The 288358-nt window shown below is 37.5% G+C and overlaps 2 protein-coding genes across 6 annotated transcripts; one reads left to right on the top strand and one right to left on the bottom strand.

Annotated features, from left to right (window-relative positions):
• Positions 1-46721: 46721 nt before the first annotated feature.
• Positions 46722-226309, bottom strand: NBAS (NBAS subunit of NRZ tethering complex). Of its 5 annotated transcripts, XM_075750595.1 has the most exons (53): positions 226128-226309; positions 221799-221853; positions 221131-221167; positions 219413-219490; positions 218286-218333; positions 217066-217109; positions 216528-216661; positions 215631-215764; positions 215432-215530; positions 206838-206976; positions 205910-205975; positions 202217-202345; positions 199855-199918; positions 198222-198415; positions 196954-197211; positions 195673-195798; positions 194152-194303; positions 193130-193264; positions 192786-192864; positions 191919-192023; positions 191496-191632; positions 176809-176892; positions 175959-176112; positions 174701-174886; positions 173507-173680; positions 172356-172489; positions 171605-171667; positions 170897-171019; positions 169340-169442; positions 166787-167010; positions 165272-165384; positions 162386-162499; positions 154100-154213; positions 151550-151707; positions 149425-149523; positions 142042-142206; positions 141330-141443; positions 140959-141082; positions 135599-135675; positions 134912-135049; positions 118957-119186; positions 112732-112842; positions 109014-109264; positions 106896-107230; positions 97131-97349; positions 96680-96882; positions 90706-90795; positions 88259-88454; positions 70017-70156; positions 67148-67168; positions 63464-63608; positions 56730-56858; positions 46722-47499 (listed from the first exon to the last, which is right to left on the bottom strand). In XM_075750595.1, exons 1-53 carry the CDS (start codon positions 226272-226274, stop codon positions 47224-47226), a joined length of 7167 nt encoding a protein of 2388 aa, XP_075606710.1. In that variant the 5' UTR covers positions 226275-226309; the 3' UTR covers positions 46722-47223. The 5 variants fall into 5 exon arrangements, with proteins under 5 accessions (XP_075606710.1, XP_075606711.1, XP_075606714.1 ...); XM_075750596.1 differs by lacking the exon at positions 191919-192023; XM_075750599.1 differs by lacking the exon at positions 67148-67168 and having other exon boundaries at positions 226128-226304.
• A 3078-nt stretch (positions 226310-229387) lies between these two features.
• On the top strand, positions 229388-251337 carry DDX1 (DEAD-box helicase 1). Its single transcript, XM_075750589.1, has 26 exons — positions 229388-229489; positions 231416-231467; positions 232431-232494; positions 234091-234120; positions 234380-234476; positions 235973-236020; positions 236173-236256; positions 237146-237229; positions 237668-237744; positions 238992-239064; positions 239181-239257; positions 240053-240167; positions 240700-240838; positions 241852-241912; positions 243058-243156; positions 243843-243932; positions 245505-245693; positions 246753-246804; positions 247257-247403; positions 248126-248217; positions 248800-248872; positions 249325-249397; positions 249519-249561; positions 249767-249862; positions 250640-250760; positions 251012-251337. The coding sequence occupies exons 1-26, from the start codon at positions 229474-229476 to the stop codon at positions 251140-251142; spliced, it is 2223 nt and encodes a 740-aa protein (XP_075606704.1). The 5' UTR covers positions 229388-229473; the 3' UTR covers positions 251143-251337.
• Positions 251338-288358: the final 37021 nt, after the last annotated feature.

The raw sequence follows: 288358 nt of genomic DNA, 5'->3' as shown, positions 1-288358 counted from the left end.
CCCAGCTTGTTATTCAGATAATGTAAATCATTGGCTTGGGCCAAGAAACATATTCCAGTTAAGAACTATGACATGGGATCTTACAACCACTCTGCATTTTTTTTTCAATATTACTCATCAAAACAGTAGATTAAAAAAAAAGAATTAATTTTTTTTTTAAAAGATCGTACCCACAGCTATTAATATCTTGTCTTTTCTATGGGCAAAATATGGAGAGAAAATAGACGAATGCCAAAAGTTATGTTCAGCCATTAATGAAACCATGCAATTCAAACATACATTCAAGTTATGCTTCCCACAGAAAACACAATCCACCAGATTCACAGACTTCAGTAAAAATGGTGCAAAAACAGACCTCAAAAACTATTCTAAGCTGAAAGCTTTCAGATGTTTTCTCTTATTAAAGCTACTCAATGGCAGGGAACCTACAATGTTCCCAGGAGATTTATTCCAGTACTACATCATCCTTACAGTTCAAATATTTTTCCAAATGTATAAACTGAATTTTTCTTGCTGCAATTCAAACAAATTATTTCTTGTCTTATGTGCCCTGAACCTGTAGGAAAGGTCACCTCTTCTTCTTTACAATGCAATTGTGTGACTCCAGGCAGTAATTGTGTCCCTATTAAATATCTCTTAAGTCCAGTAAACATTCACAGCCTCGGTCATTTTTTTATGTTATGTTGTCTCAACCATCTCCTGTTGGTCTGTATCTTTCCTGAAGTTCATTCACTGCCCAGAAGAAAACACAGCACTCCTGTGAAAGGCTTTCCAGTATGAGACCGTGCGGTCATATCACTTTACAGATCCATATCTGTAGTCAGTTGTTCCTGCTAAATTACAATACCTTGTGTTGTCTTGAAGAGCTTTGTATTATTTTCATATCATATCTCTAATCTGAATTCTAATCCTGCCTCCAAAATAATTTACTTCTCTCCTGGTTTCAGGTAGTCTGAAACAGCAGTAATTCAAGTGGTTAATAAAAGTTTTTAATAACACAAGATCCAGATGCCTTACATTTCCATTTAAAAAAAAAAAAAAAACCCAGTAAAAACTACTCTCTCTGTATATTTGTACAACCACTTTTGCACCCACGCCATAGTACTTTTCTCAAGAACATCTCAATAGCTTGATTATAAGTAAACTGGGTGAAATGGTGCCAAAAGCCTTTCTAAAGCTAAGATATATGGTATCTACAATTTATTTCTGTAGAGAGATCTCTTACCTTCCAGAATTATTGAGGAAATTTAAGATAAGTGTCTGGTTTACAAACCCCTTCTCCTTTTCCCTTTCATATTTCTTCAAAGATGCACACTGTATTTGCCTGGTTTTAGCCTTCTGGTATTTCATATACCTTCCAGAAATTATCAATGAGAACTTTTCTGAAATTACCTCAGCCAGTGCTTGACAAATCCTACGATGAAAGAGTTCTCCAAGGTCCTAGTTATTTTGTTATGGTCAATATCAAAACAAAACAAAACAAAAAAACCAACTCCCTCCCCCCCCCCCCCCCCCAAAAAAAAAAAACCAACACCCAACCAACCAAAAAACCCCACCCCCAACCACAGTATATGCCTCAGTTCTGTAGCACTACATTCCAGATGGGCTTAATTTCTATTTTGTGACAGTTAGGTGCTGATCATAACAGCATGTCAGGACCACAGTGGCTCCTACGGAACTCTCCACTTGCAATTTGGGCTACGCAGAAAATACGATGGAACACAGGAAAAAATCAGGGGAAAAAAAATTGAGTTAAATGAAATGTTGTGTTCATAAAATTGTATCCTGTTCTATTCCTAACCTGATAGCAGAACTGAACAAGCACATTTTAAACCACATCATTGTTTAATTTTCAACATTTCATTTTCTGTTCACCTGAAATGCAGACTTTGCTCTATAAAACAAACAGTTCATGCCTGTTGTTGACTGACGCTGTGATTGTATCTTTTCTCAAAATTAAGAATACTCAAATGGGCACTCTCACATGTGAATTCTCTACTGCCCACCATCAAAGAAGTCCACACAGCAGCCTGTGCACCAGACAAGATTCTCTGACATTTTTTTCATCATGTTGTCCACAGTTTTCACATTATTTTTGACTTGAGGAATTCTTTTCCTGCTATAAGGCTAAATCAGATCATCTGGATCTCAATAACTAAAATGAGACCCCAGAGTGAGTCCTGCAATAGAATATTCATCAGGCGGGATGATCCCACCTTTAGAATATACTTGTAATGGAACAGGATAGTTTAATATTTTTCAGAACCATCCTTTGTTTTTCTCCTTTAATCATCAAGTGTAGTTTAATAGGAAAAGTCTTCTTGGCACAAAACTTGAAGACAGCTAAAAAGGCAAAATACCACATTCTACCAGAGATCTTTTTTTCTCGCCCTAGCTTTCACCTTCAGTGTCAGGAAACACAGAGAGAGAAAAGAAAAGACGTGGACACCTGAGGACTCATCAGCTCAAAATCTTCAAACTAAATTCGATCAGTTCCTCCTGTGAGTTAATAACATGGACTGTGGGAAATACCAGGAACAAAGTTTTGCAGACAGAGGTAACCCTGGGATAACACAGCAGTGAGTTATCACAGCAAGACAGGGGATAACACAGCAGTGAGTTAGCACAGCAAGACAAGATATTCAGCAGATTTTGTTAGTGAGTACGAGATTCAGAAATGCATGACAGAGGGTTAGAAAATCAGCCACGGGCTCTCAAACACTTGCAGGATTTCATGTGCAGAAAGATAATTCAGATTTGTGCTCACAGGAAATAGGATCTCCACTTGATTATCACAGAAACTCAGCAGAAAAGTACATGCATAATCAATATGGGGAATTGACAAGGAATCCACTTTTTGCTGAGGTAAAAAAAAAAAAAAAGAAAATTCACAATTAAGTAGTGAAACACAGAATTTGTGCTGCCCACAATATGATATAACCATATGGTTATGGATTATCACTGCTGATTGGAACTTCTTGTCAAAACATCCCAATTAAAAAGTAAAGTATCTTATTCTTTTTAACTGGCTAATAAAACAGCCTTTTTACATTTAAGAAAATCATTCTTGGCTTTTACCTTTTAAGGGCTTCTCTTCACCTAACAGTTCAGCAATCAGGAATGTGTTTTATACAGCAGAGCCACTATGCTGCACTGCTTCCTCCTGCAAACATGTCCAACGCCTAAGCCTCTTATGAAATACACTGGTTTACTTTAAAAGTGGAGGAACCTAGCTCACATTTAGCGCAGAGTGAGCAGGTACACATACACAAGGAAATAAAAAAAAAATAAGTCTCTGTTCTTAATGCTCTGCGGATGGCAGGGTAGAGGTGAACTTGTTCCCACCCAAATGAGGGGGGCATGCACAGACTGTGAATGGGAATTGCCCTCCACCTCTGCAAACTGCTGAGTCATGACCACACATTGTTTGGGACATTTCTGACTAACACTGACCAAAAACATACTAGGGACCACGATAACAGTTTACCAGTGCAATCACACACCAGTGTTCAAGGTCTGTCCCCTGAGGGTGCTTGGTTTACCGACACAGAGCCAGGCAGAGCCTGGTGGGGAGTTAATGCAGACTAGCTGGATACCATGATTGCACAGCCTACCTTACTGTACACTAATTTCTCTTTTAAACAAGCCTCAGCCAGGGAAGGAGGACCCAAATCTGGTTTACAGCAGATAAGTAACACCGGTGAATTTTCTGACGGAGAACCTATGATAAAATTGACTAATGACACAGAACAAAGCCTGAGTGTTACATTCAAAACTGACAAAGCTTGAAATCAAAACCTCACTTTGACATGTCTTTGTTCTGACTAGGTCTGAAGGCTTTAATAATTTACTCATGTAAAATGGCTTTATTAAAATTTAAGCTCAAAGATGGGTAGGCATGTAGAAAATAACATTAAAACCGTGGGGGTTTATTTTCTTTATTTCCTCTTCAGTCATGTTTTACAGCTGTAAAGATGGATAGAGACATATTACATTTTATATTTATATCGTGCATGGCATACTGGAGAAAACCTAAATGACATCATCTACATGCTATATCATATAAACAACTGTTGGTTACTCTTAGAATGTGACTGCTCAAATCCTTGTCTATACACACATGCACAGACACCGGATTGATATTTCCTTATCAGACACATATTAACTTTCTCTATATGCAATATCAAGAGAAATTCTACAAGTTCCTTAACATCTGAAATGAGATGTGTTTATTCTTTAGCTTAATTATAATCTAGGGAAAGATAATTTTTTTCTCGAGAGGTAATTAAAAACAAAAACATCCATAAAAGCTAATTAGTGTTTCTTTCACTGATTTCCATCTCTTTGTTCAGACACACATATAATTCCCAAGCACAGGCACTCTCTTCGCATCAGCCTCTGCAGGACTGGCTTTCAATCACACAGACAGCTAGGCAACAGACCTAGATTTATCCTTTTTCCAAAGTCTAATTCAGAAACATCCGTAGCTGTCCTTTTCCTTGAGAGCATGAAGGCAGTCACACTGAACTCAAATGGACCCGTTAGCAGAAGCCACTCTGAAGTGGTCTAATTGGCAAAGATAACTGTCAAGCCAATGCGAGAAATCTGTTCTTTCTGCAGACTGGCTGGTAACAGCTTGGTCGTTTTTTTTGGGGGGGAAGGGTTGTGAGGTTGGTTGTGGGGGTTTTTTCATAAAATAAAAGGAAGAAAGACAAATTGTGCTGAAAAAATATTATTACTAAAACTTTTATGTATTTGATCCTTAATCTAGGACTGGATCAATATAATTCTTATTACATGATATCTTAAAATGAAAAAGGATTATTTGAGGTGAGATGGGTGTGATCATCCAAATTAGCCACATCTACTGCAGGAAATGAAAGGGTGAGGGCACAGGCCCAAGCACTGGCCTGCAATTGTCCATACTGTTTGACGTCTAGTGAGCTCCGCATCGGAACATCAGTGCAGGCTTCCCCCCAGTGCCCGGGCATAGTTTGGGGGTTAGCTGAGCCCCAACAGACACTTTTTATGCAGGCAACCTGTTTTGGGGGTATCCAGCTGGAGGGATGTGACCTGTGTTGTGCCAGCTGGCCTCAGGCCAGAGAGCAGCCCTGTACCTTTCTATTTATCGGTCTGGCTATAGCTGCTAGTTTATAGAGGAAAACGCATGTGAAAATGTGATCAATAGTGGGATTCCTCCACGTTTCTTCCTTGAACGGACACAGAGAAGGCTTCATTTCCTCAACAGAGGTAAACAAACCTAGAACTAGACCTAAGAGAAGCCTCTTTAGGAAAGTCAGGACCACCAAGCCATGTGGTCTGTATGTTAGACCACAGCACACAACTAAAATTTTCCTTTTAGATCATCACATGCCACATGCATTATCTCAAGAGCACTTTATCTTTCTGTTTACTTCACACTCAGAAAATAGCTATGAAACTGTATTTAATCTAAAATCAGTTGAGTGTTACCTTGAAAGTTTCTTTCCTGATATAGTCTGACAAATCCAAAGAAATTCAAATGTTCATACCACCACAGAAGGCATGGAGAGGATGAAGTGTTTTTCTAAGCCACTGAACTCGCAGGGGTACAAAGGTAATTTGCCGTATTCTGTAAAGATAGAATTCTATGTAAGATATTACCATAGCAGAAATGCTGTAAAACTGCTAACAGCACTTAAGAAAGCAAAAGAAGAGCTCATCTACCCACGAACGAGGTATTAAAACAATTTTCATAATTGCAAAGTAAGACAGAGATTGGCATTTGAAGCAGAAAGCGCCAGGGAACGCAAGAGCTCTGCACCAGAGCCGGGCCGGCAGGATGAGCCCCGGGCCCGGCGGGCACCGGGCACACGGAGTTGTCCTGCTGCCACCTGCAGATGAGCAGCCGGCACGACAGACTCTGCAACCACTGCCAGAGGTGTTAAGAGCTCTGCAAAAACGTGTGGGAGCTCTATCCACGGGACGAGGACTTCCTGACATCTGAATGACCCCAGCATTTTCTCAGCGGAGGAAAAGCACAGGCGATAAAGAGAAGAAGTGTCAAGAACCAGTTGAATCTGGAGATTGATTTTCAGATATATAGGCTTTTATGTCAAGATCACCAGCTCAAATCCAGCTAATAGCAGGTCATCAGTCTACAGCGGCTCTTGTAGGTACTCATGAGAGGTGAGACTTCCCCAGTTCCAACCAGTGAAATATCTAATACTGATCTCAAAGGGAAACACACTTTGCCATCCTCTTACAGACCCCATGGGCTTTAAGGGGGACATCATGAAGTACACGTTTGTGTATAAATATTTTTCTTTTTTTTTTTTTTTTTTTTTTACACAGCTGACATTGGAGATCTTTTCTACTCAATTCGCCTTAGAAACAAAAAATAGGAAAGTTTCAGTAAAGCCCATCCTGGGCAACAGTATCTTGGAAGCTGAGCACAGGCATTTTAAACTGCGATAGTAAAGCTTCATGATGGAAGTCCACAAGGAAATAGGAGATATGCAAACATGGTGGTGTGTGCACTGTTGCGGAAGATGAGAATTACACAGCCTTAAGCTGCACGTGAAATTTGTCCTGCACTGCAAAAGAGCCCTTTTATTAACTTGCACAGTGAAATGTTTAATAAAGTTTGTAATTTTCTTACAAACATTTTAGACTCTTGCAGTGGATTGACCCTGGCTGGAGGCCAGGTGCTCACCAAAGCCGCTCTGTCACTCCCATCCTCCGCTGGACGGGGGAAAGAAAATATAATGAAAAGCTCCTGGGTCGAGATAAGGACAGGGAGAGATCACTCACCAGTTACTGTCATGGGCAAAACAGACTTGACCCGGGGAAATTAATTTAATTTGTTGCCAATCAAATCAGAGCAGGATAATAAGAAATAAAATCTTAAAAACATCTCCCCCACCCCTCCCTTCTTCCCAGGCTCAACTTCACTCCCCATTTCTCTCCCTCCTCCCCCCAGCGGCACAGAGGGACCGGGAATGGGGGTTGTGGTCAGTTCATCACACGGTGTCTCTACCGCTCCTTCCTCCTCAGGGGGAGGACTCCTCACACTCTGCCCCTGCTCCAGTGTGGGGTCCCTCCCATGGGAGACAGTCCTCCACAAACTTCTCCAACATGAGTCCTTCCCACGGGCTGCAGTTCTTCAGGAACTGCTCCCGCGTGGGTCCCTTCCATGGGGTGCAGACCTTCATGAACAGACTGCTCCAGCGTGGGTCCCCCACGGGGTCACAAGTCCTGTCAGCAAACCTGCTCTGGCGTGGGCTCCTCTCTCCACGGGTCCACAGGTCCTGCCAAGAACTTGCTCCAGTGTGGGCTTCCCACAGGCCACAGCCTCCTTCAGGTGCCTCCACCTGCTCCGGCGTGGGGTCCTCCACGGGCTGCAGGTGGAATCGCTACACCCCCTCATCCTCCCTCCATGGGCTGCAGGGGGACAGCCTGCTTCACCATGGTCTTCACCACAGGCTGCAGGGGGATCTCTGCTCTGGCGCCTGGAGCACCTCCTGCTCCTCCTTCTGCACTGACCTTGGTGTCTGCAGATATTCTTACATCTTCTCACTCCTCTCTCTGGCTGCAAAAGCTCTCTCTAACTGTTTTTTTTCCTTCTTAAATATGTTATCACAGAGGCGTTGATTGGCTTGGCCTTGGCCAGCGGCGGGTCTGTCTTGCAGCCGGCTGGCATTGGCTCTGTCAGACACAGGGGAAGCTTCTAGCAGCTTCTCACAGAAGCCACCCCTGTAGCCCCTCCCCCCCCCGCTACCAAAACCTTGCCACACAAACACAATACAACTCCATGTACAAGGCTCAGTCAAATTCTACAGGTCAATAAAGTGTACACAACTGTAACTAAATCAATGTATAGTGAGCCAGAAGGATGTAGTAAATCACACAAGAAAACTGCCTCCAAATTTTCTTTAATCTTTAGACCTAAGACTGTGTTGGTGATTTTTTTTGTCTGATATTTTTAATAACGTATAAAGAGTAATAGAAGATACAGCTCTCTCCTTAAGAAATATAAACAATTTTTGACAGCAAATTATTATCTGGCTAAAAAATATTAATAGAAATGCTTGGAAAAAATTGTTAGAATAGAAAAAGGGTATAATGTAGAATTAAATTTCTATAATGTAATTTTTAATATAAATTAATGTATTTTATTGAATTTCTAGTGAAGAATACTTATAAATTATTATTAGATAGAAATTTTACAGAATATGGCCAAGGAGCCAGTGTCACTAGAACTCAGACCCAAAACCCAGAGCTCGCACAATTCATTTTTGTTAGTTCTAATTAGCACAGTTTTCATCATGTGTAAGTGAAACATTACCTGACTACCTAAGTTTCATTCACTGCTGAATTACCTGGCAGCAAAACCAAAGCAAAGACATTAAAAAATGCCAGAGAGAGGTGAAGGTGCTTCTCTGTCATCTCCCTCAAAGCGACACAACTTTTCAAAAGTTGTTTCCTAAAAGTATCCAGCTGCCACTTAACACATTTTACTATAAATAACTGTGGGAATCTTCACCATCAATAAATATAATGTACTTCCCTGCACTACAGCCATTCTTATTTCAGATATGTCTCTTCATCATCTCTCCTCTCCCAGTATATTGCTCTGAATTGAAAAAAATCCATCCTAAGAACAAAGAAAAGCCTAGTGTCTGAAATTTCTTACTTTCTACATAAGATTTTTATCAGAGAATAGTGGAAATAAAGGTACAAAATAACAAAAATGATAATAAAAACACAATAGCCCTCTTCAGAAGAGCTGATGAGCACTTTTGTTCTGTTTTATATATTCATGTACCTGCTTTTACATTACACAAAAAAGATAAATGAAGAGTGTTTTTAATGTATCAAGCACTGATAAAAACAATAAAAAAAATTCAATTTCTTTAAATCTTGTTTACAGTCAGCAAAAATTTGGCTAAAAGAAGTCACTTAACCTGCAATTATAAATTCATCAAATTTATGCTAGAATTAACAGTCTAATATATAAATATAATAATTTTTTTAAAACAATTACATATTGAAAAAATATGTAATTTTTCAACAGTTTAGGCAGTTATTTTAACATTGTCACTTTTTAACTATTATGTGGCAAAAAAATTAATGATCCATAAAAAAATTTTAAAAAAAATTAGAGAATCAAGGTTATGGTATTTCATCTGGAAAAAAATAATACCAATACTGTTTTCTTTTTCCTGTTGTTTCCTTTAAAATTGGAATTATCCTATTTTAAAATCAAATCTAGTTCTAGTTCTCTTTGCTTCACAATTTACTCATACTCCATTTTCCATTGCTTTAACTGAGAGATAAAACATGAAATTGAGTTTATGGAAAACAGTGTGTTTTTAAGTCAGAGTATGGAAAGTTTTGTCATCTGTATATTTTTACAGGATTATCATAAACCTTATTTTGTAACTCTATTTCCAATATTTTTCTCTATCTTAGCATCACTGGCTGACTGCTAAATCCAAATTATCATAAAAAATAGTCTGCCTTTCATTTCTCTTCCGAGCTGCAGAGAGGTGCCTGGCTGTACAAACTTCAAGTACGCTCCTTACAGAAACTACAAAGTGCGGTGCTATAAACCTAGTGAAAAACTGTAACGGAGACTGGCCAGGAAGAAAGTCAAATACCATCATCTTATGCCTTCAGTAAGACATTTACTTAACACTGCAGCAGGAGGAGGGAGGCATATATCCCATTTTAGTCAAAATATTTGGATTATAATATGCCATGCTGCATGAAGATTTATATTTCTCAGATTTGGCAGAATCACAATTTCAAAGTCACATATTTAAAGCATGTCAATGCTACACTCTTTGTATTTATATTTTAAAATTACCTGACCATATTTTAAAGCGCTTCTTGTTTGTCATAGAATGTGCTACAAAAAGTGAAACCACCTGCTTATGAAATCAAGTATACATCTATTTTATGATTCTATGTGACAAGAACAAACCAGTCTTATTTTTCTCCATTTAATCTTCTTTCTGGCATTGTTCCCCAGCTCACTTTTTCTCCTTCTCCTCACGTTCTCCCACCTTCAGATTTTATAACTTCAGTTTTCAAGTCCATGTACTCTCTGGCTAGTTAGTCATCCACCACACTCTTTACCTCCTCATTTGATTTTAAATCTGGGAACTGATCTCCCATAAACCAAAACAACAGACAGCCTGAGCACTTTCTGTAGCAAGGTATCTCAATTGCTTACCTCCCTGTTGTGTTATTTCTTTGGAGGAGAAGGTACAGGACCAGGCAAGAAGACTTAATTCAATAGAGGACATGGCAGAAAAGGAGTCAGGATACGTCAGTGGACTGGAAATCAAGAAATAGGCTTTGACAAATGCAATCAAAATGTGTATTAGAACAGGCCATAGTCCAGTTTTGAGGTAAATTTACAGTCCCATAACATTTAAAAACCCTAATCCTAGACTGCAGTTCCTCTGGTCTGGATGCTGAAATTCCTGAATAAGTCTAAATCAGAGAACAAAATACATCTTAAGCCACCTCTAATATACAGCTTAAATTTAAGGCAATGTTTTTCACAATGAGAGTGGCTGAGCACTAGGATGATTCCCCTAAAGGCTGTGGAATCAATGTTTCTGGAAATATTCATATCTCAGCTGGAGAAGGCCCCAGACAAACTGACCCAGTTTGGAAATGGCTCTGCTTTGAGCAGGGGTTTGAACTAGATGAACTTTGATGGTTGAACTTGATGATCTTACAGGTCTTTTCCAACCTTAATGATTCTATGATTCTAACTCCAAAGGCATCCTCCAACCTAAATTGTGTACTAATTCTTTTATACTTGAGAGACGGTTGGGGAAGTGACCATAGTCACGTCTTTATTCTTATCTACTTCTGCTTGGAGACAGGGCAAAGAAGATTGAATGAATATTGCAAGGTTCTGGATTCTAAGCATTCAGCTTCTAAAATGGATTGAGGACTACTTTTACTTCATCTGCCAAGAAACAGGACAATACCTAACATGAAATGTTGGAGCATGGAACTGTCTTCATTCCTGGAACAGCAGTAAACCCAAACCAGAAACCCCAAACTTGATTACTTTTATCACAGATGGCTTTAGCCCCTGAGGACTATAGGGATGATTTGGCAGCCTTTCTGTCTGAGACAGAACATGCAAACTCTGAAGAGCCCAAACCAAGTTAAATGCAACACCTCTTACCAAAATATGCAGTTAATTTCATGAAGGTCTAGTTTCATAGCAGATAAAGATCAAGTCAACAATAGTGTGAACAACTGAAGCTCTCTGAACTGCAGATGTACTAGTTTGAGCATTTACTTGTTGAAGCCAAGCTATGGAGCACAGTAAGATCAACTGTTTTATTTGCTTACTTGAAAGTGCACACAAGATGGTCAATTACAAAAGAAAAAAGTATCTTCTTTTTCCAAAGATTTTGGTCTTTTTCTTGTAAAGTTTCACTTGTAGAAGCCTATATTCAAATATTTCTTGAGAAAAAAAGATAGTGAAACAAAGTATGCTAACTCTGAAATGTCACCTTAGGAATTAGATTATCAGAGCCTCCTTATTGAGATATCTTTTGTGATTATGGCTTATGCTGACAGTTTTAAATTAGAGGGTGCAGTTGATTGAAATGAACTAAGTCAATTTATAAGTGCAGATTGCATAAAAGAAATAGCTTATTTCAGGTCCAAAATGCATTTTATTCTACCTTAATTAGGAGAATATGTAAAGCACATGTGGGGAAAATAGCTTCCAATTTACTGTAAAAAGTAAAAACAGTAGTTTATAAGATCAGTCTTTAAAAGAAGAAATGAACAATTTGAGAGCATTGTTCATTATTCAGTATATGTGTTTCTATAGGTATCGTGCAAATTCTCTGAAATTAGACTCAGAAGGGTCTGTTCGTTTTCAATGGCTCGAGCAGCAGAAAAAAAGGCTAAATTAAGGGCACTGTGCATGACATGGGCAGGAATTACTTCTTTACAGTTTAATATTGATCTTGTAGGCGAATATTAATCCTCTTGGCACAACTGAGGCTGGTGGATTATTTCTCAGCAAATAGTAAAAAAACTTGCAGAGAAAAGAAGTATTAGATCCTCTTAAACACTAGTAAATGACATTGTTTACGGGATGATTGCCTGCTTCACTGCCATAAGAGTCTTTGAAAGGAGAGAACATGAGCAGTCTGAGCTAACAAATCAGGCTGTACATGCAGAAGACATAAAAGATTTATATCCTCTGTGATGGGAAGAAGAAGGGCATATTTCATATAAACTAAACTTGAGAATTACACCCAGTCCTTGCCATGACTGTTGTAATAGATTCAACCTCCATCAACATATCTGTGACCAGAAAGAAATCTACATACGCTAATAGAAATAAAACAGATGCTGGCTAGAAACAGCAGATTATGTTCTGGAAGCAACATTAAGTTAGGCTATATCATACTTTCAATTTCTTTCCTATTTCACTATAGCCCATATAGAGGAATACTGTTAAACTGGGCTTAATTCCTTAAAACATCGTGGGAGTGAGAATTGCCCTGTGCTTGAGCCAAATTCTTTGACTGTTGAAGGTTTTTTTTAATAGCAGACATTTTATTTTATTTCAGTTTAAACAAATACAAAAAAGGAACTCAACACGGATATCCTAGAAAGAAAATTCTTCACTGAATTTTTAAAGAAAAAGAAAGCAATACTAACTAGAGTTTTGTTCTGCTGGGGTGAGGGCATTGTGTTGGTTTTGCATGGCAAGGTTTTGGTAGCAGGGGGGCTACAGGGGTGGCTTCTGTGAGAAGCTGCTAGAAGCTTCCCCTGTGTCTGACAGAGCCAATGCCAGCCGGCTCCAAGACAGACCCGCCGCTGGCCAAGGCCAAGCCAATCAACACCTCTGTGATAACATATTATAGAAAAAGAAAAAACAGTTAGAGAGAGCTTTTGCAGCCAGAGAGAGGAGTGAGAAGATGTAAGAATATCTGCAGACACCAAGGTCAGTGCAGAAGGAGGAGCAGAAGGTGCTCCAGGCGCCGGAGCAAGATTCCTCTGCAGCCCATGGGGAAGACCATGGTGAAGCAGGCTGTCCCCCTGCAGCCCATGGAGGAAGGATGAGGGGGTGTAGAGATTCCACCTGCAGCCCGTGGAGGACCCCACGCCGGAGCAGGTGGAGACACCTGAAGGAGGCTGTGACCCCGTGGGAAGCCCGCGCTGGAGCAAGCTCCTGGCAGGACCTGTGGATCCGTGGAGAGAAGAGCCCACACCAGAGCAGGTTTGCTGACAGGACTTGTGACCCCGTGGGGGACCCACGCTGGAGCAGTTTGCTCTTGAAGGTCTGCACCCTGTGGAGGAGACTCACGTTGGAGAAGGTCGTGAAGGACTGTCTCCCGTGAGAGGGACTCCATGCTGGAGCAGGGGAACGATGAGTCCTCCCCCTGAGGATGAAGAAGCAGCAGAAACACCGTGTGAGGAACTGACCGTAACCCCCACTCCCCATCCCCCTGTGCCGCTGAGGGGGGCGGAGGTTGAAGCCGGGAGTGAAGTTGAGCCTGGGAAGATGGGAGGGGTGGGGGGAGGTGTTTTTAAGATTTGGTTTTATTTCTCATTCCTCTACTCTGTTTTGCTTAGTAATAAATAAGATGAATTCCCTCTCTCAGTTCAGTCTGTTTTGCTCGTGATGATAATTAGTGAGTGATCTCTCCCTGTCCTTATCTCGACCCGTAAGTTTTCTTTCATTGTACCTTTTCTCCCCTGTCTAATGAAAGAGGGGAGTGATAGAGCGGCTCTGGTGGGCACCTGGCCCTCAGCCAGGGTAAACCCACCACAGGCATGTTTTGGTTTTGAAAACTGTGCTTTCCTTTTCTGTTGTCTGAATTTACTCCTGGATATTTTCATCCAAGTTTTATGTAGTTTTTGTTCTTTCAGTCAAATTGGTTTGCCTTAAAATTCTATAGCACGATTCTATAGTGTCTTTAAAAAGGGGCAAAACTAATGAAGCCTACTGTTGAGTGCTAAACATAAAATCTTCCATTTAAAGTTTTTAATTTCCAGGTTTTTGGGGTTTTTTCATGTTTTTTCTGACAGACTCCATCTTTAGTTAGAATTTCTGAAAGCTTTTCAAGAACAAGACAGAAAATGTTGTAACTAGCTTGTTAGCATAAAATTCTAAACTGAATAAAATATAAAAAAACCCCAACCACAAGCATAAAATTTAGCATAAAACTAAATTTAAAAAAACCAAAACACAACCACAAAAAAACCCAGACTGTGCCTCAGAGTTTATAGACAAAACAAACTTATCCAATACAACCTTTCAAATGCAAGATCTCTATATGCACAAGAGAGAAAACTGTCTCAATGGCCTTGACAGAGTCTCTCCATCCTCTACCCACAGAATACAAATCTCTACAGTGCAAGCATGAGGACAGAGTTATGATTTGAGTATGGGTGCAGCAATCTCCACAGTAACACTTTAAACTGCTTTTTGAGGGAGCTCTTCTCACTCTGATGCAGCAGCTACTGAGATCTCAGGCTGCATCAGGAGCTGGGTAAGGCTGTGCCTCCAGCCCAAGAAGGTGAGAGCTGTTCCCTTTCATCATCCTGGCATAGGTGATACATAGTATTAAATAGTAAAACAGATTTCACAAAGTAAAAATATATATGATGCAAAATTAAATCTTTGAAAAGGGTTAAGAAATGGCAGTGATCCTGAACTGCCATAGTCATGCATCGCTATTTCAAACCATGCTGCCTGGAAGCTAGAAGACCTTCCATTTCTCCAGTGAGCTGAATCACGTTTACTGATTTGGTTCACTTCGCCTTGATGCTGCTAGAAGTGAGGACCAGATAAGCTGAGATTCACAAGAAAAACTGAATAAATGCAAAAACCCCATAGATTCTGGAAATATTCAGCTCTTCTACCAGAGTTCATACTGAAAACCATACTTCATGATGGTATTACCAATGGTTTTGTGATGTCCTTTGAAGCAGAGTTTGTGATTTGGTTATGGCATTTTGGGACCAGATGCAACTAGAAGTCTACGGCCAAAGAAAGGAAAAAATATAACTGTTCTATGGCATTTCTAAGTTGTCTTCAGCAGATTTTTTTTTTTTTTTTTTAATTGAACATCAAGGAAACTGAAGAGGTGCCAGAGTGAATAAAGCAGGAGAAAGTTAATTTTGCACATTCTGGGACTTCACAATGCCAATATATGCTCTTATAAATACACATTTCAAAAACATACCTGGGTCTGACATTACCAATGCTTTAAAACACAGTAAAAGCAGGACCAAAGCCGTCCAGTAACAATGCCTGAATGAAGCAAGCATGTGCCTTATGGAGCCCTGAGGAGGACGCATGCAAAGCTGAGGCATATTGCAGAAAGTTGCACTCTTGGCTTGGGAAAGGTGAGGAAGGAGCACAGCTCGCTGAGGCTCTGCAGGACCTCTCTGGAAGTACGGGGCTTGCTTGCTTTGCAGAGCTACTTTGTGCTCACAGATTTCAAAATTCCTGTTTTTGCACACAGTGTAGTTGATGGCTGTTACATGAGTGGATATATTTATCATCACGTTTGCTGAGCACGGTTAAATGTACCATTCTCCATTATGTTGTCATCTTCAGGTAGGTTCAGGTCAGCTAACACAATCAGAATCCACAGTTTTGTGTGGGAAGATAAAAGCATACTCTGAGACAACCAAACTGCAAAAAAACAAGAATAAGGAACTTTCAAGCACTTTTGGCAGCCACGAATCATTAGTTTTGCCCTACAATGACATTAAAAAAAATAAAAAAATAAAAAAAATCACACGCTCGGAAAGGTGCATGAATTGGCAGCCATAGGTTGTACCCAGTCCCAAGTCATGACTGCCCTGCTCCTCTTCCAGCAAAATGGTGATGTATTGACAGATGGAGAAGAGATTCAACATCTGGGGAAGTTCAACAACATCGCTCTGGAGTGTGCTTTTACAGTAGTTGCAGACTTCTTCTGTAGTAATCATCTATTTGGTTTATATTTTTCCATTTAAGAATAATGTCAGAAATAAACCTATGAAATTTACCTCTGAAACAGGTAAGCCTAGGGCATAGCTCCCATTGCCCATGGTTCTTTAACATATCCTCGCATTATCAACAAGTTTAGTTTTATTCTTTGATATTGCTCTTGCTACAGCAAAAGCAGAACCAAACTAGATACACACATTGTAATGGATACATGAGACAGGAATATGGCCACTATTCTGCCATCGCATTCCTTTGGAATAAAATCTTTAATGATATGTGTGTATAAGCTGTAATAAATAACTATTTTAATGCAAGATTACTGCGCACAACACAGGTTTCAATTTGTAGAAGTCCTGCTGTCATAGGATGATGCCACTATTTACAGTATAAATTGTTTACTTCTGATATGCTCAGCATGAAATAGTTCAGATTCCTGGCTAGTTAACATTTTGGGAAAACACCTGCTGTATTTTCTAGTTTTGCTGGCAATCTTCCTTTATGATAATATTAGAGGTTTAAGATTTCTAGCTTTTCTTCTCCAGCTGATTTAGCTATGAGGATCTAGGTCTGCTGCATTTCACAGATGAAGTGGAACCCACTTCATTCTAAAAAAAGTACAAAACCTCCCCGGGAGGTTCCAGTAGAACAAGCTCTGAAAATAAAAACTCACAGCACTATTAAGATTGTGTGCTTAACAGATCAAAATTCAGCTTAGGCAACTAGGTAAAGGGAAACTGCAATTATAACATTCTATTGGAATACTGGTTTCAATTAAAAAGAAAAATTATTAGCTTAATTTTTTATATCCCTGCATCATTGCTATTGATTTGATATGCTAACCTACCTAATATTTGTAGCAAGGGCAAGTTTGTAGGAAGACAATATTTGAGAAAGCAATTTTTTTTGTTTGTTTTTTAAAAAGAGAAAATAAAATATCAAGTAATGTTCAAAATATTTATGTCATATTAAAAATAAAACAGCTCACCACTGCCTGCAGAATCCTTAAAAAAATTTTTTTCAGAAATTTGCAAATTAAGAATTATTAATAGAAATTATTGAATACTCATTTGCAAACAAACTGAAACTAACTGCAAATTGGAATTAATTAGCTATAGTATTTAATACGTATTTTTTCAAGTCTATCCCAAGCAAAAATTTGAAGATGGAACATAAATAATTATAATGAAAATACTTAGAATATTTCTCATCCACAGTTCTTAAAGTATTTGAAAAGATGCTTTTTAACAGCTTCAATTTACCAAGTAACTTGCTAGAACCAAGACCTTGAATTTAATTTGCTTGAGTCTAAATAATGCCTACACAAATATGCTATCATACATTTGATATATACTATATTGTTTATTATTGATCCACAAAATTGAATATAGTCATTTTACCAGGGAGCCAATATTATTGTTATTAATTACATGGAACACAACAGCACTAGACAAGCAAAGGGGAGGAGGACACCAACTGCTTTTCCTTTCAAACTCTCATGTCTTCTGATGCTGCATTTTAAACACCATCTCCTCTGTCACTTTTCAAATACTGCCAAAAATAATTTCTCTAGCATGAAAAGACTTTGCTTGAATCCCAATAAAATCATAATAGACACACTAACTGGCTTTACTGAAGTACTTTTCATACAGAAAAAGAACATTTTACTCTATTTTCAGAAGGCTCATACAGATTTGGTTAAGCACATATGCAACGGATGATCCAATTTGCTTCCAGCCACAGAATAAGCTTCCAAAAGCAGAATCCTCATGTTTTTCTTTCTTATTTTTCTTTAATACTCCTAAGGTTTTTAAAAGCATAACACTAGTTTTGAAGGTACTGTGAAGATGTTTCTCACCTCAGGAATTAACAAATGGCACACAAATAAAAACGTCCATCACACAACTAGTTACCATTAGAGGTTAAAACACAGACCAAGAAGATCAAGGACTTTTCTATTCTGGTAGGTCTATATCCTTCCTCTGCCTGAACTCCAACCATTTCCTAGATCTGCTTCAGGAAGCAGGGCATAGCACCGTAATCACGTTAAAACATCCCGCTAAGAGTCTGACACATTACCTGAGGAACTGCACCATGCAGAAATGATCAAAATACTTGCACACCCAATCTGAAAGGGAGTCTGGCCAGCCTGGGGAATGAGCTGGCCAAATCAATATCTATCTGCACCTGGATGAGAATGTACGTGCCTGCAGATATGACTGTGATGGTCATTGGTAGCTATACAATAGCTGAAAGGTGTCAGCAAGAGGACAGAAAAATGATTGTACATACCTAGGTCTCATCACTGAATAACAGAGTGGTTGAGGTTGGAAGGGACCTCTGGAGGTCATCTTGCCCTCCCTTCCTGCTCAAGGAGGGTCACCTAAAGCCTGTTGTCCAGGACCACGTCCAGATGGCTTTTGAATATATCCATGGAGGGAGACTCCACCACCTCCCTGGGCAACTTGTCCCAGTGTTCAGTCACCCTCACAGTGAAAAACTGTTTCCTGATGTTCAGATGGAACCTGCTGTGCTTCACTTTGTGCCCATTGCCTCTGGTCCTGTCACTGGGCACCACTGAAAAGAGCCTGGCTCCATCCTCTTTGTGGTCTTACTTCAAGTATTTATACACATGGATCCCCCCGAGCCTTCTCTTTGTCACCCTTCATTGAACTCTCTCCAGTATGTTGTTATCTCGCTTGTACTGGGGAGCACATAACTGGACACAGGTTTTCAGGCGTGACCTCACCAGTGATGAGCAGAGGGGAAGAGTCACCTCCCTCAGCCTACTGGCAGCACTCCTCCTAATGCACCCCAGGATACCATTTCCCGCCTTTGCTGCAAGGCACATTGTTGGCTCACGTTCAACCTGGTGTCCACCAGAACCCCCAGATCCTTTTCAGCAAAATTCCTTTCCAGATGGTCAGCCTCCATGCTGGCATACAGCGAGTGGCAACAATTTCCCAGTTCTCATTTCCAGGAGTCCCTTCTTAAAAATAAACAAACAGAAAAGGAGGACATTATCTGCACATGCTATCCTCTGGATTTTGAAAACAGGTATTTATATACTTAGGAAAGGCAAAGGAGAGAAAATGTCAACACAACACCACAGCAAACTGGAAATGCAAAATAATTCAAGATGCAAAGATAATTAATCACATGATATTGGCCACTTCAGAGCAAGCCTACCTCCTATTCCTGGTAACATTTACTGATGCAACAATGCAGATTTCCTCAACTCAGTCTGTTACCCTAAAGAGGATGGTCCTGTGAAATCTACCCCAGCCTAAATAATGATAATGCTGATGCTTGGTAAGAAGGCTGACCCCGGAGACGCCTTCGAGGCCCCAGACCCTGATGCAGACAGGTCTGCTGCTCTGTCAGCCAGCTTGCTCTGCAAACATCCCGGTTTCAGTCTGCTGTGCCTCCTCTCACAGAAGCCCTGCAACAGTTTTAATTCTTTTATAAAGCATGAAATTACCTACAAGATTCACACAGTAAATGCCATAAAACCCAGCTTTTTAGACAGACTCCTCTTCTTTTGAAACAATCTTTATCCTTCTTGCCTGTGTGTTCTTCCCTCCAAAGCTCCTGCCTTGCTAGGCAGGCAAGTTTAAGCAAACTAGCTGGGTTTTAAAACCTTTTTTCCCTATATGTTTATAACTACTACAGCTCTCTTACCTTTACAACATAGCTATCTTTAACAGAAATACGCTGAAATATTATAAACTAGACATGCAAATCAAACTGGTCCTATCTTCTCCCTCCCATACAGATGCCAGTCTAGTGCTGCTAACACCAAATGCCCCTGCAGAGGTCTCGGGAACAGAGGAAAGGCAGCGCTCCTCCTCTATCAGGTTTCAGAGCAGGTGAATCATTTAATCCCTCGGTGCAATTACATCTTTCTTCTCCTTTTCCTCATCTACTTAACCTCTGGATTAATGATTGCTTTTTGTGACTTACAAGACACACGTTACACAATGTGTCTGGACCTCAAGTATACAAAAGGAAAGGAGCCAGGGCTTTCATTATTCCTCCCTGCTCACTTTCTCAAGGATGACTTATGATGCTTACAACTCTGCTCTCCTGTTACAGTCTGAGGTGTTTCCTCCAGGATAGTTTTGCTGGGTGACTGCAGGGTCACAGTTGTGAAGAACAAAATAGAATTCAGCCTCAAGGGACAGAAAAGCCTTTTGTAAGTAGCCTTCCAATATGGGGACTCTCCATGGTCGGACATAAAGGCTATAGGCTTGCCGCTGTATCAAAAAAAAAGGGCTATTTCTAGTAAATATTAACAAATGCACTTCTTCAAGTTATGGTGGTAATAGTATTTTTCTGTTTCTTAGCTCACATCCCAAAGTAAATCTTATATTCTGGACCTCTCTCAGTTAAAAAGCTGCAATAACACAGCCTGATTTTAGTGAGCAGTGAAATCTCTAAATGGAGACAAGTATGTAAATAAATCACATGAGTACAGTCATATAACCTGAAAGCATGATGGTTTTTATTTCAGATGAAAATCATAGCAAGTAGAGAAAATAATTCAAAAAGTAGCTTTGAAAACTGTCCATATAAATTAAGATAGGAGAGATACTGTGCTTGAACAATGAACATCTACCTGACTTTATATGTGAGTAACAGTGCCTGGTAGTGTAGAATGATGTCTATATGCCTAGATCTACACCTGTGCATAGAAATGCATTGAGTCTAAGATGACATTAAATTAGATTTAGGGTCTAGAGGTAAGAATTATGGAGATCAGCTTATCTGACAAGATGTTACCTGTTACTCTTTACATTTATTGCCGAAACTTGTATCTTAGTTTTACTAAAGGTTTGTCATCTGAGAGAAGACCAATAAAAATACTAAATTATTAAAGAAATCACCTTTTTCTAAATATTTGTTCAAGTGATTAATTATATCTACTGTTAAAAACAAAATCTGCGTGACTAAGCTAAACCCTCTGAATTATTGATGTTTCTACCCTTCTCTGCAAAACCAAAACCTCTTCAGCACTCCCTGTTCTCTACTGAGAAGAGTCCTACCCCTAACAACCAAATCACCTTATAGTCTTCTTTTACAGAGTCTTCAGCTGCTTAAGTCTCTCACCATAAGACATTTTTATAGTTATAAATCAGTACCATGTTCTTCCAAATCTTACTGTATTTGTGAAGACCTAAGTGACAAATCCATTGACTCAGCAATGCCAGACCAAAATTACCTTCTTATCCCACTTGCTACTATCCTTGTCCAGCACCCAAGGATGAAGTTAGCCTTTTCCACCACAGCACGTTGCACTGCAAGGTCCTGTCAATATGCTAATAAACTGCTGTCCCTTTATCAGCGCTGCCTTCTAAGAACATCAGCTTTTAGAGTGGCCTTATAGGTGGGATTTAGCTATAGGTTATGACACTCAAACATTGCTCTCTATATATATACATCAGCTAGAATCATGACTCAGTTCAAGACTAAGATATCTACATTTAGATACCAGTACATAGATGTGCACAACAGCACTAGAAAGTTGATTCAGCAAGTATCATGTTTATTAAGACATATGTCAGATTCTCAAAGGATTTTTAAATTTGAGATAATGTTTTCAAATACTTTTGTCTGGAAATAAATGCAGCATTGGATTTACCTGAAAAATCCCTCCCAACAAATGACTGATGGTGGAGATGACTTGCCTCTAAATCTTCTTTTAAAGATACTAGTCAAAGTAGTCTGTGGCAAAACATTTTTCACAGCCTAGAAAGAGGAAGGCGTTGATTCCACCAGAGTAATGTCACCACTTCCCTGTTGGATGAAGGCTGGAGAGAAGCTCTGTTTTGTGAATCAAATGCTTCATTTCAATTGTTGCTCTTAGAAGTGCCTGAGGAAAACTGGAAACACTTCATTTAGTGAAAAATTGAACATTTCATGTGACAAAACATGTTACTAGAAACTTGAAAAATGGAACACTTCTAAATATATTTCAGGCTTGTTATTTCCATACCAAATATATGTACTAACTGTGTGGAAGAAAACTCTGCTGCCTTGCTTGGCTTTATTCCACGTAATAAACTCCTCAGCCCTGGAAACAGGAACTTCCAGCCAAATGATTCTTTGTTCAACTTATTCATGGAAGACTAAGTTTGTCTAACACTTACTTTGTCTGCTTTCATGCTGCTATTTTAAGACACTTGTGGCTGTCCCAGATAGTTGCTGGCTGACAGAATTAGTGCCCTCAAGGGAAGATGAACAATTGCAATTTTACAACCATTTTTGGCTGAAGCACCAGACCAGGGCACTGCTCTTTTTTCAAAAAAAAGGCTTTTATTTTTAAATCATTCATATAACTACTGGCTTGGATCCAGGATTTCTTTTCTTCACCTTCTTTGACTTGTGAAAAAGAATGGATCACCAAGAGGATCCCCTGGATATACCTTTTGCAAGATCCCTGGAGTCATGTAATTAGTTCCAGCATAAGATTTTTTTTTTATTTTTTTTTTTGTTACTACAGATGGCAACTTGAGCTTACAAAGGTCCCTTGCACAATTTCACTTGCACTACACTCAGGACAGATGTACAATATAACAGTAAATCAGATTCTTGCTGCATACTTTTCCACTGAGTTCTCTGTATAGGGAATAGACTTTTTCTTCTTGCTCTTCCAAGAGAATCTTTACTTAGATATGTCAACTTTACAGAAATATCAGTGACGCTTTTTTAGGCCTACTCAATAATCATTTATAATGGTGCCAGAGGTTTGGGGGGTTTTATTATTATGCATTATTGTGCATTTAAAATAGTAAATTTTGCACTCTTCCTATCTCATATACCACATGAGATAAAGTAATGCTGACCTTTTACTGAAGATCAATGTGCTTAGTGGCAATTAAATCCATTTTAAGTCTTGAGGCCCAGATTTTATCCAGATCCAGACTGGATTTTACAATACTTTCAATGGGCCCATTCCCACCCTGAGTGTGCTGAGGGTGCTGTCCCACCCTGTTCCTTCTGACTTTATGAGCCAAGCACACTGGGTGCTATCGCTAGTAAATACAAATAAGGAGTAAATGGTACATGTGCAGTGCACGTCTCCAATTGCAATTTTTTTCCTCCTGCAAAAGAATCCTTGGGACTGACTTGACTTCTCTGTCTATCCTGCCTACCTTGAATTATTTCCTCGTGGCACAGACAGCAGCAGATGATGCATTTGTTCATAAAGCCGGTATAATGGACCTTCAGGGTCTGCTGGGACCTCCCACCGCAGCCACAGTCAGGTAATTAATAAGAAGTCCCTGCAAGCCTGTCTTACGTGGTTGAACTAAAGGCGAGCTTTTGGGCAGCAGAACCTCATTTACATGTAGCTTATACTTCATCTTAAAGGAAGAAATCTGATTCTCTTAAACCTTTCTGAACTGGTAAATTTAAACTGCTGACAGCAAAAAGTAATTCCTATATGTAGATTAAACCCAACTGTTTGTAACGTTGAACTCCATTTCCCAGTTCTGTTTTCCACAATGTAAGCATTCCTGCAGTTCTACATTGCATTGCACAGATGGTCTCTCCAAAAAACGCAACAACAAAAACTACTCGTTATACGTTTCTAGTGCCAAGACATACAGAAGGTTTATGTGCCACTACGGAAAGGTAAGACTGAAGTAAGGCTGTTTATCAGGTAATAAAATCATCTTTTATTTCATCTTCTCTTTCACAAGGGTAGCTGTTACCCTGAATCTCACTAGGTGTTCAATGGACAATAAAAAGGAACTTTCTTTCCAGAAGCATCAGCACTTCTAACTAGTTTGTTCAACTAAACACGTTTTGCACGACTTTTGACTTCCCTAACAACCTGTCCAAATTCATGTAAATCACGGTGACAGCAATCTGATGAGAAACGTAGCTGCTAGCTCTGTATTCAGAAGAGCAGGTTATTCCCCTGCATGGGACGTAGCCTTGTGCTTGGGGACAGGCAGGCTCTGGTCTCAGATATTAAAAGCTCTGATTTTAGAAGCACTCCTGCCAAGACAGCACAGAGTTTTATAAATCTAATCCTCATCCAAGTCTGAAATCAAGATAAGTAGGCCCTGCTTAATGCAGCACTGCTATCTATTGGGACAGACAAGTTGTCTCAGTAAGTCTGAAGAGTTTTTGTGAATGTGAACGAACTCTTGTTATAACCAGGACTGGGGAGAGGTTTCAGAGAGCACTTTCTGTGCTCCCATAGCTAAGTCATGCAAATCTCCTGTTTCTATGAGGACAGCCTCTGAGAGTGTGGACGTTTACTACACAGCTACCCTTTTCTTTAATTTTGCACCTGTGGTGGAAGTTTTTGAAAACGCTTACCATCAAAGAAGCGCAAAGCCAAACTACCTGTTGTATTGAGGTGCCCAGCTGACAAGGGAGAAAAGTTTGAGAGTGTCACTTCAAGGCGACAGATAGCTATGGCCAGCTGAAGTCACTGCTTCCTCACCCCCGGCTGTGCACACATCGCTGGCAGCCTCTTAGCATGCTACTCGGCATTTCCTTCCTATTTCACCCAACCAATTAAACCAATTAACTTGTAACTGCTTTTGTTCCTCTCACATATGGTTCTACAACTATTCCACAATGTTCAGCAAGTCCCTGAGGTTTTCTTTGGTTTGACGGTTCTGTCAGGGCCTGCCTGTGACGACACCCGTTAGCACATTGGCCACGTGATCTCTTCATATTGCGTGAAGCGTGCACGTTGGATACAGAGCATCATTCTTCCTGTGGCAGATAAGTCTGGTGCTCTATATCAGCAGGTGACATGGCAGCAGAATTAAAAAAAAAAAAAACTCAACAGAAAACTTTGTAGTACAGGTGAGTTCAGAGTGCAGAGATGCAGTGGCATCAAAAAGTCACAAAGATCCCTGCAGATGTCAGTGGCCTTTTTTAGTTGCATTCATGGAATGCTTTGGGTTGGAAGCTACCTTAAAAATCATCTAGTTCCAACCCCCCTGCCATGGGCAGGGACACCCTCCTCTAGACCAGGTTGCCCAAAGCCTCATCCAACCTGACCTTGAACACTTCCAGGGATGGGGCATCCACAACCTCTCTGGGCAACCTGTTCCAGTGCCTCACCACCCTCACAGTAAAGAATTTCTTCCTTATATCCAATCTAAATCGACCCTCCTTCAGCTTAAGGCCATTCCCCCTTGTCCTGTCACTACACTCCCTGATAAACAGTCCCTCACCATCTTTCCTGTAGGCCCCTTCAGGTACTGGAAGGCTGCTATAAGGTCTCCCCAGACCCTTCTCTTCTCCAGGCTGAACAACCCCAACTCTCTTAGCCTGTCTTCATGGCAGAGGTGCTCCAGCCCTTTGATCATCTTCGTGGCCCTCTGATCATCTTTCATCTCCAATAACATCAGGACCAAAGTCCTTCCTGCCACTTTTTTCTATGCTTCCACTCATTTAAATAAAAATAAAATAAAATCTGTAGAAGTATGTTCATATAAAGCAGTACTGTGACTATTTCAGAGCCTACTTTGTCAGTTTAAAACTATTATTTCTCTCATTTCCAGCAGAAGGCCTGAATTCTGCAAGCACTGTTGATAGGATCCCTTTCCATTAACAATAAAAATTCACCATTAAGAAGCCAAATGCTGAACCACAACTTCTTTGTCACACACATTCTAATTGCTCCTCCCTGGAAGAGGCAATTTATTCACCAACAGCAGGTTGACATTGCAGGTGGCATCAGGGAAGAAGGTGGTGTTTATGGATGGTTGATCCACACTTGTCTTTTCTGATTTGTGTGACTCTCTTCAATCTGATGGCAGACAAAAAAAAAAAATAAGGCATGCTTCTTATACAACATCTGTTAATCTAATGTTAATGGGTTTTGAAGATGCAAAAGGGGATTCAATACACGTACTTTTTTTTTCTTTGTAAGTGCTGAACTTTTGAATCCTGTATTTACCACATTGTGCAAAGTTACTCCCGTAGATAAACCATCATACTCCACATAGAAATATATACACATATCACTACTCTCCACAACTAGTAAGGGGTTCAGTTTGGCCTCAGAAAGGTTCACCAACATTAACTAAATGGTTTTCAATACATTCTAGCTATACTGTTCCATACTGGGGCAGAAATAGAGGCAATATACTAAAACTTGCAGAGCTTCTCCTGAATTAATTTTAGGATAATTAATTAATTACTTGTCCAGGTCTTGTGTCCATTCTATTGGACAATCCTTTAAAAAAAAAAAAAAAAGAGATATTGTTGAACCAGAGAAAGTTCTAGTGGATGCAAGCTGACGCTGTTTAGCTCTATTACCAGGGGGGAAGCAAATCACCCACTACACCTTTCTGAAAACAAAATTAATTTCAGTGAATAAACATTGACTCAAAAAGCAGCCAGATAGATCTATCCATCCACAATAGCACACAGATACGACTTTCCACCCAAAACGGAGTTCACAGGAACAGCGAGGCAATCCCAAGAAACACAGATCCAGCAAGGTGTATCTGTGCTTTAAAAATCACGCTTTTCTCCCTTCCGGCCTGTGGTCACTTCTCCTTGGGCAATGGCCGCCCACCGTTCCCTGCAGAGCTCCAGGCACCCTCTGAGCCACGCTGTGCTCACAGCCTCAGCCTTGGCTACAGCCATCCAACCTGACCCCTGCGTTCAGCCTTCAGGAGAAAACACTCACTAAACCTACCGAGACACTCACTCTTGCAGTGGACACCTCCCACTCAAGATCACTGGCAGGCTTTTACAGTTGCCTCAGAACACCAAGAAAACTGTGACTTGTCAAAAATTGTGCTTGTGGACCTCTAATTCTATTGTAAGTGTGTATACAGGTACATACACAAAACACAGAATAAAGATTTCCAACCATTCATATATCTCAGTTGCATACCTAAAACCTAGAAAACTCCTACATTGGCCACATTTTGTAGACAGTTCTCAGGTTTTCTTTTTTAAACACCTCTCCACAAAAAACTTCATAGGATATCATTAGCAAGACTTGTTCAGAACACTTTTTTTTCTGTTGGGTTCCACCGATACACAGATATACCCAAGGATTCACTTGAAGAGGCTCTGACTACAAAACTGTGTCTGTGGGGCAGCAAACACAAACCCAAAACAATAAAAACACACAGTATTGTGTGCTTGAGGTGCTGAATGTTCTTACAGGTCACCAGGCAAAATGAGAGGAGAATCAAGCTGGGCTTGCAGATCCCGGCTTGGTTTGTGGGTTAGAAGAGAGCAGTAACATTTTTTCTAGTTGCTTAGTGAAAACTGGAAAGACATTTGCCCTTGCACACCTTTATGGCACCTGTAAAAATTGAGTGATGCTCAAGCTGTTAACACCACCTACGTTTCAGCCAGTTCCAGCCTTTTGTTTCAATGTTTGCAGGAATACAGAAATATATGTTACTATAAATAGCAACTAACAACACATTGAATGTTGTGAAACACCAGAGCTTATCTCTGCAGAAATCAGTGGACGCAAAGGGTTTTATCAACTGGAAGCCCAAGGCATGGTGAATATTAAAATGAAATGCATGGGCAATATTAGAGAACAATTTTTAATGATTTTATCTGACCTAATAAAAACCACTTTACTGTGTTAAAAAAAACCATTAAGAATCTTACTAAAATTAGGAAGGGAAAAGTCCTTAATTAAAAATCATATCATCATTCCAGCAGGTGGAGAAAAGCAAAGTGGAAAATATCAAAAACTTTACTAAGACTTACCTTCACATTAAGAATGATGGAAATTGATCCTTCAGACTCCCTCACTTATTTTTTTAGAGTACACAGAATATAATTTCTTCATGTAAAATACAAATTTAATCCATCTATTTTACAGTTTATAAGAAAAAAAATCTACAAATTCATAAACATATCCAAAACCAGGAGATTGGAGTTCTGTCCTATCTCAAATAATTTTGTGGAGCTGAGCAGAAATAAATTCAAATTCTAACCAAAACAAAACAATAATTGTAAAGTTTTTTGTATCATTGATACTATCTCATTTGGATAATTTTTATAATTCAATTTTGACATAAAAATAACCAAAATAATTCATTTTGTAAAGCCATTTTGAAATAAAGCTTAAAGCTTTTTAAACTATTTTAAAGATTATCTGAAAGACTCATCAAAACAACCCTTTTCAAGGAAAAGTTTCTATTTCAATGAATTAGTATTTCATGCTAAGGTAACAATGTGGTTCAGCTAGCTAGCTTTATCTGGCATCTGTCTAGATTTCAAAAAACTTCTACCAAGCCATTTTAGAATTCCCAGTTTCCCAGGCTGTTTCTCTCTGTTGCTTTCTCTTATAACTTGATTCTTCAAAGTTTGACACCAGGGTTTTTATGGTGTGGGTTTTTCTCCTTTTTGTTTGACTGGCAGAAATATTCCTCTTTTAGCTATAACCTACCTTTCATGTTACTACTTAAAATTTGTGTGTGTTTGTATGTTTGTTTAGCCACATAATTTTATATATGTCATTTTATGAGAGTACAAAAATTACTTACAAATAAATCAGAATAGGCTATTTATATTTTTCATAGTGCCAGCATTTATTTTGCATTTAGTTTTGTGGGAGTAATAAAACAAATAAGCATAGCCAAATCGAAGCCATTGTCATTACAATACTATAGCTTTTACTGGCAATAATACAACAGGTCTCAAACCAGTAGACTTTTACCAGTAGAAACTAGGCAGTACCTAAGTAAAAGATTTTGTTCTTGAATCCTCACTGATCATTTCACTTCATTAGACATTCAGATTGCACCGTGATGAGGGGCAGAAAACTAAGACAGATTTGCAGACAGAGACCACTATATTTTGGTACAATCTCTGCTCAAAACTCCATCTCAAAGTAATACGGACTTTACCTTCAGGGGCATGAAGGAGGTATTTTTGTGAAGGTACTTAAGAGGTTTGACAGCCCAGCTTCTACTTATCTACAGAAAGTTGTTTAAACACTTTAGTTAAAGGAATGCAGTTATTTTTCAGGTTTCCTGAAAGACAGAGGAAGAACCAGAGAAATCTGAATATGCTTAGATCATTAGAAATAATTGGACCGAGTCTGAGCTATCAACTTAAGCATGTAATTGCAAAGATAACAAGAAAGCACAACTAATGAGAAGAGATTACTAAATAGTCATAGCTGACTTATGTTCTCATCCCAGGCAAAGGGACCGGACTTGCAACCAGACAAGCAGTTTCAAAGTAATTAAACGCTTGTTTAATATCAGCTGCAAGGTTGCCTCTCCAAACCAACAGCATTTTTACTAGCATCCAGCAAACCGCTAATAAGAATCAGGAATGAAACAGCTGGGGGCTGCAGAATCGTGTTGCCATGGAAACCACTGCAGGTGCATGGTCCAAGGAATAATAAACCCAGATTTTTAGAGTTTATAAAAAAAAAAAAAAAAAAGGAAGAAAGGAAAAGAAGACACAGAGTGAAATAAATATCACAAACCAAGGGCATTGCAAACACTTTTGAAAGGAGGACAGAATAGTATTGTTAAATGTGATCTGTCAGAAAGAACATTGCAGGGGACATAGGGATTTAGCTGAAAGATATCTCAGTGTATAAGTATGCCAGAAAAAGGAAGAAGAAAACAGAATTAAACAAAATAAAAATACAAACACCAGAGGGCACTGAAACAGAAATAAAATCTATTACAGGTCACTGAGTTCAGAAGAAACGACAGAAGAAAAAGAACAGTTCAAAAATTGATGTGGGAATCAGGACCTCTTGGATTGCCTTGCATTGTTCTAGTTCTCTTGTGCCAAAAATCATTTGAACATCAAGTGTCCCACTCATATAACACATGGACCAGCCTTTTCCAGAATAAGAGCTCGTTCATCTGTGTACAGCACAATATAAGTCTGATGGATCCGATTTTCAAAGGCATTTAGAGTACTGAAACTGCAGCTGGTGGGGTTTGCCCAGGTCCTGAACAGGCTGAGCACTTAATTCAGGTTCACATCATTGGAACTGAGGTACCTCATTCTCACCTTGCCTGTCTGAGGACTGCTGGCACCCTAAATTTTCTCTACGGTCAAGTGAGGAGGATGTGTAGCTCTAAGATTGACTGAACCATGATTTGAATTGGTTTGTCTCTCCAGTGACTCTGTAGGATGCATTATCCATGACATTTTTATTAAGACTATATTTATCTATGCAACTTCCTATTTGTAGAGTTTATGAGTAAAAGGAAGAATGCTGTCCAGAGATGATGTAGAATGGTCTCACTGCAGGCTCACAACGCAATGAGAAGTCTCAGAAGCTCGTGACATTTGCAATCCCATACATGATGACGGCTCCTCCACATGATGGCCATGTACTGCCCTGCAATACACTTACCTTCACAAAGCAGGGAGAGGTAGGTTGTAAAGGTGGAAGATTCAATTAAGAACATAGATGACAAGGTTTGTGATACTAAAAAGAGCCTTCTGGTGACTTTTCTGACTGGGGAAAAGGGCAGTTTTATAAAGCACCTTAAGAGGAAATCCAGGGAGAAGACAACAGTTATGGTACACTGACATGACCATGACCTAGAGAACGGTAAGAGAGAGGTTCTGGAGGCAAAATGCAAGTTACTGCATGGGGCACTAAAGACCAGCAAGTCCGTGACAGCATCCTCTGATTTTACCCCTTAGTGAATAAGTGGCCAGAAGGTGAAATCATAATGCAAAGCTGAAAAATTAGATGAAGTCATATTACCTGTGTACCTTCAAATACAGAATGGAACAGAGAATGGCAAAACTCAAATAGGAAAATATTTTGGCCAGACTTGAACAAAGAGAGTATCCTTTAAATAGCACTTGAAAATTTGGGGAACTGGATGAAGTATGCACATAGAACTACACAGAGATTAGAAAACTCAAAAACCCCCAAAGAAACAAAAAAACCACCAAAACAAATCAACAAAGAAAATCCCCACCAAAACCAAAATCACAGCTATATTAGACAACATGCTTGGTTTTCATACATGCATTCACTTAATGAGTATATTAAAAAAATACCACCTCTTCCCCAAATCCACTATGAAGCACCATCTCAAAAGGGACACTGCATAAAAATTAGAAAGATTGTTATTTGCTGATTACAAATGAAAGCCAAAAGATTACATTTTTGCAGCTACAAAAGAGATTGTTTAAATACACCATCCTAAAGGCTGAAAAGATAACCAGCCATTCCTCAAACAGAAACTAAGACTAGATGGCTGACAGGGATGAAGCACAAGCTTAGGGAAGCTGCTAGAAATGAGATGGTGTTTAGAGTTATGACCACATGAGGAAGCAGAAAACAAACTCTAGAAGAAAAATTAAGGCAAGCAAAAATAAATTGATGAAAATATTGCTTAAGGCATAAAAAACAAATAGTAACTATTCTTTCAAAGAAGAGGTAGAAAGCCAGTAGAAAATCTGACAAGAGTGTCTCTAGGGCTACTAGATGATCAAGGTGAAAAAAAAACCTACTCAGAAAAGATACAGCCATAGCAGAAAAGCTACACAAGGTCCTTCTAGCTATGTTCATCACAAAAGAAATCAGGGAGGAAATGGAGGTTTCAAGGAACAACAGACCAGTAAGGCTAGTGTTTGTATCACACAAATTGCACAACTGAAACTGTTAAGAACCATGTAGTTAACAGAAATACAGATATATATGAAGTATTGAGAAAGATGACAATATCTGAATAAATACCAGAATTTTACTCATGTTGTTAAATTGAATTACACCCCAACATTTTTTATTAGTCTCTGTGGAAGAACAGGATGATTTCTTCACATGTAGATATCTGTGCATTAGATGTCTAATGTTGGGTGAAATGAATATGCCATGAAGAGAGGGCAGCCCTCAAAAATCTGTTCAGTTCTTTACAAGAGTCAAAAAGTGTGTGGACACAGAGATTTGGTTGATGTAATCAATTCCGATTCCTGAAAAAGGTAAGTTGTAAGAAAGCAAATTGTCTCATCAATTAGCTAGCGAAAGGGAAGGGAAATAAAATAAAAAATAAAACAATGGGCATGAGTAAGTGGTCGGTTATCTCAACACAGGGGTCGGTCTCTGCAGTCTAGGAACTTACACCAGGATCTTTATCGTACCCTGAACGATCCAGGCAAGATCATCATAACATAACAGAATTTTCAGAGTACTAAAATCCTGAATGTGAAAAGCTGCAGGAGAATCTTGTAATACTGAGCAACTGGTGATATAATGGCAAGTAAAACTGAGTTCTGAGAAATATGAATCAATGTATCCATTCATAGTGATGGACTGTGAATTAGATATTACTAATCAGGAGGAAGATTCCATTAGGGAACAAAAGAAATGGCAATTTGATTCAAATGGCAATTTGAGTCAACAAAGCTGATTAAAAAAAAAAAAAAAAATCGGAAATAGCCCATGTGCAGAGCTCAGAGCTGTGGATTTTACACATGACAGAGGCAAAAAGAAGATTGGTTTGGTAGCAAAGAACAAAGAGGGGAGCCAAACCGTAAGAGACAAATAATTTTACAAGACAAAAAACCCTAACAAATATCCATTGGCAAAGGAAAGTAAATAACAGATGATGAGGAGAACTGAAATATTCAGTGCCTTTTTGCTCCAGTTCTCCTAAAGAAAATTAATTGTGACCAGATACTCAACAGAATTAGCATTTGTAGCTGGCAATAGTAAAACAAGCCAAAACAATGAAAGGCTTCCTTAAAGATAAGTGAGATCAGTCAAGGCAGCTAAGCCTCAAGAAAATTTACACTATGTATTTAAGAAACAAGCTAAAGCAGCCTCCAAACCATTAAAAATTATCTCCAAGAGCTCAAGGAAGGTAAGAGATATTACAGAGTAAAAAAGTACCTGCCTTTAAAAGAAAAGAAGTAAAAATACATCAGTCACTAGGGAACTGAAGATCAAACTCTGATGTCTGAAAGAAAGTGGAAAAAATATGAAACAATTATTTTGTAAGCTAGTAGATGATATTAACATGACAAGAAATATAAAAACAGATTGTCTAAAATACATGGTGTCACACTAATAAAATCTACTTCCCTGACAAGGCTACCAGACTAGTGGGAAGAAGTTTAACACATGCATCTTGTCTTTAGTAAAGCTACTGGCATTTGACATTTACATAGGAAAATTAAGGTTATATCATTTAGGTGAAGTTAATATTAAATGCCTGCACAACCAAATGAAAATAATAAGAAAACATGTTCATAGAATAGTTATTAATAGTTACTTTTACCCTGCAAAGGTGGGAGATGAAATGGAAGATCTGTCATAGGTTTTGAATTATATTCTGAATTTCCAGTACTGATACGGTTGATAGAGCAGAAACAATTTGTGGATGCTGCAAATGCCTTAAACATTCTCAAGGACATGGTTAAAACCTCTTATCAAAGAAATGCCATGAAATTTAACCAAAAAGATGCTACAGCTGAGAAAGAAGAGTTAAAGGTGTAAATACAAAAAATGAGAATAACAATTTATAGAACACCACTGCAGAAATGTAGCTGGGGTTACAGTAAACCACAAACAAAACAAGTTACTAACATGAATACAGAACAAAAGTAATTCTAGAATGAAGGTAGAGGAGCACCGCGTGAAGGCCATGAAAAGTAGCTATTCCATTCTGCAAAGTATTGACAAGGCCATAACTACGGTACAATATTTCAAACGAAATTTGACAAATCAAGGAAAAACCAAAGGAGATGTTCTAAAAAGTAAGGGGGGGAGGGGGAAGGTAGAAAAAACCAAGGAATTATATATGTGTAAACTAGAGAAGATTTTTTAAAAAGCCTTTCAAAACATAAAAGGTTGTAATAATGGAGGCAGCAACATTGAGGTATTCTCAAAGATGCTAACAGTAAATTTGTGAAAGGGGTTTTTTTTTAGGTTTTTTTTTTTTTTTTAGGAAAATTAAACAAAACAAAGCTTTTCAACATGCTAACAACTAAGTACTAGGACTAATTATCTGTGGAGAGGACCTAGCACAGCTTCTTATTTGGCCTCTATTACTGTCAAATCACCGCCTGAAACAGAGTGGCAGGATAAATACCCAATAATGCCGAGCCTAGTTTCTGTCTGTTGTCACCGGGTTGACTTTCTCAGTGTGGAAGATGTTTGACCTGGTTTCTCTTTGGGTAACGACTGGGATGAAAAAGGATTGATCTCTGCAGGAAATTTATTTGTACTCTATATTTGCTCTTGCTTACTTACAAGAGGATGTGAGAGATATTTTTAAAATAACAAACTTTAAGGGCAAGGATTGGCTATTTGCATCAGAGTTTGAGTTCTTCCCACGTTAACTCTGAAAATAGCACAGCAGCAGAGTGGTAGTAGATACAGTGTGACACTTCCTCTGGAGTTAAAAAGGGCATTGTTTTTCCAAGATTTCTAGATTGCACATTTCATTACCTCATCTAAGTATTTTGCACTGTTATGTCAAATAAGATACCAGAATATCCATGAAAGTTGAAGTCACAGAAAATAATACCTCAAAGTCCAGGTGTAGATATGAGGAAAACGCTCACTTAGCAGACGTGCATCTTAGAGTTCATGATACAGAAGATATTAAATAGGAAAAGGTTTTCCCCACATTTTGCAAAAATAAACAAGACAAAAAAATAGGGAACTGCTTGGCACTGGAAATTGAGCTACAGAGTTTCTAGCAAGATGATGATGATGACTATGGGAGGAGAGCTGGATAGCTAACAGGATTAGGGAATGTACACACCTGAAGCAAGGCAAAACCCCAAGGAACTCCCTGCCCACCATTTTGTCTTCCATAGCGTACAGGACTTCGTAATATTTTATAATGGGGCACGAGCTGATGCTGGATGCCCTTTTTGCCTGCATTTTGGGAAACCAACCAGGTTGGAAGCTGTCTAACCATAATAGTGTGGGGCTAAGCTTAAAAGGATATTAACCAATAAGCCACATCAGTAGCCCAAAAGAAAAAACTAAACCTAAGGCATGGGCTGATTCTCTGTCCAAAGACCCCCAGCACTGGCTCATCTGAAAAATCTCAGGAGAGAAATCTCACAGCAGTCAGTATATCCTTTCAAACTCTCTGGAGCCACACTATAACTGGAGGCTCTAGGCTTTGTCTCTCTCCTAACCCCACTCTTGACCACCAGCATACCCAAGGGCCTGGCTGTATCATGGTTTAACCTGGCCAGCAGCTAAAACAACCACACAGCTGTTCGCTCACTCCCCCCACCCCACCGGCAGGATGGGGAAGAGAATGGAAAAAAAGTAAAACTTATAAACTGATGTAAAAACAGCTTAATAGGGCAGAAAAGGAAGATAATAATAATTCTAATAATAATAGAATATACAAAACAAGCGATGCACAGCACAATTGCTCACCACCTGCTGACCGATGCCCAGCTAGTTCCTGAGCCACAGCCCTCCCCAGCCAACTCCCCTCAGCTTGTATACTGAGTATGACGTCATACGGTAGGGAATATCCCTTTGGACAGTTTGGGTCAGCTGTCCCAGCTGTGTCACCTCCCAGCTTCTTGTGCACCTCCTGCAGAAGGCTCACATCTCCTCGCTGGCAGGGCTGGGAAGCCGAAAAGTCCTTGACTTAATTGTTAAACACTGCTTAGCAACAACTAAAACATTAGTATGTTACCAATGTTATTTTGATACTAAATCCAAAACACAGCATTATACCAGCTACTAGGAAGAAAATTAACTCTATCCCAGCCAAAACCAGGACACTGAGCTTTAGCTGTAGATCCTCAGGTTGTCCAAATGAAAATGTTCTCCAGGAATAACTCTGCTGCCTGCCTCTTCCCCAGGCAGCCTCTCCTCGGCTGCCCTCCAGCCGCAGCTCCAGGCTCAAGGTGAGAGAGGGGAAATGGGGAATTTCAGCGCCGTGCCGCTGGGCAACAAGTTTTGGGACCTGAGCTGCTCTCCCTCTTGCTGACCCTCAGCTTTCTCCCTCGGACCATTCAGACCTGCAACTTCACTTACAGAAATCACCAGATGTAGGTAGGACAGTGTTTTGTTGACCTCTACCTTTCCACAGGAACATCAGACACTATGTCCACTCTTTTAAGAGAGAGAGCTTTAACTCATCTTTTCTCACACTGGTTCTTACCTACAGAAGGCTGGACAAACCTTATCACTTTGAACAGGTTAAGAAAAAACACCATATGGAGTTAGTTGCAGGCCAGACAGAAATCATTGCCAAATCAAAGCACAAAGCTAATGCATCTGTGTAACATCATCTAATTATTGGCAGATAGATTATTTCACAGTGTTCTCCCAGGCCGAGTCATAAACGATTCAGAAACACGCTTTAGGATACAAGCCATGAATTCATAGCACTGGGGTCTGAATCTCTTTTCAGCCATTTTATTCTAAACATCTGTAAAGGAGATTTTTGCTGCTATACACAGGGATATCTAAGTAATTTACATATCTCAGATTGTGATGCACTTCTATCACCATCTTTTCTTCCTCTTACATAAAATTAGAAGATCTTTAGCTAAGTAATCCAGGAGCAAAACAATAGCATATATTGGGCTTTTAAATCCTGTTTGCCAAATGATTAGATTTCTAAAAATACTTGAAGTTCAATAAAGTAACAGGTTTTGGTAAGCAGTCTGGAGAATAAAACTCCTGTGTAAAAATAGCCACTGAAATATCTGAACTAAGAAAAATCAGTAAAAATCTAAGCTTATCTGCAAGTAATTCAAACAGGAAAACCAGGCTACATTCATTCATTTAATTTTCCATCACAAATGGCTGGTAGAGCTCTTAAAAAGAGAAACTTTCTTCTCTTCTTTCAGGACCATAATGTTCGAAGCCCTCAGATGGTTTACACTGATGCTGTGGTTAAACAGCAAAGGAGAACTGGGTTAGGTACCCATAAATGAAGTAATCATACGACCACTCATAAATTAAAGGTAATATTTACACAAAAATAATTTACCTATCTTTAATACATCTGGTCTCCACTTTATGCTCTAACTTCTTAGAAAGAGGTAAAAAGATGAGCCAAAGGCCCTGCTCTTCCTCCTGGCACATCTCTGGAGGGAGCATCCAGGATCTGGCTGGCGGTACATTTCCCAGGGGCTGCTCTGAAAGAGAGGAGCAGGTTGGCCAAGCAGAAGTCATCTCTGGACACCTCTGGACAAACGCCTTGTTTTCACTCATAAACTCTACAAATAGGAAGGTGCACACAGCATAATCTTAGCAAAAATGGCATCCATAAGATGTCCTATAGAGACACTGGAAAGAGAGAACACGATTCAAATCTTGGTTGGTTCAGTCTTAGAGCTATCTATCCTCTTCACTAGGCTGTAGAATTAAGTAACTCCCAAGAGGATGTTTCAAAAATACGTTAATGAACTTACAGTTTTGATAGAAAGAGGTTGGCTAACTTCAGATAGCTTAATTTTTGGTAATGTCAGAAGCTGTGACTGTGACAATCCCTGGGGCTAGAGGAGCAGTAACAAGTGTTAAAATTCTCCAGGCCAACGAGGAAAAATCTTGGCAGACTGCAAGAGAACAAGCAACCACAAAGTCCTCCTTCCTCTGCCTCACAGTTCGCTGTTTGTAGTTCACCATGCAAACAACTAACTGCAAAGGACAGGCAAGGGAAATTTCATCCTGTAAGGTCAACATCTCAGAGTTACAAATATATTAAGCAATGCAAACTGATCTGCAGCTCCTAGGAGCTGGAAAAGCCGCCAGCTCCAAGAACTGAAAGCGAACACTCTTGACATCAAACACCTCCAAAATGTTATTTTCCACAGCAATGCTAAATATTATTCTTTAACAAAGGGAAGAGCTCTCAGGCCTAGGGTTAAGCTAATCTCATCAGTAAAGCTGGGCTTTGTGATGTTGGCTGTCAACCACCACCTCCCATGTATGGTTGTGTGACACTTCTCAGTAATCTTCAGTGGCAGCTCTGTAAACACTGGAGGTTGTGTTTTTCAAACTTATCCTAGGCATTAACAGGAATTATACCACACTTTTCCCCACAATTATGATGCTGCTTTGTCTGTGGATATTCCGCTGGTTAAGCGTTTGTAGTTTTGACATTTGGTGGAGCATAGAGGTGTTTTAGGATTACAAAATCCAGCTTTCTGGTCTCCTGCAGATTTAATCCTTAACTATTGAACTGTGATTAAAACCGGAAGATGAAACTAGCAGCTGCAATAAGTAACATGGTAATGAAAGGAGATCTTCCCAAATAAGTCAGTTGTTAGTACCATTTGCTTTTCTCTCAAGACAGATTAAATCCATAGGACAATAGATTAAACTGGTATTGCAAGCCAGGAAGAATAAGAATATTTACTCCATACCATCAGAGGCCTCTCCCAACAGCATAGAACAGCATTAAACCCTTGATAAAAATCTCAAATGTCACAAAATGCCATGAAAAACAAACAAGAAGGATGCAGAACATTGCTAGCATCTTCAGTCACAGCAATAACGGGGATTTTAAGAGAGAGGTGATTCTGCTCCCCCTTTTGTTCCTCTGTGGATAATCCTAAGGACCTTGAGCCTTTTCCATTAGGTGCTGGATACACTGAGATCAGTGAGCATCTGAGCGAACAAGGAAACACTTTAGAAGGTGCTGTCTACATTTCAAGTCTGAGGTTTAGCAGACTGAGCCGCAGCTACTTGCACTTTGCTGTGTGTATCAGCCTTTCAGTTTTCATTCAGGGGCGTTACTCTACAATAAAGCCGAAACTAAGACATTTGGCATAAACACCACCTGTGCTCTCTTTCCTTACTTCTCTGACTTTTCAGCTTACAGGATGGAAAAACCCCCAACTTTTTAAGTCAATAATACTCAACGCATTTAAAGCAGGATCTTGCAATACAGAGAAGTTATCAAAAATACCAACTATTTTTAGAGGCCTCATGTGGGCAACTGAAAAGTGTTTCATTGGCATTTCATAAAATTAGATGTAAATGTGTTAAAAAGCTCCTGCAGCTAGCAAAGTGCTAAGTGCAAAAGTTATTTTTCCTTTACCCTTTCTGTTTTTCAATACTGCCAATTTTATACATAAATACCATTATGGAATGATAAGAAAAAGAAGGAACTACTCTTTCTGGCTTCAGAGAGGGCTGATAGCTTCACTATGACTTCTGCAAATTAATCTTATGAGTCAAAACCAAGTCTTTTCCTCTGTTTTTGCTCCTAAAATATTGCTTGATGTTTACTGAAATCTGAATAAACACCCCAGTTTCCACATCCTCTCCTGAAAGCCACTGAGAAAAGAAGTTCCAAAAGAACTTCATTTCATAAGAGATGCTCTTAAAGCTGTCACTGATATCCCTTCATTTGCTTTGAAAGAGAGTCAGATTGCCCAGATCCAGGGAATGAACAGAGCACTGACATTTAGCCAGAGGCAGTGTATCCTTCCTAGCCTGTAGTACTTTCCCCTGCTAATTGGCACATAAGAGCAAACTTTTGTTTGAGCTAAGAACCATTAGGTAAAGGTGGTGAAAGAAAGAATTTCATTTTGGTGAACAAAATGAAAAGGATATCTTCAACCTGGTATGGTTCATGTTGGTAAGGTCAAGCAGATGTTGAGCAGAATCCATGCAAAGATCATGTTATCGCTATGTCTTTGCTGCTTATTTTCACTAAGCGCATCATCCTTAACACATAATGTAAATATTCTGTTGCATACAGGTGCAGTGCTTTCGCAGTGTGAGCCTTTACTGCGGCCTGCAGGGACTATCACCGTAATAAACACTGCCCTCTAAAACAAGATGATCTGAAGGAATCAACAGCTAATTAAAAACCCCAGTGCTCCAATTACAAACGGTGGCTTGTAGTCCCTTTCTTTCATTTACCTTTGCTCATCTCTATAAGCAAGATACACTACGTTCATTCCTCTCCAGACCAACACCCTCAAACTCCTGAATTGTATGTGTTAAACAAAATATTTTAGAAAATCCCACAAGTAGTCTGAGCTGTTTGATGTGCTTGTGACAGTTGTTCTTCCATCATTATGAACAACAACAACAAAATACAACTAACCACACCACTTAAATAGTTACCCAGGAGTTTCCTTCCTCTGGAGGTCTATCAAGTCATTGAAGACATATAGATTATACTTGGATATGAAGCTAACAACAAGCCAAAACTTAACTCTTTAAATGTCTTGAATCATCTCAAGCTGGACCTTACTTCATATGGGAAGCCATATCTCACAATTACTTACATCCGGCAATTTTGAACAGTTTAAGAAAGTGCCAAAGACTGAAAAAATCATGTCTTAGGAAGATTTTAGTTACAGAACAGCTGTAGCATTTATAGCTCCAAAGTCCAAAATGGCCCAGGATAGTTTTTGCTCCACTTTTGTTTGCAATGGCTTTACCAGAAATAACATTTAAAGCAGCACCATGACAAACATTCATTAAATGCTTAAACGAGTGGAAGAGGTCACAAAAGAAACACTTTCAGAACTGGATCTTAGATTGCACCACCATTCCCCTTTTGGAAATTATATACCATGCTACCTATATATATTTCATGTACTTACTAATGAAAGTCGCATTCAAATACTGTTGTGTCTTTTTTCCTCTATAGCCAGAACCAGCGCAGATGGTACTACCAGATTAATTAAAATCACCACCCCACCCCGGTTTCTTTCGCAGTTTGTGTTCTGTATTGTTCTCCCATTTAGACTAAACTCCTTCTGCTTATTTGTATTCAAGCATTACTTTTTATTTTTAAACAGCATACATCTGCTTTGCTCATTAGAATAAATATTTTACACGCACATTACGCAGAGAAAGATTCTCACAGAAAAAGGCCGTCATGCAGTTTTCTGTATCGGGTTTGCAAAGGACATTGGATGATAAATCAGAGCTCTACCTGAAGCTGGTTGCCCTGTTACCATGCCTTGCAAGCAAGGGAAGCCTAGGAGGGCAGGCTAAGAGGACATCCAGTGACAGCGTGTCAGCACAGCTTGGCAGAAGATACTGATTTCAGAGGGAGAGGAATACACATTAAGTAGACAATTCAGTCTTAATGGTAATCACAATTTTTTATGTTAAGGTTTATATATACACTGACTTTCACCATTAAGTCTTATTTCCCTTGGAGATTACCACTAATTGTTTCCCATTTTTCCTCATAAATAGTGCCCCAAGTCAAGTATTTTATTACCTCTGTGCCTCAAGAGGAGAGGCTGACTTGCATCAGCTGCTATCAGGACATGTTCTAGCATTTCATACCTTCAGAAGAATGAATCTCAGTTTAATACTCAGCTTTGCTGGAATTAGGCATGCTGACCAGTGACTAAATCAGATATTTCAACTTCTACAGCTATTTCAGTAACAACCACATATAAATTGATTACAGATAAAAAATTTCTACTAACTGTGATGTATCTGGTATTGTAAGCGATACAGGAAGCTGGGGGTTGGTAGTGACATGGCTGTGCAACAGGGAAGCTGCTGGGGTCTCTACATTCTCCTCCCAGGCACCTTCAGACGGCACAGTCTCTATTTTTAGGTAGAAATGCTGACCAGGTTGTCAGATCTAGCTATGACTGAGCTGGACACAACCTCAAACTTTATCTTCTGTTTGCACAGCTTAGCGTATCCTATGAAGGCTCAGTCAACATGATAAAATACCCTGCTTTGTTCAAATAGCATAGTCATTAGTATGGGCACCGAGCCATCCCCTTTGTTAGCCAATCCCAAAGCAAGTGAAGAAAAAGGACAGGTGAAATTTATCACTATAGGAAGAAATCAAAGTAAATAAGATTTCCATGTTTCTGAATGTCATGGTAGTCAGAGAGGCTTAGAGATGGAGGTTTTTTCTATAGTCTTAGCTGTTATAATTACCTACTGAAAATACTGGTTGCAGTTAAAAACCAACTCTCCTAAGCACTAAGGAAAGATGAGGGGCTGTACCTGTGTTGCTAAAGTCTTTCTGCTCTATGATGGGATGCTCATTTGCTCTGAAAACTTAGTACTCCATCTCCATTTAGTGCAACAGAGCATCACTGAGGACAAACATATGAAAGTTTCAGGCACTGAGCTCTTGTGGGGAATGGAACCATGTCAGCAGCTGATTTCACCAAGCTAAAAGAGCGAGCCTGTTTCTAACCATCCATAGGACCTTTACCTACTTTCTGTTTTTATGTACGTACCTCATCTTTGGCAAAATGAGCTAGCTGTTTTCAAGTGCAGACAGTTGCTAAAGAGACTCAAGTTTACTATTTTCTCTCTCTACAAAAGGGGACTAATAGTAAAGGTGTCAAAGAGTGCTGATGAAGATAAGTTTTTGAGTAAGGAGGAGGGCTGGATGAAAAACTGTTGGAAGTCTTCATGAAAAGTACTGTCTGGGTGATCAGCTCATGACTAGATCTCAGTCTGTAACTATGATGAGGTACATGAGAAAAGTAACCTTAAAATAAATTGTAAAACTGTATAAAGTAATGTAATCTCACATGACTGTTACCAATGTGGAAAGAGAGCTCAGGGTCAAACCAAATAATCCTACGCAAACACTACCTCAAGTGCTCAGTAACAGTTAAAGAATGAAATTGAAAAACATTTCTATGACATTAAATGAACTTTCGGGGTATCTGCAACATTTGATACAAGGCATGGCTCTGCTCCTCCATTCCACGTCTCGAAAAACTAAAAAAGATACAGACATAAAGAGGATGACCAAAGGGTACAGAGAAATAACTAAGTACACCAGGACTCAACAGGCTGGAAAAAGCACAACAAAGACCGAGTATATTAGAAGGCCATAAAAACAGAAAGAGTGAACAGTGATTTAGTTTTCCATGGGTTTTTTTTTCTGATATAACAAGTAGGGACATCATTTGAAACAAATGGAAGATGAAAACACATAAATAATGGAGGTGGCTCTTCTGATAGACAAGTTGGGCATACAGATCAAGTCATACAACCTTGGAAGTGAGACAAGTCTTGGCTTTACTGAAAATGCATACTCTCTTTTCAAAATACTAGAATTGAGGAACCTGGAAATTTTTCAGTAGGAAAGGTGGCAGACAAGGTGGACAATACTACAATAATAAATCCTTTCTGAAGGTGGAACACTTCCAGTTTTTGTGTTCATTCCCTTTCTTCAGAATCTTTGTCTGTCATCAATCAGTATGATAAACCAGCAAGGTGTTAGATGTTACTTGCTGTGTGTTATGCAGTGAAATATACCCCTAGCAAAATCCTTGTCTAGGCCTCTTTTTTCACTTACTTCAATTGCTGTGGCTGTTTTGATGTTGCCCTGCCCTTGATTTGCTCTCCAGCTAGATCTTTCTTGTTTAGTACTCACCTGCTGACAGATGAAAGGTAAAAATCTTCAGTTCCCATGTGGTCCGCTGTCATCCTGTGCTTCTGCATAAACAACACATTCTTTGGGAGAAGAGCTGTCTGGGTGGTAACCCACCATCATTCTCAGGAGCAAATGGCCCAAGGTTTCACCTAGCACCCATTGTTTTGTAGGTAATAGAGGCACAGTGACTGCATACTGGTTTGTGAAATCTGACCTTACACAGAATACTTGCCCAGTTTGCTGGGTTTTGAAGGGAAAGCAGAGGTAAATAAAACAAACTTGAAAAATGATTATGTTTTTGCAAGTGTAGGAATTCTTACTCCTATGATGAAAGTAGCCATATTCTATGGCCATCCTCTCAAACTGTCTTTTCACAGTGCAGGATGTCAAAAATAGTAAATCCCAGAAAAAATTATTATACAAGGAAAACATCTGAATCATACGTAGCACACCCCACTCATTGAACGGCACTGTTTTGTTTGTATATAGGATAGGATGAGGGGTAATGGCCTTAAGCTGAAGGAGGGGAGATTTAGATTAGATATTAGGAAGAAATTCTTTACTGTGAGGGTGGTGAGGCACTGGAACAGGTTGCCCAGAGAAGCTGTGGATGTCCCATCCCTGGAAGTGTTCAAGGCCAGGCTGGATGGGGCTTTGGGCAACATGGTCTAGTGGAGGGTGTTCCTGCTCATGGCAGGGGGGTTGGAACTAGATGATCTTGAAGGTCCCTTCCAACCCAAACGGTTCTGTGATTCTGTAAATACAAAAGCGTCTACCCTGCATCTGTTGCAATGACGTACTGTCTCCACTTACGATTTCCAGCAGAGAAAGAAATTGTGAGTAATGATCTTTCTTCCCTAATCTCTGGTTCTACTTATCCAAAAGAAAGGTGATATATTTTGCTACTTTGGTGCATCTACCAGGGAACAAATAACTCCTCAAAGATGCAAATACTATCAGTGTTTTCCAGGCCCAAGAGGATTAATTGCCCTAGGAAGCATTGCTCCTGGAGACACAACTGAACTCTTCATTCACCGACTTTTGGGAGCACAAGCGCCTCCAGAGCATGGACTTGTTTTGGTTAAAAAAAAAGTCAGCTCATGCTGTTTTCTGAACAGATCCCAATTGCATATAAACAAAATGACAGACCTGAACTGTCTCAAGTGCCAGTTCAGTGTCTTATTAAGTACTATTAATGATACCAATGTGAGTTTCTTCCCCTTTAAAAAGAAAACAAACCAAAATCAAATCCAAACCCAACATAATAGCATTTGCTAGCATATCTTGGTCACTCCCAGAGCCCCAAATGTTATTCTACCATACAGAAGATACTAAAAGGCTGGCGCTGGGATACATATATCCTTGTTATGTGCCTCTCCGAGTTGTTTTCTTTCTTAAATTTTATTTGGAACATACACTAATATAGGCTGATCATTTTGGATGTATATACTAAAACTGTTTCTTACAGATGAAAGCTCTGAATATAGAATAAATCAGGAGTAGTCCTGGCTGCAAAGAAAACATTCATCATGGGCCAGCAAAACAGAAAATGGCTAGAAGATCAATAACATTCATTAGAGCTTTACATACAGCTCAGCTCTAAAGTGACACTAAACACAAAAACTTTTCATGATCCTGAATGAGAATGTTCAGAAAATCTACACTGGACTTACTAACCTGAGAACAAAACATGCAGACAGATCAAAATGCTCCATCGTAAAGTATAGAAATATCTTCTACAGAATAATCCAAGTTTTTCTTGTTGGAGATATGCCTTGTGGCTTGCCTGCATCTACTGATTTCCAGTTACATTACCTTTTCTAAATTTTTCCTTTCTTTTCTCTGCAATTCCAATATACTTTGCTTTACTAGTCTGGGGTTCATGGACTACTAACATAAAAGAACAGAATTAAGGCAACATAGCTGAATGATATAAATTTGAATTTGATTAGTATGTTAGACACATGAATGAGATAACCTCCTGTAAAATACTGAAGGGCAGCTGTGACTAGCAAGCACAAAAAATAAGTTAACAATCTACAGAATTAAAGCATCGTTAAAAATCTTGTTAAAAATCCTAAGTAAGGTGGGAAGTAAGGCTAACATCTGAGCAATTTTCAGTCAGTAAAAGCCGATAAAACAAAGCAGATCCCAAGTCAAAGACGATGCTAATAAGAGTCAGGTTTTGTTCCGCAAATGCCATCACCCATTTCTAAATCCTGACGTCCAGGAAAGAACTCAGTAATACAGATTTGTAATGAAATACCTACTTCGAGCTTTTAACCCGCTCTTCTTCTTTCTTTATGATTCAGGCTGACATTTAGAAAAAAGGATTTTTAGAAACTACTGTTTCAGTAATAGTCAGCTTGTTACTATATTGCATAATAAAGGGGCTGGCTATCCCAAACAGCAGAAAGCTCAGATAAGAGCGTTATTACTGAAGCACAGAACAACTGCACCTGAATTGGATCCCTCTGTTGCCAAATTTTGACTATTACCAGTGTTAATGCAATCCATCACCAGTGTCTACACTGTAGGCATGGGTACAGCCAGCTAACTCACCTAGGGACTGCAATTGCCACACTAGAATTTTTTTTCTTCTTATTCTGCATTTTGTTTCTTTTGAGAAGAGAAGGCTATGGAGGACCCAAAACATACAAGAAGGTTATTAAGACAATGGAGCCAGGCTCTTCACAGCATGCATGGTGGAAGGATGAGAGACACCTGGCAGAAGCCGCAATGAGACAGGTTCAAACAAGAAGATACAGGTAAAAAGCTTTTCAACACGGGCACAGTCAAGTAGTGGGACACCCATCCTTGGAGGTTTTCAAGACCCAACTGAATACAGCCCTGAGGAACCTGCTCCAACATTAAAGTAACTCTTCCCTGAGGAGGAGGTTGGACTACATTATCTCTACAGATCGCTTCAAACCTGTATTATCCTACGATCTTATCATGTGTAATGTTTCTGCACATTATTTAATCAAAATTACATCTAAACACAAGATTAGGCAGAAGATTTACAGATTAATTTTAACAACAAATTCCTATAAATATATGGAAACATCAAAACCTTCTGGTAATGCAGTGTAATAAACAGACAGTCTCCTTGTTAAAGTATCTCAGAAAACAATGAGAAATACTTTGCCTTAATACAGAAAGGCATTTGGAAATAATCACACATATTTAATTTTTCAGAACTCAGGAAAAATACAAGTAAAATACTTTGAAAGTGCATTCACAAAAAGTATCAATAAATGTTTAGGATTTGAGATGGGGCTTCCCAAATTGCAGAGAAAAATACCTCAAAGACGAGAACTATCTGCAAGCACAGAAAAGTTCACCTTGTCCTTATGAATAAATCTGACTGAGGAGAGACAGGAGTTTCAGAAAAAGTGGCTGAGGAAAGAAAATATTTTTCTTATCTGTCTAAAATAAGGAAAAAAGAGACTACAATAAATGCAAAATATTTTACTTATTGCAAACGAAAGCTGTGGTAACAACATTGCACAATACCAGATTTTAAGGTTTTGAAATTTTCAGAAATTACTCTTCATTGTGATTTTTATTTTGCTCCATATATCTTTATAATTATATTTTTACATTAGTTTTACATTATGACAAGAGTAAATTACTTACAGAAATTAAGACAAATTGTATATAACCTGCCAGCTTACTACGTTTCATTTATACTTCACAGAGTGTAACCTTTTAACACTTTGATCTGAAAGGGATTATTAAATTCAATGCCTTGCTAGTGATACAACAGATTCATACGGTCCGCACCAATGGTTTTTTTAAACAGTTAGAAGTATATGGGAATTCACTGTAAGTGTGCTGTTTGTATTTTCTACAAAATGTAGGTAATAACTAACTTTGTTACTTCACTAGAACAATTTCTCCCTTTTGTGTAAGGTCTCCAGCAAAAAGGCAGACAGATGCATAAATCCAACATTTTTAGATCCAATGCTGGATAGCCTGGAGGGCAGTAGTAAAAGTCCTGAGTGCAGGATGAGTACCTCGGTGAGACATCAGGAGGGACCCGGCCTCTGCGTTGAACCCTGCTTCTTTAAGTTGTTTTGCTATTTCCTCCACATCCCAGCCTCCTTCTCCCTGGTTAGCCAGTAAGTGGTCGATAAGGCGAGGATAGAAGGCAGTAGATACGCACTTCACCACTAACTTGGCATTGAGAAGCAAAGAAAGTATTTCAGCGTCGCAACTGGAATCATCAACCTATGAAAAAAAAAATCTAAAGTAATTAAAAATTAATTACCAGATACATCCATCAACTAGAACATGTCATGACTGTTCTAACCGCACAGCGTGACCTTGAAAGCAAGATGAGTATTCTGTATGGATTAACAACAGGGATACACACTTTGCATATGTCAGAATACATAAAGGTCTGTCTTTATGTGATAGTCTCTATCACATTAATATAAATATTTGACCTGCATGAAGTTAAGGAATAAGGATGCTTAACAACCTGACTAGGATTACATGAACAGCCTTATAGACTTTCACAGGTTCTCAGCCTCCGCGCAGAACGGACCACAGCATCTACCCTCCATATCAAGAATAACAGCCAGAGGCAGGTCAGAACAGAATATATTAAATTTTGGTCACTTTTATTAGTATGATATGTTACATTTCACCTATTAATATAATAGACAACATTCTCAGACTCAATCAGATTTTCCAGAGTTTCAGCACTCACAGCAAAGATGAGATTTGCAAAAGAATACAACTTGTATTTTAAAAGATTTGGAACACAGAGCTGCTACCTCTATGAGACATTCTGGATGCCTTAGAAAAATGTGGTTACTTGATATTTGAGAGCATATATTCTCTTGAAAATCTTGTCTATAGTTTTACAAATAACACTACAGAATACTCCAAATTCTATTTCAGTTAATTTTGACATGTCTTTCCTAGGTTCCTTGAAATGCAGTGTCATTTTAATCAGCTTAGGTGTCTTAAGACTTTAAGAAATGCACTAAAATCAAAACCATATAACAAAAAACAGCACAAAACAAACAGTCAAAGGAAGGGGTAGACAATAGTCAATTTTCAGTGACTGCATCCTATCAATTATTTGTTCCTCTATTTTGGAAGATGCACTTTATGCAATATAAAATATAATTAAAAAAGGAAAAAAACATGAAATATTATAGCATGAAAAGTTGCTATACTTTATCAAGCGTAAATCCTTAGGTAATAGACTCCAGGTGAAGCTGTTCTCCAAATAACTCTTTTTATCACCTCCAATTTACCATTAATAACACATAATCATTACTTTCAATTTACTGTTTTCACTTCCTCTGGAATTTCAGAAGCTTTCCAGAAAAACAGAATGGCTTTATCATGTTAGCTAGAAAGAGACTTTGCTGTTTCACCCTCATGCTATGTCTTCCATTACTTCATTTAGATATTTGTATTTGTCTTTCCATTGAAATCTTAAAAAGAAACTTGATTTCCTTCAAGTCGTCAACATTGTCATACTTAGTTACACAAATCTATCGTGGACTATGAAGCTAATGTAATAGTGCACAGCAGTTCTAGGTCCAGCTTACTAAACAGTTCTAAGAACAGTAGAGATGTTTAGTATTTAGGCTATCCACTCTTTAAGTCTTTAATTATTCAGTAATTCCTCTAAACTGTCATATGTTCATTACTGACATGTTTTCCTGCTGAAAACAGGCTGATGATTAAAAAAAATTCCTAGTGCTGGCATCTTTTAGCATACCATGCAGCACGCTAAGCCATTATCCAAACAGCTCTGACCCTTTCTGAAATGGGAGGCTGGAGGGATGCTCTGTCCCAGCTCTGAGCTCCCTGTCATCGGTTCCTGACCTGTATGTCGGACGCAACTTTACACGGGGCTTCAGGGTTTGATTTTATGAACACAAAACACAAACAGTAATTACAGTAATGAGATTAACAGCAGATGGGAGGTCTGATTTAAATTAGTTTTTTAGGCTATTATTCAGTTAACAAAGTCCTACAGAATTAGTGCAATTTCTTATGCCAAAAATCTACAAATTGGAGAGACACAAGTCTGAAAGTAAAAGACCTTTTCTAGCATAAAACCATGAAACATCTGAGATACTATAGGGACGAAGATGCCTGCGTGCAACACAGAAGCAGAGCAACCTGTCTGTACTCATGCATAAATGCGATCATTGTGTCTTTACACATAACGAAAGAGCGCACAAAAGGCTCTTGGTTGTGTCCGACAGCTCATCCTTAAGCTCAAACAGTCCTGTGGGTTTCAATTTATTAACATTTTCCATTTTCCAACTTCAAGGCTGTCTGAAGACCTGGTCAGAAAGAGGAAACCTTTGTAACGTAATTGTCTCCAGGCAGCTGGATGGAGACACAAGATGGCAACCAGACCCTGTGAGCGCATTTCACGCGGCTAAGGCCACTGTCTGTTCTGCAAGGCTTTGGTCAATCTAAGAGGAGTCTGACAGGTGTGGGAAGATCACAGAGAAGTCAAGGTTTAATGAGAAATCTGTATAAAAATAGGCAGCTGAGAAAGTTAGATTAGCCATTTACCAGTTTTGCAACTCCAGATCATGCCAATGTTTTGGGTATCAGTTGCATATGAAGAGACAGCCATTAGTTTAAATAAAAACAAATGCACACCCCAAAATTCCTTACCAACACCTGTACAGATTGTCAATAAACGAATGTATATTTTAAAACCTTAATTAAGACAGCTTATGCACTGAGCAGTGATGCTTAAACTGTAAGATTTTTTTTAAATTCAATAAATTTAAATATACCTAAAGACTACATGTATTTAAAATTAATTTTAAATTAGAACAACAAGCATTAAAGCAAAAAAATACTAAAATATAAGTGTAAACACAGACAGCATATATTTAAAAGTAAAAATATACCACTGAGAGTGTAATATGAAGTCTGTGCAAGAAATGACTCAGCAAAACTAGGACTTCTCAATCTAGAAAACAGGCACCTTAGAGGGTATAGAGCAGATAAAAACATCACTAGAGTATGCAGGGATTGATTAAACACAGTCTTTCATTTAAAAGAAGAATTCTGAATCGTCAAATGAATCTAGCAGGATCAAATTCAGAGTAAATAAAATGAAATAGTTGTTTTTTTACACTGTTGAGCTCCTTGGCAAATGATACTGCAGTATGTAAAAGCTCATCGAAGTTTAAGGAGAAACAGGACAAAACTGAGGAAGAAAACCACCGGCAGTTACTTAGTACATAAATACATACAGCTGAAAATACCTGGAAGCTGGGAGAGCACTAGCTCAGGAAAAGAGCCTATACATTTGCCCTATTTTTACTCTTTGATAGACCTGTAATTCTTCCCTCTGTTGGAGCCAGGATACTGTTCCAGATGGACTTTTGATCCTCAAAATTTTACCTTTTTAAAAATGTTGATTCAAAACAACCTTCAGGGTTATTTTTGTTTGTCAATGATTTCAAGCATATTTGATATGTTGTTTAAATTAGCACAGATTGGCTGCAAGTATATACTTCTAGTATGCATACTGATTGTTAGCCTACAGCAGACAGATTCTCTAAATGCCATTACATTTTCTTTTTCAAAATCACTCTTTTGACAAGACTTGTAAACAAGAGAGCAAAACACGATTAAGGTAACTACTATCTTACTATCCCAGTGTTAAAAAGCTGCTGTTTCTGGGCAGACAGCAGAGACAGGATCTTCTGACTGAGGCACTTCTGATACGCAGAGCCCTTACTATCCCAAGATCCTAAGTCTAACAACACTGGTTCCAGCAAAGTTTATCGCTGATCCCAGAAACACACTTCCAGTGATATGGGGTGCAGCTGACTGCAGTTTAAGCAAGTCTCAGAGGTGCAGGTATTTTCTTGCGCAAATGAATACACAATCACTTTCCATATTGTGTGAACATGTGAATACACTATAAACCACAATAATGACAAACTCGGAGTATACAAGATGGAGAAAAATCATTATGCCTATCTAGGCTTCCATAGTGAGGGTGCTAAATTTTTCATTAGTGTAAAACCTGTTACTTCTGGAAGGCTTAAATGGGAGAGTACTTTTTCATATCCACTTCTGCTTCAGTAGGATGTGACAATGCAGATTTAGTGTGGTGCCTACGCACAATGCACACGTACAAGTAAAAGAACTAATGGCGATAATTATGCTAAGGAGAGGAAATCCTTTTTTTTTTTTTGACTTACATACCTATTTAGGTATTGGCTGAAATCTGCTTTCAAGATGTACGCATTCAAGTGCTATCTCTGATGACTAGCTCATTCCTTCAGACTGTGAAGATCAGTACTCATCCCTGCTAGAGACATGCATATTCATCTAGAAAGTGAGACATGATAGAAACAGAATTGCAACAGATGCACTCGTAATTTCCTCTGAAGCAGTGCTACTGCACTCTGCTTCAAACAGGGCTTGTGCATTTTATCAGATGTCTCTTTAACGCAGAATTTATAAACGGATCTGCATCTACAGAGGGAAAACCACAGCTCAGCAAGGCTCCCCTCAACGGGTACACAAGTGAGGACCCACTTGCACTCTGTGTCCACGAGTCCTGAACTCTTTCTGCACATCTTCAGCAGGATGGGTGGGAGCCTTACCCCAGACTACCAAGCGCTGCTCTTAGAGAAGACATGAGATTCAAGCCGTTTCCCTAACACCCTTCGCAAACGATCCAAACACAAAGCAGTTGTACAACCTGTACTCACCCCTACGCTGACTGCTGTATTTCTGAATTGGAATGGCAGTTTGTGTCTCACGCTGAACTCGGTGCTGTCAGTGCATAATTATCAGGGTTAAGCACGCCTGCCTGAGGCTTCGCCATCAGCACACTAACGTTACAAACTGCAAATGGGCTCAGGCTGGAGGCGCTCAGCTCTACCAAGGCAGCGGGTCCCCTGGGCAAGCAGACACAGGGAGCCTGCAAGTCTTAAGAAAGCTTGTGTGTGAAATAAGTGGGTGAAGATCAGCTTTGCCACAGGTGGCACCTCTTCTGATGTACTCAGAAGAGGAACCTGAGGCAGCTAGAAGACTTTACTGATAAATCACTGAGGCCTCCACAAATTCATGCTACCATGAAAGCAAGAATTTTGTGGATCTGCTCTCCAAGATCAAGGACACATTTTATATCAGCATCCAGTATTTTTTCTGGTTCCTAACAGAGCCTCTACATAGACGTTGTACCTGTACTTGCTATGATGCAGTGTATCTAAAAAAAAATAAAATTAAAAAAAATTAAAAAATATCTCTTGTAGTGAGAATTTCAGATAAGCAAGAGCAGGTCAGGCAGTATCTTTTGCCCAACTAAAGGGCATGTCAGGCTCTGGGTAATTCCCTGTCAGCGTTGTTTGTGCAGGTGTCTAGAGGTTCTGGTATTAGCAATAGGCAATATTTCATGCATAACATGCATTATGAAATCCATGCATTATGAAACATGGATACTAATGGAAAGATAAGAGCTGCTGCTGATGTAACAGCAGAAAAGAATGGAACCTGCTATTTCCCAGAGTATTAGCTCTCCACTACTACTGGAGGAAAAAACACTTTTGATTTTATTCTTGAATGGAGTCTATAGCCATAGGACAAATAAATGAGGGGAGAAGAAAACAGATATTAAAAAACCCTGGAAAACTAAACTAGAAAGAGCTATTTTACCATAATCATTGCTAGCTTATATACACATAATTTGACAAGATTTCTTTTAAAAGGAAGCCACACCGAGTAGCCATAAATGGCATAAGACACTGGAGACAACTGGAAAAATCCATTATTTCACACATTCTATATGATTTTTCAAATTACATTTTTCAGTAAATCATTGCAAAGGTAGTCTCTGTACTTCATCACTGAAAGTATAGTATATAAACTGAGCTAGGGTATTACTTTAGATGAACTAAAAATATTTTCTAGTTTCTATTAAAGCCTTGGCTGAAGAAGTGTTTGCACTGATTATATTAACTACCATTTGTTGGGAGTTTAAACAAAGTAACTACCGACATATAACAGAATATTTACTTGCTCTGTCAAAAGTATAACTATCAGTCTCAATCTTTGAGAGATAACCAAGTAAGCAGACAACACTGAAACCATTCTCAAAAACAATCTCTCTCTTAAGGGCAAACTCTGAGTCCTATTGGCAGTAATAAGTTTATTTAAGTAAGCTGATTTTTAAAATTTATTCACACACCCCACACCACAGAGGAAGAATAGTTATTTCTGTCATCCAAAAAAGACAAGTGGCAGTTTATAAAAAGCTGCACAATAAAAAGAGAGGTCTGCAATTTCAAAAGAGCTTACACAAAATCTTGGTTGTTTTATTACAGGCAAAAGCTATACAATTCCTAGTATCAGCACTTCAGCATCATCCTTAACTGTAAACATCCATAAAGCTGTCAGCAACATACAACAAATGGCTAACTAATACATCGTATCAGCAAGCAAGTGCTGTATTTTTCTCACAGCCATGTTTGTGAGCTGTGTTAGCACTATGTCAGAGAATCAATAGCTATGATTTCCCTTTGCCAGATGTTATTTGTCCTTTTCCTGTTTAATGTAAGCAGAAATGGGCTTCCAATGAAAAATTCATTAAGAATTCTATATAAAGCATTAACAGTCCAAATACAGTTTTTAAAAAGCAAAAAGTACGCATACAAAATTATACTGAATAAACAACACTGACATAGCTAAGCAATATATGCACTTTTAGTACAACAGCAACTAATGTAATCATGAGAGATGCATATAAAACAAGGAGTAAGAGATACTTTCTGAACAACATGAGAACAGCTTTTAAATTTAGCGTGGCACTCATCTGTGCTAGTTGCTTTTCTAACAGTGGCAGTGGAATGTCACATTCAAGGAACTGGATAAACTCTGTGCCTGATGTAATGAACTCAACAGTTAAATTTTCATTGACTTAAGACGAAACATTAGGCCAAAGCTAAATGCATTGAAAATTCTCGGTTATGCAGCACTCTTACAGAACTATGTGGTCAAATGAATACTGAGTTTAGAAGGAAAAATTAGAAACAGCTTATCAAGCTGCCTCCTGCATAAGAAGGCCAAAAAGAATATTGTTTTAGGCATGCACAGGTGTACAAAGTGCTTTATATTAGTAAGAAGATAATATGGTTCCCGGCCCTAAACCTTCAATATAACGTAATCAACCTAGAGTGCAGAAAATCGAAAGCCGTAGCACACTAGAAAAAAAAGGCCAGCTAAGAGAGCAATACAATTAGCAGCCATTCAGAAAGTGCTACTGCACAGCACTGTGCTTTAAAAATAGTTAAATAAAATGTATTCGGACACAAATTCCTGCTGGCAAGCTTCAGAGCTACTCACTTACACAGCAGCTTTCATCTGTTAACCAAAAAGTCAATTTTAAAAGGTTAACAAGAACATACAGATGAGAAAGTGCATGCGTATATCAGATCCCTGATTGCTTTTCTCTGAGATCATCTTGTTTAAAAACACTTTGCTTTGCAGACACAAAATCTAAAATGGCAGGTGGTTAAAAAATAACAAAACACAAAACTATCAATATATTAAAGATAATCTACTATCGTTTCGGTGGTTAATATTTATAAAATTACATTTTGCAGAAAATTCAGAAAATTTGTGGGTTATTTGTATAAAGAAAAGGGAATAGGAACACCTTCATAAAAAACTGTGGTTCTTTGCTTATTATGCCAAACTCAACTAGGAAATACTCCAAATTCATACTGGATGCTAACTATGACACTGGAATTTTGATACAAGCAGATGTGTATTACCTATCTCATGCCCTGCCACCTTCCATGCAAACATTTTAAATGTTCATAGAGAACACGTTAAAAACGCTGGTGCTTCATCCATTTTGGTAACCAAGTCCTTTTGAAGGAAAATAAGCAACATTTGAGACTGAGCCTATGCTCCTCTGACTGGTCTTCACCACCGTGTCCTGGAGTCCTCCTGAAGGGGAAGAAGATAAATCCTTTCTCAAGCTATCCAGTGGATGCAACAAGAGAAAGCTTCTGGAATACAGCGTGCAGTGTAAGAAGGAAAGACACAGCGCATGAGGAGGAGTAAGTGAGGGGAGAAGACTGTGGGGAGAATCCTGGTAAGAGCAGGATGCAGAAAATCTTTCCTAGGGAACAAAGGATGGCATGAAAGTAGGGAATAGGATTGCACCGCTTGTTACAACCAAGGAATCTGAAAAATTTGTTGCAATTAATATAACCAGAGTAGGAGGCCTGCCCTAGAAGGCTCCTGCAGAAACAAGGGACTGTTTGCCTACTTTGTGCATCTCAGAAAAAAAGTTATAATTTCAATTTGATTCCTATAAATCACATTTTTAAAGCTTTTGTGTTTTGTGGATCCTTATTTTAAAAAGATAGGCACAGTTCCATTTCTGTTTCCATACAGGCAGTTTCATTTTGAAGTAGCATATGGGAAATTTACCAGCAACTATTATTTTATATTGTAATACACAACCAAGAGCTCCATAAGATATGGTGCAGACTTTGGAAATATTAGAGATGTGACTTTTGTACCTAAATATAACAACTCTGGAAATGTTCAATGCAGTTAATTCACCCAGACAGGAAAACCATTCCCTTTCATATAAAGGTCTGAAACAATGCTTCCCTTCTCTTTTGTGGTAGAGTGCTAGATCGTAGTCCGGAGCTAACACAAAATCCAAGAAAGTCAGGCTGTACATGCACAAGTTCAATTAAGAGCTTGAAGAAGTTTTAAAACCCACCTCAGTTTTCAGAAAAAAAAAAAAAAAGATAAAAGATATAATGCTTTCGTCTAGGAGACTAACTTTCATCTTTTTAGGTGGTCCTTCTTAACTAAAAAGCAAATACGCAGGGGAAAAAGAGAGCAATGTAATGTTACATAACAATTGAAAAATATACAGTAATGTCTCTCAGCTCTTGCACAGAGAAAACAAGACAGTATTAAGGGTTTTTTCTCCCGAAACTTTGCTGCAGTATCGAATAAAACCTATTTAGAATTGCATGAAAGTCCTCAAACATACCATCTTGCATTTTAACCTTTCTACAACAAAACCAGTGACGTAACAACTCTCTGTGCGTCTACGAATGGACTGCCATCTTCATCAAAAACAAGCTAACTCATCTGATGTACTGTTATCACTTAAAAAACCCGCAAAGTGCTAGAATATGAACACAGAGATAACAATCTATATAACAGAACAGTTCCTGTTCCACCACACAGACTTAAAATAGCGTACTAGATAAAGGAAGTGCTATGAGTTTTAATCACCTCAAGCATATATAAAAGATCTTACTAGCCCCATGTTAGTGCTCACTGTGGACACAATAGATGTGGAAAATCTTAATAATGATAAGGGTTTCAAAAGTCTCTGCTTACTATATGAAGATAAAAGAGCTAATTTACTACCTCAAAGTCTGAAAGGTGGTTAACTCAACTGCTCATACCTTAGCCACAGCTGTTATCTGCTCCAGTGCCACAGTGTGAAGATCTTGATCTTTGCTTTCTACCAGCAGTTTCAAGGATGGCAGCAGGAGGGACTGGTTAAGCAGCAGCAAACATAATTCTTTTATACACTGAAAATAAAAGAAAACTAATTCGGTGAGATGTCTGGAGATACTAACATCATCATTCACACTGAAATTTATGAAAATTCTACATCAAATGCAAAATGAAAATAAACTTTTTAAACAAATGAACTCCCTGTTGGAAATAACTCTTCAGAAACTTGAAAGGACAAATTTTTAAAAAAATGTGGAATATCGGGTTATAAGTGCACCATTTGTTATATTAAGACAAGACAGGTACTGAATCACCATTACAACCCCGAGTTTTACAGAGCAATCACAGCTCTCTGTGGGACTAATATATTTGTGCTTACTGAAATACTGCAGAGCACAGGAAAAAACTTAACAGGCACCTGTGACACTTCTGTGACTCAATTATGCAACCGTAAAAGTGGAACAAAATGAAGAGGAAATAACAGTACATACCAGAGTTCATCATCATAAAGCTCTGTTGCAAAATCTTTTCAAGTTTCATAGAGATTTTTGTATGTAATTAAAGCTTAGCAAATTAACTTTCCCTCATTCTTCTAATTTCTCATATTTTATACTAAAGCACACATATAGCATCATAAATCTTCTGCAAGAAGAAACTGGCCAGAGAAATAGGGTTTTAAAACCAAAACAAACCAAACACCCCAAAACCCCCCAACAAACCTACTGTGCATTTCCAAATCTTTATCTTGACCTTTAGTTAAAAAAACCAAACAAAACCTTCTACATGTAACTCGTGGCTTTTTCTTTTTCCCTCAATATTGCAGTGATTTATTCATTTATACATTAAAACGTATTTCAACTAACAAATTATGTTATAAATCAAATTATAACTTCCCTTTTTGTCACTTTTCAAGAATTTTGGTCATTTGCTACAACCACTTCCCAATGAACCCAATGAGAGAAGTCCCGTATTCCAGGACAACTTATACTGAGTGCTCTGGGTATTGTATGACAGTCACCTTGAAAATGGTATCCAGCTCTTAGAGGTGCTCTCTGTTTCACACCAACATTTACAAAGCTATTGTCAAAAGAGCTCATCATCTAAATATTAAGTTGGAAGAATGCAAGCCATAATGGTTTTTGGTTTTGGGGTTTTTTTTTGCACCTTTTGAAGTTTAATGGCAAGTGTAACAACTTGATGACCAAAATACAACTATGCTTTTAGCAGCTGCTCGGTTTTAGTAGCTGTGAAACTAAAAGTCTAAAAATTATTTGAAGATGAAGAGACGTTAAATGCTTAAACTGTAACGTACTGCAGAGACACCTGGCTTGCTTGGCACAGGCAGCTATCTGGCTGCACGTTGCTCAGTCTATTCTAAATTTATACCTGCAAGAAACACTACCTAGCAAGATATATTCTATCACACTGAGCTCTGAGTCACTGAGGCAAGGCTTGTGCCCTTACCCAGACTTGTTCTTCCAAACTTGTATTCTATGCTGCTACTGATGATGTTTTCAGTGAAGGATATGATACAGGATCAAGGAATAAGAAGATTAAATAAATACGCTAAGCTTTGTCTGATCAGACGTATGCTTATTAAACTTCTGATGATTTCATATTCCATTGTATTTCTTTTGAGAAGTATGTCTGCCATACCAGAAAACTTACTGAATGTAAAGGTAGAGATTCACACTATGTGAATCCATGTGAATCCATGTGTCTCCATTCTTGAAAAGGTGTATCCACGGCAATAAATGCAGCTTAGGTTCAGTAAAATAAATTCTGAGAGTCAGAACATACATAACCTGAACAAAACAGCAATTTTACTATGGTTGCTTTTTCTGTCTGAAAGCCTCTCAAAACTAAATGGAGAAGCAGTGCCATAAGAAATAACCCATAAGTATGAAAAGGCTCTCTAAAAGAACCCCAAACCATATTTTTGGGCTGTGGGTGGAAGAAAAGGAAACTAAGCAAATTGTAAAACATAACTCGGTCCTGTATATTTTTAAAGAAACAGGGCACGGAGAAAAACGATGCAGATGTTGAATCAGGGTTTGCTGTTTCAATGAGCTTCTTTAAAAGAAAGAAAAATTAAATCTCTCAGCAAGCAAATGCAATACAGATACTAACATTGCTATTTTCAAAGCATTAACATTTGACTCAGATGATATTTTCTTTTTTTCTTAAATGCTTCACAATTATATTCTAGTACTGGCAACGCATTCTAATGAGATGTGTTCCAACACAATCTGCTTTGGTCATCACAGAGGCACAGAATCATAGAATGGTTTGGGTTGGAAGGGACCTCAAAGATCATCTAGTTCCAACCCCCCGCCACGGGCAGGGACACCCTCCACTAGACCACGTTGCCCAAAGCCCCATCCAACCTGGTCTTGAACATTTCCAGGGATGGGGCATCCACAACCTCTCTGGGCAACCTGTTCCAGTGCCTCACCACCCTCACCGTAAAGAATTTCTTTCTAACATCTAATTTAAATTGACCCTCTTTTAGTTTAAAGCCATTACCCCTTGTCCTGTCACTACATGCTCTTGTACACAGTCCCTCACCATCTTTCCTGTAGGCCCCTTCAGGTACTGGAAGGCTCTAATAAGGTCTCCCCGGAGCCTTCTTTTCTCCAGGCTGAACAACCCCAACTCTCTCAGCCTGTCGTCACAGGAGAGGTGCTCCAGCCCTCTGATCAGCTTCCTGGCCCTCCTCTGGACTCTCTCCAACAGCTCCATGTCTGTCTTGTACTGGGGCCCCTAGAGCTGGATGCAGTACTCCAGGTGGGGTCTCACCAGAGCGGAGTAGAGGCATCCATGTAAGAAAACACATGCTTAGCTATCTAATTAACTTCTGTTCATCTTACACTAGCAGATTTTGATGCTAAAAGGTCATTAGATTTCAGGTAGGTACCAGTCAGATGACTTGTACCTGTAACAGGTTCTGTAGTTAAGAATAAGGCCATTGCTATGGGATATTTTAAGTTTAGCAACACTTTAAAAATGTGACATGAAACACTGTCAGAGGCATCAGGGAAATAAGGTGTAGGATACTGTGGTCCAACTTCTAAACCCTTGGAGATACCTCCACCCCTTTTTCCACAGGAAAGGACTGGACAACTTGCCAAGCAGACTGTCCAAATGATACAAATACCTCCTCTTATCTCCTCCACAAATGACTGCAGTGCTGCTCTGGACAGCAATCGGAAATCCAACCCTGGGCAGCAAGCCACCACTCACAGTGCTTCTCAGAGCAACACAAGTGGCTTTCTTTTCTGCAATAAGCACTTGAAAGCATTTGAGTGTCTGCCTGCCTGCAGTGAGAGGGGGTATGATGTAAGCTGTGAGAGGGACAAGGGATGTCCTAAATCAAAATCTGGATTATCATGATTTAGCTGAAACTTTTGTAAGATGAGTTTTGTCTTCTATCTAGTTATGTAGCTATCGATGGTTCAATGTAACACCAGTGAGGCATATAAAATGGATTTCATAGGAGTCTGTTTTGAGTCCAGTATTATTCAGTATTTTCATGGATGGCTTGAAGGACTGGATAATGAGTACAAACAGCATTATGTCTAGAGAGGCTGAAAGCAGACTGAAGAGCAGCATTTAATTTCAAAATTATCTGAACAAAATGATCAGTGACAACTGTGAATGAAGGAAAATATACAACGTAAACTCATATATAAAAACCAGGAACAAATAGCTACAAAATAGAAAAAAGGACACCAACTGGATGCTATATTATTCTAGGAGATAAGCACCTTATGGCCACTAGGACCTCAGGGAGATTACAAATAAAAGACTAGATGCATTCTCCCATTTAGGTGTTTATGTTAACTGACACATGACCCATAGGTTGATAGGAAAACATGAGATATTCAAAGGAGTCACACTTGAACACTTACTGGGGGGAGAAGGATATGCCCCTTTTTAAAGAGATTAATCAGGCAGCGCAGGAGATGTCAGACAGTCCAAACGCACGTGCATTCCAAGCAAATAAAACAATGCTTATTTGAACTACGAGGAATGGAAAAATCTATCCACTGAATGACAAAATACACACATCCCCCCTCCACCCCCAGATACAAAGATCAAAGCTATGCAACTCCCCAAAAACATTAAAAAAGAACTTAGCTGTAAAAAAACTAGAAAGATAAGCAGGAGGTGGAATAAAGGTGGAGAGACACCTTTCTGATCCGAAGAAACAGTTTTTCTAACTACTAGACCATTGTGATTTGAAGTTAAATGTTCTTTCCATCACAACCTCTGGACTTCAGAATTGCAAATGTTATTCATGGTGAATTCATTCATCTCTCAGGTTTCAGAATACCATCATTCTAGGTCTGTCTTATTAATCAGTGTTATTTATTGAAATGCGAACTCATCTAAACAGGTTAATTGTCAGTAATCAGATTTTCATCTTACTCAGCCATGCGATCTCAGCTCAATAATTTGTGCACTTAAGTACCATAGCTGTGCATACAAATAAGTTACTTAGATTTATCCATGTCATTCCCCCTCTTCCCAAGTAGAGACTTAAAGCCATATAGCCTGTGTTTGTCAGTAACTGTATACTTACTCATTTTAGTGCAAGTCCTGCTGCTGTACAGCATTCTAGTCACAAAATAAGGTATTTTACATTGGTAAAGCTATTTTATGCTTGAAGACCAGAATACCTTCATATTATGTATATTCACACCTACATAGAGGGCTCTTCCAACATTCTGTACCATTAAAAAAATGAAGGCACTTCCAACCAAAGCTGCCAACCAATACCAAAACTGTGTGTAAATAAGGACTTGATATGGAATTCAAGAAGTTTACTCAGTTAAGAGACTTGAGCGAACCATAAGACATTCTTGAGCAGAACTCTTGGCAAACTGACTGCTTTATGACAGTGATCTTCAGTGGGATCTGTCTTCCTGGTTCACTGAGGCGAGTTAGCAAAATTCTGTTTTGACAAAGTTTGACTACTCCTGTGCATGAGTAAGATCATGAGTTTACAAGTCATGATGCACCATTCAACGCCTTGAAAAGAAAAAATAACATACACTTATGCCAGTCCCAGAGATAGGAAGATCTGCCTTCCAATAAAATTTTTGGTGGGATGAATGAAATAATAAATGTATTTACCATTTCAGCTTACTGACACCTTCTGGAATCATGTTTTACATAGATTTTGAACTTAACTTAAATCAGTCTGTTGGACTATTTTAAAAAAAAACACACACCGCCTGTCTGTATTTTAAAGAGAATGTGTTGTTTCTATTCTGCTTCTAGTCTTAACAACAGCTGTTTTCTATAAAAGACCATGATTGCATGAAGAAAATTATACAGGATTAATCAACCTACTAAAAATACGCACGACTACTCTAAAGTTGTGTGAAGTTTTTTAAGCATTTCTCAAATCTGTCTTCATTAGAATACAATGTTTATGTACAAAATGCTTCAATAATTTTATACTTAAGAAATGCTTCTATTGAAGTATGCACACATAGTTAAGCAAGACAAAACATCATGATTATTACAAAGCAATTACTTGTGGGTTGTTGTTTTTTTCATCACCAACACATTTTTCAAGGATTCCTCACTAAATATTTATTAGTGAGAAAATTACTGATTATTTAATTAACAGCTTGTGCCCCACTAACGTCAACGACAATGCACTATTAAGGACTATCTATAAATACTTCAAAGAATAATTTATACTGGAACAGATCTCTAAAGTTCAGCCAACCCAACTAGACCCCGCTCAAAGCAAGTCCAAGAAGATCAAATCGTCCATGATGTGATCCAGTCAAGTTTTGAATACCTCCAAGGACAGAGACTCCATGTCTCTTCTAGGCATCCACCTATTTCAATGTTTCACCACCTTAATGGTAAAAAATGTTTTCCTTGTATGTAATGAGAGTTTTTGATGGGTGGAAGAGTTGATCTGCTGGAGGGTAGGAAGGCTCTACAGAGGGATCTGGAGAGGTTGGATCTGTGGGCCGAGCCCAATTGTATGAGGTTCAACAAGGCCAAGTGCCAGGTCCTGCATTTGGGTCACAACAACCCCAGGCAACGCTACAGGCTTGGGGAAGAGTGGCTGGAAGGCTGCCCAGTGGAAAAGGACCTGGGGGTGTTGCTCAACAGCTGGCTGCATATGAGCCAGCAGTGTGCCCAGATGGCCAAGAAGGCCAACAGCATCCTGGCTTGTATCAGGAACAGTGTGGCCAGCAGGAGTAGGGAAGTGATTGTCTCCCTGTACTTGGCTCTGGTGAGGCTGCACCTTGAGTGCTGTGTTCAGTTTTGGGTGCCTCAGTACAAGAAGGACATTGAGGTGCTGGAGTGTGTCCAGAGAAGGGCAACGAAGCTGATGAAGGGTCTGGAGCACAAGTCTTATGAGGAGCAGCTGAGGGAACTGGGGTGGTTTAGCCTGGAGAAAAGGAGGCTGAGAGGAGACCTTATCACTCTCTACAACTACCTGAAAGCAGGTCACAGCCAGGTGGGTGTTGGTCTCCTCTCCCAAGTAACAAGCAATAGGACAAGAGGAAATGGCCTCAAGTTGCACCAGGTGAGGTTTAGATTGGATGTTAGGAAAAAAATTTTCACTGAAAGGGTTATAAATCACTGGAACAGGCTGCCCAGGGAAGTGGTTGAGTCACCACTCCTGGAGGTATCTAAAACCTACCTTGACAGGGAGCATGTGCTTTGTGTCATACAAAGAACGGCACATTTTCAAAATTTCATTTCCTGTGTTCTCCTTTTCCTCAGGTCGGCATCTCTGTAGCATAACTGTCCCCAGTTTCACCCAGGGATTATCATCTATGCACGATCTGCCAAGAAAAAACAGAGATGTACGTAGAATATATACATACATACACACCCCCATCATTTTCTGTAGGTGTATTTTGTTTTGCTGTTGTTGTGAAGCAAAGTACAATCTCATAAAAGAAAGAGGAAAAAGTTTTGAGACAAGTTACTATCCTGATGCCATCATTCTTTCAATGCAACAAAGAAGCTTAAAGTATTTTGAATTATGATATGCTGTTGCAATCCCAGAGGAATCATGCACCAGATAAAGATTGATCAAATTGGAATAGCATAGGAGCAGCTTCTCCTGGCTTTATACCAACTAATTTCCCAAGCAGAATGGTATCGAGGGAGGGGTGACAGGAATCCAGCATTCCTAATTTTGTTTGCTTTGATCACATTCTAACAGCATCTGTCTCTCAAGTATCTGTCTCTTGCTTCTGAGTGGAGAAAATATTTCCAAGATTCACATTTTAATTTTCAGGTCCAACAAGTACAAACAAAAATAAACTTTGTTTTTATAGCCCATCCAAACAGGGTAGGAGAGTGAAAGAACATGCATCTGTACTTATCCGTTACTACATATGGATGCAGATACACTTGTTTTACATATTTAAAATGTTCTTTTCATTCCCCACAGAACTTCATGCTGTGTCACCATTACACAGTCAGACTTAAACAGAGAGCAGACAGTAGATACAAGTGAATTTTATCACACCTGATGGCAAAATCAATGTTTACAATACATTTTTGTTGCTTGAACATTTCTTGGCCTACAGTCACTATTTGCTAGATCATGGAGATGGTTGGCTACTTTTGTTAGGGATAGGTATATTTGCTAGGACTGGATGTACTGACAGAAATGGGTAGCAGAGCAGAGCTTTTAAATGAAGTGTAACACTGGAACACATTCACACTGCCATTTTCCTAATGTGAATTAAGTTAATGCATTTCAATTCCTATCTACAATGGGCTAAAATCATGCACAATCACAGCTTAGATCGCGATTATATTAAGCCACAGTAACGCAACCACTATGTTCATCTGTGCATAAACTTAGGAAGGCACGAAAGGTGGTTTAAAAATCACCCCATCAATCTCTCTGGCCATTAATCAGCAACTCAAAGACATGGGAAGCTTTTCATTTTAGCTTGAAGGGAAAAAAAAAAAACCCAAAACACAATAAGACCAAATCTGGCAGGTTGGTCTTACAATTTAATGTAAATTAAGATACACATCCAGCACATGTGGGAAGGAGTAGTAAAGTGCTGTCAAAGTGCTGCTTTTCAAAGAGAAATTGTTGAAAGTAACATATTAATACCACTGTAAACGGAGTCCATTAAGAGAGTCTGTTGGATTGACATATACCAAGGAATAGGTCTGACAGCTCTGGAGAGGACAACCACCAATATCTACCATTTCCTATATAAAAGCTCTCTCCTGCTCATCTTCCACTTTCAAAAGGACATACTGTAAACAAACAGAACCAGCTCCACATGAAGCTGACATTATATCCTAAGATGAAAAGCAGACAAGAGATTCTAGGAGTTAGTAACTTTGACTGCAAACTAAATAGAAGTCATTATCTTTATTCCTTCTGACAACTTAATTGAGCCTTTCCATCAGTCACAGTTGCTGCGCACAAAGCTGTCACAAGTCTGGCAGGGAACCGCAGAGCTGAGCTCTGCTCCGCTCCTCTCCTCTCCTTCCAACCTGATGGGCCGAACCGAAAGGTGCCAGCTCATTCAACAAGCAGAACACGATGCACTAAATCTATGAACCCCCAGTAAGGTTAGAAGAAGAAAAAAACCCTGCAACTCCATCTTTGCCACTGGTTAAATTGATAGCTCCTGCTCTGTGATCCATCTCTTGCTTAGAGGCACGGAGCGCCATAATGAATTTCCATTTTTATAGCTGCTGCCTCCAGAGTACATTAAGAAAACCTATAAGAATTTCCCATTAGAAAAAGAAAACACACACACAAAAAAATCACACTACAAAACACAGAAGTTAGCAATAACCAGGAAGATGCAAGGCCACAAAGCTTGCCATATGCAGGTATTAATATTTAAGTAAAATACCATATACTCTGCATATATAAAAATTTTCTCAACACAATTCCTTATGATTATTTCAAATACTTATGTGATCTATTTACAAATAGATCTCTAAATAAAAACAAGATTCAGTTACTAAAATCTCTCACCTACGGGTAGAATTCAGTTTTATTCTCACCTGAATTTTACCTTAGTTCAACCATGTTTAAAATAATAGTTATTTCTCAATATGAAAAAATTATTTCAAAAACTCAGCATGAACACATTTTTGCCCAGAACCACAAGAGGGAAATTTGGGATTAAGTTAAAAAAAAAAAGGAAAGGTGAACTAAGCTATTGAGTCTCTAAAAGGTGGTCTTTTTCAGTTCCAAAACACCTTATCGGTATTTAAAATAAGTATTAAAAATGCCTTTTGAATGTAGGTAGCAAGTTCCAAAGGACTGCAGAGCTTCAGGTATTGTCAATAATTTTTTTTAAAAAAAAACTTCTTTATGAAATGCTTAAAATGACCTCTGAATATGAGACCGCTAGACAGAAAAGCATGCATGCTTAACAAGGGTATGAAAATAAAATTTTAACAAGTATATGGTTTTGAGTGCTGACAAACAACCAAACTACCTCTCTGTTTCCTCACAGTCAACATAGCATGTTATGATATGATGAGAATCATATTTGCAGATGAATAATGAACATTATTTTAGCTGGTGTGCTTTAAAATACAAGAACCCAAAAAACATTAAAAAGCACACACTTATTAACAGAGAGGTCAAAAAATCTTTAAAAAAAGTAAAAGGTTACTAAAAAAAAACCCCAAACCAGTTCTTTTACTTCTCCTTCCTTTTAAGCCTTTATAGAATGCAAATTGTATTTTCTAGCTTTACATTCAATTCTAAGCATTAGATATTTACTGTTCAGTTGAAAACCGGAATTCTAAGTATTCAGATGACTCAAACTTAAATTCCCCAGTTCCTGCACATATCATTACACTGGCAGTAATCAATCAGTTAGCAACAATGACCCTGTTCTGAAGGAGAGGAGGAAAAAAACAAGATTAAACAAAAATCTTAATACATATGGCTAAACAATTGGCTTAACTGCTCAGTTTTCCTCTTTGCTCAAGAATTTCTTAATGCAACTTGCTTTAAAATGAGATTTTCAAAAACCTCACTAACAAAACAGTTCCTGCTCCTTACTGCAACCCAGCCATCAAGATAGGTTTTTCAGAAACACAATTTCAAGAACAAATATATAAAAAACCCACCCTGGGCTGGTAACTGAATGCTGTTAACATGGAAGTACGCAACAGAGGCAAAGGCAAGAGGGAAGCACGAGCAATGAAAGAGGAGGAGCAGGCCGCAGAGCAGAGCACGCCCTCCCAAAGATGTGGAGACGCATGAAGGATAACAATTGTCAATGACAATGGGGAAAGAGAGGAGAGAAGGTTCAGATAATGAAGGTGGAAAGTACCAAAGACTTTTTTCATTGCTGTTAGGCCTCATACTTACAGCACAATCTCTGCTTCCTGGCTGGCATGAATAATTCCAGGATTTACAAGGCAAAATAATTCAAATTAATAAAATTAATTTAAAAATTTGAAAGCTCATTAAAAATGACCTATGATACAGATGATCTAAGTATTTTGTGCAAATTTTCAGACTTCACAGCTCTTGGAATTAAGAGGTATCCCATCTCTGAAATTAAATCCACTGTTAGTTTTGACTATGAATCACATTTAATCATTATTTTGTTTTCTCTTCTTCACTTTAGAAAGTCAGCCTGAAGGAACAGAACACCAAGTGGGAGATAAAATTAAATAATTTTTAATTTCCTCTGTTACAGAGCAGTATACAATAACTGTCTATATAGAAGGGTTCTACTTTCACAAAATCTTTAGTCCTTCTGTTCAACCCAAGGAGAAAGAATTTTGCTAACTGCAGCAATATTTCACTTGACCCTTTGTTCCATAAGTTCAACACTTTTTTTTTTTTAATCTAAACACCACCTTAAAAAAAGTTTGACAGTTCCTGCAAACCATGAGGCATCCAATTTTCAATTACAATTACAACAAAACTGAAAGGAAAGTTGGAATATGAATTTGTGACAGATCACAGAGCAGTCCCTGTACTACTTACTGCACTGAAGACAATTTTTGGCTCATAAAACTGTCATAAAGGACTTCAGGTTAATCCTCATCCAGAAATTGCACACAAACTGCAGGCTTGAAGGTGAATAACCCTTACAGATTACCTTCTAATGGACCAGTTGTCTACAAGTACACAAAAGAGTTACTTTTTTATAAAAAGATAAGCCTTAATTTTTCTGAGAAATCAATGCACATAAACAGTTTGGGGTTGTAATCAATATCCCACAGTAATCCAATGGAAGCATCATTTAATGTCTCTAAGCTAACTACCATCAGATAAAACACGACACACTGTACTCGCTAGCCAAAAATTTAATATTATTGCTATCTTTGAAAGATACGTGACTTTTGCCTCATAAGATTATATGCATCCTTAAATCTTAGAAATGATCATCAATTATAGAACAGAATCACTAAAATTTTTGCCTTTCAATGTGTACAGAAAGTCACAGACTGTGTTGGGTTTGCATGGCAAGGTTTTGGTAGCCGCGGGTGGCGGGGGGCTACAGGGGTGGCTTCTGTGAGAAGCTGCTAGAAGCTTCCCCTGTGTCTGACAGAGCCAATGCCAGCCGGCTCCAAGACGGACCCGCCGCTGGCCAAGGCCAAGCCAATCAGCACCTCTGTGATAACATATTTAAGAAGGGGAAAAAAAAAACCAAGTTAGAGAGAGCTTTTGCAGCTGGAGAGAGAGGAGTGAGAAGATGTAAGAACATCTGCAGACACCCAGGTCAGTGCAGAAGGAGGGGCAGGAGGTGCTCCAGGCGCCAGAGCAGAGATTCCCCTGCAGCCCGTGGTGAAGACCATGGTGAAGCAGGCTGTCCCCCTGCAGCCCATGGAGGAAGGATGAGGGGGTGTAGAGATTCCATCTGCAGCCCGTGGAGGACCCCACGCTGGAGCAGGTGGAGACACCTGAAGGAGGCTGTGACCCTGTGGGAAGCCTGCACTGGAGCAAGCTCCTGGCAGGACCTGTGGATCCGTGGAGAGAGGAGCCCACGCCAGAGCAGGTTTGCTGGCAGGACTTGTGACCCCGTGGGGGACCCACGCTGGAGCAGTTCGTGAAGGACTGCAGCCCGTGGGAGAGACTCACATTGGAGAAGGTCGTGAAGGACTGTCTCCCGTGAGAGGGACCCCACGCTGGAGCAGGGGAACGATGAGAGGAGTCCTCCCTCTGAGGATGAAGAAGCGGCAGAAACACCGTGTGATGAACTGACCGTAACCCCCATTCCCCGGCCCCCTTTGCCCCTGAGGGGGGAGGAGGTTGAAGCTGGGAGTGAAGCTGAGCCCAGGAAGATGGGAGGGGTGGGGGGAAGTGTTTTAAGATTTGGTTTTATTTCTCATTCCTTTACTCTGTTTTCCTTGGTAATAAATTAGATGAATTCCCTCTCTCAGTTCGGTCTGTTTTGCTCGTGACGATAATTAGTGTCCCTGTCCCTAGTTTGACACACAAGCCTTTCGTTATACTTTTTCTCCCCTGTCTAGTGAAGGAGGGCAGTGATAGAGCGGCTCTGGTGGGCACCTGGCTCCCAGCCAGGGTCAACCCACCACACAGACAAAACCCGAAGAATTGGTAAAAAATAATGTAGTCGAGATGTTCCAAAGTAACACTTTCAGTAAATACCCATTCTGATGGGTACAATGCTGAAGTTTTAAATAATTATCATTTAAAATTGTTGGGCTAGGATATGTCTTCCCTAGTATATATTCTTTACTTTCAGATACTTTATTCAGAGACAGAAATAATAGGCAGTGTATCTAGAAAAGAGAAGCACCATTGCTTGCACCATTACCCTCACAGACCTCCTGCAGACTGTCTGCCTCAGCCATCTGAACATTAACTTTCAAAGGCTTTTCTGCAAAGTATAACTTTGAATGGAAAAAAGTCAGAACTTTCTATTCCTTTTTATGAATTTTGCACATACTGCCAAAATAAGAGCAAAATACATAACTTAAATTTAAGTAGACAGAAAACCCTCCTGTGCAACAGTTCAGGCAATAAAATGGTTTTCTGCCTCCTCCATGATACATACTACATATGGATATATAGTTTTTACAAGAAACTGATTGATTCAGTTCTGCTTTAAATAAACCATTTATTTTTCCCAGTATGACCCTTTCCAAAGGTCTTACTCCTCTTCATCATGTTTGAATTCATTGACTGAAAGCTACATGATATTATCAAGCAAGACGACTTAAAACTCCATTGTTACATGATTGTTTGAAGAAATGCTTACCTGTTGCTCATGGCCATTGGTGGCCAAGCTTGAAGGAGTAAAATCAAGTGCTGAAACTCAGACGGATGGTGACTAGACTCCAGAAGTCCCAGGAAGAGATCATACCTTTTTTCCTCAGTTTCAATATCTGTTATCTCTACCTAAAACAAATAAACAAACCAACCCCAGAATTGTTTTAAGAAATCAATGATTTAAAAGCAATCAACAAACTATCTGTGAAGGACATCACTGTTGTAAAACAATACAGGAACACAAAGTAATTTCTCCAGAAACCCGTTTTCTTTACCTCTCATTTTCAATTACAGGCAAATAAAATGGGAGAGCGCACAGCAATTGGAAATTACTTAGGTGTACGTTCCTAAAACAACGTAACCCCACACATGTACATACATTGATTAGCTCAGAGATCTTATCTCTGTGATCTTCAAAAAACCAAAAATTTCTTAAATTTCCTTTTCTTTATATAGAAATAGATATGTCTTTATATAGACATATATACACACACAGATACACGTATTTTATAAAGAATGGGTACGTCTAGTGCTTCCCTAATATTTATTACCCTCACTCACCTGTGAAAATTCAATAGTTTTACCTGAATTTACAGCATCTAATCTTTTGTCCCACAGGAAAGAGCCCTGAAAGATGATTCCAAACTAATTTACCCAGTGAAGAACATTTGCTGACAAGTACTGTAATATTTCTCTGTATAGTTGTTTGAACCTAAGAAAAACAAAACCCCACAGCCCATCAGCCAGCCACCAGACAACTCTATCTCAGGAAAAGTGTCCGTCTAAGTTTAAAACCTGCAGCTTCTGCCAGGACTTGAATCCACTTCAGTTGATGACAGGTTCTTTTACAGATAATTACTGCTTGCAGTTTGCATGGTAAAAAAAAGTACAAGGTAAAAAGACTGTTGAAGGAAGGTTGCTATAAATGAGAACCAACTTGCTACTAAATGAGAAGCAGCTTCTGTTTAAAAGTTTGACTATCACACTAGGAGGGCTTTCACAAATGGAATAGCTATGTGCTGTCTACCCGACGTACAAAAGTTCTTGGAGTTTAAAAATAATTTGTTACAATAACAAGGTACACTGAACTTTTTTCTCCAAACTTCGAAAAGTTCCAGGATATCAAACACTTCAGTTTCATCTTATAATTCCACTGAAGATACAGAGCATTAACTGTTAACTTTTCTGTTTCAGCCCAAGTAGTTCTAATACATCAAACATGGAAAAAGTTTTCCTTAGCTCTACAGCTACTCTAAAAGATTAAATATCGCATTCCTATCTTTTCAAAGTGACTCTGATATATCAAGGGCAAATATTTCAAACGAGGTTGGAAAACAAAGATTACTGATACATTTATTGAGTTGCCTACATAATTTGTGACTTTAAAACATTTAGTGCTGAAAAACTGTTTGTTTCTGTCTCCAGGGTACACCTGAAAGCTCCATATACTGAAACATTTTAGATAGTGAAGAAATATTTCTGAGATCTGTCCATTTAAAATACTTCTCTGTACTGCAAATGTCACAGAGCAGACATCAGTTACCCACTTGTAATATCCCTAACTTCCATCCGTTAATTTAAAATATTATAATCTTCAATATTTAAATCACAAGGCTGAAAAGAAAAGGGAAAAGAACAGGAAAGGGTAAAATGGACATAAGACATGCTAACTTCTAAGGATAAAGATATTTAGCAATTTAGCGAATTACATACTATCTAGACAACAGAAGGTCTCATGTTGCTTCATCTGTCCCCAGACTCCTTTTTCAGACAACTAGCTCTTTAAATATTTAAACCAAGTATGTAGCGTTCTGGATGCTCCACTGAGTACATTTTAATATATTTGCACAAACAGCATGTTACTTCAAAACACTGACTAAATGTTCAGATCTCTCTAATGATAACTGTAAAAATGGCAGGAAATGGCACAGATAATATTAATAGATGAGAAAAGCTGTCACAGAAATTGAGCCATTAGTATTACAAAGTAGATGAGAGTGCATGAGACATCCTATTCAACATGAACCGAATTCCAATAATTCTGCCTAATAACACATCTTTACAGACTCGGGTTTATATTTTTTTCATGAGGTTAATTAAACTAACAATATAATCTTGTATTTTAGGCAGCTGGATCATTGCAACAAGATTGCTTATAACAAAATACATATTAATACGATCAAAATAACGCAGAAGAATCATTCTTCTACTCTTAAACATGGTGTGCATTTCTGCAATATTTCTTTCTAGAATGGCCTTTTTCAAGTTGCCTACATTACCACTAAGAGTAATAAAAATAAAGTGAACTTTCTGCAGTGTAAGTTATTTATAGTTTTTAAGAAAACTATTGAAAAGTCACTTTTCATATAGCATTTTAAATGCATGTTACTTCCATTTACTGTGAAACAGGTGAGATTAGAAAGAAGCAACATAGTGTATAAGTATGCAGACCTTTAAGAGTGCATGTGGTGATCTAAAATGCAGCACCAAGGAAGGAGGAAATGGAAAGTTAATGAAAGAAACAAATAGAAAATACTTAAATTTTGACAGGTAGATGACACGTATGATTACTTTAAAAAAAAAAAAAATTACTAGTTTTATCCTACCTTAAACTCCCCACCCCCTCCATCTTTTAAGTCTTAGCTATTTTTCCTTCCTCAATGTATCTTATGTTTCTGCTGCATCTATCAGCTGTCCCTGTACTCCATATATACACGTATGTTTCAAGTATGTTTTAAACATTATTCCACTCCTGTGACAATGTGGTTGTTAAAAATAACTTTCTTCTGAAGAAGAAAAGCTGAGATTCAGATGTAAACCCATGCTTTAACACAGGAATGCCTGTGTGTGAAAACTGCCACACAGTTGACTGTATCAGATACATTTTTCAGAAGTATTCCTGAGTTGAAACATCATCAAATACATGCTGATCCTGCAAAGATTGTGTCCACACTTCACATTACACGTTGATAAGTAATCTTACTAGTTTGGATAAGATTGCACAATGTCTAAAATTGTACCTTCTGAGAAGCAGTTGTATTTAACTTGTGTGTATATGTCCTCACACAATCAAGATGATACGGAACTACTGGAGAGAGTCCAACGGAGGGCTACAAGGATGATGAGGGGACTGGAGCGTCTCTCATATGAGGAAAGACTGAGAGAGCTGGGTCTGTTTAGTCTGGAGAAGACTGAGAGGGGATCTCCTCAACGCTTATAAATATCTAAAGGGTGGATGTCAAGAGGAAGGGGCCAGACTCTTTTCAGTGGTGCCCAGCGACAGGACAAGGGGCAATGGGCACAAACTGGAACACAGGCAGTTCCATCTCAATATGAGGAAAAACTACTTCACTCTGAGGGTGACCAAGCACTGGAACAGGCTGCCCAGAGAGGTTGTGGAGTCTCCTTCTGTGGAGATATTCAAAACCCACCTGGACGCCATTCTGTGCAACCTGCTGCATCTAGGTGATCCTGCTTTAGCAGGGAGGTTGGACTAGATGATCTCCAGAGGTCCCTTCCAACCCCTACCATTCTGTGATTCTGTGAAATCTATGCATGATGTGCCCACTAGCATCACTAGAAAAATCTAATGAGAAGATCAACACTATGTACCAGAAACAGACAACAATAAAACATTTAAAACTTTCATTTCAAAGTATTAATATTATTCCTATAAAACAGAAGAGTCCATTTTAAGTTAAATATCAGTGTTATGAAGTAAATTGAGGCACTTGCCTTAAAGAGATTCTGCACTGCTTTATAGTTTGAATGACAGATACCTTGCCTCATCTCTGATTCTTTCCTTATAATTCTTCAGAAATAGAAGCTATAATCAAACTATGAAAAGAGTTGATAGTTTCTTGCTACAAGAAAGCAATAACTTGAAGCATGTACCGTCTCTGGCTGAGCTGGAGTTACCTTTCCCCACAGCAGCCCTCACAGCGCTGTGCTGTGTACCGGTAGCCAGCAAGGTGTTGGTAACACACCAGGGTTTTGGCTACTGCTGAGCAGAGCTGGCACACACCAAGGCTGTCTCTCCAGCATCCCCCCTGGCTGGGGGGGGGGCAAGATCTTGGGAGGAGACACAGCCAGGACAGCTGACCCAAACTGACCAAAGGGACATTCCATACCGTATGATGTCTGCTCAGCAATAAGTAGCTGAGAGAAAGGAGGAGGAAGGGGGGCATTTGCTATTTACGATGTTTGTCTTCTGAAGCAACTGTTACACCTACTGAAGCCCTGCTTCCTGGGAAGTGGCCGGACATCACCTGCTGATAGGAAGTAGAGAATAAATCTTTTCTTTCCCTTTGCTTCCATATGCAACCTTTCCTTTTGCTTTATTCAACTACCTTTATCCTCTCCCACAAGGGTTTTTTTTCCATCTTATTTTCTCCCTTCCCTGTCCTGCTGAGGAGGGGAGTGACAGAACGGCTTGGTGAGCACCTGGTGTCCAGCCAAGGTCAACCCACCAAGCAGCACATTGGAATGAGGGGGGGTTTATTTACATTTACTACACACACACACACACACATATATATACATACACACAAATATATATACACACTCACAGAGCATAGACTTTCCTCTGTATTGTCTCCTCTTTCCAAGGCTGAGGGAGAGCATGGTGAGGAAGCAGCCACCTCACAGTGGAAACAGAGCACGCTCTGTGTTAAAAGGTAGAAATTTCACCTTAACAGAGGTGAAAGCTAGCTGAGATGAAGTTGCTATGGTTAATTAAGCCTGTTGTTTTGTTGTAATAACACAGCAAAAAGATTAAGAATTCCCCTTTTAACTGAACACACTTTGCAGCGACTCTGAATGATCTATTCAGATGACTCAGAATGTTGGAATGCAACAAGGCACTGCATTTCTACCAATATAATCATCTTTAAACTACGGTAATGGGATACTATAACTCAGCTTCCCTTCCCCCCACTTTTCTTTTTTTTTTTTAAATAAACCCTCCCCCAAATCCTTCTAAAATACTCGAAGGCTATGCAAAGATAACCTGCCATGAACTGCTCAGAGCCCTGATAGCACAAGTACCTGTAAAGAAGAATCTGTCACTAAACAGAATAATGAGGCTGACAGCAAGGCAGTAAGGGGTATGCTTGAATTTCAGGTGGTCCCAAAGGAACAGGAAAGGAACAAAACAAAAGCAAGGAAAAGGAAAGCAAGGACTTTCAGTTTTAACAACAGATTTGCTCAACTCTGTCTTGATTTTCCTTAGTTTTATGTCTTTTCTTTGGCAGTAGAAGACAGCTGGCTTCATGTCTTTCATTAAAATAAAAAGCTGCACAAATATTTACCACAATGGGAAAGTCAATTAGAGGAATTAATTTTAGAAATGATACTCATGATAGATTATAAAACAAAATAAAAATTAAGTAAAACCAAATCTTACATTAAACTGTTAAAATACACAATTTCATTATCAACAAGGGACTGTGTATGTTTAAAATCAAGAACACGCAAACATCTGCAGATGCTAATGTTCCTTAAAAAAAAGTATATGAAATTAACAAAGCAAAATACAGGCTACACAAACAGCACCAAGTGTTGCTTAAAACTGCATTAGACACTACCAGCTGTCCGAACTAGTGCAAACTCCTCCTGAGCACTTTGCTTTTACATCTGTTCCCAGCTTCTCCTGTTATTAATTAGTGGTTAGGATGGCCCACAAAAGAGTTCTGACTCACACCATATTATCGCTGCTTAATAAAGGCAAAAATCAGTCCACCTTTTTCAAATATTAATCAAGACAGAAAAGTAACCACATTTAGTGGGGTGCGAACTGCAGCTACAGCATGTAGCAGCTACAGCGTGCCAGAAGACAGAAGTGAGATGTTCTTTTTATCTGAGATATATTATTTTGCGTGTCTTTAAGCATGGCCACGCAATACACCTCATTGAATTACATGATATTAGCCATCAAAGCAGCTATTTTTCCTCAAGTAGTTATGGTCTGATTACCAGTAGCAGAGGCTTGACACAGCACATGTTCAATCAGCCATCCTCTTACAGGAACAGTTGTGAACTTGCTGTAACTTGCAAACCTTCAGAAAACTAAAACATTGCTGAAAAAAATTATTGCTGGAGTCCACTTATTTATCAAACAATTGGCCAAAATATCTCAGTTCTGACATAATTTTGCTAGTAGAAAGTTACATCAGAGAAGATTCCTACAAGCTTTTTAAAACATTTGGTTTTATATAAAAAGCACGTGAAGTATGTAGGTATGGGTGCTTTTACTGCGAAGTACAAATGATAAAAGGAACCTGGCAGTTGGTTGAGATACTTGTAATCTCTTCAGCAGCAGATTATCCGAGCACAAACACACCCTTTATCTGACTTCAGCCATCCTGAGCAAACTTGGAAGGCATGTTCTTTATATCCAGTGCTGAAATAAAAACTTAATGCACTTGCAATCCCTCCTCAAATAAAACCCCAAACTGATCTGCCTGATGATAAAATCTGTCAAAGATTTTTATAGTTCTCTTCCCTCAGATTAAATGCTATTAGGTGCCTAAAATGTTGAAACCACATAACATGCTTTATCCACTTTCAACGCACAAAGTTTTGACTCATCATGTTGTTCCATAGATTTATTATTGCTTTATAGATACTCATCACATGTGACACACGTGAAGGAATCCAAATATGAAAAGTTCCCTCAAAAGTTTGTTCTGTAGCTTTTAGAAACCTAGCATTTTATAGAAACTTTAAGATGATACACTAGAAGAATGATAAGGTTAAAGAAAGCTGTGGACATCACACATGACTGATAAAGAAAACCTTTGACATGGCAGTCTACAGGATCAGTTGTTTAGTTCAGTAAGTTACCTCACTCTTGAAATTGAAGTTACTTTAAAATCAATATTTACAGCAACAGTGGAATGTTACTGTATCTAAATTCTGTCCCTGAGGCATAGATACCCACTATATAATGTTCTCCTGATCCTAAAGGACAGAGACATCCAATAGAGTTGTAAATGCTTTATTGCTAAAGCTGTATAATTTGAGAACCTGATGCTGATCATCTTGGCTGATAATCTAGAGTTTTGTGTAAAAAATGGAAATGCCAATAAAAAGATCCAGCCAATCCAATCCTCTCCTTCCCCTGAGATAAAACACAAAACGCTGCCTATTTACATACAAGAATGGTGAGCAAGAAAACTAATGCAGAAAGACCTCCACCTCCCTCTGCCCAATGAAATCTGTTCTGCAAATTCAATTTTTACTCCCTGCAACCACGGTTTTCAGCAACAGATTTTGTTCACTACTAATGTTCCAAGGAAATAATCGATAAGGGTGTTTGCAACCAGAGAATCGAGATGTAGAAATCAGAAAAAGATTACCATCATTATAATTGCTTGTTTATTGAGAAAAGCTACATCCATACTTAAAATCAACTCCGCATATTAAAGGCAGAGACACTTGTGGTTTCCAAGACCTGCAACCAAAAACCTACTGATTTACGTGACTATAAAATTCATTTTATTACATCTACCAGATTGTAAATGTAAATATTTCAAAATATGTTCATGTTCGTCACTGCAGAATAAATTTGAATTAATATGGCATTGAAAATAGAAACACTAAGCAGGCATTTGAGTAGTCCCTTACTGCTACGATACATTTTCCATTTGTCAGGACTTCCTTGTAAAATGCACTACATTTTTATTCATTCCCCCCAATTTCTAGTGGTAGAGAATTCATCTGTGCTGCATTTTAAAACAATAGGCAGATCTGACATGAAAGATTTTATTCAGATTCGAGATATGGGATGCTGATGCTAAAACTTGCTTCCACTGATTAGACAGGGCTTAACATGGTTTATAAACAATGACTGAAAGATTGATCACAATTTGATAGAATTTCTGTAATTGCCATCTTGGTGTGCTATTCACAGCACAAAAATACAACAGTCTGGCCTTAAGGAGTTTACAATCTAATTAGGTAAATCAGCAAAGAAAATATTGCCTTTCCTACACATGCAGGCCAGAAAGGGCTGGGCACTGAAGAAATTAATCTTCCCATTTTGTGGGTCAACCTGTAGTCCACTGTTCCCTTTTCTGCTAGTATCTCAGTGGCTACTGAAAAGTCTGCACAACATTAAGTTACTGAAACCTATTTCCAGGCCAAGGCTGCAAAGTTAAAAGCTTGTTACAAAGGACATATACAATTGTAAACTAAGTTAAATAGATATTTAAAAGTTAATTACTCACAATATGAACACAACTGTGAAAAAACAAACTGCAAAAGTGTACAACTGTTCCTGAAATCGTATAGCTACTGACCCTGCAAAGATAAGATGAGGAGCTTTTAAAGGCAATTATTTATTTCATTCTCTTCAACCTGTTTAAAGACACTAGACATCCTATCAACCTCGATGTTAGACACATTATATACTTGTGAAACAAAGCAAAACCACAAGCACATATTGAAGCATCTTATTCAAGACCTTCACATGCCAGAGCAACCATAAATTAAAATTTACGTTATGAAAACACCCTGGGCGCACAATATTTTGTTATATGCAGTTTCCAAGCAGAATTGAGGGAACATAGGGACTCAACTAAGCTTAATGTTTTCAGTATATGAAATGTGTCCTCTTCTCAAAGTAGCGGAATAGGAATCAATGAGGTCAAGCAAAAGTTGCTTCTTAAAGATATATTTTACAGACGTCAAACGTAACTGTTCCTTTACAGTTCTTTCCCAGTATTTATTGAAATTTTGAAGTTTAAACAATAATGTGATATAGTACCTTTCACTCTATGTCCTAGCACCATATTGCCATGTACAGAGTTAAAGGCAAGTAAGAACACATTTATACAGCACTAGGTTTTATATACTTTAAATATTCACAATGTTTTAGAATTAAATTCAAAAGATTTCCTAGAAAAAGGAATACTGCCAAATGCTACAAGGCACTGACATAGTCTCCTTCCTTATGGAGCATTCAGTCTTAGTACTGCTCTTACTTCCTATTTTTGGAAAGTTTTTTTTGGAAAGCTGATAACTTTTACTTTTGAGAAAACCCATAAAAAGTTGTGGTTTAGATTACATAAAAGTGTTAGTTTACACACACCACTACTGGATAAGAGAAGTGCACATACACGTTTAAAGAGCACATACAACTAAATTGTAAACCTGGCAAGTTCTAAGTCTTCCCGAGCACTAAGTTCCATAAAAAGTTTTGTATGACAATACGTGTCATTTGAGAAGTCCAGCTTCCCTTCAGCACAGATGAGTTTTACCTTCTCAAAAATGTATTCCAAATACATTCCCCTCATGGCAGAGAAATCTGTCAGTTTTAAACGAGACCTTTTCATCTTACTTTCTCCACCTGCCCAAGTTCATATGTGGATAATCCTACTTTCAATCCATTTTGGATCTTGGTAAATGGAAACGTATTACATGGTAGTAAGCAACAGCTGAGAGATGGTAACTTTTTAAAAACTGTTCTACTGGGCTCACAAATGCCACCATATAATGATGGAATTTAGTTCCAATTTATGAAAAAACACTGTAGAAAAACATGATCTAGTTTGGAGCCTGGACCAATGCTCCTGGCATTAAATTCCCTTGCTTGAAAGAAGCATTTTTGCAGCTATGCTTATGGAGTTATCCCAGTTAATAAAAAACAACAGCTTTATTAAGGAATATCCACTCTAAAAAAAACCAGCAAACAAAAAATAAAAAACCCCACCACATTCAAAGTACTGTTGGTTTCCATTACTAGAGGGACTATAACCTGAGACAGTGATGTAAAGGCCTACCTCACATCTCCCCTCCATTTGTGTTTAAGACCAATGAGGAGACAGGAGTTCTCAGTGGAGCATATTCCAAGTCCTGAACTCACAAAGAGAAGCTGGGCTGCTATGACAGCTTTGGAAAACTTTGGAAAACCAGCCACTGCCTGACAGACCAGAAAGAAGTGTCTGCTATCAAAACAACAATCTTAGAGCAATCAATACAAAATTAAAACTGAAGTCAAAAGTTTGGCATGACAAACTCGGTGTTCATGCCCCATATCTTCTATCCCAAAGGAGGGGAACTGTGAGGTCAGGCTTTCTTGCACTTTCCCCCACAGCTGGGCTTCACACAGTAAAAATGATTATGAGTGCTGACCACATATGAAAGCCTGGTGCACACAGATACTAAAGGGATGCACATAATCTCACAGGTCAAATCCTGCTCAACTTGAAGCCAGTGAACAGGATAAGCAAGTTAGGGGATTGAAGTTATAAAACAAATCAACCAGAACCCTACTGGTGATGAATTAAACAAAGGCTCAGGCACGTGTTGAGTTGCCTGTCTTGTAGAAATACCCAAAAACTTTTTTCTTCTGAACTGATTTATATATTGTTTAATTCCTTATCTGCTTGATATGCAGCTCACTAACAAATGCATATAGATTCAATAAACACAAGTGTGTTGCCTAATGCATAAAAAATGCATAACTCGTGCAGAAAATAAAATCCATTCATTTATATTCTGCAGGAGACTATGTCCTAATCTGCAAATACATTTCAGCACAGAGAAAACCTCTGAAGACTGTACATAGATATTGATAGAGAGATAAGGGGAAATAAAGAAAAAACTATGCATTTGAAAGATTTATATACCTAGCTAGCTAGAACTGAAGGAGACAGGATTCACATACATGTAATTTAAAATGTATATTGACTAGTTGTCAGTTAATAGGTAAAAAATTAGATCTATGTAAATCATGGCTAAAACTAACATCCGTGCAACATGAGGGACTCAAAAACATGTAAGTCATTTTACTGGTATATGCCAGCTACTAATCACTGTTTCATATTTCATAATCTATGTATAATATAGATAGCCTACATTTAGAACAGTATTGGAAGACGCAGCCTAGCAATGACAGAATTTCAATCCTTAAATATTACTTTTAACATTAAGCTGTTAAATTAGCATCAGCTATTTCCCTCCATACCTTATGCAAGTGGCTCTTCAGTTTACCCTCTCTGATCATCACTACCAGTGATGCAGCAGTGCATGCACAAGCTCCCAGTATTCAGCTGTATAACTGCTGTCTTGTTAATCAAATTTGCAATTCTTGCTAATAGAGGAAAAAATATTTTAAAAGCTGTTTTCATGTAAATGAAAACTTGTCAAAATTTATCTTTCCAAAATGTCGTCCTTCAGATAGGCTAAACTCACAAAGTAAAAGACGTGTTTTTAGAAAAAACAACCCACTATAAACTAAGATACTCTCCTTTAGGAATAACAGGTTGTTGACGTTGACTCCAATTTTAAATAATATTTAAGTACTACTATTTCCAGTTAAAAAAAAAAAAAGCAAAATTCCTCCATTGTTTATTCATATTTATGACCCAGACGAGGAGCACTTAAAGTACCAAGTAGATGGATATCACAAAATTTATTTCAGTTTTTACTGCTTAAATAATGAGTAGCTCTGTTGCAGCCATAAAAATAATCAAAGGTGGTAGGCAGCATCATGCAACTGTCATACCAAATAGTATTACATAAACACTGCTATTGGTTTTCTTTTTGATTTGATGTAGTGAAAGTGCTAGCAGTCGCAGTCGTCATAGCTGAGTGCCTATGTAATAACAGCAACAATATGGAAAAAAACCCCTCACTCTCTCATTCAACATGAACTATCAGAAACTACCATGAAGTAAGAACTATTTTAAGAATACCTGAGAGGGGATCCTCAGATGACACAGAGTTTACAGACCTCGAAATAAAAAGTGTCAGCTAGCAAGATGGTTGATGGAATAAGATAAGAATGGGAAAAAAAAGGCATCAACTGAACATCAGTTACTAATAACAAAATACTCATTTAAGATATTAACAAAATAATGCCTAAAGAAAAAGTTTTAAAATTTACTTATATTTTCAAAAGGCTTTTAATAACATTCCTGACTACAAACCACTGAAGAACTTGACCTGTTAACAGAAACAAAACCAAAAACACTAAAAAAGAAAGTAGTTTATGATCAAATAGTAAAAGGTAAAAAGTAGAATTTATCATTATTTTATGCCTGCTTCTTTGCTTATATAAATTAAATGATGTTTTTGGAGACTGCAAGCATTGAACAGCATTGAATACTGCACGCAAATAAGCTAGCTTATGTTCGTCAAGGACGCTGTAGAAAGAAACCTTCAATTGACTGGAAAAAAAAAAAGTCTAGGGTAAGTAAATGACTGTATGATGGCAAATAAAACGTAAGAATGGTAAAGCCATCACATTTTAAAATATGCTAAATTAGTCTCATCAAGTCAAAACAGGAACCTGAGTCTCACTGAATGAAATTCAGAGACCTCTGGTTACTGTTCAGCTGAAGTCAAGAGAGCAATCAAGGTGTTGGGCTGCATAAGCATGGACTGTTAACTTCCACAAGGACATCACGTTCACTTCTCCACAGTGGGCTCAGATAGAGGAGAGAATAGTTACAGAGATGGAGAACACTGTGGGTGAGATGACTGAGTAAACAACAGAATAAGGAAAAAGTGATGAAGTACATAAAACAGAGCAGGGACTTTGGTTTTCTGGATTTTACTATGCTATAAAACATAGAACACCACCACATACCAAATCACACAAAGAGGTAAATAAAGAAAATAAATAAATCCTTCTACAAAGCTTCAGCATGTTTTGCACTCAATGCTGTGTACCAATGCCAAGAATTTAGCAAGAGACACCCAAGGCTGAATCACAGTTCACCCACCAATTTCTTTGCAACATAATAATAGAACTCTGAATACATCACTAATGAGCTCTTAATTTTTCTGAAGCTGAAATAAAAGCAGAATATGCAACGTCTAAACCATTCTCCACTTATACCTTCATTACAAAAGAACTATTACAGAAAGGGAATTATCCCCCATGAATCCACTCCAGAGCACTCTTATCTTCCTCTGAAGCAACTGCTGCTAGCCACAGAATACCGTCGTACCCAGGGCTCACATTTGAAACTCTCTTGTTCACTCAAGCTATGCTGCTTTTCTCTCCACTTTGTCTTATCCATTTTTATTTGTGCAGTTAATGGAAAATATTTCATTTGCATCTTAAAGTATTTAATTAATCATACACGCTACAATTTATGTTCTCAGCAAAAGTACATTTCACATGTTCTCATGTGGATAAATTGCACCTTCAAGGAACGGAAATTAGTGTTTTAAAATATTAATTAAAACTTAAATTAAATTTCCTAAACTTAATTTTTATGCATTACCAGTAGAGAAACAATGTCTCTAGAATTACAAACAACATCATAACAAATTTACTCAAAGTTGATAGGACCATAAATCTTTCTTCTAATTAAGCATTTTTCAGAAATAAAAGATGGCTGAGGATTAAACAGATACAGCTCCTTCACTTGTATTTTGCCAGATCAAGCTAAATACAGGTCACTGTTACCTGATAAATGACTACAGCAAAATGACTTGGGAATGCTTAAATCTCACTGTGCTTTCCAAATCCTTAGGTTTAAATCTCTCTGACACAAGTAGAGGCAATGGGAAAAAGTTGAAAACCGCTGGACATTGACTTATTCCCATTGAGACCTTTCTTTATGAAGTCATATGAAGAAATATGATGTAAACAGATACAGATTTTTCATACACTGGGGGAAGAGAAACAAAAGAGCAATAGAGGCTTGACGGCCATACTCAAGTTCTCAGAAAGTCATTACGTTAATGTAAACATTACTAAGGCTGCTGAGACATAAAAAATTGAATATGGCATACATAAATTGCCTATATGAAGGAAGGGCAAATGTGTGTGGGATGTACACAAGTACAAATTAATCTGGCCATTTTTCAAAGCTAAACTTTAGGGGAAAAAAAACCCAACAGACAAACAAACAGATAAAATAAGAAAGGTGCCTAAAGTTAGAATCTTAAATTCATATTAGATATCCCTTCCGATTTCAAAAAATGCTTAGCCCTCACCAGCTCTGCTGCTTACCCCAAGATCATGAAAAAAAGGTAATACAACAATATGAGGGGAAAGGCTAAATGAGATTACCTTCTCTAAATGACAAAGCTATTTGCATTTAAGTGGCATGCAAACAGTAATGACTTTTTGCATTTGCATAATAATTAAACAATCCTTTTAAAACAAGGTGTGTCTTATAGAAGCTTCACAATTATTAACTTCTTATCTTCAACTAACCCTTGGTTTACCTACAGAAGCTTTGTCAGTGCTGCTGTAACTTCCTGGGGCAAAACCCTAACTCTTATTTCTGTAACTTATGCTTTGTAACTGGTCACTGAACTGAACGACTATGTACACACACATAAACTGTTAGTTGATACCTTACATAAGTTAGACAGTGCTGAGTCACTACAGACTATGTTTTCATATATTACATGAATACCCATCTTAGATGGATAAAGCTATAATTTGATCTGAACATTCTAAACTATGTTTTTCTCACCCCCCAACATTTTTTTATATATAAAAAACTCAGTATTTTGACCCATATTTTTCATGCACCAGTTAACTAGAAAATTACAGAACCTGAGGAGCTCAGATAAAATTCATCAAGGGGATTAAAACAACGCATGCCTCCTCCCTCCAGTAGTGTGGGATGCTACTGGCATGTGAATTAAAGATTCTCAAGCCTTTGAAAAATGAGGATCCCTGAATTTTTAATTTTGTTAACTAATCATTAGAGGACTGGAAATTGCTGTGTTTCTGATTGTTTGATAGGTAGCTGCTTCCATAAAGCACATTTTTAATTTTGTAAGGGCTGGCCTGTTTCCCAGCAGCACATTGATTTGTGGGTCCACTACTTAGAGCACCTAGAGCATAATTAAATATTAAGTCCCTCCTTGATGTATGCAAGGTCTGACTAAGAGGATTAGTAGACACACTGAGGGTGGCTTTCACACATTTTCTGGTAATTGAACACCGCAATATCATTAAACTTATCTTTACTCAAAAGAAATCTACATTCATCCTTTACAATATCTGCTGTCCTTTTTTGTACCAAGGAATGGTAAAGGAAAAGAGGATCCCCTAAAAGCATGTAAGAAACGTCAAGCAAGTAAGGATAAAACAATCTGGAAGTAAGATAATGAACATACTTTTGAAATATTAACAATTTAAAGTTCATTTTAAAAAAACCCAAAATGTGATCAAGGGGTTTATTACTACTTCACTGGATGAGAAAGGATGACCAAATTAATAAAGGTGTGTTCATGCTAGAAAACTGATACCTACAGACGAGGCAGACTGACATAGCAGTCTGAGCACACATTTGAAAGATGTAATTCCTTGCGTCTACTTTTTGACCCTGCTGCACCCAGGATTACCCAGCAACCCGATAAAACTTTTAAATTGTGCTTCAACAGCCCCTTCCATAGAATGGGGTTGCTTTTGAAGGTCTTTGCACCTGAAGCGTTAACCTGCATGAGGAACTTGCTTAATGCTTTGCCAAAAGCTCACATACAAATCTCTCTCTCTCCACTTTTCAGCAGACATGTAACTACTGAATTCTGCAGTGTTCTTGTTTCATTAACATACCATGAAGGATTGTGAAATGTACCCAGCAAAAATACAGAGAATAAAGTTTTCAATATGCTATATTATTATGCTATTTTTTCTGTTTGTTAATTCACAAAATAAGGCAACAATCATCAAATAAGGTTACCACTTGCTTTTTCTAATATCAGCTTGTAGACTAGCATTTGACATCAGCTGACCAGAAGATTAAAAAAAAAGAAAAAAAAATAGTTTAAATAGTGGATCACTCATTTGTTTTCTTGGACATTTGTAAAGAACTCTGAATTTCAATGACCAATACCTAAAAGACAACCAATATGACTGTTCTCTCTGAATCACACGTTAGTTACCCAGCACAAAATAGTTAATGAAAACAAAGGGTTCTCATCTATCATATTTAGCTTGAACTCACATGAAAATTAGAATAATTTTTACATACAGGACTCTTATAATTGCACTCCATAGCAGGAACTGGGGTGAAAAACCAATGATTTTTATATATACACATATGTGTGTATATATGTAAATACAGCTTTCACTATTGCTAAATATGAAAACTACTGTTGAACTTAGCTAAATAATAAATACTATATACAGATAATTTTATATTACAGTATTGTAGACACATTTTTATACAATTAGCTCTGAAAGGTTTGAGCTTATCTAGCACCGTACTTAAGCTTTTCACTACATGGCTGCAAGCACTACTTGCTTATGCATCAGCAAAAGAGCAGAGCACCGAAGTGATCAGCAACTCTGTGTTATGAGCAAATGGACTGCTGGATAGAGTAAGTACAAACTTCTTCCCTCACAAGAAACAGGTATGTTTTCCTGCTCAAAACAAGGAGTACTCTAAAAATCCACCACATCTGCTGCTCAGGGGGCTGTGGGGGTCCTGGTGGCCAGCGAGCTACACGTGAGCCAGCAGCATATGCAATGCATTCAATTAATTCCTAAACCATCACCAGACAAAAAGCAAATGGATGCGAATCTCATGTTGTAAAGTTATGTACATTTTGACTTACCAGATTATGGGAGAAAATAAAAATGATCTTATTTTATATATTTCTCAAACAAGCGTAATGAGTCTTACAAGGTTTCTGTCAAATACAGGTTCTTTTTCTGTCTTCCACAGACATGAAAGCTATTATCTATCTGTAACTTTTTTCTTAAAACACACTCTAGTTGAATCTTTTAGACTTGAAACGCTTTTGGATTGGAAAGTGGGTCACAGGCAACACAAATATTGACAAAGGACTGAACTAAAGATGAAGAATCCAATCATAGACAGACACCTGAGGAGCAGTTGAGGAATTAAGTGCTGGTATTATTGTGAATGCAAGAGAAAAAGTAATTTCTAAAGAAACTAAAAGATAAGCATTTTCTTTTTCTTTTTATGATTTTTATTATGATTATTCCCTTGGACGATCTCAGCACAGTGAGTCAAAACAGATATTGTGTTTGTTTTATATGAATATAAAATATTTTTGTGCACAATTTTTTTTGAGGAACTATTAGAAATGTTCTGGTTTAGTTCCATAAGGCCTTGGCATGGGGTGAGGCGTTCAGAAAATGCACAAAAAAATAACTCTGCTTCTGAATAATTCTACATGCAGCAACTAATACTCATGATTTCAAAATGGCACATGCTTCAAAGACATGACTATTTCTTCCTGTTAAGCGTTAGTATATTTTTCATTGTACTTAGAAGACTAAATGTAGAACCTCTAAAAATACGTACTTGGATATTAAGCACTTCACCAAAATGAGTCATGAAATAAAGCAGTTCAAATATTAATGAATAATCAACAAGAGACATTTTGTATATGTGGAATTTTTAATATTCTACTTGATAAACTCAAGTGTTTTCACTCCCACAAACTTTCACTAGAAGATCCTTACCAGTCTTACATCAAGTTTTACATATACTTAAAAAATGAAAGCTAGGCATTTTCTCACCCTTTAATTTAGAAGGAAACTTAATTTGTCTTAGGCTTGAAAACTTGGAGAGTTTCTGTCTCAGTGGAAAACAAATAAATAGCAAAGAGTAACTTCTGTCAGCAAGGACTTGACTTTATTTTTTCCTGACTTTACATTGAAAAAGACTTAAAATTATTACTTGGGCAGTTAAAGTAAAGTATGTGCTGTTTTTAAGCAGCTACTGTCTTTCAGTTGTTAGGTGCTGCCTCATAAGACAGACAACAGCAGACTAACTATGACTAAATGCATTCCGTATAAATTAAGTCTTCCCATTTGAGAGTGTCCTTAATGTTCCTATTACATACTCACAGAATAATACTAAAGACCCCACGAAAAAAAAAGATAGTGGCCAGTAATTCTCATTCTAATTCTGACTATATTGTCACACAAAATAGAAGATAAAGAAGGAAGGTAAAATTGACAGAAACAATGGTCAGAAAAGTAAGAATATACAAAAATTTCAAAGTCAATGCTTGACATGGAGGAAAATCATTAGTGTTTACTCAAGCTCTGTATTATGTACTCATCCCAAACAAAAGCTGAAGAGACCATTAACTTTACTTCACTAGTTTTTCAAAGAATCAGAATGTATTAGAAACCTGATTCAAAAGAAAGGTAGGATTAGTTCTCATACCAACAGGACGCATTGCAACCATATATTGAAACCGGCATTTCATCATATAATCCTTGTATAAAAACAGTCTTATGCTATCACTTATAGCGATCAATATTAATACCTTTGTTTCAGGCCAGCAAGCTCTGAGAACAGCTTGTGTCCTGAAGTACACAAGTAGTCTGCTATCCTCATCACTGAGATGGAAGGCTTGCTCCAGAATTTGCAATACTCTGATGCGAGGCTTCACAGCTAAGGAGTCATCACCACAGAAAGGTCTCAACCACTCCAGAAGGTCATCTGAAGAAACTACTTTCTCCCTGTAATTAAACAATACTGTGTTAAATAGTCTTTGGTAATCCTAATGACAGACCCACATGTAGTTTCAAAGCTGTTAACAAGTACATTCAATGTAAAACAAATACGTAATGGGAAAGCTCACCCCTGTGAGGTGCAGAGAAACTAGCACTTTTTAGTGAACTTCAAATAACCATGTAATACCACAGAAATCCATCTATACAGTTACATACTCTCCCACATACTAACTTGACTGCCAATCCTATTGTAATGGTGCTGGATTTCAGCACCTGAAAAATCCAAGCCTTCTTATGGTGTCTGCTCCTGACTGATGCCTGTACTTCCATGTTGTCTGACTTTATGGACAATCGGCTTGACTGATTGCCTTTTAAATATGACATTTTTACATCTGATACTTATTCATATTACCCTATATTCTCTTTCTTTCCTTACAAGTCCCTTCTTTACACTCCACATACACAAATTAATTTCTCCTGATTGTAGGTCTAGTGATTTCTTTTTTTTTTCTGTACCACCTCTAGCCAGCTTGATTATTGTATGGTCTAGTATCATAATGATTGCAGAATGCCCATAACCCCTAGAAAGAAAGAAAGAAAGAAAAAAAAAAAAAAAGAGAGAGATGTTAAAACCCCTAAGTTTTGGGTTTTTCCTGACTTGGCTAATTAGAAAAACTCTTAATTAAATAATTTGATTCAAAAAGTATATTATATTGAATACATTCTGTGTGAAAGTATTTATAGTACACAGATTACCGTGAACTCACCAACCAGGTAGAAGTTGCAGACAGAAAAATCTGTTATGTCTCTTACAGGCTATAAACTAGCATGTAACAAATCAGAAAATGCTATTCTGCTATCTTTCAGTAGTATTTTAAACTAAAGCTATTTTTTTTCCTTAAAAAAAAAAAAAATCAAGAAAGTGGTTCCAGGTGGAGTGTGATTTATAACTAATGTTCCCTTATTCGTCTTAACAAGACAGATGGAAAAGTAATATCAGACAGAAAACACCAATTTAACCTGTCTTGCAGCTCTGAAATAATAAACATTGACAGCTCAGGTTTTCATATTACAAGGATTTCAATTTTACTTAGGCTTAATATTGTCTGAATGATACTGTTAGCTCAGAACTTCAGCTAAATTAGACATGTCTCTGCCATACAGCTGGCATTTAAACTGTAGATTAAAAGTTTGGGAATTAAGAGGACCTGCTGGAATATTTCAAGAGTTTTGTAGAGCTCACACCTGATGTTTATATATGTTTTCCTGAGGGAAAGATTTATATTTTGCAAATTGAATAGCTGAGGTTTAAGGAGATAAGTGAGAACAAGTATTTAAATGAATGTAAACAATCTCCTGTAATCACAATTACTTTCACTCCAGCTTATTGTTTCAGCAGTTAAATGTTGATGACACATACAAATAAAAGAGTCCAGAAAGTGTATCTCAGAATAAAATACTACTGACTCTCCCAGTCTACCTTGTAATATCACAAATAAGATTTACTGTAGATTTGGACATCAATTCAGTCTACTTCAGTATCCAATATTTAAATAATTTAATGTCAGTGGAGAAGCCTCCACATAATAGTACAATTGTTCTTTCTGGCTACCAGAGAGTATGGGGTTTTATTATCACATATGAGTTCTTAGTTTGTACATCTGGAAAAAGAAACCTGAATTTTTTTTTCCCTTCCTTGTCTTTACTAGAAATGCAATGGAAAATGTCAGCGAGACATACAGATCATTATGTGACCTGAAATAAGGACAACCCCAAAAGAGGAGAAAAAAATGTGGTGAAGCATTATACGGCATTTGTGAAACTGTTTCCGCACTATACCCTACAAATATTGACAAATTTAGATATCTACATTCAGATATCTGAAAGCGAGTCATTATTATTTGTAATTTATCCACTATACTGAAACAAAAGCAGTGAAGTAATCCTGGTAGATATTCAGTCTGCAGTAGTCACAGCAGAAAAAACATTTTCTCAAATCACCATAATACATAGTTATCTAAATTTTAGGTTCAGTGACTTGTTTCCTTCCAAATGACCAAGCAAAGGCTTCTGTCAGGGCTCAGATTTTGAACCTGATATATGATAGCCTGCTCTAGAATAAAGTTAAATACAAATCCATTACATATATACATATTCATGAAGAAAAATCATCCACATTCAGTATCATACCTTCGATGCTTTCACGAGAAGTATCTTTCAAAGTCTTAACCAAAGAAACCACACAGTAAGTTCTTACCCTTTCTCAACACTTGCATGCACTGCAGAAACAATGCCTTCTAGGATTCCAAGTGGATCTTTCACTGATGTAGATGACCCACCATTTCCACTGTTAAGGGAAGACATAAAATTACCATAAAAAAGGTCCTTAATATTGATCTAATTCCATCCACCTGTAGGATTTACATGAATTGTTCAATAATTACAGCAAATTTCCACTTTCCCTCTTAACTAGCACCTTCATTTTTATGTCAAAGTAATTCAAGGAGCAACAAGAAAAAAGACAGAGAAAGAAATACTAAAATACTTAAGTGAAACTTGAAAGAAAAAGAACAGTTAAAATTTAGCACTTGCAACACAGATTAGGTCAGCAAAATATGCACATGTAATCTCATTACCTTAAAGATCTCATCCATATCGACTAAACAGATTAAATGTTACACATAAATGCCAACATCTTTTATTTTCAAAAATCATCTTGCAGTATCACTATTGGGTTAAACCAACTGGACTGTAACCTGAGTCAAAAGAATCCCATATGTGGATTCAGCAGATTTCTTTCCCCACCCCCTCTGAGATTCATTTTCAGTTGGATCAACCAGGCTGATGCTTACCAGAACCAACAAAATTAAAAAGGAGGGAACATTGGTCAAGAACAGCATGTGGGAAAGTGGAGGATTAAGCCACCCATGAAACAGCATCCGCTGTGCGTGTGTAGGAAAAGAGAAGTGTGAATCACGCTCCCCATCAAATGTTCCAGTTATGATACAGTGTTCTTCCACAGGTCAAAAGGTAGTAAATATTGGGGAAAAAAATCACTAGGAAAAAAACGCCCTCACTCCTAATGTCATGGAAGTGATATTTTCTGCTAAGATTTTCAGCAAAGCAAACCTGAGATGTGACTTGGTGCTGGAAGCGGGAGGGATTTTACACTCCCTCTCTTCACGGAACCACTGCAGTGGTAATGATGCCTGGACTGAACTAGAAAAACAATAGTTTTGCCTATCTTGGAATTTGTCAGTACTGCACTGAATAAAGAGAAAGAAAGGCAAATAGTTCCAAAGTTAGCTTACTAAACCTAAAGTGTATTTCTCTACAGCTCATCAGCATATCAAAGCTCTTCTGCTACTAAAAATGTCAGCCTCTTCCTATAGGATCTCTTAATAAAAATGAATACGTGTCCAGACTACTCTGTTCTGTCCAAAGCCAAAATATGCTGTATAGCTGATTTTAATGTGTAAAAAGAACTGCAGTATTTCTCAATTTTTTGTCAAGAATTATGAGAGTGTTTATAATTTTGTCATTTATTACTTCAGTAAGATAAATCTATTGCCTGAAAAATGATTATATGGCATAGACACATGAATTTTTATAACCTTTAATGTCTTTCTGTATTCAGAGCTTTCATCTTTTCTATTTTTATTTTTATCTTAATAGGTGACCAGCACTTCAGTGATCAACACTAGATTTAAAATCAACATGTGACTCCATTCAGAACAGATGCAAGATAATTTGTTGCATGATGAAAGCTTCGTTTACCTTAGGCATTTTATATTGCTATACTGCACTCAAAAGTTTGAAGTAGGGGTAGAAAGCTCGTAACGCTAGCCTCTTCCTCCAAAAATAATGTTACATATGACTATGATAGAAATGTGATTGCTAATACCAATACCACCATATGGCTTCTAAATAAATTTTAGAAAAGTGAAGTTTAAATCTAGATAGTTTTCTAATCATCTTCAGAATGACTGGTAATAATCAAATTATAATTTTTGTAATTTATGGTACAGAAACATCCAGGATATCATATTCCCAAAGAGAGATAATGTCTGTCCAAAAGATAAAATCTATTTTCACACACACGCAAACACACACACAAAAATCAGTCTCAGAGGGGAAAAAAAAAAACAAAAAAAAGGTGTATTTTTCACAGAAAGGAGAAGAAAAAGAACTGAATGCTCCATTAAAAATAAAATAAAGAAAAAAAAAAGAAAAAAACCTCCTCATTTATATTACACCAATACTGCAGAAGTATGGAAATGGTAAAAAGAACAGCAGCATTAATCTTTCTACACAAGCAGCTGCATGCATTAGGAGGGGGTTTAAAATTTGTTTAAAAATAAAAAGCGGAGAAAACTTCAGATACATTCCCAGAGTGAAGACAGGTATTAATTAATATTCTGTTTACAGGCCAAATTTAAATTTTCCAGTATTATGCTTTTTTCTGTTTGTTTTGTTTTTGGTTTTTTTCCAATTAAGTTTGTAATAGAAAGACAACAAACAAAGGGCAATAACATGGCATATCTAAAGAAAACTATAGGAATGTGTATAAAACTTACATACTAAGAAGAGAATGATGATTTTCCAAAATAGAAAAGGACTGGGACTACAGAAATGGAGATTGTACTACCTCTACTTACCCTAAATTATTTTTAGTGTACGTAAGTAACTTTCGTATCAAAGGAGAACGAACAGCAAACCTTCTATTTTGGGTACCCTCAATTTTGGAGACTGGTTCTGAACAGTCCTAGCACTTGCTCTTGAAAAGCCCTTCATCTCTCTAATTAGAAATGAAAGTCTTTAGTTCCTATTGCAACCAGGCTTTGAGCACCTCAAAAAAAACTTGGGTCAAAAGAAATATGTACCCAAAAGTTACTGGGCATTTCTGAAAACAGAAAAATGCTGTTTCAGATAATAAATCTGTGAAGCTGGTTCTCAAGTACAGCAGATGCACAAACATTTACAGAAATCTTCAAGTTTGTCATACGCAGACAGATACTATTCTACTAAGCAGGAGGAAAGGAGAATCTGAACAGTAAGTTATCTAGAATAAGGAAGTATCTTAAAAAGAAATCTAGAAACATTGAAAGCTAGCATTTTTTTTAAGCTTAGTATTTTCTTTACTGCCTAATGGTTAGAGAAACTAAAAAGAGATTACAGCTCATGAGACAAATAATTGTGTCAAGCTTCCACAGATTGCTGCCTTGTTCTTTTCTTAATAATTAATGATTAAAAATAAGCAGCTACTAACAGAAACAAATATAATTAATGAAAGATTAGTCTTCCACACAGATTATATGCTATTTTATGCATGTTTCAAACAACAGAACAGGATTCGGTGCTCACCTCAAAACTCCTAGGCATGAGCCTGGTGTAATTACACTGATAAAGGCTTATTTTGATTTCAGTTCAGCTTCAGAAAAAGCGATGCATATTTAATCAAGTTCCTCAAATCCAATAAAGTACAAAGAATGCTTGAAAGGAGAATAAATTAACTTCATCTAAATCTCTTATCCTAATTATGGTATTCCTTGGGAATGCTTGATATCGTCTTATTTCTCCAACCTTATTTTCCTTTTCCTGTTTGTGCTTCCTCTAACTATCAGGAAAATAAGAGAATAATCTATTGTTGGTGTGATCATTCAAAGCTGGGGAAAAAAAGTCATAATGCCAAATCATCATTTCCATCAGAAATACCATGAAATTATGATATCCAAGTTACAAAATTACTCTGTACGACCCCTGCTCAAGTGAGACGTGACAGTAAAAAATCCGGGTTTTTTCCTTCTAAGTTAGCTACTCAGTGTAATAAAGCTGGTTTTACCTTCTTCACAAAACACTGGCCATGAAACAAGAACTCAACATTTCACCAAACCTTTCCTGCTCGTTGCCTGGTGAATGCTTCCAAAATCTCATGAAATTCTACATCCATCTGGACACGAGTTCAGTGTTACAACTTTACAACTGCTACTTTGAAGGTTATTTGTCAAAGAATGACTTTTCCAACATGATCTCTTTCAAAACTATTGTATAAAATCACCACACTGTATAACATAACAAAGCTCCAAGAAATAAACCTGAAGAGTTTTCCCTTGAAATGTTACATTTATTGAATAGTAGTTTGTCATTCCAGGTACATAGGCAAGACTACTTCTTTCATTGTAGTTTTTGCCCATTGACCCTGAAATGCAAGTATCACACAAAACGTGGCTAGCTTGAAAGCGTGTAGGATAGAGATGCATACAATTTTATTCACAGCAACAACATTAATACCAGCAGCCTTAAGAGATGCCAAGCAACAACCTTTCTTCTAATTGCTCCCTATATTTAGAGTGATACTAGATTACAATATTAACCTCTTACTGAATTTCATAATAGGGAGGATATTATTTCAAGTATTTTCTATTTTATTTTATGCCAGATTTTCACTTCATGCTTTTTATTATCGTAGTAGACAAACCTTCTATAGGTCACTGTCTGTTCACTTATCATCAATTATATGAAATGACCTTCCTCTTCCCCCCAAAGAAGAAAAAAGAAAGAAAAAAGAAGGGAAAAAAGAAAAAAGAAAAAAATTTCTACTGATCACATTAGGTCACATCACCAAATGAGTGAATTTCTGAGTTTATCTGAAGTCTCCAGTTAATTCTACTATCTTTGCCACTACAGTTTTCTCTACCGGAGAGACAGGCATTCTCTTCTTTACTGGAAAGTGCTGCACAGGAGCTATTGGTCATGGTCTCTACCCCAGAACTTTAAATCAACTTGCAGACATTCCAGCCTTGCAATGCATATAAAGAACAAATAATTCAGCTCACAGAAAATTGTTGATAAGAAGCAGAGTAGAAAGGAGAATTTTGACAGTTTTCTCACAGTCTGCATATTAATGAGACTCATTACAGTTGAAATAACTGGACTTTGTGAGCTTTATATCCAGATGCATCACACTGCTGTGTTCCCGTCAGAAACAGCAGGACAGTGATTATCTGAAGCCAAATTATTCTTCATCAAATGGACAAGCCCCGGCGAGAAAGACAATATTACTTATGCTGCTGCGTAAAAGCTCTACCATCGCTGAGGATGCTATGAACACTCTTAAACTGAGTGACAGGAGAAATCAATTTTCTGCCAAAGAGGACCGCAGACACATTGACAGGCTGCCTTCTTTTCATCTGTGGCACTTCAATCTCCTGTAATATACACATACATGCTGAAGAAAAGGTAGAGCCATAGACTACTTTCCATGCTAGACTTGTTTCTCTATTTCTGGTATGTGCATTCAGATCATCCTGTCCACATAATTTGCCCACATAAAATAGAGAAGAAGATAAATTCTCAAAGTTTTACGTATCTAAAGTGGTCTTAGAAGTGACAAACAGCGTCTAGCAGCCATCGAACAGCAAAATACTCATATGTACTTGTTGCATGTAACTCTTTGGAACAGAAATACTTGAGAAGAGAGCTTTGTATGAATAGTTAAATGAGAAGTATCTGTTCATTTGTGATAGATGATATAAAATTATTACCCCACCCCCCAAAAAAAAGAAAAAAGAAAAAAAGATGGTGAGGGGGAGAAAATATTTCTATTGAAACCACTAGGTTACAGATACAGTGGTATTTCATTTGGAAATTCAGTACATCAAAGACCCAGCCAGGGAGATGCAACAGGCAGCACTCAGCAACATTAAATCCAAGAGAGCTTCCTCAAATGAAAAAACTCTGATGAAATAACTTCATCTGACTCCAGAAAAACAGCCAAAGTGAATTCTTTTATGCTGCTCTGAAGGAAAAATCATCATGGACAGAAGGATTCTTAAGAGCTCATTGATATTCTGTCAACAATGATAGGAAAAAAAAAAAAATCTTGGGCTCTCTCCATCCTGGGAACACAAATACTGACAGAGATGTAGATATAAAATCCCAGAACTTCATTCTCTGCTTGCTGTCTGGAGAATTTAACATCTCAGCAATGGGGACTGTGCTGCTTGGTTACGTTGTTCTGACAGAGAACATCAAGACAGGCACATGGATTCCATCGCACTGAGGGTGCAAAATCCAGATATCCAAAGCAAACAAGTACTCGCTACAAAAAACCATCAAGCAAACAAATAACAAACCCCACATCAAACCAACCAACCAAAAACAACAACAAAAAATACCCCCATAAAACTCAGAAGAAAGGTTTTGGGGCTTAACTGTGGCATTGTAATTACCTTAATGTGCATACAATTTTTTTAATAGCATATTGGACAATATCCTTGGGAGAAAGACCGAGATCTCCAACAGCCACTTGTAACAACTGCTGTATCATGTCCAGGGGTTGTCCATCTATACACATAGCTACTGCTTGGTCATGGATTTTTTCTTTCTCCGACCTTGACAAATCATATAAATAGCCATACTTCTGTAGTGTATCCTGTGAACGGATAATTTTTGAACATGAATCAGTGTACTCTTTATTTACAGGGATGTATCATTCAGAATCTTCCTACCAAGATTTAATATACACTACGAAAAAGAAAAAAATTGATGGAATTGAATTTTCAAAGACCAGGTCAACAAAAACTAAGCTACAAAACATTAATAAAATGTGACAGAAGATTGATGTCCATCACTGCTAGTCATGGCAACACTCAAAACAAGCATCTGATCAGTAATCATTACCTGTTCGCTGGTTTTCAAGTAAGTGATAAAACTATGAGTGAGTGTTTCCAGATGAGCAAGAGATTGCTGCAAGTGATTCAGAGTTTCTTCATAAGCAACAGATGGATTTTTAGCATCTTCCATGCCATTTTCAGAAGGTTTTTTTCTTGATTTCTCAGAAAGATGTTTTACTGCCTTCATAGCCTTCTTTGTCACTTCTATCCTGGCTTCAACTGGCAGCTGAAAAATATTATACAATATTTAATCACTCATCATCTGTACAGTAAAATTTGTATTACAGCAGTGCCTAGAGGTCAAGTGGCTCCACTGTCGTACAGCACAGCATAAAACTAAATGATATATTTTATGAGAAGCAACCTTATTTCTTAATTTATTAATTACTAAAAGTAATTTATTTTAAAAGGATCAGTATTCCTTTACATTCTTCTGTTGTCCTTTCTTTTCTTGATATTGAATCTGGCTCATATTAAAACATATGAAACTTATTTTCCCTAATAATATTCATGATTTTTGTAGACTGCCACCTTTTAATCTTTGTTTTTTATTAATTCTGCATTGAGAAACGTCCAGGGATCATTTTACAAGATTAACTGAAGATCCTAAATGCTGAACATAAACTTCAGAATAGTTAGGTTTAGATCACTGTTTAAAAAGTATCCCTAAGACTATAATCATAAGTAAAAAAAAAAAAAAACCAGTAAGAGGTCTACAACTTTTAAATCAAACTATTTAAAGCACAAATTACACAAAACAGCAAGTTACTATTTTGAAAGACCTGTACAACTAGATGTATCTAGCCATTAAACTGAAACAAGAAAGTCTGGGTTTTGGTTTTTTTTCCATTAAACTTCTCACAGGTTTTAATTTCTAAATACAGAGTCATACATGTACTGAACGACATTTTCCCCTACTCCTCCATCTAGCACGACAGGGTCATTCCAGTGTGTCAGAATGGAATTCAGGACTTCAGAACAGAGCCTGGGCAATGATCACAGATTCCCAAGCATCAAGATACCAAGAGTATTTTTGAAAAGGGATATAGATGGAAATACTGTAGACAGTACTTGCAGCAAACTGTTGCACTTCTAAGTCAGGAAGGACACAGCTTCAGCTGTAAGTCCAAAACAAAGTCTGAAATAAGATTTTTAAAAGTCACATGTAATTCCTTAGTTTATAACTTCAAGTACAGTTTTAAGGATGCTTACAATATATTTTCTAATAGGTGGGGGTCTCCTCTGCCTAAACTCACAGCACTAAGTACTTTTAACATCAGGTGTTTTAGTTGCTGGAATACTGAACAAAGACACAAAAAAAATACTTAATTTTCAACCTGAAATACACAATAAATAGAAAACCATGCTTGAATCTGTATGATGCACTGAATAGGAAAGATGCTGAAATACCACAAAAAAGAAGAAACTTAAACTGCTATAGCGTTATCATAAGAAAGTCAAATTGGTGTTTACATCATATTAAATGATCTACTTGTAAAGACACAGAAAGGTTGATTAAGGATTAGTTAGCAAAATGTTCTACAGCTTATATATTTAAATTATCATCCTCCCCCACCCCCGCCTAAAAATACCGAGCGAAAGATGTAGGGGTTACTCCTGTTTCTTAGTGCTGCTCCTGTGAACCACAGTAATGGTCAACTGGACATTTTTAATGATAAAAGCAAAATGGGTGGACATTATCATAAGAGCTAAGAAAACCTGTCAGCAATAACAGGGTAAAAATAAAAGCTATTTTACCATTCAGTTCCAAACTCAACTCAGTTCCATTCCCATCAAAAGAAATTAAGTATGATTTTATTACTTTGAACAAGGCCTCAATATCAGGGTTTACTATAAGCAGGGAAAGGGTGATACTCTTCATTATCACATTAAAATTCAATGACCACAGATGAATTTATATATCCATTTTGTAAACTTGATAAAAGATGAAAACAGCTACAAATTTCATTTTTCACAGAATCATGAAATGGTTTAGTCTGGAAGGGACCTTAAAGATCATCTAGTTCCAACCCCCCTGCTGTGGGCAGGGACACCCTCCACTAGACCATGTTGCCCAAAGCCCCATCCAGCCTGGCCTTGAACACTTCCAGGGATGGGGCATCCACAACTTCTCTGGGCAACCTGTTCCAGTGCCTCACCACCCTCACAGTAATGAATTTCTTTCTAACATCTAATCTAAATCTACCCTCCTTCAGCTTAAACCCATTCCCCCTTGTCCTGTCACTACACTCCCTGATAAACAGTCCCTCACCAGCTTTCCTGTAGGCCCCTTCAGGCACTGGAAGGCTGCAATTAGATCTCCCTGGAGCCTTCTCTTCTCCAGGCTGAACAATCCCAACTCTCTCAGCCTGTCCTCACAGGAGAGGTGCTCCAGCCCTCTGATCAGCTTCCTGGCCCTCCTCTGGACTCTCTCCAACAGCTCCATGTCTCTCCTGTACTGGGGCCCCCAGAGCTGGACGCAGTACTCCAGGTGGGGTCTCACAAGAGCGGAGTAGAGGGGCAGGATCACCTCCCTCGACCTGCTGGTCACGCTTCTTTTGATGCGGCCCAGGACACAGTTGGCTTTCTGGGCTGCAAGCGCACACTGCCAGCTCATGTTGAGCTTCTCATCAACCACTCTTCCCCTTCTACTGTACATTCTAATGTTCAAAATGCAATTAAGAGAGATGCACAAAAGGCAAACAATTTAAGCATTACATCTAACTGTTAGATCCTAGAGAACAGTGTGAATATATGGCTAGTTTAGAGGTCATGATGTCATAAGCATATACAGCACAGAACATTAAAAAAGAGAATATAGGTCTTCCCATGACTATTTTAATTTTGCATTCATACTTGCACAGTGCCAAAATGCAGCACTACCAACATATCATTTCTCTGGTTATTTTATTCTAAAACATGAATGGCTATTCTCCATACTTCTAGTCAGCTTCAGTAATGAGATCTGGTATCATATCCAGTGATAAAAAAAGTAGCTTAGGGGCTAGTTTGATATTTCTTTGCATGTGAAGTTTTCTTTTTAAAAAGCTTTTACAGTTTAAAAAGATTTTTAATTCTATAGGCTATAATGCATAATGAAAAATCCTAAAAATCTGTTTTCTTCCACTTTCAAACCAAGGAACATCACATACTATTTCAGCTCAACAGATTTCACTCCTCAGGGTAAAAACTCATCTCAGAAAGCCATTTCTTTCAGAATATGTAAGTATTTCTTAATAAAGTATTGTACAAGTAACATTCACTTGCACATGAAGATGTTGACCCTTCCTCTCTCATTACCAATGATTAGCATGCAACATTGAGACGATGGAAACAGCTCTCCTTTTAGTGCCACAGGAACCTGGGATCCCAGCAACACTGAAACACAGACTGGTTGAGGTTGGAAGGGACCTGTGGAGGGCATCTGGTCCAACCTCCTGCTCGAGCAGGGACACCTAGAGCTAGCTGCCTAGGACCATGTTCAGGTGGCTTTTAAATATCTCCAACGTGGGAGACTCCACAACCCCTCTGTGCAACCTGTGCCAGTGATCGGTCATCCTCATCATGAAAAATGTTTGTTGATGTTCAGATGGAACAGTTTCGTCCAGTTCCCGTGTGTGCCACTAAATCCCAACTTTACATATTCCACCAACCAAACGTCACGTAGCTACAAGCCAACCAGATACACTAGAACGGAAAGCAAATTACATTGGCTAATTCAGAAGTAAGTTAAATAGTTACAGAATAACAAAAATTGACTCCCAGTTCCTATGGGGGGAGAGAAAAAGAAGAGCAAAAGTTAGACAACTTGTAGATCAAGACAGATAGTTCAATATCTGAAGGAGAGAGGGGGGAAAAAAAATGAGCAAACTGAAACTAAGTGATGCAAAGGCATCTCACCACCTCCCACAAGCAGACCAATGCCCAGCCAATCTCCAAGCAATAACCATCCTGGAAGACACCCTCCAACCCTGTTTGTTACTGCTGAGCGTGACACTATATAGCACAGAACGCACCTTTGGTCAGCCCAGGACAGCTGTCCTGGCTGTGTCCCTTCCCCAATTTTTGCCTGCCTTCAGCCTACTCAGTGCTGGGGTGCTGAGGAAAAAAGAAAGCTTTGACACTACACAAGCAGTGCTCAGCAATAGCCAAAACACTGGTGTGTTATCAACACAGGTTTAGTCACAAATCAAAAGCACAGCCCATAGGGGCTGCTACGAAGAAAGTTAACTCCATCCCTGCCAGACCCAGTACAGTACATCTGGAGATCAGTGTATAAGTTCTAATGCTTGTAAGGATCCAGTTAAAGACATTATTCACGACATTGCAGTCTTGAAGCAGATTTAATTAAAATAACTATATTAATGGCAAGGCACAAGAAGGTATCTAAAAATGTTCTGATATTAGAAAAAGAGGTAATGTCAATACCCGTGAAGAAAACAAGGTCAGACAAGACAAATGGACTGCAGTACAGTGGTAGAAAGTGCTAAAAAGAAGCCAAGTAATTCAGAAGGTAACATGTGAAGGCAGTCATGCTACGTAAGAACACTGTTAACACATTTCTTCAGGCAATGTCATGCCTTGTCTTTTTCCTTAGCATTTTATAGAGTGTTAAGAAGTCAATCAGCCAGACAAAAGATACTGAACATTACTCTTGAGGTTTTTTTTAAATTGAGCTTTTTATACAATTAGTAAAAATGGCATTTAAAGTCATTAAAAGTGAAAGAGAAAATTATGCAGGTTAATATCCAGTTGTAACAGGTTCCCATTCCTCACCCACTTGGTGTGTGGTCAAAATGCGGACATGGTATTCCTGCTTAAGCAAAAAGAAAATGGCCAAAAAAGCATTACTGACTCAGAGAAAACAGAGTCAACCTTTCAATTAAAAACATGAAGCTGCAAGCAAAGTTCTTCCTTTGCAGCAGCAGTTGGAAAAGAAGTTATGAAGGATGGAATAGTAAACAAAAAATATCATCAGCTACAGTTTGAATGAATGTGGCCAAGCCTATGGAAGGCTGTGAGGAAGAACCTGTGTAAGGAAAATAACTTCTCTTTCTCTACAGAACACCTAATGGATTATACTACTGCTTTTTATTCTACTTTTGCTGTCTAAACCTGCAGTCTTTTCTTCCTAATCAACATATTGTGAGCATCCCCATTTGTAGCATGTCCTCAATAATGAAAACACAGCGATCAAAAAGTAATTGTTTTCAGTTGTGGTTTTGTTTTTTCATTTTGTTGGGGGTTTTTTTCAGAATACTGTAAATCAACAAACATCGGGACAATGACCTATGATCTCTGAAACAGATAGTTCTTTGAAGACATAACTGATCATCTAGCACAACGAACAAAATGCCAGCAACAAAAGAACAGAAAAATACCCAAATTACCTAAAATGCTTCACATAGATCACACAAAGGGGAATAAACAGGAAATCATCAAGATAAAAAAGTTGATGTGATCATTACTATAATTAAGAATCTATGAAGCCAGAATTACTTAAAAGCAGAGCTGCTGGAAGAAAAGATGACAGACTCAAAATGCACGCAAAAATAGAAGCAGTAGTTCCACTGAACATTTGGAATATCTCCCTTTTAGGGAGAAATCTGCTCCGTACACGCAAACAGCCTACGCTTACCAATCCAAAGGTGGACCAAATTATTATTTAGTCAGAAAAACTTGAATAGTTATTCAGAATTGAAAGCATTTCTGAGTGGAAGTGCAACAAGCAGGAACCCTCTCACTGCTTGCAGCAGTAACCTGCTGAGGTCAAAGGATCAATACTTCAGTCCTTCAATGCGTGAGGAGGGTGCTGATGAAGAGTGAAGAACTTCACCTATTTCACGTACCACAAACACAACAGGAATATTGCATCAATCTCTACCCTCTTCAATTGAAGACAGATGCTGATATACTGGGTCCAAAGAGGAGTTATAAAAATAATGGAAGAGCTGGGGGAAAAAAAAGACATGAAACAACCCCACTTTGTCAAAAAACCAAAACAACCCCACAAAAAACACACCACACACATAAAAAAAAAAAAAAGAAGACCAGAAAACTTCCCAAGGTCAGTCCATTCTGTTTATCAAAGTCAAGTTTAAGTGGCCTCAACTGAACGTCTGACTGTGGAAGCAAACTTTGATGACTACCTCTTTAGTATAGCAGACAAAAGGTCTATTTTGTCTCAAAACTAGATAAATTCAGTTTAGCAAAGAAAGGCATTTTTAAAAAATGAACAATAAATAATTAACCACTAGAGCAATCAAGGATTACTCTGGATTTACAAGTCACCCTTAACCCCTCAAAAATTATAAAATATATCCTATAGGATACACTGCAGATCAAAAAATATTAAATTCTGGGAAGCAGTCTGATCCATCTCATACAGAATATCCAGTATACTAACCACATTACTTTAGGTCCATGATTTATTAAAGTCCCCCTATGATGCACCCCTGCTCGCACAATTCCCACCACCCAATGTCACCTTCTCTGAACCCTTCAGGCTGGGGAACTGAATCTCATCTTCTTAGTAGTAACTCATTTCTACTAATTGCAAGAAATATGGGAGAAAAGAATCTCTGAGCTCTTAGAGCTAAAAGCACCTAAAACCTCGTCACAACCTAAACTATATGCCAGCATTACAATGTTAGTTGTGCTTTCACAAGTGCAAACTCCCCATCCATTTCTCCAGTTCAGACATTCTTTCAATTCCTTTGCCTAGTCAAGCACTGCTCACTCATCCACTCATACAGTCACTGCTGGCCCAACTCATCATAAAGTTAATTATCCTCCAATTTTCAGTACTACCTCTTTCCTCTCAGATGTCCATTTACTAGTAGCACAGAAGGAGCAACAATGCAATTAGCAGCTACAGCATCCTCACACGATGCAAATACAAACTATTTTTCTATGTGACCAGGAGGAAGATTCTGTAATAAATCAGATCTCCAGCTGCCCTCTCTTTTACCAACCCATACTCCATGCTGTAACTATTGTGACATTACACACAAATGAAGTGTCTCAAGCTAAAACATGAGGTTTTAAAAAATAAAGTGAAAAGAAGAGCTAGTGAAAGGGGACAGGCGAAGAGGAGGACCCATGTCAAAGCCCAGCACATTCCTGTCTTCCTCAGTAAGAGGAGTTGCAGAAGTCACCACTAAACCCCTGGAGTTTCATTCCTTTTTGTACAATTATGCATTCTGCTCCGAGGTTCTCTATCATGCCAAGGGACACACAAGCAGAAGAGGTTTCCTATTGCTCTGCTGGTCCATCACCTGCCTCTCTCCTTACTACTGTTGATATATTGAAACAGTGGGGGATATTCTGATGTCTGCTTCCTAAGCTCCCACGTGGTGACAACAGCAATGGTACCCTTGAAGTTCAACTCATGTGGCTTACACTGCTACGCAACCTACTCCCCCATTACCCCTCATCACTCAAGACTTGATCGTTTCTGACCAAGAGGGGCTTTTAGATGTTGTTCCACAATGACATTGGAGTGCATTTCGTCACCTCCCTCTACTATTCTCTCTCCTTTCCCTCCCTCTTCTTACAAAATTTTGATGGGGTGGGAGGGGGTGTGTGTGTGTGTGTGTGTACAGTAGTTGCTTTTTTTTTTTTTTTGTTCCTTCCCCCTTTGCAAAACAAAACCAAACCAATTTGCCTCTCAGCACTCATAAAAACCTACCCACACTATCTCACTTTCAGCTTCCTCTCAAGGTCCACTTAAAAGAACTCCACAAATTTTCTGTATGTGAGAAAACTCACCTGTCTCAGTGACAGCAGAGATTATTTCATGGTAATGACTATGGTTTTTTGCAGTCCTTTAAGTATATTTAATATCTGTGTTTCCATGAAACACAGAAATGTTCATCTGTTAGAGGAATGGGAAACTGATATAATATAGTACTTGGCCACAGAACTAGGCTGGGAAGAAAGTGCTGAATTAGAGATTAAAAGAGCGATTGCCTGACCAGCGGAGCCTCAAAACAGGATAAAATTTTAAGTAAAAGGTGCACGCCAAAAGGCAGCTTTTATATACGAAACATTTTCCAGATCAAAGTTAGAGAAAAGTGATCTTTGAAAAATAAGTTTTCAGGTTCTACAATGATAATTTTTCATTGTACACTTCCACTTGAAAACTGCATGGGATCCTGAGGCAAAACTAGTTGCAAGCTGGTTAAACAGCTGTTTCATTCCCAAACCCAGTGCAGGGGACACACTAAATCAGCTGATTTGACCAACTGTTTCAGACATTTCTTTAGTATCTTTCATGGCCAAAAAGCTAACAGACTTCTGCTACGAAGTTCTGCTTGGCCACCAACCACAATAACCCTGCTGTCAACAACTCCTTCCTGCTACTCTTACTTATTGTAAGAGAATAGAGAAATTGTATTAGAATCCTGAACAGAAATAAACAAATGAAAATAAACCTGTTTCAAAACAGATACACAGTGGAGGCTATTCATCTTCTCCCTGCATCATTCATCTGGAATAAATGAGAAATAATCTTGAAATACCCAAGATACATTAACAGCAAGAGTTTCAAGTAGTCACCAGTGGTGATCATACGTGAAGATGATATTTCCTTCTCATTAGACCACAGTCATCTCCTGACTACCTCAGTCCAGGCTCAGGCCTAGCAAATGAGTTCTCAGGGTGTCAGTCTTTCCTGATAAGCATGAAACATTCAGTACGATTACGTGATAAAAAGGATCAAAACACCTAAAGACGACAGTGGTTCTGCTGAATAGGCTTAAGAGGCAGCTGATGGAAGTAGTGATAAAACATGTTGGTCTAGCATGATAGATCAAAGCATAAATTTGGTGCTGACAAATCTTTTCATTTTCCTAGCATTTCAATGAATAGCAATTTTTTTTTTCACCAAATTCTGGTACAGATAGAGGTTAGATGGGCTGTAATAAATTTATACTAATATTGTGGGAACACTAAAACAATATCCAGAGAGGGAACAAATGATACGTCATTGAACGTGGTAAATAAACACCTCTGGAAAACAAACACAATCCAGAATAGAGAAGATAAGACACAAACTCCCCCACAAAACACGACTTCTTTACCATCTTTTCATTTCAGATGAACTTAGTGAAGTCATCTCAAGATCTTTTAATAAAGTATCTAAGATATCTCATCTCTATTTCTGTGCTTGGCAATACAGCTACATAAGAAAGCATAGGTAAAACTTTATGTTAGAAAAAACTTTATAAGTAGGTTTCACTGGGCAAAAAGAAACTGCAGATCTGGTAATATATATTACAGGCATTAAAACATGTTCTTTCCATAACAGGCTTTCAGACAGATGGAGATTATGACAGAGTTTATCATTTATGTTATTACATTGCCTAGAAACCATATGCATTGGCCCAGAACACTTCTCTGTAGAGCATCCTATTCAGAATGCAAAAGCCTGGTACTAAGCACAAGCCTGCAGCACCATGAATTTTAGGATGAGCACAAGTAAAATAAATACACAAGAATAGTATCTTATTCTCTGCTGAACCAGAATACAGAAACTTCGGGGTTCCATCAAAACCTCTCTTATTCACAGAGCTAACTCCCCTAACTGAATAAAAATCTTTTTTTATCCTGGCAGTCATAAAAACAAGAGGTAGGCAGAGGAAGGTAGGTTTACGAATTTATCTTTAAAAACTGTAAAATGAAAAATGTAAAAATTTGCTGAGACTTTCTCCTTGATACTATATTCAACTGTGTCTCACTTGAGGTCTGAAATTCTTCAAATATATCTTACCTTTGTGACAGCTTTTGAAGAAAAGGTAATTTCATCGATAAAAGTGACAATATCATCTGGATCAAGTCTATCCAAGTACTTTGAACACATATCATATGCATGTAGCCATTCATCCATGGTTTCTGGTATTTTTTTAATGAGATGGTGATCACCATTCCAAAAAAGTTTTTGTAACCAGACAGCATAAATAGAGCTTGGTGACAGCATGCCGCCATCTTTTTTAGGAATTTTGGGAGCCAGTTTGGAAATAGATAAGATATTTTGACTTGTAAGGACGGGCTCCAGTGTTTCCAGAGGGTTTTCATTTTCATCTGTTAGCTTTTTGTAATTAAGACCTATTTACAGAAGGAGAAAGAGGCAAACAAAATAAAAGTTATTCACAGTTAAATCTACTGAAACTCTACATTTATGTGTAAAACAATCAATACTAAACCAGTATCTGCAGAACTAGAAAGACTCTGCTCCATCTCCTTTTGCAACCATACATACGGAGAGACTAGGGAGAAAGACAGGTTTGTATGCAGGTAACACTGCGATTTTATGATGTCCTGATGCATGTGAAATCTCTCCATCTCTGGAACATATTTTACCATTACATATCAAAACAAAACAAAAAACCCAGATTCTCAAAGAAGCCAGAATATATATAGAATTATGCTATTATTTTTTTTAATATAAAGCGTAGAAAACCTCATGCACCTCAAGACATGAGTCTTCATTAATTAAAAAAGATGTATTCTGATCATGTAAAAATTGGCACTATCTATCTCAGCAAAAATGCACGGCACTAACCACAAGTAAACTAAGGTCAATTAGAGACAAACGTAGATCCATTTACATGAATATCTATGTAATACAAGAGTCCTGTTACTACTTTGGTTCCTATATGAAGAAAACACTTGCACATTATTCTAGCAACAACAAAATATATCTAGCAACAATACTACTTTATTCTCTATGCATGTAATTCCTAAAACATCTGACTTCTATTGCCATATTTTTCTTCATATGCTTAGGGACTGTAACCTCTACAAACACCTTGATGTTATTCCTTATCTACTATCTATAAACTATGCTGAACACTGAGAATTTTAACTATGGTTAACAGATGCAATAGATTTAATTTCTTACTACACAAAGTGATTAATTTATGTCTGATATACTGTCCTAGGACTTTTTTTTGAGCAATATTTAAAAATAATGTAAGACAATAATTTCTTGACAGATTTTTCTTTGACAAGCATCATAGAACTTGAGTGTTTAAACACATTTTAAACACATCAGTAAAAACTGAAGGTAATCCCTCCTCCCCAAAAAAATATTGCCTTTTTTTCTTCCTGCAATACATGACTTCATACACACAATCTCTTCAAATTCTGCAGCAAAGTTAGCATCTGATGCACATGGGGTTCCAGCATTGAACAATTAATTCATGCCCCACAGCAGGTAATCCGATACAGTGCATATTTTTCATTCTGAAACTGGATTTGGAGTTATTCAACTGAAATTCAAAATACTGCTAATACTTGACTAACAAGCAAATTAAAATTAGAATTAAGAATTTCTGAGTGCTTTCCAGCAGCTCACATTCATAGGCACTGTCTGATAATGTAGGAGGACAAATAACATTGTAGTTCTGCAAAAGCAAAAGGTAACATCAAGGATAAAACACTAAATAAAATTACCTTCCTTAAGCATTTTGTTTGTTTGTTTAAAAGTTCCTGATATATTACATAATTCAGACTTTTGCAAGGTAAACTGTCTTAAGTTCTTTAAGAATATTCATGTTAAACTTGCAGTGTTAAAAATTATGCTCTAGGAGGTTTTATTTTTTTCTTTAAAAATTCACTATGAACCACTGCCAATAATTTTAACTTGCATCACCAACAGAAACCCATTTGTGATAAATTGAATTTCCAGTAATATAAAGAGAAGGAACTTACTCCTATAAGATATGATTAGCCTACTAAATTACTTGCATTCATCTGATATGCTCATTGAAAAAAAACCAAACAAACAAACCTGGAGATTATAACCTAGATAAGCATAATCATGTCAACACTCACATAACAGAACAATAAATACAGCTATGAAGAAAAGAAACAGGAACTCTCCTACCTGGTGCAACTGCTTTGAATTTTTTCAGGAGTCGGATGTGAGTTTCAGGTTTAACAGCATGCTTCACCACTTCTGAGCAACCGCAGCTTTCAAGTAGTGTAAAATAATAAAGCAACCGCTGATGATCTCTACCTTCAATACTTGGGTAAACATATTTAACCATGTGTTCATGTAAGGTTTCAGGATTGGTTTTCAAAGTCTCAAAGAGACCAAGACTTTGTGCTCTTTCTTCTATTTCCAATGTTGACAACCTGTGTTTAGAAAGAAGTTTGGCTTTAAAGGCCAGGGCGTACCATGAAAGACTCTTCAGCTGCACACTTGGGAGACAGGACAATGCTTTCCTTTGTTTAAGGTTCAACTTTGTAAAACATTTTAAAAGAGTAAATACTTATTCATAAATATTTAGATAGCTGTTATTCTCCATAAACAAAAGCTAAGGAGCTCTTGTCTTTCCTTGTACATATCTGTTGAGTTGGATGTGCAGATTAAAGGTCACGAATACTGAAGTGCAATTCAAAGCAGCATTTCACATCTCTATGTAGAGCTATATGTAGAAGTAGACATATGTCCAGGATATGTGTACAGGAAGCCTTTAAAAAAACCCAAAAAACCCCCAAAACCCCAAACCCCTATGGCTGAATGATGATACAAAAACCTATTGCCCGATTATAAGTTCTCCCAATCTATGACATTGTATTTTCTGTAGTCGATGAACACCTGTGCGTGCCATGAGAGATATTATCACTGAAAATTGGCTCTTGCCCACTAGTTAATCTATTTGACACTATTATTCATGGTTAGCATATTTCATTTGACAGTTTTATCAAGTTGCTTCTCAAATTGTCATCCGTGAAAGCTTATGAAAATATCAGCACGTCTTGGGTTGACCTCAGCCAGTCTTACTGCTTCAGGAAATTTTTTTTCTGACCCTTTTAAAAAGAATACATTAGCTATTTCACAGCATGAATTCAGACACCTCCAGCTGACTACATAAAAGATAGCTGAATGCAATCACTCCTTTTTTCCTCAGCTGGGAGAAAAATGGGTGCATATCAAGGAAGTCTCATCTTAACTTTATACCTTTCTCAACTGAAAGTTTTACCTAAAATCTGAGGGAAGAAGTAACTTACAGACTACCACCTTGACTCTCCCCAGAGTCCAATCATAGGCCACATCAGGTAGTACATTTCATTTGGAAATCTGATGTCTTCCAATCCCATTTGATTTTCTCCTACCTTTAAAATTGATTAAATTAGAATTTCAACATCAATTTTTCCTGAGTATAAATGCCATATGTAAGTTAGTGTTTCCCTTTGATATCCAAGTAAAATAAGCCTCGGTTTCCTTCCTGAAGATGATTTTCTTACAGCAAATACCACAAACACAACCTTCTCTCAGTTTAAAAATGATTCTCTCATTTCTGAGGGAGAATAAATATTTTTGAGTTATTTTCACATTTCAGCCTTGTAAGCACTGTTTTAATTCTCTAAATTCTTGTTATTTGTTAAGTGTTCTACCATATTAATGGAAATAAACACGTATTAATGGAAATAAAGCATCATTCACTCTTCAGATGTGAATTAATCAGACAAAACAGACACTTGGAACTGATCTGTTTCAAAAGCGTGATCTGAATACATTTTTTTGTCCGCACCCAAAGTTCAAACTAAAGGCTAGATGGACATTAAATTATATTGACAGGATCTACAGAGGTTTGCTGGGTGCTTTTGGGGAAGGGCTGGTGGTGGATAGGAAGGATTCATTATGCTGTTCAGAAAGATCCTGCAATAACAGATTCTGTGACAGGCAAACATACAATTTCCTGTTGCTGAAATCATAAAATGCATTTTATAGATTTTTGGTCATCAAATGTGTTTGGATTCTTCAAAAGAAACAATTAAATTTCTGTTGAATTTTTTTAAAAAAGTAATTCCAAACAATTTTAATCGGATTCAAATTCACAGCATAACAGAAAAAAATATGATGTTTATCTGCCATCAAGCAAAGAAATAGTTAATACAAACTATGTAAGCACTTCTTTTGAGCTTCTCCCTACATAAACTGGCTTATAGAAATACTCCATATTTGGCTAAAGAGATTAAGTCTTAGAATAAACTTCTTTCAGTTCAGAATGAATGCATAACAAGGCATGCATTATTAATGCCGTAATCCCAAGACTAAAATATACTGTAATGGCCATATGCTGTCAATCAACTTTAAAATGAGATTATGATACAACAAAAAACATGCACAGCAGCATATTATGCTATTATACATCAATTTTCAAGACTTTTTTGAATTTCATTAGGGAAAAGGTTGTTACTTTGTACTTCAGTGGTTTCAGAATTCTATGAATACTAACTCATAGAGGACAAGAACAAAGAAAACGATAGAAACCTGTTGCAAAATACCTTAGGTAATATTCTAGTCCCAGAGAAGTCAGCTGGCTCTTTCACATTCACCCTAGTGTTGCCATGTATATACCCTGTCTATTTTGTTTAAAGCACTAAATAATTTAGCAGCATCAAAATTTAGAGGGTATGACTTCTCTGTTTTCTGGAGAAGCAAAGAAAATTTCAGAATGTTATTTTAACTTCTCAGATCTTGCACCAACATCTATCAGGCTTGGCTTTTTTATGCCTCATGTTTTATAAAACATTTTAACGCTTTTTAATTAATAGTTAATGTTAAGAGAGGTACAAATACTGCTGCAAGCTAAAGCTGCTTTCACAACTTAAAATTTGAAACAAACTAGACTAATTTGATCATGTCTCTCAGAACAGTAGATCTGCTGTATTACACAGGGGGCTCTACATCACTGTCATCCAAATGCACTATTCAGGCAAGCAGCTTAGTTTTTATATCGAACGGGTTTATTCATCTTTCAGTGGGCAAAAAATACTTGTCTGACTGACAAGATGACAAAGTTTAAACAAAAAGAAAAAAGAAAAAAGAAAAAAGAAAAAAGAAAAAAGAAAAAAGAAAAAAGAAAAAAGAAAAAAGAAAAAAGAAAAAAGAAAAAAGAAAAAAGAAAAAAGAGCCCTGGAACAAACTCTGGAATAGAAATGTAAACCATCCCTCCTTCCACGCCCCCGCCAATGCCAGGTCTGGTCTACCATAATCTTGTAGGCCAAAACAGTTCCAAGGAAATACTGGGGAAAAAACAAAACAAAACAAAACCAAACAAAAACTAAACAAAACAAACAAACCCAAAAAAGCTCCTATAAAAACCTGGAACTGAGATCAACAGGTGAATAATGTGAATAGGAAACTCAAATATATTTACTTCCTTTGCTATTATGTAGAAGAGAGCTCAATAAATAGCAAAACTATTTTAAAAAAATTAAAAAAATAAAAAATTATCAAGCTTCAGGACCTATTCCAAGGGACTGTAAAAATAACTATAAGGTAATTTGCTATCAGAAGAACGCACTAAGCATTCAAAGCCATGGAAACCTAAACACTGAAACAAAGTCCTAGGATTCTTAAAAGAACAGTAAGACACACACGGACTTTTATCCTTGCTAGTAACACCTATTTTCATGGCTGATTACAAAAGCATCCTATGGAAAAGACAAAAATGCCCAAATAATCATAACATAAGAAATATGAAAACACAAACCAAACTCTACCCCCAATATACTTCAATTTTCTCATAGGTTAGCACATGTTTCTGTGTAACAGAATCCTATGTGTATTTCCAGGGGAGACAACATACCCACTGTCGGTGAACAAAAATTCCAGATGGGTCATATAAACTTCCCAAAGTGGGACACTGTATCGCTGAGCCAAAGAAACAGCAATCTTGTAGACATTCTCTTCAAGTGTTCTTGTAGAGGAGAAACATGAAAGAAAACAAGGAAGAGAAACACTAAGCCCCTAGAAACATGTTACGAAAATGAATATTTACATTAGAAAAGTAGCAATTTAATTTTTTTTTCCCATAAATGAAGAAACTAGAATCACAGTTAAATAAAAAACCCACAAAGTGTGTCTTCCTGCATTTGTCTATAATCAGTGCTGCATTTGGGAAAAAAAAATTTAAAATAGAAAAAAATTTTAAAAAATCAAACCACAGACTTATTGTAAAGACAGGCACCTGCTCCACATACACTTTGGTTCTCAATGACAATTTCTGTTTAACTTTTGAGCTAAAGCAAACCCGTCAGTTTTCATTTCATTTCAACTACAAAGCGATAAAGGATGTAATGTGTTGCAGTTAGCATTTATTTGATTTAGTTGCAAAACCTACAGTGTTTTAGCACAACTGGTATGTAAGTCCTCAAAGCTCTTCCTACAAGTTCCCAGACAGAAACACTTTTAGTATTTGCAGACTAAAAGAAAGTGTGAAAATGCCCAGCTCCGCTATGTAAATGTCCAAGGAATACTAAAAGCTGGTTTTCTGTTACTGTATATCCCTTAAACAGAAAAAAATAGATGGAAAACGTTAAGTGACAAAAGCCTGGAGTTAGCTTCATATTGATTTTTACTAATTCACCGAAGCTAGTACGGCTCAAATAGACACACATGAGTTTTGGTTTTATGTTGGTACAGGTACAGTAGAAAACTATTAAGGCTGATGCTGGGTTTTGGGGGTTTTGTTTTTTGGTTTGGGTTTGTTTGGGTTTTTGGCTTTTTTTTCAGAATAATTCCAAGAAAAATACTATCTGTTTATAATTTCATCCTAATAGACCTGACACGAACAACTTTTTTAAAAAAACGTATTTAATGTGAATATTGCCGACCATGTTGTTTTAGATTCTTTAATTAAAAAGTCATGTAGAACTAAGGAAAAAAGTCTTGAAAAACATGAACTATTACAAAATACAATTGCAACTGTCAATAAATTAGTTTATAAAATTATATTAACAAAATTATATTATCGCTCTTTTACAGACTCATGTTAAAAAGAGTTTACTCCATAAACTTGAGCGACCTAAGCATATTATGTTTAACACCTTAACAGCTCCCTTAGACTCATTACATTGTTTTCTATAATACTGGAGGGGTGGTGACAGGGGAACAACGGACACACTTAGCAAAGCAACAATAACCTTTAGAACAACCTTTTCTATACTATCATCATGATCCAAGTATGGCAATAAAGGGAAAGCAGAACACACACCTCCAGATGAGAAACCACATCCTCCTAGTTCTTTTTTTGTCATTTACAAACGTAGATCTATACCATATCTTGATCTATTCTAAACCAAGCTTATTGCTGGAGTCTATGATTTTGTCTCCGCCCTTGGTGAACAGCTGACACATCCGTACACCTTAACTCTGATTTTTAGATGCTCAGTCCAACATATCATTACATTCCACTGTGACAGTTGCTACAGATACTGCAGAATTAAAGTAAAATCTAGTACACAGAGAAGAAAACCAAAATGCCAAGAAAGAACATAATGCTGAAAAAGCTTCACAACCAGCTATCAGAATAGCCTTTGCCCCTAATAGTTTAAAAAATCAAACCAAAACAACAAAAAAACACCCCACACAAACTACAAGCAACAACATAAAACAGGTCTTAGTAATAACAAACCCTGAAAATATTAGGCACTTTAACTGAATAAAATGCATGGACATTAAAGGAGGCAGAACACAAGCATTAAAAAGAAATAGATTTTGATACAAATAAAAGCATTTACTGAAATATATTTAAGAAGGTGGTAAAAGAAAACAAAACAAAAAAGCACAAAAAAACCCCCACGCTATCCTGTCTCTTCTGTTCCAATGGCCACGGCACCTTTCCCCTGATTTTCCAGCACAGCAAGGCTTCCTGCACCCACCCTCTTGAAACTAGACTCAATACTTCAATGCAAACAGAAGAACAGCTTTTAACCCAGCCAGCAATGATGTATAAGATGATGATGATCTAAACTTTTTCAGAAGTACTCAGTAAGAGTCATCTAATCTTTAGAGGCAGATGCTCTATTCTATTTTTTGACATTAAGGAGAAGTACCATGACAACACTACATTGTAAATTCCAGATGAGTAGCCACAGTTTGTGCAGTTTGTCATTCAGTACATAAAAGCTGATCTTTTTTTAACCAGGGATACACAACAGCTGTTGCCAAATCACAACACATCTAAACTTCCATTCCTTTGCGTTTTCCAGAAATCGTTTGATGTACTGTCAATAAGGGGATTACTAGTTAAAGTGAAGGTGAAGATTGATGCAAGAACCGCACCGTGAGTATGCCACCGGCTAAGGGGAGGATAACAGGATATTTGGGAAAAGGTACACTGGAGGTGATGAGGTTAACGGCAGTATTCTGCAGGCTAGTACTCAACACTGATCTCAATGCTTTCATTAATTAAAGTACAATATATTACTTTCCTTGTATCATCAATTCAGATAAAGAGTATCTTGACAGAAGGGAAAGATGATCTTTAGGAATGATCTAATAACTCTCTGCTTAAAAAGTAAATACTACAACAACTTCTGAAATGAAATGAGTGGTTCTAAAATGAACCATGGAGTTACTGGAGAGAGCCAGTGAAGGACCACAATGATGATTAAGGGATGGAACATCTCTTCTATGAGGAAAGGATGAGAGAGCTGGGACTGTTCAGCCTGGAGAAGAGAAGGCTTAGGGGAGAGCTCATGAACATACATAAATACCTGAAGGGAGGGTGAAACAGGAGGGAGCCAGGCTCTTTCCAGTGGTGCCCAGTGACAGGACCAGAGGCAACAGGCACAAACTGCAACATGTGAGGTTCCATCTGAACATCAGGAAACAGTTTTGCACCATGAGGGTGACTGAACACTGGGACAGGTTGCCCAGGGAGGCTCTGGAGTCTCCAACCTTGGAGATACTCAAAAGCCACCTAGACATGAACCTTGACAAGTGGCTTTAGGTGGCCCCGCTTTGAGCAGGGGGGTTGGGCAAGATGATCTCCAGAGGTCCCTTCCAATCTCAACCATTCTGTGACTCCGAGATTCAGTGAAAGAGGAAGAGGATACAAATGCTTTAGTTACACGGTAACTCTGTCAATCATGCAAATAAGGAGTGGATGTTGGAACTGGTGGGATCCATTCTGCCCAGCACTTTATAAACCTCACTAAAATCCTGCCTTTCTGTCTTAAGAGCAGCGTGCAGTGGCAGTGTAAGGCAATGAAGGTTTAAGGAAATGATATTTTATAAATGAAGAACAGTATCAAGCTATTCATTGTCAAGATAACACTGACAAGACAAGACCAAGTAGTTGTCACACAATGAAAAGCTGAAAAAATGGTCATTACTTTGTAAAGGACCTTTTAACTTTCTCTTATACACCCCTTTTCATGCCCAGCCCTAACTGTGGCTTTTTCTATCTTGTTCTCCAAAAACTCTGTTATATCATACATGTGTATGTGTTTCCTCATCATCACTGTCTTTAACAGTTTCTGCTGGCATCAATCAGCTACAAAGCATTAGGACCACCACTGGATTAAATCATAATAAAGGAAAATGAGATCCACTTTTCAAGTCACTCATCCTCAAAAAATATTTAAATAAAAAATAAAAAAAAAATCCAACTTGGAGAAGTGAAATGAAGATCTAAGCCAAGAGTCTTAGTTTCACCTCATCTTTGAAGCAGGGAAACGAGATGGAAGGCTACAGCTGTTTGTTAAGTTCTGCAGCAGCAATGCATCAGGGAGAAAAGGCTGTGTCTACACTGCCAACGCAGCAGAAAAGAACAGCAAATGCACACACAGTGTTTCACAAAATAATGTCACTAATAAGAGCCGAAGTACATTCAAAGTGGTTTTATACAGGACCTACTGGTTTAGTCTTCTGGAAAAGGACCTAGTTCATATGCAGCAAAATCATTCCAAGAACCCAATAAGCACAAGCTAAGTTATGAAATTCAGATTACTTGATAATTGCACAATTTTTCTAAAAATCTAAACTAAGTATTCCAGATCAGTGATGTAGACAAGGAAGAAATTAGTATTAAATCATTAAAACCAACTTTTGATTTCAACATTTTAAGAGAAGCAGTGAAGGGCTGAAGACCTCAGAGCAAGTGAATAAAAAAAAAAAAGCCACTCAAAAGCTGGCCTCAAGTAAAAGAATAACTTAGAAACCTTATACACCAGAGTTGGCCTGAAGCTATATGGGACTTCACCTGATTACTCAAGAATTCCCATTCAGTCTTGCTCTACTTTCCCTAATTCCTTTCCAGATACGTTCTGGCTCTATTTTACCCAAAGAAACTGTTAAGTGCTTGAGAACTAACCTTGATTAAGTCTGTGAGGCACCAAGATCTTTAAGTACTTGATAAATAATGCATAATAAGCTCTAATGACAATACAGCAAATAAGGAAGATAAAATTGACAGCTATTTGTTAAGTAGTTCTAGCAAATTGCTCATTCTAGTACAAAGCTGTTCTGTAAAAAAGATACCATCTCTTCCAGGTGTTGTTCCTGCAAACAGCACTTCATAGAAGATTAAAAACATGAGGCACTTAATTCAAAAATAAGAAAAAATATGCTACACAATTATATTGAATTTGCACATTGTTTTCATTAGCAAATACAGATTAAGAGTCAAATGAGAAGATTAAAGCAAGAAAGCTGCAAGCTGAGCAAGTAATTAGTTAGATCTTTGCAACTGCCTAATACGGAACTACCACTTTCATCCACATGCTATGTATGAAGCCTTACTAACCCTTTCAGATTGGGTTGCAATCTCTACTTATTGTAAGGAACTTTCTCTTCATATTTACTTTATTTTTACAATAAGACAGTACCTAAAGAACTCTTGGATGAGAATGTAAGCAAGCGTGCTGTATCCAAAATAAATAGCGGTAATAACAGACGGATTTTTGTATTGAAGTTACTGTAGATAATCATCAAGATGTAACCTAGTGACATACTACTGATACGATATGCGCTCAGTAAACAATATATAAAAAGCAAGTAACTCAAATGGAAACGTTAAAAGATGCTTACAAGCTATTTTTATGAATGCAGTGCCAAAAACCTATGCAGGTATACATTTTATAGATGCAAAGCAACAGCTTAGTGTTCAAAACCTGAGGTTATACTACTATTCTTATTCAGCATTTTTTAGCAATGTTTTTTTACTAACAATTTTTTATTGGAATTGTAGCTATAAGTAGCTATGTAGGTGGAAAACTCTAAACAAATCACCATGCTCTTCAAAAGCTTTATGCATGGAGTAGTTTAAAATTAAGTTTAAAATGATATTGAAAGCTTATTGCACAAACTCTTCCTTTGACAGTCTAGCAGCTATTCAACTCTGTCTTCAAAACAGATAGAGTCAAGTATATTCATGACTTGTTCACAGCCTAAAGTACCTGCTTGCAGATGTTAATTAAAGGTATTTTTAAAATGAAAAGGCAGTACTATTCTACCTCTTTCCTTTTTTCCTATTCCAGACAACTGAAAGGTGAGACAAAAGCATTCTAAATATCAGAACACACGCAGTGAAGGCTTCAGTAGTTTCAAATGACTACAGGCAAAAATATTGTAATATACAGTAGCTTTAACTAAATTATTAAAAAGAAAATACAGGTCATTAACTTTTTTTTTTTTTTTTTAAGCTATAGTTCATTACAAACTTTGATGTGTGGGCATACCCTAATAGATTGCTAGGGCAGGTTTGCAGGAGATGATAGTAAGAAATCAGACCTCCACCTATGCTGGGATTTCATTCCCTGATTAATATTAGCAGTTAATAAACAAAGAGTTATAGTTTCCATTAAAAGTTATTGATCCATTTATTTGGGCAACATTTCATTTAAGTGGAATATAGTTCAATAGAAAAGGCTCCAACTGTAGCAGCATTACAGTGTAAATAGCTAAAGCAACTGGTAACTTCTCCCTTCTAAAGGTCAGCACTTCTTCCAATTTACTTTCCTGATTTAAAGCTTAAAGTAATTCCATATTAAAACAAAGAAAATATACATAAATAGACATTACTTACTCTGCCAATCCTAGTATTGTTTCTCTCTTGTACTGTGCATCTGCTGTAAACCTCTGCACATCCACTCCTTTGCCAAGTCCTTGCAGAATCTGAGCTTGAGTGAAATCCAGTAGTCGTTCATTGTAGTAATGCAGCTGATTTATCAAAGTTGCGATTTCTTCAGGCCAGTCTGTAGAGCCATACTGAGTAACATGCTTTGTGACCATCTGAATCAACTCTTTTGGATCAGCCTGTCAAAATAATTGACAACAAACTAAAAATAGCCCTGTAAATTTCTGCAAAAAATATCATAGAATCACAGAATATCCTGAGTTGGAAGGGACCCATAAGGATCATCGAGTCCAACTCCTGGCTCCACACAGGACCAGCCGAATCAGAGCATATGACTGAGAGCATTAAATATATCATTTTATGATTGATCCGTGTGTTCAGAACTGAAACATTTGTTTCCATTTCTGAGACGTTTTAAGTACAACAGAATTCCAAATTTTCTGTAAGGGCTATATGCTATGATGTTAAAAATTTATCCTTTTGGAATATTATGCCACAAAAATTAAAACAAACTTACCTAACCAAATTAATAGTGACAACTACTTCACTATGACTGGATTTATTTGTTTTTAAACCCCTCATTCTTATTAATGTTGAACTAGGCAACTGATTGGTAAAACACTTCAAAAAAAATCAAAGCAAACTTACCAAATCTCTCCTCAATTACAAACACTACAATTAAGTTTACTCTAAACCACAGAATCTCTCTCAAAAATAAGAATGGAAACAATATTGCAAACTTTTTTTTTTGTTACTTAATTTCTGATACACTTCTATTACACAGAATTGATAAAAGAAATAGCTCAGCATTTTAAGTGTCAAGCACTGATACTTTCAAAGAATGAGAAGTATTGCAGGATCTGCAAATTACACACAAGGCATTGCCTACACCCTGAAACGTTCAAATAATTAAATATTGATCATCCATGGACTAAGACAACCTTTGTTTTCAAAATACCTTCATCACAAATAAAATTTATTTTTTCTGCATTAGAAATTATGCATCAAGTGCAAATTTAATCACCCACTAACTTCTGTAGTCAAAAACCCACATAGCAAAGCAATAACTTTGAATATGAAACAAATACAGTCTGCATGTTTGAAATGAAAAAGGAATGCATGTACTGCAGAGAGTTCCCATTTATCTCAAGATCTAAGCAGTGGCTATAGGTAGGCACCTCCACTTGAACACAGCTGTGTGCACTACATGTAATCACTCAGCACATTCAGTATCTTGACCTCTTTCTTCCAAGAAAAACAGGGCCATGAGCAGCACAATGCCATAAGGAAGCTGCCAAACGAGTCACCAGAAATACCTGAGGATACCAACTGTAGCTGAAATATTTTCTAAAACAAACAGCTGATTTAACTGCTGTGATCTCAAAAACATTGAGTTTATTGGACAAATACACTTTCTTTTTATTACAGAATGATTCTGCTAAATAAGAAGCTAAACTTACGAACATTAACTAGTGTGCACAGTAGGGTAAAACATGCACCAACTGTTTGAACCTTGAGGCATGCCTGAATATTTCTATGATTTGCTGGTCATTCTAAATTTATTATTTCTTTTTTTCTTTTTTTTTTTTTCCTCTCTTCAATTCCTGGCAGACAGGCTGCTCACCAAGTCATTAAATGCTACAGGGCATCCTTTTTCCTCTCCACATGACATTTTTCTGAAGCCCTCTAAACATTGGAAACTCATTGATTTTATAAACAACATCAGTAGCTCTTTCAAGGTTGCTTAGGAGATTGGCAACAGAATAATAAAACCTCAGAGAAGAGATAGGCAAGCAGAGCAGTGCCTCTACAACACAATTATATCAGCTGGAAACCAATCCACTCCTTATTATGTACCCTGGTATCTCATTTTAGGTGATACACTAGAAAACAGAGCATAGAGACAGGGAAAGTCAGAGCAAGATGAAGAAACTTGTTTAACATAATTGCCTAAATGCTCTGTACAGTTCACTGAGAAAGGGAGGTCTCTCTGACAACCTATGAGAGTAAATTTGCTCTCTTTTGCTAGGTTTCCCCTCTCTCCATTAAGAAGAGCAGAATCCAATGTCAGCATTCTTCTTCCATGCACAGCTCACTGTTGTTCATAAAGTACACAAAGACAATCTTGAAAGTATCTTCAAACAAATCCACCAGAACTCTTCCTCAAAAAATGACTTCTGAAGATGAAAATATAACATTTTTAATAAGTTTCCTGAATAGCACATAATTTTTCACTGTGAGGCAGAACTAAATTTGAGAACTTACAACAATAGCTTAAAATAATATTATTTACTAAGACATTAAGATTAAAACCATTTTATTTTTGGTCCACTGTTGTCTTCAACACATTGGACAATCATCTTTAAATGTGAAAATTTTTTTTAAAAGAATAATCTGACACTTTATTTCCAATCATAGTATTCTGACCAAACTGTCACCCTCTCAAATGACATCTATCACTAGTGCCAACCTTTATTCCCCACATTTGTTACATTTCCCTAAAAGACTCTGTGCAATTTTCAATGCTGCCTGTTTATGCTTCAAAGGAACACCTTAAAGCTATCTAATCAGCTTAATCATTTTCCTGCTAATACTTTTGCCAAATGCTACTTACTAAGAAGAAATAGTAAGTGTGCGGCTCTGTCAGGACTGCTCTCATATCAAATTGGTCAGTATTGTTTCACTGTTTTTCTTATCTGAACCTCTTCTACCTCTTGTATCACTACTAAGTTATAATAAAAATAAATAAAAAACCCCTGGACCAAGGACCACTGTGTGATAGATACAGTAGTACCACAACAAATAATACCACAGAACCATAGAATGGTTTGGGTTGGAAGGGACCTCAAAGATCATCTAGTTCCAACCCCCCTGCCATGGGCAGGGACACCCTCCACTAGACCAGGTTGCCCAAAGCCTCATCCAACCTGGCCTTGAACACTTCCAGGGATGGGGCATCCACAGCTTCTCTGGGCAACCTGTTTCAGTGCCTCACCACCCTCACAGTGAAGAATTTCTTCCTAATATCCAGTCTAAATCGACCCTCCTTCAGCTTAAGGCCATTCCCCCTTGTCCTGTCACTACACTCCCTGATAAACAGTCCCTCACCAGCTTTCCTGTAGGCCCCTTCAGGTACTGGAAGGCTGCAATTAGATCTCCCTGGAGCCTTCTCTTCTTCAGGCTGAACAACCCCAACTCTCTCAACCTGTCCTTATAGGAGAGGTGCTCCAGCCCTCTGATCAGCTTTGTGGCCCTCCTCTGGACTCTCTCCAACAGCTCCATGTCTCTCCTGTACTGGGGCCCCCAGAGCTGGATGCAGTACTGCAGGTGGGGTCTCACGAGAGCGGAGTAGAGGGGCAGGATCACCTCCCTCGACCTGCTGGTCACACCTCTTTTCATGCAGCCCAGGACACGGTTGGCTTTCTGGGCTGCAGGTGCACACTGCCGGCTCATGTTGAGCTTCTCATCAATCAATACCCCCAAGTCCTTCTCCCAGGTTGTTGGATGGGGCTTTGGGCAACATGGTTTAGTGGAGGGTGTTCCTGCCCACAGCAGGGGGGTTGGAATGAGATTATCTTTAAGGTCCCTTCCAACCCAACCATTCTATGATTCTATGATAATAACAGAATCATACCTTGTATGAATACCCAAGTATGTAAATCCATACATACATAAGGCAAAAAAGTGCATCAAAATCTTCAATCTGGGAGACAGAAGTATGAGATCTAATAGCTGGTAAATTAACGGATATATGTTTGCAAAACTCATTTACTGGAATGACATACAGTTTTCCTTCTCTCAGATTCGTCATCCTTCTATAGATTTAAAATGTTTTCTTAAATAACAGTGCTACCTCAGTAGTAATTATTAGGTGTTCAACACAAGCTCAATGAAAAAAATATAAAAAGCTAACATGTTCAGTATCAAGGTGCATAGAAGTTGTATTTTATAATTTTAAGTACACATTCTTTAACATCTTCATTTTAATAATGTTCTTTAAAAGATAAGCACAAACATTTCTATACCCATTAAATACCTAGTTTAATTCGACATGATGCTTGTTCTAACAAACACTAATAAGAAAGATCATTATAGCCAATATTCAAAAAAGTCTTAAGAGTTTTTAATTGAAAAGACCATAATAACTAGCTCGTAATAGTAGCTGGCCATGAAGAAAATTAGAAAAATCAGTAAAGGCTGACTCTTACTTCAGCATTCATAGGGTTTACAAATTCTTTGACTTTATTAAAATTTTAACAAGCACTTAAAAAAAAAAAACACCACCCAACAAAAAACCCGCAAACCAAAAAAACCCCCACAAAATAAATCTCTACAGCAATTTATGTAAATACAAACTTCGACAGGTAAGACCGATAAGAAGTCATATTCAACTCATTCTCTTCTAATGTTATCTGTCAAAAAAACCCCATGAAAAACCCCAAACTGCTACTAAACTATTATCTCTGTTGGCATTTTAGAGTCTTTCAGATACTTAGAAATTGTGCCTAGGTGTCCAACTCTCTGCTTTGCCAGATAAATCTCCTCCAGTACTACTTCAAACTTGGCTTCCTCCCCCTAATCATTCAAGAAGGGTATTTTACATATGAACACAGCAGCAAACACAGGGTAAGCTTCCAGAGAAACCACATGTGATCACCCTCAACCCATGAGCCTCCCGATCATTGCCAAGGGAAATCCCTTGTGAACTACTCATCAATGTATTTTACTTATCTACTAGAGTAGCACTGTTTTGTGCTGTAACGGTGTTGTCTTGGCAATAGTGAAATGATCTGGCATAGGATTTGCTTGGGAATTAAGGGGAAACGAGGAGGAAACGAGGAGGAAACGGACAAAAGCATCCATCAGTTCAGCATAAAGTTAATTTAATTTCATGCTATTAGATGTGGTTTACCTAGAACAGATCAGGACAAGTTATTATCAATATTGCACCACCAGCCATTACCATTTAAGCCTCAGGTGCGGATCAGGGTCCACCTGACTAGAAGTTTCAAAGCAGTATTTCTTTTTGACCATCCTCTGGGAGTCACACCAGTGAAGCCCTTCAGAATCTGTACATCACTGTGATATTATAAAAGCAAAACTGGTTTTAAAAAGAGATAAGATGTTTTGATCTTGGAATTTCTTCACACTGATCCCTAAAATAATAGAATCAAATTGTTTAATTCAGCCATACATAATCAGGGAAAAAAAACCCAAAAACTATCTGAGTCAGTTTTTCTCCTGTTCTTCTCCTGCGTCACCGAGATAATATTATATTCTTGTAAGGCTATTTAGCTTGTTTACTTCTTTTAAGACCAAAAATCTTTCCAATTGTTCTAAAAAGGAATATTATTCTTTTGTTTGAGGGGTTTGGGATTGGGTGTTTTTTGTTTTGTTTTATGTAAATGATCTTCAGACTGTAAAAAATGACTAGGAGCACTGATGAGAAAAGATGCTTAGATCGTTGAGGTTAATCTGCTCATAATCACCCCAAATACATAACTGATGTTGTGGACCTTTCTGGATTGAAGTTGCAAAACATTTCCATCACATTTTGAACTGTAATCCTTTGGTAATGGTCAAAAGCTGCAACTGCAGTGAGCCACAGAAATCAGAATGGGAAGGCAGAGGACATGGTAAGTTGTGCCCTGATCCTTGTAACACCAGATGCAGCCCAGAAAGCCAACTGTATCCTGGGCTGCATCAAAAGAAGCATGAGGAGCAGAAGAGGGGTGACTCTCCTCCTCTACTCTGCTCTGAGATCCCACCTGCAGCACTGTGTTCACCTCTGGGGTCCCCAACATAAGAAGTACAGGGAGCTGTTGGAATGAGTCCAGAGGAGGGTCACGAAGATGATCAGAGGGCTGGAGCACCTCTCCTGTGAGGACAGGCTGAGAGAGTTGGAGTTGTTCTGCCTGGAGAAGAGAAGGCTCTGGGTAGATCTAATTGCGGCCTTCCAGTACCTGAAGGGGCCTACAGGAAAGATGGTGAGGGACTGTTTACAAAAGGGCAAGTAGTGACAGGACAAGGGGCACTGGCCTTAAATTGAAAGAGGGTAGATTTAGATTACATATTAGGAAGAAATTCCTCACTGTGAGGGTGATGAGACACTGGAACAGGTTGCCCAGAGGATGGATGCCCCATCCCTGGAAGTGTTCAAGGCCAGGTTGGATGGGGCTTTAGGCAACCTGGTCTAGTGGAGGGTGTCCCGGCCCATGGCAGGGGGGGTTTGAATGATCTTTTAGGTCCCTTCCAACTAAGGCCATTCTATGATTTGTTCTAAACCATGTTAAGTCATCCTAAGAAAGAGATCATGCTATACAGGAAAACACACACCAAGCAAAACTCTAATGGTTAGCACAAGTAGGAGATGACAGCACATGAGCAAAGCAAGAGACACCAGGGAGCAGGGTGTAAAATTCCTGCTGCAGAAACAGTTGCACTTTGATCACTATCCTGCCTCTAGTTGTTGCCCATCTCCAGCACTTCTAAGGGAACCAAACTACACCTCTGGAAAGCACTTACATTTCAGGGAGAAGAGGAGACGTCTCCCTAGTCCTTGTAGGAACTGCCACAATCCCTGTAGCAAGAGATTCAATGTGCTATAAATTTGATCGAGGGGGAGGCAAGGGAAAAAGAACAAAAGAATGAAGCAAAGCACACACAGACAACACTTTTCCTCACATACCAAAATGGGAAAAAAGATTTACAGGAAAGAAATAGTTCACTCAAGAAGTAAAATCCATCCCTCCATAGGACAGCTTTTCATTAATTAAATCAATGACACTTGTCCTCAACTGAGTCTGTTGTCACACTGTGAGTCAAGAGTACATTGACTTAGACACAGCACCACATGAATTTGGGTGGACTACCTTGCAGATCGCAGCTGTCTCACATTTGATTTGCTCAAAGCAAAAGATAAAGTGTATGGCTGAGATGGAAGACCAGAGCATCTCAGAAATAAAACCTGTACTCTCACATCACTCAAGTGCACAGACACCTCAACTTTCTTTGTCCTCCCACTGCTGTGGCTATGTGTATCGTTGGGTGACAACACTCATTTGTTCAGGATCAGCTTCCACAACCGTTTTTTAAATGGATACAGGAAGCAGCAAATCCCATCACCCACCAGCGAAACCACACCAAGTCAACATACAAGGATATGTACTAGAATACCTTTTAGAAGCTACAAGATGCATCAGAATAAAGTTGCACAAACTAACAAAAAAATCTAATAGAGATGAGCTGAGCAATAAATCCTGAATTATCAAGCCTATAGGTAGGTCTTAGACATTCCGACAATATTAAAATAATTTTCTATTTCAGATTTATAATCTGAAATGATCCATCAGAAGTTTTTGTAAGATAGTTAAATATACCTGAGACATTACAGTATGATGATTTTAAAGTCTGTACATACTCTTAAAAAATGTTTGTCAACACAGCAGTGTACATGGGTGATGTAAACAAGCAATTTCATACTGTACTCAGAAATGTAGATCTGGATTTTGTAGACCCAGGAATGCAGCCATGGACTCCAATTCCCTCGCTTCCCTTCTCACCTTCACCACAGATTTCATCCAGACTTCTCTTTTTTCCAAGAACTGAGTCTGGATATTTAAAATTTCATTCCAGATGAGTGGCTGTATAAAACAAATGCTCTTGCATTACAGTTTAAAACGCAGGACCATTAGCTCTCACTTAAAGTGGCCAAGTTTAAAACACTCCCAAACTTACACAGACACAACTTATAACTTGTTATAAAAAATGCAGATTACATGAGTGACTGAGGGCTTCACAGTCCTAGCCTGCTTCAGAGGTTTAAGGCTAGTACTAACTTAAAGGGGTTATTTGAATTCCCGGGGAAATGAGTGAAAAGCAAACGTGCACATTTGCAGCGAGTTTAGAATAAACTAATTCATGACAAAAAACCCTGCCAAAATAGAAGTTGGTGAATTACACGAGGAACACAAAAACACAGGTAAAAAGTTTGTAAATAAGCATTCGCAATTTCAATGAACAAATTAATTTGAATTCCAAAGTCCTGCTTTTTTTCACTATCAGGCAAGAAGGACCTATGATAACAATTCAAACTGCGAACATAATGATCATAAATGACTTTTCATGCAAACATGCTTTGTTGCTTCATGAACAGAAATATGTTGGGAATACAAAAATCTACAAAAGGCTGGAAAATCATAATCTTTCAAAACTGGAGTCTAAAAAAGAACAAATCATCTCTTTGTGCTGCAGTTTTTGGTTGTGGTTTTTTGGTTTGTTATTAATAGAATGTTATGTCTTTTGAATAAGCAATGCTGAAACGTAATGATTTAGAATTGAAACACTTGGAATAGGAAGACAGCATACGCCACTGCGACTTCCAGATCATTATGTTGGAAACTAACTGAACTGTATAAGGACAAATGGTTGCCAAAGATGCTGGTATGATTAAAGATATGATATAAGTGGAATCCCGGGAATATTTTCTCCCAACAAAACCTCCAGAAGAGATTGAATAAGGATTGAGAGTTAAGCTGTTAGTTTTGAATTATGCATCAGATGTTGCTAGCACACAACCTTAAAACAATGTTACCTGATGTTTTTATTTCTGCTTCAAAAATTACACTAAAGATGGTATTAGAATTGAGCTAAACAGTGTACAGCATCTATTATAGAAAACCATGTTCTGAGGGATTTTTTTTTTAACTCTATTTGCTGAGGCACCACAATCACTGGCTAGAATTATCAGAATACTCAAAACTGGGAAGAAAATGCAGTTAAAAAAATCTGAATTTGATTTCATCTATACATTTAGTTTTAAGGTCAAACAGCCATCCATCACAAAATTAAATCATATAGTCAGCCGAGATATCTGCAGTATTTAGAGACTATTGAATATTAATATCTGCATGTTAGTCTAGAAATTGCCTTCAATTTTTACTGAAGATATTTTAAGGTAAATTCCTAACAGATGAAACTTGGTTACAAAAGTAACAAATGATCCTTTAATAGCCAGCAGGAGTAGAAACAATGACAACTAAGTGACTTCAAGCCCAAACAAAACCATCAGGTATTATTTAAATCAACATAGTTTCCAATACAGTAGCTAGTACTGCTGCAGGAAAAAAAAAATAATGCAAGAGGATTCTGTTAACTAATAAAACATAAAACTAATTTGAAAAGTTGTCCAGGCTGTTATTTCTACAGTTATGTTAAATGACTTGTGCCTGTAGAGTTGAACAAATTACTCTAGTGCTCTGTTTTAAATGCTTTTTTACTTTGTTTTCAATCAGCTATTCCAGCAGGAGTGAGGAGTAATTTGTCCCAAGAGAAAACGTTTCCATAGTTTCTTTTCTATCTTGTTTCTCTTACAGACTCTTTCTTATTGAGTAAGATATTGACAAGTCAGGTTTAGGTGGAAAAATCTCATCTCATCATTTCACCTGACAGCTGGTTTAGTGGAACTAACACATGATGTATAAAAGGTTAAAATGTCAACTGAAAGAACACCTCTGAAAACAGAAAATTAATGCATAATTTTGAGTGAAGTGCCTACTAAATTCATAGTACAATTCATTTCCCATTTGCAGTCAGCATTACTCTCAGTAAATAATGTCAGAGTTTAGGTAATTATCCTAACCTTCTGTCTATCTCTCTTTTCTCTAAAAAAAAAAAAAAATCATTGTGCTTTCTTTTTGAATAAATTACATTATTGTATATTATTTTAGAATATGTCTTTAATCTTGATCTATATGGCCACAGCATAGTCATATACAGACTGGGACAAGCATACACTCCTACTGTAAAACTTCATTACAATATGATACAGTGTAAGTACAATACAGTATCCTTTTAATTTGTACAGTTACTTGACTGGATACATGCAAATATTTCTGTGGCAAAATATTTACAGATCTTCCAAAATTCCTTGACAAGTTTCCTCATCAAAGTCCAGTCAAGAAACTTAAAGTTGCCAAGGGACTGGAAGAAAGGTCTTTTTATGAAGTGAAACCTGGTGAAAGCTTAGCGATTGCTTTTCAGATAGGGGAAGAGCCAGCAGCAAGTCCTCCAGGGGCAGGTTTTGAGACCACTTTTATTCAGAATCTCTTATCAATGACCTGAAGAAGGGATGAGCAATAAATATTTAAGTTTTCTGATGATAATAAGCTCTTTGAATTATTCAAATGTCATGCTACATATCAAGACTATAGTGTTTGGCCTACTTTAGTATTAAAAAAAAAAAGAAAGAAAAATAAACAAAGAAAACTTCTACCAAGATCAGTTCTTAGTCTGCCAGTCAATGTCTCATTCATGGTGCCTTCCCCCACTGCCCTCTCCTCTCCCTGTTTCTCTACTCCATCACGGACTCCACACACATGCAGGAAGGTCAATGGGACAGAGAATAGTACAGTGTAGATTCAAGGACTTATACTCTCATCTTTCCCAGTTTTGCTTTTGGAACGATCAGATACACACTGGACTTAGAAGTGTATACCAAACGAGGTAGATATGCCCCCCAAGTATTAATAAGTATCTGAACATGTACAAGCAAGTAGCCTTGTATACAAAAAGATAAGCGCTAGGCATGAACAGCAGAATGAAAAGGAAGTGGAGCAACCTAAAGACCAGCAAAGAAACTTGAATTTGATGCAGAACATATAACAGAAAACTCAAATAATGAAACAAAGGGGAGAAATTACACTGCCAAAGGAAATTTGCTAGTTTTCAGTATCACTAACTGAACAGAAAGAAAAGTCAAAGAGGAGCCAATAGCTTGAATCAGAATTCAAGAGAGTAATAAAAGTGAAGAAGGTCATATGTTAAGTCCACCATAAGCCCACAATAAAGAGCACTACCATTTTACCATCTACAACAGACTTAGTGCTAGCCATTGAGCTTACAGATAAAAAGTTGAATGTTGAGACAGAATGAAACAAGACTGTCTGACACAGTTTGTCAGTACTGCAGTCAATGTTAATAGACTCCAGTAAAACTTCATGTACACAAATCCAATTTGAGATTAAAAATGTATATATTATTTCTCATGAGTTAAGTTCATGACAGGATATTATTATTAAACACAAACCAACAGGCAACCATTTAATGAGCATCTGATTTCCAATGAGAGATTACCTCATTTGTATAGACTTAACTTCTAGCTGCACTACAGTGCCACGTAATAAGGTTAAAGCCATTAGACCTCATACAACATGAGTAATACATCTGGTAGCCCATAAGATCTGCCTCTCTCCCTCCTCCCATATACAGACTTCTTACACAGTATTTATTTCCAGTTCAAATGAAGTCTTTATTTTCAACATCCTACATTTGGAATATTACCTAAAGTTGTACCAGAAGGACCATGGCTGGGAGTTCTGCTTCTCTGACTTAATATAACTGTATTTATAATTAAGGTCAACTTTATACAAATAAGCAACAGAACTGCCTTTGAAGCCAGGTCAAGCCTGCAGAACGAACTCCCGAAAGACCAACGCAAACTTCTACATAATCAGTCCCAAGTTCAAAGCACTCTTTTTCTGCATTAATGAAAGCAAGGTCAAGAGAAGATAAACACATATCAGCATGTAACAATTTAAAAACTGTTCCACATGCTGTTTTTCTCCTATGGGAAAGGAGATGAGAGACAGTAAGACACACATGACATTTGTCACAGCCAGTTAATACACTTTAAAAGTCTATAGATGCCATTGTGGTGAGGGCAGTGGAGAAAGCCTAAATACAGTCCTGCAAATGAAAATGTGAATAGATAGAAACAATGGTCTAACAATGACAGGAATAAAGAGAAACACCACAGGAACTAAAATACACAACAGTTGTGATACAAACAGAGAGAAAAACCAAAAACAAAACCAGAAAAACACCCTACTTTGTAGACAGTGAATTTATGTGAGATGAAAGCAGACCTAATTCTGCCTCTAACAGAGAGATTGATAGAGGCTTCCCCAAGCAGCAAGCAACAGAAAAGGAAGCAGTTTAAGTGTATAGAGCACAAATTCACTGTATAAATGCATCCGTTCCCAAAAGCCAGTTATATCAGGCTACTTAACTCTGTGGAACTTGTGGAACAAGTGAGAGTTGTGGAACAAGTGAGAGTTGTGGAACAAGTGAGAGTTGTGGAACAACTTCTCCATCAACTCTACGCTGCATCAAAAGCATGATTAAGAAGAATCTCTAAGGTTACTGTTTCAACATGTTGCCAGTTGCAATGTACAAAAGGACAGGAATCACATTCATTTTATTGAATAAAAGTAACAGGTAAGGGAATAAAATAAATACCTAAGAATTTTCTACTAACAGCAACTTTCCTTATCTGCTATTAAATGCAAAATTCCCATTCCCCTCTGCAACTTCGCAGTGTTCCTTAGAGCTGTTGCTTGATGCTCCAAGAAAAAGTTTGTCCCACAGCTAAGTTCAGTAAAATACTCCTCTCCAAAACCATGGAAACATTTCAGCATTAGATTATTAGCATGAGGACAGGAATATAACATATTAATTAACCTTAGGGTAATTAAACTTTTTCATTCCTTGAGTAAACAATCCCCCAGATATATTTAATCTGATCACTTATCAGATCACCAGGACAGGACAAATGAGGAGATCAGCTGTTAACAGCAAAAATTATCCAGTAAATTTCTAGCTTCAGCTGTACTGCTTTTCTTCTCATCCATCAAGACTGGGTAGTAGTGAGCAGTGAATCAGAGTGGCAGTGCAGGCAAGGTTCAGCAGCGGCCAAAACACGGTTGTGTTACCAACACCTCTAGCCACAAATGCAAAGCACAGCACCACAGGAGCTGCTATGAAGAAAGTTAATCCCATCCCTGCCAGGCCCTGTACAGACCTAAACCAAAAATAACGATAGCTTCTCAAATGGAAATGAGTCTCCTCACACCAATTCTTTCCACAGCCGGTGCATTTCTGGAAATTTTGTTCTCTTCTTCTATCTGGCATAATCCTTACAGACCTTTATCTGGGGTTTTATTTGGTTGTAGAGCTCCTTTAACGTCTTCCTCAGGATAAGAAACTAATGTAGCTCAGATGCCCTAAACTGTAACTATTATTTTTATATTATTATACCAACTAAAATTCAAAATTGTCTTGGGTACAAAACTAAAGCACCTAAATCCCTTTTTTTCTCCTTAAAGCTAAATAGTAACTTCATCAGAAACAGAAATTATCAAGCTGACTTCCTTTCAGACATCAAGAGCACAAAAAGTTAATGAGAATTTCTGGCAATTTATGATTCTATTTTGATGTGCATACAGTAGCTGTCAGTATTTCACATCACAGTAAAAAAAAAAAAAAAAAAAAAGTCAAGCCTTTCTTCAAAAGACCCAGTCATTCCTTCAGAATGTCTTTCCTGGCTAACCAGCAAGTCCTAAAAGTCTGTCTTAACCAGTGGAGAAGAACCCTTTCCCCCTGCTCCCCATTATCCTTATAATGCTTCTGTCATTTTTATTCTTAGACCATTTCTCCCATTATGCCAGAGGTACTCATGTGTTCTGTTTTGAAAGTTGTATACAATGTTATTTTAAAGTAAACATAGGAAGGGTAGACTTCTCCATGCTTCTATACAGCTTCTGATAAATTCAGCTAGTGTTTTCAGACAGGATACTTGATTCAATGGGCTAGAGAAATCACACCTACTGTGACTCAGATGCTGTTAAACAGAAATATATTCTCTACGATCTTGAGGATCCACCTTCTAAGCATGTAGGTGAAAGGCCAGATTTAGATCTTTACTGAATAAGTAAAGGTTTAGACCGGGGGGGGGGGGGGGGGGGGGGGGGGGGGGGGGGGGCGGGGGGAAGGATTGGTTGTATACCTTCAGCCACAAAACCACACTCAGTTATCTTCTAAGAATAATGCATAGTTTTGAATTATACAGTTAGAGGACCTCGGGATGCATTTCTGTTTTGAGAAAAAGTCAGAAGATAAAGATGATGCAAGACACCACTGGCATGAGCTGGAAAACAATCTACAATGAAATGACATCTACAACTTAATTTATCATCTTCATAAAAGTTTGCACCATAAAAGTTTAAGAGCTTCCCCCCCACACCCCAGAGCTCTTAGGAAACACAAAAATAAAAACCATGGCTAGATGTGTTCTCATGGATATTCTCACTGGATAGCAACCAGCATGGCAGTGTGGAAAGCAACTTGCAAGCAGAGCCATTATTATTAACATCTAAGATGTACATTTGAACAAATGGCTGTTTTGCAGAGGAAACTGAGCATTTAAGTCTGGGGTGTTGGGGTGGGGTTTTCTTTTGCAGGGGAGGGGAAGGAGAAAGTACTTATTTTGCTCAAAAGCATCGTTTCTATTTCTTCTTGTCTACTTCCTCTATCCCTCACTGCATACCCTTGCAATTAGTGGCAATGACTGTATTCTCTTCTGCTGTTTTCTTACTGGCTATTCAGGTCTCCTCTTATTTTTTTCTTTTTCTTGGTGTGCTGTTCACTCAGGATCTTCTCAAACAATTGTTTTCAAAAGCTACTATTTAAGAATAGTACTTAAACATAGCACATATTCTTTTTTAGCAAACAACTTAGAATCCACTGCTTATCATAGACATATACAGTATCTCACCAAGATGAAACAAAAGATTTAGCCAAAGATCATACCAGAAAGAGATAAACTACATGGTGCTATTGCTAAGACTTTGTTTATTAAATGGCAACTGGAGTAGAAATAGTTCAATCTTTAACATCCCTGTCCTTATTCTTATAACTTTCCCTTTCAAAAGGCTCCATAGCTCTTTCTATAAAATAAGACTGTTGAAAAAGCCAAACTGAAAAAAAAAAAAAAAAAAAAATCTTTTTTTCATCAAAGGTGTCTTGCAGCAGGTGGACCTAGGCTCAAGGAAAGCTATTTAACAAACACAAATGAATTCCTCACAACCAACATATTTTGCAAGCCCCACAAATTTCAGTTATGAGCTACATTTTCCTTTAGTTTCTAAACAGAAGACAGTAGAACGCAAATCTCAGCAGCACATGAAAGGCTGCCTAATTGCAGAACTGGGTGAATATCAAAACAGGTTTTCCTCTGTAAATCAGGAGTCATTCTGAACATGGAAAAAAATTTCCTCTCATGCCACAGTGGTGATTAGTGGTCTTATTTCAGAAATCTTGTGACCAGAAGTGTTCTTTTAGCTATAATGCAGAGCTAGGCTGAAAATCAAACAGTTCAGAGAGCTTCAGTACACGAGGAAAGAACAGGTGTAAATTCAGAAAGACTCTCTTGGAATGGCAAAAAACAGTTTTTACTCTTTAGTAAGATAGCAATTGGTGCCTTATTAAACTTTTGTATGTCACCTCTTCGATTTAGTTCAGAATTTACCATTGCTTTAATCACAGGGGATGAATAATAAGCAAAAGCTCTGCCATTTCAAAAAGAGACACTTGTCAAGGAAAATCAACACATTCATCAGTGAATGAGGATGAATTTTCAAAACACCATATGTAAACTGAAATACAAAACAACACACCCCAAGGAAAGCTATGGAAACTTTTTGAATAGCATCATTCTTGTTGAAATGGACATTTGACTCTTCCTAGGAAGTACTATATTGTATTAGTACTGCAAATGACAGCATAGGCTACGCTCATTACTTCTCAGTGTTTATAAGCTACTTTGAAGACTGATAGTGCTATTGCCTATAAAAGACACTTAATATTGTGCTTCAAAAACTCTTCCACAAATTGTGAAGTACTTGTCTTTTTACAGCACTGTAGAAGAATAATTATGTGTAACTTAACAGGCTGCTCATAGTGTAAGTCAGATCAGCTCCTTAACAGGCTTAACTCATGTACTGGCTTTTTCAAATAGCTTTAATGCTGCACATTAATGAATATGGTTTTAAAAAGAAAGAGCACTAACCCTGTAGAGAGGGTGGCATTTGTCCTTGAAACATGGTGCCAAACGAGCATAGATCTGTAGGCTATAGTAATAACTTGCCAGCTGGAGAGATAACGCAGAATGTAATTGCTTTTCAAAGCATTTGTTGGCATCTACCACCTAGGAGAAAGAGAGCATTAATTTAGATGAAAGAATTAGCAAGCATACAACATTAAGTGCACAAACTTTCTAAAAAGCTACTTGCTGTGATTTAGAAATAACTCTATGTTTTTCTGGCACAGAAATAAATCAGTAACCTCCACACACACATACACACACACACACAGATAATTCTACATTATGATGTTTTTCCCCTCTTGCACAAACACCAAAACAACTTTCCAACTACCGTTTTCCTGCTCCTATACTACAAAGTTGTTATCCATATTTCTGAGCTACGTTAGAACTGTGAGTCAGGTGGTCCAACTACTATTTTAAGTAAGAAAATGTGGTTTTTTGCCAGTGCCATGCTTATAAGACAGTCCAATGGCATTTCTTCAGAGTTTCTTTTAAATCCACCAGCCCAAGCTATAAAAATGTGTATGTAAATTAAGTCAAAGACTTTGATTTTAAAACCGTACAGAAATTATGTTTTCTTATGGAATTTTGAAATGCTATGAATAGTCTTTCCTGGCAAAAACATACAAACAAAAATCACTATCAACGTACCTGTGGAAGTGCAAGTAGATAGGCAAGCGACAAGGCCGTATCATTTGGTAAAGCATCACTTGCCAGTTGTAGTAGAACTGTAACATATAGAGAGTGGAAATAAAGGTTTGATTACTGACCCATCTAGCTTTGACAGCAAATGAAATGTTTTCAATGTAACCATATTTTATGAGACACTAGCTTGAAGCACTCTATACGTACTTAATTAAACACTTATCAGTGCAATCCAGAAACAGCTAATATGTAATTAAACAGCAGCACAGCTTTACCTTGACTTCCAGGCTAAGCATTTGATGCATTAACCAAACAAAAATGAGACTATGCAGTAACGGATGCTAAACAAAGCCACTAAAATATCACCTGTACTGATTTACAACAAGTAAATCTCTTGCTTGTAAAATCAAGGCAGTAATGTAATGCTGTAAGCATTTGAGGATACCAACCAGACAGATAGTACAAAATGTCTTCTCTTCAAGCCTGAGTTCTAATTCACTTATCACTGAACACAACAAACTATATTAAAAATTCCTGTCTTTATTAAAAACAAAACAAAAAAACCCTGCAAGTGTCATATGAATTTTAAATAAGATCAGTGAAACACCAAAAATGGGCCCTGCCACATATTGCAAATAGAAATATCAGCACAACGACACAGCCAAAATTAATGCATTGAAGAATAATTATTCTAATTATAAAAATATATACGTCTGGTAAAGCTGACACAAAAATTACCTGGTTTTCCTACACTATAGATATCACACTTTTTTGTTGTTTAAAAAAACCCAGTATATTTTACATTACACAAATAGGAGAACCAATACAGACACAATGTGAGCACTCAATTAATTGTTAATTAATCACAGGATCTCTCCTTCATGCAGTTATCTCCTTCTGTACTAAAGTCAAGCATCACTGCGGTTGCTATGAAAGTTCCAACAATTACAGAATAAAGATTCTCGTGATACACTTAATATTCAGGTTTGGGGGTACAGAATGTAAATTATTTGTTCCAGGGACACCTTTAAAAATCTTATGAAACCTGGACCAGAAATTGCATAGTAATTGTAAGTATATCAGGAAAACAACATTATTATTTCCTGTTTTATATAGATATTACTATTATTATTCCAATCAGTAGAAGCCATCTTCCAGCAACTTAGCTCTTTGTTTATTTTAAGGAAGTCTCAAATACCTATATTCCCTCATTACACAAACTACTCTTGAGGGCATGCTGGCAAGAAACCTGATTACTTTACACACACAGCCCCCCAGTGAATTCTTTGTTCCAAAGAATGATTTATAAAAAGGCTTGAACGACCAATTACAATTTTATCATTTTATCAGATTATCATTAATTTGCCATCAGCCTGAAGTGGCTTTACATGCTGGCCCTCAGCCAAATACAAACCCCAAATTTCTATGGGACAACTCATCACAGAGGCTGTCTACATAGCAATACGTCACAGTTACTGCAAATACAAGCTTGTCCAACAGCACCTGTGCTCCAAATAGCTTTTACCAATAGTTTCTTGCTGCTGACAGCTTGTTTCTGCTACATTCAAAATAACCTGTGCGCCGTCCAAGCAAAGATAATAGGACTCTAGAAATATCTAGTATTAAAATCTTTATGAATTAGTTTGAGAAATTGAAAAATTGCTCTGAGTACAAGCAAAGTTAGTTTATATATTCTTACATCCAGCTCTAGCTGAACAAAAAAAAAAAAAAAAAAAAAGGGAAGAGGGAAAGAAGAAGTTGGGCTCTGCCCTTTTCTCCCTTTCTCTGGAAAATTAATGATTGCAAAGTCTTGAGAATACATAATAAATTCTGGGTTCTCTTCCAGCTTAACATCCCCAACATGACAACTGCCACACTAGCAAAAATTTATCTTCACCATTCAGATAGCAATCATGACAAAGAACATAGCACCAATAGAAGCACAGAAAACAATATAATTTTATCCATATTCTTGCATGAAGCTACATACAAAGGCATCTCAGTTGCCAGAATGTACTTAAGACCTGCCTCCACTGCCGCCCCTTCTGAGAAAAAAAAAATCCTGTGTACCAATTCAATAAATATAAATTTTCTCTGTGCTTGTGTGCAGATGTGTGCTCATGTATCCGTATATAGAAACCTACCTTACATACACAAAACCACATGTGTATACACAAAGACTAATTTCATACAGTTTTCTGTCTTCCAGTGAAGCCCTATAGGAATTCTCTGATGTCTAATGGGTGTGAGTGCTAATCGCAGACTACGGACATTAGCAGGATGCCATTCTGTCCCCTCATACATCTTCACAAAATTTACAAGAACTTAGTATCATTTCAGACCACTGCCAAATTTGAAATTTGCTGAAGGGATTAAACGTTACAGGGTTGGCAAACCAGGGAGGACAGGCAGTGGCAAGCAAAGAGCCAATGCTGCTGTCTCACAAGCAATATTTCCTTAGGAAAATACACACACAAAAAATTTATTTTATGAACAGTTTTAATTTCCTGTGCAGGTCTTTTCTTTATGCCACAAGCCTGTTTGGAAGGCAAAGTAGGGAAGAAAATGGTTTATTTGTGAAAACTGAAATTTATCAATACCTAGGAAGTTTCAACTCTTTTTCCAAGTTTTTTCCTCTGAAAACACGCAAAAACTGCTTCAAGTCTTCAATTGTTCATTTAGCATGTGATAAAATCTCACTAAACTTAAAAGTACATATTGCACTTAAACAGCCACTTCTGCAAGCAATTGCTAAATCATGGAAAACATTAAGCTATTCTTCGTTCTAAAACTCCTGAGGATTAATAGGTATGACCGACTTTCTTGGGTTTACTTCAAGTTTAGTACTTAATCTAGTTACAACAAAATGCAGTCATCAATTGTAGTAACATCCCATTCAGATCTCATCTTCAACCTCCCCATCAAATTCCTAAGGGCTATGGAGAAAGACAACTACAATTAAACACAGATATGCAACACTGCCTTGGTCACACTAAGTCCAGATGCACTATAAGGGCACAACTGAGGAAAGAGCGTTTTACTTGACCCAAAGTGACGGGTTTTACCACTTCACCAAAAAATGCTCAATCTACCACCTGCATCTAGATAAAAAGGACAAGAAAAGTCAAAGTTCCGAGGCTTCCAAGAAGCAGCAAATATTATCTTCAGTTTCATCACGCACGCTGTCTCTGGGGAAAGCGTTTAGTCATTCCCTCACACCTGGAGCATGATACTACTATAGTAATAAAAAAAGAGTTTGATGCATACTTCAACTTCTCCTGAGACAATGTGCTAAGTACAACTAGGATTTCTTTACTAGACTGCATCTTCTTCTAACACAGCTGAAACCTGCTGCTGTAGCTGCCCTAGAAGAAAGCTGAAACAACTGGGATTCAAACTTGTCAGCAAAATCAAATGGAATCTGCTGTGTTTGTTAGTTACTAGTACAGTAGCTAATAACTCGTATTAGCCTTCAAGTTTCATATGGCCAAATTCTCCCAAAACCTTAGAGTAAGCCTGAAAATACGGGGAAAACCACAAAATAATAAATGGGGTTCATATCTGCGTGGTTTTTTTTATTTTAAATTTTGGCAGTGTGCTATTAATATGCACATTTTCAAGCTCCACAATTCTGAAAGTGTTAACTCATCATAAGGACTTTCACAGGAATTGATAAAGCAAAGCATTAAGAAGGGGGAAGAGGTGGGATCCAATACTGTTAATCCAGGGCTAAAAACGATGTAATTAGCAAATTACCAATCCATTAATTTACGGAAAGCTACATCACACTTCTGCGTAAGAACACTGTCTACTGACTACCAAAAAGAATCATAAAACAGGACTGTTGAGTACAGAACAAATACAGCTCAGTTTTCCAGAGAAAAACACAGAACTCTCAGTTACATGGCACAGTTGAAAGGACTGTGAAATTCAGACTGGCTATAGAGTAAGAGTGGTGGAAGAGAACAGAAGTATTAAAATGGTAAAAACAGTAGTCTGCTCACTTAAGAGGAGGAAGATAGAGGCTCAAAAATTAAAGCTGGAATCTAAAACTTTTCTTCTTCAAGCAGAAATATCCAAAACTGAAATTTCCATCTCAAAGCCACCACTGAATTGTAAACAACCAGTTCCAATTACTCAAGCTGGAGCAGGAAGCATTACCAAAGATCTGGAAACTAATGCCATTTGCCCTAAGAAAGCAATGAATGCTTTTTAATCCTTGCCTCTCCCTCCCTTAAGACACAGGCATCAGAGCTAGAAGCCTATGGGCTTTCAGCATGCAAGAAAAGAGATCGTAAGTATTGATTTAAAACTAATTTTGCATTAAGAGAACATGAAAGGAAGAAAATGTGAATACAATCCCATTTATACAAGCTGATGCTGACCTTTTCTAATTCACAATGTTATTATATTACAACTGTACAGGATATCTGTAAAAATATCACATATCTCAAACTACTGAATCGTATACTTGTAAAACAAATATGATGGTTTTCCTTTAAAGAGTTGAAATAAAATTGTGTGGCTTATGAAGAAAGTCTCACCTGAAACTTTTTTCATATTGCAAGTGATTTAATATACTCATTTCTCATGGCAGAACTTACCACAGAGTAAAATATAATACAGATATCTTCCTTCAAAAGACACTAACAGCATTTAAATATTTAAACAGTTCATTTCTTAAACCAGTAGGAGACAACAAAAGGGAAAGACAGTCATAGGTGGTTTTGTGTGGTTTGTTGGTTTGGGGTTTGTTTTTTTTTTTTTTTGTTTTGTTCTGTTTTTTAAAAAGTGAAACTTTCAGTTAACAAATTATTGGCTATAACCTATAAAACGTGGAAATTTCATAAGATGACAAAAAGTTCTAATGATTCCAGAAACTGCAGTTAGTCATTAATTAGCAAATAAAATACTGCAATGATCCTGCAATACTGAAACCTGTATACACAATGACACAGAATCTGAACAGGTGAACATACAGGCATACATAAAATAACATTAACACTGGGTTGAATATTTCCATTTAAATATCTGTACATGGTAACATTCAGGAAACTTTGAACAGTTTTTCCTCCCACAATGTTCATATCTTTCTCAGCTCCCAAATATCAGTTTCTGCTTATTTAAAGCTAACTTTCAGATTTCAGATTTCTAATCTTTACTGAGCAACTCCTTTTAAAAATACTAGTTCTGCAGCTACTTCTATCAGACTACTTATCAACATAAGATGTTGAACCAGATCACAATTCATACAAAACACCCAGACAAATCATTGAGTGCAATTCTCCATAATTAAACCCATCCATAGATTCTCCTATATTTACTATATATAGTAAATACAGGAGTGAATATACACATACGCATACCTTCTGTAGCTGGAAGTAGGTCTTTTCCTTCACTCTTTGTTTCTGTCAGTTTCTCTGTCCTCAGCAACACTTCTGCAAGGCTTTCCGAAGAATTGTTCTCATATGTTCCATAGCTGATTTCAGACTAGAAGTAAAATACGATAACTGACACATGCGCGCTACACCCTGCAGTTATATTTAGCTCACTTGCATCACATGCAATTAGCTACCTCGGTTCCTGCATTTGCTTTCCCTACTGTTTAATTCAGGATTTTTTTCCTACTATTGCACTAACTTTCAAGTGACATAAATAATCCAAAATCCATATTATTTCTTAACTATAAGATCTCAACAAAAAATTAACACTTCAGAATTCTGTAACAGAAACTTACTTCTGCAACATATGGATCAGCAATTAGAGACTCATAAAACGGATGACAGCCTTGTTTTTCCACAGTGGCATTTTCTCCAGGTCCACTTTTTAATACATCTCCAAATTCTTGGCCCTAGGAAAAATAAGTATAGTTGTGCCTACTTGTAAAAAAGCTCATTAAAAAGTTTGTAACTGCTGTTCAGAAGGGAAACAACTGTAAATGAAAATATCATTGAATTCAGTGAGGAGCAAGAGAGGAGCCTTCTTACATAAACCAATGCTGAATGAGGTCAGTATTCTTAAAAAAGGAAAGAGAATCATGCTCAGAGGTAGTATCAGAAAAACCGGTATCATAAACATTATAGAAAATCCACTGAACTAGAGAAGGCAGAAGAGAGAAACTGGAAAGAACAGCTTTGAATATAAAATGACAGTATTTAATGAGTGGGCTTCACTGTGCTTTCTCCCCCAAAGTTCTGAAGTTCTGCCAAATTTCAACTATGCCTTCTTGCACTATGATAAAAAAGGAGAAAACAGATTAGAAAACAAAAGGAAACATCTTTAGACCCCCCCCTTTCACTGGGATTTGTTTGCAAACAGTCCCCTGATGTCTTTACTTCATTTATTGATTTGAGGTCTTCAGTTATCAGACACCTACAAAGAAGCCCAGCTCTTATACTAATGTATCAGTGAATGTGTAAACACCTGCAGACACATCAGCAATCCCTTACATGTAATGGTCGAAGATAAGTTAATGATCTCTTCCACCACTGTCCGTCACTGACAGCATGCAGCATGGCTTTTGTAGTCATAGTTGTGTTAGACAACACTTTCATTGTTTTTGATGTCGTCCAGTACAACAAATCAGCAGACTGGCTAGAGACGTTGGTTTCATCCTGTGAGCATATTCAACACACAATGGCAACTGTTAGACTCATGCTTTAATTAGGCTAATGACCTAAAGCCAAACGCGTTGGAGATCAGGAACACTATGTTAATAACATATTTTAATGATAATTAAATTAAGCAACAGCTGTCAAAAACAAACAAAAGACAAGTTAAAAGTGATTTAGAAGTTTCAATCTGGAGTAGCATGATCAGTAGAACATTTTGCCCCTTATTCAACTAGAATCTTGTTTCCACAGACACCAGCTGTTTTTAATTCCAAAGTTTATAATGATAATGTTTTACATAATTGTTGAATGCTTCTGCTAAAATAATGATCTCCCTACAAATGAGGAGATTGAGCATGCTAAAATTAATCTTCAATAATTCAAGAAAGCTGATAGTAGAAACAATCTTGCATTTGTACAGAGGTAGCATTAATTAAGTTAAATTCTCAGTAGGGGAAATAGTGAAGAGGTATAAACATTCATCTCCGCACCAAGTGAAAAAGTATCAAGATTTGAAATTCTGCAGTCGGCACTTACAAGGTACCGAATATAGCAAACCTAAAAGACTGCAAGAAAGAATCGAGACCTCAGCCTCTTCTCAATCCCAAACTGCTTCTGCAATACATACATCTACACATTATCCCGCAAAACATCTTCGCTAAGTCTCAGTAAACTAACATGTACGCCAATTCTTAAAACTAGAGGACATGTTCCACAAATGAAGCTTTCTGCACCACCTCTTCCTCATGTAAAGTAATAAATAATATTCAGAACATCCATGTTCGTTGATCTGTGCTACTCCAGTCCTGAAAGGTTTGTGTTAATTGCATGCTTTACAAAGCTTACACATTTGGTATATATATATATAATTAGCATGATAATGTAAACACACTGTCTTCAGTAACAGAAAATATAAATTTTCCTCCATATAGCAAACTTCAACAGCTTCTCCCTAACAACTCTATTATTAATTTCCCCATACAGTGAAGCGTATTGAAATAGGAAAATTCTATCTGTATAACTGAATGCAAGGTATTAGTTTACAACTTCCTAACTCATGACAAAATTTCAGACGTCAGAGCAAAAGGATGCCAAGTTATGCTCAAACGAATTTTGTCCCACCATAACTTCAGTGACAAAACATATTAGCTTCAGTAACGCAGAATTTCACTGTAGACAAACTTATTAATAATACCTTTTACCGCAGCATGCAGTAAATCACTGCCTCAAGATGACCACTGAAGTACCAGGTGCATCTTAAGAACTTCTTTCCATTGAGGCTTCAGCATTTTTGCAATCTTTTCTGAAATTACATTCTGCATTTCACAGATGCACCACTAATGAACTGACTGACTAAACTGGAAATTTCAGCTCTTACTTCACCAAATGAAGAAAGAACATGCTAAGTACATGTCACAATTTTTACTCCTCTGAGAGGTAAAAAGCAACAGAAGATCCTAGGTCTGGTGGCTTGGGCGGGGGGAGGATTTCTTGTTTGTGCGTTTCTTCAAGAAACCACTTTTGGTACTTCGTACAAAAGCTTTCTGTAATTTACTGTAAATGTTATTACAGAATACTAATTTCTCTCTCTGCCTCCATTTTAAAGCTGATGATGCAGGACACCTACCTAACTGTTCATGAGGAAAAAAGAAAACAAAACCAAATCAAAACAAAAAGAAAAAATACTCCCACTCCCCCAAGTTATCCACTGCATTTGAGCAAAACACATTTTTTTTTAAATAAACCTCCTTCAGCAGCGTGAAATCTAATGGGCTAACTTGTATGCTAGTGTGAATGCTTCTACAGCTCTATGAGTGGCCTCAGGGGTCGGTACTGGGACCGACACTGTTTAACGTCTTTGTTGGCGACACGGACAGTGGGATCAAGTGCACCCTCAGCAAGTTTACCGATGACACCAAGCTGTGTGGTGTGGTCGACACGCTGGAGGGAAGGGATGCCATCCAGAGGGACCTTGACAGGCTGGAGGGGTGGGCCCGTGCGAACCACATCAAGTTCAATGAGGCCAAGTGCAAGGTCCTGCATGTGGGTTGGCGCAATCCCAAGCACAACTACAGGCTGGGCAGGGAATGGATTGAGAGCAGCCCTGAGGAGAAGGGCTTGGGGGTACTGATTGATGAGGAGCTCAACATGAGCTGGCAATGTGCACTTGCAGCCCAGAAAGCCAACAGTATCCTGGGCTGCATCAAAAGAGGTGTGACCAGCAGGTCAAGGGAGGTGATCCTGCCCCTCTACTCTGCTCTGGTGAGACCCCACCTGCAGTACTGCATCCAGCTCTGGGGGCCCCAGTACAAGACAGACATGGAGCTGTTGGAGCGAGTCCAGAGGAGGACCACAAAGCTGATCAGAGGGCTGGAGCACCTCTCCTGTGAAGACAGGCTCAGAGAGTTTTCTGCACAAATAATTCTATTTTCTGAAAAGCCATTCCCCATTCCTCTGTGTACCTGGGACAGTAACAATTTCAGCCTATAACTTTTTGCTATCCTGAATCAATCTCTCATAAAATAAATTATTTCTTAAAGACTGTTGGAGATCACATTTTAAGAAGACAAATTTAAATATATCTTTAATTGTATCTTCAGAAGGATGTTATAGTTTGGGGGTTTTGAGGGGTGTTTGGTGGGAATTATTTTCTTCTAGTATTTCTTCCTGATATCCTTTATAAAAGTAAGTACTTCTGATTAAAAATGGTAACAACAACAACAATTTACGAATCCTAAATTAGCAGGTTAAAAATGTGTATGAATCTAAACTGGTGTAAAAAAAGTCAGCCAACAAATTCTGAATTGTCAAGATACTCTAAAGTAACAGCTAAAATATTTATATATAATTATACACATATGCTCATACTTACACATATATATCATTCCAAATATTATTTGTCCTTGCATTGGAATAAAGTCAACTATTTTTCAAATAAGCCACATAAGAGAGAGTAATAAATTAGAACACCTGCAACATGGGTTTTTTTTTTTTTGGGTCTTTAATCACAAATTAGTCAAGTTGCAAGGATCAAGACATGCAAAAACCATACATTGTATACATCTTATGCATTAAAAATCGTTATGCATTAAGATTATGAAAGAAACAAAGTCAGGTGGAATAGATTCTGTTCATAAGACAGAACACAGTATACTAGCTTTCCCTTTTCTTTTTCTCTTTCTGGTACTCCCATTGGAAAACAGGAACTTAAAGCAGTCTCTTTTACAGAAGTATTCATGTTTATTCTACATTTATGTTTTGTGCCTTGCAGAGTTTTGGGTATGTGGCTTTGGTTGGTTGTTTTTTTTGTAATGTATGTTACAGCTAATGAACCTGTTTAAATGAAAACTTCAGTCCTGCAAAGAAAAAACAGACCCTTGATGAGAGACTAGGGAAAAGGTTCAGCTCAAGATGCCAACGCTCAAATTCAGGTGCCACTGGATGTCTAAGCTCTTATTAGGGCTATGTCACTGGAACGGAAACAGTAAGCCAGCCTTAAGTATACAGAATGCATTTGATTCATCAAAGCCTATATTTAAGCAGCTGACTGTTTGAGATATATGGCATTAATTAAGATATCTGCTTAACACTTGTAGATCTGACAGAGGACCCAGACTCTTTGGGTCAGTAGCTAAAGGACGGGAGGATAACTTAGGGCATCTGAAATTGTTGATATCTATCATGAAGTAACTAAATCAATCACCTAATGGCTGATTAACTGCATTATTCCCTATGCACCACTAACTGGATCACTACTGACTACAACAGGAGTTTAAATAGTACACATACAGAGTTCCACATTGAGGTTTTTCTCCTTTTCTGTACAAGAGTTCAGTGACACTGTAAAAGAGCACAATTCCTTCAGGAATTACTGCTACCTCTTCCTGTGAGAAGAATTCTAATTTCATTATTACAGAATTAAAACCAGTACATTTATTAAATGACAAAACATAGTTCCAGTTAATCTCAAAATAAAAAATAAAATAAATTTTAAAAAATCACAACTATTTGAAACGGCAGCTGGAGTGGGGACTGGGGAAACTTAACGTTTTCCTTAGAAATAATCTGCTATGTTTGAATCACTGTAGCTTCCAGAGGATAATTTCTCCAATGGATCCCATGAGTTCAATCAACTGTGATAAGCTGGCACTAAAGTAATAAAGTACATTTTTGTGCAAATGCATTAACTCCTACAGAATAATTGTGTGCATCTTTACCATAGCAATCAGGAATTTCCTTCAGAGTAGGAACCACCAAAAACTTGGAGAAAAGTTATACTGAAGACAATACAACAGCAATGTTAAATGACACAATTCTATGCAATTTATGAAGATATGTAGCCAGCAGCTATCAAGACTCCTGCAAGTTTCATAGGAAAAAAAGTTTCAGATGAAAAACTTGAAACAATAAAAATGAAATTAGTTTAGACATTTCTAGAGAGGAGTTCATCAAGAGAAGAATGATTGACAAGTATGACCAGCTGGTGGTATAGGTTGATAAAACGAAAAATATGGTAGTGGCAACTAATGATTCAATACTAGATAAAGGTAAGAAGAGAGAGAAAAAGGTCACTAAAGCTTTGAAAGGGAGAATTGATATACTTAGAGATAGGTATTTTTAATGCAACAGAGAAAGGGATGCCCAAACACATGTATGCTGGAAGAAGCTGTCAAGTCAAGGAAAATTACATTCAGAGTACCAATTTGAAAAGGTATCAATAAACGAGAAAGAAGAACATTTGTCAAGTCCTTGAGAAAAGGATGCTATAAGTTAATCAGGACATAAGTAAAAAAGAAAAGAGTAAAAAGGACAGGGGGAAAAAAAACCTTATAGTTTGTATTTTCTTTGAAGAAACTGAAATTCTGTGCAAGACAATGAAGGTGAAGCATGAGGAATTAGCTGAAGTGGAACTATGAGGATTGCAGTTATGGGATTCAGTTAAGTCAGAAAAACTGAGTTATTGAATATATTGCTTTTCTAACATTTCAGATGTCTGTAACAAAGGAAGGGTTATACAGCAACTAAATTCTTGGCTATGTTTCCTCCTGTGTCATTGCAGGAGATGAAAGAAGTTATAAATCCCTATTAAGTCAACTGGGAGAGAACAAAAAGACCGAATTAACAAATACACAGAACTCATTTCATAGTGTAACAGTCTAAAATATGGCATGCCAAAAAGCTGTATTAAAACAGAAAGAAAAAACCCCAATGCAACAACATACAAGCTTGCCAGGTCAACTGTCTGCCTACTGCCAATTTGAAGCAGACAACCAACCACAACTAAAGGGGGGGGAAAAAAAGAAAGATATATTGGAGAAAGCAAGAGTGGATAATTTTCTGAATGCAAATTCCCGAGCATAATGAAAATAGCTTCAGATATCCAAACTGAATTGATAATGAGGTTAATTAGTGAGTTTACTCAACTCTGATAAACCCTTGAATAAGTTTCTGAATCATTTATATGCATGCATAATTGTTCTGTCACAACATACAGTCAATAGTACTACAGCATACAAAAGGTGATGCATGACAAATTCGTTATATACATTAAAATATTGTAAAAATACGCATCCACACCCTCTTCGTAAAGTTCCACAATTTTATTAACATCTAGTTAATCATCTTCCTCTCAGGAGAGATTCATTTACCATTTTCCAGAAAATAAAAAGCATTTGTGCCTGTGAACAGACCTGTTCTTCATATCAATGATTCTAGCAGATGCATAAAAGGTTTCGCTCTCTTCCTCTGAATGCTGTTTTCAGTGCTATTTTACTTTCCTATTTTATATATATGCAAACATGTGTATGTATGTTTACCTATGCATATATGTATACAAAGTATGCATATATGCCTATACATATATAAAAAGCATACACAAAATACAGAGATACACACAATACAGAGATACACACAGAAGTAGCCTGTTCCCATTTGAATAACACGAAGCAGAGGTGTGGTTTTTTAAGCCACATGGTGTTAAATATACCAAGGGCAAAGACTAGCGTGTTCCATCTACAGCTGCCATTGATAAAAATTCCCCAAAGGTATAATGACATTAAGGAGGATGCAATTCAGATACTTTCCTCAAAAAGCCAGACTAGGCAACATGAGCCACCTTTTTTCTTTCTTTCTCTATTCTTTCCTGTATTTCTTTAAGGTTTTTGCCCCGTCCCCCAAGATCTGTTTATCACCTATAGAAAAACTCAAACAGAAAACAGAGAAAAAAATAAACTTAGAATTTTCCACTCTGAAGAGGATGAAAAAACCATTCCTTTCTTTCATAGACAGGTTATTACATCTTCTTTTAAAGACAGAAATGTACTTGCAATTGTACACGTACACAAATTTGTTAAAATAATACATGAAAAGTAGAAAGAATAACAGTAGACTTTCTTCCTGTTGCTCTGCCTCTATTTCCTACAAAACACTCAAACTTCCTTCTGATCTTACCACAAAAATAGTTTCACATGCCATATATGCATGTGAATACAGGACAAGGGGTAATGGTTTTAAACTAAAAGAGGGTAGATTTAGATTAGATATTAGGAAGAAATTCTTTACTGTGAGGGTGGTGAGGCACTGGAACAGGTTGCCCAGAGAGGCTGTGGATGCCCCATCCCTGGAAGTGTTCAAGGCCAGGTTGGATGGGGCTTTGGGCAACGTGGTCTAGTGGAGGGTGTCCCTGCCCATGGCAGAGGGGTTGGAACTAGATGATCTTTAAGGTCCCTTCCAACCCAAACCATTCTATGATATGAAAGTTGTAAAATGGTAAGTCATAAACTTAATGATGCACAGAACAAAGGGGAAAAATAAGCTTAATTCAAGACTTTTTTTAATTAAATGCATAGCTCAGGTTTATTTTCAAATGTCTTGCTTTGCAATTGGGACAGATCAAAAATCATCCAACGATAATGTATTTCACTGTGTTAAGTTTTGTTGCCCTTTCACCTTCTCCTGCCTCTGGGTTTATATGTTTTTTTCTCTATGGTGCTAAGACTGTGTAGAAAGAAGCAACAACAAAAAAATCAGAACAGACTAAGTATAAATACATAAGCAAAACCTTGAAGGTAAACCAATCTAAGAACAGAAGTTAGTAGGTGTATTTAATGTTGTGTATTTTTTCTAGTAAACAGGTAGATGTTGCTAAAAACTCAAATTCAGCTCTTCAGCATAATGCAAAACAAAATCATTATTGCTTTAAAAACTCTCTTTAAAGCTTACCTCTGTATCCTTACTGATCAACGAAGAAGGTCCTGAGATATTTATATTCTCACTTCCTTCTGATGGAAAAAACTGGTAATTCACAGCCTGATAAAGAATCTATAAACACAAAATAAATATAATTTCTTACCAGTCATAAGAAACACAAGAAATTATGATGTAAAAGCTTCCATGACAGAAAAAAAAGGGTGCAGGGGAAGACAGGGAGAACATCACGTAGGTATCTTTGACATCCTCTCACTGTTGTAGTCCCTAGACAAAATGACCTTCTCTTCTCTGTGATTTTTATGCAATATTTTTCACAAAATGTAAGAATTTATTTTTTTTTAAATTGTATATACCTGCTGTACTAGGTAGACTAAAGAACTTCCATGAAAAGCATCCATTATCTGAACTGTGCCTCTGAGGTGTTGGGCAACTCCACAGAGGCAAGTGGTACACAAGATAATAGCTTCATGAGCAGAATTTCTGCAGGCCATAGAACTGATGAAGGTCCACAAAAGACATTTACATGTAACATCTGGTCAGCGTGACCTTCTGCAAAGATTTTTTGCATATATATGTGTCTATCTACACATAAAGACAGAGTGCTTGGACTGAACATGTAGGACCATTAATGAACAGAGCTGAAAAGCTTATGCTTAGTTTACAGAGAAAGTAATTGCAGAAGAAATGGATTAAAAATGCTTTGACAGAAATCATGACTTGGGTTTGGTTTCCTGGGGCAAACACCAAGTGAATCATCACTGCAGTTTTGCTACAAATGATATTGGACTAACAAAGAAACCTGAGCAACAAATTCAGTCTCAAGTTTTGTGAAGACAAAGAATCACTTCCCTTGGAGAAGTGGGATCTAAGGGGTTAATAACCAGTGGCCGAGCAGCTGCACTACAACTCAGAGGACATGAAGCCTTTAGAAGGAATGAGAGAGCCAAAAGTTTGTTTGACTTCAAATTCTAATTCCAGCTATTGGCACATAAAGGGGGGAAGCAAGTTTTTATTTCTATAACATACAGGTAAATTTTGCAAAGATTCCGCTTGTCTTTAGGCTCATAACTGTACCTATCTCTTCAATTTGAGTGCTTTCATGATGAAAAAAAACAGTAAATAGCTTGCAGAGGCTAGACTGTATTTCAAATTCTTTGCAGCATTTTATTCTGATGTTATCCTGTTACTGAAGCAGTACAGACTGCCTTCAGATGTTGCTTGTATTTCTCATACACATTGCTATACAAGCAATTTTGTAAAGAAAAAGGCTACACACTTGCAGCTGCCTTAGACTGCATACATACAGTAGCTATTGCTCCCTTCTCCCCCATTCTTCAGATACAGAATGCAAGCCTTCTAAGATTTTTTTATTATACAAAGATAAACCTATGAACATTGTGTACTCTTAGACAACTAAGACAAATATGAACTCTTAAACAAGCAATGATACGTAGGCCAAGCCACTATTACACTTAATAGAAACTTAACGTTTTTAACAACCTAAATTACTGCACAGCAGTTTCAAATAAAACTTTGCAAAAGGTTTTCTATGTCATCTTGCCATAACTTGTATTTGAATGCCAGTTATGTGTTCCCACATATATAATATGATCAGCGGAACATCTAAGATCTGATTCCATTAAGAAGTCAGTCATTGCAGAGTTAATAAAGATGGCTCAGACGTGAAGTCTGTTGTAGTTGTTAAAACCATTACATGGTTGAAATCAGTGAGAAAAGAATTTCATTGTATATCGGGTAGAGATTGTAAAAGTGTAAGAATAAACATTGAATAGACATTTATGTGGGCATTTAAAGAAGTTGCGTTACAAGGTGTAAACAGGTGACAGAACATTAAAAAATTATTTAACTGCATTAGCAAGTAAAATGTTTAAATCAGGCAATAAATGAACATAGAGAATACAATAGCACTTCTACTTGAGAAGCCAACTCATCATATAAAAATGATTATAAAGAGACCTCATTTGTTGAAATATAACAGTGAAAGTAGAAAAATACAGTAGAACAAATACAAACTTGGGGGGGTGGAAATTAAGGGAACAAACTTTAAAATGAGCACAAGTCCCCTTTAGTTTGGTAAGCACTGAACTCGTATGAAAGAAGTTTCAGAAACACCTACCTGGGTTTGCAACGAACTGCTCACTCCCAGCAAAGCCTCTATGGCACTTGGGGGACAGTGTGTCAGAGCAAAAGCCATGAGCTCTTGACGCATACTCAAATCATGGTAGCCTTCTGATTGCCCAAGCTGACTACATACTTCCCAGCTTTTAGAATAACCTACAAGGGAACACAAAACAAACTTCTGAGGTTGGTAAACTTCACAAGTGATACAAGGATGCTGCGCAATTCTTATTGGATGAGATAAAGGAGGGCATGTGGCACTCCTGCTGACACAACATCCCCTGAGAGAGGAACCATAAAGGCTCCACAAAACAGAGATGTAACTCAACTTTAGACTAACCAAATACAGACAAGATTCATTATTGTAAATACATTGTAAATATCAGTACAGCAGGTATCTGTAAGCCTACACACTATATCTTTTTACATGTTGCAATAAGAAAATCAGAATTTACTTCAGAGTAGGATATTAAACACCTTACTGCAGTGGCTGTAAAAAAAAAAAAAATATCACTTGATAAATTAAAAGAACCTCAGTTCATCTCAGATTTTTTTTGCCCTCAACCTCAAGGCAGAAAAAAGAGCCAGAGAAACAAATTCCATCTTCTCTAATATCTTAACATACATATATCATTTACCTCCACTCATATCCTCACATATACAAACCACATAACTAGCACAAGTATTTTAGGAGCTTTTATAGAAAGGTAGACATATAAACCACCTGCACATTCCTACTAGCTGCAGTCACATTTTCATCTGTTTCACGGGGGTACAATGTAGAAATAACAAGGAACTGTGGTTCCCAGAAACATATAAAAAAGCTCCTTCAGGTTGGAAGTCTAATAGTTGGGTAACTGTCTCACTACATATAGTACTTGCTGTGTACATCTCCCTTCCATGTTTTTGTACATTACAAAGGGCAAAAACATTTGCATGTATTTGTGTTGCAAGAGAAATATCACTAACAGCTAGGATCCATTTTTCCTGCAGTAGGAGGAGGTTAAAGGAATCTGCCTCTCACCTCCTCTCATCAGCTCCTATATATCACATGCATCTTTTGTCAGACAGCCAGGAAGTTTAGTTTGGAGCTATCCAGACACACCTGGCAAATGTCTCTCCAAAAGTATAGGTCCAGTTTAAAGATACCTGAACTGTCTTTTACAATGTGCACACAACTTAGTAAGAAATAAAAGTCAGCACTTATCACTACAGCCTGTAACATTGTTTTCAGATTGAAAACTAAATACAAGATCCCTACCCAGTTGACTAACAAAATTTTATTTCTTGTAATTATTTCCAGAGATGAAAATCTCTGGATTTCAGCTCTAGGGGCCCCAGTACAGGAGAGACATGGAGCTGTTGGAGAGAGTCCAGAGGAGGGCCAGGAAGCTGATCAGAGGGCTGGAGCACCTCTCCTGTGAGGACAGGCTGAGAGAGTTGGGATTGTTCAGCCTGGAGAAAAGGCGGCTCCGGGGAGATCTAATTGCGGCTTACCAGTACCTGAAGGGGCCTACAGGAAAGATGGTGAGGGACTGTTTATCAGGGAGTGTAGTGACAGGACAAGGGGGAATGGGTTCAAGCTGAAGGAGGGTCGATTTAGATTAGATGTTAGAAAGAAATTCTTTACTGTGAGGGTGGTGAGGCACTGGAACAGGTTGCCCAGAGAGGTTGTGGAGGCCCCATCCCTGGAAGTGTTCAAGGCCAGGCTGGATGGGGCTTTGGGCAACCTGGTCTAGTGGAGGGTGTCCCTGTCCATGGCGGGGGCAGGGAGTTGGAACTTGATGATCTTTGAGGTCCCTTCCAACCCAAACCATTCTATGATTCTATGACTCTATGAACAAGTGGTATAGCAACTGCAGAGAAAGATTTTACATTACGTCAATGAACTTTAGCAAACTGAAATATAGCTTAAGAAAGATACTGAAACATGTTTCCATAAAGAATTTTACAGAGAAGAAACATGACTATGTGTAAATGATAATTAATGTCTATGGACCAACATACATGTTTAATCTCAATAGAGTTACACACGAGCATTCATTAACAAAAACTTAATAGAAAAACATAGCAAATGGGATTTAAACAATACAACAAATTAAAACTTTTCCCTTTGCGTTTTTAACAAGAAAAAAAGTACCGAGGAGACAATTGAAATAGAATCCCTACTGGGATATATTTTTGAGCTTCTGACGCAAAAAATAAGGGATTATCTGAATCACAGTATGTGACTTCAGTTGAGATATCTCAGTGAACTAAACTGATCTAGAAAAAGACAACATTGCTCCAGAAGTCACTGTGGCTTAAGTATTTTGTAGTTCCATGACTGCATGGAGTTCCTGCTCCATGACAACAGGATCTGTCGTATTTCATACCACCTGCTTTCTACAGTTGACATGCTGATGTCCGTTGACTTCCACAAGCCAAATGTAACTGACTTTTGAAGGAAATGGACCAATCCAAAGCACCGTACTTCACAGTAAGCGGAGAGTCAGAACTCGGATTTCCACCACTATCACCCCATGCCACCCCCATTTAGTCACTTCACCTGTGGCCATGAGCTCCTGGCAATGCATACTAGCTGCTTTGTAGTCCTGGAAACTGAGAGCTTGTTCCACTAAGAGAATTAAAACTTGACCTTTTCTCTCCATCTGATCATCTCCTGTAAGAAAAATTCAACATTTTTATTAGTTAATTGGAATTAATGGTTGACTTAACCTTGCTACTGTATCTCTTAAGAAAACTATATGCCACAACATGAAAGGCCTGTCTTGAATCTGAAGCAGAAATAAAATTATCTGCCTTTTCCTGAAGGAAACAATAAAAATAGTTATGTATTTTAAAAAACACTGGCATCATAACTGGCTAAAATAAGCTACAGAACATGTTATGCCTAGGTTAAAAAAATATTTTGAAAAACTTATTTATGTGATGGCCAAGACATAGATGAAAACTGGTATTTAAGATAAGGGACACATAAATCGAAATCCTGACATTGAAAAAAAACTTCTGTGAACTGTAATAGAAGAATAATTTTGACATTTTTAATTGTTTTGTTACATTATACAAAGCCCCAGTTTAAACTTCCACTTAACGGAGCAAATTAATTCATGAGATGTGGAAGATACAGGTATTTAAAAACCCGTACCCTAATAAATTTAGCAGGTAGGACTGAAACTATTTTTTCACACCACACATGCATCTTTGTCACCAGACCTTCTGGACAATGCCTCTTCCCCCAGTTATGAGTTAAAAGAAACACTTTGGATACTATTGATCTCTTCCAACTAAAGTTTCATGAAGAATCTCTGTTGAAAAGTGTCCTGACCTTAATTCTAACACAGCAGCATTCACAGATGAAAATCTAATCAGACAACTCATCTCCTTTTCAAAGCCAGTTAAAGTCAATATAAATAACATTTATACCTGTCACTGTTTACCAGTCTTTTTTTTTTTTTTTTTTTTAAGCTTTTTCCAATTTAGAATGAACACAAGAGAATAAAAGTTATTTACTTTACTGACACCAGTTGGTCCAGGCTTGTGCTCAAAATAGTGTGTATGTCCATGCACTATCTGAGAACGTGATTAAACGTACCCAGGAAAAATAGTCCCTTGCTATTCATTTTAATTTAGGAAAGAAGGATGGCAAGAAGAGAAGAAAAATGAGTGGATTTTTTTCAATACAAGCTTCTCGCTCATGTTTCTCCCCTCTTATTAAAAGCGATTTTATGCAGTTATTACTGTTACAGTCATTTGAAAAGGGCACTGGTTTATGAAACTGTATTACTACAACATGTGAAATGCAAATATTTCAGAAGGTTAAGCGGATTCGGTTCCAGAAACCATTTAAAGAGTACATGGTCTTAAATCACGTAGCTGTTATTTTTAACTCTACTTTGCAGATGCATCAATGCAGGCAAAGCAAATTTCTTTTTAAAGCTTTCTCAAAAGAAAACATGAAACAGTTGCACCAGAATGACATTCAGGGAAGTGGAGTTACCCTAATTATTGAACTCAATCAAGATTCCCCTAATCCCAGCACATCATAACTAACTGAGCTGGGAGAACATTTTATCTTTTTATCTTTTGGCCTCTTACTCTATATACTGCCAACACACAATGTTGCAAATTAATCACATCCAAGGCTCTTCTGTTGCAAAATTTTGCCCTCTGGAACCTGGCAACTTCTCATCTGGGTAAAAGCAATTACAGATGACAAAGAGGTGCTTCTATCTACCCAAGCTAAATGTGAACTGTCATTTCTATAAGCAAGAGATCCGTACTTGCCACTCACCTTCCAATGCCCACTTCACCCTGACAGCTTTACTACTTACAGAGATCTGAGTAAGTAGCAGACACAAATAAAAGGCAAAAGAAATTATCAAACCATTGTCCCTCAGATTTCAGCTAGACAAAATAATCACTGCTATTTATTACTACTTAAAAATCAGTGGGATTGGAGGGAAGAGAGGAGGAACACTTGGAAAGGAAAACTTAAGAAGTTTTCTTCTTAATTGTGCTTGAGCAGTCGTATACTGACAGGTCCTCCATCCCCAATGTATTAGCTCATTAGTTTTGATGCAGTAGGATACATCTCCACATGTTTTACCAAAGTGCAAGCATGAAATATAAGGCTCATTTTCCTTCCAGTCCATGGCTATACTTGCTCATCTTATCTCCACTGCTCACTCATTTAACTTCCATTATCTCGACACACGCTGTTATGCCACAGAACAGTCATCAGCTCCGACACGACTAGTGAATCCTCCACAATGCACAGCCCGAGCCCTTTTTCACGTGCCTCAACAGCGCAGTCACTTAAAATACTACCCGCTGCAGTTTAGAGGCATGGTCTTGTTCTATTCAAACATGAAAAAATTCACTGCTTCAGCTTTGTGATGCCTCATTTGAGGATATCTTTAGTAATAAAGTCTTATAAAAGTGAAAGTTTTTAATTCTGAATTGTTCCCCTTCTCATTTTAACAGACATCCAGGATTTGAAACCAAGAAAGGTTCAATGAGAAAAACTATTAAAATGGTGACCTTATTATACTACATAGTAATTCTGCATTAAGCCTTCATGTTAATGTCTGACATCCAGACTCAAATCAAGTTCAGAAACTGGAAAGGATATCTTAGTTTCTGTTTCCCTTTTGTGATCTATGAAAGTTTGTGTGTGTTCAGCTCCTTCAGACTACTGCCTCCTTATGTCATAAGGAAAATACATTTATATTCTAAGGGTTGCTCTACCCAGTAAGATTTAAGTCTCCAGAGTTTTCCATATCTTTTTGTTATGACATTCAGCATTCAGACAGAAATTGAAACAAGCAGATATGGCATCATACCTGAAAGGGAGTACTTAAAAGATGTGTAGATGTGGTGCTTATGGACATGGTTTAGCGGTGGACTTGGTAGTGTTAGGTTTACAGTTGGACTCGATCTTAAAGGTCTTTTCCAACCTAAATGATTCTATGATTCTATTACAAATGATGAGAGGAAAAACTGGAAGCTCAGAAATAATAAAAAATTATATTTTCTTGAGAAATAAAGGATGTTCAAATACTTTTTTAAAGTTTGGATCCAATTTGGGTCAAATAAATAAAAAAACTTATTGAAACACTTTGGGTAAGATGCATGCTATTTGTGAGTGGATGAAACAACATTATCTTGAGTGAAACCAAGTCATAAAAACTTAAAAGTCAAATGGTATCAAAATTGTATGTATACTCCAGAAATTCCATGTCACCTACATTTCAGATATCAGAAATCATCTGTATGGTTCCTTCCACATGCATTAAGCAAGAAAGTCAGAGTTAAGGAAGGTAGATTTCAAAAATAAGCTTTAACTTAGGAACGTATGCAGAGCTTAAAGTTACTAGAATTGGTTTATGGATATTAAAATTAACTAAATTAACATAGAAAGTTGTGAGAAAAGAGAATAATCGACAGAAAACATTTCTAGAAAGCCTGACTCAAAAAATTAAGAGCAATGCTCATTAGATCTTTTTGATACACAGTAGAGAAGATGCTCTTAATTTCTGATACATAAGCTTTTTTTTTTTTAAACTGTTCTTTTGCTCCTCTATTTTGTAAGCAAGTGCATAAAGTGAATTCTTGAAAACCCTTTCTTAACCAAGAGTGTGGATTAAGTGAGGATCACAAGACATTGAATAGCTCCAGCTCCCTGAGCAGGTGCAGACTTTCTGGCTGTCATGCTGAGCACATTCTCCCTCACTCACTTTGCCCATCTGTGAAATTACACTTGTGTACCTACTTTACAGAGGTACGGATGTGAAGCTTCAGTAGAGTTTACTGTTGTTAATCAAATACTTTAAAGCAATTAAGAAGCTAGCTGATATATCATTACCTAAGCAATATTTTAGCTTTGATAAGTATGAATATAAATTCTACTATTCACTTTCAGTGCTGCTCTCTAAACACGCTGTATTCAGAGAACACAGCTCCCAAAGCTCCTTGAGGATGACCGTGTGCACTCTACCCTTGTGTCCTGGTTTCAGCTGAGAGAACTGATTTACTTCATAGTAGCTAGTGTGGGGATACGTTTTGGATTTGTGCTGGAGACAGCATTGATACTATAGAGATGTTTTTGTTCTATGGACCTATTGTTGAGCAGTGTTTACACGGGGCCAAGGCCTTTTCTGCTTCTTGCACTGCCCTGCCAGCGGGATGGCTGGGGGTGCACAAGAAGTTGGGAGGAGACACAGACAGGACAGGTGACCCAAACTGACCAAAGGGATATTTCATACCATATGACGTCATGCTCAGTTTATAAGGAGCTTGGGGGAAGAGGGGGGGGGCAGCGGCGTTCGGAGCAATGGCGTTTGTCTTCCCAAGTAACCGTTATGTGTGACAGAGCCCTGCTTTCCTGGAGATGGCTGAACACCTGCCTGCCCATGGGAAGTGGTGAATGAATTCCTTGCTTTGCTTTGCTTGTGCGCACGGCTTTTGCTTTACTCATTAAACTGTCTTTATCTCAGCCCACGAGTTTTCTCACTGTAACTTTTCTAATTCTCTTCCCCATCCCGATGAGGGGGGAGTGAACGAGCGGCTGCGTGGTGCTCAGCTGCCCACTGGGGTAAAACCACGACACCTTGTACACACAGCAAATGCATTCATTTACAATTGAAATTGAACTATATATGCTCATAGTATTTTATAGGCTATATATAGTATAACGTAGCATATACTATATACTCTCTCTATATACTATGTATAAAATTTATATAGGTATGGATAGATGTAGCAAACAGGTCTTTCACAGTCAGTAATTATATGGGGTGGGGTGGCAGGGGGAGCCAAGAGAGGGAAATGCTAAAATAAATTCCTCCAGTTATCTGATAAAGCGCAAGAAAGCATTCTACTGGTAGATACACACGGTGGACGAGGAACGGAAGGGACTGAAAATTTGAACATGCATAACCAATACCGCAAGTATGTTCCACAAGACAAAGTTAGAACTTCTTTCACAGCAAAGGTGGCTCATAAATCAGGATAATTGCATAAGTAGTGAAAACCAATTAGGGATGAAAAACAATTCTTTCTTCGAGTAGCACTTTATCTAATTCTTCATTAAGCAAGTCCATAAAGTTCAATCCCTAGATTCTTTTTCAATATCTAGACTAATCCCAATATATCTCCATAAAACCATTCACTTTCATCATAAGCTGTTAGAAATCAAGTTACCCTTTCCCAGTAGTTTTAAACCTGCTAACAAAGATTATCTGTGTTAAAACTGCAAGGAAGGTTTTCCTTTTCTAATCTTCAGTTTAAAATAAAATATACTCATTCATAAATCTTAAAAATCTGTATGCATGAGCTGCCCTTTTGACTACAAACTAATTTGTTGAATAAATTATACTAGCCTTTGTTATCATTCTTATGGTTACCAAGTCCTAAAATAACTTTTCATCATATTAACAATTAATTGTAACTCAATAACTTAAAATTATGAGTTGACAGATGTAGAAATGGTGTTTCTATGTCTTGCTTTAATATTTTTTTTGTTAAAAGCTACTATTAAATTTTACGAGACTCTTCATTTACAGGCTATTATTCAAGCTACGCTAGAATTCCACTTAAAATCTGTTTTTAAAGGTATTATTAACCTAATAAAATGATATGCAATTTTAAATTCAGTGTAAGGTTACCTACTCCAGCACTCACTGAAAGCACGTACAGCAGTAATTGAGGACTTAAGAGTGAAGCTCTACAGATTTTCTTTAATCTGTTAGAAAAATATTACATTTGCATGCATGACCTAAAATGGTGATGACAATCATGTTTCCTTTGTATGCTTTTGGTTTTTCTTCTGGATACTCATCAATGGGATGGAATGTCAGGCACAAAAATTCTGCAGTAATAGTGGAATGCTCTTTATAGCTTTCAAGTCCAAAAAAACTAAAAAGAGATTAAAGAAATACTGAGTTTCTTAAAAGAAACCTGTTTTCCATAGGCTATCTCCTAAAACAAATAGTTTAGATAAAATTCACAACTATGGCATTCTCATACTGAATCCATATCTTGCTTATAAATTAATATCCTGCACAGAAAACAGTATTTCCATATAAGTAATATGACTAGTCATCCCTCAGTGACAGTGAAATGATTTTTAATCATGAGTAGCTTAAAACTACTTATTTACAAACAAGCAAAAAAAAAAAAGAAAAAAAACACCAAAAAAATCCTACCACAGAAAGTCACTACTGGAAATGTTTTCTTGATGCTTTTTCCTTTCAACTGAATGTTATTAAGATAAGTTTGAAAGTGACTAAGTTAATTATTCAGCATAAGAAACAAGAAAGCAAGTGTCAAAGTAGTGTATTCCTTGCCAAGATTCACTGTTGCAATATACCTTTACTACTAAAATTCCATACTTATCACAGGAAGTGTCATTCCCAAAGTTAACCATTAAAGTCAGAGCCCTCAACACTCTCAGAATAAATACGTAATTTGCAGCCTAAGTAGTAGTTTTTAAATCATTCACCTGCTTAAAAATTAACCACCTCACACATTCATCTTCTGGTTTCTCCAGCCCGGTAACCGCATGGAAGAGAAAATCAGGAGGCCATTTCATCATCTGGCTTTAAATATCTCTTTAAATCTCTCTTTTCAGTGGTGTCTGAATAAGTGCCACTGTGATTATAACACTAGCACACAGACATTACCATATCAATGAGCTCTATATGAATTCCCTAAAGTTCCCTACCTAATATACGCTGCCTCTCATCTTTCAGTCTCTGGAGATGTTCCCTGTTCAAAGGTACATACCAGGGCACTGTAGATGCTGACCTACAACAAAGGGACTAGGACAACACTACTGGACACAATACTTTGTATTTTTAAGCTTCATAAAATCACTGTGGATTTTGCTTTTCCTTCTCTCATACAAAAGAGAATCATTTAGCTTCAAAAAGAAGGCAAAACAAAAGTCAGCAGCATTAGCCTAAAGAACCCAAAAATATTAACAAAAAAAAATTGATAGATTTTAACTTGATGTGAAAGGAAGTAGAGGAGAGAGGGAAAGAACAGCATGGCATTTTTGTCTTATGAACCAATAAGGACTCTTTTTTTTTTTTCCCCAAAAAAAGTCTTGCAAGCAAAGGACAAAAAAAAAAAAAAAAAAAAAAAAAGAAGATATGACTGTCATCCTAGGTTTTCTACAGAACAGGAGATTACATGTAAAATCATAGAGTCATGGGATCATGAATGAACAAATACATATATTGGATCCAGCTGCCTGATGTGGTACCATCCTCTCCCCTCTGCCTTCTGTTAAATAGCAGTGCTCAACAGGAGTGCTGAGCTTACCAGAGTCACGACAACCTTCCCAGTGATTCCTTTCTTTGGGACCTTGGCACCTTGGGAGGTCAGCATCTTAACTTCTATACCTTTGTTCATAACCTCACCCAATCCCCTTGAATATCTCCCTCCTTATATATAATACTATCCAAAAATTGCTAAGCTTCCTGAAAACATAAGAAATTATCGTCTTAATAATCTTCATCATTTTAAATGATTTAACAAATAGAGAGAGAAAGGAACTAGCCAGGCAAGCATCACTGACAAAGCTGGAATGCATTGATTTTATATATCACACTACATGAAATATGGATTTCTATTTTATATTTCTATATTCTATTTCTACATCATAAAAATATAGCAGTTTGTATTTCCAGTTGCATTGATAAGTATTTTTCAAAAATCAAAAGATGTGCCAGAAACTTTAGGCAGGCTATCTTAAAAATCAAATAATTAAAAAAAAAAATCTAATATCCTTAGCATTCAATCCTTAAAGATTTCATCTCCAAATGAATACTGAAGCTACCATATTATTTTCAGTGCATAAAGGAGATACACAAAGCATAGACAAAAGTGTAACAGCTGAAGTTTATGCATTACAGATTACTTTTTTTTTTTTTCCTCTCTAACTTAAGTGAGACTATTATTAAATCAAACTACTTTGACAGAGAAAATAAGCTTTACTGGAATTTTAGTACTACCAATTAACTGTAAAACAAAATATTCTCAGCCGCAAATCCTCCAATCTGGAATGAGCTTTTACTCAAAATCCAGATTAGACGAGGCTGTTTTTATTTTGGGTATTAGTGAAACGTCAGAGCAGCTGACCATATCAGCTGTTTTACAGAAAAAATAGTTCATTCATGTACAATATTTCATTCCTCTCCAATGACTGCTCTTCCAGATGACTTTTAGTGATATCCTTGAACATACATTCTAATGATCAACTCAAATGTCCTAAAGCATAACATGAATGCATGCTGCATTGCAATGCAGTGTCTTGTTACCAGCTTACCTGCAACCCTCAGCAAATTTGCAAGTCCCAGGAGCTTAGCAGACTGCTTATAGTTCGTTGACAACTGAGCAAGACAGTCCTTGATGAGACTAAGTCGATCCGAACATAAACGCACTGTTGAAAGGAGAAACTGGTGTTAGTGACTGTACAAATGAACCTACTGCTGTATTTCTGGTTAAACAATGCAGATGCAGAAAGAGTGCGAGGGACTATGAGAATGCAAACACAATCTGAAAACCAGCCCAAAGTAACTTGCATGCACATCATCAATTACACTTAACAACAGAAAGTTAAAATAACACTACAGTATATCCAGCCCTAATCACTAGTGAGTCAGGCTGGGAAGGGAGGAAGGAAGAAGAGGGAGACTGATCTGAACAAAAACTTATTTTTGTTTCAAGTATTCAGGCTCAATGTTCTTAAATTTGTATGACCAACCATACGCCTTCATAATTTTTTTTTTAAATATCATTTTTGCACCATTCTCAGAAAGATTGCTAAAACAGACATTAACTTTCATTCAGAATGTTTTAAATAACTAATACTTCACGCTACATTTTATTTTAGGGTGGACAGGATACATCACACAGACTGAAAGAACTGTCATAGGCATAATCATCAGGCTGTTTTAATTTACATATTTTCTGAGCAGGTGGAGGAATAGCCTGCAAATCATGAGGTTGTGTTAACCATATCTTGAGAAGCTTATAATTAGTACTGTGTTTCAAAAAAAGATTTTACCAAGAATTAAACAATTACCTTAATTGTATAATTTAATATCATGAACCAATTTCAGTGCTCTTTTTAGCTAGTTAGTGGGTGGCTAACTTCAGGCTGCTGCTTTGAAAATGTAACGTTTTCATACCATGCAAGTTCTCAGAACACAGAGGAACAGCATGCAGATCTTCCACTTAACACTCAGCAAGACATTAATGTCTGCATGGGGGATAAACTCTGCATTAGCATACTGGGCTTAAAACGTATGATATTAGGCCTCTCAGTAAGAGCAAAGAAGCACTCGCATAATGAAAACTCTATTAGTAAAGTTCTGGAAATCAAATTACACTAAAACGAATTAAAAAACAGAGGAGCAGGAAAAGATTACACTTTCCATTTCATTTTTAATATTCTATCATACACATACATATATTAGTATGCAGCAGTAAAATGTTTTCATTCACTGATTGTATAAGCAAGATTTTTTGAAATATCTAACATAACTGAAAGTAACCTGAAATAATACCATGGGTAAAACACTTTCATTAAAGATGGACTTTTCTTCACCTTTTATGTTAATAAGGAGTCTCCAAACTAGATTATATTAAAATACATAGTAATAGTAGTTCACAACCTTAACTGTTGAGTTTGCTAAAAATCCAAGTAGGGAGGGAAGCACTACAGAAAACTGAAAAGTGCAAATAAAAGTCTATTGCTAATTCTTACTGTAGGAATAACTGATCCTTAATGTTATTTTAATTACTTTCTATCAAAGTAACTGACCATTTAAGAGCTTTAATTAAAAGATTAAAATTACATTTTAAAGTTATTAGATTAATTTGATTTATCTGAAAATTACAGGCATGATTTCAAATATTCTAATTGATGTAGATCATTTAGATATTGTTAATGAAATATTATGTTGGTTTTGTGGGTTGTTTTTTTTTTTGAAAGAGATAGCTTCATGTCCACACTTAAAAAGACGAAGAAAATGCATGTGTATTTTTCTACAGACTGAACAAACTGACTAAAAAGTAATTCTGCTCTAGAAGTCAACTGTGCAACCATACTTAATTCTCAGTCAGAAATGCTAAGATTCCTGCATATAACGTAGGGAGCATCAGCTCACTTTGAAGGAATATTTGGGGGAAAAAAAAAAAAGAAAAAAAAAGAAAAAAAAAAAGAGAAAGAAGAGAGAGAGAACACCAAAGTAAAGTAAAAACAGCCTCTAAGAACATCTGCTTTGTTTTCCTCCATAGACCCATAAGTGCTTTCCAAAAATCCCAGTATTTCTCTGCACAATGCCAGAAGTAAAACACCACAGAAAAGTACATTTCATTGGTACTCAGTGCTTTTCTCAGCCAGCTCTTTAGAGTGCTGTCAATACCAGTGTTCATCCAGTTCCACGTAGTTGCCCACATACCATACATTCAAGCTTCATTGAAAGCCAGGTAGATGAGCCCCCTTGTACTTCTTTCATTTAGAAAAATGGGGGTTTTGTTAATAAAGCAATGAACTTTGTTAGTTTGGCACAATCTATAGGCAATAAAGTATACTGCAATATATTCCATTTTCCCCCTTATCTCATTCTCCATAATTGTCCTTTCTTCCCAACTTCTGTCCAATAACTTTCCATAGAATTAGAGCCAGAGGTACAAAACAGATTTAAAGTTTTAAACAAGTCTTCAGAAGAAATACTTTGTAAAAGTTAACTTCTGTTATCATTAGATTTTATATACTTCAAAACGAGACAGCCCAGTGGAGACATGAAAACTGTCTATGTATGAAATACCTGTCTCCCACCCATTATTTTAAAGCCCATCAGCACATCAGCAAGTGCAGATTATTTTGCAAATAAAAGGTGAGGTCAAACTATTTCTGCGGAAGTTACCAAGAGCTTCAGATACTCAGTACTCTAATTATTAAAAAGCCCTGCTAAAAATAAGTCCCAAAACACAGACTCTATATGCAGACATCTTTTTATCTCACATAAATTAAAAAACGTTTTTTAAAAAATCATTTTTTTGTAAGTGCCTGCAAGCTGTTTGGAGGCAGGGAAGGGACCATTTAGTTTACTCATGCAACACTCACACAGTAGTTTGTCTGTTTGTCATAAATATTTACACATGTGGTTCAAGGAGTCATATGAAGAATAAAAATATGCAGTACCTTGTAATGGTAATACTTTCACACCAAATTCTTCAAGGTAGCCAAGAGCACGAATGAGATCTAGCTCCTCCTGAATAGCACTTGGACAGTCTACAATAAGTTGTAGACAGCACCTAAATAGGAAGGAAACGTCTTTTTCTAAAAATTGTTGAACAAATTCAAAGTTAAATTTGTGGGAAAAATTCCCCTGTGAGGGGGAAAAAAAAACCAAAACCACAAACACACAAAAAAACCCACAAACCCAGTAATTTATTGTGCTCCTGTAACATACAGTGCCAAAGTCTGGTAATGTATCTCTGTTATAACTGGCTAAACATTTTAACAAAATTATATTCTTGGATTGTCGCAATCTTCTTCACCTAGTTATGATAAGAACATCGCCTAAACTCTCTTGAATTTAGACCCACAATGAATTTAATGGAAGGCACTGGAGACATATGTACTTAAATATGTAATTATTTAGGGAAATATTTCTCACTATTACATTTTGGTGTTGTCGTATACTGAAAGAAAAAAGCAAAATTCTGTAAAAAGTTGATTGAAAGCAAAATGTTAGAGCCATTATCACAATTCGTGTTTCCTCAACTAGGTTCAGCAAATGAAAACAAAAGCTGATTAACACAAAAAACCCCCCACAAAATTGCTCTGAAAATTAATTAATGCATACAGTTATTAATAGCCCATTAGTTTAAATAAACTTTTTTAAAAATAATGTTTTATGAATATTATATTGACATAAACAGCTTTTAGATAATTTCTTTAAATAGAATTTGTATTCTGGTATAGTAAGTTCATACGTAGTTTTAGTAATACTGGTTTAAGAAAAAATCCACATGCAAAATAGTCTCAGTGATTTAAAATGGCTTAATTCATCATGAACATTAAATTGTGAAAGATTTTTGGTTTTGTGCAATTTGTCATATGGCTTTTATCTCTACATGTTAAGAAATAATGTTTAGATAAAAAATAAAATTGTATGTTAACTACGCTCCCCTCTGAACCCATCAAATTTTTCAGGAGAACTGACAAACATTTCAGAGTGGAGATTAAAATAGGAGTGGAAGGAAAGAGAACTAGCTAAAGATAAGATAAATACGTTCCACCTAAAACAAGTCATACAGGAAGGTTACTAGGAAACCTACACATGGTGATAATCACTCAAGGAAATAAGTTATCATGAAACAACTGACTGGAGAAAAGTCAGAGAAGGACCAAAACATCTTGCTAAACAGAATAAACACATAGTCACAAACTCATAGCAAGTATTCGAGCTATAAACTGCGTATTTTGAAATATCACCATAAATCCGTAAGATAAAGAGGCGGGGAAAAAAATTACAAAAAAGAATCAAAGTAATCTTACAGAAGCCAAAAGATATTGTTTCCATTTACCACATAATTTTACAGGAAGAGAAATATACCCACATAAGATTCATACCTTCTTACAGGGAAAACAAAACTCAAGTTTCAATTAAAAAGCAATATGTATTTATGTATACGATTATTGTAAATATACCTGGCCAAATCCATACAGCTATCGGTCAAACTTGTTGAAGAATTGAAATATTCTCTGCCAGCAGCCAAAACTAGTTCGATACTTTTCGCATAGCTGACTCTGTACTGTGGCTTCCCTTTTGATGAACTTGGTAGATCCACCGACCAAACACTACAATGCATCATTTGCCCAGCCAAGTGGATATTGTCTATACTGCTTGAGCATAAAAGACTTTCTGTGAAAATCTAAAAGAAAGAACAATAGTTTAATAATCTGCAGCCACAGCTTCAAGTAAGCTTCTCTGCATTGTATGGAACCAAGACCTTTGAATAAAAGGGCCTTTGAAGTTAAAAGAATACATTCAGTCACAGCAGAATATATAACTTCTACCAAGGGAGTATATCCACAATTTATTTATGTAAAGCTAAAATTAACTAGTAGCTAGTTACTTCTACTTCCTGCAGAAAAAAAAGCTTATTAACTGCCTTTTTACAGTATGACTTAGAGATCAGAAATTATTTATACCTACATTCTGAGGTGTTAATAGGATGTAAGAATCTGAAAAGGCAGTTCAGTATTAAGACCTTAACATCAACAACATATGAAAAGAAATTTTGTATCACTAAAGAAATTAGAAGTATTTACAACTGAGCATATAATATGTTTTTTAAGTTTCAATCAAGACTATCTTCAAGGAATGCATACTAGTATAATGCTGCATCTCCCACAAAACACTTAACTTATTTTCAGGTCAAAGTTTTGCCCACTTTAAGACACTCAAACTAATCTCAATTCCTTACAAGAATGAGTTGTTGTGGGTTTTGGTTTTTTGTTTGTTTTTTGTAGGTTTGGGTTTTTTTTAAACACAGTCAGTATTGTCCTAATGAAAAGCAATGTATGCCTTTAATCATTTCACAAAATATCACAGCTGCAACAATATGACCTTTATCAAAGGTTTTAAATTTAATAAAAAATTAAATAGAATCCATGAATCATAGAAGAGCCTAGGTTGGAAGGTACCTCAAAAGATCATCTCGTCTGACCTTTCGTGGGAAAGGGGGCACAGATGAGATTATCTAGCACCCTGTCCAATCGCATCTTGAAATTAAAGTATTTCTTCACTAGGAAGAATCTCTCCAAACCATTTCATGCTCCGGAAATGAATGCAGTTCAGTGCTTCTTAAAAAAAATCATACAATTGGATCACCTTCCTTTTCACAATATATTAATCCTCAAGGAACAGTGAAAGAAGCAAAGTATGATAGCCGACCCTTCTTCCTTGAAGATCACATACATACAATTTACCTCTTTCAAAATTTATGGACATGAAGTTCTTCTTCAAGAAAACAGGATTCATTTTGCATGAAAGCAGAACAGAGTAAGCAATCATGCTAAAAAAATAAATCCCAATACAAACCTCTCATGCGATTGCAAATCTTTACTACCTCATCAATTTCTCAAGGCTGAAGTTAAAGTATAATTGCATATAACAGCACTACATTTCAAAGCACTTTCAGCATTCCTAGATAATTTTTCCAAAACCCTTTGTTGTGTTTTTTTTAATCATATGGTGCAGAGGTTAAAAAAATAATTTAATATTAATAAGAACTTATACTAAGATCAGAGCAAAGCAAACGCTATTATTTTCAGAGCACTCCAGTGCATTTTTTTAAATGCACTTTAAAAAGTACACTAAGGCTTAACCTATCACAAAACATGAACATTAAATACATTGCAGTTCTCTTTAAGCAACTTCAAACTGTACAACTACAGACAAGAGTAACATTTTTATGTATCAGTTGAATAGCATTGTTTTTTCCCTTCAATTTTTTTTTCTAATTTGCTTTCAAAACTTCTGCAAGAGTTAATCAGATTGGTAGCCATAAGCAAGTAAATCTGCAAACTGTAATAAAACACCCAAACTTTTAAAAGATGTGACTATTTAAAGACCGACTATAGGGGACATGGCACTGTTTCTGTAATAAACTGTAGAATATTGAAGTGAAAATGCAGGTAAACAGTACATGTCATAGCAAATTCCACATCAGTCTCATAGTTGTCCTTTGCAAATATTAATGACATAGGTTTGGGGTTTATGCACATGCAGATTTTTTCTTCAATGAAATTAGATTTTTCATCTCAGATTATTTTACCTCAACTGCAAGCAGTAGAAAGTCCATAATCCTATAATGATCTTGGATGATAATATCCAGCCAGAACTTCATGTTTAAGAAATGCTTGGCTGAAAAGAATTTTCATTGGTTTTAAGTGTTTATTACTAAACACATTTGTACATAGAATTACTAAGTCTCAAGAAGCTGACTCAATTTTAAAAAAAAAAAAAAAAAAAAGATGAATTCTAGTAAAAGATACACAGGATATTTATTACAGGGACTTTTGATGAAACAAATTAACACAGAAAGTTTCTGATTTGAATGAAGATACCATAAAAGAGCCAGTAGACAACCACATAACACAACACATGAAAATGTATTTACATTTGTGAGCAACAATACGAGATGAGAATTTGTAGCTTACTTGGGACATAAATCAGTAAGAAAACATAAAACTCACCTCATAGCAAGTATCTGAATGTAAGCATGTATATACTTTCTGCTGCATGTCTAACATATCCTGGAGCAATTCCTTCCAGTGTGTCTCACTGACTGATGGTTGCCTATAAATATTTTTGAAATTAAACATTCTCTTCCTCCACAAATTTAAAGAAAAGCAATAGATAACACTGCAGTTCCATCACCAAAAATATGAATTTTCTCAAAGGCTATTTCAATCTTTAATTGGACTTTTAACCAAAAGTGATTTAAAGACAGAATGCCTTTAACATTAGCTAACAGTAAAACAGTGTATGGGGGATAAAATTGTTTGACAACAGCAATGCAGTACCCAAAGTGGTTCTCCTGTTTGTTTTCTGTGCGATCGAACAGGGATTTAAGGAATCTTTATCAAGATCCCCCCAGTAGGTTTTGGTAACTTCCAACAGTACATCAGAGAGTTGGAAGAGCTATCTTCCTGCAGTGTAAAAGACAGTTTGTAACAGCAAGTGAGGATCATTAAAGTGCTGTTCATTGTAGGCAATCTCAAAGGACTAATCAATCACATGCAATCACAGGAGAACAGAGCTGCAAGTTTATTTTGTTCCTTAATAGGAACAGTATTCAGATTCTTAACCCTCTGCATCCATGGATCTCTTTAGTCACAAAGTTTCCTATATAATTTCATATGCTCTATCAAAACTTTTACTAGTAAAAACACTGTGAAGGTTTTTTGATATTATCTTGAGACTTTCAAATTAAAAGACTTTTCAAAGCTACACAAGCCAGTCCAGCTAATAGTGATTTTTTTCATGTGGCATCAGCTTTCATTTTGGCAAAACAAAAAGTCTCTACAAAAAGTGAAAAATCAACATTTTTCTTACAGAGGCATTGACTTGATCTTTCTAAGGAAAGGTTTTTAGAAGTCTTAAAAAGCTTTCAAGCATGTCCAAGCTAAATACGTCCTACCATCACCAATAAACTGTTGTGCATGTTTACTTTAAATAAGAAAAAACAATAACCCGCAGTGATGGCTGGTTTTCCCAGGGTTCAATCTTTTTATCTGCTTATGCCAAGAACCGTGTAATAATTCATCTACAGCTGGAAGATGGTTTGAATGAAGTAGCTCTTAAAACAGAAAAATTGAAAAATTATACTGGAAATATAAAGAGGTAGAATCAATACGCAAAAATCAATAAATTACTCTATTACAAGAGCTCCTATGAAAACATGCCAAAAAAAAAAAAAGCGGCGTTATTTTACAAATCCTACACTCTCAATAAAATTCAATAGGTCTTAAAGGACCTCATTTACAATATGTTAACTTTTACTGTTCATCATCGTGCAGTATTTTGCAGCCAGTATGCCTTTTAGGCTTGTTTACTTGAACTCAAACATATTGAAACAGGTCTGAAGCAAGACAGTTTTTTTGAATGTGGAGAATGCAGCCAAACCACTAATCGTGTTAATCATCAGTTTAACAAATGTGTTTTATGTACACCCTGTTCAGTTTGAACACTAAATACTGTTACCTTACTGTCCTTTCCCCCTTATCTCCCATTCCCCTTTGAATACTAACTTGCGACCTGTGTGCCTTGTCAGCCTAATCATCAGCTTCCGTGCCTCCTCCACATTATCCTTTGTGTCTTTCACAAAGGAAACGGGTTTCTGAAGTCCATGTTTCTCCAACAGCTCTGAAACGCTGTAAATGAATAGTCAACATTTTTTAATCCCGTGCAGTTGTACAGCTACCTCTGCTGCAGCAGTCTTAAAGCTGTCTCAATGGACTGCAAGTGCAAACAGGCTCCATAAAGTGTATAACTGTATGGATTAGCCAGAGTAACATTATTTACTCAAAAAAAAGTTAATACTGTAGGGTAAATGCATATCACCAATAATCTCATAATGTATCTTCACAGCTTTTAGTTTTTGATCACTCAAAGCATTACAGAATATCAAGATCAAAACAAATTCCCTGGATATTTCAGAAGTAACTTTCTTCTCCCTTCGACTCCCCTTCCCCCCAAAAAAAACCCCTAACAACAAAACCAAAAAAACCCCCAAAACTTTTATTCCAAGGAAACTATCTGTGCAACTTTATAATATTCAATAACTAAAACCATTCAAAATTTCTAAAGTTCTGAATACAAAAAACTTACAGATTATCTTGTTGACAGCACTAAAAACAAGATAAATATTCTCGCTGCTTCCTTACCATAAAAATGTTCTTGGCTATGCCTAGTGAGTTCTGTAAGAATATATTATTTATTTTAGCAAAATTAAATACCTAAGAATTTGTTCCAGTTCATCTACTTCATTATGAAGAGCGTCAGTTTTATCTGTTTCAGGCCTGCAAAGATATTATACAAATAACATTAAATATATCTATCCATACTTATTGTAATTTCTTCATGTAATTCATATTAAAGATAAGCAGTTTGAAACATTCCTTGATGAAAGTCAAACATATGTTTGCTTGAAAAGAATAACACTTTGGCTTCTTGCTGGAAGGACAGCTAAAATTGAGAGTCCCTCAGTCTCCCAAGAATTGAGCTTTTCCTTCTTCCCTAGACATTTCTCAGGCTCTTTCTTTGTACATGTAAAAGGTATTGGGAGAATAGTTGACATTTTCTCCTTAAGTTTCATTTCCTCAAGAATTACTTGTCCTTCATATAGGTCTTCCATATGGAGATCTCTCTCTCAGGGCCATATTGCTCCTTATAAGCTAAGTGCAAGACACCATTAACTGTAAGACAACCAACAAGTAAGACAGCACTAACACTTTGTCTCAATTCAGGATATAAAAGGCTAAGAAACTAACAGAGAAGCCTTGTGCTAGGCTGCTACTTTAAATCATGTTTTGTTGCCTTGGTAGAGTGGTCATATAGACATATGACCATGGCAACTCAGACAGGAACAGAATATTCCAGTAACATCATCTACCCTTTAGTGACTTAACAACTATTTTTAAAATATTAAGTCATAACTACATTTAACATATCTGAAATATTTACAAATAACTAGCTGAAAATGTTTACCCATATCCTCTTTGAGGAAGGCATTCCAAAATATCGTAACAGAGAGAGAGCTGGTCATCTCGTTCACAACTATAAATACACTCCAATGCTGTAATCATAAGCTGGTCTTGATCAGGAATAATTTTTTGCTGACACTAACAAGAAAAGAAATCACATTGGTTTTAGTTTTCTGTTTCTAATTCAACAGTACATTTCTTCTGAATACAAAAAAATACGTACTCCAAGTAAATAAATTGCCTCTTGCTAACAACTTAGTGAAGAACCTGTTAAAGTTACAACATGACACGTAACTCAGCTAGTTTCCTACACTGCAGACACATGAAGAACAGTGGTTCATTATTATACCCTTTTTGAATTCGAGAGGTGGAGAGGGTGCAGGGCACAGGAAGGCAACTGCTGCAAACATTTGTCAGATTTATTTAATATGCACAACAATGTGTGTGTGTGTGTGTGTGTGTGTATGTATGTATGTATATATATCTATCTCTCTATCTCTCTCTAAAATAGTTGTTGTTTTCCTTCACTGGTTGATTTCTGTCCATACACTTAGAACATTCAATAGCATGCAAAAATGTGCTTATGTGCCCTGAAATAATTATTTAAACTGCAGAAGAAGCATGAAATAGTCATACGGAAGGTAGCTTCAATCCTTACTCATTGAAGTCTTGGCTCCATCCTAATGGTCCCCATTTTATTCTTTACATTTGTTATGGAAAGAGAAGTGTGTGTGGGAGAAATAACTTGAAATCTACTGTTAGTAAATTCCTCAGGAAAAAAACATTAGTGAGATCAAACTCTTTCATATCCATTTTTTAAAAAGCAAATATGCCAGGAATTTACTTTAAACACATCACAATAAGATTACTTCAAAGAAGAATCTTTACAATAATTTTTGTTCTACTAGGTCAAGATCATAACTAAGTTACTGTGACAATCTCATCAAGGACAACTTAGTTGCATCATAACTCATGCTATAATAATTTTTAATTAATGTTTTCTACAACATAACAAATCCTGGGTCCAAGAAGAGGGGGAAAAAAATCAGAGAGATGACCTGATTTAGAAGATGAACTAACTCTATGTATGAATTCACCTCTACAGGACAAGAATTTCCAAAGAAACCAGCAGAATCATCAGGGCTCTATACTTACAGCAGGTTTTGAATTTTGAAATATCTTCAGAGGTCGAGTCAGGTCTTCCTTTGCTAGTGTTACTAAATATTCTTTAAAAAGTGAATTTGCAAGACCAGGGGACTGATTTTCACAGCGGTGGAGGAAAGGGATCATCCATTGATAAACATTCTTCACGTATTTTTCATCAGAGGACTAGAAATGGCAATGAGTTAAAGAGGGGGGAAAAAAAAGAAAAAGTTCAGCTTCATTGTCCAAAACAAACAGAACATATTTTGACCAATATAACTGAAACAGTATTTTCACCTATCGTAAACAACAGCTAAAGCCTGACATTCACTACTGCTACACAATCACTACATCATGAAGCACTGAAACAATCCATCATCTTTCTGCTACCCAATGGCTTGGGGAAACCAAGCAGTACAGGAGTAAAGCCGATTACCCGAGGAAAGCTGAGCTGTCTTCCTTCTGCAATTTCAGAAGGGGTGAAAGATCGGCTTGCATTCGTGTCAGAGTAGCAAGTAGCATTCTTTCAGTATGCAAGAATGCAAGACAGAAAAACAAACAATGAGTGGTTACATAAATCCTACAGAATTTTGAAAATTCCAAGCAGCTTCAAGTGCACGAATATTCTCCTCTGGTGCTTACGTATTCTTCGACTGAATTTCAGAGCCCTGTTCAATCTAGGTATTTTTCAACCTTTCCAAAAGGTCTTTTTCTATTCTGAAATGCCATGCACAGGCTGAACACAGAAAAGATGAAAAAAACACATATGCTGCAGAGGTGAATATTAAGATTTTTTGCCAATATTTAAAGACATCAAAAAACATCCAAGGAAAACGTTCAATGTTGTTGTATTTGCAGCATCATCAACAGCTACGCTGAAGATCCTTTAGAAAGAGTCAACAAAAAAACCCAATTCACAGCTTTCAAAAGACTGGATTTATTGATATTTAGACCTGTCCCTAGGACAAAGAAACAGGTCTTTGAGAAGCCATTTTAGCTGTTGTTAAAAACAAAGAAACAAAGAGAAAAAAACAAAACACCACAACAACAAAGGAACAGTATTTGTGTTGAATTCTGGTTGAATTAAAGATGGAGGTTCTTCAGAAAAATGTCAGCCACTAACAGTATCTTTATATACATAGGATCTAAAGTAACCTGAATTACTAGAAATCAAGGTATACTTACTGATTTATTTAAAATACTTACATTCTTCATCAACAACCTCAGCTTTTCAATGTCTTTCATCTCTACAAGTTCCTTCAAAGTTAAGGTTCGATCACCATCAGTCTCATAAACTACTGTCTCAAGAGTGATCAGATTGTCACAAAGCACTTGCAGACCAGGAATATTCCTCTCCATGCCAAGACGAACAAGGGACAGAGCACAGTCCACCTGAAAAACAAAAAACAAAACAACCTGCTGTACAAACTGCTTGCCAAAAAACCAACTTCAAGTCCAATCTATGTCCTGTTCGTGTGTCTATTTTCTTTCCCTGTTCCTTTCGCTTAACAGGCAATTCTAAGTTCCTACAAGTTTTTGTGGACTGTGTATTTTTAAATGGATTGCTCTTCTCAGCTTTATGAAGATCAAATAAAATACTTAATCTTAGTGGATAATGTCATCATAGGCTTTTGACCCAGATGCATCCCATTGATGCATGTAAATTAAGAGAATACTATTCCTTCTGGAGACCACACACACAAATACATCACTTCATCTCACAGCATGGAATATGAAGGATTGCTTTAAACTAAGATAATGAGATAACTGACTGAAGTTATGCATGCCTCTGCATGTAACGTGACTTTTCTAGCTGACCATTAATTGGCCATGAAATGGCTTGAGAAGAAACAAAATATCAGAGCATGTCAGTGATCAGCTCTATTCCTTCCTGCAATGCTTATCTCTACCACATAGAGCTTCAAAAGTTTTTAAAATATGAAGAAAATAAAGCAAAAATAAGCTGCACAGGAGTCCCACAGATACACGATAAACCTGTGAGGAAGAAATCATGCCAGTACTACATACTGGCATATGAGTGACACATGTGACTGCCACATATAGATATATATGGCACAACATCACGTGACAGATAATAAAACATGTTCTTGATACCCTGTGCACAACATTCCCTCCCTTAGTTACAATCAAAAAACGTAACAGTAAACATTTTTCATGGACTATGAAAGTGCTACTGTCTGCTATGGTAAGCCAAGCGAAAGGGAATCTACTGCCTTCCTATTCATTCCTATGGATCAATTACTTGGGTTAGTAGACTTTAAAGCAAGCATAAATACTCTGCAAAATAAAAAACCAAATACTTCAAAAGCCATAATGAAGATTGAGACACAGCATATATTACTGAGGGAAAATCAGCCCATCAATACACATTAAGACAGGATTCTGTTGAAGAAAGCTGATCAGCTCGAGTCAGCCATCATCATTTCCTCACTGCTATTCTCACCTGCATCGCGTATTTTTCAATTTCCTGTGCTCTGCTCAAATACCAATCGGTAACGAGATCTACTGAAAGGTCAGTAGTTCTGTACTTCAGTAACTCAGGTTGCGTTTCATACAGAAATTCGCCTTCATCTTGTAAAGTTGGTTCAACAATCATCCTTTAAAACAAAAAAAAGAAAAAATAAGTGTATGTTTACTGGAGGGTGTCCCTGCCCATGACAGGGGGGATGGAACTATATGATCTTTAAGGTCTCTTCCAATCCAAACCATTCTATGACTCTAAAACTTCTGGTTGTTCTGAAAGAAAATGAAACAATCAACCTACCATTACACCAATAATTTGATGAGACTCAAATGCCAATCACAGCAAGTATTGATTTTTGTCTAGCAAAGTAACTAGTAAGAGAGTCCAAACATGAGATAGATCATGAAAGAAAGAATCCTCTCTACTAAAGACACAGATATGCCCAACCTCTGCTTTCCATCTGTTCCTCACACAGTGAAAGGCAGTTCTGTGATCCATTAATGCTGCTATGATAACGTTATGGCTGACAAGTAACGGGGCGCAAGGGTAAAAAAAAAAAATAAATACATTGGGATTTCCAACAGTAACTTCCCCCGGCTCACATGCATTTTTGAAAGCTACTCATCACATAATCACACTGAACATAATGCTGTGACATGAAAGAGTGTTTGCTCAGTCTCATTACGAAAGCTGAAAACAAGTTAGTGTGTACAAAAATAAGAAGTGAGTCTTCCTGGGTATTTTGTACATTTTAAGAATTAGTAAGTAAATTTTTTATCTGAAATGTATGTAAGTGTAGAAAAAAATTTTGCTTTTTCTATATACTCACCTGCATTCTGCTTTTTCACACCAGTCTTCTTCACGGTGTTTCTGCTCATTCCAAGGAATAATTTTCAACGTTCCCTGTTTGTAACTGGTATAACAGAAAACTAAAGCTTTACACAATTTATTTTTTTTAATTGTGATGGCATTCAATTAATGGAATATAAAGCATACACAATTATTTCAGTGAACTCATAATAAGCATATTATTCAATTACAGTATCAATTCTTTAAGATTTATCACTTCTTAATGCAGCTTTATAGTATGATTATGCCTGTATGATAACTGTACAAACACATATTCTACCTATACCATTAAAGATCCACTAAAAAAGGTAAAAACTTACTACATGCTTTAAGAATTTTTACTGCTTCACAGTAAGTATTCTGACTTCATATGCTGTCACGGAACACTGAAAAGAGTAAAAACCTATGATCTTCACAGCTTAAAAAAAATAATAATTCTTCAAAGTTTAGCACAAACCCTTGTACTGAAACGAAACAAGATATACCCTGCTGTACTGATCTTCTCAATTAAGTTTAACGTGGTTTTCTGACTACAAACTTTCACAGTGAAGCATTCTCTAAATATTGAGGTTGAATAAAAAAAAAAAAAAATCTGTTTAAGACGCAGATTAAGAACACCATGGGCTATTACTACAATGATTAGTTATGGCTTGCTGTTGTAGGCTAGCAGTTTAAGCACCATAAAATCCGAGAAAACCATGTCAAGAAGTTTGAGAGCCAGAGAAGAGTCATATAAATTCTTACATTTGTAGAAATAAGAAACAACCCATGTTACAAAGTAAAGACATTGAAGTTTCAGCATACTGGAGCAAGAAGCTATTTTAAATCTCATTCATTTTCTCCTGACCCTGATGATAAACAGCAATAGCAATACTACAGGGACAATCCCTATTTATAAATTAACTACCGACACAATCTTCTCATTCCTTGAAGAGCAGGACTGTAACTCAGTAGCTTAAAAAGAAACACAATTCCAACAAACAAATCAATTTCACGATACAGTAAGAGTCAAAACAACAAACTAAAAATCGGTAACTCCATCTCATTTAGGAACAGCCATTAAGCACAGTTATTTACATTTAACAAAGCAAAGCATGTCCATACTGACTGCCCTGCCCTGTACACACACACGTTTCTCCCAAAAGGTCAGCCACCCTTCCTTTCCCTCCTCTATGCACTAACAAATAACACCTCGTGTTTTAGCACAATAATTTCAACTCTGTAAATGAAACATGCAGTAGAAATCCAGCAATAAATTGGCAGAGACAAATTTGCAGGCTATAGAAGCCAAAAGAAAGGCAGGGAGAAGATGGAAAACTACTGTGACTCAGCTATAGTTACATCTGTGTTCTATTCTAGTTCAGTTGGACAAAATGGTCCTTTATAATTAGGTACCATGCAGCAACATAATTGAAAAATAATAAAGAAAATTCCAAATTAGCATTTATCATATAAGCACCAGGAATCAAGTCACTTTCTGATTTTGGAAAGATTCATCATCAGACCATGTATTTTGGGGATTGGGGGGCTGTTGCTTGTTTAAGTCTTAGATAACATAACTTAGCAATTAATTTTAAATATTAATGTTTAAAACTAGGTTCATAAGCTAAATTAATAAAGTCATATTTCAAATGTCATACCTGAGAATGTTATTACAGAAGGCCCAGTTTGTAGTGAAAAAGGTCTCTCTATCAGTTGAAATGTCAAATAACAGAAAAGCCAAAGTGTGATTAACACTCTCTTTCAAAAAATCAAGACAGTATGAGCAGGTCTTTCTGTTACAGTCAATAATGCTCTTCCTTTCTATGTTCTATTAAACATAAAAGAAAACTGGACAAAATTTTATTACACAAGGCAATTTCTTCTCACAGTAAAATTTTTCCATTCACTTCCCAGTAGGCTTAAGACAGCATTTCAGGGGGGATTGGTTGGTTGGTTTGGGTTTGGTTTTGTTTGGGGAGGTTTGGTTTTTTGGGGTTTTTTTGTGGTGTGTGTGTTTGGTTTGGTTTTGGCTGTTTTGTTGTTTTTTGTTTTTTTTTTTTTAAATATTAACACATCTTCTTACAAGGGGGGGGGGGAGAAAACAACAGCTTGTATACAGCAGAGGACAGACAAGGGTTTCATTTTAGAAGCTGTTTCAAATCTTGTCTACAAAACTGTGGCAGAACTACTATGAGAGAATAAAATTAAGAGAAGATTTTCAGGTAACAACTCTGATTTCACATTACAGATAGCTTATTTCCCCCAACATGAGCTACACATACTAATACCTTAACTAGTGCTCTGCCTCTGAGAATTGTAATGTTAAGATTTTGTTATTTTACCATATTAAAAAAAAAAATCTCAGATACAATATGTGCCTGTAACACTTAACTACATCAAATCAAATAATTTTAACAATCTTTTATTCATAAACATCAGGGGTAAAAAGAGATTCAGTCATTGGCAAGGACCAGTTGGCAGTGGAAGCTCTCAAAGGAGCCTAAGGGCTTGGGCAGTTCCAGAAGCTGAAGAATCACAAAGCCAAGCTGAGAGGAGCACTTACACCACATCTTGCCCTTCCCTTAGTTTCCTTCCCATAACTCCACTAAGAACAGCACAAATAATCCCAAGTAACCTGTACAACAAAGTCAGCCCCTCTCTGTCAGTCTTTCTCTCTCAACCACCTCTTATTAAGACAACATATTGGTTGAGCCACCATCCTGTAGGTATTTAAAAGACATGTTGTGGCACTTAGGGACATGGTTGAATGATGGACTTGGCATTGTAAGGTTTACAATTGGACTCAATCTTAAGGGTCTCTTCCAACCTAAACAATTTATGATTTCATTAAAGACAGCACAACTGTGCCCCTACCCCTCTCTTCCAAACTGTGGGTTGTGCATGAGTGTCTGAAACACCTAACTGATGGGTAAGCAATAAGGGAGGACGCATGACAAGTAAATATTTTTATGAAGATCCATTAGAAAATTACAGCGGATACCATTTATTGTATTTACTCTGAAAGCAAATTCCTGTTCCAAGTAGTCACTTGCAGACTGTTCATGGCTCTATCAAGTAACAGCAACCCATCTGAATAACTCTTCCCACATAATCTCAGAGCCCCAAGAGAAACTTTGGGGAAAGTTGCTTTGGTTTGGCTATTCTTTCACCAGTTGTTTTTGTTGTTATTAAGAGAAAGAAGTCATGCAAAATAGTAAGGAAAAAGGTGCATACAATTAATGGATATTTAAACTTCAAAGTTTCCCTCTTTTGGCTAACAAATTATTAAGAGAGAAAATCACTAGAAATAAGTTAAGACAGCAGAAGTTTAGAACACAGATTTAAAGACATCCATGCATGAATATGGGATCTGAATGAGAAGGAACAAAGACATTCCAAAACTCACACACACTCTCCTAATGCTACTATCCCTCACTATGAGGCCTAAAGAAAAAAAAAAAAAAAAAGAGAGAAGAGAGAGAAGAGAGAGAGAGAAGAGAGAGAGAGAAGAGAGAAAAAAATCTACCAGTCCAAGCCTGTACTGCCAAATACTACATCAAACAAGTTCTTCTTAATTAAGCTGCCACATCCTGCATACATGCCATAGATATGGCAAAGTTACATTCCGGAATTACAGCTCCAGTTAAGAAATCGTTTAACAAATTCTGTAGCACAAAGGGTTTATAAGCAAAGTTGGCAAAACTTGCAAATTTTCTTAACTGATCTGAATATCAGGATGAATGGTATGGTTTTTCCCTCCAATTATTCTTAACAGAGTTGAGTCACTTTCCTGACCCTGATAAACAATTATTAGCAAGTAAACAGTTTGATTTTTATGCAAGCAGGAGTAATCTGCCCAGTCTAAAATCAAAAGTTACTAGAAAACACTTCTTTTCACAGACTGATGCAGTCACCTATCTGGCCCTTCTCCCCAACTCGTATCAGAAAATAATCTATATTTCCCTGTCCCCATCTAAAAGTAGGTATATTCTTCCCTGTATTCCCTGTATTCCCACACTTGGGTTTGGCCTTCAAATTCCAACCACTTCAAATATTTTTTTCAAAAAAACACTTTAAAATAGAATCCTTTCCAACTAACAGAAGTCATGGATTAAGTACAGACTCCATTCAGAGTAACTTCTCCAACACCCACTATGGCTTATAGTTTCAACTCAAGTTGAAAGTTTATTGCTTAAAAAAATGCTTGCTGAGAAAGATCTCACTCAATTCGAGTTCCCAAGTTTTGCTCTCTTTGACAGCTGCTTTGCTTCCCCCTTTCCCCTCACCTCCAAAATCCATCCAGTGAGGAAGCAATCTGCAACTCTGCCTCCCTCTGCCTACCCTACTCAATAGAATATGATAGAAAAAGGCTGAAAAGTACAGAGACAAGCAATGTGCATGACCAAAGGTATAAGAAGTGTGTGATCATCCTTTCTGTGAAAGCCAGAGCAGACTGAAGAATCCTAGAAGAAAGAAAACAACCAATATGCTAAGATTGATATAAAATTGTTCTTTGTTGTTGTTGTTGTTGTCTCTTAAATAGGAAATGAGATTTCACTGTTTTTACTTCCTACAACACTGTAAACACTGATGAGACTAGCAGGGCCTCATTTAAAATAAACAGCAGCAGATACTCTTTTACACCATATGCAACTAAGCTATTAACTACTCGCTGCATGACATAGAAGATAAAACACCATGTATTTGGGTTCAAAAATAAAAAGAATTCTTGGAATAAAGTGTCATGACAGTCTACTATGTCTAGAAAATATCTAATTCAGAAATATTTGAGCCTCATATTCTAGATACTCAAGAAATTTCAGGTAAATGTTGCAATGTGCTTGCCTGTACTTATTTTTTTCCCTTGGCAACTGCTGTTGGCCATTTGCCTCCTGGCCAAATCTACCAAAACCAATCTCATGTTTCAGCACAAGATTTTGCAGGAATGAAACCTACAGTTGTCCAGATACATCAATTCAAGAAATACTATAAGTATACTTCAAAAGTTTTTCATAAAAGCTTATTAACAGACTTCACCACAAAATACTAGAGAGGAGAAGACTTTCCAGTTCATGGGAAAGAATCGTCATGCAGTGCAATCTTGACTGGAAAATGTCTACTCCATCTTTTTTCCCTTCTCACAGCAAGAAAAGTTAAATACTTTCAGTCAGGTGTATGGATAAGTCACGCAAAATTCTTTTAAAAGTATTTTCTGCTCTTGCTCAATTTGCCATTTTAAAAGTCTTCAGGTTCACCATAGGAATAAGTTGAGAGGGGAATTTCAGATTTTTAAAGCTCTCACCAAGAGTCAAGCAGCACTCAGTAACTATCTTCTCTAAATGCTTAAAGAAAACACCACAAAAAGACAACAACTGAAAAATATCTCATCCGATCAGAAATCAGCAATTACAGAAAGTCAGTCTTAACAGGTAAGTTTCTTCTTCAGTTCACCAAAAATAAAAAAACCCCACACCACTCACCTTCTCAACAGTGCTAAAAAAAATCCGTAACTCCCTCCTGCCCCCTACACGACTGCATCGAACTGTCCTTACTTTCTTTCCTCATTCTAAAGGGTTTAGAAAAACTCCTTGTATTTGAATTCAAACACCAGGACTGGAATGAACCAGTCTCGACTCTAGCAAAGAATGGGAGATCCTGTACCTGAGTCCTTTATAAAGGCAAAGAAATTATTAAAAGGCTGTATTTATCTCAAAATTTATTGCAAGATTTTTTTCTTAACTGATAGTTATGTTTTAGTACAGATTTTTTTTTTTCCCCTCAAATTTCCATTATCAGTAACTCCAGTGACTCATGCAGAAACAGAGAGCAACAGAACATTGGAAAAGTAGCTGTTAAAGTGGAAGCAAGTCAGTTGAGAAAGATTTCAGGCATCAAAACACCATTGCAGCCTGCAAATTCAAAAGCATAAATGCAGATGAGACCAAGAAGAAAAAAGAAGTACAGATATGAACACAGAAATGCAAAGAAGTAGGGCTTCCATTTTTCTACATATGTGCAGCAAATCCAGCTGACCTGGGGCACATCAGGACCATCGCGTATGTCCTGCACACAATATTTAAGTCTACCTGGGCTGGAAGTGGTGAATTCAGCAGGCACAGGTAGCTTGCCGTATACGCAACAGGCATTCTATACTACTGCATCCAGAATTCATTAGTCTCTCTGCTTATGCTACGCAACTTTGTGGTCTTGTTCCAGAAACTGAAATCCCAAATAGGTCAGACACACGTGCAGGGTAAGTCTGCATTACTATGTGGTGGGCAGTCACCCAAAATTCCAGGTGTGGGGCAGATCGCTGCAGTCACTAAGGCAGGTGGCCTTCTTTTCCAATTAAAAGAAACTACCAGCTGTGCCATACCATAACTCTACACAAATACTAGAGGGATTTTTTTCGTTTGGGTTTTTTTCCCCTGAGCTACTGCTACCCCCATCCTTTACCTGTCTGTCTTTTCAACAGTAGAATAAATATGATTGGAGCCCAGCAAACTGACAGATTATGGAGGTATTCAACTCTATTTCTTCAAAAAGAGCTGACTTTTGCTGTATTGCTCTTTTCACTCTATTGTTTACGTTGGCTTGGCAATTCTTCCCATTCTTTCCTTTGACAAAAGAGGTCCATGCTATTATAGTTTCTGTATCCTACCAACTGCATTTATTCAAACCTGCAGATTATTTTTCTCTCCAAGGACAGGCTTTCAAAAGAGGAAGGTCTAATTCAGTTTTAAGGTCAGAGTCCTATTCTTTCTATTACCAATGGCAACTGTGTGGTGGTTTGGGTTTTTTTTCAAGCATTTCATTTTTTTCAAGCATTTCATACAGCAGGCCTGTCTTCGAGACTCATCTAGTTGAGGATTAGAAATTTTTTTTTTTTTTTTTGAATCTTGTAAACTTGTGCACATTGAATCCAGACTCCAAGGCAAAAAGCAATTTGCCCCAACAAATTTATGAAACAATATATTTTTGCTGAAAGACATGCACATTTTAAAAAGCAGTTTGGGGCTTTTTCTAAAAATATTTTGGGAGTAGGTGAATCTTTACTTTTTTTTTAAATCATGTCTCATTATCACAAAAAATAATGTTATAAACACTAATTTTGCATTTGAAAGCTTGTGTTACATACTAAAGTGTGTTATGTTCAGAACTACTCAAGTGAGAGGCCAAGTATTGATCTGTTAAAGGTGAGAAAGCTATATATGAAAGTTACTGAACTATAAAAATAGTGTTTCCATCAAATGGTTTTGTTATCCACTCAAAATGTTTTTTGAAGAATGTGCTTGATTCCAATTTTATTAAATTTAATTTTTAAATTATCTCAAATTTATGTTTTGTGATAAGAGGAATATAAAATCCTGAACCTTATTGTTTCCCCCCGGTAACACTTTTACACTTACCAGAATTTATTATTTCCATATTTTACTGTAGGTAGACTGTAAATTATTTTAGCCTTCACATTTGAATTAGCACTTCCACAATCCCACTACATACAGATATGGAGGTATTAAAAGTAGGCTATATATAATAAATATAGTTGTATAATGCAGGATCTGCAAGGGAAGTTTTATAAAATATTCTTTTTTAATTTAATCCAGAATCTCATTAGTCCAAAGTCTGTATCTTCTCAGGCAGCAATAGGGAAATCAATGCCAGTTTCTGTTGCTCTGCAATTCTTACGGCTCTGAGTGAGTTTTATTATGTCACAATTATTCTGTAACTGAGGATGAAATATACTAAGAAATGCATCCCAGATATGCAGTCTTACACAGTTATGATATGTATTGCATTTTTCATATTGCATGAAAACATTATTTTCTACCATTATAATAGTTTAGTACTGAATTAGTAAATGCAACTATATAACTGATTACATATATTTGTAGGTTTCCAATTATTCCATATATGTGATACAGAAGCAGTGGGCAGAGAGAGCAGCTCTTCATTTTCCAGGAATATCCATAGGACATGTGACAAATTCATCAAGACTAAGTACAGCTGGTGCCTAAAACAGAGTGCCAGCAACACCACGTTTTGGGAAAACTGATCCGCATACACCAGTGGAAAAGGTATCTCACCTGCTTTTGGCTGTCACAGTTAAGTACCCTTCAGAATTCCTGCTGTGCACATTGCGATGACAGGTCTTTTGAAGCAACTCTGCCACCAGAGGAGAAAAGTTATATCCGATTTCCCATAAACAAATCAAGCATTGTTTTGATGATGTCATTAACCTTTAACAGAATTTGGGGAGAGGGGAACTTTTTTCCCTCCTAAAACAACCTAGACTGAATAATCTAAACATCAGAAAAGTCAAACAACATTAAACAACAGTTTAGAAGCTTGCTATGTTTTTTTTTTCTTGATGTATACAATTAAAATTGTGAAGCAATAGCTTTTCACAAAATCAAAATGGGCTATTTTAAAGACACAGCTGAACTCTGAGTAAGATCCAAAGCTGTCTGCCACCATATAGTGAAAACAGTCCTTCAGAACTGTACCTTTATAAAGCATAATGAATGTTCATGGAAGAAATTTTGTTCTAAACCCTGTAAAAAGGTGACAAATAAGACAATGGCAGCAATACACTTTCATGAGAAGACTGGAGAAGGTAAGCCAAGGTATAGTTCAGTATTACGCAGGCAAAAGACAAACGTGGTAGGTGAAGATGGGACAAGTCAGGCATGAACAAGTCAGAAATACCAAGAAAATCCTGTTAATGCTCTGTGGAAAAACAGCACAGGTATAGCTCAGCTCACACGCTATAGGAAGGTATGTAAAGGCTGCTACTGGCCAGCCTGAAACCTCCTCTGTGCTGAACATGAGCACCTGCAGGCTGAGAGAGTTGCGTCAGTTCCCAGTCTCCTTGGTGGCCCTCTGCTGAGCTCGCTCCAGTTTACTGATGTCTTTCCTGTACTGGGGCCAGTATTCTAGATGCAGTTGAGAAAGTGTGGTAGGTAGTCTGATTGCTTAGTCTCCTGGCTGTGCTTCTGTTCATGCAGGACAATATGTTGCTGGCCTTCCCTGCTGGTTCATGTCCTCCTTGTGCCCACCAGGACTTTCAGGTCCTTTTCAACAGAGCTACTTCCCAGTCAGTCAGTCTCCAGCCTTTGCAATAGCTTCTTCAGTTGTAGGAACAGGACTCGGTACTCGCCCTTCTTGAACTCCCCAAGGCTCTTGCTGGCCCATTGCTCCAGCCCGTCTAGGTCCCTCTGAATGACAGACAGCTTGGCTCCAGCATAGCAGCTCCTCTGAAACTTCCCTCCTTCCCTGGTGACAGCTCATGTTCCTCACAACTCCCTCATGTCTTCAAGTTCTCATTCCCCTCTTCAAAAACTCCTCACGACTAATACCTATAGTGCTTTTGCCAGCTCACTTTCTGCAGCAGCATTCTGGCTTCAGTGAGCTGCTCCTGCTGCTTTCCCAGATCCCCACATCGGCCAGTTTGTGTAAGAGCTTCTATTCCTCCAAGCCACTGCTTTTAACGTTTACAGGGATCACAAGAACTTTCCCTACTCCTACCAAAAGTCAATCCATACAGAAACACAAGTGCCATCATGACAAGTTAATCTTACCCTCAAAAGTTACCTTCCACTATGAAGTAGAAAAAGTAAGATCTGAGATTTTTTTTTTTCCCCCCAAACACATCCTTGAAACTACAAGGAAACTACAATTAACTACATTGACTCTTCTACCTCTAAACTGCTTTTTTTCTTCTTTCCCTTAGTGCAAAGGAAAAGAAGTGCATATAAAACTTATGCCCTTCTTATTTATTTCACTGTAGCACTATACAAATTAATTCAAACAAAAAGAGCTGACCATGGGATTAAATTCTTTTAACATAAACACTTCGGAACTACACTAAAAACAAAAGCAGTTCAGCTTCAGAAAGAAAAAGAAAAACTAATACGAAAAAATGAGGACTATATATTAGACATTCTGCAGACATGCAGTCATCAAACCTATTTACATATACATACTAAGAAGAGATGAGCTGAAGCTGTAAGAGCTTTATGGAAACTGCAGTGCCACAGGCAATAACTAAAACCCTAGTTCAGGAGAAGATATCATTATGGAAAGACAAAGTTAACTGCTTAGGAACCTCTTAGTTTAATTGTGCAGTATTTATCTATTCATAGATGAGAGTCTACTACGTAGAAATTTTCAGGCTGTAAAAGCTTCACGAAGTTTTTAGAAGGTATCTCAACTCTCACCCCAGTTCATCAGGCAAATGGAGTTCATCCACAACTCTCCCCTAAAAATTCACTTTAAGCCATGACTGAAAACCAATATTTGAGAAAGTTAAGGAGTGAAAAAGCAGAAACATAGCAACTTTTTATATCTTAGAGGGAAGATTTTTACTACTAGTGTAATGTGCAATATAGCAGACTTATGGCTGCTGAGGGAACCATCCATTTGAATTTCCCAACTTCTGTGAGTGGTAATGTTGCAATATAGCAGTCAAATGTAGAAAAAAGGATAAGAAAATTAAAAGAAAAGGAAAAATACTCTGGTTATGTATTTATAATGGTGGTAAAGCATTAGTTTCCTCTGAGATCACCTTTGAAAACCTGAGGGCAACAGTGTTAACTATAGATTAAGAACACTTGCTGTAGCCATTAAAATAGAGATTAGAAAGAGCTATCATCTCCTTTGAATACCTAAACTTTTACCATCTTCACTCTAGTTGTCTTAACAGATGAAGTCTATACATCTGATGCATCTCTGAGAAGGACTATGAATCCCAATGACTAAGAGACAGCAGAGATTCAGGAGCCATTATTATAAAAGAAGCTGAGAAATAATACGAAAAGAAGTAGGAAAACATTACAATCACAATTCTGCAAAAAACACATTACTAAGTAATGTCAGTCTATCACAATACCAATTTGAAGCCAACAGGCATGTAGAGCCACTGATGCATCTTAGTGTTTCAGATTCCTTCGCAACTCCAGGAGCTTATATAACTCGTAGTCCTTTTCAAGAGTCTCATGAATACATAAATCCTCTGCTCAGACACAACAAACCTCCTCCTGAACAGTTCTGAGAGCGACCCCTAAAGATGCTAAGCTACAAAACACGAGCCAAAAACAAGAAACAAAGGGTATCTACCACTTGAGACTTTTCACAAGCAGATACAGGGAAAAAAAAATGTACATATTTCCTAACAACTTGGCCCAGAAGACAGAAGAAATTCTTCTACTATTTTCTTCCCCACATTTGTTATACCAACTCTTCCTTGACTGGTAAGACCTTAAAATTTCTGTGACACAGGCTATCCTAATGTAAATGACATGTACCAGTAACAAGAAAAACAACTGCTTTACATCTATAGAATGCACTAGCAAAACAAGCCTTTCTTTCACTAGGTACTTAAAATTTACTATCTGCAGCTGAACTGGAGGCTCCAGATGAAAGGAAATGGTAGTTATAACGCAACCTTTACAAAAACATTTCTCATAGGTAATGAAATTCTCCAGATATAGCACTTCTATGTGCATTCATGTTGCTGGAGGTGTACAGCAAGCAATTACATTTCAATGCTTTTGCCTTGGCAATAGCTAGAGGTGCCTATTTGTCCCACCTCACCAGTTCCATGCACAAACAAGGCAGCAACTGCTAGACAATCTCAAATTTTTCTTCAGCCAGATTCCCCTATAGATGGGGGAACTGAGAGAACACAGAGAATTGTGGTGAATTTCCATACGGATAGGTGCCACCTCAGAGAGCTCCAGCTGGGCGCCAACCCTCTTATCAAGTGCTCCATACACACAGACACAACATGGTCAACTCCCAGCAGTCCTTCATCCTACACACACATGCAGGGCCATATTTGAAGACCTGGAAGACAAACTACAGGGTTTTTTTTCCTCCACCAAAGTCTTTTTTGCCTTCAGAGCTGTACACTGCTCAGCAAGAGGTCTGAGCTGCAGAGGAATCAACAAGGCATGAACAAGGCATTCTTTAAGCAAGGCCACCAGGACAGGCTGCACTCTTAACATGGGTGCTATCATGCACTTGGTCCATGTTAGTGGTCTCATCACACGCACCACAGCAACCAATTACCCTGTTGGAATCTCTTGGTACAGACAATTATGGCCTTAAATTTTCAGAAAAACAATGAGCTAAAAGAAATCACAAGAGAGATCTTTTTTGCAGCTGAAAGTAGAAAATCCTTCTGATATCCAGCATACACTCTATTTCATAACTGCAACAGTGTGAAATGTAAAAAGGAAAACCAGACTGAGTCATTTACCTGACTCTGAATCATTTAAAATTTGTCTAGAGTCCAAGTTCATGAAGACAGATTGAATCATTCTCACCCCTTATCCCACGACCACTGTAATTACAAGCTGTATAAACTGAATAGACACTAAGTTATAATGCTACAGATGTTTTTTTCTACCAATTAAAACATGGGGGGTTATATTTTTGCAGTGTTCAGAAGTTTATTAATTATAGTCAGTACTTGCAACTTTTTAATATTATGTGGTAACAAAATAGTTTCATAAATTGTATCATAACCTTGTTCAATCAGTTAATTTAAGGCAAATTATGTCTATATACTATGTTCTATAGAGAAGTAAACTAGACAGCACAGTGATTTAAACTGGATTTCATAACTGCTACATATCTACAGAATGACAGTAATTTTATTCATACTAATATCCATTTAAAGAATAAATGCTAGAACTAAAAGTTCTAATAAACTCACTTAAAATGACCAAGAACTTCAATTCTCTTTGATTCACATGGATTCATTTTGATTCATATGAAAGAAGAATTGCCAGAATCTGAAGCTATTTGGACTGGGGAGAAGACTCACCCCATTAAGAAAACCAAAACTTTTTAAATTAGTAAGAAAATGTAACTTTGTACAACTTAAGTCTACTTGATTAGTTATTTTTCTCATTAATATATATTTTCATCAATACATAATTAATGCTATTAGATCAATAGAGTTTTTGGGAGTGTATTTAGCAATACTATGCAAGTAATCAATTTTTTAACAGGGAAATAGTTTTAGAAAAAGGTTAGATCAAGTATACAGTACATTGTTATAAGTATATGGGATTTGTGTATATAGGATTTGCTCTCATCCTCATTATCTAGTTATCGAAAGACAAACATTTCAAAGACATACAGTATTATCGGTTCTGCAACCGGAAAAAAAGTGTGAACCTGCACATCCTAGGACTGAAAAGTTCTGTCTGCCACAGGATCAAAGAGTCAAACTACATACTTCCATTTTTTCAGCAGCAGACAAAACTAAGTTCTTAACCCATAACTTCACATCTTTACTACTAGAAAGAACAGTGGTGAAATGTTTTATTTTAACTGTCATTTTGCCTCTTGGCACATAAGTCAGTTTCTTAAACAAACCAACCAACCACAACAACAAAATATAAAACTAAAACCAAGAACAAACAACCCCTCAGAAAGAAGGGGAACCTGTTTATGAACAGTACCAAAACAGCATAACCACATTTAAGAAGAGCCTTCTTCCCTCCCTCTCACATTAGAAATCTTATGAAAACAAAACAGAAAAATTGGAATATATTTTACCAATTTTATAAATAATTTCTCTTCATAGTCCTAACTGCTGCCTTAAAGAAAATAATAAAACAAGTGTTTTCGCACCATAATTAAATAACTAAATGTGTTCGTAATACTACCAACATAAATAAAAAGGGCACTGGTAAGTATTAGATATCATGAAATAAAGACTAACTTCTGCTCAGAAAGGACAAAACAGTAAGTATTACAAGCTAGGAAAAATGTCAGCGGAATAACTTGATGGGGAAAAAAAAAAAACAAAACAAAAAACCCCAAAACTTTTCTACCTGGAGAATTATCCAAATGGGACTATTAAAACTTTGAAGTGAAAAACTTAACTATAACGCTGGAAGACTACCCCAAAAAAATTCTATTAGATACTCCAAAAACTATCCTTCTGAAGTAAAACTTCAAAGTCCTATTGTAAAATATTAAATAACGCAATCTCCCCAATTCTTTATGGGCACTGAACAATATGCTTCAAAAATAATTTCATAACAAAAGTGTTTGAAATAAACACTGTAGAAGCAAAACTTTCATGAAAATTTACACAAAATTGACAGTAAACTAACATTTTATGCTGCAATGAAAGAGTAGGAAAGTGTGGCTTTAAAGCTTTTCATAATTCTACCTTACCAAGTTGTGTAAGAATCAGTAACAAGAAGATTAATGATTTTGAAGTTACTGACTGCTTAAGTGTTAAATTACATTTCAAAACAAATCCAAAAAAATGTAATTGCTTCCTGGGAGCTAAACACTTGTATTACTAATTTCCTAACACTTGCTGTTATTACAAACCAATTACAGACTTGTACTTACACCTGTGAAAATCTGGGTGGTTTCAGGTCAGAAAATGCCATGCTTCCTCTTATGTGTAATGAAGGCAAGATCATTTAAAGTCCTTACTTTCCCGATAATAACCAAAAGAGACCAAAAAGCTTCCATGAATGCCACAAAGTAAAGCAGAAAATGAAGACTGATCAAGTACATAAAGAAAAAGCTGCTTTCTTGATTCCAGGTAATAACCAACAGTAGACTGCAATATACAGAAACTAATTTAAGCATTAACATAAAAAAAATTCTGATTTTTTTTTTAGTTAATATCCATTGATGCATTCTTACCAAGCTTCAGGCAACAAGAAAGCATATTCATGTGGTGAAGTTGTCTCTGGAAAATTGGAGAGAATTGCCTGTCTGTGTGGAAGTAAAGCTGATCCGTGGAACGTGAACAAGATTTCCAGGGCTCTGACGTTGCTTTCCTAAAGAGTAAAACAGTTGCAGAACTAGCTTAAGACTGATTTAGACAAAGTGAGCAAAGTAAGCTTAGGTCACGCAACAAACACTTAACTTTAAAATTTTCTTTAGCAATAAAGAAAATTAGCTCAAAGTCACTGCATTTATTTATTTACAATCAAATAAATACACCCTTCCACCTCTTAAATTTCCATTGAGATTCAACCAAGTTCAAAGAGGGGGAAAAATGCACTTAAGTGAAAACAGCAATCCCAAAACAAAATTACATTCTAGCAAAACAAATATTAATACCCGAGCATAAGTTCTTGCTGAAAGCACAATATTCTGATTTCTGAACTTCTTGAAGAATTCGCCATCATAGTGCTGTTCAGCTGCATGAGGCCCTCCAAGGATTTCCTGAAAGAACAAAAAAACCCCAAAAAAACCTCACCCACTTATAGAAGATTGTTTTTTATACAAGATTTACAAAAGCATCAAAAAGCCTACACGTTTTTTATCTTGGTATGAATTAGTATGAGATATATGTGGGAAAGCATGCTGCGTTTTTTTTTTTTGTTTCTGTATGAAAAACACAGACATATTTTTGATTCATAAGCTAAGACAATTTTCTGCCTTATTTAATTAGGGTTTAGACAACATTAGTTATGAAGAGATGTGGTTAAAGCCATTACATGACTAGTGCCAACTGCAAAGTTAAAGTTAAAGTTAAAAAACTAAGCAAAACACAGTTTGGCATTCCAAAAACTTTCACTTCAGTAAGCTCCTGGAAGAAAAAGATTAATTAGACAACCTGAATAAAACTTGCTAATTAGAGTGACAGAGGAAAATAACAGTAATCCTGCACCAACTCCACATCCCAATGTTGTTGCAAAACTGAATTCCCTGCAGACAGTATGTTCAAATCAGGCTTCTGCCCAACTATACCTCTCGACACTAGAAGCCAACCATTTGCAACAGTGAAGCAGAAGAAACACGGTAGCTTGAACAGAAGAGAGCTTACATTTCTCAAGTGAGAGGCTGCAGCATTTCAAGAAGACTATAAACATTAATAGTACAATATATAACAAAAATAGATATGATGATGCAATGAAAAAGCTACAGTAATACCTACGGAATGAGAACTCAGAAGAAGTGCAGCAAGTTAAAAAGTTTCCTCACCTCATAGGTTCCAAGGCGATCAAGGTAAGTTAACAGCTTCAGCCTGCTACGGCACAGTTCTTTCTGTTCCAGCGTCAGTCTGTGTTCAAAACAGGAATTTTCACACTTGCAGTTGATAATTTACATCATGTGCGTATGAAGACAATGATTATACATTTTAATGATTTTGTGCACTAAAATAGGTCAAGAATGTAAACCAAGAACTTTGACACAATATAATGCTAATTAAAATTTGCCACTTTCCTATTACGAATAACATACATGAGAGTAATTATGTTCTTGCAACTGTGTAGTTATAATAAATGTGTAACTCTGAATAAAACATGGCCTAACATTTCATTTACTTTGAGAAGTTTACTGATAATAGCAGTTCTTGATGCTTCTTGGCCTCTTTTTCCTTTCTAGCATCCATTTCTTCATCCGCTGACAAAAAGTCTTCATAGGGAATTTCAATGTCCACCTCCCCTGGTAAGATAAATCTGGAGGACAAAACCAACAATGTAATCAATGTGGATACAAACAAACAAAAAGATATGACAAACAAATTATTGAATAAACATACTAACATATCTTTTTATTTATGTCGACTAAAAATCTAAACTCGTATAGAAAATTATAATAGTGAGTTTTGCTGATGTAAAGCAGCAGGCACTAATCACACGCCAACAAGAGGCATAATCTCATTTCCACCCCCTCCCTAAAACAAAATTTAAAAAAACAAACAAACAAAAAAACCCACCAACCACAGAGCTATGATGCTTGTGAAAAGTTTCTAAATTCCACAGGCATTACTGGGATTGGAAGCATCTCTACAACATACAATGGTAACAGATGACTGCACAAAGGAAGAACAGTGTTCTATTTTCACCACCAGGAACTGAATACTGAAGAGCATTGACTCCACATGTATGTCCTCACTGACCCACTGTATTTGCTTTGTTCCCCTCCCCACTTCAACAACAGAAGATCATTATAACAATTAACACATACAATAAAATGCCTTTATAGGAGTAGCTGTAGCTTCCAGAAGAGGCAGGAGAAACAGATTCTCATAGAAAAAACGTGACATCTAAAGTTCTCTGTGATGGAGAAAATAAAGGACATCCAGAGAAGACTGAAAGTGCAGTACAAAATAAACAGTGATTTCACCTTTGTGAGAGGTAAAATGTGAACAGGTACTTTGTGGAAATATTTAGAAGAGCTTGATTCAAAGCATTACTTTCCTATGTCCTTCAAAAGCATCTTAACATTCCATTAGTGGTTGATTAAAAAAAGGAAAAAAAACCACAACACTGCAAAATTATTAGAAAAGACTTCATCCACCATTCTTTAAAAAGAAAACAAACAAAAAATACTCTTCCCAAACCTGCCACCATCTTCTCCTTTTCCTATGGCCACAAGAGCCTCCAAGTCTGTGCCTTTCAAGCCATACTGAAGCAGTTTCTTAGCAGCATCCACATTCTCTGGAACTCTTTCCAAGCACTCGTGAAGAACCCATGCGCGCTTCTTAATTTTGCTCTGTCCAAGAACAAGAGCATAGGCACAATGTTATATGCTTCAATCCAAAGCAATGGAACTAGAGATGTTACAGTCTTCTAATGTGTTTCTTCCACTTTAGTAAATGTCAAGTTAATCTGATGACTGGCAATGGGCATCACCAAAAGAGGTGAGAAAACTACCCCACAAATGCTAATCCTACAGTTCTGTTTATCAGTACATGGACTTAATTTTATTTGGTTAATGTAATGGAACTAAGCCTCTTTACAGTGCTCTGCTAATGACTTTTTGTTGACTAGCAGAAGAGAAGTCTAATTCCCACCTGCAGAAAGCTAAGCTGCAACCTGAAGCTAACACATACTCACAGCATACAGCCCACCAACAGAAAGAGAACCAAAGTATGCAAAAAAGCGTAATTCCTTCAGAGTACATGTGGCAGAAAAGGGCACAGAAATGCCAAAATATTTAGCACAACTTTCACAACAACAGGAGCAGAAGTTATTATTTGTATTCCCTAACTAGCATTACTCCTCCTCACACTAAACAAAATGTGACAGTTTTGGGCTAAAATGCAGTTGTTACAGACTGAGTGTATTCCACAATATCAAGTAATTTTCAGTATCAACCTCTTCACATGCCAATAGGATTCTGTGACAGAAAGGACACACCAGGTCACAAAAAATTATCGGCCTTATCTGCTGATCTTCAGTTGAGATTACACAGCACATGGAGAATGGCTACATGTAAAATCTTATTTTGACATTAAATTATTATCTGACTTGAAACAAAAAATTAGGTTAGATTTCTCTTGATCTCTTGGAAGAATTTCCAGTGTAGAACCATTAGGTTGGGCATCTCTGACAATGCTTGTCTGCTGATTTTGAGGAATTTCCTCCAAGCCAAAAAACCCCTATGTTGCATTCTACTGAAAAACTCCAGTTAAAGGTAGCAGAGTTTAATATAAACTTTTTTTATTCAAACTTTGCTATGAAGCTACTGATACCAACATTGCCTTCCCATTTAATTTTCTAATATACTTGGAAGTTATTTAAATGCTTTGTATTTCCAATTATTATTCATTTGCCATGCAGCAATCTACTGCTGCATGCAGGGGAGAGATCACAGAAAGCATGCTGCTGTTAATGGAAATTAGAAGATACTCCAAAGGAAAGATTTCCATTAACTTCCAAGGTCTCTGGATCAGGCCATCAAGTTAAATGAACAAGATCACTCTCTTCCACATCATATGAAGTGGAATTTGCAGGACAGCTCTGCAAATTGCCACCAACTTATGTTGCATAAATTAGAATGCAACTGAGAATTCAATTCCTGTGAAGATAATGCAGTCATTCTGATAAGAAAGCCTACAAGCCACAAAAAACAAACCCACCAAGTAGTCCTGAATTGAAGCGACGTTAACAGCTGATTTCCTCCACTGTCTTTGATACACAAGATCAGAATCAAGGCCATATGCTTGAGCCAAAGACAAAGCTTCCCCATAGTCTTCATTATCGATCTAAAATCCAAACACATGAAAATGAAAGTCATCTGATTTCCATATTAAACAATCAATTATTAATTCTGTGTGTTGAAACAGGCAGAGGGATAATTACTGTGGGTATGCTTAAGCAGGTACGTACGTCAGACAATGGCTCAAGATATGGATGAGTAAGATTCAAATCAGAAACCTCTAGAAAATCAGAGGGTTTTCCTCAAGAAAAAGGAAGCAGTTATTTAGGTAACTGATATGACATCAGCACTTCCTGGAAACTCTAATAGTTACAGACTGGGCTGGTTTACCATCAGAACAATTGAAATTGCCTAGACAAAGTACTCTGCAGAGTAGACATAAAAAATAAGAAGTATCTGTTCTTCAGTAAAAATGAGTAAAAGGGTTAATTTCATGTATGCCTAAAAAAAACCATGCAAGTAAACTACATTAACATCAGAGTAGAAGTTAACCCATTCCCTGGCCAATAACAAGCTCAACTAATTTAGAATCATAGAATTGTTTTGGTCCGGAAAAGACCTTTAAGATCATCAAGTCCAATCATCAACCTAACACTGCCAAGTCCAGCCACTAAACCATGTCCCTACGCACCACATCTACGTGTCTTTTAAATACCTCCAGGGATGGTGACTCAACCACAGGAGAGCCTGTTCCACTGCTTGACAACCCTTTCGGTGAAGAAATTTTTCCTAACATCCAATGTAAACCTTCCCTGGTGCAACCTGAGGCCATTTCCTTTTGTCCTATCACTTGTTACTTGGCAGAAGAGACCAACACCCATTTCACTGCAACCTCCTTTCAGGTAGTTGTAGAGAGCAATAAGGTCTCCCCTCAGCCTCCTTTTCTCCAGGCTAAAAAAATTTCATTCAACATATCTGCCAGGTCTTTCATATTTGTAAACACTCACATGAGTACACTTCCAAGTCTGGCCAAGCTAATGATGCACAGTGTCTCCTTAGTGACCTGCAAGCATCATCTCATCTGATTTATTATAATGCTGGTTTTAAGTATGATCCCTTAGATTAGTTAACATAGTACACTGTCGACTAAAAGACTCTTAGAATTACGTGCCTAGATTCTTCTGTTAATAAAGAATAAAAATAAAAAGCTTATTTAGAAATAAAGCTCATTAGCAGATATGACCTTTCCTTTTATACTCGCCTTTCTCTGGTACAGTTCCTCTGGAGTCGTGGATCTCAAACTGACAAGGCGGAAATTCTTTGTAATAGTACGCGGACGTTTCCGTGGAGGAGCAAATCGTTCCATTTCTGTCACAAAGTACAGGCCTTGCTTTAGGTAGCTGAAGTACCTGTCCTTAGCAGAAGTTTCATCATCTGACTCAGAGTCATCTTCACCCTCATCTTCATCACCAGGCCTGCTCTCCAGGCGTAATCTTTTTGGAACGAGTTTTATCTCACACTGCACAGAAAACAATTCTTAAGGGTAGAATATGAAGCACCCACCTACTACATCTCAACTAGTCTGGTGAGAATGGAATATATTTCCACTTCCAGTACTTCAAATTTCAGAATCAAGATCCTTCCTCCCCTTCTGCTTTAAACCCTTTATTTCTCTGCTTACTTAATATATTCCACAAACCCTGTGTGGGTCTGTCTCCTAGATCTAAGGCTTCATCTCTTCCTACTGAAGCAAGGGTGAAGGCTTCTTAGTAGTAACCTGCTGCTACACTAAATGTCCTACACCACCCTGGAAAACACAGAGCTATAGAGACATCTTAGTACACTGTTATATAGCTTATTGCAGCGTACAATGTTTTCAACTCAGCTATCAAAAGCAAGGTTTTCTGTATGCAGGTCACTGGCTAGATCTGATTTCCAGAATAATACAAATAATTCCAAAAATACACATGTAAGCTTTGGTACATATTGAGATATTCTCATTAAAAAAATTTAAAATAATGTTTAAGATATTTAAGACCTATTTCAGCATCAGCCTTAGGAAATAGTTATTTTCTTCACTTTAAATAAAATTCCTGGTTAACTTCTTAACCAAAATTATGTTCTACTCCTTCCTGGAATCCTACTAAAGATCAACAAAAATAGATCTCTTACATGGCTTGGTCTTTAATTTAAATGCGTTACTCATTTTTCAGTGAAAACTGTCCGACACAAACTGTTTCCTGCAGCAAGATTCCTCTCATTAAGACTCAGCCTTCTAGGAGTTTTGCATCTACTATTGAGAACGTATTTGACAATTAATTTTTTATTAAGACAGTTGAATTGCAGCAAGTTCAGAATTTCCCTGCGATACCTACCTAGAGGTTAGCAAACAGAATCACTTTTTCTATTAGTAATAATAATTTGTATTTTTTTAGACCATACCACACACACAGGTAACACCCTTAGGATTACATATAGAAAAGCAAACTGTTTCTACATTCCAGTTCTCTACCTGTGCACATTCCTCACCTCCAGACTTAGAAATCCTCCATCATGAGCTGAAGTGACCTGAGGAGAACTCTCAAACCATTCACATGACTTTCCCAGCAAGTTTCTCAACGTCTTGACTGATGACACAGTCAATGCACCAGAGCAGCGAGCCAGGATCACAGAATTATCTGCCCACCAATTTACATCTATCAACGGGTAATAGGATTCTTTGTCTAAAATAAATAAAAAAGCGCCATACAAAGAAAGATAACTGTAAATACCAGATAATAATCAAAGTCACTTGTGTTCTTAAGAGATTTCATCTGATGGCCCAATTTAACAAACTTTTATTATGATATATGAATCCTTGGTTTACTAAGTTTGTATTTTAGATCAATTATATTTTACTAAATCAGTTCTGCATTAACTAAAGCTGTTAACGGGAAAAACACTTAATTTTGGACTTAATTTCTTTTAATATTATTTGCTAAATTAATTTATAGTAAACTGATTTATTTGCACAAAATATGACAAATTTTAGATATTTGATTAAGATGTGCTTCAGTACTTCCCATTTTTGACCCAATCTCCCTGGCAACAAACATAACACTGATGAAAGTCACAAAAGGTTACACTGCTTTTGAGGACAAGTGACAACTATGAACAAGGGTCCTGAAACAGCCAACAAAATGAAGCTATTAAGAAATTAAACCAACAAAAGAAACAAACACAAAAGTCACCATGACCAAGGATGGAAGCTGTGTAACTTTTACGATTGTTTTGATTACGGTAATTGGATCTTGGGACAAAATGTTCACCAGAAGTACCTCAGATTGTTCACTACAGTGTCATTTCCCACCTCTCTGGTGAAAATCATCTTTCCCGAAACAGCACTGAGAAACAGATCAGCTCATCACTTTTCTGCCACCTCAGTGCTTAGTCAGCAGCCTACCCATGAAGGTCAGATGAGTTAACCCAGAGACAGAATCACCAAGAAAAATAGTACAAAGAAACAGGGATCTTTTAATAATATAGAATGTACACAAGCAATAGTGAATGGATCATGGAATAGCTATTGATCTCTGCACTCTTGGAAGAGCCATGTAATAGCCAAGTGATCAATGGCTGCACACAGTGGCCTGAATTTTGGGAAAAGAACAGAGACTCACACGAGGCAAACCCAGTTGGAGAAAACAAAGCCTTTTTGTTTCAGAATTTTAAACTAATCTCTAAATTATTTCAAGATTTATTAGACATTCACAGAAAGAAAAGGTAAACTTTAGGTTTTAAACTGTGGACTTTAATAATGTGTTACCTATGATATTATGATGTAGTGGCTTCTGATACAAGCTGAGACATCTGCTGAATGTTCAGCATACTACAGAGTCCTAATCGCATGATTAATAATAAATGAAGTCCTGTGCTAACTGAAATATCCTTTTATATTTATTGTTATGGTTACAAAAGTATTCCTAAAAGAGGATTTTAAAAAAAAACCAACCCTATTGTGACACTCATTTAGCTATGCCATGCTATAAATTCAAACCATACATACCATTTTAGTGACTATTCTAACTAAGATTTAATTAAGCCATTTCAGATCTTTGTACATTTGTATAAATACTTTTAACTACACAGTGGTCTAAAATAATGATCTAACCGTACCACATACCTTTTATTTTCTTTCTTTTTTCACTAGAGAGTCTCCAGTCTGGGTTGATCTCATCATAACCTGGCTAAAAAAAACAGTACAAGAGAAAAAAAAAAAAAGATTATATGCAAGTCAGTCTTCGTAACGCTATGTATTTAATCTACTGCTCTCCCACTCATTTTTAAATGAAAACACTCCCACAAATTCAAACTTTTCCTGAGCATAAAACATACAGCTACTTTAGTGACATTGTACTCTTTTCTAAACAGTTACATTAAAACAAAAAAACATAGAAAAATAGAGTGCTGGATTCCTAAAACACCGTACTGGAAAACAAGAATACCATCAGACCTGGCCTAGTCATCATTAAACAGTAATCATACTCTAAAGATTTCTGAAATAAAGCACATAGAAGCCCACCATGCCTATACATAGGACTGCCAACATGTAAAAGAAAAATCTCCAAAATAGTCCTCCTGTTTGCTCGTGTAGTGCTCCTGAGTACCAGTCTAGTACAGTGCTGTATGTATTAACTGTGGTTATTTTCAGAATTGTAAAGCCCCTTTCAAGACTACTGCATCAAGAGAAGTAACATTATTTAATGATGCACTGTAGCATTTAGAATTGATAAGCTCTTGCTGTGTTGTCTTTTTAGAGTTTGGTAATGTTAGAATACATGGGAACTACGCAAACACAGATGACAGTAATCCTGCCCCTAGTTGCAGGTAAATTATACAGCTCAGACAACCAAACCAGTTTTGGGTCATGCAGAAGGTGATTTTCAGGCTTAATTTTTTAGTAGAGAGGGGTCTAATAATTAAAATTAAACGTGGAGCCACTTTAACTTGTTTGGGTGACAATTAAGTAGGAATCACACACATGAAAATTATCCATTATAAGTGAACACTAATTTCACTTATCAAAAAATAATTTTGAAAACAGTCAAGTACTGATATACTCCTTTATATCACCCTCACTAGATGATAAAGTCCTAAAAACTAGTCCAGAATACATATTCATTATCATTAAAAATTAAGAAAAAATGAAATCATTCACTATAAACATCCTTGAGCAAAATTCGTATTCTCACAAAAAAACTGAAATGCATGTTAAAAATATAGAGCGATATATAGAGACAGATACGCATATATACACACATATATGTACACAACACTTTTGCCAACATTGCAGTAGGATTTTTTTTTGGTTGGTTTTTAAAAGTACTTTCCTAAATAAGCTTGGAACTACATTTCTGTGGTGGTTTGACCCCAGCTGGCAGCTGAGCACCACTCCCCTCCCCAGTGACAGAGGGGAGCGTAGGAAGAACAAAAGCAAAAACAGTCATGGGTCAAGACAAAGATAGTCTAAGAAGCTAAGGAAAGTGGAATAAAAAAGAAAAACCAAGTGATGCAAAGGCAATCATTCATTACCACCCACAAGCAGATTGATGTCCACCCAGTCTGAGCCATGGCTACCGTTATCTGTACAGGTGTTTGTTGATTTAAATCTTTCCTATAGTCAAAGTTTTTAGCCTATCTTTTTTGTAATTCTTCTTGAAAACCTTCATTTAACCTCATTGTCATTATGATACCCAAAGGGAAGATGTCTGCCTTCATTTTGTCCTCTTCCTCATTAGAGAAACCTGTGCCTATATTAATGTCAGGAAGCATTTTGTTGTGGACCTTATAGTACCTACTGCACATTGCATAGACTGCAGAGAAAATCAATATATTGTGGGAAAAGCTATCTGTTTCATATGAATACATAAATGTGAAGAATTTAAAACAGTCTACAAAAATTTGAAATTTTGGAACCTTCTGCAATTTTTTTTGAGAACTAGTTAGCTTTCAATTTGCAGGGTTTAAATTCACACTAGTTACGTAAAAATTTGCCAACATCCGCGCAACTCCTAACTTAAGTTCCCATACTTAGTTTCAGCAAACAGTTCCTGTAGAAAGCATGTTACTTACTAATACCAATCTGATGAACAAACTATTCTGGAGTGTTATCTAGCAAAAGGTAAGGTAGATTTTGAGAAAAGAATAGATGAACACATTAGACATACAGCAGAACTTAGTTTCAACCATTCAAACAAAGTTACCTGTGTTGGCTTCCCCTAACATTTTAAAAATAGCATTTCAGTCTACCTCTCCCAGTGTTACCCATTTGGCATCAAAATGCCTCATGAAAAATTCATTCCAACACAATTGGTTCTTTTTCTTAAACTATAAAGCTTATAGTTAAAACATAGAAAGATTATTGTAAAAGTAAATATAGCACTCCTGAAAACTATGGACTGGAAAGACAGTATGTAGCTAAAACACAGTTATCTGAACTACTCTCATGTCCTAGGAAAACATGTCTCCAAAGATATCCTCCTTACCTGATCTGTTTGGTCCCATTCTCCTTGTTGTCTGAGAGATGGAATAGACCAGATTGTCAGTTTTCCTGAGAAATGAACAGCTGCCAGAAGAGCTCCATCAGGAGAAAGATTCATCTTGAAAATTCCATCCTGTCAAACATTATGTCAGCAAAGTAAAAAAACGCAAACAAACAAACAAACAACCCCACACACACCAAGAAATAAAAAAACCCCAAGCAAACAAACAAACAAAAAAACCCCAACCACATCGACCCAAAACCCCAGAATATTTTTTGCTACTTTAGGAAGAAAAAAAAAAAATTGTATGATCTTCCATCCTGAAAATTTAACATGCTTTATATTTAAAAAACAAACAAAAAAAAATCCATGCTAAAAGTCAGAATAAACGCAAAATACCAATTGTGGCATAGAAGAGTAAAAACAATCTGTATAAAGCAAGAATACTACCATAATACTAACATATCTTTAGTAACATGAACTTCTGTATCACACCGGCATACATGAAACAAAATCTGAAAGTGTAGCATTCCTAGGAGAACACTGCAGAGAGCAATGCACAGCTAGTTGGAGGAAAAACTGCAGGTTGTTCTCACATCATCTGCTCAGAGAAAACACCCAGCACCCTCAGTTTTCTGCTGTCCTGCCTCTCAGGTCCACCCAAGGATGACTGCTACCCACACACAGCTCTTAGTACAGCTCTTCCTCCCTGGAAACAAACTTCTGGGTGGGTATTATTACAATTAAAAACAAAGGGGATACAAGAGATACATAGATGACGAGATCCTGAAGCAGCACATTGCTCATTACAGGACATTAGATCTGAATTTAAGAATCTCTTGGGTAACATTAGACTAGCAGCAATACAGCGAACATCAAGTCCATACAGAAGAAATAATTCAATAAGTAAACTACATCAAGGGTACAAAAAGTCTCCTAGATGAAGTTTTCCTTCAGCTCTGGATATTTTAAAAGACAAAACGTAGTTCAAACAAAATATTTCCATAGGGATTCATGAATTCCCACACAATTACAACTGAATCTATACACTATTTCCACGAGACAAAAGCCTCTAAATATACACTCAGATTTCAAAGTCAAACTTAGTGTCACTGGCAATGCATAACAGTTTCTGAAAATACAATTTGTATTTACTCCCCCCCTCCCTCAACACAACTTCTATGTTTCCAGAAAGATCATTAGGTTCTCAGAGAATCTTCACTGAAGGACAGTAGGATGTAGATTCCCAAAACTTACATTTTTTATAAAACACCATTTTGTTAGTGCAGTTTGCTATTTAAAACTTTCTAATAAAGATTCAACCTACAGTAATGTTAGAACTATCCAAGTCTGCCAAACTGATTATCCAGCCCCTCCCCTCTTGGAAAACACTCCAACATAAATGAAGTACAGAAAGATTACTAGACATCCATGTGATTAAGAAGTTTGAACGGAGTCTCTACAGCACATTAGTGGTAAGCATCATTTGAAGATAACTATTCTGTTACGGTTGTTTGTTGGGGTTTGTGGGTTTTTTTAATTATTTTTATTTTATTTCTTAGGCTGTTTTACATTCTAGTTATGTCACAGAAACAATGATGATCAAGTAATCTGCTCACTGTTGCACAGTGGTTTGCAGCTATTGAGAATACGCTTAAATACTACCTTAAAATGTGTTTTTAATTGAAAAGGGGAGTAGTATTAAGGGGTTTTTTAAACCAGTTATGATTTTTTTTTCTAATATAAATAATTCTTAAGTATTCTCCAACTATATTCTTAAGCAGCTAAAGTACTGTAATCTCTACGATAGTTTGCCAAGGAATTGTACGTGCCTAGTAATGGCAATTCTGTCCTTACCAATCAAGCTGCGTTCACAGAGGACAAAGAACAGAAGACTGTTAAAGGACTTAGAAACATATAGCCAAAATATATAACCATTCAGGTAAATGGTCAGTGGTATACATCACGGATCTTAACAGGGGTTAAGCATTTACTCAGTAGTCAGTAATAATTCTGTTGCTGTTGAATTTAGATGTTGAGTGGCCATTAACACATTCAAATTTCCCACCAGAGCATTGTTATTTATAGAGATTAATCAGTCCTCTGGCAAAGCAGGCAATGCTGCCTCAGTAAACAGCTTGTCAACTTAAGGGAACTGCAGAACAAGATGCTGAAAACCTCAGCAGGATGGCACTTCACATTTTCTAAGTGTCATTTAAGTTAGCAACACTAAGAATCAAATCCCAAGATAGCTAGTTCTAATATACAAGTCCTCTAGCTGCTGTGCCTGTCATGCGTTAACACTGCTGCCAATTTCCCACTAAGAATATAAACTATACCTCACATATTTAAACCATAATCTCTGAAATCGGATTAAAACATTCAAGGATGAATAACAATCTCTGCTTTTCTTTGTACATTTAGTACTGGCAAGTGCAGTGAAAGTTGAAGTTTAGTACAGCTACACTCAGTACTGGCCTTCCAGTAAAAAAGTTTACTTCAGCCTTCTCTTATATGTGTTCAGCGAAGGAAATAAAATTTCTCCCCATTCCACCCTCGAGAGAGATTCAGAAAGATTTGTTTTCCCCTTCCAATCAAGCATGCAATTTTTTCTTTTAACCAGTCACCTAAATGTCCCAAAAAAAAAATCTATTAAGGTCATTTCCAAAGTCCATATAACTTCAGACCAGCCATTTTTCCTCTCGGGAGGATACAGTGAGGGTGGTAGACAGATTCTTTACTGTTCTTTCCTTGTAAAGCAGAACAAGGGAAAACATTTTTTTTTTGTACAAGAAGAGAAGGGGGGATAGAAAAAGGAATTAAGCAACTGCTACACACAATCAGTAGACAAGATAGGAGAAGGTGGTGCAGTACCACATGGGTAGCTCCTAAGGCATGTAGAAGAAAGCCACAAGCGCTGTGTGCAAAGCCTTAGAAATACAGAAAGCACACGCCTACACCTCAGCATGACACTTAGGATTTAACACTCACTCATTCAGGGGAGAGGAGAATACAAGACCCATATCCAGGGTTTGTTAAGAACAAGTTGATTTTGATCAGCAGTTTCATTAGGTTCACATGTGTCCTGCTAGGAGAAGTTAAGTCTTTGTGTGTGCCCTATTTAAGCCATGAATGATTAGTTTGAATGCACTCATTTTTTCCTTCCCCATCCTGTATGTAAATTTTGGGATATAAGGTGAGGGGGGGTTTTGTTTGTTTTCTAGTGGGAGTGGGGCAGTACAGAAGGCTGGGTTTTGGAGTTCCTCTCATTTCTCTCACAACCATGTAATTGAGAAACATTGTCAAAATATACTCACTTCTTGTAGAATATATCACACACCTAGCATGCTATGATCATTACACTCATTAACAAATAACTAAGTGGCTTTTTACACTTTCTTTTTTGATTAAGAGTTTACATTTAATATTGAACTCTACATCTCCAGACCTGTTCCTGCCAGTATGCTGAAAATCCAAGATTCAAGCTTCAGCAGATAAACTAAGTGGATTTTTTAAAAAGGCAAATAAATGCCAAGCTACTCCATTTAACACTAAAAGCTTATTATAACTTTTAAAGAAATGTTAATTCTTAAGTTGCATAAATTTAAAAATATTTTCAATCAGTCTCTCAGGCAGTCATTAATGGACAATTATGTTAGTAAAATACATTTCTGAGGTAGACCTAGACTTTAATACCTGTTCTGTTCTCCGTCTGCTGTAAAACCTTAAATTCATAATCCTTAATAATCCTCTTCTCTGCGCCTGTAAGAACAGAAACACATCATACAATGAAAGACAATCTCATACATTGTTTTATGTACCAAAAACTAAGTCATATCTGAAGTACTAAAACAACTCTGCAGGATTCTTTAAACTTCTATAAGACTGCCTATTTTAAAATAATGCAAGGGTAATAAACGCAGTTTGTATAACTTCACCCATTTCGTTAGGTATGTAGCATGCACAGAAAAGCACTACTCATTTCCATTAAAATGAACAGCTCGCTTTTAATACTAGGCAATACCTGTGCAAGGGTAAACACTCGAATTTATCCTAGTATACCATAAATTGATTTTGGTATATCCAAAATATATTTGGTATATTTGGTTGCTACCAAATCAAACATTTGCTTCTACTAGAAGCAACAGGAATCAAGAGTCAGACTTAAACTGAAACACTTATTTCAGGTGTGCTGCCTTTTGTTATGAAGTAATAAAAAGACAAAAATAACAGGATTTTTTTTTTTTTTTCCAACAAAGAGAGGTAACATATCCCAGTACACAACTAAGGAGGTTGTACACTTCTCTGCTACAACTTTGGTTTATTGTTGTTTTGGTTTGTTGGGCTTTTATTTGGTTGTTTTGTGGTTTTGGTTTTTTGTTTGTTTGTTTTTTTCTTTTATGTAAATCACAAGTGATAATCAAGAACTTTTAAGTTCTAATGATACTACAGAAAAAGCAAAATAGACAGATGCTGGGGGGGAAGAAATAACTTATTAAAGTTATACTTATTAAAGTTATACTGCATTAAATTATTTTTTCAAGAAGAGATGCATATTGAACTTCCAGTTAGATAATTCTGACAGTGACAATATTCAACTAGTAAAATGAGGAAACATACTTACTGTTTTAATGTCATCTTCATAACTAGTGACCTGTTTATAATGGGGAGAGCCTGACAGAACTCTCCAAGCAGATATTCCACAACCAGTTGCTTTAGATACTCCATCTTCATCTGTTTCACAGCCTCCTACAAGCAGAAGTCTGTAAAATACAGAGTCATAGTATGCTTTTATATACTGACACATAAATGTTTTTTTTTAATTGTCTTAAGTCAGAACTATAGCAGTTTGCTTGCAGTAACAAAAAGACTAAATATAGTAAGATACTTAACAGCCCCAATAAGCTTTAAACTTCAGGGTCTTTATTCACAGGCAAAAAGATTTAAATATTATTGAGTAACACTTGTTATTTGTGGCAATTATCCCCATCCATTCTCATCTCCAGCTTTCTAAATAAGGCATAATTCCCAACATTTAAAATAAAATAAGTCTGGCTACAAATCTGAGTTTCTCCCCTATCCTCAAAGAATGATAACAGGTAAAGCTTAAGTTTGTGAAAAGTTCTGGTCATTCTGTTTAAGCATTAGGTTTCCATTTATTCAGATGTGGTACAAAAGCTACTTCTCTTTTATTTAAGAAGCGAATGCATCAAGGTTTTTCAATTTTGTTTTCCAAAGTCACTCTACCAATTATGTGCATACAATAATTTTGTTACACACAGTAGATGGTACTTTAAAAATTTTGAGGGAACTTACAATTATTGCTGATTACCACTAACACGTATCCAAATGTCTTCCCTTGAAGCCCCTTCATCTTATTAACAAACAGTTTTATATTTAACTGATGATTACTTTGAAGAAAACTTTGAAAACACATGCCTAAATTTGTTTGGAAGCAGCATTTTAGTGAACAACCCATCAAAAAGTAAGCATCTGCAAAAAAAAAAGCACAGATTGGAAGAGCCCGAAGTTCAGCCCTGAGAACACTCCTTTATCAATTTTCAAAGTCTGCATTACTCTTGGAATGCTGTACCACCTAGCGGCTGATGCTCATACAGCTCTCAGCTGTGATTTGAGTGTATTTGAAAACATCTACTTCAAGAGTCAACTGAAAGAAATAAAATATAAAAGGAAAAAAAAATCCTTCTATGCTTAGTCCCCTTTAAAAGGTGAGTAAAATATTTAACATTCCCAGGTCTCATGCTATTCACAAACATACAGCAAGATGATTTATATCATGGACGCTTACAGTCTGTTAAGGTTCTTCAGAGTTTTAGTTTTTTGTGGTGTAAACAGTTGCCTAAGACAACAAACCAGAAAGAACTTCAACCATTTTCCACAAAAACAACTATAGGAGACTCTCAAGTCTACCATCAGAATTAACAGGAAAATGGGCAATTTTGTATTGTTCTTATGATCAGAAAGCAAAGCATAACACAGCTGAGAGTCATTACTTCTCCCTCACAGAGGTGCTGTTTAACTTGAGAACATGTAAAGTTTCTGGCTGAGCATCCACGATGCAGTGTTTTCTTGCTGTAGTATGCCAAAAAGAAACCAGGTTATCATTTAAGGAACAAATGGATTCCTATCAGAGTCAAGGAAGTCTACCATGAGTAGTGCAGATCGTACTTCAGACTCCTTAAAACTGGAACCTAAATAGATGTGGAAGCAAACATACTTCTTGAGTAATTAGTACATGCTTTTTGTAGCGATAACATAGGAAAAAAACAGGCACAAAATTCACCTATTATAGCTTTCCAGTAGATCCTTAGCAAAGCAATTGGGTTATGAAGATGACAACAATTAGTAAAGCATGGTATTAGACAATCAGTGAGAGAACTCCAACACAGACCAGCAGCAAGGGAGGACTGCACTTCAGCATTATGTAGATTGCAAAAGAAACTCCACCATGAGTACTACTTGTTAAACAGAGAATATGACTGTTGCTCAGTGAGCCCAGCAATCCCAGTGTTAAAATATCAAAGAACTCCTGCAGTGCATACCTCTTTTCTGAACAAGCTAGTAATAAAAGACTGCATTAAGCTTTGTACACAACAAACCTTGCAACTTAAATGAACCCAAGTTGCTCTATATTTTAACAGTTTCTAATCAACACCAACTGTTTGGGTTTGATACTGATTGTTCATTCCGGTCATTTGGTTGGACAATTCACAAGTAAATATTTGGACAGGAACTCAGAGGAACTTACCAAGACATCACTTTTACTAGTATTTTGGGTTTGAGTACTTTGTTCTGTGAGACATACTGAGCACTAGCTCAATCCAAAGACGTCTCTAGTACCAGGACTCTCAAAGACTACAGGGGTTGGTTTAAAATCACCACAGCGGAAATGCAGACATTGAAAAACAGAATATTTAAGCAATTTCATACTCAAGCAACTGAGGAAATCAGAAGCAACAAGCAGGACAACATAGCAAGTCTAATTTCATTCAACTTTGGGACATCAACAAATGCTAGAAACTACTTGAATGGTTTGTTATTCTTTGATGAAGAAAGTTACTTTAACCCAGGAAGACTTGGAGAGAACATCAATCCTTCAGAAACATGGAAAACAATGACACATTTGGTACAGCCACCAATAAACAACACAGTTCTCAGAAATACACAAAAGATTTTTATATCAAATTTTCTGCTGATTACTGAGGGGGAAATTGTACTTGGGAACAGAAAAACCTCACAGATTAAATGTCATACAATTAAGAATTGTACTAATAATTCATCCACGTTTGTTTCCTTTCTGTATGTTTTTTTTTAATTTCCCTTCTCCCTGACACTTCCCTTCTGCAATCTTCCTCTGCCTGCAATCATTCTATCGGAGAAGCTTGCCACACTGCCACCAATCAAAGAACATAGGAGCTGCCCCCAACTCATACAAAAGCCATCTTTTAGGCAGACTATGTAGTTCTTCTGAGGGACTTCAGTAAAAAACAAAGTAGTAGTAAATTTTCAAATATCTTGCAGCACATACCTCTACCAAAATAAAAATGAACAAACAAAAAACCCGACACAATAAAATTAACTTTCAGCAGAGACGTAGCACCATAGCACACCACAGGAAAGTCGTTTCCAGCACCAACAGGTTTTATGGCAAAATACTCGATTAACCCTGTTGTATATTATGCAGTTTATGTCCACTTTAGCTAGCCAAGAATAAATGTGTTTGGGTACCCAAACATCTGAGCACAGAGTCTAGTATCACAAAATCACATCTTAAAACTCAGACAGATGTTGGCCAGATCAATGTTACACAGATCATTTGCATAAAATGATCAATTTCCTAACTTTTTTTAGCACGGAAAGCAAGTTTCACGTTTTTTTTCACAGCCTTTCATGAGGAAAGCTTTACAAAAAATAAAATTAAAAATCAGTAAACAAAACCTTTATGAAATCACTACAACACAGCTGTGAAATCCTGATAACCAAAAGACAGGGGGCACAATCCTCTGGAAGATTAATTTATCTATTGTCTTGTCCATCCGTAGGCACCTAAATTCTTCCATAAGCTCCAACTTCCATTGCAACATACCACTGAACTAAAAATTTCAACAGCAGCAGTGACTAAAACTCAATTACAATTGACCGCAATGTGCCAGAGGTGACTAAGAGACAAATAGTAGCACAAAGACCAAGAGAAGAATTGTCAATAATCGTGACAGCAGTAGCTCCAAAACTGCCTGAACTAGCTCTCAAAAACTCCATCAAGATAAATCTTTCTAAAGAAATTCCAGAAAAAACTGTCACATACAGTGCAACATATTTATAATTCTGAAATATCTTTTAGGATAAATGAAACTCAATGACAGCTGGAATGACGATGTCATATCAGTTTAGACACGCACGAAACACACAATCTCAAGACAAAAAGCATTCTCCCAGGACTGCAGAGAAATTCATCATGGCAGCACGTACTTAAAATTTTAAAAAGCTTTTCAGAGAGCAAAATGCAACAGCAGGGACAGAAACTATTAAGATGAATAACACAACTGGCATCAAAAGAAAATGATAGGTACTCCTGAGAGCCTCAGCAAAGATCTGGTCTTGTTTACCAATTATTTTTTCAAGACTAGACAGGAGATGACTCCAAAATAGTAAGTTGACAGGTAGACTGGGAACAGCAACAGGAGAGGTTTTGCTCCCGTTTACTTTTTTTTTTTTTAAGCTAGTCTCAATCTGAAGAAGATACCATGCGAACAACTTTTTTTTGTCCCAGTAATGTGAAAAACTACTTTTCCTGGTCAAATACTTGGATTCTTATATCACACCATATCAGCTGTAGTTCTATGCCACTCCAGAAGGGCCACAAAGCAACATTAACTTAATATACAACACTTAATAGTAACTCCCTAGAAGGGAAAGGTTTGCCTATCATACTGTTACGGACATCAAGATCAATGCAACACCCTTTCGTACTTAAAATGTTAAAATCTTACATAATTTTTATTCTTGCATAAATTTTCTACACAGAGCACAGCTAGAATGCTGCAGTTTGTGCAGCAGCTTCTGGTCTCCATTTCTAGATCCTCTTAATCTTCTACATACTTCTGTGATCAGCAGAGGACTCCTGGGAAGTCTTTGAGGAACTTCACAATGCCTGCCATTGCCAGGAAGAGCTAGCCAGCAAGCTCTAGAAGCTTTTAATAAGGTCTGACGGCTGTTCCTGACCAAAGGGTGCTTTCAGCTTTTGTTCCAGCTGACTCCTGATTAGCAAGGGTCAGGAACCCTCTCAACAAGTCCTAGAAAGAGACCTATATGAGTGCCAGGCCAAGAGTGCAGCCAATGGATGCAGCATTTTGTTCAGCAGTTTGCAGAAAATGGGGCCAGAAACTCTCTCTGTATGTGTCCTCAGCACCGGTGGTAACGTGCCGCCAGGCTCAGTCCCCAGCACCCACTGGAGCAGCTACCCCAGCAGGTCAGAGGCCTTGACACAGACCACACTACGAAGGGAGGATACAGATGTGCAGGTCTTGGACTGGAGGGACACAGCTCCAAGCAACCTGCTCTAGTTGACCCTGCTGTGAAGTAGAATGGGTTAGATGATCTCCAGAGGTTCCTCCAGTCTCAATAAAAAAAAAATGGCTGCCCCTGCAGTATCTCAACTGTACTCTATTTCAAAGGTTACTACAAAGTTGGGCTGAAGATAACTACTACAATACTGGTTTCAAGAATAGCAAGTTCCATTGAGACTTCTATACAATTCCCCACTCAATTTTGGTACAACAAGCAAATTCCAGATGAATCTAAAACCCTTCATCTTCTATAGCCATCACACATTTTAGGCTCTAATAGCAAACGCTTTCTGTAGCAACTGCAGATAAGCCTGAAGCACAACATTCAGCTACGGAGTAAGATACTCAAAATAAGCAAGGTGTTGAACCTTCCATTAGAGCTTACAGACCTCACACTGAAGCAGACATAAGTTTTGTCAACTAAAGCGCACCATAAATTTCATCATAGATGAAAGCTGGATCACATGAGAACACCAACATTAGGCATCTAAATTAAGGTATATAACACTTTCCAAAAGCAGTGAAACTCATTATTACGACTTTTTCCCAAAGCTATTGTTTCAAGTTTTCCTACAGGTTCAGATACATTTACTACTGAAATATTCTCTTTGCAATTATCCTACATCTAGTTTAAAAAATTAAGCACATTAAGTTATTGAGTGCTATTTTATTGCACTGTAATAAGTAATGAGCAAATACATAGCAATATAGAGTGCAGTAAGTCAAGGCTTACAAGCAGTGGAGATAGACCAGTATAATTTCATCATCTGAAATTACATGAAATGCAAGAAAGCACGAAGTGACAGTTGTACTCCTGTTAAGTGATCAAAGTTCACATTACTGAAAATGAAAACTTTGAAGTGTTCATATGTATCTACAATTTTCTTTAATGCACCATTTAAGAAAACTGCCTCCCTTCAGCCCTTGGGGTTTTTTTGGATAACACCACGATTTCAGCAAGAGACTCTGCTCATGAATTTAGAGTTCTCTAGTGTCAAATTTAGATGCTTTCTACCACAGAGTAAATTCAAAACCGAAAAAGACTTGCCTATACAAAGGGCAAAACATTGTTTTTTTGCTTTCCATCCAATTGTGCATTCTTTCAAGTACCAATTTTTCAACTTACGCTGGTTTTGGCTGAGAGTTAATTTTTTTTCATAGTAGCTAGTAAAGGGCTATGTTTTGGATTTGTGCTGAAAACAGTGCTGATAACACAGGGATGGTTTCGTTCCTGCTGAGCAGCGCTTACACAGAGCCAAGGCCTTTTCCGCTCCTCACACCACCCCACCAGCGAGTAGGCTGGGGGTGCACAAGGAGTTGGGAGGGGACACAGCTGGGACAGCTGACCCCAACTGACCAAAGGGATATCCCATACCATATGATGTCATGGTTAGCATATAAAGCTAGGGGAAGAAGGAGGAAAGGGAGGACATTCTCAGTGGTGGCGTTTATCTTTCCAAGTAACCATTATGCGTGACAGGGCACTGCTTTCCTGGAGATGGCTGAACACCTGCCTGCCGATGGGCAGTGGTGAATGAATTCCTTGTTTTGCTTTGCTTGTGTGCGCAGCTTTTGCTTTACCTATTAAATTGTCTTTATCTCAACCCACAAATTTTCCTCACTTGTACCTCTTCTGATTCTCTCCCCCATCCTGCTGGAGGGGAAGTGAACGAGCAGCTGTGTGGTGCTTAGCTGCCAGCTGGGGTTAAACCACAACACAGCTTTACTAAGCAAGTCAACTGGCTGCACATAGCAGAAAGTACTATGATCACAGGGCACTCCATTTGACTGTTTTTATTTTCGTGAAATGAGTCATAATATTCCGTGGTAAAAACAAGGAATTCCTGAATGTGTACGCCACGCACTTTACACAAACTTACTATTTCAGCAGCAGATATAACCACATCTTTTCATGTAAGGAAAGGGTATTTCTCTCCCTAGAAAATATGTAACACAGTCAACAACAAAAAACTGCCAGCCATAAGCTCCCATTAAAAAAAAAAAAAAATCTTTAATTACTAATATGCTAAATACATTATTCTAAGCACAAAACTAGCATGGTCTCCTGCTCTTTTACTTCACACTAATACCAAGTTTTTAAAATGTTAACCTAAGATATTTTAAGAATAGTAGGAAAATCAAAGCTATTACTTCTCTTGGAGGTGGGAGAAAAGAAGGAAAAAAACCTTGAAATTTTTGCCTTTCCCTCTCCCCTTCTCTTTTAAACCTCTATGGCAATAAGTTGCCATTAGCACACAGAAAGCAATGTCCATACTGTTGGGATGACAATTACACCAACTGATTGCCTACATATTTTCTTGTTAATGGGTTCATCCATTACAAGACTTTAACAGTTCTGACATCATTTGCTCAGAAATGCACCAAAAATGAAAAACAAGCACATCCATCTATTATAATTGTCAGAATAATTATTTGACCATACTTCGAATATTAACCAATGTTCTCTTCAACATGTGCTGTTATAATCAATTTACTTCCTAATTTTAGGAGCAGAAAAGATATCTTTAGAAACAAGTGACAAGAACCATTAACCCTAGTCTGATCAAAGGAAAGAACGAGCAGGTTCTGCTGTCTGGTCAGATAGCTGTGGGTTATAGAGCTTTGGTAGCACTACTACCTCAAAACTCTAAATTTAGTACACTGAGTATTAATTATGTGGAATTACTAGATATGAATTAGGTAGAAAGAAGAAATCATACTCCAAATTAATCTTTCAAAGTAATAAGCTAGAAGAACATTACTTCTCATTAATAACCATTTTTTTGTTGAAGATAGATAGGACAGCTCACTTAACACTGAAGAATGAGAACAAGTTTTTAAACAGTGACTTCTGGTATTTTACAGCCAAGCCTAATTTCCATTTAAAACAATACAGTGATATAATATGTTGTGCAATTCAATCCTAGTAGATCTAATAGGAGAAAATTATCTAGAAGGAAGTTCAGTTTCTACAACTGAAGGGAAACGAAAAAATAAGTTGCTGAGTTTATCTTGCTATATAACAAGGAGATATTGAAAAGCTAGACGTATTTTTAACATAAGTAATTGGCTATTCCAACTAGCTCTGGTTCAAGACCAGGCAGTCAATTAGCCCACCTTTCAAGTTTGGTATCTGTACCCAACACCTTACTAATAGAGAAAAGGCATCACAAGACAACTCCAAATACCAAAAGCCTGGCAGTTTTGGCAGTTTCAGTCAGAACACTAGGGAAAATTGACTGACCAATGAGTCCAGCAATCAAAAAAAACCCCAACAAAAAACCCAACAACCAAAAAATCCCCCAACAAACTATACATCAGCCCTTACCTCCCATTACATTCAGAAATGTCTTTTGAAACTTTTTCTGACATTCTAAAAAATGTTGCATATGCAAGGTACTCAGACAGTAAAGGACACAACTTGATTGTCATTATTCAATTAGTAAAGTGAGATCACCAGCTAGGGTTTCTTTCCTAAGTGCAATGATATATGACTTGTTATTACTGATTCACTATATACCAATATTAAAATAGATTTTTTTTTTCCCCTTCCTTATGCAACACAACTTTTATTTTGCTGCTTTTGTTCATCATTTCCATATTACTGGCAGGTAGCAAACAGAACACTTACCTGTGACCAGGATGATAAATGACAGTAGTTATTCCATGGGTGTAATGGCTGCTAAAGCTGAAACTATGACTTTCTTGAAAGCTTTGATTTGTTCCAACACTAAGTATGGGAAAAAAAAATACATATATTATTCAGATTTATTTTCTTGAAAGAATTCCTTCGAAGATCCTTCTCAAAGCAAGTCAAAATTCATGCTTACCTTACAAGATAACTTCTCAGTTCTCCACGATAATTAACGACAAGCAGTTCAGCTGACCATTGGGCACTTGCTTTGTATTCTAGAAAGATCAGTCCAGCGATAGCATAACTCAGATCTCCTGGAAAACTTGCTGTCTTTACCCAGAAATGCAGACAGACATTGAGAGGGAAAGGAGGTTAAAAAAAAAATGTAGTCTTGGTTACTGAAATAAACAGGAAGTTAAATTTACTGTATTGTATTAAAAAAATAAAGTTTCATAGTTTGTATTACTAACAAAATACACTCCTTTTATCTCGATTTTAAAGAAAAATTATTATTATAAAGTCTGCAAAGACAATACGCTAAGGAAATACACTTGAGCCACCTCCCCAAATTAGTTTAATACAACCTTTGAATACGCAAAATATAAAATATATTGTACAAGGCAAGCCAGCAGCAATTATCTATTCTCATACCAAGAAAAAAAAAAGCTCATATTGCTCTATCAGCAATATTTCTTGATTTATAAGTGACTCCGCATATAAACTGCAGATTTGTAATCTACTGCTACAAATTTTAATTATTTGCACACAAACTAAGTAGGTGATTCTATACTTTCGCAATCTGATGTGCCTGCACATTTACCACAATTCTAAGAAAAAGAAAAGAAAGATGAGGATTCTGACTAGATACAACAACACAAAAAATATGCTTTGCAAGTGCTACATGACTTAAGTTTAACTATAATGCATCCATCATATGATAAACAATTTATGGTACATTTGTGCACAGTATTGATACTGTACGTCTTTATAGCAAAGTAAACAATGATTAAACAAAAGCCAAAGAGTGGAAATTACCTTTTATCCTCACAAAAAAGTTCTACTATATTCATATGTAACCTCAGCGAGCACCTACCGGTGAAATGACCAAAAGCTCACTGCCCATTAGGTCAAACACTCTCACTGTTCCAGTGCTTTCAGCATAAGCAAGTAACGTACAATCATGACTCCATGCCACTCGCCTCCACTGAGGGTTAGGATCCTTTGGCACTATGCAAAAGGAAGAAAGTTATTAAGAAGTGAAATATAAATATAATCCCTTAAACCAGAAAGTCAACTGCATCAAAAAATGCAGGGTGCCTACGATCATCACAAGCGTATTTCAGAGGAGAAAAAAAAACCCTCACCACCTCCAATACCCACTATGTCTCCTAAACCCATTAATTATAACTATCACTTCATTTCAGATTCAGGTTTTATATGTTAATCATCAAGAAGGGGGCGGGGGGAGGGAAATGGAACTATTCACAAAGCAAAATTACGAAATTCTTCCCAATGCATTCAAGAAGTTACAATATTATCTTTAAAGTAAACCAACACCACCATTTAGTGATGCATGAGTAATAAACAACGATGACACTAAGTAACTATGTGGAGGTTTCCATATTGTATACCTTGACATTTTCCAATGATGGATCCAAAGTCATCTTTTGCAGACCTGCAGGAAAAAAGTCTCATATGGATTTAAATAAGAAAAAAAAGCCACTATTCAATTTCCCAAAATAAACAGAACACTATAAAAATACTCTTAAGTGCACAATTCAAAGGCTTGAATGTATTTAACTACTTGTTGAAAAAGGTAGATAGTAGCCTTCACCCTTAGGCAGCTACAGTAACTAACAATAGTATTTTAGAACCCCTGCTCCTGACACATAAATACTAATATCCCTCATTTAGTAGTAAAGCTGTTCAAAATAGGACATCAGCATTTCAGAACTTCAGCATGTAACTTTAGCAGAAAAAAATAGTATTCTCTAGGTTACAATTTTAGAAACAATGCAGGAATATAGTTACACTAATACAGCTGAAACACAAGATTTATTTTATAGTCTATAAGCTGACATTTATGGTGTTCACTCCACTTCTGATTGAACAATTTTCATACACTTGCTTCTTTTACATATAAATAGAAGGTCTGACCTTCTGGCAAATGGATTTTTGTGAAGCAAGTAAACACACTCAATCAAGATTCATTCTACAGCTAAATGTGTTCTTGAACTGGCAAAGGAGAGCTTGTTGTGAGAGAGTAGAAGAAAAAGGGAATGCATCAGTCTTTACGGCAATCCACGTTACTTGTAAAATAAGGTGAAGTATTGCACATGCCAGCTACTCTACAGAGAAGCAGAATACTAGCTCCTCAAACCATTTATTAGGAGGCAACTTCTATCCTTTTGTGATGACTTTAAAGGGACATGGAAAGGCAAAGGTTAGAAAGACCATGATTTGGGTTCAGTATTTTGAAGCATCTTGATTCATTTTCTTTCATAACTTGGGAAAAAAAAGAAAAGAAGGAAAAAAAAAAAGATACAGATAGATACTTATATAAATTTATCTATAACACTTATAATGGGGGGGGGGGGCTTTGAGGGGGAATGGTGGTGTTTTGTGTTTTCAAATGGGGAATACCCAAGAACTAAGAAGAAACAGAAGGCTTCTGCTTTATAAGTGATAATATATTTTAGGATTATTCCATAGATTACTTTCAGAATGTATATAACATTCTAAAAAAAAAAAAAAAAAAAAAATCTTTAAAAGCATGGTTAGTAAGTGACTGGAAATACTTTCTCAGAACTCCACAACTGTGGTCATGAAGTGACAGACAATACTAAGTTACCTGATTTCTACACATTGGTCTTGAACAACTGCCAACAATTTACCATTGCTGAAAGAGAAAAATAGAGATGTCAAATTTCATTTAAAGTTCAGTCTTTACGGAATGTGCATCAAGGCTCTAGGTGCTTTTCTGCAAAGTCAGATATAAATTTTGTCTTTCATAAATCAAAACAAATTGGGAAATACCAATTTTTATACCAACAAAAAAAAAAATCAGTGCCCTTTGTGCCACTGAAATGTGTCTGTCACTGTCTTCTAGTAGCACTAAGAAAACAGAAAAAACGTCTAAAATCTTGCTGCAGGGATGGTCAGAATCAGATGGTGCTTACGGATAATTTTATAACAGCAATATCTAAAACTATGTATGGCTTTATCTGCAATAAACAACTATCATTCTTTATTGAGTTACATCATCTCCCTAGGAGCAGGTCTCCTGTCTTTGTTCCTAACACACAACATTGGAACTGGCATGGTGTGCATCAGAAGAGATCATCGCTTTCGCAAAGAATCAGCTCTTGCTGAACCACTGATCATATTCAGTGATAATACACAACAAACTAAAACATTCCATACTACTTTCATGTCACTGAACTATTTTTCTGTACATATTTATGCTCATGTTTAAAGGCAGTGATCTGACTGATGCTGCTAAAATTACTGCAGAACATCTGGTTCTGCCCTTGGAACTCTCACTTCTCTATACATACAATAGCAGACAAGTCTTGACGGTATGCATTCACTTTCCACTAATTTTAAAATAAGCAATTTATATTACATAACCTGCCAAGTTATAGGTCTTTAACTGATCAAACTCAAGTCCTGAATACAATCCCAACAGAAAGATTGCACTGCAAGGCACTTGGCCTCAAAAGCTAGAAGGACATTCAGACCTGAGTGAGAGATGCATTAAATGAAAGGAAGCAGCGTGGAAGCCCTTAGGTAGCAGACTGACTCTTCTTTCCCAAGGCTACCTATGAAAGCCTCTGGTATTTTTCTTGATCAAAATAATAACATGACTTTAGCATAATATTAACTCAGCATTGTTACCAACGGGGATGGCGGGGAAAAGAGAGGAAGCATTAATACGTTCGCTACTGCCAAAAAAGGAAAAGCATGTAAGCTGGTTACCTTGCAAGTACTAGGTGCCAGTTGATCTGCTTATTAACTAGACGAACCAGTCCAGTGGGCAGAGAAAACTTTGCAGGGCTGAAATAACAAAAACATTAGGCTAAATCAGAATATACAGCTAACAAAAGCAGTACCCAAGATACATATACCAGACAATTTCGCTTTAAGGCAACCATCAATCACCTCGGAGGTTTTAGCAACTAAACATGAATCAACACCACATGCTACCAATCATGAAGGCTAACAACATCCTTGTTTGTTTTAATAGGATAATATCTACATATTAAGGAAACTGATTATTTACTCATCACTCTTTATAATCTGGTCAGCAGCCAGTTTTGAGCCCCCCCACTACAAAAAGAACACCAACAAACTGGAGGGCCACCAACATGGTCAGGGGACTGCAGTGCTTGCTCTACAAGGAGGCAAGGCTTCAGGGTGGCCAAACAGCAGGTCTATGACACCCAGGCTGTTACCAGGAAGACAGAAGCCACTGAGGTGCATGGCAGGAGCACAAGAAACTGATCAATCTAAAATAGAGAAGGTTCCAAGCTGATGTAAGGAAAAGAATTCTTCACCATGAAGACAGTCAGGCACTGGAACAGGCTGCCCAGAGAGGCTTTGGGATCTCCATCCTTGAAAGTTTTTAAGACTCAGCTGAAGAGAGCCCTGAAGAACCTAGTCTGAATTGAATATTCTCTCTGCTTTTAGCAGGACTTTAAACTAGAGGCCTCCTGAGCTCCCTCCCAATCACTTTTAATAAATACTTTGAAATAGCAACTAGAATCAATTACAAAAGCTAGAAATCAGACTTTAAATATGACTACCGGGGCAGGGGAGCAAGTTAATTCTGTCTGCAACTGTATCTTCACAACCAGACTTATACGATGGCATGGAGCCCACAAACACGACTTAAAAAAAAAAAAAAACAAAAACAAAAACACCAAAACCAAAAAAACCCAGGAGGCAAAATAAAGTAGAACACCAGCAACAGGGAAAACAGCATTGCCTGCTGAATTCAAGTATAGTATGGTTTCACAGGGAGTCACATTAACGTCCCTTTCCATATATATCAAAAACAACAGAATACCCCTAAAAAGAGAGAACTGATATCTTCAAACCTGTCAAGGGCATCAACAGAGTAGTATAACCATAGAGCTGAAATTCTCCAGGAACGCTGTATTTAGCCTTATACGTATCTGGGACCATTTAAGTGCCTTTTGAATCAGAAGTTAAATTTCTAAGTGGCATGAGTGTTGCTCAAGTAGTTATTAAGCTTTGGTATGACCGTTTGAATTCTCAAAAAAAAAAAAAAAAAAAAAGCAGCAAATTATTACTCCAAAGAAAGTAAATCCTGACATGCTATCATACCTGTCATTGAGGCTTATCAAAAAAACCAGCTTCACTTGCAATATCTCAGTTGGGAGTGGGGAGAACAAATACATGTTTTGAGGAAGATGATGTTCCAACTGCAAGTTTACTTAGGCTTCTGATAAAAGTGAAAAGTCAAACTAGTATATACCAGCTCTTTTCTAGATAGGTTTCAGCTGCAACTCAAGTGGTTACAACTTAAACTTATGAAAAAAGAATACTCTAAGCATTGTTTGGACATATTCTAAACAAGCGTTCAATTTTTAATAAATAACTTTCCATCAAATCAAAAAGCTATAAAAATATTACCAAATGAAAAGATTAAGCACTATATTCATCAAACCTACCTGTACCAGATGTACCGAAGCAAAAACAATGCAGGACCTGCAACAGAAAAAAGAAGCAAGAATTATGTCTCCTGCAGTTTTAAAACATTCTCCAGCTTACTGCACACAGAATCTCAGAAATTCTCACAAAGGAAAAAGGTATTAAAGGAAAAACTCTCTATCCTTGGCCAATGAATTCTTGCATTAGAGAAAATGCAAATGGCAGATCAAAAAAAATCACTACACTTCTCTGGAAATTCCAAGAGAAATTCCTACTGGATGAAAATGCAATTCAATTACTGCATAAACCAAGTGCTGAACAGCAATGTAATATGACTATAACGTAAAGCTTCCTTGTAGAGCTAACTAGCAAACAGCCCAACACAAGAGCTGCTAGAGGAAAAAGAAACAACTCAACAACATTTTGCAAAATACAACAGAGCTTCTAAACTTCTTAGATGTATGGTTTATTAGTTTGTGCCCAATAAGCTAGTAGAGGCAAGAAAGCTCATAAAAATGACATAAAAATAACACAGTGATATTGATAATCAGAAAACACCTGCCTGAAAACACATCCTGTATTCTATTTCCATTACACTAGCCACCCCAAAGAGCAGAAATCGTAAATTTTACAAGCAATCCACGCATCATTCTTATGAGTCGTGAACATAAGAACAAGTCATATTTACCTGTAATTGCTCTAGTGATGATAAATGATGCACCATGTTTTCTGTTGCCTCTTGGCTGCAATTACAACAATAATGGTCAAACACTATGCTATACATTTTAACTTAAATTTAACATTCTTACATATATTCCCTGATTAAATTTAAGTTGCCTTCTAGCCCACAAGTTCCTTATGTATTTTCTATTACTTCCGACTTCATATAGTGAGTAATTTAACTGCATAAGCTAAAACAGGCTATAAAGCCAAATATTTTAAGTGCCAAGCTGTAATAAACAAAACATACTACAGATTGTCTATTGATTCAGCTTTGCCTTGATCTCTGGGTAGTAACAAAAGACATTGGCTTCTATGTTCTCCTGTAAGGTATTATAAATCATTCTTTCTATGCCAAATGAATGCCCAGAAGTCACAGAAATTGGTGTTCAGTATATTACGCTAATAGATAATTGCTACGTTACATAAAGACTGCTCATGAAAGTTTCAGAAATACTAAGAAAAACAAAGAACTTTTGAAGTAAAACTCTTTTTATGTCAATTTGTATGAGAGAAACACAGCCATTCAGCTCACCACCTCTGCTCACATAGCCTTTCCAGGAGTCCTGCTCTACTTAAGGAGGGGGGAAACACTACACTCACTATATAAATGAAATCACTCTCCAGAAAAAAAGAAATTCAAAACAATATAGGATGTATATGTTTAGCTATAAGAAGAGGTAAAATTAGTTGCTAATTTGCCAAAAAGGAAGTAGGAAAAAGGGGTTAAATTGAGAAGACAAGACAGGTAACTAATATGGAAGCATCACACACAAATCTTCAAAATAGTCATGCTTATACTTTTCTAGTGAAAATATTAGAGCACCACATACTGAGCATTACAGTAAGTAATGAATTTCCTCTTCCCTTCAATATAGAATACATAGAGCAGATCATTATTTGTTAACTAAAATATTCAAACCTCACACTCCAAGTTATAGAGCAAACACTGAAACATACACAAGTGTATCAAAATTCCAGAGTATTCCAATGTTTAAAAACAAACAAAAAAAAAAACCCCAACAACACTATCTGGGCTCCTAAAATTAAGTTGTTGAAGTAAAGATTAGCAGTTTTCTACGCAAAGATTGCAATCCGGAAACAGTCTTTCGAATAATCAGGCTATCTTCTCACAGCACATAAGAAGCCAACACAGCTATACTAATAGATAACATTACAAGCTCAGGTTGATCAATCAGAAAATAACAAGGCATTACAGTAAAATGAGTGAGAGCATAGATTACTTCTTACAGCTAACAAAGTACCTCAGGGAAAGCTGCAACTTCCTTGGGAGGTTAAAAGCAGAGCCTGTTAAAGGTTTTGGATTAAGAAAAGTTCCCAATAAAAACATTTCCAAAAATTGTTTCTCTCTCCTCAGAATTTTTTTGAATATTCTTAGTGTCCACTCCTGAGCCTAAACTACAGGCTCCTATTCCACATATCTTAAACCCTTCACAAAGCTGATTTATTACTATACACTGAAGACCTGAATTTTACTTTTTTAAGAACATATTCCTATCATCTCAGCAACAGCAATGGCTATCGGATCTGCTTTTTTTTTTTTTTTTTAATTCATTCTCATTTGGGAAAACGGGTCCTCCTTCACTGGAACATTCCAGAAATAAAACCTAAGTAACTTCCTCATTGACAAGGCACCCACTTAGTTTTGGATTTTGTTGCACACCCAGCAAGCTTACGGTTGGGGGGCACAGGGAGGGGTGGATGTTGCGGAAATCTCAAAACATTACATGGCAATGAAAAAAAAAACCCTCACAAAAATCAAGTGATGAATTTGATACATTTCAGAAGATAGACAGCACTTGCTTGCTGGAAAAAAGGAAGAGTTCAGTCTACCTGTATTGCCACAAATCATTCCATGAGTCCTGTCCTGCAACCTCCTCTACAACCACTGCCTCATGCACTATTTTCACTGATCAGCTACTCGGTATTTCCTTTTCTTCTTGTTATATACTCTGGGGCTCCCAAACAGTGCAATATATACCATCACATCACTACACTGAATACAGACTCCTCAATTTCCACACCACTCTGTCCTCTGGCATTGTCAATTCCTTGCATGTGTCCTTTAGAAACATCTGTTATTTCCATGCACACAAAAAAATTATTATTGGGAAATTCAATACAGGTGAATGAGAATACTAACAAGTACCAAAATTAAAGCTAATTTGGGGTTCCAACTTAAGAAATCTATGCCAGTTTTATCAGTGTCTTCAATTTAACAGCACTTCGTGTGCTCATCACAGGATTCATCCTCCAACAGTCATAATTACAGTTTTAAGTGCCCAGCCTTCTACAATGAAAAAGGAATCATCCCAAATGAGATAAAAGAAAAATAAAACAAAGTTAACAGATACCTGTGAAAAGTTTGCTTTAAGGCCTTGCTTTGTATCATAGATGACTGCATAGGAAGACGTTTAATTTGATTTCCCAGTGCAGCATTCAACTTCCTTTCCCTTTCTGCTGTCCCTCACACCTCATTCATTCCAAACCATTAGTTCTACAAGAAGTAAGGCAGGGAATGTTTTGCAACCTTTTCTGAAAAGTGTCAATAAACTAGAATTTAAAAAGACAGAGGTTCCAAAGGAAAAGTCACAATCACTTAAATAATATCACTGGTATGGTAACTGAAGGCAAAAACTGAATCATGCTGACAAACAATTTGTTTCCCTGAGTATGTCAGTGTAAAATCAATTTCCCACTAAAACTGTAAAAAGAGTATCAGAAGTATCCTTGGCTACTGACAGTCTTCAAAAAGAATGTAATTCCAAACAAACTACATACAGTAATATTTTCAAGTCTTCCTATTTCTGCCATTCAAAATGGGAATTATCTTGAAAATAAAGTATACAGGCAAGAAATACCAAGTTTAAAATAGCCTGTACCATTTGCTGAAGTTGACAAGCAGAATTCTAGGATGCTTAGAAATTTTGACGATCAGGGAGGATTAAGGCCCCTCAGACTGTGGTTCCACAATCGCTTTAAATTGGCATACCCGCACACTACCACTAAAGGGAGGTCTCACACCTCACTCAGCCTTGGTACCTACGTGAGTACTGGGGTGACCACCCACAGAACCAGTCTCATGTGCCACCACACCTAACTCCTCCTCATGGTTTGCAGGCATGTAAATCTCCTTCCTATGTTACTAGGAACAAACACTATTTACCATCTCTCAAAACACAGTTAAACAAAAATGGGTGCAACTGCCTACTATCTATATGAGCAATTCATAAAGTTATCAACTGGTAACACTGCAATCATATTTTCCAAACACTCACACTTGTTGCTGCAACTGAGGATTTACAGATCAAGAGAAACAAATAAAAGTGTCTTTCTGGCAAAAAAAAAAAAAAAAAAATCTCTATTTTTATGAGAATGGCTTTAGCAATTATAACTAAGTACATTCTTCCACTTGGGGTAGTTTTACATTTCCTCTGTTGGGCATAAAACCTTGTTCAAGCACTTCCATAAACTAATTCTCATGAAATGCATTAACAATTGCAGTGGACTTAAAAGCCTAATCTAAGAAACAAATAGAAGTGCACTGCAGCTAGCTCAGCACATTGCAGAGGAAAAGATGAAAAAGCAAAGATGAAAAAGCATCTCAGCTTTTCCACTGACCCATGGAGAAGAACAGAAAGAATGCAAGCACAAATTTGTAATATAAGTATACTGTTTTCCCATCTTTCACACTTTGACATCTATTCGTATGCCTTGCAGACACAAAGTGACACAGTTGTCCCTTTTCACCCGCTCCTGAAAACGCAGATGCAACCATTCTGATACACAAGTCTGGAGAGGGAGCTGGTTTGCCTCATGCCGGGTAAGCTCGGTGAAGGCCTGCTTTTCACCGGGACAGCTTCCACCGCTCTCCTACAGCTGTTTCTGGAGATGAGACCTGAAGTTCACCACAGCTTCCCTCGTACCCGCTCAACAGTAAAGCCTGGCATACGTTCTTCACAGGTAAAGAGCCAGAAAGACTTGAAGGCATCCCAGGCGGCAAAACAGGAGTGACAACGGGGGAGTTAAGTGACACGGGACCATGGCAGGGGCAGAATGACCGCAGAGACACCTTTTGTGCTTGGCCCTGCAGCCCTCCCCGCTCTTGTGCCCGTCAGGAACAGGGCGGGCAGCCCGGCGAGCCTCCCTGGAAGCAACGGCCCGTCCCCACGGCCCTCAGGGCCGCCCATCCCCGGGACGGCGGGGCGCATCCCCACCCACGCCTACGTGGCCGGTCCCCTCCCCCGCACCCCGGCCATGCCGCGGCGACACGCACCTGCACCTCCGTCTCCGGAGGCCACTCGGTGTTAACCAGCAGGTCGTACAGGATATTCTCCTCCCCGTCGTCCTCCTCCTCGCCGGCACCGGCCATCCCCTCCTCTCTCGGCACAGCTCCGCCGCGTTCCCCAGCGGCGGCGGCCATGCTCGTCCCACCGACCCACCCACCGCCGCAGAAGCGACGACGGTGCCCGGCAGAGACCAAACCAGTAGCGCCCGGCAGCGCCGCAGAGCGGCCGGCCTTAACTCCTTCAGCGCTGCCACCGGCCGGGCCCTTCAGGCTTTGGAGGCCTGAAGGGGCGTCTGCTCCGGGAGGAGCTCGAAGCTGAGGGCAAGGGAGCCGGGCCGAGGAGCCCTCACTGCCTCAGAGGAGCCCTCACTGTCTCAGCAGCTCCTCTGAAGGGCAGCACCTGCAGCTTCAGAGACGTCAACCTTCCCTCTAAGCTATGAGGGGTGGGATGCACTTTTGGGACAAGAATCGAGATGGCTACCGAATATAACATATGATGTACAACTATAGAGAGCATATACAAATGACCGTTTAGATCTACAGCTTGTCAGCTGCCCCAGGGATCCCCAGAGGCCTTTTACCCAGTGCCCAGCCCTGCCTGGCGGCAAGGTCCCACCATCGGGACCACGCTGCTGCCATGGCCACCCCACCGGCGCGGCCTTCTCAACAGGGAAATGCCTGCAGCCGCAGCCTGGTGTTGGCGGTCCAGAAAGGTGGCGGAAAATTTAGGGTAAGGAACACCTAACGTAGGCAAGGCCTGAATGTATTAATTAAACTCTTACTGAATAGGAAAAAAGCAGAAGTTACATATTTCTCACAAATTATTCTTCCAACTTTAATGATGCTGTAGCCAAAAAGAAAGGCGTGTAACGAAGGCCTGCTTATATTATATATAATAAGAAAATGTAGCCAAGAAGAAAGGCCTGTAATGAAGGCCTACTTGTATTATATGTGATAAGAAACTATTCATTATTACTTTAGGTAGAAGGCTACTGATTCTTAGAATGAGCACCTGCTACACATCATGAGAAAAAGGAGGGGCTACAAGACACTTCAAGGTCCTTATGTACATACTTTCCAGAAAGGGAGGACATTAATTGCCTCCAGCAGCATCCTTATCTTTCTGAGGCGTATAGCAAACAATTACCAACACCAAAATATTGAGAAACTAGGGGAAAGGTAATTTGGGCCAGGGTCCCCACAACCACTGACCCATAAGCCCCCTACCCAAATTATACCACCTACTCAAAAGATAGGCGGAGAAAGGAACTGAGCATGCATTCTAGTTTGCATACTAGGCGAAGAAATATGAACCAATTATTGTAACAGGGAGTGTACCACTTTGTAAGCTTCATAACATTTGTGTATAAATATGACAGGAGAACCAGCATTAGGTGTGCCTGATTTGAGGAACTATCCTCCTGACACCCAGCGCTGCAATAAAGGAAATGCCTGCTTCTTAATGCTAAATTGGTGTTAAGGAGTTTTCTTTCATTCCCGAATTTCGGTGACAATGCCATGTAGAAGTTATAAATATTTCAGTCCTACAAACCCTTGTACTCATAGAGTTCAGCTCTCTCAAGCAGATAAAAATAAGACTGTTTATAAATTATTATAAAAGAGCAAAGGTTTGAGATTCTTTCCTGCGACTTTATAAAGCATTTGTAAAATTGAAAATTACCTGCCACTTCTGCTCCTGTACTCTAATTTTAGCTTGTATTTAGTAGCCTCTTAGTCTTGTAGGCAACTGTGCAGCCTAGAATTAGGCTAAACTAAAAATTAAATTCTGAAACTAAGGATTCAGGGCAATATGAAAGCTGTGTCAGATACTTGGGAAACACTTCAGGAAGAAACAAGTACTGAGAAAAAATGCTTTCTGGCTCTCTCTACTTAATATCATCTCTTTAGCTGTATTTGACAATGTAGCTTGTAAAGCAATGACAAATAGTGTAATGTCACGTTCATAAGTTTCAAAGAATTGTGGGAGATTTATAGTAAATTACACCCTGGGTTCCACGCCAACAAGCAGCACTACCTATTGATATCGAGGTCTGCCTACAAACACATTTCCTCAGAATCACAGTTGAATCTGTAGATTATTCATATCTGTGTTCTTAAAAATTATTAGATTTGTCATTTATCCAAAAGCAAGAGAAATAATGATTGACAGATATAGCGAATAATAGTGAAAGAAAGGAGGCACATCAAATGAAGGTACTCCCAAAGGAATTATTAATGCATGAGAACCCATCATGATGCAAACAGCCTGGTACTAAAGATATAAATACCTGCTGCATTTTTCTCTGCATGACACCTGGTTTCTACAGCATAAGGTAACAGTCAGTAGGGCTCAGGGAGAGTTTTAGAAAAAGCCTTGAAATAAACCTCCAGGACAAAACAAGTACTCAATTTGCAACACAGTAGTCAAGAGAAGCGCAGTGTCAGAGATGCTGTCGCTTCTTTGGCCTTTGAGCCAGATGCGTCTGTATCTGAGGACTGCCTTAGAAAAGGTTGAAGTTGCATTTCACGATAGAAAACAGTAGGTAATATTTTTGCTGTGCCTTCCACTTTGCAGACAAATACACCGTTGATTTGTGGGGTAACTGTAGAAGCTGCATTTTTTTCATTTGCAATCTAATTTTATTTTTATAACAACAGTCTGGAGATTCTTGCATTTAACTTCACTAGAAGTTATCCTAGAAAAAGATTGTGCAGAATTTGGGGTTGCTTCTGTAAAAACTGGAGAAGAATGTAACCTCATTAACATATATCTAAGTAACTTGGTGTGTTACCTATGTGTGAAGTTATTTTTGTTCACATAAAACCCTGAATACTTTCTGCCAAACATGTTTATTGCAGAAAACTACACAAACGTGTACAACTTACAGCAAAATGGAAAGATGACAGTGCTGCATGCACATGTGAAGCAGATTCTCACTGAACACACGCTTCGTGTATAAAAGGTAAGTTACACCAGGTGTGACCTAGAGTACCTGTGGTCATGACTGCACTGTCTGTACGGAGCTGCAGCTGCGAGGCCTGGCACCGGGCACACTCGAGCTTCGATTTGCAGGGGAAAAAAACACTCCGAGCTTTCAAAAATGTGGTACCATCGTGATCAAGCGACCTGAGTGTACCCTATAAACCCGCAAACAGAACAAAAATAATTCCTTCTCCGCGTTTGTACTGCTGGTAGGGTCACGTTTCAACCCCCCTCCCTGCGCCGGGTCCGGAACGTGCGGCGCGGCGCCTCCTGCTCCCACCCGGCGCCAAAAGGCTGAGGACGGGTCGGCGCCTGCGCTCTGCGGCGTTTGGCGGTGTTCGCGGAGCGAAGATGGCGGCGTTTTCAGGTACGTGGTGTTGGGCAGGCGGGGGACCGGCTGGCTGGCTGGCTGGCTGGCTGTGCCGCCGGCAGCGAGGCACGGGGGGGAGCCTCTTCCCTCTCGTCCTGCCGGCACCTTGCGGGGGTGGCGGCTCCCGGTCTCCCCGCGGCGGCCGGGCCCCGTCAGCGGCCGGCCTGCCCTGCAGTACGTGACTTACCACGTAGCAGGCTGAAGGGCGAGAGGCCTGTGGGGATGTGGGTGCCCTTCCCGGCTCCTCGGGCTTTTGCAGGCCTTCAGAAGTGGTTATCGAAATGGATTTGCTGTTTTAGTGTCAGCCTCCTTCCTCGGTCTGTTTTCTATAACAAGAGGCTCATCGTAGCTGCATTGCAGTGGATAATAACTTTTTGATGGGAGTAGCTTTGTTCTGTGATAGGGTTTGAAATATGTGTGTAAACTGTAATCTAAAAACTTACTGTTGAAGGAGGAAACATCACTGTTTCTTCCCCCCTATGCACGTATATATGCACTTGTTAGGTTACTGTAATGTATGAGGTTTTTAATTTGTTTCTTTTAACTGAGTTCTTTAATTGTGAGGGAAAAAGCTGAAGCTTTTTCCTTAGATGTAGAGATGAGTTTAGATGCTAGACAGCAGGGTTAATTTCGTTGTAGTTAATGAAAATGTCAGAATGCCATTGTTTGAGTAAACCCTTGTACTGTGTATTGTATTAAACTATGTGAACTGTAAGTGTGTTAAAAATGGGGAAAATAATGTAGGGATTTATACATAATTTGCAATCAATAGCTGGTTTTACTTCTATGGAAAAAGCTTTTTTGCTTATGTGGCTTGCCTAATTTTGTAGGCGTACAGGCTAACACTTGAAAATATTAAAGTTTTCTGAAATTATGTTACAAATGAAACATGTTTCTTATAGCCTTTGTATTATAGCAAATGGAAAAATACTTTTTGGTTGCATGCATCCATATAGGTCAGCCCAGCTCTCTAAGTGTGCACATGTGTGTGGTATGTGTGAAACCCAGCATGCGACAGTGTAAAGGCTAGCATGTAAAAGTTCTCTTTCAAAAGGTGCAGTTTTATACTTCAGGAGATTGTTTTAGAGTAAACCTGTGCACCTGAAAAGATGACCAACAGGTAAATTGCTATTTCAGTGGTACGATACCATTGTTTGGGTTCATTAAGAACTGTATTCTTTTTGCTCTTATTGAATAGGTGCAGGGTTTGGGGGTTTTGGTGGGGTTTTTTTGGTTTTTTTTTAAAATGAAATTTATCAACATACAAATGTTATTATTGGATTCATATTTAACTTGCATCTAAAGTATTACTATCAGACCTTGATAAGAGTTTGCCAGAAGGAGTATCTAAGGAAAATAACCTTTTAAAGCTGGATATCATTAGTAAATGTATGAAAATCAAATCATTAGCAAGTTAATATACATGTGTAAAGCAAGATTTGGTGAAAAGAAACTTAAGCATCTCCAATTTGAGTCCTTATATAATGCAGGGGGTTTCTCTTTTTTTTGAAAACTGTTTGTATCTGAACCATAGAGAAAGTCAGGATTTGTGATTAACAAAGTCTTCCCTGTTGTTTTCATAGGCAGTTTCCTTAAATGTGTGAAGATAAGTACCTTGCCCTTGAAGCGGTACTCAGTTCTCAGTGTGTTTGCTTTGCTGCTGTGTCAGTACCTGCCCTTATGCCTAGTATATGCCTGACTTAGTCTGCTATAAGTGGGGACAACTGTCAAAACTGTACGTAGGGAGGGGAAAATGTTTCTTATCTATCACTTGAGCTCTGTAGAGAGGGCCGCATGTGCTGTTGCCAAAATGAATGTGTTTTTTGTTTATTTTTGTCTGTAGTTGGAAGTGTTGATGCTAGGACACGTTACAGGCTCTGTTGAGGTAAATAACACTACTTGTTCCTTTTTTGTGTCTTACAGAAATGGGTGTTATGCCTGAGATAGCTCAAGCAGTGGAGGAAATGGACTGGCTGTAAGTAGGCATGCGTTTGGGTGTGGCAAAATCTAATTTGCCTTTCAGCGATACATGATATGCTTCTTAAAATACCTCTGCTGTCTCATTAAAGCGAAGCAGATACATGTTTTCCTTTAACTGTCATTGCATCTCATGCACTTCTTTTTAGTGTGAATGACTGAGGAACACAAATTGTGACTGCAGTGGTAACATTTAAACTTGGACAAGTAAAGCATAACTGCTTATACTTAAGTGTCATTGGTTTGATAAAAGCCTCTGTGCTTCTAGCTTGTTTATTATGTATTGTGAGATTATTGGATGAAATGCTGTCACATCATTGATGCTAGTTTAGTAAATATTTTCCAGGCTGTGGTCTGAATTTGTGTTCTGCAGAGTTGATGCTTGTGTGTCAGTCTTCCACAAAAGTTATTCTTCCTGGTTTTAGTTACTTGTTTGGCTAAAATATTTGATTCGGAGCTTGACTTGTCATTCAGAATGTTATCAGGATGGACATTGTTAGTGTATGTAGTTGTGCTTTTCTCATATGCATGGTGTTAATTAGCTGTGTGTGATTGTCTGAAAATGCTGGTTACATTTAGTTATCTTTATTCTCTTTTCTGGTTTTGAATAGGAATCTTGTAAATCAGGGCTGTGTAAGTGGCTTTAAAAGTGAAACTCACTTGAAAAAAGGAAAATGGGGAATATATAATTAATCTATTTCTTTTTCTAGTTTCACATAATGATGTGAGATGTAGCCTTCTTGTCAGGGTGCAGTTGAGCCCACTAGTCAATTCCCTATTCCAAGCTCTCCTTGTAAATGGAATCCTTTTTACTTCCTTAGCTGCAAGCCAGGAAGAAAAACATTTACATGTTATATCCCATCTTATAGATGACCGTGGTTTCTGTGAGTTCCTATATAAGCAAAAATCCTTTTTTTTCTACTGATAATGTCAGTTTGTGTTAATGTGTTCTTTCCTGTAGTCTACCTACAGATATCCAAGCAGAATCTATCCCACTGATCCTGGGAGGTGGTGATGTACTTATGGTATGTATGCAGGACAGCCCAATTCCTAGAAAGCTTGTGCCTTTTAATTGTTGTTTGTGTGGTCAATTCCTTTCTTTATGGAAGGGATCATAGTTAGACTATGTCCTCCTTCAGTAGAATAGAATCATAGGATGGTTTGAGTTGGAAGGGACCTCAAACATCATCTAGTTCCAACCCCCCTGCTGTGGGCAGGGACACCCTCCAGTAGACCACGTTGCCCAAAGCCCCATCCAGCCTGGCCTTGAACACTTCCAGGGATGGGGCCTCCACAACCTCTCTGGGCAACCTGTTCCAGTGCCTCACCACCCTCACAGTAAAGAATTTCTTTCTAGCATCTAATCTAAATCGACCCTCCTTCAGCTTGAACCCATTCCCTCCTTGTCCTGTCACTACACTCCCTGATAAACAGTCCCTCACCATCTGTCCTGTAGGCCCCTTCAGGTACTGGTAAGTCCCAATTAGGTCTCCCCGGAGCCACCTTTTCTCCAGGCTGAACAATCCCAACTCTCTCAGCCTGTCCTCACAGGAGAGGTGCTCCAGCCCTCTGATCAGCTTTGTGGCCCTCCCCTGGACTCTCTCCAACAGCTCCATGTCTCTCCTGTACTGGGGCCCCCAGAGCTGGACGCAGTACTCCAGGTGGGGTCTCATGAGGGCAGAGTAGAGGGGCAGGATCACCTCCCTCGACCTGCTGGTCACACCTCTTTTGATGCAGCCCAGGACACAGTTGGCTTTCTGGGCTGCAAGCGCACACTGCCGGCTCATGTTGAGCTTCTCATCAATCAATACCCCCAAGTCCTTCTCCTCAGGGCTGCTCTCAATCTGTTCCTCACCCAGCCTATGGTCGTGCTTGGGATTGTGCCGACCCATGTGGAGGACCTTGCGCTTGGCCTTGTTGAACTTGATGCAGTTCACACGGGCCCACCTCTCCAGTGTGCCAAGGTCCCTCTGGATGGCATCCCTTTCCTCCAGCCTGTCGACCCCACCACACAGCTTGGTGTCATCGGTAAACTTGAAACAATACAAAGTGTATTCTTCAGTTTTGAGTTCCTGGTGTGTTCCTAGGTTGCAGATGGGATTCATTCATTTTAGGCTGTATTTTTTGACTATTTGACAGACACTGCCACATGAATGAGAGCTATCTGATTGCATCTACTCTCCTTTTTGTCATAAATATCTGACATGGATCTGCATGGAACACTACTGATGCTGTCTCAACAAATGCTTCAGTGTCAATAGCGTTGAAGACAGCAGAGTAGGACTCCTTATTCATCATGTCTTATGCAGATCTCTGTGTAGTTTATTCCATAACCAAAGTAACGCTTGCTGTGATCTTCCATATCACCTCCAGAAATCAGACATACATAGATAGTTTCTTTTGGTGGACTCTGGGAGGTTTTGCTTTTTTTTAAGTCTGTTTTAAAGATTTTCCATGTTTGTATTTACATCCAATTTGTGTGAAGCAAGGGCATTACTGTTTTAAGATTTTCTGTATTATGCAGAAGAAAAAGTAAAGAGTTTATAGTTTATTAAAATAGAACCATCCTTGCAGTGTAAGCTGCAACTCTGGTTAAACTCTTTAAATTTTTCCTCCTATAGGCTGCTGAAACGGGAAGTGGAAAAACTGGTGTAAGTAATCAAATTTAAATTAGCAGAAGTAAAAGTCTTTAAGTGGTGAGAGATGGTGTGCATGTTTGTGCATATATACAGAGAGAATGTGTATATGTTTGTGTATGTATTTGAGTAGTATTATTAATAATCTTTACAAACGTATGTGTAGGCTTCTTTTAAAGTGTTTCTGGCCGTGGGTGTTGCATCTGAAAACTAGGCTGACTGTGTCTGGAAATACCTGTATAAATTGTGGAATGAAAATAACTTTCCATTTTAGGCTTTCAGCATTCCAGTTATCCAGATTGTTTATGAAACGCTGAAGGACCAGATGGAAGGCAAGAAAGGGAAAGCAACTATTAAAACTGGTGGGGCAGGTAAGTTTTTAAGTGTCGCACAGTCCTCAGGTTTGGAACACTGTTAATTCATGTCGATTCTGTTACCTCCCAAAGTTAACCTAACTTGCCATTAGAATAGTATTTTTCCTTAATTTGGGATAACGTAAATAGAACATCATCACCCCAGATTTTATAAAACAGTGAATATAAATTTACTGTTGGAGTAATGGAAAGAACTGGGGTGCATTTGCAATCTCTTAGTAGTGCTCGTTGTCTTTGGCTTAAGGCTGGCTGATCCACACCACACTCTTCAGTGTTCTTTTGAAAACCATACTACTTTGGTGCTTTGCAAGATGTGAAGTAGTAGTAGTGTCCAGCTTAAAAAAAAAAAAAAAAAAAAGGCCGGGGGGGGAGTTAAATCATCTTCCAGTTGCAGGGATAGATGAGATACCAGTAGTGACACCACATAGTTGGTTTGAGTCTCTTAAGTGAGCTTGAGCAGAAAGCTCTTCTAGGCTCAAACTTTTGTGTGGCTGGGTAGTCTGTCTTTCAGTTCTGCTGTGCTGAATAAAGCTGTTGCATTCCTTTTGGCACTTAGCTAGGTTTGGAAGCTGAGTAACAACATCTTGAGTTGCTCCAGGTTTGAACTAGTAAACATTGAACTGAGCAGGAAATGCACAGGGCCAACAACCACTGATATAGAATGGATTGTAACAATGATAATATTTTTGCAGTATTTGAGGGTCTATTATACATCTGTTTAAGCTTGCAACTTGAAAGCTAGTTAGTTGTTTACAGGTAAAAACTTATGTAAGTTACAGTTACTGCACAAACAACACTCTGAAGATGTTGCAGAAATTCTTGTCTTTCAGTTCTGTTATAACTACTGCTACAGTGGTGACAGTACATTCAACTTAAAAAGAAAAAAAATTCTCCTTGAAAGAATGTAATTTGAATACACTCAGTAATCCTAATTGAAATAGCATCTGGTTCTACAAAAAAATCCTTCTATTGAGGAACTTCTAGACTTTATTGCAACATGTTATTGAGCATATGAAAAATGAAGGCAAAAATTTTATGTGCTATATGTGCATGTGTCTTAGCTCTTCAGTAATGACTTTTAACTAATACCCTGAAAAATATCTTAATGTAAACTTGGAACAGAAATAGCAAATAAATTTCAAATTTATTGCTCTTAATGTAGTTTTGGATGCTGAATTTGATTGTGATTATGTGGAACTCTGGCTTTTTATAAATATCTTCATTGTTTTCAGTTGTATTTTTGAGTAACTTAATCTGTGTACTCTTTAATGGAATAATCTAAACTTTCATAGAATACCTTTGCATTATGCATCTGTGCCCCTCCTTCAAGTTATAGGCCTTCATTTTGACGTTGTATGAATTGCATTGGAACAAAGCTGTCTCCCCAGAAAATTAAGCCAAATGCTGCAGAGCCAATGTGACCTTCTAATTAGAGTTTTCCAGGCTTACCTTGTTGGTTTAATACTTTTTCTCTTCTTGTCTTTCAAACCTAGTGCTCAATAAATGGCAAATGAACCCGTATGATAGAGGATCAGCTTTTGGTGAGTTGTCCTAATGCTGCTTTAAATGTTCACTTGAAAATGTTCACTTGGTGGAAAAAAAGAATGAACCAGAAGAAAGCATGCTTGAAAGTTTCTTTTAAAAGCAGTTAGAGAGGCAATTTCTTTAACTAAAACTGTCTTGTAATTTTCAGCAATTGGATCAGATGGTTTGTGTTGTCAAAGCAGAGAAGTAAAGGAATGGCATGGATGCAGAGCAACTAGAGGTGTGACTAAAGGTAGATATAAAATTACGGTTTTTCAAGACTCTTCTAGGTGTTTCAACTGAAATGCCCATTTGTCACCCATTGTTAATGTAGATGGTTGCATTTAAAACTTATTATCCATCTGAGCAAATGTGTTATTACTTAATTTACTGCTAGCTGAAGACTTTGGAATGACAAATGCCTCTGTTTTCCTCTCCTTGTTTTGGAAGTTACCTTTTCTCTGATAGGGGATTGAGTCAGAGGAGGCAGAATCGTAACTAATATTCATTAGAACACATTTTATTTTATATTAAGATGTTATTAATAGGAAATAGCTATTCACACAGTACTTTCAGTTGTTTCCTCGCACACTTCACACAGACACGTGCATGCACAGATTTCATGGTTACATGATTGGAGCAGCAGTTGAGAGGCCAACCCCAACTCTACTCAGAAGCAGAGTCATACTGATACTCCAGTGGTTCTAGGTGGGTGTTCAGAAAGACCCTCAGTCTCATTTCATCACTTGTGCAGATAATCCTGTAGTCAGTCTGTACGTAGAAGCAGTTGGATGTGGTTCAGTTTACATAACCAGTTGTTGATTCGGCAGACCCCTGGTGTTCTGAGTTTTATCAGTTCTTGTGGATTCAGTAGAACCACTGATCTCTCTAGCTTATCACTCCTTTGAAGTCTTTCACACACTACCTCTCAGCACGTACTTTTTCTCTCTTTGAAAATCTGTTTCTTCATCACATACGTAGGTACCTACAGAACCTTTTCACACTAACACAATAGGGAGATTTATGACGCTTTCAGCAAGAGTGGAAATGTTAGACTTGCATGGTCTTGGAACTAGCGAAACTGAACCACCTTGATGAAACTGAAATTTAGGTGTTTTACATCCTTTCTTTCTCTTTTAAAGGGAAGTACTACTATGAAGTTTCTTGTCATGACCAAGGCTTGTGCAGAGTTGGTTGGTCAACTATGCAGGCTTCACTAGATTTGGGTGAGTTTCCTTCAAAAGAAGAATCCAATAGACAGTTTTCATATTCATGTGGAATGGCTAGAGTCCTGTTCTAGTCTTGCAGAGAATGGGCTTAATGGGAAGGATAGCAATATCAGGGAGTTGAAAACTTTGGTACAAATGTTGCTCTTCCTGTAAGAGGAAGTCTGCTTGGGTTGTGGCAATGTTTGTTTTTTTTTCTCTTGTGACTTTTTCCCTTGTATTCCAATTTTTTAATGAAGATGACTGAAGACTAGTAAAATCAGTAAATGTACAGGTACAAAAATACTAGTTCAGTGTATATCAAAGCTAGATGTCTTTAGTTTGCACTGTATTATTTTTTTACGTGGTAGTATTAGAAGTTTCAGTTATGAATACAAAGAGGAAAAAACATAACCTGTTGACCAAAAGATAAAAAGCTATACTTTGTCTTGCCTTTAGGTACTGATAAATTTGGCTTTGGCTTTGGTGGCACTGGTAAGAAATCTCACAACAAGCAATTTGACAGCTATGGCGAGGTAAGCTTGACTTGCTTATTGGTAGGAACATTATTAAAAGTTTTATAGGTTCTGTGGTTTTGTGTTGTAATAATCAACTTTCTTTTGTAGTAGTGCTAACTTGTAAGGGAAGGCCACTGGGCAAAAGTACCATGAAACACTGAAGCATTTTTGGATAAAAGCGTATTAACAGATTTAACAAAAGCAGTTATCAGCTTGAAGTTTATGACTGTGGCTAGACCACAAATATATTGACTCTTATTTAGAAGATAAATCTTTTGTGTGCAATATAGGTTAGAGGCTGAGTGATCTCTTGGATTTCTTTCTTGACTTATTTCAGTCTTAGCCTGAACAACACCAATCCAACTGTGTACCTTGGTGAATAATTGAGGTCATCGTATCCTGTTTAAATCACTCAGCTCTCTAATACGTCAAAACACAAATGCTAATAAGATGTGGTTGGTCATGCTGTTGAGTTGGGTTTGCCATTAGAACTGTTACCTTAATGTACACGTCTGAAAATGTCTACCAGGATTATCTGTGGTGTTTTTCGTGCAGTGTGCCAGTCGAGTTCAGATGTTTAAGCATAAATTATGCTTAATGTGAATAATTCAGAAACTTAAGTGTTTTTGTGGTATTAATGAACTCTCAATGCCATAAAACTTGCAACTTTTATAACTATTCTAGTGTAGCCTTTTTATACTAGTGACTTCTGAGCTGTTGAAATAGAAGCATTTTATAAAATACAGATTTATTGAATATCTTTACAATGAAAAGACTTCAAGATATTTAAATGAAGTACCTAAGTGTATATATAACATGCATATAGTACCTCCTGCAAGAATTAGTCTTTTTATATAGTCTAAGTATAGGTTTCTGTTACCATGTTTGGTGCTCTAAGCTTAGGTTTACATTGGCTAGTACATGCACGATTAACGCACTTTTTCGTAATGCAAAATAATTCCAGGTAAATGAGTTAAATTTATCATTGTCAATGTGTTTGGATTTAAGGTAAATTTAGAACAGCAATAAACATTTAAATATCTAAGATAAATTGGGCAGTTTACTGAAGATTTGTAATCAAATAAAAATATGCACACTATTTACAGCTGTATTATTGGAATAAATTTAACTTGCTTCTCTCAAAAATTAGCATTTAGTAGGGAGAAGTGGGAAGACTTGAAAAGTTGACAGTATGTAAGCACTAAGTTTTCTTAATACATTGAACGCTAAAATCTCTTAGCTTCACAAACATCTTTTTCTTATAGGAATTCACTATGCATGATACAATTGGGTGTTATCTAGACATAGATAAAGGACAAATAAAATTTTCCAAAAACGGTAAGTTTTATTCGCTTTCTTCTTTGGAATTTTATTGGGATGCTTGATTGGGAGAAGGGTAGGGGGAGGAAGGCTCACACACGTGTGGAGTCTGACTGAACTAACCCTGCTTTCAGGGAAGGACCTCGGCCTTGCGTTTGAAATCCCACCACACATCAGGAACCAAGCACTTTTTGCAGCTTGTGTACTAAAGGTAACTTAGGAATATCACAGATGTGTAAGATCATGAAAATTGTTCTGGTTTGATAACTAACTACTTATGTATAAAATTTGCATAGCCACCTACAGTTACCGTAGTTGTGCTTGTACACTCTCCATTTCCTTTGGTCTACTGGTATTTCACTACTGGAGTGGTCATCACAGTGTGTTAGCTTTGACAAGTACTGTTCAAGTTAAATATTGAATGTTAAAATTTAAATACTTAATCTTGAATGTAAGGGTAGAATAGCATGGATAACTAATTCCTAATACCAGTGCTATCTTACCTGTATTAAACTTCAATATACTGTGATTCAGCAGACATAGCAAATAATTGAAAGTGCCAAAATTCCCATTTTGTTTATTCTCAACTCTAACGTTACAGTAGTATAGTAGTATGTCTTTCTGGAGTTAGTCTCCCTGGGATGATCTCTTACTGAGTAAAGGTTTTAGCAAAACATTTTGGTGGTCAGAGAAATGTACAAGTACAAAAAAATGTGGGTTTTGTTTATTTTTTTGTCATTGAAAGTGAATGGAACATAAAAGTTAAAAAAAGATTTCCATCTATCTGTAAATGTGGGAATGTTTTGATGCAGAAGAAAAGAGTTTTAAGAGCTAGGACCACGCACAAAATGTCTGGCAGGTTTTAGATCACTTGGGGAAGGGGGATGTGTAGGATCACATCCTCCTCATCTAGCTGTCTTCTCATGCAGAAATTAATTATGGAATGTTTCTCATTTTACGTGGTCTCTTGCATCTGTCTGTATGACACGACTTTGTTGAAATCTAGAATGCTGAATTGAAATTCAATTTTGGTGAAGAAGACTTCAAGTTTCCACCAAAAGATGGCTATATTGGTCTTTGTAAGGCTCCTGATGGTAGTGTTGTAAAATCACAACACTCAGGTAGGTTAGATTTTTTTAAACTTCTCTCTATTCTATATTCAGGTTGTGTTACAGAGCATCTTTTGATTGCTTCAATTACTTCATTACTACTGTATTCAAAGTCTTACAATGATTTTACCAGTAGCAATATTAGTGGTTGTTGTTTGTTTGTTTTAAAGTATTCCACATTTTCTTTATCTTAAACAAAAAATAGTCTGATTTGAATTTAGAAGTGCATCAGATAAAAGAGAAGTTCAGCTAAGTTATTCAACAGTGTCGTCTTAAAAATAAGTTTGTGTGTGTTTTAAGCTCTGCAATAAAATTAATTATGCTTCATGGCCAGTATACCCACTATCATGGCAAGATTCACTTGTAATCTCTGCATATTAGTCTGAAGCTATTTGTAATTGAGTGAGCAGTAACATCACCCTTTAATGGAGCATTTAGAATCATGAGGTTTTAGATTATTAGTAGAAAATCCAAATTTGTTTCCAGTAAAAAAATTCCAGGATAGGAATGTAGTTTGTCTTAATGGCATATTTTTTTCATTTAGGTAATGCACAAGTGGTTCAAACACAGAACCTTCCAAATGCTCCAAAAGCATTGATTGTAGAACCTTCAAGAGAGCTGGCAGAACAAACTTTGAACAATGTGAAGCAGTTCAAAAAATATGTTGATAATCCCAAATTAAGGTAACAGTGCGTCAGTTATAATTGTATGTGTGGTAGTGCCCACGGACATGACTTTGGGGGGGAATGAAGGGTGTTCCACTTGGTAGCTGAGTGGGCCTTAATCTGCAGTGCTACTGATAATGGCCTCAGTAGTATCTGCTACCTACCAAACTTCTGACTTTTCAGCCACAGTCAGACCAGTTAGGGGATTTTTTTGATGTGTTTTATCTATGGACTACATCTTTCTGGTATGACATCACTTTGGTTTTTTTCTTCAGATTATCTGAAGATATGTATGATACTTAATGTTTTAATTAAAAAAAGCACATTTTCTGCCTACTGCCCTTATTTTCTGAGCATCTTCCCATTCCCTCCACTTCCTCCTGCACTCATTTTGTTTGGTTTCCATCTCCAACAAATAGTTACATACAAGGTCTGCTCTGTTTACATCAGTGTGCTCGCAGGACAAATGTTGCAGTGATTAGCATGGCGATGCAGTTCTGAAAAATGAATTGTCTAAAGTTGTTTATCTTTTGACTCTGCTTATAAAACAAGTGTCTCCGTACCCTAAACTGCAGCCAATTTACAAGAGTGCTTTTACTAGAATGGCAGGGTATTAGCAATGGGGAGTGGCAGCTATGATGTAAGACTCATTTAGAGTACTGTTATTTGTGTTTCTAGTTTTCAAGAACACAGTAAACTTAGTTAACTTATGTTTGAGATTTTTAAGGAATAGATTATTTTTTTAAGATGAAATTGGCTAAAGTCTTAATGTGTTTGATTATTTATTGCTGTTTTATTAAATTAAAATACAATTTGGTAACAAAACTTTCACTTCTTGAATTAAAATACAGTACACTACATATGAAGGGACAAACTTTAAAATTAATTTTTTTCCTATTTTTCTTAAATTACTGTTCAGAGCTGTTAATCGTAAACTACTAATAGAAGAATCAATGTTCAGCCAGATGCTTAATATATCTTCTGAATATAATAACTTAGGAAATGTCTAAAATATGTTGATGTAATTTTAGGGAACTGTTGATTATTGGTGGGGTTGCTGCAAGAGATCAACTCTCTATACTGGAACAAGGAGTGAGTTGTATTTTTGTTCATATGATTTAATAGTCTGGGTTCTGAATAACTCATGATGTTGCTAGAGGATGGCAATGGCACTTCTTACAATTCCTGTAAACGTGATAAAAAGAAATTGTCCAGTTGGTAGCAAGCTTGTGTTGCACTGGCCTAGCATTTGTTGCTTTACTTCCATGGCAGTTGTCAATACAAATGCTTGTAGTAGTTGGTTAAATTCTGTTGAAGCCTGAGTACTTCTGAAAATTCTAAATTGTGTAATTTTTGCTGTTTGTCCTTAACTAACAAAACAGAGACAGTTTTCCTATTAACTTCTGCTTCCCATTTACGTGAATAAAACTGGTCTGTAATTGTCAGGGTCAACCTACACCACAAACCAGTCCTACATAAAAGGAGTAAGTCTAGCTTTTGCAGCATGGGCTGTACGATTAATTCCGTCATGCTGCAGGAATAACATAGTCATTTTTTTTATTTCAGACTCTTTTTTTGGAAGTGAGACGTCACTATTGATAAGTTTTGCACTGATTCTAGCTGCCAAAATACAAGTTACAGGCTTGAACTGGAAGATTGCTAGACTTTCATGTGAATGCTAAATTCATGATGGTGAACCCTTCCATCTGGCAAAAAAGAAGTTATTTCTAGGCTTGATATGTATACTTCCACAGTGAGAAAAGTTGAATTTATTTTTTCCCCATTTGAAAACAAATCTGGTTGTTGGCTTCAGATATCAAAGTTACACAGCTTGGGGGACAGGGGAGGGGAGAAGGGAGCAGGGGTACACCACTTCACTAAATAAGGGAGGGCTTCCTGCCTAAGGCAGATTCTGCTAATGAAATGGCCGTAGAACCAAAATACAGGTTGCCCAGAGAAGTTTGGGGATCTCTGTTGGAAGATACTGAAAATTTTTTTGGGGCAACTACCTAAAGCAATTTGGAAGTTGTCCTTGATTTGCATGTGATGATGGGAGTGGAGACCAGATGACCTCAAGAGATCCCACCAACTCAAATTACTCTAGGATTCTATGAAGTTATAATTAGTAGAAAATAGGGCATCATACTGATAACAGTCTCATAATCTTAAATTTAGACAAAGCTGGTAATGCCTCTAGTTAGTTATTGGACCAGTTCATACTCTTGTATATTTCATAGGTGGATATTGTTGTCGGAACTCCTGGAAGACTGGATGACCTGGTCTCAACAGGAAAGCTTAATTTATCTCAAGTGAGATTCCTGGTTCTGGATGAAGCTGTAAGTAGAGAACTAAGTTATACTTCAGTTCTGTTCTTAAGTGCAATATGACATTTCCTAAAAGAGTCAGTGAAACAACATTGTTCTATAACATTTGGTACTTCAGTGGAACAACAATTAGCTATTCCAGGTTAATATTCTTGTTCTTTGTAACCATAGTAACCTACTCTCTGGTAAAGCTGTTTGGTTCTTTGTTTGTGTTTTTTTTTTTTCCTGATAGAGAAATATATTTCAGGCTGTATTCACAAGGTAGTGACATCTGCCCCTGTCACTCATTGTATAGGGAACTTGAAAGGACAAAGATGAGATAAGCATTTTTGATTACTTAACAGGTCTTGAACCCAATGAATGTTGTAGTCCATATGCTGTGAACTGAGTGCCCCTCTCTGATCTGTTACAGTATAACTGAATAATCACAAAGATGGCATGCCTTGGGGTTTTAGCTAGGAGAAGCTTCTGAGACAGATGCTTCAATTTCTTGTGAAGCACAGCAGCTGTACTCCAAATTTTTTCTTTCTTTTTTTTTTTCCTCCTTAGTAATAATATTCCAACCAGGCATTGACCTGTCCAGCTAATTTAAAGAGACAACTTCTGAGACTACAAGTGTACTGCTTAGTTAAGTGTATAGACTGAGAAATGAGAAATAAGAATTGCAGCTTTATTTCTTTTATTTTATTCCCATGTAGGATGGCCTTCTCCTCCAAGGTTATTCAGATTTCATAAACAGGATCCACAGTCAAATTCCTCAGATAACTTCAGATGGAAAGAGACTTCAGGTATAAAATTTTTTGTGTGGTGTGTTTTGTTTTTGATTTTTTTTGTTTGCTTTGGGGTGTTTTTGTATGGCATGCACTGCTTTCAATTGTTGACTATTATGTAGCATTACTATTATTGGCTGGATGGTCGCACTCAAAGAGTTCTGGTCAACGGCTAAATCTCCAAGTGGAGATCAGTGACGAGTGGTTTTCCTCAGGGGCCGGTACTGGGACCGGCACTGTTCAACATCTTTGTCAGCGACACGGACAGTGAGATTGAGTGCACCTGCAGCAAGTTTGCTGACGACACCAAGCTGTGTGGTGTGGTCGACACGCTGGAGGGAAGGGATGCCATCCAGAGGGACCTTGGCACACTGGAGAGGTGGGCCCGTGCGAACAACATCAAGTTCAATGAGGCCAAGTGCAAGGTCCTGCATATGTGGGTCAGCACAATCCCAAGCACGACCATAGGCTGGGCGAGGAATGGATTGAAAGCAGCCCTGAGGAGAAGGACTTGGGGGTATTGATTGATGAAAAGCTCAACATGAGCCAGCAGTGTGCGCTTGCAGCCCAGAAAGCCAACCGTGTCCTGGGCTGCATCAAAAGAGGTGTGACCAGCAGGTCGAGGGAGGTGATCCTGCCCCTCTACTCCGCTCTGGTGAGACCCCACCTGCAGTACTGCGTCCAGCTCTGGGGGCCCCAGTACAGGAGAGACATTGAGCTGTTGGAGAGAGTCCAGAGGAGGGCCAGGAAGCTGATCAGAGGGCTGGAGCACCTCTCCTGTGAGGACAGGCTGAGAGAGTTGGGATTGTTCAGCCTGGAGAAAAGGCAGCTCCGGGGAGATCTAATTGCAGCTTTCCGGTACCTGAAGGGGCCTACAGGAAAGCTGGTGAGGGACTGTTTACAAGGGAGTGTAGTGACAGGACAAGGGGGAATGGCCTTAAGCTGAAGGAGGGTAGGTTTAGATTAGATGTTAGAAAGAAATTCTTTACTGTGAGGGTGGTGAGGCACTGGAACAGGTTGCCCAGAGAAGTGGTGGAGGCCCCATCCCTGGAAGTGTTCAAGGCCAGGCTGGATGGGGCTTTGGGCAACGTGGTCTAGTGGAGGGTGTCCCTGCCCATGGCAGGGGGGTTGGAACTAGATGATGTTTGAGGTCCCTTCCAACCCAAACCATTCTATGATAATTCATTGTCTCAGTACTTGCCTCCAAATATGTATTTTCGGGATCCTAGATCTTGAAGCCCAGTGTTTAGCAGTACTTGAGTTATTCAGATATAAATATATCTGAAAAATAAGTGACTACATATTATGATTTCTAATGCTCTAATAATCTTGATTCATCAGCTCTCAGTAATTCTGCTTTCTGTCTCTTAAGTGATTGGGTTTTTGTAAGAGAATAGTTAACTAACTTATTTTGTGACTTGACTCTCATCAGCTTAGCGGCTCCTGTGATGAGGAGGGGCTGTCAGGGACTCTTTCTTTGTGCTACATTATGCTATTCAACTACGTAACATTCTTCCAGTTCCACTCTGACCTTTTTTTGCTGGGAAAATCTGATCTTCAGTGGTATCCATATGGCTTTTTTCTGCTCAGGTGATTGTGTGCTCTGCAACACTACATTCTTTTGATGTGAAAAAACTATCTGAAAAGATCATGCATTTTCCCACCTGGGTTGATTTGAAAGGAGAAGATTCTGTCCCTGAAACTGTACACCATGTGGTTGTGCCTGTAAATCCAAAAGCTGACAAACTCTGGGAAAGGCTCGGCAAGAATCATATCAGAGTAAGTGGTCTATAAGTGAAAATTAAGATTATTTGCTTATGTTTACTTATTTAACCTTCAGAATTCGGACCTGATGTTGTAGGATTTTTGAAACAGCGCATTGGAAATTATTTGTTTCATGGTAATCAGTATCATGATATTGATGATGTTGTAACACTGCTTCTGAACAGCTCAGTCTTACAAACATGATTGAGGAAGATCTTGATAGAGTAACATTCTGATTTATACTAGAAAACAATAGCACTGCACTGCTTTTTCACTCATTTCACATCTAATGGTCTGTGGCCTAACTGTGATTAGTATCTGTCTCCTCCTGATTGATCAGGAGGAAGTAAAACTTCCAGCATAGGTCATTCTGTAAAGTAGTTTTGTCTCTAACCTATGCGAGACGAGCAATTTTTAGAGGGATGGATTTCATCTCGGACTACATTTGAGACTGGTTTAAATTCTACATTAACCTGATACCTATTCATATGAGAAGATGGTGGTGGTTGTTGTTAAAGTCTTTAGTTTTCAATTTCAGCATAACCTGGAACTGTGTTTCATTCTCAGCAACTCTTACGCCGTTACAATCAATAGGTTTTCTTAACCCTTTGTTATCTCTGGAACTTCCTTCTGTTAGGTCTGTTAGAGCCTGTTCATTAAGTCTTAGCATGAATTTATTTATTGGGTTTATATCTGATTCAGCCTAGCAGAGGGAAAAAGATAAGGAACAACTGTGTGTGTATGATTTAGCCGTGTTGATAGTAATTGTTTTCAGGTTCAGTATTTTGTTGTTGTGGTTTTTTCTTTTTTTAAATTCATCACTTTGTTCAAAGGTGGTTTCTATCCAGTGTCTACATAAATAATTTTATTGTCCTTTTTTTATGAACAAGTTTTGTGTGCTTACACTCAAGACTTTTCCTTAGCTAAAGGTAGCTTGTCTGGTGGGAGAACAGAATGCTAAGATTACTTTTAAACTTTAACTTCTTGCTAATTGTAAGTTAATAGAGTTAAGTTTTTGCTTTGTGAAGTATGGACTAATGACTTTGGGGGTTTATTTGTTTGGGTTTTTCCTAGACTGATGAAGTACATGCAAAAGACAACACACGACCTGGTGCTAACACTCCAGGTAATCAGCAATGCTAGTTTAGTAGTATCTTGTGAAATAGTCCTTTGTAAATGTTATGAAGTAAAGTTGAATTGTAGGAGATAGCGGTCATGTTCCTCCAAATTCTTATTTCTACATTTTTGTAGTTGTGAAGAGAACTGTGTTTCTGTAATTAGGGGGGGGAGAAAAAGACTTGAATATATATTTTGCAGGTATGTAAACAACAAGTGTTTGTTGGTGTGTATAAGTAACCTGAAACTCCTGAGTAGTTTTGTTCTTTCTGTATTATATTACCTCGGAGCAGGGGTGCATGGGCAGAAAGAAGTGAGAACTGAAGGTCTTGCTCACTTACTCTGCAAATAAGAGTTTAACTGTCTACTGAAAGGCAAGAGAAAGCTTCACATGTATGCTGTTAAAAGGCTTTCCGTATTTGTAAACAGTTTGAGTGAAATAACTTCTTTACTTTTATGTAGAAATGTGGTCTGAAGCTATTAAAATTCTGAAAGGAGAATACACCATTCGGGCAATCAAAGAACATAAGATGGACCAAGCCATTATTTTCTGCAGGACTAAAATAGATTGCGATAATATGGAGCACTACTTTATTCAACAGGGTGGAGGTAATGTATTTTTCATGAAAACCTTATTCTGCTCACTTTCTTGTTTATTTCAAAGCCAAAATTGTATGATAGAGCACACCGATATTTGGACGCTGCACCAATAAAATTGTGCTCGAGTTTTTTGGCTAGCATAAAAGTCAGGGTGTGGTAGCAGGGAGCTGCAGGGGTGCCCTTTGTGGGAGGAGGCAACGAACTGCCTTGTACCTGTTCCAGACAGCATCGTGAGATGGCTGGAAACAACCCAGCATTTGATCCAATGCAAAGAGTGTGTGGTGCCTCTGCTGAAATGCATATAAGAAAAAGTGATAGTTGCTAGGGGTAGGAGACACGAGAAGTGTGTGTGTACAAAAAGTACACCCAAGGAGACATGGAAGGAGAAAGGTGAGAGAAAACGCAGGAGGACACTGAAAGGGGACGTGTGAGGAGAAGGGTGAAGACACACATTTGGAGAAACAGGGGAAGTTCAAACTAGGAAGGAGTGAGGAGACATGCCTGCACAGAGCTCCTCTGGGGAGGGGGGGAAGGAAAGGTGTGTGTTTAATTTTTTGTCTTGTTTTTTTCCCTAATGCCTGTATCAGTAATTAGAAGTTTATGTTAATTGGTAATAAGTGAAATTCCCAAGTCAAGACTTTTGCCCACAAAATGTACTCTTTTCGCAGTTGTACATGGTGTTGTGTCATGACTTATATATAGATGTTATTAATGCATAGTAACTCTTTCAGGGCCTGATAGGAAGGGACATCAGTTCTCATGTGTCTGTCTGCATGGTGACAGAAAACCTCAAGAAAGAAAGCAAAACCTGGAAAGATTTAAGGTGATGCAGCATATTCTTGAAGACTTTTCCTTCACTTCTCAATATATGAAATCATATGTTAATTTGTGTTGCTAGTTCTCAATTTAATTTGTGTTCAAATGCTCTATGACCTACTTCCTAAAATTCTGTGAGGCACAATTTCTGTAGTTGGAAATCTATACTGTCACTCAGTATGACTTTTGTGAGTTTTTATCGAGAGGATAGGTGGGCTTACTTTTAAGTAAAACCTAAATTTAAGCTCTGTAACAGATTACATTTGTTTTTTAAAGTTTTTGGTTCTTGAATATTAAAAAAAATATTTAAATATTAGAGGGTTTTGGATTTGACTAAGCCATTCATCAGTTTATACTTGTCTTATGCTTTGGGGAAAGAAATAAGGATATAAATTGACCAAGTTACTCATGTTCAAAAGGCACTGTTGCACTGTGGAAGAGCGTTATTTAAGTGTTCTTAAATGTACAGAAACACTTGAAGTAAATGCAGAGGACTACTGTTTCATTGTGTAAATTAACAGAAAGTATAACTTGCTTGGATTGTTTGGTTTATTTAGCACAATACTTCTTTACAACTATGTTTTTGTAGAGAGGAGATGTCCGTTTCTTGATCTGCACAGATGTTGCTGCTAGAGGAATTGATATTCATGGTGTTCCATATGGTAAGACATAACTTTTAAACTAAGCTATTGAATTGCATACGGCTTCAGTATATTTGCAGTCCTGCCAACTAGCTGAAACAGGTATGACTTAACAGCTTCATTTTAAAAAGTTATAGATGTTAAAGGCTTGAACTAGGCAACTTTTAATTTGATTGTTCACCATATCTTCTCAAATATGTGACAGTGTTCTGCATTGTTGGAGATCCTTTGTTTTTCCACTCTTATCAGAATGTAATCGTGGAGAAAGCAGTTTTATAGTGGAAACCTTCAGTGTAGGTCTTGCAGGTAATGATACCTGTAACTGTTGTAATAGAACATACAGCATGTATACGGGCTAAGGGAAGGATTGCAGCAATCAAAATTGTATTTATTTTAAGTGTCTGGTCTGGGACCTTAGCTCTTATACTTTAAAAAACATCTTGTATTCTCTGTGGATTGTGTGTATCTTACAGTTATCAATGTCACACTCCCTGATGAAAAACAGAACTATGTCCATCGAATTGGGAGAGTGGGCAGAGCTGAGAGGTATGTATGTGGTCAAGGTAGTCGCTATGTTTTCTTGACTTTTTTTTTTGTTACTGTTTCATAAGTTGGCAATAGTTATTGAAATACATTTTTCTCTCTCCCTTCTCCCTTAATATATCAGGATGGGATTGGCAATCTCCCTTGTGGCAAAAGAGAAAGAAAAGGTAATTATACTCCAAAGCAAAATTGAACAGACATTATTTACTGAAGTTCTATCCACAGCTGATGTCTGACTTTAATATCCTACATTGGAAAACTGCCTGTTTGTTCTTGCTTAATTGAAAGGGAATTTAAATAGGTATCTGAATTCTTTTTCATGCTGTAATTAATAAAAATGAACGTACTAAACTTGTTTTTCTTTATTGCTAGGTTTGGTATCATGTATGCAGTAGTCGTGGAAAAGGATGTTATAATACTCGATTGAAGGAAGAAGGAGGTTGTACCATATGGTACAATGAGATGCAGGTAAACATTTTGCTTAACCAGAATGTTCTAATGCCTCTAAAAGACTGTGCAATGCAGTTCTTCTCTTAGCTGTGTAGTTGAAGTACAAAGCTAGTTTTGAGGTATATATAAACTTTGATTCCATTTGAAAAAGAAATTGGGAAACTTTGCAAGTTATACTTTCTGTTAAGTTACTTCTTTAATTATAAAAGCTTGTTCTAATATTCTCAGCCAATTCTGTTGGAGTCTTATTTTCAGCTTCCCTATAATCTTCCTAATCAAATGCTGCTAAGAGTTACAGGATGTTAGTTACACATTTTTGTTTAGATGGTTTGTTGCAAAACTGTAACTTGTAACTGTTGTTGTTCTAACCTGGAAATAGTGTGTCACTTAAGTGCATTTTCATTGGGATTTGTAGGCTGAGTATGGATGCCTGTTAAATTCACAGTGCTTCACCCCTTTCTACGTGAAAGGGTGACTGATATAGCATCTGTGGTAAAATAAGCTTGGACTGTGAGCTCTTTATTATACAGTAGCACTGTTCACATAAGTAGGGTAGTATGTAAAATAAAGGTTTCTAGGTAGGGTGAAAACATACTGAGATTGGAAATGAACTTGTATGGTCCGTTTGAGAAAAAAAATGTGTTAGTCTTTGGTGTTTGCAATCAAATTGTTTTCTGTGTATTGTTCCTGTTGAAAATACTGGAATGTGACTGTTCAGAACAGTAGTCTGACTGAAGTCTTGGACCATAAGAGTACTTTAAAACTTTGTTTGGTTTTTTTTGGTTTTTTTTTTAGTTGCTGGGGGAGATTGAAGAACACTTAAACTGCACTATTGCCCAAGTTGAACCAGACATAAAAGTACCAGTAGATGATTTTGATGGGAAAGTTACGTATGGGCAGAAAAGAGCTCTGGGTGGTAAGCAGTGAGCTACTCTTGAATTACCTTGCTACTCAATGCTCAGTTTCTTGGTTACATGCAGTCTATGGGATGCAAGTGACCAAAGTGTATGTATGCCTGTGTTTTTAAATTGATTGTGGGGGTTTTGTGCTTTTTTTTTTTTTAACAAGTTAACAAAGTTACGTTAACTTTCTGAATAATGTGGTTAAGCATCATTCTGCTGAAAAATGGCTTTGAACACATTATTTAGATTGGGTCTCTTTTGGCAGGTGGACTGTATAAAGGCCATGTGGATATTCTGGCACCTACAGTACAAGAGTTGGCTGCCCTTGAAAAGGAGGCTCAGACATCTTTCTTGCATCTTGGCTATCTTCCTAACCAGCTGTTCAGAACATTCTGATTGTGCCACACTTGAGACAAGACTTAGTTAAATGCTCCACCCTGCAAATACAAAAATCACATACTCTCTCTGAGTTGCAGTAGTTAGAAAAGGATTAAAATTGAATATACTTCTTGCGTGATTAAAAGTGTGTTCAGCATTGCTAACTCCCTGTTAGCTGTTGTCTTGATAAAATAAAACAAGTCAAAGATGAAATGGTTTCTCTTGCTCTTCTTTTGCCTTCCCTTGAGGATTAATTTGCAGAATCATTCTTTCCATAGCTTTTTGATTTGTTGAAAACACAAGTGTAGTTCAGCAAATCTGGAAGAAGGAGAGTTTAATTTTTTTCTTTGCAGAATATATGTTAAAATTACTTAACTAGCTGTGTACTGTACCTTTTAATGCTGAGCTTTTCAAAGATGCATCTGTATTCAGACAGATGTTTAAGATCTTGAAGAAGAAAAAACTTCCTGAAGTATGTATTTGAAGCTCTTGCTTATACTAAAACCCTAAATCTAGGCTGATAACCTGCATTTTGATTCTATAATGCTAGACTTCTCAAAGTTAATGTGTTAAGGTGTCTTAAATTTCAAAAATTGATCTTTTACGAAGAATTCTACAATACTCTGAATTCACAGGAAGGTAACACACTAGTATCAAAGCAGTTCATAAATCTGCAGGAAAAGCTTTTTCATGCAGCAATATAGGTTGAATTACTTCATGCCTCTTGTGCTGCTTTTCAGGCAGGTTAAATTTGTTCAGATGAAGTTACTGTAGTCTGATTTAGGGTTTTTTTTTTAGCTTCCTTTATTCTCTAGTGACTCCTCTAATGATACTTAGAAATATCAGTGACTTTGCCTGAAAATTGTCACCTAAAATATCAAAGGTCATTGGGCATGCCTGACAACCCAGAATGAAAGTAACCTTTTTGCCTTCCTCACGAAGACATCTAGTCATAAAGCCTTGCAGAAAACAGTGAAAACCAGATTAAACTCAGGTTGAGCAAAGAAATGATTTTTTTTTTTTTTGGTGTAGTGTTACCTAGAGGGGGTACATTGAGAGTCCTAGCTGTTAAAATACATAGATTTCTCATCAAGGGAAACTTCTCATTCAAAATAAATTTATTGCAGTGCCTAAAATAATTTTAGAGAAGAAAACAGTTTGTGCATGTTTACAAATTGAAGCTGAGAGTGGAAACGGTTTCATTTAGTTTAAAGTGGACATGTTATGTGTACTTGGTGATCACTTTTAAATCATGGGGAAAACGATGGGTACATGGAATCAAAAATCTTACCAGCATTGATCTTTTTGTAAGACTGTAGTATTTTAAATCTGCTGCATGTTCAAGTTGCTGATAGCTTTCAAGATCAGTTATTGAGTATCCAAACTTCAGTGAGTGATTACAAATTACGACTATTCGGCATGGCTTTTTCCAGTCCTAAAGATGAAAGTCCCTTTAAGCATATAACGTTAGGCATGCCAATACTTAAAAAATTGTATTTCCTTGGTGTAGGAGCTGAAATTGTTAAAATGGCCTAATGTATACTTGTTTTCAGGAGGGTTTTGCTGATGTACCTTCAAACTGCAGCATGAGGGGGGGTACAGGGGTGAGAGTTTCTGGTTGAGGAACTTCAAAGCTTGACTGAGATGTCAAGAACTGAACTGTATCTTGTGCTGAACAACAGAAAATCCCTGCTGCCCTAATGAGTAATCTCTAGGATTTATTTAGATGAGATTGCAAGTAGTTTATGCGCTATTGTTTGGAGGGATCTGGTCTGGGTTTTTAATATTACTTCCAGTTACTGCTGTCTTAAAACACTAAAAAGATGAACTTTCTGGAAGACATTTCTTCAGAAAATGAAGTTATTTAAAAAAAAAAAAAATTAAAAAAAAGCTAAATGGAATTATACCAAATTAAGTTCAGACAATTGTCCATGGCATGAAGTCCTTGGATGTTTGCTGTCTCTTACTATTTTTATCTCAGAATGCACATGCCTTTACCCCTAGTAACAGTAAGTGCTAAGCCGTAGGTAGCTAGAAAGGCGTGATTCCAGTTAGAAGCTTTAACTACCTTTCTTGAACTGAGCACTGACTTGCTTTCCCATCCGCAGTCAAGGTACCTAATTGGGTGTCTTTTTATATACATGTAGGCTGTTCTGCATATGTGTACTACATGTATATGACAGGGGTTGGACGTTATAATGTGCTTTTTTGTTACTTTTTGTTAGCTGACTAACCATTGACTGCCTCGTGGTGGTGCTGATGTTTCGCATATGGCGAGAGAGGCCATGAATAAACCAGTCTGCTGCTTCCCACCGGGTTTGTTATATTCTCCCGATTATTTTTTTTTTTTCTCCTTAGAACTAACTCGTAAATAAAAAAGAACTTAAAGCTGTTAGAACTGTTTGTGTGGAGCACAAACTCACATTGAAGGGCCCTTGCTTCACTGGCTGACTTCTTGTCCCAGCTTGAATAAATGTGCGATTTAAGCTGTTACGATGGTTAATCCACTAACTTCTGTTCTAAATGGCTTGTTCCTTGTCTGGATACAACACTAATTCTTGCTACTGTACATGTCAAAACTGGGTTTATTTTTCTTCTCAGTGTTGATTTCTAGGGCTGGCTAACTGTGAAAACAGCACCAAAAAAATAGGCTTTCATAAGTGCCCCCAGCAGTATTTGTTGCAATTTACTGGCTTTGGAACTCTGTGAGCAAATCCCATGTAGGCATGCTTGCTCTGCTTCAGCTTTTCTGACCAAAAGGGGAAAATTAGCTTAAGCAAAATGAACTAAATGAAAGTTCTAGTTTTAAGCTCTTCTTTTTTTCCTAGTTATATTTTAATAATAGCTGTAAGATTGGGATAGGGAGAGATTTTTGTTTGGCTTTTTATCACTTGCTTATTGGAGGACCCTTGTTCAATAGCTTTGTATTCAACTAATTTGCTTTAGTACAATGTCTTGAGAGAATTCACATTCTTATTGGATGATTAACTATTCATTTGAGTATTTATAACTACTGGTAGTAATCTTTCTTTGTTTTCCTTTACACTCCTATAAAGGTTCCTTTTATGGAAGGGAAAAGGATACAGATGGTGTTTGCCACTCAACGTCCAAACTGCTGAGCTGGGGGCCCCTTTTACTATACTCCAAAGGCAGGAGTTCACTGGTCTCTTACGCTTTAAGTATGGTTCTGTTTTGCTACTGTGAAAGCAGACAAAATTGCTGCTGGCAACACAAACTTATACTCTGGTCTTCTCATGTTTATGGAATCACACATACAAATAAACGCGCCTGGTCTATTTGAAGAAGTAATTGGCCTGTGGTCACTTCCATATGTGAATATCTGTATAATGCAATAAGCTGGGCTCCTACTTAGGCCAGTAAGCAAAATAACTGCATCTCAAGTAGATTAAATAAACGTAAGAAAGGAGAAAAATTAGGTGGTGAGTTCAAAGAGTGAACTTGACCAAGGAGTGTGTACCCTTCTGCCTTGCACCTCTGTTTCTAGATAGGGAAAAGTGCAAAAACTAGAGACACTTAAAGAAACCCTTTATAATTGCATTTACACCACCACTTGCCAATAGACAAAGTGAAGATATGCAAGGGGTGAGGGAGAGGAAAATCTATGGCTTGTGTAAGGAATCCTCTTTAATACTTCTTTGGCAAGTTGCTTGGAAGCAGAGTTGCTACTAGTTGCAGATGCTAACCCATTCTGTGAATGGTGAGCAAGCTCTTCATCGCTTCTTGTTAAGAAGTTTTCAAAAACCACTTTGCATCTTGCTTTTTGTCTGTAGTTCCTGGTTTCTTACAAATATGGCTGGATCCACAGGTGGAGAAACTGAGGTAAAGGGATGTAGTAATCAGCTGAATATCAGCCAAAGAGTGGCAAGATCTTTCATAACTTCTTTGCAGCAATGATATATTAAAGGCTGTTTCATGATACTCAGCACACGAATGAAACAGCTGTTCATAATGGTTGTTATTATTGGGGAACATAAAAGGTACATTCATGAAGCGTATCCTATGTCTGCTGAGCACCGCTGCTTACTGGTGTGGCCAAGGCAGACAGCAGAATATTTCCCTTGTCCAGAAGGGATTTGCTTGATCTAGTATTTGGCAGAAAAAATAAGAGCAAACTACTAACTGATATGTGGAGAACGGATCACTGGAATTCAGTTGATTCTAGCTAACGCTGAGCTAATACCATTGTGGGTGAGACGATACTCTGCTGCTCCAGAAAGACACGTGCTGTAGGTGCTATGTTATACCTGCCAGTGCTGTACAGAAAATTCAGGTAGCCCAAAGCATCTAAACAGCATCAGCACTTTACGTTTAGGCAACTTGAACCATCCTATGTCTATAAGTTTAATTCAAAAATGAACATGTATGGAAATGTCCTATTACTCATATCTCATTAAGTGCGCTGCCGCTGCAGTCTCACTGCTATATTCACCCAGTAAAAGCTCTGAAGTGTTACAGAGTTGTCCACTGGGGACTTTATTCTGATTGCTGCAATACACAAAACTCAAAATGGGTGATTTGGACAGTACCTGTTAAAGCCATCCTTCTACAGATCTGTGTTTGAGAACCAACTACAGCTTTGATTGTGTTAGAATTAGTTCAAATTATTGTATGAGTTATGAAGGATAACAAAACCCAATAGAAATCACATCCAAATTGTTTTTGCTGACATTTGTGACTATTTGGTATATTATCAATATTATGTATGGCTATCTGTTATTTAGGTTTTAAGCAATATGTTCTGTTGTAATAATTGTTACAAATTTTTGGCTATGACATTTAGTTTTTTAACAATAATGGTATTTTTAAATTAAGTGCTTCAAAATAGGAAGTAGAGAATTTGTTACTATACAGTAGTATATGCTTTAAGCACTCCTGTACCAAATGCAGTAATAGGTTTGGGATGGGTTTAAGTGTTAAAAAAAAAAAACCAAACAAACCACTTAAATTGCTCTTCATTCCCTTGTAATGAGATTTTAAGCAGTGTTTGGCTGAAATGGTTAAAAAGAAGTAGGTTTCTTTAAAAAAAAAAAAAGTCTATTCACCTGGAAGCACTGATCTTTGGTACTTCTAATGTCCTAAAACAGTGAGAAGATTAGTAAAAAATTTTGTAAAATTATCTTAATTTAAATTATCTGAAGTTTTCTGTCAGTGGCCCAGACTCTGGGCAGGAGTTTAGCCACAGCCATTGTTGCCAGGTGGTGCTTTTACACTGGTGTCTTCATTTAGTCTGAGTTTATAAAACACAATAATTCTTAGTATATGGTAAATACACCTAATTTTTCTGTAGTTTTTTACTAAATTTTAACTTTTTTTGGTATGTATGTACAATGTTTCCTGATGGCTTAAAAATAGTCTTTATAGCTAAAGAAGGAAAAAGTTTGTTGTTAATTTTTCCCTATTCGACTAGTCTCTTTTCAATATAATGCCTATGGCATCAGAGGCTTCCTCCATGTATTTTACTTATTTAATCATGTAGATAACTTATGTAAATGCTGCACTCCAGGATGCGGTCTCCTTAATAAAGCAGGAATTCCTTGGGAAACTGTACAAATAAACACTGCACAGGCTACCAAAATAATCAGTAATATGGGTTTGTACATGAAATACAAGCCTATATACTACCTCCTTAAAAGTAATCTTTTTTTCTCTGAGAAGACATTAAATAAAGCGACCTTTCTACTTCTCAGACTACGTGTGTATCCAGTTGCCTCTCCTGTTACCCTACTGATGAAAAGTGAGTTAACTCTTACTCCTATATCAACAGCATTGTTTGCACGGTGGCTTTCAGTTTACAGGTCTCAAAAATCAACCAGGGGCTGGGGGGGGGGGGGGGTGTGTGGAAATGTGTCGTGGTAAGAAATATAAGCTCCCTAAAATTAAAGAAGGAATGCAAATCAAATCCTGACTGAGACCTCAGTTGCCAGTTTGAAAATAATCTTCTAAATAAGTGTTTCCATAAGTGACATGATTTGGGGTAATTAAGTTTGTGATGCCCAAATAAGCTGTGGTTTTAAGGTTATGAGTGTCAGAGATCAGTATTTTATCACATACATTGAAGATTGTAATCTTGACTATGCAAATCGATATGGAACAAATACAAATTCTCTTTACTCTCTTGCATACTGCTATTGTCTAGAGCAAGTTAAAATAATGTTGTTTGATATACCATGATGAAAAATCCTCTCACTGAAGCATCTGTATCTCAGCAAGATGTCAGGCTCTGCAACTCATTCAGAAATCCCAACCTCAGCTATGTTCTGGTTCAGATTAGGTTTATACTGAACAAAATAGAGTGTAACAGAAGTAAGCAGGAAGCAATTCCACCCCGTAATGAGGCCATTCTCATTTTTCTAAGTGTTTAATAAGAAACTTAACAAATTGCTGACTCAGGTAGAACTTGTGGGATGTTATTCTCTCTCCTTTAATATAGTGATGGTCGGTTGTGCGAAGCGTTACATTCAAAAGCTGTGCTTTCTCTGGCAATATTTACCAAACTCAAGTCTCTAACTCATTTATTTGAAGATGAAATCCCCAACTCCACTAGACTATTTCCTGTATTAAACTAATTAACCTTCAGAGAGAAATTAGCTCTTGCAGAGGTGGTTATGTTTCCTAAGAGAGCAGCTGCAGAACTCCCGACAAGTGTTTGATATGGAGAAAGAAAGTTTTCAAGAATGAGTTAATTTCCAAAGGTGCTGCTGCAATGAGAAGCTATATTATGTAATAATGCAAATTGTTTATCTTTGCCATATAGTGAGATATTTTTTGTTATACCAGCAGCAAACACTCACGTTCTGTTTGCCAGACAGGCTTTAAAAGGTTTTACTCCGCAAAGATTTTATAGCAAAAGGCATTATATATCAAGCAACCCCTGCTATCAATACAGGCTGGGGGATGAAGGGATTGAGAGCAGCTCATTGAAGAAGGGCTTGGGGTGTTGGTGGATGAGAAACTCAACATGAGCCGGCAGTGTGCGCTTGCAGCCCAGAAAGCCAACCGTGTCCTGGGCTGCATCAAAAGAGGTGTGACCAGCAGGTCGAGGGAGGTGATCCTGCCCCTCTACTCCGCTCTGGTGAGACCCCACCTGCAGTACTGCGTCCAGCTCTGGGGGCCCCAGTACAGGAGAGACATTGAGCTGTTGGAGAGAGTCCAGAGGAGGGCCAGGAAGCTGATCAGAGGGCTGGAGCACCTCTCCTGTGAGGACAGGCTGAGAGAGTTGGGATTGTTCAGCCTGGAGAAAAGGCAGCTCCGGGGAGATCTAATTGCAGCTTTCCGGTACCTGAAGGGGCCTACAGGAAAGCTGGTGAGGGACTGTTTATCAGGGAGTGTAGTGACAGGACAAGGGGGAATGGGTTTAAGCTGATGGAGGGTCAATTTAGATTAGATGTTAGGAAGAAATTCATTACTGTGAGGGTGGTGAGGCACTGGCACAAGTTGCCCAGAGAGGTGGTGGAGGCCCCATCCCTGGAAGTGTTCAAGGTCTGGTTGGACTTGGCTCTGAGCAACCTGATCTAGTTGAAGATGTCCCTGCTCATTGCAGGGGGGTTAGACTAGATGACCTTTAAAGGTCCCTTCCAACCCAAACTATTCTATGATTATTCATGTGTTATCTTATGGAACAAATATCAGGAATTGGCTTTAGTCTTAATAATTTAATCAATTCCCTTAAGAGAAAAGGAATGAAGGGGGAGATGGGACATAGCAGTGGGCAAGAGCAGCCCAGCTGGGCTTAGTTTAATGCAGTGATGTGAAATAATTTTCACCTGGAGTGCCCTCTACAGAGTCTGTGTGGTACATGTAAGCACTCCCTGTTCCTCCAATGTTAGCCTAGGAATTACCCTATTTCAGCCTTCCCTTTGGCTAATAGGTCATATTTCCTCGCTGTTTGTTCATCTGCATGTGCCAGGCGCTGTGGTGTTGCTCTCCCTTTCCTGTGGTGTAAGGGATGTGCAGAAGGGAGGAGGGAAGACGCCTGGGGACGAGCGCAGCAGGGGTACGGCAGGCCAGCCTTCCTCCAGGGAAACTTGCTAATGTGAGAGCTAATAAAGGGGCGAAATTAAAAGCAGCAGCAGGCTACTGTAAATCATTCTGGATTTGATGGGGGCAGAAAAATTGGGGAATCCCATGGCACAGCCTGCTTTATTCTTCTAAAATTCTTGTATTGCCACTGTGGTATGTGAGTGCCTTCCCCAAGTGAAGTGATGCCTGTCAAGAGTGGCTCATTTTCCTCTCTGCCTTTGCGAGGAGGGAATTATACGAGCTCTTAGGCTCCAAAACATTCTTTTAAATGAACAGGCAGGAAAGTTGAGGTAGACAAGTAATGAGCCTCATGAAGAAAGGAATGAATTCAAGATGATCCTAGATTTCTCTGAGCAGCTACTCTATCCACCACAAAACCCATTTCCTATGCCAATGGAAATTGGTTTTTTGTGTGAGAAAGTTCTGCTGTGCCAGAAGGACAGAGATGTTTTTCTTTCCGCGCCAAACAAACTGTCCTTTAGATACACTGGTTCCTTTGAGAAACCAAGGAGTGGATCAAGATACTTTTTCATGGAGCACTTCATGTAACGAACAAGATCATTACAGCTGAATGAACCTGCGTAGCTGAGCAAACACGCTGAACTCTGAATTTGTTGGAAGTGAGTATAAACAGATTTCATGCCCTGAGAGGTAATTCCTGAATGGTGGCAAAGATGTGTAATTATTGCTAAATTTACCAGCATAATTGAATTCCTGTAGTCAATTATAGGTGATAACACTACTTGTGCACACAGACAACAACTTATGGGAATACCTAAATTGCAGGGTAGTTGGCTGGCTGCGTGTGTGGTTGCAGCCGAGGGAGGTTGCACTGTGTGTGGAAGACTCACTAAACTCCTTCTCGTGCGAAGGAGTGGTCTGCCACACAGCCAAGGACTAGCCCAAAGGCTGTATTTTGTTTTATGCTTTCTCTTACGGCAAAGGTCAGATTTGCACAGTTTGTATGTTGTAAAGGTCTAGAAAAAGGTTGCAAGGTTGATCTATTTTATTTTTTTTTCTTCTCCAAGTAACTTGTGTTCCTTAGTGCATAAGTTTGGGAGTAAACACATGAGTGGCAAGAGATGTTTTGAAATGTTTTCACACTTGAATTGTTTGAGACCTTAGGAGTTTGAGGTTTTTGAATGAATGACTATGATGTTGGTGAAAAACTTTTTTCCTCTTCTTTTCCTCTTTGACCAGAGCTTAACTATAATATGCAATTGTCATGAAAGATGTGGTGTGTAACTACTAAGGAAAGTAATATTTTCAAGGTCAAATTTTCAAGAACAACTTTGATCAAATGCCTTAGCTCTGAACTGAAGCTCATTACAGTTCAAGTGCTGAAGCAGAGATCAAAACAAGAAGCTGCAGGCAACTGCATTCAGAACCTCTTTGCTTTGACTCATGTTCTTGAAGGTATTACCGTTCTAGTAAATATTCTCTCTGACACTGTTTTCCACGCTTTCCCATGGTCTCTGGTTCAAAAGGAGCAGCCAAGGGCAGGGTGAGCAAGTGGTGTTTTATTGTGTCTCCAGACTGACAGATTGGCAACAAGAGATCAGCCTGGATGGGTCCGAACCGGATCGATCATGCTTCACGCCAAATAAAAAAATCTTCCAGAGAGGTGGGGTGAAATTGGAGGAATGCTGATTTTTATTAACTAAGTGCACATTGATATGTCGTTAAAGAGGAGTGGGAGGACGTAGCCTGTTTGGATTGCCACTAGGACCCCCAGATAGATTACACGCTTGACTGCTACCATGTGTTAGCTGGGAATGACATTGCAGCATGTCTGGGAGAGGGACCCTCACGAAGAATTATAGCCACCACTCTTCTTTAGGCACCATTTTCTGCTGTTGTACTGGATTTGACTTTTAATTATAGCCATACATATTTGCCAAAATTTTCAAAATGGCGAATTTCAAAAATTGCCTTTGGACAGTTCAGTTGACCTCAACATTACCTTGCTGTCATCTAATTTGAGTGAAATTATTCCTTAGTTAAGGAATTGTAGCCAAATAAAACCCTTCTCTTGCTGACATGCTGAGTGAGAGCAGTAAAGCAACACCAATCCAGTTGCTGTTCTGTATAAGCATGGAAGAGAAATACAGGAATAACTCTTCTGAAAATTGTTTCAGACAGTAAGACCCAGTCTGTATGATCACTTTTAAAATAGTCTTTGCATACTATTGTACTTTATACATGGGTGGCATTTGGATCATGAAGATACCCCAAAAGGGCTGTGTAATACTGGCAGTTTGTATTGTTGTTGTTGTTCTACAAATATGGTGTGGTTTTTTTGACGTTGCTAATGACAATGAATTTTAAATGCTTGTGTCTTTAGCAGTGCATTTTTAGTGGAGGGTTTAAGTCACAGAAGTCTAGAAGATACTAATATGCTGATGACCAAAAGTGGTCATTCTTTAACTCAAATTGCTTGCTGTGTTGCTAAAACACTAAAACACTTTATTCTGTAACAGGCACTGCAACTTTCTGAAACAGCATGGAAAAAAAAAAAAAAAACCAAACAGAAAACAACAACAAACTCTCAGGTTTAAAACTTAAATTATAAAATTAAAAAAAAAAAAAAATCACTCCTGCAAGCAATACTCTCTAATGATATCCATACTGAAATTTAATTTGCAAAGGTGCTACTAGGACCACACTAACCTCATGTTTCTATGTTAACTTCCTATGAAGTTGAAACTGGATGAGGGATTTTCCCGATGTATAAATTTGGTCTCCCCATGAAATGTGAGTTCATAGAATACAGAAAAATTCAATTCATACATATGAATCCTCTTGTATGTCAAGGAAGCTATTACTTTCATATGCTTTTATGCTTCTCATGGTGTAGGATAATGATGATGTGTATATTAAAGCTTAAATATTTTATGAATGCAATCAAAAAAAATTCAGTACAGTTAAGGTTCTGACTAAAATGTAAAAGCAAAGAAACTTAAAACTTCAGTACACTTCTGAATTGATTACAAGGTAAGAATTGCACCCATGATAGAGCATAAGGGATTCTGGACTAGATCTAGAACAGCAGTGAAATGCAGCTTACTTTTTAAGTTAAGTTCCTGATATCATGAACAATATTTTTCAGATGATGGCTAAGTCTAAGGTGCCTCAGTTCTGCAAATAATTTCCATACGGAGCTGCAAGGTTTCCAGGAGCCTGAAGTCTTCCTTCAGTGAGTAACCAAAGGAGGATCAGCAGGACTGTGGAGAAACTGGAGACTGTTCAGTGCATATTCAAGAGCCACAAACTAAATATTTCTTTCTTCTCCATCTAAATCTTCCTTCTCCATCTCCATCTTCCTTCTCCGTCCATTTCTTCCTTCTCCATACCTGCAGATGCTCTTAGAGAATAGCCAATAGGGAAATTCCTAGAGAACCGTGTTCCACATCAAATGTAGCAGCATGCTTTGCTTTCCCTTCAGAAAGTGGCATCAGCACCAATGATAGCTTTTGCCCTATAGCTGTGGGTGGCTAGAGCATTAGCCAGGGTACAGGAGAATGAAAGGCACATCCCTCCCGTATAGAAGGCTCACAATCCTTATCTCCTATGTCCCAAGAGACTACACCACCTGATCAGCTGTAGGCTAGTTTTGAGGAAGAACATGATCACCTCCCTGCACAATTGTGCAGAACAGAGTTCAAGATTAATTTATCAGAGGGAGAAGACAGAGAGAAAAGGAAGGACTCTATAACAATGAGTTACTCTAAGTTGTTTTTTCAGTTTTAGCTTATTGCTAGTCTAACCTGTCCAACTTAAGCTCATAGAAATAGGGGCCTGTTAAATCTTCATCTGTACTGAAAAGCTCTCTATTACTCAATTTTGATCCTTAAATAAGCACCTAAAGAGTATGGTGTGGTCATGTCTGCTTTCTGTGCCATGAATTATTTAACTGAGCTCTCGAGTACCTCAGAAAGAAGTAAATGTTCTAATCCTTGCATCATTCTCATGACTTCTATTCAAACTCTTAATTCCCCTGGATGGTTCTTTACCTTTGGGTACCAGTGCTGGGCAGGGCTCCAAATTCAGCAGCACAATTTCCAAGCACAGAGTTAATGCAACCTCCCTTTCTGTTTGAACACACTCTTTCTGTACCCAGTGATTGTATTTGCCCTTTCAAGTAGAGAATCGTACTGGAAACTTGAGCTCAGCTCATAATTCACTGATACTTCTCTCTCTCATTCTTTTTCTTTCTTACTCACTCTCTCTCTCTTTTTTTTTTTTTTTTCCTCCTCAGAGACTCCTTGAGGTTGTAGCCTAGAATTAGTGATTATTCTCAGAGGTACTACTATACATATGGCCATATTTAGGATCAAAGTGCTTGCTTATGGCTAGATTATGAGGTGTCTTGTACCACTTTGTCATTCTCTTCATTAGTTACAAACCCTGATGGATTCATATACCTATGTGAGTATGAGTATATAATTATAGATAAAGTATTTTTTTGAGGTTTTTGATACAAATAACTTATGGGGTTCCAAAAAAACCCCTACATTCTCAATGATGCATGTCCATTTACAGTTATGATTGGAGACCTGTCAGTCAGTTTTGCTGATATGTGCTACGCTGTATTTGTGTCACTGTGTTTTCTTAGTTAACAAATAAATAAATAAACAAATTAGGGAGTACCAAATCAATGATGTAAAGAGGTCTAAATACATGGATTCTCCATGATTCTCTTTTTAACTAAACTTGTAATTTCATCATAAAAGATATCAGTTTAGCTTGATGCAAGCCCATGTTGATTGGCATTAATTATATTACCCTCCTTTAATTTATTAATCAAGTCCTGTATCAGCCAGCTATTTTGCTTAGGATCAATGTCAGTGTGACAGGCCTATAATTACCCGGGTAGTCTTATTTGCCCTTTTAAAATATTGGCACAATGTTAGCTGTCTTTCAGCTCTCTGCAACGTCTCTAGTGTTCCACAATGTATTGAAAATCAACATTAATGGCCCAGAGAGTTCCTTTGCAAGCTGTCTCTGAAACCTTTAAATAGAAGTTATTTGGACACGCTGATGTCTGCTTTTAGGAGCTATTTTTTAATATCTTTCTGAGGTACTATTAAAATGGAAAGTATTTTGTCATCATCAACTGAACATACTGGGAGGCATTTTTCATTAATGTATTTTGGAAATATTTGGGGAAAGCTTCTGCCTTTTCACTACTGTTATTGATTATTTTTTTTTCCTGTTAGAGATCTTTTCTTAATCTTTTGATAAAGATTTTCTGATTCCTAGTCTCACTTCCTCGCAGGATCAAGCAAAACCCTTTTCCTGTGTTTGACATCCGTTTGCCATGGAAATCCTTCTAACATCCTAGGCTTAGCACTACAGCTGCCGCGTCAGAGGACAAGAGTGAAAGAGGATGAAGTTTTGAGGTAAACATCATGTTTATGGTGTTATAGGCTCACCTGGAGGCCACAAACAACAATTAGGTCTCTGTATGATTTCGGCATCAGATAACAGGCAAAGTATAGGTTAAGGGACTCTTAACAGAACTGAAAAGGGGACACAAAGTGCCCAGTGGCACAACAGTTTTAGTTAGCGTAATGGGGAAGACAAGCATGTTTGACAGCCTGCGTTCAAGCGTTGCATAAGCCTTGTAGCGTGGTTTTAAGATAAATGTAACCCGTGAACTCTTAGACCTACTGATGTCTGTCGAACTTGATGTTCTTTTGCTGAATAAGAAAAATATCAGAAAAGCAAATATTTCAGTTAAATTTTCCAAGATAGAAAAGCCTCTTTGAAACTGAGTAAAGAGCAATAAATGTGATAGAGGGGATGCTTGATGGGCTCACGGCCTTAGTGCCGTGAACAGCTCCATTGTCAATTGTGCCCATGTCTCTTAACATCACTTCTGGTGCTCCGGAGCTGCGGGTCTCCTTGCCGGTGGGGTCCCGCAATGCGTAAACACCATCAAGCTGCTGCTCAGTAGTGGTAAAATCAGGGAAGGCTTCCCGCGCTGCTGCTGCGGCTGATGGCCTGGAAAAGGAATGCTTTTGAAATGGGCTGCAGCGTTCGTTGCTTCACTTGATTGTTTCCATCTCTGCATAAATCCCTGTTTCAACACAGTGTGAGCTGGCTGGGGGTGAAGGCGGGTGTCCATCTGAAAAACAACAAAAGCAAAATCTTATACCGCCTTTTCTACAAAATGGATGCTGTCTTTATTTTGATCTACAAAGCAAAAGCCCAGGGTGAGTGCACCTAGCTTCAGACGGAAGATTACATGCATGCTATATCGCTTTGTGGCAGTAACTTTCTCTCTCTGTTGGCTACGTCTGCCCAGCTGGGTTAACAGCTTCCAGTCTGTTCCCCGGTCCCTTTTTTGTTAAGCCTGCGGAGTCACAGGCAGGGAGAGGTAAACCTAAGAAGCCAATGCATCCCACTGCTCAACTTCCAATAGTAATCCTTGTACAAACCACTATAAAATCTCGGGTTACAACAAGGTAACAAAAGGTTCAGATTTCGCCAGAAATACACACCATTCAGCATCTGACTTTGGTAACTTCATAATGAAAATAAACCCCATTATTTAATGACAATGTACTTTCTCTTTCTAAGGGGCTAGATCCAAAGCCTGCTACAGCCAGGAGAGGTCAGAGGAGGCATTCCTTATTCTGGCAATAAAATCTCCAAAGACATGGTATTTACATAGCTTCTGTTCATGTTAATCATCATGGAAAGTTCAATTTCAGTACAGGAAACAAACAGACAAACAAATACTGTTTATACAGTGATTTTCGTGAAGTCAAAGCGCATTAAAAAGCATAGAGAAGTGAACAACATGACCAGGGAAAGACCCTATGAGGGAAAATATACTCCTTTTACAAAACTAGTAAAAATCACTTTTTAAGATTTTAAATTCCCCGTCCCTGCATGCCTTTCAATCTCATACAAATCTATAAAAGAGGTATTAATTAAATATAGAAATCATAGACCACAACTTTTTTCTTTCCATGTTTTCTAGCACAGGAATAAAGTTACTTTCACCCAAAATGAAATGAACTTACATCATGCCACTCCGTGTCCTGCTAAAGGATAAAGCCTCTCGTCCCAGGTAGTGTGCTGGCCCAGAACAGAGTGTCAGCCCCAGGTACGCAGAGTTTTAATGTAACTTTAATATAAGACAGCAGAAAGTACGTAAGACATAAAAATCAGAGGAACAGTGGCAGCAGTGTTAGCTGTGGAGGGGCATTCTAGCTGTCGCTGCTGACATTGCCGAATTCATCACCATGGAAAACAGAGAAAAATTCAAAGTATCATAAAAAGTACGTGGATATATAGGATATCTGTATATGGATAATAAACATACATCCAGGGATGTGATTGCTAACAATAACAAAAACATTGTGATAGATACAAAATTTTCTGGTTTCTATTGGATTAGAAGAATCTCTAGTTTGGTCAGATAAGGCAGTAGCTGTGCTCATATCCTTGCCATCATGGAAAAGAGACTGCTTATTTTGGGAAACTGATGATAGGACTGTTATATGTTTCTTGCAAAAGCTTAAAAGAGGAAGGTAATGAAAGGTAAAGGAAATACAAGAAACAATTCAGCAGGAAAAGCATCTTGCTACTAATAAAATTCTGTATGCAGTTAAGTTTGCTGCTTTTTATTCATGAAGCCCTAAATCTAGTCTTTCCCTCCAGCAGTCCCTCTCTCGTGTGTGTTATCACCACATTTGCAAATGCCAGTGAGGCTTGAATTGTAACCTGAATATGAGAGAGAGTACATTTCCAAAACTTTGTACTAACCAGTGTGTTATCATTTAAATAGCAGGGCATGTAGCAGAGCACATCTGTTTTCCTGGATGTGGGGGGTGGGGAGTGAGAGAGTATGGGATGGACAGAGTCTGAGATACAGTGGACTATTTGTGTTCATTAATAAAAGATAAATATTTAAACATTCAAAGATTGTGACAGCTTGTATAGAAGGTAGGATCAGACCTTTGTGTTTTGTTGTTGAAATAAATACCAATAACGATTGCAAAATTTTTCCATCTTGTTGTCGTAGTTACAACTAATAAGCCCACACAGTTTCTGTGTCAACTTTTTCCATTTATTTCCCAAAAATTACTCATACTTGTTTATCTTATTCCAAGTTCTTGAGTCGAATAAGAAACTAGCAATTTTGACGTACTTTCATCAGTTTATGAACTGTAAAACTATTGTAAGCACCTCACTGGTTTGCAACCAGCCATTTGGTTTCTAAGGATATCATGAAGTAATAAATTTAATCTTTTCATTAATAATATATCCCTGTTCTGTAAACCACAGAGACACGGTGTGCTGTGCTCGCATGCGGAGTCACTGCTGGAACTCTGGTTATTCTGTTCCAAAACCATATGCTACTAATACCTCAAAATTTCCCATCAATAACAATCATAGTCATATTATTGTATTGTTATATGACACAGACTTTGTTTTTTACCTATGTTTTATAATTGTATCAATGATTTGACTTGATCAGATTCCTCCCTCCATCTCCAAACAGACAAACAAGTGATAATAAGCAGAGACCCATTAATCTGGTATGTTTAAAAAGTGCAACTGCTTGGCCTGCATTCCATATCTCATTAAACTGGATCGTAATATCCAAATTTTTGTGGCTTTTGGTTGGATATTTAATGTGCTCTTTGATTACCAATGTCCTTCATGCTGCCAGAATTCACATATTGTGATCAGTGGTTTTGAATGGCTTAAATTGTAACCTTCAATTCTGTTTTCTACACTGGTTAAAAATAAAAAATAAAATAAAAATCAAGGAAATAGGAAGCAAATTCTCTCTAACAGCATGATTGGTGTTTCCTGAACTGGGAAATAATGATACCAATTAACAATTTATTTTTTTTCCCCCTTTTCTTCCCACTTTAAAGTATCCAAATGCACAACCAGGAGTCATGCCAGGCTAACCGATTGGCTGTTAATGAAACCTCCGTGTGAAGACCCTCCCTAATCTACTCAACCCTCCAGAGATCAAACAGAGAGTTAACAGAGCAGAGCAGGTTATGTGTGATGGATGGATGTGTATAAATCACTTCCTCAGAGCTAAATTGTTCCAATTCACTTGGTGGCAACAAACTGCAAAGGTTCTCACAGACATGTAACACTCCCTCCTCCTCCTCCTCCTCCTCCTCTTCCTCCTCCTCCTCCTCCCCGATAAGGATTATTGGCTGAGAGTTAGAAAACTCCTGGGAATCCAGGCAATATAGTAACAGAGTAGAAAGCAGCAAGTCAAGTAGGGAATAAAAGCAAGCATGTAAAAGAAATAATAAAGGGTTTTTTTGTCTTCTGATAAGCGTTTTATTGGCTCTGAGGTAAACCATACTGTTGCTTCAACTTTTGGTGTTGTGCTGATAGCTTTGCCTAGATGTTCTTAAAGAAGGTAACATTAAGAGAGACATAATGGCAAAAGAATAAGTCATGATTCTTTAAGGAATTACTTGTAAAATTATGGAATAAAATTCATTTGTGGTTCACAAGGTCCAAAAGGACACTTCTGACAACTGCTACCCACAACCTTTTTTTTTTTTTTTTTTTTTGTTTGCTTTTCTTATTCTGATAAAGTAAATTTTTGGAATATGATGACATCTTTTGTACTTATTAATGTCTCTTCTGTGCCTGCCTTCTCAGATATCCTTTTAATAACTAATCTTAGAGCTCCTACAGCAGAAGAATTCACTGCTTGCAGATTGCACTGAGACTGAAAACATCTCATTTAGTTTAAGAGAGAGAAATTGTGCTCTTCATTGTTATCTCACTGGTTTCAGTAGAACCTATTAATGTAACCAAGAGCTGAATTGCATTTGAGGGAATTTTAAATGACTGCACAAATAAAATTCAATTAAATGTTTTTATATATTCTTTATCTTTCCCATTTAAAATTGTTCTACATATGTTACTTTCACTTTAGTTTTTACTCTACTGTATTACTATTCAGCACATTTTCTTCCTTTTCCTAATATTCCATTACAACTGTTTTTAACTTTCTCAATGTTCAAGGAAAAGACTCCTGAGAGAAAACAACTTGCTTACCACTTCTTCTTATTGAAGCATTGATATTCCTGGATAGCTGGTGTCCATTAGGAGTTTCCTCTGAATACATGCTATAGAGTAAAAGAAGGTTTAGTAGGTCATGAATGTAAGTATGTGGAGAGCTATTTTTGGAAAGAAAAGAAAAAAAAAAAAAAAGAGTCAAAGTCTCAGACTCTTGCCCCTGTTCTGTATTTTAAGTATATTATTTACACTAAAGACAATGAAACTGAATACACACATTTCAAGACCCTGGTCATAGATCCGAATGTGGTAAGTTCCATCCTTGTCCAGAGGCAGAATATTTGTAGAAGAGATTAGCGGAGAATAAGCTCCTTGACTATTAAAAAGAAAAGTGATTAACAATGGGGGAAAAAAAATCCTAAACACGTCATTACTGAGATAAAAGAAGTACCTTGAGAGCATTAAACTTTGGGTCATTCCAGTCTACCTTAATGATGGGGGTGAAATTCATCTCACCTCATGTTAGATGACTACACTTGGTGACCTTTAATTCCCTTCTTACAGATACTCATATGTGTGCCTATAACACAATTTATCTCACTCTACAGTTGATGTCTTTGAGTTAAAATGAATCACAGCTTCTTTCTTCTTTGGTTATGTAGGACGTGATTAATTGAAATGCTGACATCTACATATGGACATCTACACAAGTCTACAATATAGACTTCTACTATATCTATTGATATATAAACATATATATTTGGTCAGATAAACACTACCCAAAGCAATATATTCAGCAGCCTCACCTTTTTCCCTAAAGCCCCCTTCAAGTACATTTCTAAAGATGTTCAAAGTATAAGGTTTCAATTTCAGAGTAGCATGTACAAGCAGACAAGCTTTGAGACTTCAGTCAAATATCATTTGTAACAGCTGAGCTCAGCAACAAAAAAGCCCCAGTCTTCTTTGTATAATGGACATACTGACAAATCCTCTGTGTTATAATAAGTGTATGGATGAATACAATAAATTACAATTGAAAGCCAACCAATGTCACTTCCTTCCCTACATTGTGAAAAACATAAGTGTGCCTTTGTAGGAGACAAGAATTGGTTTGGCTCAATTTATTGTGCGGGTAAATCCAAATCTTTAATCAAATCCCTATTTAATCTTAATGCCAACTTTTGCTCCTCACTTTGAAGATTTTATTCCAGAGGTTCAGACAAGTCAGTCCAGAGACCTATGTACTTCTCTGACTTGATCAGCTGGGTCATCTATATCTAGGGGAAAGGGTGGTGGTGGTGGGAAGTCAAACAACAGTGCAAAATAATTGCTCTTTCTCTTTTTATATAGAAAAAAGGAATTTTGTTGAAATGGCTAAGTCTTCAAAAGGCCATTTTGCAAAACAGAAATACACTTAAAAGCATATAATCTTTAGCTGGAGGCCAGACTGAGTATGTTTCTGATTATGCTGGTGACCCTCACCCTAAAATCCCTTTGTAGAAATGCCTTTATTCTAGACAACATACTGACTAGCAAATGATCTAACAGATTTCACAGCACATAAATTAAGACCTAATAAATTATTTCAAATTCAGACTCCCTAATTACAGAATCAGTGAAGCACTCCATTTACAATTGCAATTATCTAAACAATTAATAAATACAACTAAAATGAATCATCACAGAGAAATATTTGATAGCTATTTACTATGGAAAAGACAGACTACAATTTTAAATGCTGGCTAAAACTGGTGAGGACTGGTTAAAACCTATTATTCATGGTTGGTCTAGATACAAGAATAGGAACATTTCATTATGTTAGCTTAGCTGAGTGTAAATATTCTGATATTAACCTCTGTTACTGTTTTTTTTTAATATTTATTTAGAAATATTCTTCTACTGCTTTTACAGTATAGTAGTATACTCAATTTAGCAAGAAAGGTTTTGGAAATATATGATATATATTATATATATTAAATGTATAAATCTGATGTATTTCTTGGAATTTGTAGACATGGAAAGAACAATTGTACAGTTAGGAAACGCACTGTGTTTATAGGTGTGGCTAAGGCTTTATGTCGATGACTCCAACACTTATCAGTGTAAAGGATGTAACTCCTATATAAGTCTAACAATGGGAATGAATGTCACCTATAAAAACAAAGAACAGCTCTCCCCTTGCATGTAACAGTGTTTCCAAAATACCCTCCTTTTGTCTGTTTTTCCCCCATGCCCAGTAGCAACGATCAATCAGAGGAAAAAAATAAGGAAAATTTCAGTTGCTGTTATCAATTAATTTGTTTCAGATATTGAGATATCTGCAATGAGAAAATTAAGACAGGCTATAGACAAATGAGAAAGGAATCTATATTGAGGGTAGGTATAAGGTGCTTCTGTCCCAGTGCTTTGTACTGTCTCAAGCACTGTTAGTGAACAATTGTAGCACTGCTGCCCCAGAAATCTGTGCCTTCATGATTTCTTAGGTTTTCATTGTGTCCAGTGCAGTGGGACTTCACTTATTTCTGCACTGCCATCAGAACAAAATATGTGAAGATGTTGAAATGTGGTACTGAGCTTGTAGGAAAGGTCCCTGCTGCTCACCCGTGACCCCGAGCAGCAAAAGATTTTTCATCAGAGATGGATCTTGAATGCTGCCGTCTTCTCAATGGTGATGTCAAAAAAAGGGAAAGTGGAATCAAGAATATAACTGCTGTTGTTTACTGACTGTCACGTGTAGGTGTCTTTCAAGTCAGATGATGCATTAATTTGAGAAGATGTTGGGACCTCAGAAACTGTGGGACTTGTTTCGCTGCTAGATATGGTGAGGGCTCATTTCAGAGTGCTTAGGAGTTTTTAAGATTTCTATGGCTTCGGTTCAAATAATGGGCTCAAGCTCTGTCAGAGAACTAACCCATCTGGACCACTGAAATCATCATCTAATGGCTCTGAATTTTCCTTAGGAGAAAGTTTTTCAATTCTGTTCATTTCTATTGGCTGGGAGGAAAAGTGAGTTCTTTCCAGAAGCTGTGAATTAAGTTTGAAATAACATGTTGGCACTGTGAGTCAATTATGAGCTTGTTACAGAGTCTAGTTAAGGAACTGGGACTGGTGAGGAAGGTTCTGGTTTCCTCTGCAATTGCTGCATGTCGGGCTAAAGCTCTTGCCACTGCTCTTTCCCAGACTATTGGGGTTTTCTGAAATCATGGACTTCTAGTAGAAGAGTGATAAAATAATCCATTCAGCTGACCAAAACAGTGAAAATGAATCTCCGTTTTAAGTTGGTAGTGGTCCAGCAGAGTAATCTTCCAGATCTCAAATACAGCACTCTTGTTCGAGCAAAGTCTTTATGTTTTTGTAGGCACAGATTGCTCCGTACAAAACCTGAAATAACAAATTGTCTTTTTACCATAAATATCATACTAAACTTTGTACATTTATCCTTGACATGGTCTTTAACTATGATAAGCCTTCTTGTTATGAACCAATCATATCTGAAATATTCTATAGGAATATAAGAAATCTCACGCTGTTCAGACTAATGGCCAACAGTGGTCATACTTTGCCTCTGACAATGGCAATAGGACACTGAACATCAGCTGCGCCCACTCATCTTCATCAGCCACCCCAGATTCCCTCCCTCCCAATTTTCTTTTGTATCAGTAGATGGTAGGTTTTTCTTGCCGGTGAATTTAGCACTGCTTGTTACACGGGCAGAAAAAGTTCTACACAGTGGTTGTTGGGAAAGGACTTAGAAATGTGAATTTTGCAGCACAACACCTTTCTGATGGAAAAAGCCTTCCACTGAATTAACATCAGTGCTTTTCTGAAGACGCCACGGACTTCAGAGTTCACTTGATTCAATGCATTTATGTAGTGCTTTCCCTCATGTAGCTGTATATATTTTTCATTCCACATAAAGAAAATCCTAATCGTATCGTCTCTTTTAGAGTCAAATCCTGTGATCATTACTGAGTCAAAGCTTTATACTGGAATGGATGGAAATTTAGCCTCAGTAATAACAGGTTCTGAGGTTTGTCCCTTTGTAAAGTAATTTGTAGCTTTTCACGTATTGCTGTAGTATACATTCATTTCCCTTTTTACCCTTAGCCTACACTGGAAGCTGTTTATGTATTTTATGGAATGCCAAGAAAACAATCACAAATCATCCATTAGCAATTGGATTACACAGTCTTCTGAAACTGGTTAGAGTTTCTTTGCCAAATATATTCTACTCCTTTTAATCCAGCTTGCTAGGAAAAAAAAACATCAAGCTGCTGTACACGTTGCCTTTTCATTTTAATTGCTGGCATTTTATAAGGAATGCACACAGGTCCTAATTTGCACAAAGAACTTACTGTACATGCATTTGCAATATCAAATTCCATGTCTTGGTGGAAATTATATTTGCAATAATGCTTTGTGTCATAAAACTGCAACGTATTATTTATTATACAGTCTTAATCTTATTACATTCAGTTGTTGAACTGGGTTTTAGCAGACTGAAACAGTAAGAGAAGCATTCATGTTGAAAGTCAAGGAGAATCAGGGTTGTTAGGCAGGGATAATTCACTGCTTGTTCAAGTCATAAGTAGAAGGTAGACACCCTCCTGGGATGCCTCTGAGGAAAGGGAATGAAAACCTCATCTTTGATTGAATCTGAAAAGACTTTCTTGAATAAACTAACATCACTAGGGACAACAGCTGGTCAGCACCTCTGGAAATGGATTCTTCCAAACCTCCAGTTCTGAATGCAGTATGGAGACATCAAAAAATCGGTTGCCAAATTTGGCAGTCTAAGCCTTTGGAAGTAATTTGGGCTGTGTGGACACTTCTGTTGATGGGTAGCTGAAACAGGTAGAGTTTCAAACAAACTTCTCATTTGGGAGTCAGCAATTTCTCTGGAAGACTGACCATTGCTATTTCAATTGATGACCATTTGTAAAAGGGTAACAAAGATGCAATGGCTTTCATTCTTGTTAGAAAACTGTGTTGAGTAGTACATGTCATTAGTGGCTCTTTCCTACCAATTAAAAGCTTAAGAGTTGTTCCTGCTACAGCACCTACTTGTTTCCTCCTAGGAGCGTAATATGTTTTCAGCAAACACACAGAAAGGCTATAAAATAAGAGAAAACCAAAATCAATCTCAAGAGACTCTTCTGCCTGAATTACTAAGCAGTTTAGTACACTGAGTAAGAAAATGGAACAATGAACCTAAGAGCCAAACTCCTGACCTCAGCTCCTCTGAATTTTCTGCGTTACAGAATCTTTGCTTGAATTTTGCGTCTCAGTTCATTCCAGTAGCCTGCGCTATGAACCAGATGCTGCCGCTGAACCTGAAGCATTTGTAAGGAAGATGAGGGGAGCTATTTATAAACATGTTTAATCAAGCACATGAACAGACTAAGGTGTAAAATGTGGAGCTATATTTGTTTTGAAAAAGTAACAGCTGAATCTGCTTTGAGATGCTTATTTAAGAATGTAATCAAACAATAGAGTTTACCCATTAAAACCCAACACCTCCACTGGAAAAATTGCATGTCCTTAGATTGACTGTGCCTCTGACTGCCTGTGACTGATGGAGAGTGTTTCCTTGTTTTAAAATGGCATTCACAGACATGATTATAATTTTGATTTTAAGGATCCAATCCCACATTCCTCACACGTCTGAAACACCCAGCAAAAACAGATAGAGCTTTGTATTTGTAAGGAATGCAGGAACCAAGACTTTGTAGTTGTTGCTCTTCTTTTTCTTTTTTTTTTTCGTTAATATTTAAAATGCGTACTAATAGGGTTGCTTTACCATCAGCAGATTTTATGTATTCTTTTTCACTGAAGGCATCTGTACCAGAATAATAAGAATGCTCAGATAAATACATTCTCTGCATTAACTCCACTGTCCCTAACAGAGTTAAACAAGGAAGAAAATTGAGTATAGATTTTCTGTGTAATCAGACTTCAGACTGATGTAACTGTAGAAAACAAAAGCAATACTAAACCCCTAAAACCTACCAGAAATATATCACGTACAATTTGATCTTCTGCTTATGCTATTTTTTTTCAATTCACAAAAAAGTAACATTTCTGCTTCATGAGCATCTGCTGTGTATCACTGAAAATGATAATGTATAGCAGCACAGGTGCCTTGAGAAAAAGAGAATATACTGTTCAGAACATACGAACAACTATATTTGAATTTATGAATATCATAATTCCTTCTGAAAAATGCAAACTGTTTAAACAAATAATCCTTTCATAAGTGTTTATTCTAGAAAATCATATTTTCTTTCCCAGAAAATTACAGGCAGCAATGGCTGATGACACTGGTGATTTGTCAACCATGGCATTCAGAGAGATGAGAGCTTTGAGTTTTTGTATAGAAACTGGAAAAAAAAGAGGCTCTGATGCCCAGCTAGAAAGTGGTTGTGAAAACAGTCTGAAACGACAATAAACAAATACCTACTGCAGTGCATAGCTTAAGGTTAACCTCAAACTCATTTAGACTGTTGCACGTCATGTTTGTCTCCAGTCACTCTTCTGTCGAGACACCAGGAACAGACAGTTTCGTATCTGCATTGGGACACCTGAGTAGCTCAGTACCCCAGAAGTGCTGTGTATAAAATCTATCAAGAAAGAGGTTTTCCTGCAGCCCCCTGTGCTGCTGGGACCCGCCGTCCCTGCGGGGTGGGTGTGAGACCCTGCTGCAGACTGGAGCAGACACACCACAGCCAGGCCCTGTGCGAAGAAAAGGAATTTGCTCAACCCGCTTAGATTCCCCAAAGTCCTGTCTGTGTGGGCATTAGGCTTATTGCTAACACCCAGTTTGCCTCACAGATGTCTCGTGAGAGAAAAGAATCTGCCTTATAGAAACAAAAGTGGCGAACCTAGGAATATCCCTCCAAGACCCCCCAGGCATGCCATTTTCTATTGCTACCACTCCTGATGTCTTGGTGCTGGTTCCGAGAGTACAATTCACCAACCTCAGTCAGAAATCATAGTTCTAAGTACAGTGATCAGGAGGAGATAGGTGGGTTTGAACAGCACAACCAGCACCTCAAACTGGACAGCTGTTCTGCTGGCAGTGGAGTTATTGACAACTTAAGGCATCCAAGAAATGTAAAAAAGAGGGGTGCCTGTGAAGTTTGGTGTTTCATCTTGGGCTTAGATGCGTACCTGCAGCTGTGACTGAGATGTCTCTGAAGGCTAAATTAAATTAAAAAAAAAAAAAACAAAAAAAAAACAAAAAGAAACAAACAAAAAAACCCCAAAACTTTTACAAAGTGCAGGCAGCTATTTTATACATATTTTAGGGCACAGCCAGGGGAAGCAGAGCTGCATGCCTTTCACACAAGAGCTTAATGGTTACAGAGCTTGCTGGGGATCTGAGATGACTGGCTTTTACATCTTATGGCACTAGGGAGAGGAAGCAAGAGCTGGGTTAGCTCTGCAAGCAAATGATTAGGTTACTTTGCCGAGGGAAGAAAATTTTGGGGTTCCAGTCATTCCCTCAGTATTTCTGGTTTTATCCAATGCTTGCTTAATGTGGAATATATAAACAGCTAAGGTACCTTGCAAGTTCCTGTGTGATTAAGCGGTTATGTGGGGATTTTGTGGATCACTCATCTAAACTGCTGTTTTCAGGTTTCACACTTTGTGCCTGAAAGAGATCTGTTGTAACGTACATCTGGCTCCAACTTACTGTGCATAATATCAATGAGACCTTCATAGCACTTCTGTATGGGATATTTAGCTCGTAGAGGTACTACCAATGATTTTAGGCAAGGTTGTAATAATCTACAAACCACCCCAAAACTAAATGCACCAGTATGTCCATTTTTTGCTCAGCTGTCTGTCCCAGCAGGGCTTTCCTGGGCTGGTAGTTCCAGCCCTGTGTAAAGGCAGCAGGGCTACTTCTGCTGCTTGTTTCCACGACTTGAGAGAAGCAGGGGACTCTGCTGCATCAGTCTGCTGCAGGCATTGCCCGTGGGACACCTTCTCTTGAGAAAGAGGAGATTTGTTTCTCTTATCCACCCCCCTCCAGGCTCTCGTGAGACTTCATGGAAACACGGTCTGTTGTTCCACGCGCCAACCAAGATTCATGACACCTTCAGAAGTCCATGATACAGAGGGTTACCTCTGAGCTACCCACACTGGCTCTTTTTATAGTCCACAGAGACAGGCATTTCCAGCAAGCAATTCATCGCTTCGTAATCTTTGGGTGAATCACACCCTGGTTTATTACCTGACTAGCTCAGGTGCCAGTGTCTGTGTTTGGCCAGAGGGTTCCCACCCTTTTGTGCCTAGCTGAAGTGACAACTTCAGATGACCGCTGAGCAAATGACTGCTATCACCTCGTGCACATTTGGAGGGAGAGGTGGTAAAAAGACGGGGTTCTGCACCCTTTCTTCTCCATCAACACCCTCAGATGCTACGTGTATGCTCAGGATCATTTGAAAACAGGAAAGGCTGTGCTGCCCTCCCAGCCAGGTATCAGCAAGATCCACATCGTTACATTTGCAACTATTATGTTATGTGAAAAATACGCAGAATAGTTTTGGGTTTTCTAGATGCTTTGATGCCATCTGCATTGTTATAAGTCTGATGTTCACTGATCATACTTCACAGCTCTAGCTTATTCTGTATCCAGTTCCAGGGGTTTTTTGTGTGCATCAAAATCTCTGATGGCTAAAAATGTGGCAAATTTTGCCCAAAAAAAGAAAGTTGAAGAGAAAATCAAAGAAGACTTTTCTGAGACACCTTCTCAAAACAGCTCCAAAGTTTTCTCTAAATGTGTTACTCTGTTTTGGAGTATTGAAATAACTTTAAAATGCAAAGAAATATCTTGTCCAATACCAGCTGGTGTCTGTGACGCTCTTGGTGTACTCATATGTGTAAAATATTTAAATGGTTCTGGAATGGCATTAGCTAAAACATTCACTTGGTTTCTCTATTTACCTGTTTCTTTTTGAGTGCAGTTCAATACTGATGCTGTCAGTTAATACAGAGAGTCACATCAGCAGCTGGATAAGAGTTCATCAGAAATAATAGCACTGTTTAAAAGAATGACTCTGATAATCTACATAAATTGTTTTCTGCTTTGATATATTTTTATTGCAAAACCAAATAATTTTCCCTCAGCATTTGTTAAACAATAGATTACTCCTAATGTAAAATTACCACAAGGCAACTATTTATATATTGCCACTCTTTAAAATCACATAACTAATAGTTACAACTGCAACTTTATACTGACCTTTTTCTTTTTTCCAAATGAAACCCTTATAATTACAAAATTTGAAGCACTTTTTGTTTAAATTGCTGCTTGTTACCTATCTTCTGCAATAACACGTTTTTAAATTACAATAATTTAGTGCTTTTAAATCTGATACTCTCCACCCTGCTAGCACAAGAACTCCATGCTAGATGTCAGTGGCATTCCGTGTAGACACAGGAATCTCCACTAATGAACCTGAAGCAGATGAGGGTCATCGTTAATGTTTGACTGTGTATTTACAGAGGGCGGTTTGATGGGGAGTACGGGTAAAAGTAATAGATCTCCCACCTTGCTTCCTTAGCCATAAATACTGCTCGAGAACAAGTGGCTTGTGTTTAGGTATACACTTAGATGGATTTCAGTCAAGCTAATGACCAAATATCACTGAATTTCCACATGAAATTTAAAAATTGTTTTTTCCTTTTTTTTTCCTGAGTAATGTTTTGTTTGAACCTGATGCAACACAAAAAGTGGATCACAAACATGTCACTCACTGGCAACAGGAAAGGAGTACCTTTCACAGGCTGGTAAATTAGAGGGCAAATCCACGTGAATCCTGCAGGAGAGAGGGTGAGCGCTGAGCAGCCACCCCAGTGAGGAGACACTTGATTGTAAAGCCACCACAGCACCATCTCAAATATGTATATCTGCACCACCCAGTTTCGAAGGGCAGGGAATCGAGCAGGGAAATCAGCCCATTGACTTCAGCTGGCTTTAGGTCAATGCCATCTCTTTGCTACAAATCCATGAAACCACCATGAGAGGCTTTAAAACAGATTGCTGGATATCCCATTCCCACATGTTGCAGAAGGGCAATTATTTAGCAAAACAATTGTCAGTTTAGTGTTGTTTCTGTAAAAGACAGTTCTCCTTAGCTTTGTGCCCTTTATTATCTGCCTTGTAACATTTTTGTAAGCAGGGTGGTGCAAAAATATTCACTGAAACTGCTGCTAGAGCTGTTGGCAGTACGCCACTTTTAAAGACACTAGAAGATTTGTATTTTTTTCCTACTGAATATTATTGCTTCTGAAATTAGACCTTATTTATGCTGGATAAAATCAAACATGCCATGGAGCACAGGGCTGGACAACAAGGCGATAAATATGCTTGAATCCCGCCTATGTTTTATTTTTCATAGTGAGTGCCAGCAGCCAAGTCGGGTGATGGAGAACTGTGTCGGTGCAGGGAGTGGCACAGGCAGTTCACAGATAAACGCTGGTGGTTTCGTGTGGTGGTGGCGAGCACTGAGCTGGGGGCGAGGGGGGGAGAACATGACTGTGTGTGTTCATGGGGTTGGAAGGGCCATCATGTTTCACAGATTCCCAACAACAAATTCTGACAAGTGAAAAATGTTTGATTTTAAAAAGTCACACAGCTCGCCTTTTTTAAACACTTTCAGTATTTATTTAACCTAGTAAATAGGTTTATTAGCAAGGTTCCATTCTTTGTAGTTTAGGTAATGGATTTACCATATGTTTATGCTTTAAGGACTTGTATAAGACTGCTAACACCTATTTCTCCACCTCCTGTCTCAGGGGTTAAGACCTTGGTATGTTGCCAGTTTACTGCTGTGGTCCCTTCCCCTTGTATAATTACAGTCATTCCCAGAGTGAAGGAAATTCCCTGAGCTTTCGCTCTAACTAGCCACAATGTTTCACTACAAAAAGGCACTTCTTTAAAAGAAGAAAAGTAATAAAACTTTCACATTATTAACTTTTTCCCTTTTAAAAGAGGCTGAAAAATGCCATTGTACCACATTAAAGACCTTTACATAAGACTCACCATTGGCTAATGAGCCTTGTTGTACAATCTACCACATGCAACTGCCTTCAAGTGCTGCTTTTAACTTAACCTTGATGTAGTGCCAGGAATGTGCAAAGGATATACTTTGATGGTGGGGCAGTCTACTTCCCCCCCTCCTTTTCCATACTGATGCACTTCAAAATATCTGTAACATTTAAATTTTACTGTTGTTTAACAGAGCAACTCATTTATATCCCATAAAGGAGGAGTGAGTAATTGTTTGTCCTATAGAAATGAGCAAGTAGATCAGTTATTTATAATAGAAACGATAGGAAGTTGTTGATACTTCGTACTCGTGCAGTGACTTTCTTCCTGCAATACAAAGCATTCATAAGCATCCTCACAACTCCCCTGTGAAGAAAGTATCATAATTTCTGCTTTATTATCAATAAAACTAGTTCAGTGACTTTCCAGAAGATGACACAGAATATCACTATCAGAAACACTATCATCTAAAGAGTTTTTACTTGCAGTTCCCTCTTTGATTATGAGTCATTTCCTCCCATCACTGGAGTGAATTATTTTGGTAGCAATGCTACTGGAATTTGTTTAAATTTCATGTTACGGCCAGATGTGTTCTCCATAGAAACACATATTCGATTTATATAATAATATTTATAACACAGGTAATTTTCTGAAGATATTTTGGAGGCATTTATCTGTCGTTGCTCTTTCCTTGAATGAAATGACTATGATATTGAAATTGGGTCCTAAACTTCCCATGAAGACTGTTTATAGAAATGTTAATTTTCTTGAGTTTTATAGAGTTGATTGATTGACTTAATTTTTGTCTCTTATTCCCTTGATTGCATTCTAAAAACATACAGGAGCTGTTATCTAAATGTTTTAATTTTCTATCATTTGAGAATTTTAGGAATGAAAAGTGTCTGATATTCCTGAAGCAAGACATGAAGGGTCATTTCAAGGGTGAAATGGACAACAGAGCACAGGAAAGTGAATAGCAAGGGGCCAACAATGAGTTTTGCTAAATGTGTCCCAAAAGTCATGACAAAAATATTTTCTTGACTTGCGTATGAAAAACTTGGAAAGTCTTCATGAGACAATTCAGTCTGGTGGAAGTGGACATCAAAATTCCTGTTATTTACTGCTATGCTTCCTGCATCCATTGTGCATGCCAGGCAATTTACCATTTTCATTAGATTTGAACACAAAAAATCCAGGGTGATATTTGGAGTAGATGAGTCTTAACAGGAGCAAAATCAGGACCATGTCGCAGTTTCTGAAAATACAACATAGTGCATTTGTTGTACATATACACCTAGGTGTACAAAAGTAATCAAAAATATCTGGGAATCTGTGGGGTTGTCCAGAACATTGAATCAGGATCTTCTGTAAATTTTCAAGTTAACTGGACAGGATGACTGATAGAATTACTAAAACTGAGTATGAATTGCCTCCTTTCAGTAAAGACAGAATTAAATTTTTCAAAAAAATGTAAAGGTGATTAAAAATGAGGCTTCCTTCTATTCCATCCTCTTCAAAGTCAGGAAGGAAAGTATTTTCCACATGCCAGCTTCTGACACAGTGGGAGGAGAACTGGTGCTCAATTTTGCAAGTTACCAGGTGGCATGAGTGCAATAACACAGTTGAATCAAAATAAAGTGAAAACCAAAAGATTACAAAAGGGCATTTGTATTTTTTTTTCTTTTTATTACTTCATATTAACCACTTACTATCATTGTCTTGAGCTTTTGTCAATCCAGTTCTCTCTTTCTAGAATAGCTTTCTAAAGGAGAAAGTGTAATTTTCTAAATGTCATTTTAATTTCTTCTTTAAAATATTGCCAATGATTATGAGCAATTTTGACCACTTCACAATATGGAGGACTGACTAGAACTGATTGAGATCGGTTAAGATTTTTATTTTTTTAAGCAAATAGATTTAAGCAGTTTTCATTTTTTAATTTGAAAAGAAATATTATTTCAAGTTTTGAAGTTATTTATGAAATGTTTTCTGAAAGATTTAAGGTATGCCTTTTTAATGAAAATCATGTGGTTATGGTTTAATTCCCTGGTCAACCAAACCTTTTGCTTCCTTTGAAAAAGAAAAGATTATGAAAAGAAGACACACGTTTAAGAAGAAGTGTCAGGTTTTGAAAGAATGCTGTGGTTTATTTCATATTTTGAAACAAAAAAAACCTCATCAATTTTAAAATATCAAAAAGTCCTGCTATGTGATAAACTTGAGACTTAAAACAGGGGTTCTCTGATCAATGGATAATGATAGTAGATGTAAGGTGAAAGTCAAGATGATGGTAGAGGCATGAGAGAAGCACATATAGGTTGAACAGAGAGCTGGAGGGGTAAAAGTAAAAAACCAAGAATCTTGAGACTCAGGGCAGGACTTAAAAAGCATAAAATGAACAGTTTTCCTCACTGATTTGTCTTCACCTTGCATCAAACTTCTTATAGTTATTATAAACATCAGGACATTTTGGGTAATTACAGAAGAGTTATGTTGAAACCAAACAACTTGATGTTATTAGAAGCAGAAACTCTTAACAGAAATATATAAATATGTCAGAGAACACAGCACTGTCATTTCATGAAAAATTACCTGTATGTGTATGAAATGTGATTTTTGACAGGGGTTTGAATAAGAATCCATGTGAGCTCTGCCTGTGTTTCATACAGGCTGCTTACACAGGCAGAATTGTTTTATTTTCTCTGTTAGTCTCCCCAAGTGGGATAAAATCCCTGTTAACATTCTTTCTTGCACCGTTTGCTAATTAACTCTTCAAGCACTGGCATGTGTTAGAGATTAGTCAAACATGATTTGTTCTGTTTATATCTTTATGGAGAAGGGATCAGGCATTTCCATGTAATCTAGCTATCTTTTTGAGACAGAATTTCATGTCATTCTATTTATGATGTACTTCTTATAATAAAGATATTTTCTTACTACCTGAGGAATTCCAGGATTTCCCAGAATCCCGTGATTTTCACAGCCTTCATTTAAATAACAGAATCGTTGATCTTGCTTTGCAAGTCATAACTTTGCAATCAGAAATTGATGGTCTTGCTTTACAAAGAAAAAAAATGTACAAATGACTGCTGTTCTTCCCTCCACCTGAAGGGGCAGAAACCTCCACTGAAGTGTGACCAGACAGTTTATTTGAGCTGCAGACACGTAGAAATAAGTGGTTGGACATGCACGAGGACAATCCTATACAGTTGTCAGTCAATTACTATTTCTGTCAGGAAAAAAAAAAATATTAGTTATGTTTTGGCTTACTCGTGTTTGTAGGAGTGTCCGTAACTCCACAGGTTGCTGCAGCTCTCAGTCCGGTACTAAGGCCGAGAGCTATGTTGTTCTGTACTTGCTGAAGTTGCTTCAGTGAAGAACTATAATGTAGTAAATAATTTGCCCAGAAAGCATGTTGTTGCTAAATGGATGGAAACTCTGGAGACTAGTGAATAATTAATAGCAACATTTCTTCTTTTTTTTAGAGGACACTGTCCGTGTGTAAGGACTGTCAGGCTGAAAAGACGGAGAAAAGTAAGAAGGAACTTGGATATTAAAGATTTTTCTGGATTTCAGCTTCCAAAGCTAGTTGGTTGTTTCACTAAAACTATTTTCTTTTATCTATAAATTTCTTACTTATAAATGCCTCCTTCCATAATTCTATTAAAACAAGACATTAAAAATGACACAACTTTATGTTCTGCACTGGTGTCTGTTGGGCTGCTACCACTGTAGTGCATCACTCTGTAAGGACAATCCTGAAGAGACTGTCTCACTTTTGCACTGTACTATAGAGTGCCTTGATAGTGCGCTGAATGGTAACCGTGACTGTAAATGGTAAAGTGAAAAACTGGAAATTAGCTGAAGTCTCTGATACGCAGTATAAACATCACGACGGGTAGTGTAGGAGGAAACTGAAAAGAATGGAAGTTAGAAGGGACTTCTGAGATCATCAAGTCCGAGCTCCCTGCTCAAAACAGCTAGAGCAGTTTGCCGAGGGCCATGTCCAGTTGGCTTCTGAATATCCCCAAGAATCGAGACTTCACAATCTCTTTCAGCAACCTGTTACAGTGTTTGGCTGCTCACATAGTAAGAATGGTTTTTTCTCATGTTTAAACATAAATAACACAGTTTGTGCCCGTTGTTGTTTGTCCTTTCACTGGGGACCACTGAGAGGAGTCTGGCTCTTTCTTCTTATTCCCCCCATCAGGTATTCATACACCTCAATGAGATCCCCCCTGCGCTGAACAGTCCCAGTTCCTCATAGGGGAGATGCTGCAGTCCCCTAATCATCTTAGTGGTCCTCTACTGGATTCTATCCAGTACGTCCATGCCTTGCACTGGGGAGCCCTGAACTGGACCCAGCACTCTAGGTGTGTCTCACCAGTGTGGAGCAGAGGGGAAGGATCACCTCCCTCAGTCTGCTGGCAATACTTTTCCTCACGCAGCCCAGGATGTTGCTGGCCATCTTTGCTGCAAGGGCACATTGCTGGCTCATGTTCCGCTTGCTGTCCACTGGGACCCCCAGGTCCTTCTTTGCAAATCTGCCTCCCATGCAGTCAGCCCCCACTTTGGTGAAAGTGATTATTCCTCCACAGGTGGAGGACTCAGCACTTCCCTTTGTTGAACTTCATAGTCCTGTTTTCCCATTTCTCCAGCCTGCCGAGATAGACATGGTGTTTTAGCCACTCATCCCAGTACTGTACCATCTGCAAACTCTGTCCCACCCTTCAGGTCATTAATGAAGATATTAAACAATAGCGGCCCCAGTATTGTCCCCTGGGGCACACCACTGGTGACTGGCCCCCAGCTTGGCATTGCACCACTAACCAAAACCTTAAACAGTATTGGAAACATGCACTGTAAATACCAGATTTGAAAGAAAGAATCCTTGTACACAGAGAAAAAAAGGGAGAAAGGTGATTTTAAAATGCCAGCCATCCTGTTTGCAATGACAGTCTGATGCTGAAATATTTGACAGCGTTCTGAAAGTACGTTCATGATCTATAAGTAATCACAGAAATCTTTGGAATTAATGGGTGTGCTTACCATATTAGGTGGGAATAAATCATAGAACAATTAAATATGCATTGGACTGTAAGGGAAGTTGTGATTGGGGAAAAACTAAGAGAGGACAGAAGGGCTGTCCTTGATTGCTTCACTGGCTCGGACATGCATTGGTGGAGTGGTGGATAACCATATGCGACAGAAGGACGCGACTGGAGCCATGGGTCACAGGAGGAGATGGATGGTCACAGCAGAAGGGGACAGTGTACCTGGAACTACGAGGAATCCAAGAATGAAAGAGTTTTGTTTTTTTTTCTTGGGGAAAAGCAGGTAGAAGGGAATATGACTATCAGGAAAGCAAGTGTGGGTTTTTGAATGAGGAAATTGTACAATGCTAATTGCTTCTGTTGTGTTCAGGGATTCAGGAATGGTCTATTTTTCCATAAATAAGTTTGCCACCAATATTATGATCCAGTCTTAGACAGAAATGGCAACTGTATTCTTAGTTGCCGTGGATTATTCACTGTCACTGCGTTGTACAGACTGACTGAGAGTCCTTGCCAAGTGAAGCACAAACACGCACACTCCCTTTTACCAAGAAGTTCCTTGGTCTCACCAGTTTGTTGCAGTTATATCTCTAGTATTGGTTGATCTGAAAACAAATGTTGGAAAATTAGTCTAGTAGTATATGTCTGGTGTCTTCTAAACCCAGTCTTCACTAATCTCTTTGTTTTACCTTACAGAGAAATCCCGTAGAGGTGCAGAAAAAGGGTCATGAACTGGAATTTTACTCAGTGTCTTTAGCAATTTTGCCAATTGCTTACACTGTCAAGGTCCACCCCTGGCCAGAACAGACGGATGGCATCATCTTTCCAGTCATGTAGATATACTGTACGTAATTTCACTGGATTTTGCCTCCTCGTGTCTTGGCAGTCTTCAGGCTCTGGCACAGGTAAGGATCATTCACTGCTGGCAGAAAGTCACTAGGTCTCAGAGGACAATGACGTTCAGCCTATGAGCTCAAAACTGGAAGAGAGCACAAAGGCAGGCAGGACCCGCCTTTCATAGTGTGTTTTATGACTAAGGAAAAACTACTGAGAGCTACTGAACATCCACCAACCCTTACGGCCCTTGGAGATGAAAATCCGCATTAAAAACTGTATCACTGCACTGTCTGTGATATTAGGATTACTTCAATAATTCATGTCCTTACACGCTGTGTCATTTTATAAATATTAAAAAAAAAAAAAATCCATTTAATCCCATGTTTACCTTTTGCTTTAGCTTTTTTCTTTTGTCATCATTCTGTGGATTAATACTCACACAGTTGTCTTGTGTGCACAAGCTCCCCGGATTTTCTATTATACACAAGGATAACTTGTTTACACAGAGTTTTCCAATTCACTTTTACACCATGTCAGCAGACTGAGTTGTGATCTCTTGGCTCATGCCAGCAGAATGGGAATTTAATTATCAGACGAAAGGTAAAGGTGCAGTGATTTTCTATCTTTTTAATTTTGGGGCCACCAAGGAGGATGAAAAAGATTCCACACACCTTTTCAGTTAGCCAGACTGTCTGCTCAAATGTGATTTTACAGATAATGACAGTAATAGCTCACACAGCACATTAGTATCTATGTTTAAGAGCTATGTAAAGCAATTTGAGCTGTTATACAATGCCAAATGCTCTCCTTAACCCACAGTTTCTCCCATCATAATCTAAGCTCTTCAGGTTCTTGCAGTAACAGGGTAAAAGCCACTGTGACTGGGGAGGGATTGGCGCAGCAGGGATTGCTCTCTTACTGCTGAAGATAAATTAGCCAGAAAAACTATATCCTCGTGGGTTTTGTTGTTGTCTAAATCTCAGACTTTGCAACTGTTGTCAGCCAGGTAACCTTGGGATTTGTGTGTCACTTTGCAATTCACTGGAGAGCGATGTTCAGTATGAGGCATTCAGCCCATCTCCTGCCTTTCCCCAAGCTCTCCCTTGCACAAAGCACCTTGCTCTCTGTGTAATATGGGTATAATTTATGTTCTTGATTCTTTAGTTTATAATATCAGATAGCAACAGAGCTTTTGAGATTCATGATGATAAGACAGTCTCTGAAATCTTGAACACTCTGACTCCTGGTGGCTCAGTGGAGAGCAAAGCATGCTTGAGAAACTTTGAAATTCTGTTTGAAAATGGATTTTTCTGGGAAAACTGGTTTGCAAGCTCTACTCCTGCCTTACATAATAGATACATAATGGGTCTTGTTGCTGAGTCCAATTTCTTCTTTGTAATCTACAAGACTCAAACTCCATTTTATATGAAAGCGCAGTCTTATAAAGCAGACGGTTGGAGACAGAATTAGTGCATGGAAATTTTGAAAGGGATTGTACTTCAGGGGGTCATACCTCTCTCTCAGCTTGCTGAGGGATTTGAAATCATCCTGTATGTATAATATTAATAGTAAGCATTGTTCATATAGATTTTGATGTTCCACTTCATGCTTTCTAGCTATTGTGCTACTTAAAGCATTATGGGTGAACAGTAGTTTGAAATACTTCAAATAACAGCTATTTCACACCATTTTCAACTGACAGTCAAAGAAAAATGTCTTGCAAAAGTATCCTGGCAACAGGGTTTATAGCATCAGTGTAATTCTTGTACATGTATTAGCACGCTGTGGAACATCACTGTGTTCAGAGAGGAGAGCTGCAAATATATTTTTTATCCTGAAGTGACAGTTTTCCTGAACTATAGCAGTAATGATTAACTAACCATCCAAACCAGGGTATTTGTGTGGAAAAGACAATAAAAGTCAAATAAAATCAGGTTGCATAAACCCTTTGTAGGACTTTACCATTATTTGCATTGAAAAGCTCTCACCTATTTTAGAATCAGCAGTCCTCAACCGTGGGGCTGTTAATCTGAACCCTCCGCGTTTAGATGTTCATATGATGCTACAGATCTTTAAAATCTCATGAGTGGTTTAGAAGCACTTGTAGGAAATATTCAGCGGTGAAACCTGCAACTTTGTGAGGGAGGTGGTGATTTTCACGAAGCCCTTCTGTTGGGAAAGAATAATAGTTTGAGCCCAACCAACAGTGCTTATTTAGTCACAG

Source organism: Balearica regulorum, chromosome 3 (assembly GCF_011004875.1).
Source record: "Balearica regulorum gibbericeps isolate bBalReg1 chromosome 3, bBalReg1.pri, whole genome shotgun sequence".
NCBI classification, from domain to species: Eukaryota; Metazoa; Chordata; class Aves; order Gruiformes; family Gruidae; genus Balearica; species Balearica regulorum.
Note: the sequence above shows the minus strand (reverse complement) of the source record. Positions and strands in the feature narration are given on the sequence as shown.

Excerpts from the sequence above, each read along its gene's own strand:
- DDX1 (XM_075750589.1), top strand. Across the intron at positions 240,168-240,699 it reads TGTAAAATCACAACACTCAG|GTAATGCACAAGTGGTTCAA; the intron begins GTAGGTTAGATT and ends TTTTTCATTTAG. Across the intron at positions 249,398-249,518 it reads AGAGTGGGCAGAGCTGAGAG|GATGGGATTGGCAATCTCCC; the intron begins GTATGTATGTGG and ends TTAATATATCAG.
- NBAS (XM_075750595.1), bottom strand. The coding sequence starts at position 226,274 with ATGGCCGCCGCCGCTGGGGAACGCGGCGGAGCTGTGCCGAGAGAGGAG. Across the intron at positions 202,346-205,909 it reads GCAGACGGAGAACAGAACAG|GATGGAATTTTCAAGATGAA; the intron begins GTATTAAAGTCT and ends AATGTTTGACAG. Across the intron at positions 162,500-165,271 it reads GAAAGTATTACCATTACAAG|TGCGTTTATGTTCGGATCGA; the intron begins GTACTGCATATT and ends TCCTTTCAACAG.